General features: G+C 38.5%; 51 protein-coding genes across 51 annotated transcripts; 23 read left to right on the forward strand and 28 right to left on the reverse strand.

Annotated features, from left to right (window-relative positions):
* Positions 1–651: 651 nt before the first annotated feature.
* Positions 652–984, reverse strand: MONOS_16028 (uncharacterized protein; the record flags this gene model as incomplete). The annotated part of the gene is made up of 1 exon (XM_067868935.1): positions 652–984. The coding sequence occupies one exon, from the start codon at positions 982–984 to the stop codon at positions 652–654; it is 333 nt and encodes a 110-aa protein (XP_067729678.1).
* An 11,538-nt stretch (positions 985–12,522) lies between these two features.
* Positions 12,523–14,404, reverse strand: MONOS_15525 (putative tigger transposable element-derived protein 6; the record flags this gene model as incomplete). Its single annotated transcript, XM_067868408.1, has 2 exons — positions 12,523–14,031; positions 14,081–14,404. 2 exons carry the CDS (start codon positions 14,402–14,404, stop codon positions 12,523–12,525), a joined length of 1,833 nt encoding a protein of 610 aa, XP_067729679.1.
* Positions 14,405–19,374: 4,970 nt separating this feature from the next.
* Positions 19,375–21,235, reverse strand: MONOS_10360 (uncharacterized protein; the record flags this gene model as incomplete). Its single annotated transcript, XM_067862804.1, has 2 exons — positions 19,375–20,369; positions 20,494–21,235. The coding sequence occupies 2 exons, from the start codon at positions 21,233–21,235 to the stop codon at positions 19,375–19,377; spliced, it is 1,737 nt and encodes a 578-aa protein (XP_067729680.1).
* Positions 21,236–21,412: 177 nt separating this feature from the next.
* Positions 21,413–21,991, reverse strand: MONOS_10359 (uncharacterized protein; the record flags this gene model as incomplete). Its single annotated transcript, XM_067862802.1, has 1 exon — positions 21,413–21,991. The coding sequence occupies one exon, from the start codon at positions 21,989–21,991 to the stop codon at positions 21,413–21,415; it is 579 nt and encodes a 192-aa protein (XP_067729681.1).
* An 840-nt stretch (positions 21,992–22,831) lies between these two features.
* On the reverse strand, positions 22,832–23,683 carry MONOS_10358 (uncharacterized protein; the record flags this gene model as incomplete). The annotated part of the gene is made up of 1 exon (XM_067862801.1): positions 22,832–23,683. One exon carries the CDS (start codon positions 23,681–23,683, stop codon positions 22,832–22,834), a length of 852 nt encoding a protein of 283 aa, XP_067729682.1.
* A 1,784-nt stretch (positions 23,684–25,467) lies between these two features.
* On the reverse strand, positions 25,468–26,710 carry MONOS_18602 (uncharacterized protein). The gene is made up of 2 exons (XM_067871636.1): positions 26,406–26,710; positions 25,468–26,329 (listed from the first exon to the last, which is right to left on the reverse strand). Exons 1-2 carry the CDS (start codon positions 26,628–26,630, stop codon positions 25,565–25,567), a joined length of 990 nt encoding a protein of 329 aa, XP_067729683.1. The 5' UTR covers positions 26,631–26,710; the 3' UTR covers positions 25,468–25,564.
* A 2,906-nt stretch (positions 26,711–29,616) lies between these two features.
* On the forward strand, positions 29,617–34,601 carry MONOS_10357 (uncharacterized protein; the record flags this gene model as incomplete). Its single annotated transcript, XM_067862800.1, has 3 exons — positions 29,617–32,142; positions 32,388–32,528; positions 32,791–34,601. 3 exons carry the CDS (start codon positions 29,617–29,619, stop codon positions 34,567–34,569), a joined length of 4,446 nt encoding a protein of 1,481 aa, XP_067729684.1. The 3' UTR covers positions 34,570–34,601.
* A 31-nt stretch (positions 34,602–34,632) lies between these two features.
* MONOS_10356 (uncharacterized protein) lies at positions 34,633–43,874 on the reverse strand (the record flags this gene model as incomplete). The annotated part of the gene is made up of 3 exons (XM_067862799.1): positions 34,633–35,447; positions 35,574–43,775; positions 43,841–43,874. 3 exons carry the CDS (start codon positions 43,872–43,874, stop codon positions 35,014–35,016), a joined length of 8,670 nt encoding a protein of 2,889 aa, XP_067729685.1. The 3' UTR covers positions 34,633–35,013.
* Positions 43,875–46,670: 2,796 nt separating this feature from the next.
* Positions 46,671–48,003, reverse strand: MONOS_18603 (uncharacterized protein). The gene is made up of 2 exons (XM_067871637.1): positions 47,675–48,003; positions 46,671–47,610 (listed from the first exon to the last, which is right to left on the reverse strand). The coding sequence occupies exons 1-2, from the start codon at positions 47,879–47,881 to the stop codon at positions 46,837–46,839; spliced, it is 981 nt and encodes a 326-aa protein (XP_067729686.1). The 5' UTR covers positions 47,882–48,003; the 3' UTR covers positions 46,671–46,836.
* A 6,304-nt stretch (positions 48,004–54,307) lies between these two features.
* MONOS_10355 (putative Multidrug Resistance Associated Protein (MRP)) lies at positions 54,308–59,908 on the forward strand. Its single transcript, XM_067862798.1, has 4 exons — positions 54,308–54,790; positions 54,865–54,966; positions 55,053–55,515; positions 55,616–59,908. The coding sequence occupies exons 1-4, from the start codon at positions 54,339–54,341 to the stop codon at positions 59,495–59,497; spliced, it is 4,899 nt and encodes a 1,632-aa protein (XP_067729687.1). The 5' UTR covers positions 54,308–54,338; the 3' UTR covers positions 59,498–59,908.
* On the reverse strand, positions 59,902–66,217 carry MONOS_10353 (uncharacterized protein). Its single transcript, XM_067862797.1, has 6 exons — positions 65,934–66,217; positions 65,593–65,877; positions 65,424–65,541; positions 65,108–65,326; positions 61,352–64,844; positions 59,902–61,141 (listed from the first exon to the last, which is right to left on the reverse strand). The coding sequence occupies exons 2-6, from the start codon at positions 65,772–65,774 to the stop codon at positions 60,402–60,404; spliced, it is 4,752 nt and encodes a 1,583-aa protein (XP_067729688.1). The 5' UTR covers positions 65,775–65,877; positions 65,934–66,217; the 3' UTR covers positions 59,902–60,401.
* MONOS_10352 (uncharacterized protein) lies at positions 66,198–67,100 on the reverse strand. Its single transcript, XM_067862796.1, has 4 exons — positions 66,958–67,100; positions 66,680–66,889; positions 66,546–66,630; positions 66,198–66,488 (listed from the first exon to the last, which is right to left on the reverse strand). The coding sequence occupies exons 1-4, from the start codon at positions 67,013–67,015 to the stop codon at positions 66,362–66,364; spliced, it is 480 nt and encodes a 159-aa protein (XP_067729689.1). The 5' UTR covers positions 67,016–67,100; the 3' UTR covers positions 66,198–66,361.
* Positions 67,101–69,410: 2,310 nt separating this feature from the next.
* On the reverse strand, positions 69,411–70,540 carry MONOS_11053p1 (uncharacterized protein; the record flags this gene model as incomplete). The annotated part of the gene is made up of 1 exon (XM_067863552.1): positions 69,411–70,540. One exon carries the CDS (start codon positions 70,538–70,540, stop codon positions 69,776–69,778), a length of 765 nt encoding a protein of 254 aa, XP_067729690.1. The 3' UTR covers positions 69,411–69,775.
* Positions 70,541–70,574: 34 nt separating this feature from the next.
* On the reverse strand, positions 70,575–78,212 carry MONOS_11053p2 (uncharacterized protein; the record flags this gene model as incomplete). The annotated part of the gene is made up of 2 exons (XM_067863553.1): positions 70,575–77,284; positions 77,498–78,212. 2 exons carry the CDS (start codon positions 78,210–78,212, stop codon positions 70,575–70,577), a joined length of 7,425 nt encoding a protein of 2,474 aa, XP_067729691.1.
* Positions 78,213–80,903: 2,691 nt separating this feature from the next.
* On the forward strand, positions 80,904–88,623 carry MONOS_17430 (uncharacterized protein; the record flags this gene model as incomplete). Its single annotated transcript, XM_067870350.1, has 2 exons — positions 80,904–84,144; positions 84,224–88,623. 2 exons carry the CDS (start codon positions 80,904–80,906, stop codon positions 88,621–88,623), a joined length of 7,641 nt encoding a protein of 2,546 aa, XP_067729692.1.
* Positions 88,624–90,591: 1,968 nt separating this feature from the next.
* MONOS_11054 (starch phosphorylase) lies at positions 90,592–94,021 on the reverse strand. Its single transcript, XM_067863554.1, has 4 exons — positions 93,937–94,021; positions 93,707–93,883; positions 93,492–93,617; positions 90,592–93,424 (listed from the first exon to the last, which is right to left on the reverse strand). Exons 1-4 carry the CDS (start codon positions 94,007–94,009, stop codon positions 90,822–90,824), a joined length of 2,979 nt encoding a protein of 992 aa, XP_067729693.1. The 5' UTR covers positions 94,010–94,021; the 3' UTR covers positions 90,592–90,821.
* A 114-nt stretch (positions 94,022–94,135) lies between these two features.
* MONOS_11055 (putative hsp70 domain containing protein) lies at positions 94,136–100,160 on the forward strand. The gene is made up of 2 exons (XM_067863555.1): positions 94,136–94,394; positions 94,466–100,160. The coding sequence occupies exons 1-2, from the start codon at positions 94,167–94,169 to the stop codon at positions 99,980–99,982; spliced, it is 5,745 nt and encodes a 1,914-aa protein (XP_067729694.1). The 5' UTR covers positions 94,136–94,166; the 3' UTR covers positions 99,983–100,160.
* An 810-nt stretch (positions 100,161–100,970) lies between these two features.
* Positions 100,971–102,315, forward strand: MONOS_11056 (uncharacterized protein; the record flags this gene model as incomplete). Its single annotated transcript, XM_067863556.1, has 3 exons — positions 100,971–101,400; positions 101,464–101,943; positions 102,311–102,315. The coding sequence occupies 3 exons, from the start codon at positions 100,971–100,973 to the stop codon at positions 102,313–102,315; spliced, it is 915 nt and encodes a 304-aa protein (XP_067729695.1).
* An 819-nt stretch (positions 102,316–103,134) lies between these two features.
* On the forward strand, positions 103,135–108,012 carry MONOS_11057 (putative WD repeat-containing protein 65; the record flags this gene model as incomplete). Its single annotated transcript, XM_067863557.1, has 1 exon — positions 103,135–108,012. The coding sequence occupies one exon, from the start codon at positions 103,135–103,137 to the stop codon at positions 108,010–108,012; it is 4,878 nt and encodes a 1,625-aa protein (XP_067729696.1).
* Positions 108,013–109,500: 1,488 nt separating this feature from the next.
* On the forward strand, positions 109,501–117,309 carry MONOS_11058 (uncharacterized protein; the record flags this gene model as incomplete). Its single annotated transcript, XM_067863558.1, has 1 exon — positions 109,501–117,309. One exon carries the CDS (start codon positions 109,501–109,503, stop codon positions 117,307–117,309), a length of 7,809 nt encoding a protein of 2,602 aa, XP_067729697.1.
* Positions 117,310–119,918: 2,609 nt separating this feature from the next.
* Positions 119,919–120,146, forward strand: MONOS_11059 (uncharacterized protein; the record flags this gene model as incomplete). The annotated part of the gene is made up of 1 exon (XM_067863559.1): positions 119,919–120,146. One exon carries the CDS (start codon positions 119,919–119,921, stop codon positions 120,144–120,146), a length of 228 nt encoding a protein of 75 aa, XP_067729698.1.
* Positions 120,147–120,337: 191 nt separating this feature from the next.
* Positions 120,338–121,679, forward strand: MONOS_11060 (uncharacterized protein; the record flags this gene model as incomplete). The annotated part of the gene is made up of 4 exons (XM_067863561.1): positions 120,338–120,463; positions 120,857–121,231; positions 121,283–121,394; positions 121,447–121,679. The coding sequence occupies 4 exons, from the start codon at positions 120,338–120,340 to the stop codon at positions 121,677–121,679; spliced, it is 846 nt and encodes a 281-aa protein (XP_067729699.1).
* Positions 121,680–121,919: 240 nt separating this feature from the next.
* MONOS_11061 (uncharacterized protein) lies at positions 121,920–122,549 on the forward strand (the record flags this gene model as incomplete). The annotated part of the gene is made up of 2 exons (XM_067863562.1): positions 121,920–122,015; positions 122,076–122,549. 2 exons carry the CDS (start codon positions 121,920–121,922, stop codon positions 122,547–122,549), a joined length of 570 nt encoding a protein of 189 aa, XP_067729700.1.
* A 910-nt stretch (positions 122,550–123,459) lies between these two features.
* On the reverse strand, positions 123,460–123,768 carry MONOS_11062 (uncharacterized protein; the record flags this gene model as incomplete). The annotated part of the gene is made up of 2 exons (XM_067863563.1): positions 123,460–123,708; positions 123,766–123,768. The coding sequence occupies 2 exons, from the start codon at positions 123,766–123,768 to the stop codon at positions 123,460–123,462; spliced, it is 252 nt and encodes an 83-aa protein (XP_067729701.1).
* Positions 123,769–127,023: 3,255 nt separating this feature from the next.
* MONOS_13238 (putative Eukaryotic integral membrane protein (DUF1751)) lies at positions 127,024–128,441 on the forward strand (the record flags this gene model as incomplete). The annotated part of the gene is made up of 4 exons (XM_067865924.1): positions 127,024–127,163; positions 127,233–127,466; positions 127,524–127,644; positions 127,706–128,441. 4 exons carry the CDS (start codon positions 127,024–127,026, stop codon positions 128,306–128,308), a joined length of 1,098 nt encoding a protein of 365 aa, XP_067729702.1. The 3' UTR covers positions 128,309–128,441.
* A 108-nt stretch (positions 128,442–128,549) lies between these two features.
* On the forward strand, positions 128,550–135,939 carry MONOS_13239 (putative serine threonine-protein kinase ksg1; the record flags this gene model as incomplete). Its single annotated transcript, XM_067865925.1, has 9 exons — positions 128,550–128,553; positions 128,595–128,765; positions 128,825–128,948; positions 129,010–129,083; positions 129,151–129,189; positions 129,287–129,380; positions 129,749–130,155; positions 130,376–133,282; positions 133,508–135,939. The coding sequence occupies 9 exons, from the start codon at positions 128,550–128,552 to the stop codon at positions 135,937–135,939; spliced, it is 6,252 nt and encodes a 2,083-aa protein (XP_067729703.1).
* A 149-nt stretch (positions 135,940–136,088) lies between these two features.
* MONOS_13240 (uncharacterized protein) lies at positions 136,089–137,213 on the forward strand. The gene is made up of 3 exons (XM_067865927.1): positions 136,089–136,503; positions 136,563–136,823; positions 136,914–137,213. Exons 1-3 carry the CDS (start codon positions 136,117–136,119, stop codon positions 137,079–137,081), a joined length of 816 nt encoding a protein of 271 aa, XP_067729704.1. The 5' UTR covers positions 136,089–136,116; the 3' UTR covers positions 137,082–137,213.
* A 1,077-nt stretch (positions 137,214–138,290) lies between these two features.
* MONOS_13241 (putative gamma-tubulin complex component 5) lies at positions 138,291–142,967 on the reverse strand (the record flags this gene model as incomplete). The annotated part of the gene is made up of 3 exons (XM_067865928.1): positions 138,291–139,504; positions 139,627–142,823; positions 142,894–142,967. The coding sequence occupies 3 exons, from the start codon at positions 142,965–142,967 to the stop codon at positions 138,291–138,293; spliced, it is 4,485 nt and encodes a 1,494-aa protein (XP_067729705.1).
* Positions 142,968–143,694: 727 nt separating this feature from the next.
* On the forward strand, positions 143,695–145,473 carry MONOS_13242 (putative WD repeat-containing protein 51A; the record flags this gene model as incomplete). The annotated part of the gene is made up of 6 exons (XM_067865929.1): positions 143,695–143,864; positions 143,920–143,965; positions 144,050–144,202; positions 144,304–145,191; positions 145,290–145,362; positions 145,448–145,473. 6 exons carry the CDS (start codon positions 143,695–143,697, stop codon positions 145,471–145,473), a joined length of 1,356 nt encoding a protein of 451 aa, XP_067729706.1.
* Positions 145,474–145,702: 229 nt separating this feature from the next.
* Positions 145,703–147,852, reverse strand: MONOS_13243 (chaperonin containing TCP1, group II (cytosolic); the record flags this gene model as incomplete). Its single annotated transcript, XM_067865930.1, has 7 exons — positions 145,703–146,307; positions 146,529–146,785; positions 146,906–147,071; positions 147,144–147,501; positions 147,552–147,615; positions 147,664–147,716; positions 147,802–147,852. 7 exons carry the CDS (start codon positions 147,850–147,852, stop codon positions 145,703–145,705), a joined length of 1,554 nt encoding a protein of 517 aa, XP_067729707.1.
* A 91-nt stretch (positions 147,853–147,943) lies between these two features.
* Positions 147,944–152,520, forward strand: MONOS_13244 (putative Palmitoyltransferase AKR1). The gene is made up of 3 exons (XM_067865931.1): positions 147,944–148,448; positions 148,523–150,325; positions 150,667–152,520. Exons 1-3 carry the CDS (start codon positions 147,972–147,974, stop codon positions 152,335–152,337), a joined length of 3,951 nt encoding a protein of 1,316 aa, XP_067729708.1. The 5' UTR covers positions 147,944–147,971; the 3' UTR covers positions 152,338–152,520.
* Positions 152,508–153,239, reverse strand: MONOS_13245 (uncharacterized protein). Its single transcript, XM_067865932.1, has one exon. The coding sequence runs from the start codon at positions 153,110–153,112 to the stop codon at positions 152,618–152,620; it is 495 nt and encodes a 164-aa protein (XP_067729709.1). The 5' UTR covers positions 153,113–153,239; the 3' UTR covers positions 152,508–152,617.
* A 1,114-nt stretch (positions 153,240–154,353) lies between these two features.
* MONOS_13246fu15906 (uncharacterized protein) lies at positions 154,354–162,321 on the reverse strand (the record flags this gene model as incomplete). Its single annotated transcript, XM_067865933.1, has 1 exon — positions 154,354–162,321. One exon carries the CDS (start codon positions 162,319–162,321, stop codon positions 154,354–154,356), a length of 7,968 nt encoding a protein of 2,655 aa, XP_067729710.1.
* An 8,111-nt stretch (positions 162,322–170,432) lies between these two features.
* MONOS_10373 (uncharacterized protein) lies at positions 170,433–171,269 on the forward strand (the record flags this gene model as incomplete). Its single annotated transcript, XM_067862818.1, has 1 exon — positions 170,433–171,269. One exon carries the CDS (start codon positions 170,433–170,435, stop codon positions 171,267–171,269), a length of 837 nt encoding a protein of 278 aa, XP_067729711.1.
* A 535-nt stretch (positions 171,270–171,804) lies between these two features.
* On the reverse strand, positions 171,805–179,697 carry MONOS_10372 (uncharacterized protein; the record flags this gene model as incomplete). Its single annotated transcript, XM_067862817.1, has 5 exons — positions 171,805–178,396; positions 178,571–179,252; positions 179,326–179,396; positions 179,491–179,545; positions 179,611–179,697. The coding sequence occupies 5 exons, from the start codon at positions 179,695–179,697 to the stop codon at positions 171,900–171,902; spliced, it is 7,392 nt and encodes a 2,463-aa protein (XP_067729712.1). The 3' UTR covers positions 171,805–171,899.
* An 887-nt stretch (positions 179,698–180,584) lies between these two features.
* MONOS_10371 (uncharacterized protein) lies at positions 180,585–181,133 on the reverse strand (the record flags this gene model as incomplete). The annotated part of the gene is made up of 1 exon (XM_067862816.1): positions 180,585–181,133. The coding sequence occupies one exon, from the start codon at positions 181,131–181,133 to the stop codon at positions 180,585–180,587; it is 549 nt and encodes a 182-aa protein (XP_067729713.1).
* Positions 181,134–182,825: 1,692 nt separating this feature from the next.
* Positions 182,826–184,609, reverse strand: MONOS_10370 (uncharacterized protein; the record flags this gene model as incomplete). The annotated part of the gene is made up of 4 exons (XM_067862815.1): positions 182,826–183,776; positions 183,852–184,345; positions 184,439–184,463; positions 184,595–184,609. The coding sequence occupies 4 exons, from the start codon at positions 184,607–184,609 to the stop codon at positions 183,066–183,068; spliced, it is 1,245 nt and encodes a 414-aa protein (XP_067729714.1). The 3' UTR covers positions 182,826–183,065.
* A 4,947-nt stretch (positions 184,610–189,556) lies between these two features.
* On the reverse strand, positions 189,557–193,448 carry MONOS_10369 (uncharacterized protein). Its single transcript, XM_067862813.1, has 14 exons — positions 193,290–193,448; positions 193,097–193,233; positions 192,992–193,028; positions 192,860–192,918; positions 192,654–192,802; positions 192,457–192,570; positions 192,243–192,313; positions 192,068–192,154; positions 191,843–191,948; positions 191,560–191,628; positions 191,346–191,413; positions 190,307–191,162; positions 189,872–190,218; positions 189,557–189,805 (listed from the first exon to the last, which is right to left on the reverse strand). The coding sequence occupies exons 1-13, from the start codon at positions 193,429–193,431 to the stop codon at positions 190,155–190,157; spliced, it is 1,959 nt and encodes a 652-aa protein (XP_067729715.1). The 5' UTR covers positions 193,432–193,448; the 3' UTR covers positions 189,557–189,805; positions 189,872–190,154.
* A 38-nt stretch (positions 193,449–193,486) lies between these two features.
* Positions 193,487–195,131, forward strand: MONOS_10368 (uncharacterized protein). The gene is made up of 2 exons (XM_067862812.1): positions 193,487–193,612; positions 193,707–195,131. Exons 1-2 carry the CDS (start codon positions 193,542–193,544, stop codon positions 194,422–194,424), a joined length of 789 nt encoding a protein of 262 aa, XP_067729716.1. The 5' UTR covers positions 193,487–193,541; the 3' UTR covers positions 194,425–195,131.
* Positions 195,132–195,444: 313 nt separating this feature from the next.
* MONOS_10367 (putative pleckstrin domain-containing protein) lies at positions 195,445–199,205 on the reverse strand (the record flags this gene model as incomplete). Its single annotated transcript, XM_067862811.1, has 3 exons — positions 195,445–198,681; positions 198,753–198,941; positions 199,026–199,205. The coding sequence occupies 3 exons, from the start codon at positions 199,203–199,205 to the stop codon at positions 195,445–195,447; spliced, it is 3,606 nt and encodes a 1,201-aa protein (XP_067729717.1).
* Positions 199,206–199,288: 83 nt separating this feature from the next.
* MONOS_10366 (putative cell division cycle 14) lies at positions 199,289–202,478 on the reverse strand (the record flags this gene model as incomplete). Its single annotated transcript, XM_067862810.1, has 5 exons — positions 199,289–200,523; positions 201,137–201,319; positions 201,597–202,056; positions 202,118–202,284; positions 202,436–202,478. The coding sequence occupies 5 exons, from the start codon at positions 202,476–202,478 to the stop codon at positions 199,475–199,477; spliced, it is 1,902 nt and encodes a 633-aa protein (XP_067729718.1). The 3' UTR covers positions 199,289–199,474.
* A 746-nt stretch (positions 202,479–203,224) lies between these two features.
* MONOS_10365 (uncharacterized protein) lies at positions 203,225–204,996 on the reverse strand (the record flags this gene model as incomplete). The annotated part of the gene is made up of 4 exons (XM_067862809.1): positions 203,225–203,317; positions 203,508–204,721; positions 204,834–204,918; positions 204,979–204,996. The coding sequence occupies 4 exons, from the start codon at positions 204,994–204,996 to the stop codon at positions 203,225–203,227; spliced, it is 1,410 nt and encodes a 469-aa protein (XP_067729719.1).
* A 2,112-nt stretch (positions 204,997–207,108) lies between these two features.
* On the forward strand, positions 207,109–208,357 carry MONOS_10364 (putative Ubiquitin family). The gene is made up of 4 exons (XM_067862808.1): positions 207,109–207,126; positions 207,192–207,378; positions 207,439–207,474; positions 207,531–208,357. Exons 2-4 carry the CDS (start codon positions 207,196–207,198, stop codon positions 208,230–208,232), a joined length of 921 nt encoding a protein of 306 aa, XP_067729720.1. The 5' UTR covers positions 207,109–207,126; positions 207,192–207,195; the 3' UTR covers positions 208,233–208,357.
* Positions 208,358–208,389: 32 nt separating this feature from the next.
* Positions 208,390–210,862, forward strand: MONOS_10363 (acetyl-CoA synthetase (ADP-forming)). Its single transcript, XM_067862807.1, has 2 exons — positions 208,390–208,416; positions 208,532–210,862. The coding sequence occupies exon 2, from the start codon at positions 208,539–208,541 to the stop codon at positions 210,705–210,707; it is 2,169 nt and encodes a 722-aa protein (XP_067729721.1). The 5' UTR covers positions 208,390–208,416; positions 208,532–208,538; the 3' UTR covers positions 210,708–210,862.
* A 521-nt stretch (positions 210,863–211,383) lies between these two features.
* Positions 211,384–213,855, reverse strand: MONOS_10362 (putative GANP/Nin1/mts3/eIF-3 p25 family protein; the record flags this gene model as incomplete). The annotated part of the gene is made up of 3 exons (XM_067862806.1): positions 211,384–213,584; positions 213,637–213,767; positions 213,833–213,855. The coding sequence occupies 3 exons, from the start codon at positions 213,853–213,855 to the stop codon at positions 211,384–211,386; spliced, it is 2,355 nt and encodes a 784-aa protein (XP_067729722.1).
* A 278-nt stretch (positions 213,856–214,133) lies between these two features.
* Positions 214,134–216,045, forward strand: MONOS_10361 (uncharacterized protein; the record flags this gene model as incomplete). Its single annotated transcript, XM_067862805.1, has 4 exons — positions 214,134–214,214; positions 214,311–214,419; positions 214,497–215,975; positions 216,035–216,045. The coding sequence occupies exons 1-4, from the start codon at positions 214,173–214,175 to the stop codon at positions 216,043–216,045; spliced, it is 1,641 nt and encodes a 546-aa protein (XP_067729723.1). The 5' UTR covers positions 214,134–214,172.
* Positions 216,046–219,093: 3,048 nt separating this feature from the next.
* MONOS_17431 (uncharacterized protein) lies at positions 219,094–221,259 on the forward strand (the record flags this gene model as incomplete). The annotated part of the gene is made up of 1 exon (XM_067870351.1): positions 219,094–221,259. The coding sequence occupies one exon, from the start codon at positions 219,094–219,096 to the stop codon at positions 221,257–221,259; it is 2,166 nt and encodes a 721-aa protein (XP_067729724.1).
* A 149-nt stretch (positions 221,260–221,408) lies between these two features.
* MONOS_17432 (uncharacterized protein) lies at positions 221,409–222,791 on the forward strand (the record flags this gene model as incomplete). The annotated part of the gene is made up of 1 exon (XM_067870352.1): positions 221,409–222,791. The coding sequence occupies one exon, from the start codon at positions 221,409–221,411 to the stop codon at positions 222,789–222,791; it is 1,383 nt and encodes a 460-aa protein (XP_067729725.1).
* Positions 222,792–222,903: 112 nt separating this feature from the next.
* MONOS_17433 (uncharacterized protein) lies at positions 222,904–225,180 on the forward strand (the record flags this gene model as incomplete). The annotated part of the gene is made up of 1 exon (XM_067870353.1): positions 222,904–225,180. One exon carries the CDS (start codon positions 222,904–222,906, stop codon positions 225,178–225,180), a length of 2,277 nt encoding a protein of 758 aa, XP_067729726.1.
* Positions 225,181–226,514: 1,334 nt separating this feature from the next.
* On the reverse strand, positions 226,515–232,826 carry MONOS_16242 (uncharacterized protein; the record flags this gene model as incomplete). Its single annotated transcript, XM_067869155.1, has 1 exon — positions 226,515–232,826. The coding sequence occupies one exon, from the start codon at positions 232,824–232,826 to the stop codon at positions 226,740–226,742; it is 6,087 nt and encodes a 2,028-aa protein (XP_067729727.1). The 3' UTR covers positions 226,515–226,739.
* Positions 232,827–237,394: 4,568 nt separating this feature from the next.
* On the reverse strand, positions 237,395–242,981 carry MONOS_3100 (putative ExportinT; the record flags this gene model as incomplete). The annotated part of the gene is made up of 3 exons (XM_067873075.1): positions 237,395–238,830; positions 239,015–242,750; positions 242,856–242,981. The coding sequence occupies 3 exons, from the start codon at positions 242,979–242,981 to the stop codon at positions 238,052–238,054; spliced, it is 4,641 nt and encodes a 1,546-aa protein (XP_067729728.1). The 3' UTR covers positions 237,395–238,051.
* Positions 242,982–244,489: the final 1,508 nt, after the last annotated feature.

Raw genomic sequence — 244,489 nt, forward strand, 5'->3', positions numbered from 1 at the left:
AAAAAAAAAAAAAAAAAAAAAAAAAAAAAAAAAAAAAAAAAAAAAAAAGAAAAGAAAGATATTAGTTCAACACGTTGTTCTCGTACAATAATAGCAGATGTCTGGGCTCCACTTTTTTGTGTTCAGCTTTCTATGGGTCTGGGAAAACGATAACGATCGAAATATTGTGCTTATTAAACGAACGTTACTCAAGTCCTTACCATATACCGTCTTGGAGAAGAGTGAAATCGCTGACCGTGTAGCACACAGGCATGAATATTTACCACCTTTGTCTCTCATGGATAGTAGACAATTTGCACAATCCATTGACCATTCATCGAAATATTTCGGGAACGGCCCCAGTTTCAACTCTTCCCATTCCCTGCTGAAGTGCGCAAAGCCAAAGGTGTATTGATTCCATGTGGACTTTGCTATGCTCTCCTTCGTAACGGAAATGATCCTATCTTAATCTCCACAGCGCCTGAGGCTTTCACACCACTGTTCTTCTCCCTCTTCTCTTCACAGGAAAGTGTTACTACCGTGTGTCCACTGGGAGGCAGTACTGCACCAGTTCTCATCAGACCATCTCCCGGGATAAAACCCGTTTTCTAGTTCCTCTAAATATGATATTGAAACATCCTCTTCCAGCAAGTTGCTCCATTTCTGATTCCTTCATGCCAATAGAAGAATGATTGCTCTCGCTTTCTCCGCTTTTTCTTTCTTTAGACTCAGAAGAATCAGCGGAATCTGGGGATGAATGAGCATTGTGTTAATTGTCCAAACAGCAGTGAGACTATCTTGAGCGAACGAACTTCCTGGATCATACCATGTCTCCATCCTCTTGTTTCCTTCGTTTGTGAAACCGTCTATCCCTGCTATCACTCCGAGAGCTCTCTCAGCTTCTTTCAGACATTGACTCCTTATCATATGATCTCCTGCGTCCTCCAACCTGGACAATGCGTCTGCGGTTGTGTTTTTCTCCACTGGAATGTGGATTGCTGTCATCGTCAATTTAATCGAGTAACATGTGACCTTGATATTTCTCAATAAAGGCAGGAGGTTGGATCTCGCACACCACCTGTTGTTGTTGAATACCACACTGGGGTTGACGGAGCGGAGATGAATCTTTCGCATATGGTTGAGATTGATTTTTGATGAAAAATTGATGAGACTTAAAAAGACTACAAGGAGCTCCTTGAATTTGGATGTTTGGAGCTTTGAGCTGCTGTTGAGCTATTTGTTTAAATGAAATCTCTCTCCTCTAACGACAAAGATTGCTCTACAAGCACATTGCAAAACATCTTTAGAAAAAATAACATCTGACTTCGAGAAGTCCACCAGTTCATTTCTGTGTCTCTTATTGAGTCTTTTGATCAAGAAATCCAGTTGTTTCTTCATGCTTCTGTGCAAGAACACAGCTCCTTCCCAACCATTTTTCTTAACCTCCTTGTTAAGGAAATCGAACATTTTGTTCATGAACAACGAGGTGCCTTTGAACACGAACTGTTCAGAGGTGAGCTGTCCTGTGAAAGAAATCGACTCTCTCAAATTTGCAAAGTTATGAATAAAAAAATTCGGAGACTTTGGAATTGAAACTTTATTTGATGGAAAACAGACGATAAATCCTTTCACTATTTCAATATAAAAATGAATCAATAAAACGAAATTGAAGAGAGAAAATAATTATTAGAATCTCAGTTTCAATAGAATTTTCCATGCATCAACATTTAATTAACATTTTTTATTTATTAATTTCATTATGCCTTTCTACACAAACAAAAAAAAGATTTTTATCAGCTCTCAACAGGTGGTTTCTTAACGAGTTGAAGATAATTAAATGGATTCGAAACAAAAATCTCATTTATTCATCAATGTTCAGTTTGAAAAGGATAAAAAAATTTTTTGAATTTTCATCTTGAAAAAAAAATTGCAACAATTTCAGATCTAAGCCCTTTTTAAAAACATTAAGGAGCAAATCAGAATTTCAAAAAAAAGCCACATCTTAATTAATTTTCATTATTGGACTTTTTTTTTGGTTGCATTTGGAACAGCTGTATGCTGCAATATTTGCATAAGGAAAAATTTCCATAATTCCAAAACTTCAAATAATATTTTGGAAAGTTATCGTTTTTCACCGATATAAGCACATTGAAAAAGTTAGGAGGAGAGATAAAATTTTTGAAATTTTTGAGGCATTTTCTTTCTTGATATTGAGTTAAAATGAAATGTTAATCAAATTATTTGCAAGAGTTCAATTATCGAAGAAATCAAGATAAGAATTTTGATGATTTTTGAGAGGTCTTCTTTTTATAAACATTTGAAGACGTCAATGCTATTAAGGAGGATGAATAAATCTGGAAAGTGATGAAAATCTCGAAATTTTATTGTTTTTATGTTTCGAAAATTTCGAATAATAAATGTGATAAAAACAAATATGAAATTGATTTTCAAATATTTACAAAATTGACATTTTTTAATTTTTTGTTTTTTTAATAGACAAAATTCCCTATGCAATATATCCGGAAAGAATCTTTAAAAAATTTCAATGTCTATGAATTTGTTATCAATTTATTATAAACGTAAATAAAATGTTTTTATATTTTTTAAACAATAAATGTTTATTATTTTGGAATTATTTTTTGTTGTTAATATTGAACAACAAAAAATCAAAAAAGAGAAATGGATAGAATCAGCATGTTAACAAAATAAGTTCTCGTAAAAATACATGTGATTTTTGATTAAACACTATATTTTTTTAAACCCTTGAAACATTTATTAATTTTAAAAAATATTTTGTATGATAATAGCTTCAATTTAGTCACATTTTCATTAATATTCCACATGCACTATTTATTTTTTCCAAAGAAAACATTTGCATTACTGTCAAAATAAGAAATAATAAAATAAATCTGTTTCAAAAGCTAAAAAATATACATACTTTCAATAGGACCGAACTTGATAATAATAATCATGTCAACCATATATATAATATAAAAAATACACCGAAACTATTTCTGTTTTCATTCTAATTCAATGATTTTCTTCTGCCGAATGCTTTTTCATGTTTGTTGATGAAAATTTCATTAATATGAAGCTTTTGTTGCTTGATAATAACGATTTTTTTAAAAAAGATACAACCATGAAAAACTATTGAAACATGGAATTGATAAAAGTTTCTCTTTAAGGTTTTTTTATTTTATATTTTTTTTTGTATTTTTTTTTCTATTTTATTTCGTTTTATTTATTATTTATTTATTTTTGTGACAGACAAATGATTTTATAACTTGTCGTTTCATTGAGGTGTAATTTTGAATGCTGACAAGTTTATTCAGGAGTTTAGTGGTATTCTGCTATAAAAATGAGTTTTTATAAAAAAATAAATCAAATCAATGAATAAAATCTGATGAGTTCTTCTTTTAAATAAGACTTGAAGTTATTTGCAAAAAAAAATGTGATTTTGAGTGGTTATGTTGAAGTTTAACGAGAAAAGGACTGAGTGAAATATTATAGTGCAACAGAAGTGTGAAACAAAACATTTCTAAATATCCATTGATATAAAATAGAATATTTCCTTTTTGAAAATTCATTATTTTTCTTATGATATTTCATAAATATTGAAAAATCATTTCTAATTGAAGAAATAAGATATACAAAATTCATCATAATAATAATTTTCAGAATTTGGTTTTTGAGCACGATTTTTATTTAAAAGAGGATAATTTGTGAGCGATGCAAATAAGTTTTTCATCAGATATTTCAAATTGGAATGTTTCAAAATAACTACCAAAAAACTTTTATTTCAATAAGTTTGAAAATCAGCAAGAATAATGAAATGATTTAACGATGAATACTTAATGTTGTCTTATTTGAAAAAGTTGAATTATCCTCCTGAAGCGTAAATGTGTTTTATCTTTCATTTTTTTCGATATGAATATTTTATTACACATAATAATAATTTTTTCATTTCAATATTTTTTCCTGATTATTCCTTTGTGAATTGTTTCTATCTGCTTTCATCATGGACTTGACTTATATCATAACACACAACACTCTCTTGAATTTTTTTAATTCATTATGAAACTGATCCATCTCGAAAAAGAAACAATACACAAACAATAACAGTCTTTATTGGGTTATATATTTTGAAAAGTCGCATATGTTAAATATCTGTATTAATTAAAAACTGAACCTCATTTGGTTATTTTTGTCAATAAATCCACAAAATTTTCAACAATACACATATTCTTGTGTCAAACATAGTGTTAAATATTTGACTTCAAGCATTTTCATTGACAAATTATGCACATTTCATTGAATTTTTTATTTCAAAAAAACTCAACAAAAATGTGTCCATTTTTTGAAATTCGTGAAACAACACAATACTTTATGTTTTGATTTCAACGATGATTGTTTGAGGATGTGAAAGTCAAATTAATTTCTAAATCTGAGAAAGATTTATAAAGTTATTAGTGAAACAATCTTTTCATGCTTTGTGCAATAAATGCTTGAAAGTTCATATTTTCACTCATATGTTTAATAATTATTATTTGCAAAGTGATAACGTTTGATGGATTAATTGACAAATAATAAAGTTCAAATGATGTTCAGTTTTGTTTTACACAGATATTAAACATTTGCGACTTTACAAAAAGAACAACCTGTATATAACTCAAAAACAACAAAGTTGACCAAGACAAATGAAGATTATTTGGAAGAATGAAAATTTTAATAAAAAAATTCTTTAATTCTATTCATTCGACTTTTATTCGTTTGGTCACATTCATCTGAAAAGCTTGAAACAAATTTTTTCCTCTCGCTCATTAAAAATAAACTGAAATTCTCATTTCCAATATTTATTTATTATTACGATGTTTTGCAAAAAATTTGCATCAATTCATTCAAATGAATAAATAACAAAAACAATTGAAAGAATTTTTAAAAACAATTGCATTCGAAAGTCTCAAGAGAATAATTGGCATAATAGTACAATATTGCATTTTTCAAACTTAACAAATTAATCAATGATAACGTTGCATATGTTGTTTAATAAACATATGACATGTTAATAACATGCGGAAATGCGTTTTGAGCAGAAATAAAAAAAATAAAAAATTTCAAATTTTTTATTATTTTTTTCATGATCAAAAAAATTTTGAAATGCAAATGTGAACAATCGTCTTCTATGGTGTATATTCTGAAGCGCTTTCACCGTCTCCAGCTCCTAAATCATCGTCTTCGAACAATTCGTCTTCGTTGGGAATAATATCTTCAAAAAATAGCACTTCTTCATCAACATCATCGTCATCTTCTTCTTCTTCTTCTTCTTCTTCTTCTTATTCTTCTTATTCTTATTCTTCTTCTTTCATTTCATTTTCTTCTTCTTTTTTGTATTCTGCAATTTTTGAAATTATGTCTTCAAAAGAAAGTTTAAGAGATGTTTTGGCTAGAAACATGGCTATATGATCCAAAATATACTTCTTTCTGGAACCAAATCGCGGAAAAGATAGCCTCAAATGGGAACACAATCCTTCTATTGTGTTCGTGCATGCTCCAGTTTCAGGATTAACAAAGTTTCTTTTGTGACAGACGGTTAAATGTTAATAACCTAGCTCATCCAACGAAGCATACGCCTTCCATTCGTCTGAGACTATGGTCGTTCCAGGCAAAATAAAACGCTGAATCAACGGAATTAATGTTTTCTTGGTTCTATTAGGAACAATTTTCATAAATCTTCTGCCCGCTCCTCCTCCGTCGAGACGCTCCACTCCTCCAAATATCCAAACGTGGTCTTTTCTCCTTTCTCTTCCATATTTTCTCTTCCTCCAGACAGCTTCATCGATTTCAACAGTTTTTCCTTAGCCTCCAATTGTTTGCTGTTTGTCATTCCATTCTTTTGCACAACAGACTCTAACAACACTGCACCAAAAACCCACCGTCTTTTGAGAAATTCCGAGCAAAGAAGAAATTGTTTTTATTGGTATTTTCACCCAATAATACAAACAAATCAACAAAGTTGAGCCCAAGGAAATTTTCATGTTTGCAAAAATAGTTCCATGATATACTGATTTTCTTTCAATGCATTTGGAACATTTCCAGTATCTGCAATTAAGGAAAACAGTGAAACATCTTTTTTGTGTTCTATGATATCTGCATTTCGGAACTTCATTGTGCAACACTTTCTCCAAAAACCAGCTCCACCTCATATCCTCGTTGTAAAAGAGCTTATTTAACTTTGAAATACCAAGATCCTTATTTTCTACTAGTATTTGCATAAAAATTTTTTGATCAAAACCCATCAATATGTGAAATCAATTGATTTTTCAAAATATTTTATTTTTTCAATGAGACGTTTCCGCACAGAATTTCTTGCACAAATGCAAATTATAAACAATGTGTTTTCATCGTGTGTGGTTTGTTTTCATTTTCCTTTCGTTCCATATTGAATCATAATGCCGAATAATTTTTCAAATCGTTTTTTTTTCCCTATATTCAGAATAAAAACTTGGCAATAAACTATTTTGTGCATATTAATCTGCAAAATATGGCTTGACTGAATTCATATCCTTATTTTTTTTCGTGAATACTTTAATCTTGCTGAAAAAGTCATTAATCATGGATAATACTAGAACATCACATCAGATGAAAATAAAAACTTTTTCGTGTGTGCATTGATACTCTCACACAAATACAATTATAAGAAAGAAATACAAATTCGTTGTTCTTCAAAAAATATCTTTTTTGTTTGTGTTGAGTGGCATAATGAAATTAATAAATAAAAAATGTTAATTAAATGTTGATGCATGGAAAATTCTATTGAAACTGAGATTCTAATAATTATTTTCTCTCTTCAATTTCGTTTTATTGATTCATTTTTATATTGAAATAGTGAAAGGATTTATCGTCTGTTTTCCATCAAATAAAGTTACAATTCCAAAGTCGCTGAAATTTCTTTTTCTTTCATAACTGTTCTTTCTCACACTCTTTATCCTTTAGATTCATAATTTCTCAAATCCCTGATTTGCTGATTCTTTACAAGACTAACATATTCAAGGTCTTCAACGACTTCGCCAAATAATTGAACTTCATTTTAAACTTCTTCTCACTCTTTTCGTTGTGAACAAGCAATTCCGAATGAACGAATCAATCCACAGTCTTTCAAGTTGCATTTACCAACTTGTTTCAATCTGAATTCAATAAAAGGATCTCGTCTTTTAGGGAAATGCATTTCACCTTCCATCTTTTTCGGATTTCCTTTGCATCTCTTCTCATCATTTTCGTGAAGATTCGCGGAGCGTCTTTGAAGCCAAATGGTGTGCACTTGAACCTGTTCTATCTTTCATCGAACTTGAATGCATGGAATAAGGTGAAATCCTTATGAATTGGAATCAGGAAATAAGCCTGAGAAATATCAAGCAAGGTTGGAAAATTTTCCCTTCTGGATCAGTCTCTCCACTTGGCAATTGTCCTCCATTTTGATATGCAAATCATTCATCGCAGAATTTCGTGGACAACAATCAAGGATTTGACGATATTGCCATATCTTCTTCATTATGAAAAATATATTGCTTAAGTGACAGACCTCTCCTTCTTCCAACAGTGTGAAAATATCTGTCCTGAGTCCTTCATGAATCCATACTGAACATGCCTCTTTCTCCTCTCTGCCTCCCAGGAAGCCTCTGCCTTTCTCCTTTTCCTGTTTCAACCTGTCCCTTGCAGCTCTCCCCTTCCAAATCGGTCTTATCCCGCCTTCTATCCAATTGGTCACTCCGATCTTCTTCCATTCCTCAGCAAAGGCTTGGGTGCGGCCCACAACTTTCTCCGATAAAAATTGCTTCTTGAGGCTGAACTTGTCGTTCTTCCAATTCCTGAGCTTGTTTATCTCTCTCTCCATGTCCCAGTTCTATTTGTTCTTTGTGTCTAGGTTGATGCAACACGAACTTGTCTCCGCTCTGTTCAAGGCTGCAAAATGGGCTTTATCCTTTCCAACTGCCATGTTGTCAATAATCCGTCGTCCTTTTTTTCGTGAAGTGTTTAAACCACCTTGAAACAGAAATAGGCTTGAATACGAATGTGGGGTGCAGTCAGGAGAGCTGCGATTATCAGCATCATTGCATATCCCTGATGTTGTTGTGCTTTGTCTATTGAGCTTCGTTTTTCCATCAACATTGCTTTCAGTGCGAGCATCAAAAAGGATTCTGCATTGAACGCTCATTCATCTCAAGCATTGGAAAATCAACTGTGCAATTGTTAATGTGGACGGGTTGTTGAAGACAAAAACAGTTAGACTTAATAGTGTGCATCATCTCGCAAGATCTGGAATTGATTTCCCCGATCCACATGATTAGCAAATTCAAACTCTGCAAGTTGTCCCCAAAGTTGGATTTGGCTGCTTCAAATGGAAGATGTGTTGGGGAGTGAGATGTGCGTGATGAACTGGTTGAAGATTTGTTCGTTGAGGTTGTTGAGGAGATCGCAGGCATTGCAAAAAATTGGGAGTCGGGTGTTCCTGAAGTAGGAATGAAGATGGGAGGCATCATTCCCATACCATCTGTTGATCCGCTTCTCGGGTATTTCATACTCAATCCAGATGAAGATCAATCCAACAAAATTGTGATCTTTTGAGTTTTATGATCGAATGAGCCCATTATGAAGAGATCATTCCCTTTATAAATAGAAGTTGTTAATAACAACATTTTTCAAAAATTTAAAAATTCTAATCTTTGAATTGGCACAATTATTTGTTTTTGACTAAAAACTTTCAAAAAACATTGAGTGAGTTCTTCTCTTTTGTGCAATGTTCCAACATATTTGAAACAATTCATGATTTGTTTATTTGATTATTTTATTTTGTTTCTCACTGAGTTATTGCATTATAATTTTTTTTAATTTTTTTTGAAAGTCACTTTTCTCAGCGAACCAAGCTTTTCGAAAAAATGTGAAATACAGTTTCACAAAATCTTCACATTTATCCATTTATGTTTCAAAGCTCAAGTTCCACATTTATTTTTTGATGCTTTCTACTCATTTCATTTTTTCACAAGCATGCAAGTATTTGTATGAAAATTTCTTTGTATTCAAAAAAGAAGTGCTTTAATAAAAATATGCCACATAAAATAAATTCTTTAATAATCGTTCCAACAAAAATTGTAACATAAAGATTCTCTTCTTGTTGAAAACTTGTTTCATTTTTATAATTTGATCAAAGAGTCTTCAGTTTTGGTAACATTTGCTTGTTCAAGACAAGAAGAGAATCTTTATGTTACAATTTTTGTTGGAACGATTATTAAAGAATTTATTTTATGTGGCATATTTTTATTAAAGCACTTCTTTTTTGAATACAACTTGTGAAATGAAATGAGTAGAAAGCATCAAATTTTGAGCTTTAAATGGATAAATGTGAAGATTTTTGAAATGTATTTCACATAATTGTGCTTAAAAAGTCAAAGTTTTATAAAGAAGTTAACATCATGAAGAATGGAAAATCTTCTTTGGAAAAGGTTAGGAAAAACAGTAAAGAATTGGAAAAATAAAAAAAAGTTGAAAGAGGAAAGGAAAAAAAAAATTATAGATTGAAGAAGCAGAATTTGTGAAATTTATTGTTTTTGTTATTGGATGAAAATTGACTTTGAAGATATAATTCATACGTGAAAAGGAATTAGATAAAAAAGTGAAAATGAATAAAGAAAGAAACAGAAACGAAATATGGGAGATTGATATGAGGATCAGAAATAATGTTGGTTTTTGGAAAAGTGTGGAATTGAAAGTGAAAAGAATAAAACTGAAACTATCAACCAAAAAATGATACTGAAGCGAAAAAGACAAACAAATGATAAAATATATTACCATGTTCCTCAATAAAAAAAGTCATTATTCAAGTTGAAAATACAATAGTTATAATTTCTTCATCATCCACAAATTCGTAGTATTCCTCTTCTTCATTGCATTTATAAGATTGGATTTGTTTATTTTTCAATTTGAATAAAAAAAAAGAAACGGAAATGTTAGAGAAACAAATAAACAAATAGAAAAACTGAAGAACCAGAAACAAGAATGAGAAGAAAATGATCAGAAAAAAGAAAAGAGAAAGTTGTCACTAATTCAATTGAGAGAGATGAATGAAAAGAGATGGAAAATATTTATGTTTTTTTATGAAAAACAAATTTAAAAGATACAAGAGAAGAAAGAAAGTCAAACTTCGAATTGAGACAATGAGATATTTCCATTTAAAAAAAACGATTTAATGTGTGCGGTATTCTTTTCGAAAAGTCACAAATGTTTAATATCTGTGTTTGAAAATGAAGTGGACTTTTTAAAAATCAGTTTTTGCTATTTATTCATCAACCTTCATTATTATGTGGATAAGAATTCACAAACCTATTTGATAAAAAAAAAGTTTATGCTGGAAAAATCTGATTGCTTTTTAACAAAAAATGATCAAATAAGGAAAATTTACATGAAACCCGAAAATTAAACATTTGCGACTTTTCAAAAAGAATGACTTAAATGATAAAATATCTTTCTTCAGGTATTCTCATTGAAACATTTGCACCATTGATGAACTTTCTGTTATCAAAACAGGAAATTTAAATGGGATCGTTTTGACATTTGTGGAATGAAACAAAATTTTTTCTCATAACATCAATTAGGATTGTTTGCACATTTGATAATCCAACTTATTTTGAAATCTGAGAAAGATGTTAAAAGTTGTGAGCTTAACAAACATCAAGTGCTTAGTGCATTAAAAACTTGAAAGTCAGTGTTTTCCCACATATCAAAAACGATAATTTTATTAATGGGCTATTGGTATCTTAATAAATATTTTCTTTATTTTCACGTGATCTGTTGTCTGTTTCAAAAAAAAAGAAAAGAAAAGAAAAAGAAAAAGAAAAAGAAAAAGAAAAAGAAAAAGAAAAAGAAAAAGAAAAAGAAAAAGAAAAAGAAAAATAGAAAAAACTTGAAACGTATTTTCTATAATGAACCACTCGCATCTCTTCAACTTTCCTTTCCATAAAGGCCAATTTAATAACATATTTGCAAGTCTCATCTTCTGGAAATGCGTTGTCGACATATGAAGAATTTTTAATTTTAGTAATCTTCCACAATAAAATGAGTGAGATCAAAAATCAAAGAAAAAAATGACAAAGATTCTTGAAACAAAAAACGTGATCCTAAATATGAATAACTTGTTTGCTAATTTGGAACGCAATTGGAAGTGGATATTCGAGCATAGATTTCTTCCTGACACTGGGAAATTCAAACATTGCAAATTGAAACAATTATTGTGCAAAAGGGACAATGCTTATTTTGTGAAGCGCAAAAAATGCCTAATAATTACATCCGTATTTAAATGAACAACATTATCAAAGGCTAAAACTACAATTAATAAGATTATGCAAGTGTTTCTGCCGTTTTGGCTGGAATTAAGCATCAAGCAAACTTGTTTTTTGTTATATCTGGATAGAAACACCATTTCATACTATTATAATATTTGCAGGGAAGTGTGTGTGGATGGGCTATTCAAGAATCCAATCAAAATAGGAGGAGTGGGGAAGGAAGTGGAAATTGACGAAATGTTGTGGAGATGAAGGAAATATTACAAAGGAAAAAGGAGAAAACAAGTTTTGATTTTTAAAGGAGTTGAAAGATCTAAAAAATGCATAAAAATATCTTTATGGTGGGAGTTTTAAACAGGAACAAGGAAACTCTACGAGCAGCTATCAAAGAGCACATTTTTCCTCACACTACAATATACAGCGATGAATGGAAGGCCAATAATTATTGGGATAAAGAAGGTTTTGTTCACAAAACCGTTTGCTATTACAGATATTATATTTATCCAGAAAACAAATCAGTAAATACTGACACAGTGGAAGGTTTTTGGGCTCACTTTCGGAAATGTATTCCCAAATTTAAAAATCCGAACAAGATTTCTTCAACAATTCATGTCATCTTTCATTGTTCGTTCGATGAGATTACTGTCTTTTAGTCAATTCGTTGAATATGCAATTAATTTGAACATTGAAAACGTGGAAATGGTTGCTGAGGAGACGAAAATGATCCTTAAAAGACAACCGAAAAGTGAGAAATCTCTGAAATGGATGATCTTCCTGATGAAGATACTGATTTTGGTGCAGGTGATGGAGCAGACGCATCAGAATGGTATGATGACTTATTCTTTTTTTCAATTTCATACGCTTTTAAAAAAATAAATAATAATTCGTAAATACCATTGGTGCTAAACCCGCCCCCTCAAATTTTTGCTAAACACATATATTTTTGTTATTATTTTTTCAGATTCCTTCATGTTAGCTTCAAAAAAGAAAAAGAATACAAGATTGAAATGAAATGACTGTATACAAACGCTGTGCAAAAGTTAATAAACTGTTAAATATCCATCTTCAAATATACTTGGAACAAAGTATTTTCCATTGTTGAAAGAAGTGAGAAAAGCAAAAACAATATTCACTTGTATTTCTTTATTGATCTGAACGATTCATGATTCCAAACTTTTTCATTATAAAAAGAAAGATAGATAGAAAGAAACTACGACGACAAAGAAGAATAATATTTTTTGCGAAATTCAATTTCTTTATTACTAAAAGCAGGTGAAACTTCTCTTTGTATTGGCTTTTCGTTTTCCATTTTTCTTCCTTTCTCTGAGTCGCTCCCTCCACTAACATCATCGTCTATAATTTCATAAATTTTCTTTTTCTTTTTCTGTTTTCTTTCTCTTTCATCTTCATTTGAAGAAGAGCTAGACAAAAGAATGTTAAATTCTTTTTGAGAATGCTTTGTTTTCAAAGTTGAAGAAGTCGAAGAAACATTTGATTTTTCAATTTCTTTATATTTCGATCGAAGAAATGCAAGATGCTTTTCAGCATCTTCAAGTTGCTTTTTCAATTCAAAGCTGTCCATATCTTCAATAACTGTTGTAGAATTTAATTTGTGATCATTAGACGGAGAAGAACAGATCGATTTGTTCGGCGAAGTTGATTTTGTTGAGTTTGCTTTATATGCAGAATGAATATCTAATGATTTTGATGAAGCAGATACAATTTGTCTTTTTTGTGGAGAATAGTCACCAAATAGTTCTTCACGCCAATCTTGAGACGAATAATGAAGATCTTCTTTCAATGCAGATGTTTCTATTGATGCTCCTGCTACTCTAGAGAACACAGGAGCTGCTGCAACAGGCCAAACCCCTGTCTTTATGAATACTGCTTTTATTGTTGAAGGTGTACAAGCAGCTGCCAAGGCTTCAGGAAGAACTTCTGCGAGTTGTGTTCTATAAGAAGGGAGGGAGATTGGAGATGGAATGATAAATTTGTTGTTCAATGAAGATTTTAGTCGAGAAAAGATACAAGAATCACATGGTTGAAGTAAGTGTGTCATGTTGGGTGGGAATCGTTTCAAAATGATGTTGTTTTTTTCTGCGGCTTCAATTACAAATTCATCGTTATGTGTTGAATGATTACCCATCAACAGAAGGGCGCGATGGGAGCTGGTTGGTTTTACTTTCTCTGTGATAAATGGAATCCAACAATTGATCATGATGTGTTTGTATATTTCCTTCGTTATCCACCCAGAAGAGGAATTAATATATCTGATATCAAATGATGATAGAGAGCGAAACTTTTTTGGGAGTGTTTTCTTAGGATAAAGAAGAAAACGAGGCAACGAAGATCCGTCGGCGCAGACACAGAGACAAATTGTGGCATTCGGTACTTTTGGAGGTGCTGTAACAGCTGGAGGAGTTTGATCTTTGAAGCAAACAACCAATTTTGATGAAGATTCCCCGCAAGTGATCGAAGATTCGTCGAAATTGAAAATGTCGGATGATGTTATGTTATAGTCTGATATTATGTTTGAAAGTACAGTAAACCATCTGCTAATATTATCTGGTGACTGTGCTTTGATTTTTGCAACATCTGTTGGTCTTGCGATAGCGGCTTTCAATATTTCGCTTCGTTTAATTAATTTGAATGCATATTTTTTAATGATCATTTTCAATTCATTCTTTGATTTTGGCTCATTTTCAATCAGATCCACACACTGAAACATTCAAAAAAGTTCGAAAAAACATGAAAAAAATATTGCAAACCATGTTTTGCACATCACGAACTCGAACAATTGTTTGGTTAGATAAAAGAACCAAAACTTGGTTTTCAATTGTATCCAACTGGTTATCTGTGAATGTTTGTGGATGTCCATTCCTTCCGACCTCTCTTCCTGCTTTCTCCGCTCTTATCCCTCGTTTCCAAGCATCCTTTGAAATAACTTTGGCTTTCATTGCAGTTGCATATTTCACTTTGAAACTTTGTCGAATTGCGAATAGCTTTTTTGACGGGGATTTGAATACGCGATATTCCCTTGTTGCCAGAACTCTGTGCAATTGAGATGATGTCAATTCAGATTTTTCTGTCATTAAAATAGGGAATGATCAGTTTCTTCAGAATTATCAAAATTAATGTTTCTGTCATAGGCAATCCTTTTCAGATGCATGGTTTGATATTATGTTAATATATATCTTTATTGAAACATTGAAATTATCAACTTTCCAAAATTCTGAAGGAAATCAAACATGCGAATAAAATAAAAAATAGCAACATTCAGCTGGAAGAAGACATGATGAAGAAGAATAATGAATATTCTTTCATTATTTAACACATTTTCGATTATTTTTGAAATGTTTATATTTCTATTGTTCATTGAAATTAAAAACAAGAGAATGCTTCATTGAGAGGGGGCGGGTTTGGCACAAGGGTGTGGGTTAAGCACCAATGGTATTATCACCCATTTTTTTATGAAAAATTCGTCAAAAAAAATTATTCATTAAAATACAACAAGCAATTAACCCTAGATGAAAATTTGATAAAATGATCAAGAATAGAAACGCCTTTCATCGTATCGATTATGAAGTGTTTTCTTTTGGTACGCGTATATTCTTCATTTGCCAAGAACAGAAATGCTTTTGAAAAAAAAATTTTTCTTTATTATCTATTCTGTGAAATGATGAAAACAGAAAAATGTTGCTATCAGTTTACAGATTCAATTTAACATAATTAATCAAACAATTATGATATAATCATTTATTTCTAATGATAATTCAATGAAATATTTACAGTTAAAAATTGGAAATGTTTCATGAAAACTTGTGATTACATCTTCAAATCCTTCTTCTTCCATCTTTTCAAACACTTTCCTTTTGACTGCTTTTCTTTCCGCTGCTTCCATTTCGTATCCTGTTTTTGCTTCAAATCTTCTTTAAACCTCCAGGCAATATTTCAGGAAATGAGCATTCAATTCATTTTTCACTTCAAATTTTGCCATTTCTTCCAACACTGCTTTAGCAGCTCCACCTTTAATCAAGGAATCAATTTCCACAATTCTATTATTAATTGCAAATTTGAATATGATTAAGCACCATTTTTTTATCTCTGTTTCTTTTTCTCTTGACGCTCGAAAAACTCCAACAGTACTTGCTATAAGCCCAATAAATCCTTCGTTTCTCAATTCGCATGAGTAAAAATAATACTTAATTGTTTTGAGCCACCTCATTAGTACAAACACTTTTTCCTTTTCTTTTTCGTTCATCTCAATTTCCTTCTTCTTCCAATCCACCTGTCTTGTCAGCTCTTCCAATTCTCTTGATGCCTCTCTTGCAAAATGCAGCTCATTCGCAATCACTCCTTCCAAGCTGTCATCATTAGAGAATCTGAATATCAAAAAACTCCATGCGGACTGATAGGCGAGTTGAGTCAGGTTGTGATTTTTTTGATGATATTGGATGATTTCTTTGATTTCATTCACAAACAGCTCTTTTTCCACCTTCAATTACAGAAAATTGTTAAAAGAAAAATCAACATTCAATGATAATGAAAAAATTTCAGACATCAATTATCCATGTGTTACTCAAGGAAAGCAATGACATTTCCACTTCCTTTTCAACTTTCTCATTTCTCTCCTTTTTTTAAAGATTCTTTCAGAAGGATAGGGACGCACACTGTTTTTAATTCTTCACTTATATCATAGTCATGCGGCATGAGATAGCATATGCAAAGATCAACAATAAACTCTTCATCTCTTCCTTCTTTTTTATCATATTCTTCAAAGATCATCTTTTCAATTTTTTCAAACAGTGAAGAGTCAACAAAGCTTGGATCAAATATGGTATTTATTGCGTTGTATCGTCTTATATTTTTCAAAAGAATGATGATGTATTTGTTTGAAATTTTGTGTTCGTCAATCATCTTTTCAATTCTGTTAAAAAGAAAAACAGTGAACTCTTTTAGGTAATCCTCTTCAGTCATTTTTATTATCAATGAATTCATTTCCTCGATTTTCTGTTTTTGTTCAATTTCATCTCAATCTTCCAGCTCAGAAAGCAATTCTGAAATGAAAAATTGAAAGAAAAAAAAGTAATCACCTTGAATTTAAATTGAGAAAGGATCCCAAACCAGAAAACTTATTTGTAACACCATTCTCATGAACTTTTTCCAATTTATTCTTTTTGAATAAAATATGATTTTTATCATTCATGTCGAAAAAGAACATGTTCAAAAAGCGGAAATGACAAAAAATATCACAATAACAAAAAATTACTCCATAAAAATACAGCACTCACACCATAAGTTTTTGTGTTGTTGTTTTTGTGAAAGGTTAAGATGACGAAAGTCAGGATTGATTCCAAATCAGGGTTTCTGATCTGTGATCTATTCATATTATCAGAAATAATTAGATCTTGATCATGAAAAGTAAGTTGTCACTGAATGAATGCAGCACACAGAATTGGCTTTATTGTTGATATTTTGTGAAACAATGCTGAAAAGCTGATTTATTGCCTTTTCAAATTTGGATGGTCAAGGAATTTTAACGATTTGGATGGTGAATGATGATAAAATGAGTTCCTGGAACGAATTTAAATGATATTCGTTTTGAAGACATTTCCATTTGCAGCCTTTCCAAAGCCCAAAAAACAGACTTATAATTTTAATGAGACAGTCTTTGTTTCTTTGAATTGAGCAACTTGATCATATTGCAATTCCCTTTCAAACCAACAAACAACAAAGGTTTTTGACTAGTTTTGAATGTGGTTTTTTATTTTTGACTCGAAACAAGATGGATTTGAATAGATATCCAAATATCTATCAATTTTCGGCATAGGTTCAAACGCGTTCCTTTTGCAATTTGCGTTTTTAAACACTCAAATTATAACGAATTAATAGATAATAATTATTCAAAAACTTTTTATGGACCGATTTTTCGAAAAAAATTTTTCTTGTTGAAAAAAATGACTTTTGAAAAATGACCCATAAAAACATGAATTTCAATAAAATTTATTCAAATTTAAAAGAAAACGTGATTTTCACACATCCAATGTGCTTTTATAATAATATAAATTTATTTTATTAATTAATTTTCATCAAAAAAAATATAAATCATAAATAAAAAATTTAATTAAATATCTTTGATCTAACTCACAATAAAATTTTTAATATCTGGAAAATTTGAATATGCTGTTTAAGTTAAAATAGAACCTAAAAGTATGTAGTTCGTTCACTTTTATATGTTAATATAAGTATATTATTATATGCTAACTTGTATAATGTTGAAAACAGATTTAATTATCAGTGACACAAGCACATGCATTTTCACTTCCATGTTGTTAAGCTGAAAGATTAAAATTTCAAAATTGGTTGCAATGGAACGCAAAAGGTATTATATGATTCATAATATCAAATAAATATTCATTTTCTTTTTTCCTTTCAAAATATTTTCTTTTCATTTGATATGTTAATGTATTTTTTTATTAGACTCGATCAAAACATGCATTTATGAATTAATCTTGCAAAAATTAACAATAATCACACAAAATTATTCAATGTTGAATTATAAAAACAATGAACTTTACAAAAGTTTGTCATTTTTATGTTTTTTTTTAAAAAGCAATGAAAAATTAGATTGATTTGGTTTTTCAATCTGAATTATTTTCATTTCATTTCCCGTTTTCATATTTTCCATCCATATACACATCATTTGGCATGGTTCTTCTTCACTTCCACATATTACGACATCTAATTCACTGTTAGAGGAAAATAAATCAAATTCAAACAATTCTTTTTTTTGTGGTAAAAAAAACCAAACTTTTATTTAGAATATGTTTTAATTCCTCAATATTGAGCCATTTTGTGTAAGTAATGTTTAATTTTGCAACATTGATTTATTTAAGCATGCTATGATCGAGCCTAATACAAAAAAATATTAATATTCCAAAATACAAGAAAAAATTCGTAGGAAAATAGCTTAATAAATATTTATTTGATGAAAAAAACTATATAAAACCTTTTGCGTTCCATTGCAACCAATTTTGAAATTTTAATCTTTCAGCTTAACAACATGGAAGTGAAAATGCATGTGCTTGTGTCACTGATAATTAAATCTGTTTTCAACATTATACAAGTTAGCATATAATAATATACTTATATTAACATATAAAAGTGAACGAACTACATACTTTTAGGTTCTATTTTAACTTAAACAGCATATTCAAATTTTCCAGATATTAAAAATTTTATTGTGAGTTAGATCAAAGATATTTAATTAAATTTTTTATTTATGATTTATATTTTTTTTGATGAAAATTAATTAATAAAATAAATTTATATTATTATAAAAGCACATTGGATGTGTGAAAATCACGTTTTCTTTTAAATTTGAATAAATTTTATTGAAATTCATGTTTTTATGGGTCATTTTTCAAAAGTCATTTTTTTCAACAAGAAAAATTTTTTTCGAAAAATCGGTCCATAAAAAGTTTTTGAATAATTATTATCTATTAATTCGTTATAATTTGAGTGTTTAAAAACGCAAATTGCAAAAGGAACGCGTTTGAACCTATGCCCAATTTTCAAGAGAAGGAAATCGATCCAATTGAATTACGAAAGAATTTTGGAAAGGAATGTGGAAAATGAGCAACTTCATTTTCTTTTCCGTTTTCAACAGATAAAGTCTTATTGAGGAATATTAGTATTTTCAATGGATAAAGATATTGAAATATGCTTTTACATAGGCTTTGAAGGTTTATCGTTGTTTTTTTTTTAAAAAAATATTTCGACTTTTTTTTTAAAAAGAAAATGTGACTCTCACTTCCTTCTCTTCTGTTTTGAGAGATCGTCACTTATGGGCAAGTCACCCAACTGATCTGAAATGAAAATTACGATATAATTTAACGGTGATGTGAAGATGTTATGAAAAATGGAGTGAGTGACATGGCGCAAATTACAAACGCGCCTGAAGAGATTGGAAAATGAGTGGAAACTACAATATCATTCGCAATGGGGTGGGAATTATACGCGGCGGGAAGAAGAGAAGGAAGTGAGAGTCACATTTTCTTTTTTAATCAAAGCACATGTACTTTGATTCAAAAGAAAACATTCTCTCACTTCCTTCTCTTCTGTTTTGAGAGAAATATTTAATTGGGAAAACGTGATGCATTAAAGGGATTAAGTAGATTTGGAGATCCCCGTTTTTCGACATTTTTTGTAGTAACTCTTGCTTTGCTTGTGATCTGGTTCTTATAATAAACTGAACGGATTTTTCTTGGATGACTTCTTGTTCGATCTTTCTTTCACTCTTGTTCTTCTCTTTAGGTTCTTCGATGCTGTTGTCTTCTGGTTCCTCGATTCGACTTGGCTTAAGACAACACGTTTTTGAATTTAAAACAGCTTTTCCCTGATTGCTGCAAAATCTGTTGTTTTTCCATTTTATCTTCAACATTCGTGCACATTTTTTCATGTGTGAAGATCCTGAATCTTCACTTCTATCCACTTCCTCCTGTTCGTTCTCAGCTGTTGTTGAATCATCGTTGTCATTTCTACTTGCATAACTTTCTTCTGATCTTTTCAAGTTCTCTAATTGTGGATCGGCTGAGTCACTTAGCATTTCACTTTGCACATTGCTTTCGGTTGATTGAACTGCAATAGCTCTAGCGCAAGAGGAAAAAACATCTGATTGAAAATAGTAGTTCGTTATCGTATCGCTTCGCGGAGACAGCCTTGCGAACTTGGCAACTTGTGCTATGGGCATTACAGACATTGTTAAGGCAGATATTGAAGCGTCCTTCAATGAATAAGGTCCGAAACATTCAGGAATACCTGACTTGTGAATGATTTCAGATGCAAGTTTTCTCAGGGCTCTTGACAACAGGGGCTTTTTTGTTATTTCGTTCACAAACAAGTGGTCAGAATTTGTTTGTATCTTTTCCACTCTTAACCACAATTCCTTCACAGCTGATGCAGGGCAAATAAATGGTGTTTCTTGGAGGAATGGGATGATGATATCCGTTCTTTCCGTTCCTGTCTTCAATGAGGTATCAAGGGCAATTGAGTCCTCTTTTATTTGTGGAATGTGTGAGGCTTATTCTTTCGAGTTCAGTGAAGCGGCATGCAGAAAAAAGGATGCATAGGCAGATTGTTTTCTTCATGAGAGTTTCATTATCCAGATCTTTGTTTTCACCTAAGGTTGCAATGTTGTCCAAAAGAACTTTTGGATTCCATATCGGAGGCTTGTTTTTCTTCTTTCTTCTTTCAAGTCTTTTGAAAGATCGGAAAAGGATCTTCATTAGTGGATAATCTGCTAACTGCTTTTCGAATAAAAGTTGAGACACAAGAGAGATTGCTGAACGTGTTTTGCATAGCGAAGACCATTTTTGTCCCTTGTCGTGAAGTCTAAGAAAGATATCCTCACGTTTTATTACCCAGTCAAACCAATCACTTGGAGGTGGACCACAGTTGCATACAGCCCACTCTTCTCCGAAACGAGCGAAACTTAGTAAATATCCGTTCCATGTTGATGGTGAAAAGCTGGATTCGCACAAATTAACCATATCAATGGGATATCCTTTCGTCTGAAGGATGGCTTTGAACCAAACTTCTCCGTTAGAAGCTAAGGATTTATCAAGATTGCACGCAGTTTCCCTGAAGGAAGACAAGCATCCATCTTCTTCATCAGTGGTCCTGGTATTAGAAGATCGCTCAGGTTCTTCGATGTCCATTCGACATGATTCGTTTTTCTCAACAGCGGTTCCCATATTTGGCCCTTCCAATCGGGAAGAAGGAGAAGAACTCGAGCTTGTTCGAGAATCGTTTTCCTGATTGTCGGGAGAATGAGTGGAATGGGTGGGTGAGCGAGAACGGTTTCTCCACGCCAAGGCTGTTGAAGGCCATCTTCGTTTATATGGCTTCTGGGACCGCACCATCGATAAGCTTTCCTGTTCCACGCAGTGGCAAACGCATCCAGTGTTATTTTCACTTGCATCTTCTTTGCAAGTTCTCGAAAGGCATCTTGTCTTATTTGATAGTCTCCTCCCCTTTCTAATCTTGAAAGGGAGTCGGCTCTCCCGTTTTTCTTGCCCGGAATGTGTTGAGCCTTCACTTCAACTTTCATCGCTTTTATATGCCTCCATATCTTTGAAAGAAGCCTTCGAAGGTTTGTCCCTGCATGCCATCTGTTTATGTTGAAGACCGATGTTGAGTTGTCCGATCTTAAAAGAAGTTTGCTGATGTGGTTGGATGACAGTGTGGGAGTGATATGGATTAATGATTGAAGGATCGCCCACATTTCTCGATAATTGGAGCTTTGGTTTTGTTGCCAACGTGGGAGTGAACGATGGAAGTCGTATTCTTTGTTTCTTATTCTTAAATAGGCTCCAATTGCTTTTCTTGATGCGTCCGTTGTGAGGCTTGCTTCTGGAAGAAACAGAGGACAAAGCTGCCTGGGTATATTGGCTTTCAATTTCGATATCCATTTTGCTAGACTTGGGAGGATTGAATGGTTGATCTTCGTCCTCCCATTCCATCCTGTTCTCGAGACCATGTTGTTCAGAGTTCGATACAGAGTTGAAAGAAAAAGAGAAGCTTCCTGAAATACGAACCTTGTGGCGTTCAGTTTTCCAATGAAGGCTGCCAGGTCTCTCACTCTCACTTCTTGTGATTTGAGGGACATCTTCCTCCATTTGAAACATTCACTTGTTAAATGATTATTCTTTTCCTTTCTAACGCAACATGAAAATGGCCTGTGTCCCAATCGAACCCTAAATAGGTGAAGCTTTGTGACGGCATCAGGTGACTCTTTTCTTCGTTCACAAGCAAACCAAGGCTTTTGAGGAGAGAGACGACTCTCACAGTTATCCATTTGAGTTTTCTCTGATCTTGGTGAAGAATAATAATATCGTCCAGATAAGCGATTGCTCTTACGTTCCATTTCTGACGAATGAATGTTATCACTTTTCTCATGATTTTTGTGAAGATTCTTGGAGAATCTTTGTATCCAAATTGCATTCCGTTGAAACAGTAGTAATTCTTTTCGAATTCGAAAGAAAGAAAAGGCTTGAAATTGTCGTCCACCTTTACCAAGTAATAGGCTTGGCTTAGATCGATGGTTGTCGCATAATCTCTATTTGCTATAATTCGTTCCACTGACCTGTAATCCTCCAATTTGAAATGAAAAGATTTTGTTGCATCGTTCAGCTTTCTGCAATCGATTATTTGCCTCCATCCACCTTGTTTTTTCCTTATGACAAACACTGGGTTTAAGTGTTTCACTTCTCTTTTTGGAATCTTTTGTATAATGTTCGTCTCGAGCTACTCCTGTATTAGCTTTTCCATCGCAATCGTTGCCTTCTGTGACTGTTGTGGACAATGAGTTACATTCTTTGCATTGATTAGTCTCTCCCTGGCTTTTTTGCTTTTCCAAATTGGAATAACACCTCTCTTTATCAGCCTTTCCCCACCTATCCTTCTCCATGCATTTCCAAAAAATGCCGTTCTTCCTCCAACTGTTGAATGCAACTGGCTTAATTTGTTCTCGCTCCCCTGGATCGCTGCTGTGAAGGGCTTTTGTTGTAAGTGCTTGCTGATCTTCTCCCTGCATACGACCGGGGGCCCGAACGAAAAAACTGTAAATGTTGATCTCTCTGACTGGTTCTGTCTTTTCCATAATATCTTTTTCCAAAGGCTTTTGAATTAAAAGATATTTGTGCCCATCTTTTAGAAGTTGACTCTATTGTTTTCCTGGATTCTTCTAGCAGATCCCTTTGTCTTTTGGTTAGAAGTGTAGATGCTGAATCTTCCTTAATTTTCGCTGCCTCGGAAAATCCGAATCTTGCTTGAATGCGAGCGTTTCTGGCCTCCTTCAGGGCTTGGGCGAGAAGTAAACATGCTTGAGCTATTGGTTCATGAGCTGCATCATCCTTTTGAGTCTTTGAGTGAGCAAATAATAGTAATTTCATAACTGGATATAAAAATGTTTCGCATCTTTCCCCAGCTTGGTCTAATGCGTCCTTGAAAGGACTTGCAGTTCTCACAAAAGGAGGAGGCGCACAAGATAGGAAGGGTGATAAATCCTCAGTCTTTAAGGTGGAAATTAATTCGTTAATCATAAGGTCCGGTAAGGGCAGATCATATAAGGATAATTCCGGTGGTCTTCCGAATATTTCCAAAAATGAATCTTCCAAATGTGTATCTTCTTCTTGTTTTTCTTCGTCCGAAGTTGAAGAAGATGAAGGTTGCAAGGTTGAGAAAGAAGAAGGTTGGGAGGCGGAAAAGGGTCCGGAAAACATCGGAATCCCGCTTGTTGGTCCACCAGGAAGCGCCGCTGCGCTCGGTTCGGTCGCAAGTCCAGCTCCCAAAGGATTATTCGGAATCATCTTTTTTCCTTGATCAGTGATCGTGACTTGCCCATAAGTGACGATCTCTCAAAACAGAACTGAAGGAAGTGAGAGAATGTTTTCTTTTGAATCAAAGTACATGTGCTTTGATTGGCTTTCTGTTTGCTGAAAGGAGAAGGATTGAACTTGCTATCAAAAGAAATGGAAAAAATTTATTTATAAAAGCAGAAATAACATTTTATTATTTCGTAAATCTTCAACCTGGATGGAGAGTTATGAGCATTTGTGAGATGGCGATTCATTTTTTGTTTGTTAACCCACTCAAACAGCTGAGAAGTGGGAAAAACGAAAAAAAGTGACTGATAAATGCATCTTCGACTAATTCAGCTGGAAGCATTGCGGAAATTCTTGTTCTGAAGATTTCCAATTATGAACATAACTTCATCTGATTGAGCACCAGTTGAAGTGAACAATTTCAAAGATCAACGTTTTTATCATGAAACAGATCATATGTGTTTCCTTCAGAACCATCAATTTTGGTCAAGTATCTTTTTTGCCGAATATTGTGTTGATAAAAGCGACTTCTCATTTTTCTCGATTTCATGGAAAGACGCACCAACAAAGCAAGGCAATTCATTCCCGTTTTCTGTTTGTCTTTTGCCTGTGTTGACTCCTGCAACCTTTTTCGTCCTTAATTTCGAATTCAAATTCTGACTTCTTTGGAAAACGGAACGAGCAAAAAATTGGTGTATTCAATGAAAGATTATAAAATCTGAGCATCAGTCGATAAGATATTTTTATTGGATGTTCTTTGAGTGGATTTCTTCATGTCTTTTTCCTCAATATGATGAGTTTAACGATCGAAAATCGAAATATTTTGGAAATGTTGAATGTGAAAGTGCAAACATCAGAATTTACAACCAAGCAATGGGGGGAAAATGAAGACTTTTAACCGGAATTAATCAGTTGCATCCTCTTCTTTTTCAAAAAATGAAATGTCACATGTTTGATAATATCTTCGCAACAAATCCATCATCTCATTTAGGAATTTTCTCTTCGCAATTTAATGTTTCTATTCCTTTCTAATCATTTCCATCGCCTTCAAGGAATGGGCATGAATCACAAACAGAATGTTGATCTCTCTGAATACAAAATAAAACAAATTTTAGAATTCCAAATTCTACAAAAAATATTTGTTTTAAATGTTAATGAAAAAACTGAAGAATGACGAAAAGCAAATGAAGATTCTAAGAGTACATTTCAACAAGAAATACAAAAAGTTAATTCTTCTTTCTCCTGATTCATCTTTTTTCTCCAGAACATTCAGAATTGGAATTGGGTCAACCATTCATTTTGATTGAAAGACGATGAGCTTCGAAAGGAAATGGAAAAAAAGAGCACCTGGGGTTGAGAGGCTTCAATCGACCTAACAATCATGAAGTTAAAGCATCAAATTCTTGTGATTCACAATCATCTCTTTTGCTTTCATTTGCTTGTCAAGTTATGATTTTTATTCTTCTTATGCTCATTGATATCAGATGGAATTTGGATGAAAAACCAGGAAAGAAGTGAAATGAAACAAGATAACTGAAGATAACAAAGGAATGGATGGTGGAGAAGCTAAATGAAAAACATTTAATGATTTTTTTCATGAACCTCTTGAAAAGACGAATCATTTGAGGAATAAAGGATGAAAATGAAAAATAAAAAAAAAAAAAAAAAAAAAAAAAAAAAAAAAAAAAAAAAAAAAAAAAAAAAAGATATTTTTTTCTTGTTGCTTCATTTCATTTTTAAGAAGTAAAAGGAAAAAAAAATGAATTTTGAAAAAAACTTTTAATGACTGTTTTCTTTTGATTTTGCGAAATGATCAAAGAAGAAAATGAAATTTTTGAGTTTAAAAGCACAATTAATATCATTTCATTAAATGTTCACTAAATAATCTGAAATATTCAACGTGAATTTACTGCTATATCTGATAATATAATAAATTTTTCCATAAAAACTAACAATAACATCTTCATATCCTTCTTCTTCCATCATCTCAAACACTCTCCTTTTGTTTATCTTTCTTTTTGCTTCTTCCGCTTCATCTTCCTCCTCTTCTTTCAATCGCCTTGAAATCTTAATGCAAAATAGCAAGAACTCATATGTTTCATATTTATTCAATGTTTGTAGCTGCATCTCCTCTAAAACAGTATCAACAGCTCTGCCTTTTAACAAGTCATCAACTTTCACAGCTCTATTTTCTGCTGCATTTACAAAGTAATAAATGCATTGATGGCAAATATCTCTGTAATTATCCCTTGATGCTCGATATATCTGAACAATGCTGCCAATAAGCTCGGAATATTCTTCATTCCACAACTTGCATCTGCGAAAATAACGATTCAACGTTCTGAGCCATCTCAACAAAATAAGTTCTTCTTGCTTTTCCTTTTTCCTTTTCTCTTTTTCTTTCTCGCTTTTCCAATCCACGCATTTTGCCAGCTCTTCCAATTCTTTTATTGCCTCTCTTGCAAAATGCAGCTCATCCACAACCACTTCTTCCAAGCTTTCATCTCTGACAAATCTGCAAATTAAAAACTTCCAAGCTGATTGATAGGCAAGTTGCGTCATATTGTGATGTTCCTGATTGCATTTAATAATCTTTTTGATTTCATTCAAATACAGCTTTTTTTCGATTTTCTGGGTAAAAAGAAAAACAGAAAAGAAAAATGGAGATGGGAAAAATATTATCAATACGGAAAAGAAGTTTCCATACACAATATCTTGCAATGTAACTTAAAGTCAGTATAGCCGTTTCCATTTCTTTTTGAGTCTCCTCGTTTCCTTGCTTCTCCGAGGTAGCTTTCAGAAGGCAAGTCACACAAATTGGTATCAATTCATCAGGAATTTCTTTGACATTCAGCAAAGAAAAACATTCGCAAAGATTAACAAGAAGCTTTTCATCCTTTTCTTCTTTTTTCTCACTTTCATCAATCATCATCTTCTCAAATCTTTTTAACAACAAAGAATTTTTAAAATTCAGGAACCAAATATCTTTCAGCACTTTATGGCATCCGATGTGCTTCAACAATAAGCACGAATTTCCTATCGAAAGTATCTCTTCATCAATCATTTTATTAATATTATTGAATAGGCCTTCTGAAAAAACAGAATTGAATTCTTCATTGCTCATCTCATTCATAATTTCATTCATTTCTTCAATTTTCTTTTCCTGTTCTTCTTTATCGAAACGCTCAAGTTCAGAAAACAATTCTTTATATTAAAAAGCAAAGAAACAAATGCAATCATCATGATTTCAAATTCAACAATCATTACAAACTCAAAATCTTTTCTTCTACGTTCTTTGCATGCATTTTTTAAAATCCATTGCAATCAGAAAAAAACACATTTTTATAATTAATTATGAATTCGCATATGTTTGATTGTAGAAATCAGAGCAAAATAAAAACGAAATTAAGTCATTAAAATATATGGTTTCATACCATTCTATTTAAAATTTGTATTTTTTAGCAAGGTATGATGAAAAAAACAACGATTAATTAGTATTTTTGTTTATTATAATGGATCATGTGATCTAACAGAATTATTTGATCGAGATTAATATTCATCAAAATGAGGAAAGTGCAAACAGATTCTTCCAACTGAAATAGCAACAGTATATTTCGGTTCACAAAAAACAATAATGGAGATGCACTGGATTGAAATGCTGAAAGATGATAAAAAATAAAAAACCAACTGAAGAAAAATCAATTTTTTAAAATAAAAATGCAAGAACTCAAATGTTATCAACTTTTGTATTATAACTTGTGTAGAAAATAACAACATTCACATTTTCAGAACACAGGAATCAATTAAATAGTTCAATTGTATTCATCTTCTCATTTTGGAGCAGGGAATTGAGGAATGATGGTGAGTGCTGAAGGTGCTGTGCAATATGAAGATGTTGGATGAGTTTTATATTTAGATAGCATTTTTAACAAAAAAGGATGAATGGGAAAATGAAATTGAAATTTCACATTTTTCAGAAGAGCAAGAAATCGATGTATTTGATGGAGAAACAACTGATGGAAAGGATGGTTGGGGAATCAGATGATGAAACACTTGAAAATGGAAGGAATGATGAATTTTTATTGGAGGAAAACAGGTGCCTAGGGGGAAAAAGTTGGAAAATACTTATAGAAATGGTAAGAAGGTTTGTTGTCGTAATATTTTTGAAGTTATTATTAATTTTTTCATTCAGGAAGTTGAAAGAGCGAGGGATTAGCTGGCTTTGAAGAAGAAAAAGAAAAGTTGGGAAGGAAAAATAAAGACAGACAGATGAAATTCAAGAAATTTTGAAGATGTTTGGCATTGGGCAATGGCGATGAATAGTTTTTGAGGAAAGATGATTTTTTGTGAAAGAAGGGAAAGTGAAAGAAGAAGAGATGGAATGAAAAAGGGATCGCTCAATATTTCATGTATTTTTTGTTGGAAAGAGAGAAAGAGATTGAGCTGAAAGTGAAAAAGGGTTCAGAGGTTTCTCCTCGGTAAAAGAAAAAGAAACAGAAGACGAGAATTTCAATCAATTTCAACATTGATATTCATTGGCTCTCATTTTCACAATCTTCAACAATTAATCATCTCATTCAATTCATTCATCACCATTACCTTCTTCTTCTTCTTCTTCTTCAAATACGTCAACAACATTTCACACAGCTTCTTCATTATCCTCACATATCATCTAATTGAACTGCTTTTCATTCTGCATCTGCATCAGAGGCCATGAATGAAATGAAAAAGAAGAAGAAATCGATTGACAAATGAAATTTGCAGAAGCAGACTTATTCATCCCGAAATATAAAGTATTGTGGATTATTTTTTCAGATCTTTCAAAGAGAACAGAATGAAGCATTTGTCTGATTATATTTTTGAATTATTATCTTTTCACATTTGCTGCGAATTCACATGGAAATTATTGAAATGAAAAATCAGTTTCTTGAAAAGAACTTGAATGATTTCTCAAATGATTGAAACAACACCAATTTTTTTTTTTTTTTTAATTTTTTTGCTCAATGTTCATTAAAGAATCCGAAATGAAAAATATATTTGAATTTTCGGAATTTCAGAGGATTTTTATGAAATAATTCAAATTTTTTATCAATGATTAACGAGTTTTTTCGCAATATATAAATTTTTCAAAAAACTGCTTCTTAAAGATATTTTTAAACATCTTTTATAAGTTTTCATTGCTTTAATGAATAATTCCAAAAATATTATTATGGCAGCATTAATCATGCTAAAAGTGTGATTATTTTATTTATTTTGAAGAGCGAAATGTTTGTTTTGCCAGAATGCCCATGGAAAAATGATGAGCGAGCAATTTTGAGATTTCAAACATTTCAAAAGGAAGATGAGAGACAAATAACGAGAAAAGTCCAACATCAGATCGCTGGAGGTTTAAGGGTTTCAAAGCGTTATTCTACTGTTCAAAGAAAAAGGAAGATATCAAATTTTCATCAAGGAAAATACAAATTTATGTCTTTCGTGTGCTTAATTGCGTTTTATTTGCAAATAAAGAAATTGTTTCATCATTCATAAATGCAAGTCAAAAGAAATACCCGTCTGTCTTGAAGCACTAGAATCAAATAATCCTGAGAAGCTTTTTGAATCATTAAAATATCTGAAAAAAATTACACAAAATGGTTTAAATATTTTTTAAAAAAAATTTTCTTGTTTTTCATTCAAATTTTAAACATTTGTTTTCTTTTAAATAGTTAATGCAGCAGAAGTTGCTCTCATGAATGATTATCCTTCTAAAATACATAAGTTTATGCTAAAACATCAGGGAACTGTGTTTCATTGCTTTGCATTAATATCAATTGTTAACTTCAGTTTGCTTCATTCATTTATTATTGTAATTTTGCAACTGCAATCAATCAGCTCAACACGAAGACGAACGTTTTTCTCGATCAATTTTATTTTCAGAAATGCTTGGTTCGCTTTTTGAGTGGTTATATTGCGATGATATAAATATTCGGATAAATACAATTGGTGTTATTGGAAATGTGTGTAGCTGTTGTGGGGAGTGCACAATGTACTTATTGAGCAAATTCAACTTGCTGTTTGGAGTGACAGAGATGATTCGAGTGGAAGCGAAATTAGTCGGCGAAGGGTGTTGGGATGTTGGGGAAGTGTGGAAAAGGCAAAGAACAGCGGAATTAGAGAAAGAAGCGAGCGAAGTTAAAAGAAAAATAAGACTGCTTCAAAAGAGCAGGAATATTGATAGCGCAACTGGGATGGACGGAGAAGCAGCAGAAGCAGAAGAAGTTGAAAATGATGACGAAGAAGATGATGAGGAGGAGGAGGAAGAAGAGGAAGAGGAGGAAGAAGGCGATAATCTTCATCATCATCATCATCATCCATCCCGCCGTCGCTCGTCCTCTCTGAAGAACGAGAGAAGCCGAGGAAGCGCTCCGTGTGCGAAGCAGCGCCTGCACCGGCTGGCGCAGCGGCTGTCCCGCGTAGAGCGTGAAATCGAGTCAGAGAACTGCCGCCTCGCCACCACACAGCGCCTGGTGAGGCAGCTGAGCGAGACAGTCGACGGGCGCCTGGCAGCAGACGAGTCGCTGCTGCTGAGGGAGAAGGAGTTCGGGTTCGAATGGGAAGAGCTCAGGGAGAGAGACAGGGAGTGCAGGGAAGAAAGAGAAAGGATGCAGATGATGGCTGTGCTTGCGGGAAGGAGAGGAAGCTCTGCTTTGCCGGTGGATTCGAATTCATGTATTTCTGCTATTTCTTCTGGTTCTTCGACTCCATCTGGTTCTATGGATTCAGAAGGCATCTCAATGGCAATGGGGTTTGGTTCAGCTCCGTCACCTTTATTATCCTCCTCCTTTTCATCATCATCATCATCATCATCATCATCATCATCATCATCATTTCCGTCTTCTTCCATTTCTCATCCGCTTCTTCGCCCGACCCCTCTGCACGCCACAGACACTGCATCTTCCGCGCTCTTTTTGCATGTCTCTCTTCTGTCTCATCTTCTGTGGCTGTTGTGCAACATCGTGTTTACGTGCCATGTGAGTCTGATGACAAAGCAGAGCGAGCAGAAGCACCGCTGGCAGAAGGAAAGGCAAGCGCTGGAGATGGCTGTGAGGGAGGAGAAGAGGAAGAGGAAGAGGAAGGAGAAGAAAGAGAAGGGAGAGGGAGAGGAAGAGGAAGGGAATGTGATGGTGATGGAGGAAGAAGAAGATGAAGAAAGAATGGTGAGCGTTGGAGGGATGAGGGAAGAAGAGGAAAAGGCAGAGAAGGAGAAAGAGGAGAAAGAGGAGAAAGAGATACAACAAGAAGTGGATGCGCTGCTTTGGCAGAGAAAGAGGGAATATTTGAAAACAAACGGAATTGTTCAATTTGAGAAATCTTCAGCTTCTTTAAACAGTTCGAATGCGCTTCAAAGTTTCTCAGTTCAGCAAACTTCTTCACAGAACTTCGGTTTTGTTCCTTCTTCTGCTTCTTCTTCTTCTTCCTTTTCTTCTTCCTTTTCTTCTTCCTTTTCTTCTTCTTCCATTTCGCCAGTTTCTTTGCTTCCACCCACCTCAACACAGCCACCTTCCATTGACACTCAATTTCCATTTCATACCACTTCATCACAGCATCTCACACCACACTCCACGACTCCATCTTTCATGTCACAAATGCCTTCTCCTTCTCCTTCTCTTTCTCCTCCTTCTCTTTCTTCTCTTTCTTCTCTTTCTTCTTCATTTCCTTCTTCTCTTCCTTCTTCATTTTCTTCTTCTTCTTCCTTTTCTTCTCCTTCTCCTTCTTCTCTCCCCCCTCCCACGCGATTCTCCCAGCTCTCCTCTTCCTCCTTCTCCTTCTTCCTTCTTCTGCATTCTCTTCTCGACATCTTCCCTCTCCTCACCACACTCACCACACTGTCTATGCTTCATTCTTCTCTCTATGATGACGTGGCTGTCTTGTTAGACACAGACATTTATCGCAAAAGGCTGCAAAGAGAAGCAGAAGAAGCAAGCAGCGCGCACAAAGAGAGAGAAGTGCTGGCGTCGCAGTCGCATTTCTTTGCGTCTTCGAAGTCGGTTAGTAATTTGGATGAAGTGGATGCAATTGGCAGTTTTGTTGAGCAGCTTGAAGAAGATGAGAAATTTTGTGAGATTTTGAAGGGAAAGGATGAAGAAGTTCAGTTTGTGAAGTGTTTTTCTTCTCATTTGTCGACATCCAAACAAGATGTGCAATATTCTTCTTCTCTTTCTCCTTCTTCTCCTTCTTTTATTTATTCATCATCGTCATCATCTTCTCCTTCTCCTTCTTCTTCCATTTGTTCTTCTCCTTCTCACATTTGTGAGCTTTTCAAACAGAATCAGCGCGTCGAAGGGCATTTGTGGATCGCCAAAAAGACGTTGAGAGAAGAAATTTATTCGCTTTTTGCTGAAATGACTGACGATGTACTGAAGCTGCTGCATATCTCCATTTTTTATACGAAGGCTGCGAAAAAAGTGTGAAAAAAAAAATTTTTTTTGATATTTGATATTTTAATGAAAATGTTTAACGCATTTAATTGGTTTATATTTTGTCTTCTTTTTCATTCTTTCATTCTTTCTTTTGTCTTTGCTTTAATAAAAATTTTTCTTATTTTCACTATTTCTGTTATTATAATATTAAAATTTCAACGAATTTTTTTATGAATTTTTGTATTCTATTTTTCATAATGTCAATTCTTATCAAAAAAACACACCAAAAGTATTTGAATGAAAATGCTTCTCTTTTGGGCAATCTGAACATCTGCTTAGCTCTTCCACTTTTCTCTATTCCTTCGATATGCACACGCACTGTCTCATTGCTGTCTATCTTGGCTCAGTCTTCTAAACCAGAGCATGGAGATGTATGATATGTTTATTATTTTATGAAAGAAGAAGTTTTTTTTTGACAATTTCAGAATTTTGGTGGGATTAATTCTTTTTTTTTTTTATTTTTTTTTTTTTTTTGAGGGAAAATATAACTTTTTTTTTTATCTTTTTTTATTTTATTTGTATTATTTTGATGTTTTTTATCTTTTGTGGATATTTTTCAAAAAATGAATATTTTTTCTATTTTTTATTATTCTTCATAAATACTTATTCATAAACTCTAACAATTCACCTCAGAATTTGGTGATTCATGACATCCACGATGCACTGTACATGGTCATCCAACGATACACAACAAGCCTTCACAAGAAAAGAGAGATCCAAAAGCAGAGGCTGAAGAAAAAGCAGATGCAGCAAAGTGGAGCAGCAGCTCAAAGAGAAAAGCGAAAAACCACTTCAAACAGAACAAATGCTTCAGACAAAGCAGAAGAAGACGAAGAAGACGAAGAAGAAGAAATCGATGCAGAAGCAGAGAATGAGACAGACTTCGATCTGGTGGACGACTTCAACGACTTTCCCAACTGCCTCAACTCGATCAGCGCGGAAGGGTCTGAGCCTCTCTGGCACGACACCGCCGAAAACGGGCTGACTGCTGGCGATGTGCAGCTGTTTCCCCCACGGCTGCTGAGAAAATACGTGCGAAGCTCTCTTCCTGCTACTTCTGATTCCACGCAGCAGTTCTGCCGGGATGTCGCAGCGCTGCTGAAGCTGCCGAGCTATTCGGATTTCTTTGTTGTGCATGAAGTCACAGCGAGGGCTGCGTTTATCGCGCTGTTTGCAGAGACAAACATCGCTTTGGGGGAAGAGTCGCACACCGCAGCAGTCGCCACGCACCCGTATCTGCTCAACTGTGCTGTGTCTTTGGCATCATACAGCCTCAGATTCAGCTTTCTGAGCCAAATTGTGAGTTTAATTGTTGCGTGTGGAAGCGATTCGCAGTATGCGTGCCTCAGCAAGCTGTCTGCCACGCACAGTGTGATTGTGCTGTGCAAGCTGATAGAGACGGTGCTTGGCTGGCGACTGAGCCTCAAAAAGGAGAATGAGCTGACGAAGGAAGTGATGAATGTGTTGTTAGATTCGCTGCACATGATACTGAAGCTGATGCGGTTTGGAAGAAGAGAAGCAATCATGGTAACATTTGATGAGGAGAACGGGAAAAGCAAAGAGTCAAGAAAAGGCAATAATAAAAAAAGCAATGCTTCCAGGATTGGCAAAGAATGGAGTTCGTTTGACAAAGGGCTGCTTCAGATGGAGCTTTCAGATTTGGATGAGCTGTATGAAGAAGGAAATGCTTCGTATCATCTGCTCAATCCTGTGCTGAGCGATGTCTGTGCACTGCGATATGAGACTCTGTTTGACACAGTTTCTGAAGTGTTTTTCCATCCGAAGGTCAATCGACTGGCTACTCGCATTGCCGAATGCTTCATAGCGCCTTATTTGGAGGTGGTGTCGGAGTCTTCTTTGGAGGATGTGGGGAAAGCAGGGAAGATTATCAATGAATGTGCTGTTTTGAATGCAATGAACACGATAAGAGATGAGGAAGGTGATGGAGACGATGAAAGCGAGGAAGAAGAAGAAGAAGAGGAGGAGGAGGAGGAGGAGGAGGAGGAAGAGGAAGAAGAGGAAGAGGAAGAGGAAGAGGAAGAAGATGGTGGTGATGAAATTAGATATAAACAAAGATTAATAACTGGAAAGGCTGGATATCCAACAAGAGACAGCGATATTTTGGCAGGCACGTTTCAAGATTATCAAAATACTTTATTTGAAAATGCTGACATGGGTGTTGATGGGATTGATGGGATGATTGAAGATAATTCATTTGTTGAAGGAGGAAGTGGAATTCAAGGTGATGGAGAAAGGATGGCAAATCAAGCAAATAGCTTTGAGAATCCGTCATTTGCAAGTGTTTCTGGGATGGAAGGAGAACCAGCAAACGATGTGCATTTAAGTTCGTCAGAAGGCACAGGCTATCCAACATTTGTTGACCAAGTGTTTAGTGAAGGCTTTACACCTTGAACAATTTGGCTTTTTCGTCATTTCAAAATTTTGTGTAAAAATTCTATGGAAAAAAAAACATACTTTTTTTTTATAAATGCAGTTTTTCGTGTTGGTACATAACTGGAAAACGTGCTTAAATTTGATAAAAAACAATGAAATCGAAAATGACAAGAAATGATAACTACAATAACTTTCCAAAAAAAATGTTAAAAAATATGAAAAGAAAATATATTTTCATGAGGTGAGGAAAATTATCAACAAATCCAATAAAAAAATGTTCGATGAGAAGGCAAAACTACTTTAAAAAATTTCAATGAAAAGGGTTATAAATGTGTATAATATTCCAGAAGCATTATTAATTCCATCGCTTTTTTGTCTTCAAATAAAAACAATTGAAAGAAAAAAATAAAATAAAATAAAATAAAATTGCACTTTAAAGCACAAATTACAATTCACCGATGTTTATTCCTCGACAACTTGGGGAGCCCACGGAACAGCCTCCATCTCAATTTCCTTTGGATCCTGTTCTTTCACCTCTGCTTTGTTCAACTTCTTCTTTCTCACCACACACACAACCACAACAATTGCCACAACAGTCGCCACGAAAAACACCGGAACCAAGACAGAAATGAGAATGATGCCTGTTTTGGACAAGCCAGGCTTTTCGCCATCGCCATTCGAAATGTCTGCTGCTTTGATGACCAAAGCAGCGGTGCGCCTTCTCCACCCGTGCGAGCCAACACCAAAGCCGAGTCGTATCACCACGCTGGTTCCGCTGTCGGCAAAGTCGAGGTAGTTCGACTGGATCACTCCGACTGCTTCGAACTCCGACGGATTTGAGGTGAAAGTGAACGGACCGTACAGTGTTGTCCAATCGTCAATGTAATCGTTATCGGCTGATTTTAGAAAAAATAAAAAGAAAAGAAAGAATGTCAAATTTAAAAAAAAAATTATTTAAGGAAAATTTTTTTAATTTCAAAAAATATAATTTGTTAGATGATTATTTAATAAAGCGTTCATACGATCTTCATCAGCTTCTTCGTTGTGAACAGGATCAACCCATTCGCCTTCGCGATGCAGCACCTCGAAAGTGAGATTGCAGGGGATCATGTTGTTCCCTTTGAACGTGATGGTTGAGTTGATTCCAGACTTCGTCCTGCTGATGCTCGACAGAGAAGGAATAAACAGCGGAGACATTCTTCTCTTCGCTATGCCTCCCAGTGTGCAGTTGTTGCTCTGGATCCACAGCGATGAATTGGCAGCTGCGCCGTCGCTTCCGAGATCAAGCGAATTCACGTTGACTGAACCAGAGCCTGTACAGACGATGTTCTTGCGCAGCGATGGGAAACGAGAGGAAGCAGCGTTTGATTCAGGCGAAGAATTGAGCATCGCATTGCTGTTTGAATAGCTCTTGCTGATCGGAGTTGGGCACTCTCCTTTCTGAAGCATACCGTTTTCTTTGAAGTTGTACTTGTCAATAGTCAACGAACCGCTGTCCACAGAGAGCGCATAATCGCGTGCTCCCAAGAACTGAACATCGTTCAGATGCGCCTGGCAGTCCTTCAGATGCACAACTGAGGCCGTGCCAACTGCACAAATGCAGCTGTCGCACTCGCCATCATGTTCGGTCAGGGTATCTGAAAGATATTTCGTCTTAAACTGGCCAAATGAATTAGTTTTTGCATTGTATTGTGCTTTTGCAGCAGTTGTGACTCTTTCGTCAAACTGGCAGCCTTTCATCTCCACTTTCGATCCGTGGATGCTCATCACGCTTCCAACCACTTCAATTTCCTCGTCTTCGTCTGCTGAGTCCTCCTCTCCAATCACACGCTCTTCGTCACGCAACGGAGCGCGATAGGCACAATTCGTGCTGATCACATTCTCCAACACAAACGAGAACTCTGGCACATACACAAGTTTTGTTTCGTTTGTGGAGTTGCCATCGTCTTTGCTTGTGTTTGTGGGCAGCCACGGGAGCCAGATGCTGCTGTTTCCATCGTCATCTTCGTTGGGATGAGCAAATCGGAGAACAGAAGGATTAACAAACGCCTCTGTTGAGGGTGTTGCTGAAGTTGAAGAAATGCCTTCAAATGTGCAGCCTTTGAAAGTGATTGTCACTTTTGGAAGGTCTTCTGGTGGCTGCTCGTCTTCATTGCCATCAGAATTAGCAGTGTTTTGCGTGTCAGACAGCACAACTTCAGAAGAAAGAATATTAATCATCGTTCCTCCTGTGAACAGCAGGTTCTTTGCATCCAAATGATCAAAGAAGGCATTGTGATTGTTGCGGAGCACAATCGCATTCACATCGTCTCGAAATGCCAGATCATTAATCTTGCAGTGCTCCATCTCCACAACACCCCCTTCAGCTAGAACAAGACTCATTCGCATCGAAACAGACGGCGCATCTTGGTTTGAGCAAGCAATTTGACTGAGAATGTAATTTGAAGATGCCGAAGAAGAAGATGAAGCCGTCTTTGGAGTGATTTCACTTTCTTTAAATCGCAGTGTTCCGGATTCAACGCCAAAAACGGCAGAATGTGTTGAGATAAGCGTGTCGGAGATCACAATCGCAATCTTTTCCATCGCAACAACAGAATCCGTGCAGCTGATGATTGTCAGGCGGCTATCGTCCGGTTGTTGTACAGTTTGTGACAGCTGCAGTTCAGACAAGGTAGCTGCTTGATTGATAACGCTGTTGGACAAAGACGATAAAGCAGACGTGGTTGAGTGTGAAGTAATTGTCACATCTTCAAGATCTGTTTCTTCGCTGATGATAATCGCATCCATTACAGCCAGCTTCCGCACAGCTCCATTCATCACGTGAGGCAATCCCATTGCAATGTCCTTGCAAGGCTTTAAGGCACTTCCGCAGGTTCTTTTAAATACTTCATCTGGATCTGAGCCAGGACTTGATGCAGATGAGATACAAACAGATTGAGACTTGAATTGAAGCACCTCATCAAGCATGTCCGTGCATGAAGAACCTTGGCAACTCTGTATTAATCCGCTAACGTTATCAGCGTCAAACTGATTCCAATCGATATTAAATTGACTGTCAACAAGCTGTTTGCTTGTATCCCCACCACAATTAATTTGAACAACCGGAACACTTTCAGTTTTGCATTCAGTAAATTTTAAAGAAGACAATAGAAACGGGATAGGTTTAGTTACGGAACTACCAAAAGACTCAAAGTCGAGATAAATCGCATTTCCATTAGAAGAATCAGTTGATTCAGTTTTGCAATTTGTGAATGAGCAATCGGAGATTATGAGCAATTTTTTCTCTTCATCAGAAGGATCGGCACTTGCTTGTTTGAACGCTTGCTTTGCTGAATTGAAAGATGAGCCCAACTGCGAAGAAGCAGGATTTTTCACATTAACATACATTGCACCTCCTTTCTTTGAGTTGGTAGATTGGCAGTTATCGAACACACAAGATGAAATCCTCATCTCAAGCACTATATCGCTCTCAAGAGATAACGCAGCTGGCAACTGGTCTCCAGTTGAGCCAGCGTTCGCAATGTTTGTGAAAGATGAGTATTCCATCAGAAAGAACGGCTGAGGGTCTGTTTGGGTGCCTGCGTGCGCAGCGGGTGTTTGAGGCTGACTGAATTTCACTAAGACAGCAGGAAAAGCATCTGTAACTTTAATGTTGTTGAAGATTAAATGGGAAATGGATGCAGCTGATGGAACGCTATCCAGTATGAGAGGGCAACTGGGGGTTGGTAACAGCTTATCTTTTGTTGATTTGGTTGCAATGAATGAAAACTCGTTGATAAAAACGTTGGAGTATTTTGAACTAATGAAAGAATACAAAACGTTATCATTTTCAAATGATTCGTTCATCTCAAAGGCAACATTTTCAATGATGAGCATTCCTTTTGAGCAAAATATTATTTTTTTGATTTGAACTGTTCCTTCGCTATTGGTCATTTTCAGAGGAAGCAAAAATTTCAGCGATGAAAACTTTGTCACAGACGAAGCTAAAGGAACAGTCACAGATTGATCAGAAGATGAAGAAACACTAAAAAGAGCTTCATTAAATGATGAACTTTCTATTGTTTTACTCACTTGAATGTTTGCTTGTGAGGCACTATCGGAAGTTGATCCCTGAGGCAAGCGATATGCACTGGCAGAAATAATTATGGTATCATCCATCTTAAGGCATTTACTCACATCCAATGAATCCTTAACAATCAGCGTCCTCTTCTTGTTTTTCAGCAACCTCTCTAGCCCTCCTTCAATTGTTTTGCAGGGCGTTTCAGCAGCTCCGCATTTCTTGTCATTTCCTGATTCGATGCCAGTTTTGTCCGCATACACTTCTGTTGAGCGTTGCTCAATGACCTCAAATAGATCGCCCATTTGAGAATCTGATTGGCAAGTACCGCTTGAGGCATTGCAGTAGCACATTGAGTTTGTTCTGTCATATTCAACATTTGAGAGCACAGCATAGTTTTCTGGGTCAGCAACGCAGCCTTCTGCAGGTACTTCCACTCGCTGCTTTGTGTCGATGATGATCGTCTCTTCATTCACTTTTTTCGGGTCATTTAGCAAAACAAACAAGTCTCTTCCTTTCGCTGCTTTGTTCAAAGCAAACCGTGGCATTGAGACAACCATCATTGTATTCAGTTCACTCTGATCAGCAGATGTGACATCGAGATAGATCGCACCTCCTTTTCCAGTCTGTTCATTACATCCGCAGCGCACAAATAGACAATCGTAAATTGACACCGACTCGTCTGCTTGGAGTTTGAGTGCGATAGCACCACCTGCTGTTGCAGAAGGCGATGTGCAATCAACAAAACTGCAGGAGTTGATGTCTATTGGTGGAATCTTTGTTTCAGAATTCGGATTACTGAATGCATTGCTAGATGTTGCTTTGAGAGCAGACGTGCCTTCAGCTGAAGAGATAACAGCTGCAGAAGCGGAAGAACTTGTTATTCCGCAGAACTTGCAGCCAGAAAATGACAGAGTTGCGCTGTTTGCTTGTGAAAGAAGGCTGTTTGTCTCTGAAAGACTATTTGCTGCTGCTGATGTTGCACGAGTCAGTGAGAAAAGAGAGCTTTTCAATGTGAGCTCGGAGAAATGACAGTTAACCAGATGAAAATCGCCTGACGCAGAACTGTACACAACTGGAGACGTGGAAAACGACAGCTTGTTGATGAAGCATGATGTTAGAGTCACTGCTCCTGTAATAGTAGAAAGAAGAGGAAATGCAATCTCTGCAGCATTTGACATCTGTCTGCTTGACGATGAAGTGAATGACGTTGCTGCACCCACAGTAAATGAACAGTCATCGAGTGACAAATAACCGCTGTCCGAGTTCAAAGACGAGCAAATAAAGGCTTCATAACTTGCATCAAACGCAGCTGTTGAAGGAAGCTGGAATTCAATGGACTTAAAGTGAGCGCCATTCTCAGACACGAAAACAGCGTAATTCGGAGTGTTTGTTGCGCTCCTAGCAGATGAAGATTCTGTGTTCGTCGAGCTGCTTATTGGACAATCTAGTAAATTTGAGCATTCATCTGTTGCAGCTTCTCCAAGACTTGAGGCAAACGAAAGAACCGCTCTTTTGTTTGAACTGGCATCTTCTGGCTGCTCATTTCCCCAATCAACAGCTTGCGCTGCAGCAACTGTGATTCCTTTCACGATTATTTTCTTCGTCGTATGTAGCTTGTTGAGAATCACCAACTCCTTTGAAGCTCCAGTCAAGTGGCAAACGGCATATCCAAAGCTGGCACAGGGAAGATTCTTTGATCCGCACAAAAACCAGTCGCTTCCTGTGACTTCTTCATTCCGCTTGCGCAATCTGCTTTCAAATGAATGTCTGTTTTCGATTGACAAATGCAAATTTGTAAGTGAGGTCGATGAAAGAGTAGAAGCAGCTGTTGATGCAGCAGACGTGACGCAGATGCGGTTGTCTTCATATTTCAAATACTGAATCAGATCAATATCAGTTCCCTGACTTCCATCAGCAAGCTCTGCACCATAAAGCGGTGATAGAGAGCAGTCATAGCCAGAATGGAACGCATCAGTAAACAATTCATGTTTCACTTGTGCACCAATATTTGGAATACACAGGAAAAGATCTCGCCCAATTGAAGCTTCATTTGTTGTGAAGTCAATTCCTGCAAAAGGCATTTCATTTGGCAAGAAAGATGCCTTGAACGAAACGTATAGCCCACCTCCTCGTCCAGCTGTTGAAGATGATGTATCTTTATCGTCGACTGAAGCTGAGCAAGACGTGAATGTCGTCTCAGTCACTGAGACGTGCTGTGAAGACGTACCTTCATTGGAAAAGGCAGAGTGCTTGGAGCCAGACGATGAAAGAGAGGCCGATGGATCCTCAACAGAAATGCAAAGTGCTCCTCCTTTCAGTGAACCCTTCGACGAAATGCTTGAAAACGAGCAATTGTTCATCTTCACTCGCGTTTCCTTTGCAGCATTTGAAGGTAACGTCATTGTTAGCAGCGCTTTCTGTTGTGGTGAGTCAGGAAAAGAAACATATTCAAAAATGGAATCTTTGATGTCGTAGATGGATGTGGCATCGCAAGAATTAATAGAAGCCAAGTCTGACGGTGCAAAGAAGAAAGGAGTGAATCCTGAAGCAAACGCAAAGTTCGACAATTTGCAGCCATTCATTTCAAACTCTTCGGAAAAAATGCAGAAGAAAGAGTAAGATAGCTCAGGTCCGTTCATTCCAGAGAAAGTGGAAGAAGACAAAGAAGAAGACGAAGTTGTATTGAGCTTGAATGAGCATCTGTGCAGCACAATCTTCTTGTTCCCTTCTGAAACGCTTTCAGACGATGAAATCAAATACTTCACTGTCTTCCCTGAAACCGTCAAAAATTCTGAAGGCACAGCAAACTCGACGAACGAGAAGTTCACCTCTCCGCTCACAAACAGCAGCGCAGGCCCGTTTGCCGGGCTTGCTGCTCCGGCCGACGACACAGTCGAATTCTCGCTGAACACTAGAGGCGTCGTGCGGTGTGTGTCCGCCGCTGACGACTGGATGCGGAGGAAGTCAAACCCGTTCATCTCCACCGGTGTCTCAATCACTGCAGAGTTTTTCAGGCACACAATGCGGTTCGTGTTTCCCCGGATGTGTTTCACTGCCTCTGAGATCGTCCGGCACGGCGAGCCTGACGCTCCGCACTGGTTGCTGTCTCTGCCATTCCCTGTGGACGACACATACACTTGGTGCGACTCAAATTTGATCGAGTTCAGAACATTAGACGCTGTGAGAGTCGTGTTCACTGCATCATCCGCCATCAGAGCTGACTGTGAGTACGTAAATAGTTCCTCATCGCCAAGATCCATGTCAAACATGCTATCAGTAATCTGGTCGTTCAGATTCTTCAGGTGCAGAAACACGTGCTTTCCATATAGTGCTGTGTTGTTCACCATGACGCAGTCCTCAAACCGAAGGTTCACTGACCACACAACCGAATCATCTTCCTCCGGCCAATCATCGCTGTCTCCACTACCCCGGCTCCCGATGCAGTCCACATACATCGCACCTCCCCTTCCTGTGGCATTGGAGCCGCAGCGGCATCTGATGAATGAGCATTGCTCCACAGTCAGTGAACCGTGTTCAGTAAGCACAAGGCGCGATGCACCTCCTCGTGTTGAGAGCGTGGAATTGATGTCGATTAACTTACATGAAGAAAATGAATAGACCGTATCGACTGTCTGAAGAGAGGAGAACACAGCAGATCCTGACTGCGTGCGCGAGATCCACTCAAAGTGGCAGGATTGTAGAGAAATAGAAGGAGATGCGTTTCTTGTAGAAGTCAGAGAAGCACCATTTGCCACTCGTTCTTTGGTCACATCCAGCACAGCGCCAGCCGTGATTGTTATGTTGTTGATGCGCACGTTAACCCACTCAACTCTCAGATTCTCTTCCCAATGCACAACAAAAAGGCTTTTTGCGAAGTAGAAGTTCCTCTTCTGTTTGGCGACTGTAACTGCAGACGAGGTGGCATTGATGCGCGTCTGAGTAAGCGAAAGAGTGCCCTGTCGAAGCACAACGAGTGAGTATGGAATTGTGGTTGTGTCTGAGGACGAAGATGAGGAGGAAGACGGGTCAGATGTGCCTGTTGGATAGAATGTGCAGAAAGTGAAGGAAAGCGATACATCATTCGCTGCTGGCACAGCAGTCACGGCTTCGCATCCAAATAGCTCCTTCACATCGTCGTTTGTTCCAATAGCAATAGGAAAGACGAAACGAATCGAGTTAAACGAGACCGATCCTGCGATATTGAACACTCTACCGCTCGATGGGATGGCTGCCATGTCTTTGCCCGCTACGACAATCTCGCTTTCTCTGATTCTTCTCCATTCCTCTTCTCTCTTCCATGCATTTGCATCGCCCTGCAGTGTAGGTGATGAGGGCTCATTCTCATTGCAAGTACTTGACTGGATGGTATTTGACGAAAGATCGACTGGAGAAGTCAGTGTAGCAGAACGAACAACAACCAGCACATTCGGTGACTGGACAGAACCTTCCGCCGAGTGGTGCGACAGGCCATAGTCGACAGTCATACATGGGCGCATATCAGAGCCGCAGTAGAAGCGATCTGTTCCCTTCTGCTTCTTTGCCATCTCTTCCTCTGTTGTAAGCGATGCCCGTCCTGTGTAGATGGTTGTGCTTAAATAAGTCAGTTTTTTCACCAGATCGATGATGTCTCCAGTTTTCTGTGAGGTTGATTTTATTGCAGACAGTGTATGCTGAACAGCAGCATCCAGCCCTCTTTCGGCAAAGCACTCGTAAAACCACTCCGCCGTTACAGCGTCAGTGATGGAATTCGCACACACAAATATCCCCTTTCCAAAGGCAGCGTTGTTCAACTGATTTGTAGTGGCAGATGTCAAAGTGCATTTCTGGAACAGAACTTTAACTGCATTTGTTGTCGGATTGATATCTTCCACATCCAAATAGCAGCCTCCGCCAAGTCCCACATCGTTCGCATTTGTATCGCTGGTCACTTCTACGTCTCTTTCAGCTTTATTCCCCACGAATACGGTGCTCAGCACATTCAGCGATAAAGTGTTTCCTGTTCCTCTTCGGTACACACTCATTCCACCTCCGCGTCCAAACTTCCCGTTTGCAGCTTGAGATCCTGCAGAGCAGCCTTCAAATCGGCAATTACTAACAGTAACGACCAGAGAAGCAGTTCCGTCTCCTGAGATATCAACAGATATTCCACCTCCTCTTTCTGCAGCTTTGCATTGAAGAAATTCGCATCTCGTTAAAGATATTTTAATTTCACCTAAGCTATTTTCAGACTTGCTTTTTGCAGAAAAGCAAATAGCGCCTCCATTCAAATCGATGCCACCATCAGAAGGAGTGCTGCATTGAGCAAAGGTTGAGTCGCTGATAGTTTTGCTCCCAGAAAACTCCTGACGATCTATATTGCTTTGAAAAGCAGAGAACGTAAACATTTCATTTGAGCAGCATTTAAAAGTGTTATTCTTCATAAATAAATTTTGACTGCTGCATTCTCCAAGTGAAATGGATATTCCGAATCTGTTAAATATTGATGTAAATGTGCAACCTTCAATTAGGCTTTCAAATGTTTCAAAGAAAGAACGATCGTCTTCCTTGTCTTTTGCTTTATAACTAATGTTCAAGAAATTGCAACTTGAAATTTCTTCTGTGTGTAATTTCTTTGAACAAATTAATGGATCATTTCGTTGAAGAATAATTGAAGAAAATTTCGAATTTTTGACGAAAATGGAATTTGACCGATCTAAACTATTAGCAAGTGAATTTAATGGTGATTGCGCGCATTCACTTTTTAGTGATGTTATGTTTGAAATTGAAAGTTCCCCCAAATGAAGCATAAAAAATGATCGATCGGCATCCGTATAATGAACATTGCAAAAACGTAATTCGACAAAAGCAGAATTTTTAATTGTACACAAAAAAGCATGCTTCGATTGAATGAACGCAACGCTGCAGAATTCAATTGTTGAATTACTGATATCAAAAAATGTTTCACTCATTTCCAAATTAGAAACAAAAGTATTATCAAGAGCGTATTCCCTTGAAAAAAGAAGCATTGTATTTGTCTTAGAGATAAAAGTTGGAAGAGAATTTGCATATAGCAGATTTCGAGTGGAACAATCTTCAATAAAAGAACTTCCATCTTCAACTTTTGGAAGATGTTCTTCGCTCGTCTCAAAGGAATGATGACAAGAAAATATTACGCACAATACAAAAATAACATTAAATTCACGAAAATGTTTTAACATTATTGAAGCGGAAGGAGCAAAAATAAAAGTTAACCCATTTAAAATTTTTTCGAAAAAGTCCGAAGTAATCATAAAATCTATTTCACAAATTTTTCAGAAAAACATGTTCATTCATTGTTGTTGCATGTAAATATGAGTAACTTTGAGACAATTGACAGACAAAATTGCTTTCCTGATTGACCGAGAGATAGTTTTCATGTTAGAACCTCAATTTTGAATATGATATTTAAAAATACAAATATCATTTAATGTCAATACAAATTAGTGAGGTTGGGAAAAAAAAATCGTTTATCAAAAAGGACGTTGAGAAATAATCAAATTTGAAATATATTAATCAAAAGACCTTCAGTGAAGTCAGCGAAGTCAGTTTCTGTCAATGGAGTTAGTGTTCTGCAAGGATGTAAGTTTTTATTAATTCATGAAACAAAGAAAAGTTCGAAGAATAAAATAAAATGAATATATAAATCAAATTTGAAGTGTATAACTAAATGTCCAAAAATCTGAGAAAATAAATATTTTTCTAAATACCTTTTCTGACGACGATATTAAATTACTGACGGACGTGACAAAGATTTTTTGATCTGCAACATATGTTTAGTTGCATGTCACCCTGGGTGATGTGAAGAAAATAATTCGTAACGTCCGTAACCAATTTTCCATATAAAAAAAAAAAAAAAAAAAAAAAAAAAAAAAAAAAAAAAAACTCCCATATTCAACAAGATGGGCTTTTTTTGTTTCATTATAGTTGTTGATGTGAACGTACCATTCTAAATTCTTTTCAAAATCTTGAAAAAGCTTATAATAATCAGCAACATATGATTTCTAATCAGGAACAAAAGACATGAGTGAAGAAATTAACAATTAATTATCGTATGCTTTTTTCTTATAATTCTTATATGGGTGATTATTTTTAAAATCATAACTTTTTTTGGGATGAAGATTTTTCTAAGATTGTTTTCATTTGGGAAGAAATTTTCCATCCAAGTGCTTAAATAATCACAACTGTTTCAAAAACAAATGCATGATCTGAAATATTTATTAAGAGGTCTTGAATATGCCTGTTCACTTTTCAATGTTCATTTGTAAACATTTAAAAGAAATTTTCGAACCGAAATTTTCGAAAGAAAAAATATGAGTTCAAAAATAATCACCCATTTGAAGGAAAATACGGACTTTCAAGCTTTTTTTGCACATTTCATGGAAAAATTGTTTCATTCATAACTTTATTTTTTTTTCTCAGAATTCAAAATAAATCTGATTTTCATATCTGTAAACAGGCATCGTTGAAATCAAAACGTTAAGTTTTCCAACATTTCACGAATGTCAAAAAATGGACCCAATTTTATTGTGTTTTTTGAACTCAAAAGTGAATGAAAAATGCATAATTTTTCAATGAAAATGCCTGAAGAAAAATATTTTGCCCCATATTTTAAAAGACGCATCTTTGAATTTGATGGAATGATATGTTTTGTTTGTGAAATGAACAAAAAAATACTTTATTTATTCTGAATAGCAAATACTCGCTCAAAAATGAATGAATACTGTTTCCTGGTGAATGATCAATTTCAAATTGTTATGAAATTTGATAATTTGATATTTTTTTGAGTCATGAAAAAGGCCAGAAAATTATCAAAGAGTTTGAATGATTTCAAAAATAATGATTCAAGTTAATTGAAAAGATTTGAATGTGAAAAATTTTATTTTTTTACAAATTTAAAAATTATTTCACAGAAAAAATCGGGAACCAACATGTAACATTTGAACATATTATTGAATCATTTTCGCTTTCAATAGACTTGATACAAAAGTTGCTGATAGCAAAAGAGAAATCTTTTTTTTTTTTTTTTTTTTTTTTTTTTTTTTTTTTTTTTTTTTTTTTTTTTTTATTTTGACTTGCTTTTGTTGCATAAAAAAACAAATTTTGTTGTTCATCAAAAAAAGTGTTTCAAGCCTTTAAGGCGAATTTTTTTTTAGAAAATGAATAGAATAAACAATTTGAGAAAAAAACATTAAATGAGTTTCATTTTCTCAAACATTCACAAAATAATCAAAAATATTCAACGATAATCCATCACAGAATTGTTCTTTCAAAAAGTCAAAGATTTTACGAATACTCTCAATGCAATCTTCATATCCCTCTTCTTCCATCTTTTCAAATATCTTTCTTTTGATTGCCTTTCTTTTTTCTTCTTCGGGTTTATCAACCTCCTTTTCTTTCAATTTTCTTGAAATATTCTTTAAGAATTGCAAGCTTTCAAACATAATTCCATCTTTCAAAGAAGGTTGTTTCATTTCCTCTGAAATCAGATCAACTACACCTTCATTCAGCAAAACATCAATTTTCATAATAACATTTTCCGCTGCTCTTTTAAATAAATAAATGCATTGGTTGCTAATTCTTTTGCGATTATCCCTGGATGCTTGAAACACACTCACAACGCTGCCTATAACACCAGCTAGTTCTTCGTTCCACAACCTGCACGAGTATAAGAAATAGTACATTGCATCTAGCCACCTCCAGATAACAAGCTCTTCCCTCCTTTCTTTTCCTCTTTCCTCTTCTTCCTCTGCTTTCTCTCTTTTCCAATCCACACACTTTGAAAGCTCTTCCAGCTCTCCTGATGCCTCTCTTCCAAAATGCAGTTCATTCATAATCATATCTTCCAAACGTTTGTCTTTGAATAATCGGTTTATTAAAAACTGCCAAGCAGACTGATAGGCAAGGCGAGTGAGATTATGATGCTCCTGATGATATTGTATGATCTCTTTGATAGCACCCAAATACAGTTCCTGTTCAACAACCTAATAAAAAAGAAAGGAAAAAAATCAACAATACAACAACAACAACAAAAAGAAATGCTCATACGCAACATCGAACATTGCTCAAAGCCAGCAAAGCCATCTCCAATTCTTCTTGAATATCCTCGTGTCTCTCCTTGTTTGATGCAACTTTCAGAAGACAAGGCACACAAATTGAAAGACATTCGGATGAGAAATCATTGCTTAAAGAAATATAGCATTCACAAAGATCAATCAGCAGTTTTTCATTCTTTCCTTCTTTTTTCATTTTCATTTCTTCTTCAACTATCTTATTCTCGAATAATTCGATCAATGAAGATTTCTCGAAGCAATTAATCCAAATCCCTTTCAGCGCTTTACAAAATCCAATATGCTTCAACAGCAGAATTGAATTTTCCATTGAAATTTTCTTTTCTTCAATCATTTTGTGAATTTCATTGAACATTTCTTCTGAAAAAAACAGGTTCCAATTCTTCTTCCTCCATTTCATCCATAAATTCATTCATTTCTTCAATTTTTTGTTTCTGTTCGGCTCTAGTGAATTGTTCCAACTGCGAAAGTTTCGCTAAAAAAAGTTAAAAATCAAAAAAGAAAAAAGTGTACATTTATTTATTTAACCATTCGTTTTTTATAATATTTTGCACACCCAGAAACGTTTGTGTTTTTGAAGGTGACTGCAAAATCGCAAATTGAATCCAAAACAATTAACAAATACATTTTCGAAATAGGGCTATAATTTTATCTTGACCTTTTTTCTTTATCTTGACCTTTTTCTTTTTTGTCATGCTTTCAGCTTTACACAAGCCTGCGATAAATAAAAAATAATCAGAAATGTTTGAAATGTTTTAACTTCCTTATTCTGTATTTTTTTTTCAATATTTCATGTTTTTCAAAAAGATCGAGGATTATAATAATTTTATGTTTTGATCATTGACTTGCTGCTTTTCCAGCAAATATTTTTGACAGGAAGTTTTAAGCTTCAATAACATTATCCATTATTTCTTTTTAATATGTTTTAGTTGTTTTTAACTTTCTCAACTTGTTTTTTTAACATTTTTTCTCATTTCACACATTTTTTCAAAAAACACAATTTCAGAGATATGTATTCATTTGTTTTAAAATTTAATGAAATGAAATAAAAAGAAATTTGAAATGAAATGATATCTCAAAGAAAAAACAACAAAATATTTGCATATGACGAACAATTTTCAGATCAAAAAATTTATATGTTCGATCATTTCACTTCAAATTCTTGTTCAATTCTTTTTCATTTCAAAATTAAATAAAAATATACAATAAATAACACTTTATTTTTATTTTTTATGTGCTTAAAAATTAACACAAATTCATATTTGTTCCGAAAATTGTGTTTTAAGCAAAAACAGTGAAATGAGAAAAAAAGGTTAAAAATTATATCGAAAAAGTTAAAAACAAGTAAAAATAATAATATAGAAATGTGGAATGATGATGCTGTGGCTTAAAACGATCGGTATGAAATATTGGCTTCACAGCCAGCAAGTCTTTGATCTGGGTCCTAAAATAATAAAAATAATAACAATTTTTCTATTAAAAAAATTTCAAAAATTTTTTTCTACAGAATTCTGAAAAACAAAAATATCAAGAAGTCTATTTATTTTGTTTTTGTTTTTAGCCTTTTCACAAATCAAAAAAGCAAAAATAAGTTACAAAAAAACAAGGTTGAGATAAAATTTTGAGGTCAAGATAAAATATGCACCCTATTCATGGTGCAAAAAAAAAAAATAATAGAATTAAAAACACCAAATCAAAATTTTTTTTAATAATACAGTATTCGAAACCTCTTTCGGCATCATGTTTTTCACCTCAAAACAAGCAAATCTTTGTGTTAAAAAATCTTGTTTTTGAACAAATAAATAAGGGAGACCATCCTATAGTTTTTAAAATGAAGATTTTTAATTGATGTATTGCTACAGCCAGAGCATATTTTAGCTGTTTGAGGACGTAGGCACAGATGCACCCATGTGAGTTAAAGCACTTCAGAAGAGCAGGGATTTTACCGACAGATGGAGGATCGAGTGGCTGTTTTCCAATATTGCTTGCGAAAAGTGAATTGGTGGAGGAAAATTGTATGAGATTTGAACTTAGCTGTATATTGCAAAACATATGATAAGACATCAGCTATGATAATTTGAATGAAAAATGAATAAAGCATGATACAAAAAAAGCGATTAAAATGCTAGAAAGATTGAATTGAACCGCTTTGTCATTTCAGGGAAGTGCAGTGTACTTGGCATATCATTTGAGCAGAACATATTATCAGTATTTTTTGGAGGAAGATTGGTTTTATGGAAAAGGAAAGGGAATTGAAGGGTTGGACAATGGAGGAAGCGAACAGAACGAAGCACTCAGCAGGCCTCAACAACAATTTCATTTGAATTCTTCTTGAATCCGGTTGGAAAGCTATCAGCAAAGGCATGACGTTGAATAAGTCTTTGAAAAGGAGTTAATTTGGAGAATATGTGTTTTCATCTGATATCATGATTGGTTTCACAATGGATTCTAAGAACAAGAAAACCAGTTTGACAGACAATTACCAATCCCTTGGAGATGGGAAAATAATTCAAGGCCAAAAAGAAGGCTTGGATTTTTTTGTTTCATTCGTTTTTCTTAAATGGCGTTCTTTCAGTGAATGCAGATTGATCATGAACAGGAATGCCATGGAGAGAAACCTTTTTATCCTTTTTCAAAAGAACCAGAAGTTTTGAGATATAATTGTTTGCATTGCATTCAATGATGATATTCGTGACTTCAGCCATCAATTTTGCATGTTGCATAGCCTGACAATGCTAGACTTGAGCTTGAAAGAGAGAAAAAGCAGTTTGTTTGGCTTATTTGTTGGGGGTGTTTGGTAGAAGTGACTCTTTTGTTGAACTGACGAGCTGGATGAGCATTCTCATTCAGAATACATTCATTTTTTTCTATTTCCCGGCATGACTTGGAAAAGCTTATATCTTCTATTTTTCTTCACCTTCTTCTCCTTCCTCTCCCTTCCTTATCTTTCTCAACAGTCTCACTTCAACAAAAGATGTTCATTGCCAGAATCGATTCATAAATCACATAATCAAAAAATTCCTTTTCTTCTTCTTTTTGAATTTGAAATTATTGCCATTGAAGTCAACTTCTTCAATCATCAACGTCTTCTTCAATTTCGAATTCTTCTTTGCCCATACCTTCATCAGATGTTTCGTTCGTTTGAAATATGAACGCCAACGGACAAACATAATTTTCTTTTTGTGAAGGAAAAGCAGTACAACCACACAAAGGCAGTTTATTATTTGTGGACTTCCATCTTCGTCTGTTTGTATCTCTTTCCATTTCACATATTCAGTGATTATGATTGTTTATTTTATCTGAAATCAACTCATCGAATGATATATTTTTTATCAATCGACATCACTCAAGTCATCATCAACATCTTTATAAAACGGATTGGATTCGTTTCACAATTTTCAATCACCACACATTTTTCCTCTTCTTCTTTTTCTTCTTTTTCTTCGTCGTCATTATCGAAACATGCAATTCCCGCAACAAATGCATCGAAAGCGGATGAGCATTGCACCAAGAATCGCATGTGGATTGTTGAGCTGAAAGTAGCTGGGTTGTATCTGCTGCTTCTATCGTAGTGGGATTATGTTGTGGAGAGATGGGTGGTGCTGTGTGTGGGAGTTGTGTGTGTATGTATGTATGTGTATGTGTATGTGTTTGTGTTTGTGTGCGTGTGTGCGCGATATGGTGCTTTCAGCGATGCTTTCTGTTTCGCTGGAAGCTCTTCTTCCGTTTCTTGTGGTGTAACTGGGAAAGAAGTCGGAGAGCAAGTGAATCTTTGTAGAGGGCAGACGTGAATGTGTTTCCTTCGATGCTTTGATGTATTTGATATTTTGCTACTGCAGTAGAAGATTGTGCTGCTTGTGTATCTATCTATCTATCTATCTATCTATCTCTCTCTCTCTCTCTCTCTCTCTCTCTCTCTCTCTCTCTCTCTTTCTTTTCTTTCTTTCTTTCTTTCTCTTTCTCTTTCTCTTTCTCTCTCTCCGCAGTCGGGGTGTATTTTGGTGATGAAGTTTGATGAAGGAGAAGGAGAGGAGTGTATCAAATAACCAACTCAGGGAATTCATTTCAATTTGCTGCGAAAGGATTGAATTGAAGGCGAGAACACAAGAAGAAGAATAACACATGCTTCATTTTGCTGTTTTCATCTTTATTTTTTCAACAATTGGTTTTTTATTTCGCAATTAATCTGTTGTCTGTTTCTTTCTTTCTTTTTATCTTCATCGACAATCATATTTTGATGTATTCGAAGCGATTTCAGACTTTTCTGGGGAAACATTTCAGTTGTTTCAAATGCATTTCACAGAATCATATGTGATTCGACAGCAAGGAAGAAAATTCTGTGTTTTGCTGTGCCACTTCATTTGCTGTGCCTGCTCACTTATTCGAGAAGCATTTATTCATTCTGCTTCTCTGCAAAAATATAATTTGTTTTTTCGTTTTTCATGCACGAACAAGATCATAATTTTATCTATTTGAGTCGGTACAAGAAATTAACTTTTGAGCATCTTTTTAAATATTATCCTTTTCGTTTTGTCAATCTTTCTCTGAATTCATTTATTGACTTCGAATTTCAAGAAAAAAACAATAATACACTCATTTTCGTTCGCTCCAAATAACTTCTGATGCTTCTCTTTCATTAACTCCATGTCTGATCCATCACTAACTTCATGATGTTTTGTTATTCAAGAAAAAGTCAAAAAGATGAATGAAAATAATATAAAGGCAAATTGATCAATGTTTTCTTTTTTTTCCAATTATTTCCAAAGCGCACATGACGCAAACGTTGCTTCCGTTTTGACTTCCAAAGAAAACACATCGTTTGTGCTTATTGGTTTTCCTTCTTTTTGAAGCGCTTTGCCTGTTAAATTGAACATGCCGTTTTGGCAATTAGAATGAAAATGGGCTTTGATAATAAGATCGAAGATGGAATCCAAGAATCACAGATTGCGTCTAAGTTTTTGCGTTTGTTCACCTTCCCATTTGATTTAACTGTTGTGATATTTGGTGTATTGTTATGAATTTTTTAAAAAAATTCTTTCAGAATTGTTTTCTGAGCTGGAAGATTGCATCGAAGATGAGCAAAAGCAGAAAATAAAAGAGATGAATGAAGTAATGGAACAGATGGATAAAGATGAATTAAAATCAGTTTTTTCAGATGAACAATTCCATAAAATTCACCAAATGATCGAAGAAAAGAAAATTTCAGTGGAAAATGCCATTCTGGTGTTGAAACACATGGGATATTTGAAAATACTGAAAAGCATTAGCATCTTAGGGTATAGTGTAATCATATTGCACGCTCAGTTAGAGACAATGATTGAAAAAATAGAGAAGAAAAAAAAAGAAAAGCATGGAATGCTGCTGATTGATCTTTGCGAATGCTGTCTTTTGCTAAGAGAAGGAATTTTTCCAAAACTGATTCCGATCTGTGTACCTTGCCTTTTGAAAGTGGCATTGAAGAAAGAGGAAAATGAAAAAACTCAAAAGGAAGTGGAAACGGCTTTGTTGGCATTGAGTTGCATTAATGAATATGATGTATGAACATTTTTATTTCCCTTTTGATAATATTGTTTTTTCCCTTGTTTTTTTGCAAGAGAATAAAAAAAAAGCTGTATTTAAATGAGATCAAGGAACTAATCCAATATCATCAGAAACATCACAATCTGACACATTTTGCCTATCAATCTGTTTGGGGTTTTTTGATATGCAGGCTTTATTATGAAAGAAGTTTGGAAGATGTGATTGTGAATGAGATACATTTTGGAAGAGAAGCAGCAAGAGAACTGGAAGAGCTGACAAGAAATGTGAATTGGAAGAGAAAAGAAGTGGAACGAGGAAAAGAAACGAGAGAAGAGTTTATTTTGATGAGATGGCTCGAAACATTTGCGATGTATTTCCTCAGATGCAAATTAGAGAATAAAGAATGTGTTGGGCTTATCAACAGTCTTGTTCAGTTGTTTCGGGCAGCAAAGGATAATCACAGGGAAATTCGCTTTCAGTGCATTTATTCCTTGAGAAATGCAGCAGAAAGGAGAGTTGTGAAAATTGATGATTTGTTGAAAAGTGGTGCTATTGATGCTATTTTGGAGGATATGCAACGACGAACAGTGGATGGTATAATGTTATTTGATTGCTTGCAAATCTTTACGAACGTTTCGGAAAGATTAAAAGAAGAGGAGATAGATGAAAAGGAAGAAGAGGAAAGAAAATCAACAAAAATGGAGATATTTGAAAAGCTGGAGGAAGAAGGATATGAAGATTGTATCGAGAGTTTTCAAAAGATCTTTGATTTTTTGAACAAACGCTGTTGGCAAAATACTTTATCGTTGAATATATATGATTATTTTGTGAATGTTTGAGTGAATTCATTGAATTTTGGACCTCTATTTTTTTTTTTTTTTCTTTTCTTTTCATCATTCATTTTTTTAATTCTGATTCTAATTCAATTTATCTGCTTCACTCATCACAGATTTTCGCAAAATGACAATAAATAACTATTTGATAATGTTTATGTTTTCCTATATTTTATATTTTTTATGAGTTATATTCATCAATTTGAAAAACCAATGCATAATGAAATTAAAATAAAATTTATGTTTTGATCCATCACTTTTTTATTTTTTTTATAATTGTTTTATGAAATGAACGATACAATAGAGCCCCTTACCAAAGAAAAATCAGCTGAACTTAGTGAAGAAATTGTGAGAAATCAAGAATTTGCATCTTCCTCGTCTTCTCTTCCCGAAGTTTGTGAGACAAGCGTGATCGAATTAAAGCTGAATGGTGATGCTACACAATCAGAAACCCAAGCAATACAAACTTATACGCATGGGAGATCAAAAGAATCAAAAGAGTATAAACGCAAGAAGAACAAAGAGGAAGAACATCCATGCTTTCTGAATTTGTTTTTCTGCTTTATGTTCCCGTTTATTTGCCGTCGTACAGCGCTCACTGAAAGAGACATACATGCAGTAGATACTCACGATAAAACAAAAGATACAACAAAGAAATTTTTCATTGTTTGGAAGGCTCGCCTTGAAGAGTATTTGAAGGAAAACCATTTTCATGAGAGAGATGAATCTGCAAATTCAAAGTACGTTCACAACCATTGTATTCACTTGAAAATAATGTTTTCTCTCTTCGTGCTTTTATGCAAATGTTCTTTAGAAAAGTTCAGAAAAAAAGGAAACTTCCATCAATTTCAATTCCTCTTGTTAAGGCGCTGATGACTCCACAAATTATTTTGGGGCTTTTGATGATGCTTCTTTCGTTTGATTTATTATATTGGCTGCTTGCTATATTTTTATATTTTCTCATCAATTGATGCGCTTTCGCTGTTATTCGTGATTTTTCAGAACCGGAGTAACTCTGGCACAACCACGGATGATGAAAACAGTTCTGAAAGCAGTGACAACGAAGATATTATACACCAATTCCGATGGACGTTTTGGCGAAAGCACGTTTCCATATGCAGCCAGCGTGATACTGATTCTGTGTCCGTTTGGCAATGCACTTTTGGAGACATTTGGGAAGAGGATTATATTCCATTTTGCGAGCCAGGTACGCGCGGCGTTTGCTGGGGCCATTTACGAGAAGACGCTGCAGCTGAACATCACAGCACAGAGCAGCACCGACAGCGGGCACCTTCTGACGCTGATATCGTCGGACTCGCGAAACGTGGCAGAGCTGGTGCCGACGCTTCTGCAGCTCTTTTGGATTCCGATCCAGTTTTTTGTTCCGTTCGGGTTTTTGATGTTCGATTTTGGAGCATCCACGTTTGTCACTTTTGGCGTTGTGATTGTTTTGCTCCCTGTTGAGGTTTGTGTCTTATAGAACTAATGGACCAATAATATTGTGTTCTTATTTTGTTCTGTTCTTTCATGTTTTGCCTGGCGAATGTGCTTGTGGAATCTGGCAGGCGATGATTGCGAATGCGATGGCGAGGAGGATGAAAGAGTACCTGAGTCTGAACGATGCGAGGAACAAGGTGACGAACGAGACGCTGCAGGCGATGCGAGTGGTGAAGTTCACAGGGCTGGAAGATGTGTTCATACAGAAGATAAATGTTCCGAGAATGCAGCAGACGGAGAAAGCCGAGGCGCAGATGAAGCTGATGCAGGTTCTGAACGCGTTTTTGAGGGTGACGCCTCAGCTGGTGAATGTTTCGACGTTTTCGGTCTTCATCTACACGCAGCACATTCCGCAGGAGATGTTTGCAGCGAGCGTGATTTCGAACCTGATGTATCTGATGCTGATGACGCAGCCAGCCACTACGCTTCCCACAGTGTTGCAGTCGGTGGGGATGATGAAGGTGTCGGCAAACAGAATTAGGGATTTTTTGCTTCTGCCGGAGGTCAAAGTTGAGAAGAGGAAGAAGCCTGAAGATGACGGGGTGGCGCTCAAAATCATCGACGGGGCATTCAAATGGGGCGATCCGCCGGAGATCCCGCTGTCGATGGCAGAGCAAACAAAGCTGAAGAAGAAGCTCAGCGAAATGAGAAGGAAGGAAGCAAAGGAAGCAAAGGAAGCTGAGGAAGCAAAGAAAGCGGATAAAGTGGAGGAGGTTAAAGGGAAAGCAAACGAAAATGAAACAGAGAAAATAGAAATAGAAGCGAAACCTGAAGACGTGAGAGCTGGCAATCTTAATCTTCTTGCGCCTTCTTCTTCTTCTTCTTCTTCCTCTTCCTCTTCCTCTTCCTCTTCCTCTTCCTCTTCCTCTTCCTCTTCGTCCTTCTCAACTTCAACTTCGCCAATAAGCCAACAAACAACGTATCAACCATCCACACCACAAGAAAATATCACATTTTCAACAAACAAGGAGTCACTTTTTTCAGAAGCAAACACGCAACCAGAAACAAATACAAACAATACAAAAGAAGAAAGCCATTCATTGGGGAAAAAAGCAAGCATCGATGCAGAAAAATCTGCTGAAGAATCTACTGCTTCATCTTCTAAACTTAGCTACAAGCCAAACATTTCAACATCTGAATCTAATTGCACGTCTCAGTTGCAAGTCTCCAATGTTTCTTCTTCATCTGACGAAAAGCATCAATCTTCTTCCAATGCTCCTTCTTCTCTTTTTCAGCCTCATTTGCCTTCTTCTCCGGTTCAAACTCAATTTCCTCGCGATTCATTCGAAAATAACATGCCTTTTCTCAGAGATATCAACATTGCTCTCCAAAAGGGAACGCTAACGATGGTTGTTGGAGGAGTAGGGTCGGGAAAATCGTCGCTAGGCGCGTGCATCATTGGCGATATGGAGAAAGTCAGGGGAGAAATCGAAGTAGCAGGGCGGATTTCGTATTGTGCGCAGTCGGCATGGATGAACAACAACTCGATGAGAGGTAACATTGTGCTTGGGGCAGAGTACAACGAGCAGAAGTACAGAGAGGCAGTGCGTGTGTGTGCGCTGGAGGCAGACATCAGAACGCTTTCTGCGGGCGACCAGACAGAAATCGGGGAGAAGGGGGTGAATCTGAGCGGCGGGCAAAAAGCTCGCATTCAGCTGGCAAGGGCGGTGTATTCTGATAGAGACATCTTCATTCTGGATGACCCACTATCAGCGGTGGATGTGCATGTGGGGAGGTATCTGTTTGAGGAGTGTATCGTGAGGGCGCTGAAAAAGAAAGGGAAAACGGTGCTGCTGATGACGAACCAGCTGCAGTATTTGAACAGGGCAGACAACATCATCTTGCTTTCGGGAGGGAGGATAACTGCACAAGGAACAGAAGAGGAGCTGAAGAGGATGGGGATCGACTTTAGTGAGTATGAAGTTAAAAAAGAGAGTGAAGAAGCTGAAAATGAAAATGAAGATGAAGAAAAAGCCGAAGAAGGCAGAACGAAATCAAAGAACGACCAACATCATGAAAAGAAAGAAAAACACTCAATAAAGAGAAAAGCTGCTGAGAGCTCTGAGGCGACCGCTGACTACATGAAAGGAGCAGGCGCAAAAGCGGGGAAGCAGCTAATGACAGAAGAAGAGCAAGAGACAGGGATTGTGCCAATAACAGCGTATGTGGACTACGTGCTGTCGCTGCTGCCGTGGTGGGGTGTTGTCCCCTTTGCAGTGCTGATGGTGGCAGGGGAGGCGTGCACAGTGATGGCGCAGTATTGGATGGGCGTGATTGGCACATCCTCGCAATATCCCTCTGTTTCATACGACTGGAGGATCGGGGTGTATGCGCTGCTGGCGCTCGGCAACTTCTTGCTGCTGTTTGTCCGCTCGTTTTTGATCGGGCCGATGGTGAGGCGGGCGAACAACCTGACGCACCAGCGCCTGCTCAGCCACGTTTTGCACTGTCCTTCGTCGTTTTTTGACACGACGCCGTTGGGACGGATTCTGAACAGGTTCACTGGAGACATCCCGCAGACAGACCTTCAGCTGCCTGCGATGATTCTGCAGGTGGTGACGATGTGGCTGGGGATCACCGGGCAGATTGTGATTGTTGGCGTAGACACGCCTGTATTTCTGGCTGTTGGGGTACCGGCGCTTGTGGTGTACTATTTCATGCAGCTTGTTTATTCGCGGGCGTCGCGCAATCTGCAGCGGCTGGAGTCGATGTCACGCTCGCCTGTGCTGTCGCACTTCGGAGAAACGGTTTCTGGGGCGGGGCTGTCGACAATAAGAGCATATCAGCTGGAAGACCAGTGGAGAGAGAAGTTTTATGAGCTGAATGACGAGTGGAATGTGCGGTTTGTGCTGTTTCGCGAGGGGCAGCAGTGGGCAGCGCTTTACTCGTCGTTGATATCGTCTGTGATTATGGCTGGGGTTGCGATTCTCGGATGGTTTGTGATGGAGCCGGCAAAGATGGCGATTGCGATCAACTCGGCAACGAACTTTGGGATTCTTGGGCAGCAGCTCATCCAAATGAATGTTGAGCTGGACTCGAAAATGACGAGCTATCAGAGAATTAAGTTTTACTCTACGCAACTTCCACATGAAAAAGAGCACTCACAAAAAGAAGGAGGAGTTGAACCACCGAAAGAGTGGCCAAGTGAAGGGAAAGTGGAATATGACCATGTCACTTTCAGATATCGCCCGGGATTACCGTTTGTGCTTTCAGATGTTTCATTCACATTCAGTGGTGGAGAGAAGATTGGAATATGCGGGAGAACAGGAGCGGGGAAATCGTCTCTTCTTCATGTTCTCTTCCGCCTTGTTGAACTCGATCCTCGTCTGCAGTCGAAGATGATCGATGCGGACACAGGGTTTCCAGTTGATCCAGATCCCAGTGAAACTCCTAACAGTGGGCGAGTGCTGATTGATAGCGTGGACATCTCAAAAGTCAGATTGGGCAGGCTGAGGAGATCGATTGCGATCATTCCGCAGGACCCCACTTTGTTCACAGGGACATTAAGATACAACTTGGATATTGGCAATAAATGCAGTGATAGCGAGATATGGGAAGTGCTGGAGATGATTGAGATGAAAGAGGTTGTTTTGGGAATGGAGTTTGGGTTGGATACACAGATGGCTGAGGGAGGGTCGAATTTCAGTTGTGGGCAGAGGCAGCTGATCTGCTTTGGAAGAGCCATGCTCAACAACTGCAGAATTGTGATTATGGATGAGGCAACGGCAAATGTGGATGTGGAGACGGATGCGAAAATACAGAACACGATTAGGAGGAAATTCAAACAGCAGACGGTGATTGTGATTGCGCACCGGCTGAATACAATTATGAGCAGCGACAGAATTATGGTGATGGAACAAGGAAAAGTTGTGGAATTGGATGCTCCGGATAAACTTTTGGCTGATCCGGACTCCAAGTTTAATTCTCTGGTTCAGAATATTAGTGAATGAATTACGCTATCCTTTGCCATTGTTTAGATGCTTATTGCTTGTTTTAGGAATTGTATTCAAAATGACAGAAAGTTACACCTTAGTGTTACTTGTTTAATATGTTCTTATGCTATGATTGCTTTATTTTTTGAAATATTGTTTCATTTCTTGCTTTATGTTCAATTTTTTTGAGTGTTTTATTTTTAATATTTTGATATTTTCTTTTGTTTTAGTCGATGACATTTGATTGTTTTGTTTGATATTCGAACTTTTTTCATGATATGTATTTTTTCTTTGCTGTTTTTCAACTGAGTTTCGAAAAAATAAATTATCTTGCTTTTCATGCCGGATATTATTTAAATGCAAGGAAATTGCAATATTTTTTTTGATTGGGATTTATAAAAAATATAAAAGAAAAGCTTTGATTGTTTCATTTCTATATTTTTCGATGATAAAGATTAAAAAGTTAAGTTCAATAAAAACAATAGTTAGAATAAATTTAAAATGTTTATAAAAAAGTTACGAAACAATATCTATAATTCGCATTATTTAAAGATTCATTAAATAATAAAATTCATATTTATTTACGATTGTGCAAAATTTGTTGCAAATTTAATTAATAAAGAAAAGAAAAGAAAAGAATATTCTATTCCCATAAACAATTTTTACAGATTGAGAAGAAAAAACAACTAGTATCACAAATAAATTTTTGAAAATTTCAAAGCTCGAGCACTGATGGCCGAGTGGTTAAGGCGGCAGACTCGAAATCTGCTGGGTTTATCCCGCGTAGGTTCAAATCCTGCTCAGTGCGTTTCCTTTTTTCATTTTTGTGAAAGTTGAAAATTTGAAAAAAGAAAAAAAACCCACAAATAACAAAAATGAAAGCATTTCTAACTACAACTATTTAACTGTTATAAAGATTGTTTCATTCTTCTGTGAAAACAATGGAATTCTTCCTCTTTATGTTTTCTATTTTGGTTTCCATTTTTTCTGTTTGATCATCATTTTTTGATTCTTGCTTTTTCAAGTTTCCAATTTCATCAAATTTCACAATAATAGTTTGCGTTGATCCCATGCATTGATAGCATCCAACAATCAAAGGTGAATGAGAATACATTGATCTTCTGAGAGTAACAATTATCAGTTGTGGGACATGTTTTATTTTTGTTGAATCTGTTGAAATCCTTGCTAAATTCTCAGACACAGGGCTTGAAGATACAAGAGAAATATCATTCAAATCCTTCGATCCAATTCCAAAAGCCGCTCCCGAACACATCGCGACCCCAACTTTCTGTGCGAACCTTGCATCAAGCGCTCCTTCTATCTCATCCATCACGCAGAAAGGCCCAGGCCAAGCTGAATGAAAGCCCAGAATGAGGGCGATGCTGACGAGCGACTGCTGCCCGCCGGAAAGCCGGCTGAACGGCTGCCAGGTGCGCGTGCTGCTCGGCGGGCGCACGTTCAGCTGCACGCCCACGCGATACACGAGGCTTTTGGATTCACTCAGGGAAATGACACAGTCGCCTTCATCGTCTGTGAGGAGGCGGTAGACACGGGAGACTTCGCGGTTGAGCTCTTTCACAGCAGTGGAGAGGATGGAGTAGCGCTGGTCTTCTTCGGCGGAGAGCTCGGTTTGTGCAGTATAGATGGTGACGGAGAGCTTTTCTGGGGAAGGAAGGAAGAAGAGGGGGAGGAAGAAGAAGAAGAGGAGGAGGAGGAGAAAGAAGAAGAGGAGAAGGAAGAAGGAGAAGAAAATGATTTAGGATAAATAAATAAATAATTTAATAATTTAATAATTAAATTGGCAAATAACCAATAATAAAACAAATAAAATCTTTTTCTTTCACTTCTCATTCATTCCAACAGAAATCAAACTGTCTCTGTTTTTGATCACATCCATCTCACTTTTAGCTTTGTGATATGCATCCACCAGATCCAATCGAAGCATCGCTTTTCTTTTTGCAATTTCTTCTCGCATTTCTTTCCCTTCTTCACACAAACGAGCAAACAGCCTGTCAAATTCGCTGTCGTCTGCTTCAATCGCTTCATCTTCTGAATCTTCACTTCCGGAACGCAATGAAACAGCTGCTCTTGTTCTCATTTTGTCTTTCTCCATCGCTGAACTTCGAGTCCTTCTTGAATGTTGATAATCGTCTTCTTCCTCTTCTCCTCTTCCCTCTCTTCCCTCTCTTCCCTCTCTTTCCCTTTCCTTTTCTTTATTCTTCCACTCTTTAACCCCCAACTCCTCCATCTCCTTCTCACACTCCGGTATCAGCCCATCCGCGCTCTTCATCCTTCCCACCAGCTGCCTTCTTTGCTCCTCTTTCTTCTGCAGCTGCTCTGAACGCTCCACCAAATCGAGATTCAACTCCATCACTCGCCTTTCCATTTGATCTGCAGCTGACACAGCTTCCCCCTTTTTCTGTTTGAATTCTTTCATCTTCTCGTTCGCTGCTTTGAGCTCTTGCTCGTTCCATTCAGACGCCACTTCGACTTGCCCCAGCTGTTTTTGCAAGTTTTGAATGGAATTTTCATTTTCCCTTTGAATTTCCTCTTGTTTCGCCTTCTGCTGAGTAAGCTTCTTCATCTCTCTTTCGATTGTTCTGCATTCCTTTGAGGCAGACGCAACATTTTCATTCGCTTTTGCCACTTCTTCTTTGAGTGCTTCTCCAGCTTCGTCTCTGTTTGCTGCTTTGTTCTGCTCCAGCTGCTGTTGCAGCTCGGAAATTGCGTCTTCCACTCGCTTCATCCGCGTCTCAGCTTCTTCTCGCAGTGCTTTTCGCTCTTCTTCCTCTTTTTCTTCTTTTTCTTTCTTCTTTTTGGCTTCTTCTGTTTTGTTTGAAAGATTTTGTGAGTTTTCTTCCGAATTTATTCTTTCTTCTGTTTTTTCGCCTGCCACCGCCTCCAAAAGATCAATTTCCTGTTGCAATTTTTGCACATTTCTTTCAACTTCAGAAATTTCGCTTTGAATCAATTGAACTTCCTTTTCCTTTCCCACAGCTAACGTTCTCCTTTGAAGAACTTTTGATTTCGCCTCGTTTTCTTCTTTTTGCAAGCGACGAATACTCAAAATTTCACGTTGACTTCTTTCCAAGCAGCTGTTGATAGACTGCTCAATTTGAGCTTTTCTGTTGTTTGCTTCAGTCATTTCTGCCTCTGCTTCTCTTTTGCCGTCAAAAAGAGCATTTTTAAGTGTTTTTATTCGCTCGTCTGTTTCATTCAATCTTTTTTCTATTTGTTTGACTTGTTCTTTCTCATTGTTTTTCATTTCCTTTTCCTTTTGTTCCTTTTCGTCCCAATCTTCAACACTTTTCAGCAGAAACACGTTTTCACCTTGTTTTTGGCTTTCATTCGATTTGTCCTCCACAAAAAACGAAACTTCCCCGTCGCTTCGGAAAACGGCGCCTGAAAGCGTCACAAGATGAATCGGAGCTGAAAAGGAAGAAGAAGAAGAAGAAGAAGAAGAAGAAGAAGAAGATGATGATGATGATGATGATGATGAATTCCATGTTTGATGCGTAGCTTTCTGAGCAGCCATCAGCTTCTGCTTGATAAGCACAGCTGTTTCTGTATCGCTGCAGATCCACCAGTCCTTCGTCTTCTCTGCAAAATAAGCTTCAAACACCCTTTCGCTGAAGCGAAGCACGTCAAAAAGGCGAATGCAGCGATGCTCATTCAGAATGCGCTGTTGAATTTCATTTAGTCTGTTGCTTTGTTTGCTCCTCTGCTGCTGCTGCAGTTGTGGTTGTTCAGAAAAACTAGTTTTTCTATCACCAAATAATTCTTCCCTTTCTTCTTCTTCTTCTTCTTCTTCCTCTTCTTTTCCCTCTTGTTCTTCATCATTATCAAGCTCTTTCCATTCTTTCCTCTCATATCTCTTTCCTTTCTTCTTCTGCTCCTCCAGAATCACACAGTGCACAACTCCAATCCTTCTCAGTGAAAACTCCCTCGAAACAGCCACTGCGTCATTGCGACTCTGCACAAACACATTTTTCAGCTGCGGTTTCAGCGCGGTGTTGGCTGCAATTGAATATTCCTTCTTCACTTCAGCCACCATCGCCAAGATGCCATACACCCCACTTGAATTTGACTGACAATCATCATCATTGTGGATTTGATTGAGTTTCTCTTTCTCTTTCATTTGAAGTTCAATTTTCTGCTTCTGTTTCTGCTTCTGCTGTTGCATCTGAACATTCCCCACTGCCGACAAGAACAGAGACGCGTATCTCGACGCACGAGAAGCCAAAACCGAAAGCGGAGTTCCGATTCTTCTCTCTTCAAACGCCAAACACTCGCCACTCTGCTCTCCACTGAGCAAACGCTTTCTTTCTGCTTCTAATTTTTGAAGTTCATTTTCCCCGTTTTGCCTTTGCCACTCAAAACTTCTGACAAAATTCTGCTTTTGCCGCTCGATTTCTTCGGCTTCGCGTTCGAACTGCTCTTTTTCTGCTTTGAGGGCAGAAATATTCGCTTCCACTGCTTTTAGCTTGGCTCGTAAAGTGTCCAGCTCTTCTTCTGCTTTTTGCAGCTCTTCCTCAGTCAATTTGGCTTCATTTGCTGCTTCTTCAAATCTTTTCTGTGATTTTTCCCTTTTTTCCTTCTCTTTCTCAAATTCCTTCTGTTTCGCTTTCAGTTCATTGACTGTGCTGGAAATTGCGTCTGTCGAATGGAATTCTTCAGAATTCGCAGAAATTTCGCTGTTTTTCTCTTCAAACAGAAAAGAAGTGCTTCGCCGCAGCCGCTCAAGTTTGCCCTGGAGAATAAGAATTTGTGACGTGATGTGCTCGTTAATGGACTCTGGTGAGTCGTTTTCTTCGCTTTCTTCTTCCTCCTCCTCTTCTTCTTCTTCTTCTTCTTCTTCTTCTTTATAATCAAAATTATCTTCTTCTTTATCTTCATTTTTTCCCTCTTCATTGGAATTCACAGAATCTGCTAATTTTCTTTCCTTTTTTCCCTTCCTGCGCTGTAATTTCCTTATCTTTTTTCTTTTCTCCTTCAATTCGTTCAAATGCTCACTCAACTTTTCGCTCTTCTCCTTTTGCAGCTGAATCGCTTCTGCCATCCGCTCTTTAGCTGCTTCTCTTCTCTGCTTCAATTTCGCCTCTTTTCCTTCCAGCTGCTCTGCTTTCGCTGCATTTTCCTTGTTTTCCTTTGTTTTTCTCTCAATTTCTCTTTCTAATGCATTTCTCTTCCTCTTCAACTCCTCTGCCTCGTGTGTCAGCTCGTTTATCCGCTCTGCGGCGACTTCTCTTTTTTGCTCTGTTTCTGCTATTTCTGTCTGTTTAGCTTTGATTTCCCTTTCCAGGCGCCGCTTCTCAGAGGCGTCGGCCTCTTGGGTCCTTTGCCCGCTGATCAGCTCTTGTTCGACCTTGTGAGGAAGGAGAGCGAATTCATATTTTCAAAAGAAATTTTTATAATTTTATTGTATGTTTTTTTCCCCAATTGATTTCAATCAATATGATAAATTTAATATTAAGAGAAAGAAAAAGAAGAAATTTTGAAAATAAAATAAAATAAAAAATAAAAAATTAAAAAAAGCAGAATAAAATTAAGAAGACGAGGCATATGATATAAACAAAAATAAAAAAAGATATTGAATTAAAAACAATAAGAAAGCCATTCAAAGCAAACTGATGCAAGTTCGGCTTGGAGTGAGGCATGCCTTGCGTCCAATAGATTTCTTTTTCGCTTTGCAATTGATTTGAGGCTTTCAGTGGTTTTCAGTTCTTCCAATCTGCATTGCTCGTATTCAGAGACGTATGGAGCATTTTCCATAAGCACTTTCTCTTTTTCTTCGAAGTCTTTGCGAAGCTCAAATTGATTCAGCTGCAAATCTCCAATTATTTGTTTCTGAATATTTGAATATTTTTTTCGAAAGAAAATAAAATTAAATAACATTCAAAAAATAAGAAATGATAAAAACTCCAAATAAAAGGAATTTCAAAACTTTTTCTTGGATTTTGTGGATAATCCCAGAACTTCCAATAAATTCCTCTAAATAATCCATAAGCTCCTGAGGAGTTTTGCTCCCAAAGGTGTGTGTTTTGTTTTGAAGCAGAGAATAACTAAGGTTGTCACAGCGTCAATGATTATGGATCTTATTCAAAAATGCAAACCGATCAGAAAAGTCTATTTGAAGACCATAGTTTGACAAAAAAGCTGATAGATCTTCTCTCGTAATTTTCCGAAATTTTCTTTTTTTGGATTTTAAAGGCTCAAAACCCTTTGATTTATCCGTCCCGTCAAACAGAAAGAATTGCGTTTTAGATTCATTAAATGCTCTTTTGACTTTAATCATTTGAGAATGAGCTTCCTCAGAATTAACACTTCTGCACAAAAAATTTAGAGTTACACTTCCTTCTCGTTCTCCTCTGCTGTATGCAGACGAATTAATCAATGAACTGAAAAATCAAATTGTGTTTGCCAAATGAAATATGTAAAATAATGAACTTCAAACCTAATTGTATCGCCTCTTATTTCTGTTGAGCGATGACCAAGACCAAACAATATTGCTGTTTTGTGTAATTTTCCTTTTATAACAGAAAATATTTAATAACATTTTTTCAGACCATCAATGATATTCGATTTTCCAGAACCATTTGGGCCGATAACGGTGCAGAATTTAGGATGAAAACAAATTGTTGATTTATGGTCATAGCTTTTAAAATTATGAAGCTCGATTGATTCAAGCCAAATCATTGAAAAACATAAATATAAATCATTGTAGAATAATAAAAAAAATGAAGGGACATTTTTATAAACACAATGGAGATTAACTTTATAGATAACAAAATAATATTTAAAAAAATATAAAATTTTTGAAACAAAAATTAAAAATTTATTTGTCCATTGAAATGATTTTTCTATATTTTGCTCAATTTCACTTCAGGCTTCAACCTCAGTTGCAACAATGGCTTCAGAGTTCTTGATAGCATCTCGTTGATAAGAAAGAATAGATTTATGATCCGGAGATGGTTGATAGGGCTGTTTTTTACCATATCCCATTCGACGTCTATTCGAAAGACATTTCAAAAATAATAATTTGAAAAAAAAAAAAAAAAATGCATACTTCACGCATCTCCAAATTGTATACACAACTGCAGTCGTAGCAAAAATTGTCAAAACACCAGCAACAATTACAACAACCATCCATTCTTTAAACAAAAGAACAATAATTTTGTAATATAACTTTCATTCTCAAACTTGAATTCATCATAAAATCGTCTTGTCGGGATGCATTATCTGCTTTTGATTTGGATATTTTCAATTGGCTTGAATCGTCAACATTTGGATTGATCATATTAATATCCTTTTCATTGGATAAGACATTCTCAATTCCAATGTGAAGGGGGTAATACGAGTTTGTATCAATTTGCGGGAATATTTTATTTTGAACAGATGTTGTGAAAGAGTCTATTTTTGTGTGTGAAAAAAAAAAAAAAAATAACAAATAGAATTTGGATAAAATTGAGAGGAAAAACTTTCTTGATACAAATCAAAGGCGCAGGCATAACAAACAAATGAAATGAATCTCCACATTTTCAAAGGATTAGCTCCAATCAAATTTCCTTTGTGAATTAAAAATTCGTATCAAATATCATTAGTATTTATCTATTATTTTTATGGGCTTATGAAATTGTTTCTAATCATTAGCGAAGATTTATTTTTCTAAAAAATGACTTGTTTTATTCATTAGAAAACTTGAAAGTGATGTCTGGTTCACTGTCATTTATATTTTTCTTGTGGATTAATTTTTTGAACAGAAAAAATCCAATTTTCACTCAATAAATATATTTTCTAATCAATTATTTTCACAATCTTCTTATTATTTTTGAATTTAACATAATAAATCAAAATTGATGAAAAATAGTAAACAAAAAGATTTCTTATTGAGTTCGACAAAATATTGAATACTGTTTTTATGAAGAAATATTAGAAAATAATGAGAAAACACACATTCATTTTTTTTCAAATAATTGCTGCAAACAACAGAATTTCAATCATTTTCATAATAAAAATTTTCTTGTTAAACGAACAAGTTCAAAACAAAAAAATCAACAAAATGGATTATTATTTTCGTGATCAATTTTTTTCCTACAATATTTTCTCTTTGAATATTTGTTTTGAATGTTCATGAATGATTCCTGAAAAGAGGAAATGTGACATACAGATATTTGTATTGAATTGAGGTTGCTGATATTGAGCATTTGAATAAATTCAATTGTGCAAATATTAAAAACACTTTTGAATAATCTAAATACTTAAAAAAGTTAGTTTTGAAAGAAAAATTTCACAAATGAGATTTCACTTATTTATTTATTTATTTCCGTAAAGTCTCGAATGTTTAAATGACTAATTTTTTTTGTTAAGTTCCTTTTGTTTAATTTTCAAATAAAATAAAAATTTCAAATTCCAATCAAATTTATGTTCCCACTCACCAAATTTTCCTGTTAAGAAAAAAAAACCTTGACATTGGTATTATTTTTATTTTTGTGAAGTTTCATGAGAGAGAACAGAAATTTGATTGAAAAATGAAATTTTTATTTTATTTGTAAATTAAACAAAAGGAACTTTTCAAAAAAATTTTGACGTATAGGGAAAAATATATTTTTTTCACACATTTTCATAGAATAATTATGCACTTTTTATTGACTTTTTTTAATCATTAAATACAATAAAAATTTATCCATTTTTTGGCATTCGTGAAATGTTGGAAAACTTCATGTTTTGATTTCAATAACACATGTTTACGGATATGAAAATGAAATCTATTTCAAAATTTGATTAAGTTATTTAATGTTATAAACGAAGCAATTTTTTTATGCTTTGTGCAATAAAAGCTTGAAAGTCCGTATATACCCCCATATGTTTATATTTGGGCAATTTATTTTCAAAATTTAACAAAAGCGATTTTTCAAAAAAAAATGCCCTTTTCAAGTTCTCTGAAGAAAAATGTGTTTTTGCGATAGTTGAGTTCAGACAATAAAATATTTTCTGATGGAGTTCTTTTCATTGGATTGAATAACAAGCTCAATTTTCTTCACACTTCTTCAAAAATTCTCATTCTTTTTTGGGGGCTTATTTCCTTGAATATTTCACACAAATTCGAAAAGATAATTATTTTTCAAAAATAATAAACATCAAAAAAGAATCACTCATTTTCATGTTTTAATTTTTGATATGGGTATTTTTTTTAATGAAAGATCACTAAATTTCAATTACCACCTAGCATTATTTTTAAAAATTTCACAATATTCCATCACATTGTTATTATAAAGGGATATAAAATAAACAGTGATGTTCCTATAACAAACATATTTGCTGATGAGTGAAATGAACATTTATGATCGCAATACGAAGGAATATTGTGAAAAATCAATAATTCATTTTGAAAGAGAAATTAATATTTTGTGGCATTTCCTAAAACAATACCCATTAATAAAAATATAATTCATTTTATTTAAATAAAAATGGGGCAAAATTCTTTCATTTATGAATAAAAAACGGTTTGTTCCAAACTTTTTCAACAACCTTTTCATAATAAGTCTATCATTCCCTTGTTAAAAGAATAAAGAAAATATAAAATATCGAAAAAACTTTTTTAGGTGAAGAATGGAACAAATTTTTAAAAGCTAAAATTTTCGTACCAAATGCAATAAATTATTTTTATTTTCCATATTTTTTAGCTGAAAACATGCGAAAGTGATTTGGTTTCCCCCCCCTTTTTTTTTTTTTTTTTTTTTTTTTTTTTTTTTTTTAGAAGAAGTAGAAGAAGACATATTTTGTTCTTAATTTCCAAAAAGGCTCCAAACAAATACTGAAAAAATTTTGCAAAAGATTTCTGAATTTGAGGCAATCCTTTCATTCTTTGTCATCCAATTCATTAATTTTCGAACAACATAAAGCAAAAATACACCCGGCAAATAATTGCCGCTTTTCCCAATTATTGAAATCTTGCGTATAAAAAGCCAATAAATGAATTACAAGGTTTTTTCTTTTTTTCTTTTTTAACCTATCATTCTGAAATGAACAATTCAAACAAAAATTTGATGAAGGAGTGCTGCAATTGTCATTCTCAAAGAAATATGACAAATACAGCTCATCAAACAGCATCAATGGAATATATTCCTCAAAGCGCTATGAAAATTAAACGAAAGAAATGAAAACGAAAAATGATCTTGGGTGATATTGCTCAAAACTGTTGCACTTCCTTTTTCTGCTGCCAGTCATCAGTTTCTTTATTTTGTCTTGAATTCCCTCTATTCATTTTCAGTAATTGATCATCTCTTTGGGCATCTATCATATCGAGCCTTCTCCAATCCTATCCTTGCTTTCTCTATTGCCATTTGTTCCGCCACTCAAACATACCCCAATTGCATCAGGCACTGTCATCACTGTTGCATCCGCTGGAAAATGTTCAATGCATGCCCTCTTCACATTCATCAGCGTCGGCCGATCGCATGCTCTGCTTGACACACATGCCTTCACAGCTTCCTTCCACTTGCTCCCACCTACTCTTTCTAGATCAGGACGTTCTCCATTCACAATCTTCTGTCCAGCAACCTCTGCCTCATACTCCCCAAACGGAATATTCAGCGTCAGACACTCCCACAGCATCATCCCAATCGAAAAGGCAACCGACTCCTTTGTTGCTCCCATCTTCTTGCTGATCAGCAGCTCTGGCGCCTTCCACCTCATACACTCTTTTCTGTTGTCATCCTCATCCTCAAAGGCAGATGAAGGAGGAGGTGATTTTGTGAATCTCTCGCTCTTCACAGAAACATCAGAGGAAGATGTGATCATGGTGGAGGTTGAAGAGATGGAGGAAGTGTCAGAGTCTGAGGAGCAGTCGGAGTGGAGGGCAATGCAGATGACCATGTGCTCCGAGAACAGCACAATGTGGGGACTGAGATTGACCAAAGAGGAAAGCTCATTTTCCATTTCATCAAAGGAGTGGAGGGCGAGATTAGCCACCCAGAACAGGATCTGAGCAGCTGTCATCTCCCTCTCCTTCAAACTCCCAATCGCCATCTCCTTTGTCTTGTTCCTTCCATGAAGCAGCATGAACAAAGAATCCCTCAGATCCACAATCAGCTTCTCATGAGGGGATGAACACGCCATCGCATCCACCAGATTGGACATTGATGAGGGTGGTGGGGCACAGATCCTCTCCTCGAACAAAAGTGGAATCTGTGTCTGAAGTGTCTGTTGTTGAAGTGGATGAGATAGATGGCGATGGTGTTCGCTTTCGAATTTCCTCTTCCTCATCTTTCTCCAATGCCCATTCAGGAATCTTGTCTGAGTCTTTTCCAAGAATGTATTCAGTCGATCCACTCTCACTCAACAAATGCTCTGATGACTCTGAATGACCCAAGCTTTTCTCATACACTCTCTTCTTCATCCTCTCATCATTCTTCTTCTCTGCCTCATTCTCTGCTCTCCTCCACTGCTCCTCAGGTGACATCTCCATCGTCACCATCTCAAATGCCTTCGGATCTTTTCTGATGTTATCGTTCACAATCTCTCTCAGATCTTCTGCTTCATTCTTCACCTTCTTCCATCGAACGACAAATATCACAAATCCAATCAGAACAATCAAAAATAAAACGACAAATATTACAATAATAATCAACGACCATAACGATCTTTCTTTCATTTCTCCTTCAGCAAGTTTGTCATTTCCGCTTCTTTGAGCTTCGCTTTTGTTTTTCAGAATAAAATGTTGCGTTTCGCATTTGTGTTTCTCATTACCAAAAAGAAGAGCAACAGATGCTTCTGCATTTTCTTCTTCTCCAATAGTTGAGCTTGAAATATCTGCAGCTATCACACTCTCGTTCACATACTCATCAAAATCATATTTTTCCGCACGCTCTTCGTCTCCATTCCTCAGACTCAACTTCAAACCCACGTTGCAAGGAAGCAACAATGTGCCTTTCACATACAATCTAACTTCGTCTCCTTTCTTATCTATCTTTGCTGATTCTATTGTGGGGATGAACAAAGGAGAAGGCCTCTCTCCAGCAATCCCTTTCATCGTGCATTCATTATCCAAGATCCATAATGATGTGTTTGGCAGCAGCCCATCTCCTCCTTTCACACTCATCACATCTACAACCCCAAAATCTGAGCAGACAATATTCCGTCTAACCGATGGGTAGTGCAAAATAGATGGATTATTGTTGTTGAAATCGCATGCTTCAATCGTCACAGCACCGCCACTCGCTGTCAACCCGCCTTTCGAGGAGTCGCAAACTGTTGCATCTCTTATCTCAGCAACACAATCAGAGAAATCAACAACAGAGCCGTTCCATTCGCAGATTCCCTCTTCAGCAACATTCATTTCCTCTGAACCACCAGCAAGATTCCCTTCAAACTTGCACTGATCGACCATCATCTCATCGGCAGAGACCATTGCCACTTGACTCCCTTTCGCAGATGCTGATGCGCATTCGCAAAATGAACAGTTGAACATTTCAGAGGCAGACTTTGCATGAGACGTGAAAATAACGCTTGGTCCAGATGATGATCGGCTGATGTTCGCAAATGATGATAACGACAATGAAAAAAGCAAAGAAGAGCTCTCTTTCGCAGAAATCGCACAACCATTTTGCAGAATTGTATTTTCTGCTTTCAATTTGGAAATGCTAACACTCTGGCTAATTCCACACTCTATCACTGAGCTCAGGCATTGAACATTGCTGATTGTGAGATCTTGAAACTTTACGCTTTCAGAAGTCAACACACGAAACGCTGATTTTGCTAATTGCAAGCTGCATATGCTGCACTCGCTTCCCTCGAGCAGTCCATCCTCAACAGTTAACAATGAAAAATCTAAATTGTTCTGTGAATTCCAAAGTGATCCACTCTCAGCCAGAAATGAAACGGATCCCAAAAAGAGAAATCCATTCAGTTGGTGTATTAAGCACGAGCAGGCAATGTTACACATACCATCAAAAACAAATGATACTTTCTCAAATCGAACAGATTCCGAAGTTCTCACAACTTCCTCCCCTGCCAACTCAACCTCACTCACTTTTATCTCGGCATTCCTATTCGATTCCATCGACTTGATCGTCACCTTTTGAGCAGAGCACGAGCCAGTCAAAGTTGTTTCATTCCAAACAAACAGCTGAGAATAATCAGACGGGATAATGTGGCTCACTCCAACATTCAGCGATGAGCATGCGCTCTTCATTTCCCCACAATTCTTGCTGTCGCTTCTGTTCCCCACAATCGATGACACAAATATGAATTCGCTCCTGAACACATACACTCTTCCCAACAGATCCTCTTCATCCTCATAATTGTCTGCTGTGCATCCCCATATTGCCAGCTCCTTCACAAATGGCTCCCCAAAATTTATCAGGAACTGTGATTCAGTTATCTGTGAGTCAAGGTCAGTGCACTTCACAAACACATCTCTCCCTTTCAGTGCAGCATTCCCTCGGAATGTGATGTTCGATAGCACAAATGGCAATGCCTTCTGCGAGACACTTTGTGATTTCAAAAACATCCCTCCTCCTCTTCCAATATTCGAGCAGAAGCATTCTGTCACATTTGTGTGGTTGATTTCCAACAATCCGCCTTCGCTGAGTCCAAAGAATACAGCTCCCCCTTCATTCGAGCTTGTTGATCCACAATCACGGATTGTCGAATTATGCATTTTCAATTTTGCCACATTTTGCTCACCGCAACAAAGCAACGATGGATTGTCCAATGAACTGTGCTTCACATTCAGGAATGCACATTGCTCAAATATGGTGTTCCATCCTTCGTCGGCTGCATTGCTTCCACCTCCAGATATCCGCGTTTCGGCCAGAGCAAAAACACTTCCTCCATTCAAAGAAATATCTTCGAATGTTGCATTCTTCATCAACACTTTGCAATCAACTGATATGCTCATTATCTCGTGCATCGATCCCAGCTCTGTGATCTTTGTCGATTCTATCTGAACAATTCCTTTTGTGGCCAAAATCAGAACAAATGATGAATTGTTTCCAGCATTAGAATATGCATGGATTGAGCAGCACACAAGACTCGCTTTGATTGAATCTGAACCTGTCCAGATGAAAAATTTTGCTGGATTGTCAAAGGATGATGGAATCGAAATCTCCACTTTTTCAAATTCAATAACTCCGTTGCATTCAACAACAACATCTGCATTTCCTTCAATCGCTTGAACAAATTTGATTTTGTCTGATTCGTCATTTGTTCCTTCTATTTTCATGCTGCTCAACCTTATTTCCCTCTTCACATCGCAAATCCCCTGTATTATCAACCCTTCAAGAGATAGGTTGCTTGCCCTATTGAGCGCATAATCAACGGATCCGCACGGATATTCTTCTAATCCACATACAACCACGTTGTTTCCTTTCTCAGCAACATATACGCTCGATCCAATAGATTTCCAGAAATAGATCAGTGGGATTGCGCACTCTCTGTTTCCTCCGTCATATCCTCTCAGAGAGTCTTCAGTCAGCATCTCCAATCTATCTCTCACGAATGGAAGCGTTTCGTTCTTGACGCTGCTGGCAAGTGATAAAGACGAAATGAACAGATCCTTCCCATATTTCGCATTGTTTGGCTTGTTTGGTGAAAAAACAGGTGAGGATATCACAAACCATCCATTAACCTCTTCTTCTCTCAGTATCTTCATCATTATTCCTCCTCCATATCCAACACTTTCCCCTTCATATGGTGCTGTGCAACCATAAAATGTGCATTCATTTGCCACAAGATTCGTTTTTGGAGATGCTTCAAAAAAGAGTGCTCCTCCCCCACACTCTTCTTCCTCTCCAGCAACAGCACATCCTTCGAATGTGCAGTCATTTATTTCCACTTTGTGATCTCTTCCATCATTATCATTCTCGTTCGTAATGCTGATGCACCCTCCACTTCCCTTCGAGCGAGTAATCAATGAAAATGTGCAACCAGATATCTCTTCGATATTTCCGTTGTGGCACTCAACAACACATCCATCAACAAATGAGATTTCTCCAAAATTGCTGTTCGTCATATTCATCGAAGGCACACTTTCGGAATTTCCTTCAACAATGAAAAACGAAAAACCCCATTTGGCAATACTTTCTGATCCAAACTCAATCACCTCCACAACTCCTCCAACAGCCTTCACAAGCACTGCCGAAATACTTTCGGCCTCTCCTTCCATCCCACACTTGCTCAGTGTGAGCTTCTCTGAACGACAACAAAACACACTTTCATGATATGTCAGCGATTGAGATATCGAAAATACAATGCCAGTTACAGATGTTGTGACTGTGTTCTCCATCAATCCACTTTGTGCTCCTTCTGTCAGATCAGCAACTCCACACTTCATTTCATTCTCCTTTGCTTTGATGCTCCATTCTTCCGAATCAAATCCCAATTCCTCCTCAAAGACAAATGGCTCAAGAACAGTAACATCTTTTTTCTTCCCTTCAAAATGGACTGATGCAGCATTTGCGATTGTGGAGCATGGAAACGCTTCATATCCACACATCGAAAAATCATGGCTTGATGATTCTTCTCCAACAAATGCTGATGCAGAAAAGTTGTTCCACAAATACACAACCAGCGGAATGACAAATGACTCATTCAGCGTTGATCTCTCAAATCCATTCAGTTTTGAAAAGTTATTCAAATCAACATCAAATCCAATCGAGTTTCTGTCAATCACACCTGAAAGATCATGTGCATTAACGAAGATTTCTTTCCCTTTTCTCGCATCGCACCCAGGAAATGAAACATCCTTCAAGATGAATGAACTCGCTCCACCATTCAAATGAAGATAAATCCCTCCCCCATATCCACGCTCCCCACCTGCTGTTTGCGTTGCCTTGCAGCTCACAAGTTGAAATAAGTCGTTTTCATCATTTGAATACATTGAATTCGCTTGGGAAGCATCCGTCACATTTCCCACAGCGAATCTCGATCCTTCTCCCATTTCAACCCACAACCCTCCTCCATTTCCTCCTTTGCTCTCACACCCAGATATCAGCCCTCCAACTATTTCCAGAAAGCAATCCCTCCCAAGTGTGCATTCAATAGCTCCTCCATTTCCTTCAATCCCCTTGAATCCACTCATCGTATTGTTCGACAATTTCATTGACTTCCCAGAATATGTTGAAATAACTCGAATAGATCCTGATGGCAAATCTGCCTGTGAAGATGCTTTCACTGAAAGTGTTGAATCTTCACTCGTCAAAGATGCTCCATTCGCCACCCCAAACAAAACACTATTTCCTGTCGAGCTAATATCCTCAATATTCATGGAAGTGAATGTTCCAGCAGCATTGTTTCCATCAAGATTAATCAACGGACAGTTCCCAATTATCAATGATAATACAACAAAAGATGAAATAGAGACTTCACCTGCTGTTATTGACAAAAATTCATAAGATAACGCTGACTGGGAGCCTTGAAATGTCAGTGAGCAATCTTCAAGCGAAAATGATTGTGAGGTGGAACTGAAGAATGATTCGTGATTTGGAAGAGCAGAAGGAACAGAGAAAATGAGTGACATCATATACGCATTTGCACTTACAGTTATCATACTTCCTTCACTTCCATCAGAATCATCAATAACCTTCCATCCACTGTTTCCATCTTTCCCTCGGATTGTGTGCTTGAAAGAGTCAAACATCAGCTCACTGTTCACTTCTGTCATCCCATCGATAACAATCTTCTTTTCCTCTTCTTGTCTTGTCAGTGAATGATTCAAAGTCATGCAGGGAAACTCAGTAAACCCACAATAAGAATTGTCAAAAGCATCAACATTACTTGCAACAATCTCTTCTGGCAAAGAAATCAAATAAACGCATAGCGGAATTGGAACAGTTTCATTTCCATTGTCAAATCCTCGGATTTTGTTAATCGTGGAAATTGATGCTGTCAATGAAGTGATTTTTCCACTTTTTGCTGTTGACTCCAAATTGATCGAATCAACAAAAATATCACTTCCCCACTTTGCCCTGTTCCCTTCGAATTCCGAGGAAATCATAAAATCTGAACTTATGTCTTTCACTTTCAGCCCAATCCCTCCTCCTCTCCCTTGAGTGGCTGAGGCATAACAATTTTTCACAATGCCTCCATTCAACTTCACATACTTTTCACTTCCTATTTCAAGCATGAACCCTCCTCCAAAGAGTGATATTTCACTTCCACACCCATCTGCAGTGCTATCTTCAATGCACACAGAAAATGGCCTATCCGACAAATTGATCAATGAAGAGCCCGCCGTAGTTCTCACAATCCCTGAAAATGAACAATTTCCAGCCCTAACTTCGTTTGCATTTGAACCAGAAAAATCGAAAAGGCTCGTTGAAAGAGATATTTTCAGCCATCTCACAAAACTCATCTCCATTTCCCCTCCATTTATCAAAATAAGTTCTGTCTCAATAAATGTGTTTTGTGAATGAGCAGCATCCGTTGAAATATTCAATCGTGCCATCCTCATCACTCCTGCATTTCCCACTTCAAACAGTCTGCATTGCCTGTTGGTTTCGCGTGAGGAATCATGAACCACTGATAGGTCACTCACGTTCAACTTCCCTGCTCCGACTGCAAAAAGAGACAGCCCAGCGGAATTCAGTTTGGTCATTACAGCACTTCCTGTGGGCTCCAGCCCACTGATTGCAAACGAATTTGTCCCAGCATCCACTTCATCTCGAATATTCATCGTTCCCCTCAGAATCTTCACATCCTCCACATAACCAGGAATGAGCTGTGAAATGCAATGCCCTATTGTCTCACATGGATGTGTTTCATCAAACCCACAGAAAAAAGTGTTTGCTAAGACATCATGAGATTCTGATGTTGCAACATACAAATTCAATTTTGGAACAGATGCTAATAACTCACTTAAATCTTAATCTTTCAGCCTTATTCCAACTCTATTTGATATGTTTTTTGTTGACTTACATGATATATCAATATTGTTATTTGCATTTCCTTCAAAACATATATCGTGACCATTTAGCTCTGCAGTGTTATTGTGAAAAAAACAGTAATAAAGCAAGGTACCATCATTGGCACCTAAAATTTGAATTGTTATTCCTCCTCCCCAACAATTAGAATATCCATTCACAAAGAGGCAATTGCGAACAACGATAACTTCAAGATTATTCCAAATGCATGCTCCTCCGCCATCAGAATTTCCTGAATGATGACCACTGCAGTTTGAAAAAGAGCAGTCCAAAACACAATTTTTTGTGTTTGTTGCTTTTGACGAATATATTCCTACACCTCCGGCATCATTTCCCGACCACCCATCTTTGAACATGCAGTTTTCAACAAAAGGTTGAGCCAACAGCAGTTCCATTGAAATCCCTGCACCTCCGTAATCCGTTGTTGCAGCACAAGAACAGTTTATAAAAGAACAATGCTTCACTGAACTTTCAAAAATGTTTAAAGCATAAATACCACCTCCTCTTGTTTTTGTTGCATTGCAATCTTGGAATGAAGAATTCGTCACTGACAGTGTTGCCTCAGAGTTGCCATGCACATAAACTGCCCCTCCGTACTCAGCAGAACATCCGACCCATTCGCACAAGGACAAAGATTGCGACTCCGTTGTTGAGACGTTTTCTGTGTTCGTCATTTTTTGATCCTTCCTTTCGTTTTTGATGAACGTACAATTGTTGCAGATAAACTTCTCACAGCCCACTGTTCCACTCACAATTCCACCTTCCAGAACATTTGTTGACCCTCTGACGATGCAATCTTCCAATTCGCTCATTTTTATTTCCACAACTTTGTCGCAACAGAATCGGGAAGCTTCACTTTTCTGCTCTGTAATGTTCACAAAACTGCTTCTTGAAATGCTTTCACCTTTCCCTGCTCCTTCTTTTACAAAATTTCCACTTCCACAAAATACTATGTTCCTCCAATCACATTTCTTTGCAAATAATATTGATTCTTCAGTTGTCATCTCAACTACGCTTTTTCTCATAATCATGTTCGTGCCCAATTTAATGGAAAAATTTGTGAGAGAACACATTCCACCATTGATTACAAATAAGCCAACTTCTTTGCATTCCTCGAATAAATGACAACCATCAAGTTGCAAATTAGATTTGATGTAAATTTTAAATGCACAATTGTCTTTTCTCCTCTCAAATGATATCTTTCTGAACTCAACTGATCCATTATGAATGTTACAAAACACATCGATGGTACTTTCTATATCTTCACAATTTTTTCCCATTTTTGTGAAAGCAAATGAAGGAACACATCCAGATTGTGAAAAATAGCTCCAACATTTCTCAATGAGAATTAGCAATAACAATGCAGAAAACATTGAAAATTGTATTTGCTGAACACAATAATGAAAAAAAAGATCAGCAAACCAAAGTTCGAATAAATCTTGTATTTTTTTTCAATTTTTCATTAATTCTTCAAAGACCATTTCTGTTTGAAAGAGAAAAAGTTTCTAAAACATATATAACCAAAAATAATTTCTAATTTTTTTTCATTTTTTTTGAAAAACAAAAAAATTTCGTTTTCATTGTTCTCATCAAAAGAATCTTGATAAAAAAATAATGATTTGTTATTATTTATTCTTTTTGAAGTGAATCTGATTTTTTTAGAAATAGTCATTCACTCTTTTGAAAAAGAATTCGATGGAAGGAAAAATCAATCCAAACGTCACATTCCATTGTGAGCAAAATTCTCCGAATATCTTTTCTTTTTATCAAATTCTCGAAAATGTTTAAAAGCATTTGTTTATGAGCATTTTATTCATTAAAAAAATTTTTAAAAAAGAAGGAAATAAATTTTTATGAAATAAATAATTATGGGTTGTTATCCATTTCCTCTCCCTAAGAAAACAATATAAATTATTTTTTGTTTGACATCAAAAAGAATTACTTAATGAAAGTTTTTGTGTCATTATTTATTTATTATTTATTTATTTTTCATATTCAAAATGACATGAATAAAAATTATTTTTTCTCATTTCGGATATCATTGAAATGGGTTTATTGATCATATGGTGAATAAAATGATCATTACCCTCAAAATCCACCAGTTTTTTCGTTTCAAAGTCTCACTGTTATTGTTTATCCAATTAGCAGAGTTATTTGAATGCAGTCATTTATCTGCAAAATCCAAGAAAACTGAATTGAGTGCGTTGTCAATATTCAGCGATGAAATAAATAGGAAATCAAATTTTCAAAGTGTTTCTCGTTTCCTTGACGCAGAGGATATTCAAATCAAGGAACCTGGTATATTAGAGTACTTTTCAAATGAGGACAAGAGATTATTCGATCTATCAGCAAGCAGCTCTCGTGTTCAAACACAAATAAATACTGTGAATTCTTCCATTTTTGTGTCATCGGTGTTCTTCAAATTTTTGGATACAAAATCTTTTTTATTCATTGATAAAACTTCGATGTGCTTTTTGCAGTCATTTTCAATCGAGAATTCTGAGAAGATAAGTGTTTCTCCTTTCGAATGTTGTGGCTCAATTTGTGTTCACAACTTTTCATTTGCCTCTTCTGTAAAGCAACAAATGAGAAGTTTGATATCATCAACGAATCTTTCCAACATATGTCTTTCAAGTTCGATATTTTCTAATCTTTGTTTATCTGATGATGGAAGTGTTCTTCATCGTGGTGAATGTGCTTTTGAGGAAATCAAAGAGTGTTTATTTTTTAACATCACTCAGAATCATCAAAAGCGTTGCAAAGATCCTTCGTTGTTTTCAAGAAAAAGCGTTTTTCACAGTTGTGTTGTGGTCCGCTCAACAAATGTGCTTGAAGGAGGATTAGTTTGCGGATGCACTTTTTCTTCCTCTTTTTCATCATTTAATTCATCGTTTGTATCAAATACAAGGGTGAGTAACTCATTTATCAGAAAGGATAGAATATCAACATCAGATACACAATCTCTTAACTCTTGTGAATGGGTTGGATGTTCATCAGAATGTGGAGGAGCAGTCTATGTGTTTGATAATTCTGAGGCAAAACTGACAGTAACGAATTCTTCATTCCAAGATTGTTTTGCAACAAAAACAAGAGGAGGTGGCATTTTCGCAAAAAATATTTCTGAATGTGAAGTTAATAACAGCATATTCGTCAATTGTTCATGCACAACTTCCGAAGACAACGGAGGAGGAGGAGGAATTGGTTATTATCAAATTAGCAAACAAACAATCACATCTAATTGCCTATTTCAGAATTCTTGGTCAGCTGATGATGCAGGAGGTTTGAGTGTGTGGTATTGCACGAGTGGCGAGGAAGAGAAGTGTGTCTTATCTTGTTTGTTTGATAATTGCAGTGGAAATAAAGAACAGGGCTCAGCAGGAGGAGGAAGTGATGTTGTTTATTGTTATTCAAAGATTTGTTTTTCATCTTGTTGTTTCAAAAATTGCCATTCAAAAGGAGGAGGTGGTGGTCTGTATTTTGACAATAATATTTCAATAAGTGGAATGCTGTTGTATTTCTGCTTTTTTCACAATAATACTGCTCAATTTGGAGGTCATGATGCTGTTTTTTATTTTGAAACCTCAAATCGAATTGATACGACTTGTGTAACAACAAGAACTTCAAGCAATAGAGTGTCAACCAAATGGTATTCAATTGAGGATAAAAGTGATTGGTTGAGAAATGTCGGAGGTCGAATAAGATATGTCTTTAATTCAAGCAATTATGAACATGCAAAAGATTCGTTTTTCTGTGGGTTTGATGAAACACATCCATGTGAGACAATAGGGCATTGCATTTCACAGCTCATTCCTGGTTATGTGGAGGATGTGAAGATTCTGAGGGGAACGATGAATATTCGAGATGAAGTGGATGCTGGGACAAATTCGTTTGCAATCAGTGGGCTGGAGCCCACAGGAAGTGCTGTAATGACCAAACTGAATTCCGCTGGGCTGTCTCTTTTTGCAGTCGGAGCAGGGAAGTTGAACGTGAGTGACCTATCAGTGGTTCATGATTCCTCACGCGAAACCAACAGGCAATGCAGACTGTTTGAAGTGGGAAATGCAGGAGTGATGAGGATGGCACGATTGAATATTTCAACGGATGCTGCTCATTCACAAAACACATTTATTGAGACAGAACTTATTTTGATAAATGGAGGGGAAATGGAGATGAGTTTTGTGAGATGGCTGAAAATATCTCTTTCAACGAGCCTTTTCGATTTTTCTGGTTCAAATGCAAACGAAGTTAGGGCTGGAAATTGTTCATTTTCAGGGATTGTGAGAACTACGGCGGGCTCTTCATTGATCAATTTGTCGGATAGGCCATTTTCTGTGTGCATTGAAGATAGCACTGCAGATGGGTGTGGAAGTGAAATATCACTCTTTGGAGGAGGGTTCATGCTTGAAATAGGAAGTGAAAAGTATGTGAAGTTGAATGGAGGCATTGTGAAAAATTGTTATGCCTCAGCCACTCAAGGGAGAGGAGGAGGGATTGGGCTGAAAGTGAAAGACATAAGTTCAGATTTTATGATTTCCTCGGAATTCGAAGGGAACAGGGCAAAGTGGGGAAGTGATATTTTTGTTGATTCGATCAATTTGGAGTCAACAGCAAAAAGTGGAAAAATCACTTCATTGACAGCATCAATTTCCACGATTAACAAAATCCGAGGATTTGACAATGGAAATGAAACTGTTCCAATTCCGCTATGCGTTTATTTGATTTCTTTGCCAGAAGAGATTGTTGCAAGTAATGTTGATGCTTTTGACAATTCTTATTGTGGGTTTACTGAGTTTCCCTGCATGACTTTGAATCATTCACTGACAAGACAAGAAGAGGAAAAGAAGATTGTTATCGATGGGATGACAGAAGTGAACAGTGAGCTGATGTTTGACTCTTTCAAGCACACAATCCGAGGGAAAGATGGAAACAGTGGATGGAAGGTTATTGATGATTCTGATGGAAGTGAAGGAAGTATGATAACTGTAAGTGCAAATGCGTATATGATGTCACTCATTTTCTCTGTTCCTTCTGCTCTTCCAAATCACGAATCATTCTTCAGTTCCACCTCACAATCATTTTCGCTTGAAGATTGCTCACTGACATTTCAAGGCTCCCAGTCAGCGTTATCTTATGAATTTTTGTCAATAACAGCAGGTGAAGTCTCTATTTCATCTTTTGTTGTATTATCATTGATAATTGGGAACTGTCCGTTGATTAATCTTGATGGAAACAATGCTGCTGGAACATTCACTTCCATGAATATTGAGGATATTAGCTCGACAGGAAATAGTGTTTTGTTTGGGGTGGCGAATGGAGCATCTTTGACGAGTGAAGATTCAACACTTTCAGTGAAAGCATCTTCACAGGCAGATTTGCCATCAGGATCTATTCGAGTTATTTCAACATATTCTGGGAAGTCAATGAAATTGTCGAACAATACGATGAGTGGATTCAAGGGGATTGAAGGAAATGGAGGAGCTATTGAATGCACACTTGGGAGGGATTGCTTTCTGGAAATAGTTGGAGGGCTGATATCTGGGTGTGAGAGCAAAGGAGGAAATGGAGGAGGGTTGTGGGTTGAAATGGGAGAAGGATCGAGATTCGCTGTGGGAAATGTGACGGATGCTTCCCAAGCGAATTCAATGTATTCAAATGATGAAAACGACTTATTTCAACTTGTGAGCTGCAAGGCAACGCAAACAGCAGGTGGGGAGCGTGGATATGGGGGAGGGATTTATCTTCATTTGAATGGTGGAGCGAGTTCATTCATCTTGAAGGATGTTTCATTTCCTGGGTGCGATGCGAGAAAAGGGAAAGAAATCTTCGTTAATGCACATGATCTTTCAGGTGTGATTGACAGAAACTCGATTGGATTTGATGTTGATTTGAATAACTTTTCAAAACTGAATGGATTTGAGAGATCAACGCTGAATGAGTCATTTGTCATTCCGCTGGTTGTGTATTTGTGGAACAACTTTTCTGCATCAGCATTTGTTGGAGAAGAATCATCAAGCCATGATTTTTCGATGTGTGGATATGAAGCGTTTCCATGCTCCACAATCGCAAATGCTGCATCAGTCCATTTTGAAGGGAAGAAAAAAGATGTTACTGTTCTTGAGCCATTTGTCTTTGAGGAGGAATTGGGATTTGATTCGGAAGAATGGAGCATCAAAGCAAAGGAGAATGAAATGAAGTGTGGAGTTGCTGATCTGACAGAAGGAGCACAAAGTGGATTGATGGAGAACACAGTCACAACATCTGTAACTGGCATTGTATTTTCGATATCTCAATCGCTGACATATCATGAAAGTGTGTTTTGTTGTCGTTCAGAGAAGCTCACACTGAGCAAGTGTGGGATGGAAGGAGAGGCCGAAAGTATTTCGGCAGTGCTTGTGAAGGCTGTTGGAGGAGTTGTGGAGGTGATTGAGTTTGGATCAGAAAGTATTGCCAAATGGGGTTTTTCGTTTTTCATTGTTGAAGGAAATTCCGAAAGTGTGCCTTCGATGAATATGACGAACAGCAATTTTGGAGAAATCTCATTTGTTGATGGATGTGTTGTTGAGTGCCACAACGGAAATATCGAAGAGATATCTGGTTGCACATTTTCATTGATTACTCGCTCGAAGGGAAGTGGAGGGTGCATCAGCATTACGAACGAGAATGATAATGATGGAAGAGATCACAAAGTGGAAATAAATGACTGCACATTCGAAGGATGTGCTGTTGCTGGAGAGGAAGAAGAGTGTGGGGAGGAGCACTCTTTTTGAAGCATCTCCAAAAACGAATCTTGTGGCAAATGAATGCACATTTTATGGTTGCACAGCACCATATGAAGGGGAAAGTGTTGGATATGGAGGAGGAATAATGATGAAGATACTGAGAGAAGAAGAGGTTAATGGATGGTTTGTGATATCCTCACCTGTTTTTTCACCAAACAAGCCAAACAATGCGAAATATGGGAAGGATCTGTTCATTTCGTCTTTATCACTTGCCAGCAGCGTCAAGAACGAAACGCTTCCATTCGTGAGAGATAGATTGGAGATGCTGACTGAAGACTCTCTGAGAGGATATGACGGAGGAAACAGAGAGTGCGCAATCCCACTGATCTATTTCTGGAAATCTATTGGATCGAGCGTATATGTTGCTGAGAAAGGAAACAACGTGGTTGTATGTGGATTAGAAGAATATCCGTGCGGATCCGTTGATTATGCGCTCAATAGGGCAAGCAACCTATCTCTTGAAGGGATGATAATACAGGGGATTTGCGATGTGAAGAGGGAAATAAGGTTGAGCAGCATGAAAATAGAAGGAACAAATGACGAATCAGACAAAATCAAATTTGTTCAAGCGATTGAAGGAAATGCAGATGTTGTTGTTGAATGCAACGGAGTTATTGAATTTGAAAAAGTGGAGATTTCGATTCCATCATCCTTTGACAATCCAGCAAAATTTTTCATCTGGACAGGTTCAGATTCAATCAAAGCGAGTCTTGTGTGCTGCTCAATCCATGCATATTCTAATGCTGGAAACAATTCATCATTTGTTCTGATTTTGGCCACAAAAGGAATTGTTCAGATAGAATCGACAAAGATCACAGAGCTGGGATCGATGCACGAGATAATGAGCATATCAGTTGATTGCAAAGTGTTGATGAAGAATGCAACATTCGAAGATATTTCTTTGAATGGAGGAAGTGTTTTTGCTCTGGCCGAAACGCGGATATCTGGAGGTGGAAGCAATGCAGCCGACGAAGGATGGAACACCATATTTGAGCAATGTGCATTCCTGAATGTGAAGCACAGTTCATTGGACAATCCATCGTTGCTTTGTTGCGGTGAGCAAAATGTGGCAAAATTGAAAATGCATAATTCGACAATCCGTGATTGTGGATCAACAAGCTCGAATGAAGGGGGAGCTGTATTCTTTGGACTCAGCGAAGGCGGATTGTTGGAAATCAACCACACAAATGTGACAGAATGCTTCTGCTCGAATATTGGAAGAGGAGGAGGGATGTTTTTGAAATCACAAAGTGTCTCGCAGAAGGCATTGCCATTTGTGCTATCGAACATCACATTCCGAGGGAATGCTGCACTGAAAGGGAGAGATGTGTTTGTGAAGTGCACTGACCTTGACTCACAGATAACTGAATCACAGTTCCTGATAAATTTTGGGGAGCCATTTGTGAAGGAGCTGGCAATATGGGGATGCACAGCAGACAATTATGAGGATGAAGAGGATCTGTTGGGAAGAGTGTATGTGTTCAGGAGCGAATTCATATTTGTGTCATCGATTGTGGGGAACAGAAGCGACAGCAAGAATTGTGGGGAAATGAAGAGCGCATGCTCATCGCTGAATGTTGGAGTGAGCCACATTATCCCGTCTGATTATTCTCAGCTGTTTGTTTGGAATGAAACAACTTTGACTGGCTCGTGCTCTGCTCAAAAGGTGACGATCAAGTCGATGGAATCGAATAGGAATGCCGAGATAAAAGTGAGTGAGGTTGAGTTGGCAGGGGAGGAAGTTGTGAGAACTTCGGAATCTGTTCGATTTGAGAAAGTATCATTTGTTTTTGATGGTATGTGTAACATTGCCTGCTCGTGCTTAATACACCAACTGAATGGATTTCTCTTTTTGGGATCCGTTTCATTTCTGGCTGAGAGTGGATCACTTTGGAATTCACAGAACAATTTAGATTTTTCATTGTTAACTGTTGAGGATGGACTGCTCGAGGGAAGCGAGTGCAGCATATGCAGCTTGCAATTAGCAAAATCAGCGTTTCGTGTGTTGACTTCTGAAAGCGTAAAGTTTCAAGATCTCACAATCAGCAATGTTCAATGCCTGAGCTCAGTGATAGAGTGTGGAATTAGCCAGAGTGTTAGCATTTCCAAATTGAAAGCAGAAAATACAATTCTGCAAAATGGTTGTGCGATTTCTGCGAAAGAGAGCTCTTCTTTGCTTTTTTCATTGTCGTTATCATCATTTGCGAACATCAGCCGATCATCATCTGGACCAAGCGTTATTTTCACGTCTCATGCAAAGTCTGCCTCTGAAATGTTCAACTGTTCATTTTGCGAATGCGCATCAGCATCTGCGAAAGGGAGTCAAGTGGCAATGGTCTCTGCCGATGAGATGATGGTCGATCAGTGCAAGTTTGAAGGGAATCTTGCTGGTGGTTCAGAGGAAATGAATGTTGCTGAAGAGGGAATCTGCGAATGGAACGGCTCTGTTGTTGATTTCTCTGATTGTGTTGCTGAGATAAGAGATGCAACAGTTTGCGACTCCTCGAAAGGCGGGTTGACAGCGAGTGGCGGTGCTGTGACGATTGAAGCATGCGATTTCAACAACAATAATCCATCTATTTTGCACTACCCATCGGTTAGACGGAATATTGTCTGCTCAGATTTTGGGGTTGTAGATGTGATGAGTGTGAAAGGAGGAGATGGGCTGCTGCCAAACACATCATTATGGATCTTGGATAATGAATGCACGATGAAAGGGATTGCTGGAGAGAGGCCTTCTCCTTTGTTCATCCCCACAATAGAATCAGCAAAGATAGATAAGAAAGGAGACGAAGTTAGATTGTATGTGAAAGGCACATTGTTGCTTCCTTGCAACGTGGGTTTGAAGTTGAGTCTGAGGAATGGAGACGAAGAGCGTGCGGAAAAATATGATTTTGATGAGTATGTGAACGAGAGTGTGATAGCTGCAGATATTTCAAGCTCAACTATTGGAGAAGAAGAAAATGCAGAAGCATCTGTTGCTCTTCTTTTTGGTAATGAGAAACACAAATGCGAAACGCAACATTTTATTCTGAAAAACAAAAGCGAAGCTCAAAGAAGCGGAAATGACAAACTTGCTGAAGGAGAAATGAAAGAAAGATCGTTATGGTCGTTGATTATTATTGTAATATTTGTCGTTTTATTTTTGATTGTTCTGATTGGATTTGTGATATTTGTCGTTCGATGGAAGAAGGTGAAGAATGAAGCAGAAGATCTGAGAGAGATTGTGAACGATAACATCAGAAAAGATCCGAAGGCATTTGAGATGGTGACGATGGAGATGTCACCTGAGGAGCAGTGGAGGAGAGCAGAGAATGAGGCAGAGAAGAAGAATGATGAGAGGATGAAGAAGAGAGTGTATGAGAAAAGCTTGGGTCATTCAGAGTCATCAGAGCATTTGTTGAGTGAGAGTGGATCGACTGAATACATTCTTGGAAAAGACTCAGACAAGATTCCTGAATGGGCATTGGAGAAAGATGAGGAAGAGGAAATTCGAAAGCGAACACCATCGCCATCTATCTCATCCACTTCAACAACAGACACTTCAGACACAGATTCCACTTTTGTTCGAGGAGAGGATCTGTGCCCCACCACCTCATCAATGTCCAATCTGGTGGATGCGATGGCGTGTTCATCCCCTCATGAGAAGCTGATTGTGGATCTGAGGGATTCTTTGTTCATGCTGCTTCATGGAAGGAACAAGACAAAGGAGATGGCGATTGGGAGTTTGAAGGAGAGGGAGATGACAGCTGCTCAGATCCTGTTCTGGGTGGCTAATCTCGCCCTCCACTCCTTTGATGAAATGGAAAATGAGCTTTCCTCTTTGGTCAATCTCAGTCCCCACATTGTGCTGTTCTCGGAGCACATGGTCATCTGCATTGCCCTCCACTCCGACTGCTCCTCAGACTCTGACACTTCCTCCATCTCTTCAACCTCCACCATGATCACATCTTCCTCTGATGTTTCTGTGAAGAGCGAGAGATTCACAAAATCACCTCCTCCTTCATCTGCCTTTGAGGATGAGGATGACAACAGAAAAGAGTGTATGAGGTGGAAGGCGCCAGAGCTGCTGATCAGCAAGAAGATGGGAGCAACAAAGGAGTCGGTTGCCTTTTCGATTGGGATGATGCTGTGGGAGTGTCTGACGCTGAATATTCCGTTTGGGGAGTATGAGGCAGAGGTTGCTGGACAGAAGATTGTGAATGGAGAACGTCCTGATCTAGAAAGAGTAGGTGGGAGCAAGTGGAAGGAAGCTGTGAAGGCATGTGTGTCAAGCAGAGCATGCGATCGGCCGACGCTGATGAATGTGAAGAGGGCATGCATTGAACATTTTCCAGCGGATGCAACAGTGATGACAGTGCCTGATGCAATTGGGGTATGTTTGAGTGGCGGAACAAATGGCAATAGAGAAAGCAAGGATAGGATTGGAGAAGGCTCGATATGATAGATGCCCAAAGAGATGATCAATTACTGAAAATGAATAGAGGGAATTCAAGACAAAATAAAGAAACTGATGACTGGCAGCAGAAAAAGGAAGTGCAACAGTTTTGAGCAATATCACCCAAGATCATTTTTCGTTTTCATTTCTTTCGTTTAATTTTCATAGCGCTTTGAGGAATATATTCCATTGATGCTGTTTGATGAGCTGTATTTGTCATATTTCTTTGAGAATGACAATTGCAGCACTCCTTCATCAAATTTTTGTTTGAATTGTTCATTTCAGAATGATAGGTTAAAAAAGAAAAAAGAAAAACCTTGTAATTCATTTATTGGCTTTTTATACGCAAGATTTCAATAATTGGGAAAAGCGGCAATTATTTGCCGGGTGTATTTTTGCTTTATGTTGTTCGAAAATTAATGAATTGGATGACAAAGAATGAAAGGATTGCCTCAAATTCAGAAATCTTTTGCAAAATTTTTTCAGTATTTGTTTGGAGCCTTTTTGGAAATTAAGAACAAAATATGTCTTCTTCTACTTCTTCTAAAAAAAAAAAAGGGGGGGGGGGGGGGGGGGGGGAATCACTTTCGCATGTTTTCAGCTAAAAAATATGGAAAATAAAAATAATTTATTGCATTTGGTACGAAAATTTTAGCTTTTAAAAATTTGTTCCATTCTTCACCTAAAAAAGTTTTTTCGATATTTTATATTTTCTTTATTCTTTTAACAAGGGAATGATAGACTTATTATGAAAAGGTTGTTGAAAAAGTTTGGAACAAACCGTTTTTTATTCATAAATGAAAGAATTTTGCCCCATTTTTATTTAAATAAAATGAATTATATTTTTATTAATGGGTATTGTTTTAGGAAATGCCACAAAATATTAATTTCTCTTTCAAAATGAATTATTGATTTTTCACAATATTCCTTCGTATTGCGATCATAAATGTTCATTTCACTCATCAGCAAATATGTTTGTTATAGGAACATCACTGTTTATTTTATATCCCTTTATAATAACAATGTGATGGAATATTGTGAAATTTTTAAAAATAATGCTAGGTGGTAATTGAAATTTAGTGATCTTTCATTAAAAAAAATACCCATATCAAAAATTAAAACATGAAAATGAGTGATTCTTTTTTGATGTTTATTATTTTTGAAAAATAATTATCTTTTCGAATTTGTGTGAAATATTCAAGGAAATAAGCCCCCAAAAAAGAATGAGAATTTTTGAAGAAGTGTGAAGAAAATTGAGCTTGTTATTCAATCCAATGAAAAGAACTCCATCAGAAAATATTTTATTGTCTGAACTCAACTATCGCAAAAACACATTTTTCTTCAGAGAACTTGAAAAGGGCATTTTTTTTTGAAAAATCGCTTTTGTTAAATTTTGAAAATAAATTGCCCAAATATAAACATATGGGGGTATATACGGACTTTCAAGCTTTTATTGCACAAAGCATAAAAAAATTGCTTCGTTTATAACATTAAATAACTTAATCAAATTTTGAAATAGATTTCATTTTCATATCCGTAAACATGTGTTATTGAAATCAAAACATGAAGTTTTCCAACATTTCACGAATGCCAAAAAATGGATAAATTTTTATTGTATTTAATGATTAAAAAAAGTCAATAAAAAGTGCATAATTATTCTATGAAAATGCCTGAAGCTGAATATTTTGCTACATTTGACTATCATTTCAATTGAGTGGGTTGATTGAAAACAATTCACAATATTCATTATTTTTGATTATTCCAATGCAGTTGCATTTATTTGCTTGTTAAATATTAAGATATCAATTTGCTTAATGATGAAAAATAAAAACCATAATTATTAATTCTGGCGAATAACATAATTTTGGTTTTTCCCTCTTTTTTAAAAAGATGCATTCGAATGAATATGAAGTCAGGCTTGAAAAATAGAGAGGAGCATTTTTTTTATAAAACAGAATTACATTCGCAAAGTTATTCAACTCAATAAAATATGTTGATTATTGTTAATATTCATTTTTAGAAGTGAAAAAGTAACTAAATACTTATTTATTAAAGAGAAAAGTCATAATTTATAAAAATATATATACTTAAAATCAATGAGTGAAACAATGAATTAGTTTTTTCCAATAAACACAAAAGATCATTAATATATCAAAATAAATGCGGAGTTGCATAAATAAATTAATAAATAAATAAAAAAAGAATTATCTTCCCTGTGCTTCAACTATTGGTTGTGGAACCATGCAAGGCTTGATGTTCCAGATCTTCTCTGAATAGTCGATGATGGAACGATCAGAAGAAAACTTATCCATTCTGATTGAATTCAAAATTGCACGTCTGCCCCATTCATCCTTCTTTGCCCAGTCTTCTTCAATCTTCTTGTGTGTCTTGATGTAATCCTCGAAGTCCATTGACACCAAATAGTGGTCACTGTTCCGAATGTTGTCGGTGAATTGGGCGAAATCAGCTGGATTTCCAAATTTCCCTCCATCAATTGCATCAAGCGCAGCAGTAAGTGATGGTGGGAGTGTATATGATGGAGAATGCCTTCTTGCACGTGCACCTTCAATTTCTTCTGCTTTAAGTCCAAAGATGTATGCCTGGTTCGCTCCAATCTCCTCCACAATTTCGATGTTGGCTCCGTCCCATGTGCCCACAAGCAGAGCACCGTTCATGCAGAACTTCATGCACGAGGTGCCTGATGCCTCATAGCCTGCAGTGGATATCTGCTCCGAGATATCAGCAGCAGGGATGATGATTTGGGCAAGCGAAACACAGTAGTTCGGGATGAACACGATCTTCAAAGCATCCATAATAGACTCGTCCTTGTTCACAACGTTTCCAACGGCGCAGATCAGTTTGATTGTCTTCTTTGCCATGAAATAGCCGGGTGCTGCTTTGCCACCAAAGATGACAACTTTCGGTGGGCGTTTCAAAAGTTCAGAGCGACTCAGTTTCTTCAGCTCCAAGTACTCATAAATGCACCTCAGGATGTTCAAGCTCTGTCGCTTGTATTCGTGCAGCCTCTTCACATGCACATCAAAGATCACATTGTCTAATTCTGCTCCATGCCTCATCAAAACACCTGCAGCAGCCGGGTTGCCTTGTCCGCACTCACGCTCAATTACCTCAACCAGCTTCTCCTTGGCCATCCTCTTTACGTTCCAGAATTGATCAATAAATGGTTTGTTGATCATTCCCTGACTCTCAATGCGACGCAGCACTTTGTATGCCACTGTCCATCTGCTTCCAACTTTGGAGTCATAAAGCTTAGCAAGTGGTGGGTTGGCCTCAAGCAACCAACGACGCTGTGTAACACCATTTGTAACGTTGAGGAATTTATCCGGGAACACTTCATAAAAGTGCCTGAAGATTGTCGTTTTCAGCAGCTGTGAGTGAAGCTCAGCCACACCATTCACTTTGGAGGAAGTGACAATGGCAAGATTGGCCATACGAATGCACTTTACTGGATATTCCTCCACAATTGACAGTTCTCCCATGTATGCATCGTATTTCCCTTTGATTGACTCAAGGAATACGTGGTTGATGAGATAGATGATCTCCAGATGTCTTGGCAGCATCCTTCCGAGAAGATCGACTGGCCACTTCTCCAGTGCTTCTGGCAACACAGTGTGGTTAGTGTATCCAAAGCAACCTTGTGTGATCTTCCATGCTTCGTCGAATTCCAACATCTTCTCATCCATCAAAATGCGCATAAGCTCCGGAATTGCAAGAACTGGATGTGTGTCATTGCATTGCATCATGACGGCTTCTGGAAGGTCGGAATATGGTTTTCCTTGTTTCTCAAAGCGGCGGATGATATCATGCAGCGAAGAACATACAAAGAAGTATTGCTGACGAAGACGCAATTCCTTACCGGCTGTGAACGCGTCGTTTGGATACAGCACTTGAGTGATCGTCTCTGCCTGCTGCTTCGCTCTCACTGCATCATCGTAGCTTCCTCTGTTGAACGATGATAAGTCAAATTCGTGTGATGGAACAGACTCCCAAAGACGCAAGTTAATTGTGTTCAATGTTCTGAATCCTGCAATTGGTACATCGTATGCACGTGCAATAACTTCTTCTCCTCCAACCCATCTTTTTCTGATAGGTCCAGATTCAATTTCGTAGTTTTCTGTCACTTCAACCCACTCAAATTCGTCGTCTTCATCGTTGCTGGCTGAAGAAGGAACTGATGATGGTGATGCACCAAATTGTGCACGAGGAAGTGGTGCTGATTCAGCTGACATCATCTCAGATGAGAAACTGCTCGGTGAAAGAGCAAAGGAAGAAGAAGAAGAAGCAGATGCTGAGGATGCTGTCTTTCTCCTTCTTTCCATGCGCTTGCGAGCTTCCACTCGCTTCTCTTTGTACTCTTCAACGTGTCCAAAGAATCTGACTTTGTATTTTACATCGTTTCTCTGGATTTCCCATGGGCAACCGTTCTCAAGCCAGTAGTCTGGCAATTCAATTTGATCGCCGTCAGGAGAGATCTTTTGTTTGAACATTCCGTACTGATAGCGAAGTCCGTAACCCCACGCCGGCAGGCGCAATGACGCCATTGAGTCCAAATAGCATGCAGCAAGACGCCCAAGACCTCCATTTCCAAGTCCCATATCTATTTCCTGCTCAGCAACTTCTTCCATCTTCAATCCGATCTGTGAAAGAACACTTGTGTATTCATTCATCACAGTTAGAGACAACAAGTTTGAACGCAAAAGTCTTCCAATCAAATATTCGATGGAAAGATAATAAAGTCTTTTGGGATTCTTTTCGTGAAAGTGACGATTTGTATCATTCCACAATTCTGTTGATAATAAATTGCAAATTTCAAGAAAAGTATTGTAATTTAAAACTAAAAAAATTAATCACACCAATTAATCGATCACGCACGCTAAGCGCTGTTGCGTGATATGCCACACCCAAATCGAAAGACCATTTTGTCCTTGCACATCTGAATTCAACATGATCGCAAATAGATTGAAGAATTGATTTGGTATCTTAACAATTCGTGAATGAAAATTCATTTATACAACGTTTGGATCATCAAAAAATTTAAAAATCACAAAAAGAAAATTGACAGTTAAACCATTTTGCAAAAATTGTCTTCTCATTGAAAAAAGAAGATTAAGCTTTTGCTTTTCCTCTGGGTTATCTCGGTTAGCAATTGTATTTACACGCGGCAACAATCTTGTACCAGAAGATATTCTTGTTAAGAATCCTTGACTTGGGGAAAAGGATTCAGATGTATCAGTGGCTCTAAATTCTAAAACATACAATAAAACATGCAAGATCGAGAATATATACACAAGAAAATACTTTCATCTTCTTCAGGAACTCGCTGGCGTTGTCGTTGCGCAATGCTGTCGGCGTAAGAATACGGAGTTGTCATTTCGATCGTTCGATCTCATAATTAATTTGTGATTTTTCCGAACGAAAAAAAGAATGACATATCGTATTATGTAATGTGTTCAATTTATAGGAACAAATGTCTCGAATGAAAAATATATCTTTGTGGTATAAGATCAAAAAATTTCTGTCAAATAAAAATGCGGTCTTTGCTATTCTTTATTTATTTGGTCTGTCAGACGTTTGACGTTTATGCTGAAAAAAGCATCGGAGGAGTAGATTTTGGATCTGCAAACATTGTAACATCAATGGTTGGTGGGAAATTGAGTCTTGAAGTTGTTCAAACTCCGACTGGAAAACGAAAAGTACCTGCATTAGTTAGTGTTGATGGGGTCCATAGGTATACAGGAGCTGATGCTTTTAACAAGGTATGATTTGCTTTGATTTCATTTTTATTTTTTAGAAGGATTAAAATTTACTTATTTGCTTCTTTTTGTAGCAAGTCCGTCTTGCAAACAAAACATTTGTCAACATAATTCATAGTCTCGGAAAAGATTCGTTGCCTGATAACTATATTTTCCCATTTCCTTTTGCTCAACTGACGAAGAATCAGACAACTCATAGACTTGAGTTTATTGAAAAGAAAACAAATGATTCCGTATCGGTCGAGGAGGCGGCAGCTCTTCTTTTGAAAAACATACAACACCTTGCTGAAGAAGCTTCAGGTGCTGGAGATATCGAGTATATATTGATTGTCCCGCCTGCTTTTACTCAATCACAGCGTCAAGCACTTATTGAAGCGGCACGCATTGCTCATATGCGAGTTCCAACTATTTTAGAGTCGAACGCAGCATCTGCATACTGGTATGGAACAGAAAGGTCACGCACTATGCCATACGAACCACAAATTATTCAACGTACCACCGATAACGCTGTTAAAGTTGTTGAAGAGACAAAAAGTCAAGACACACAGAAAAAACCTGAAAGTTCAGCAAATGAAAAAGAGATTACGGATGAAGAAAAAGCGACAATGTCACTGTTTTCATTGCTTAAAGTGAAATTTTCGCAGTTTTGCAAAACAGTAATATCCTGGAACAAAAAAGAAAAAACAATAAAGCATTCGAGCAAATGGGAAAAATTCATAAGCACAAAGGAGAAGAAGCCCAGCCTTCCAAGCGACAAGAAGCTCAGCAAAGAGGCAGAGTGGCAAGGGATGAAGAAAGAGATTGAGCAGGCGATGGAGATGGAAGGCAGGTTGAGCGAGCCAGGCGCAAAGCGTGCAACAAAGGAAGACATTCGACACGTTGTGTTCGTGGATGTGGGCTCCTCGCAGACCACGTTCAGCTTGGCGGAGTACCGCTTCCCGCTCGAAGAGGTGCTGATTGAGAACTCGTCGCTGACCAACTTTGAGACGTACAAAGTGGTGCGGGGCAAAGGCACCGTCGACATCCTGCTCACGCGGAGCATCGAGACGCTCGGCAGCCTGCGCTTCGAGGAGCGGCTGATGAAGAACGCAACGATGAGGCTGTGCCGCCTGCTGGACAGACGAGATTGGAGCGCCATTTTGGATGAGCATCCGGAGTATCTACCGGCGAATGTTACGAAGGAGATGCTGCTTGAAACTTTGGACGAAGAAGAGGAAGACGAGGAAGAGGAGTACGACTTCGATGGGTGCCAAAGCGCACTCCAAAAGGCGAAGGCAGAAGTGAAGAGGAGGAAGAAGAAGAACGGGAAAATTACAAACACAAAGGGAAAAGGCGAAAGAATGGACGACTTCGACATCCGTGTGCCGTACAAGACATGGGAAGAGCGCCTTCTCGAAGAGTACGAGGCACAAGCAGGCGAATCCTCGCAGTCAGACAGCTGCCAAAGAAAAGCGGCAAAGAAACGCAAAGCACCCCGCTTCACTCTGCAGGCAAATGTGACGCTTCCGAAGAGAAAAGCGATGTGCAGTGAAGTAATTGGCTGCCCCGGCTGCTTGGTGCGCTTGCGGCGCGAAGTTGCAGCGACAAAGGAGATTCTGTCAGTTTCTCCACAGCACCGGCTGAAGATCGATGATCCGATCCCAGGTATCGACGAGCTGGTGATGAATGTGTCAGCAGAGCAGCTGCAGTACTCGTCGAACTTGGTCATCCAGCACGTCACACGCCACGCTTCTCTGTTTGTTGAAGAGGTCGGAGCGAGATTTCCAGGCGTGAAGCTGCAGAACGCAGCAGTGGAAGTGGCTGGCGGTGGGATGCGGATGCCGGCGCTGCAGAAGGCGATTGGCGCGGTACTGAACGGCCACAGTGCAGAAGGAGAGCTTGGAAAGCGGATGAATGTGGATGAGTCAGCCTCACTGGGAGCAGCAGCGTTTGGGCATTTGGGCAGAGAAGCGCTGTTTGGGAGAGAAGAGGTTGGGTGGAGAGAAAGAGGGAGCGGAAGCGGAAGAGGATGGAAGAAAGGAGAAGGGAAAGCTGGTTCGTCATCATCGTCTTCTTCTTCTCAGAAGGAGAAAAGCAGCGAAAAGTGGAAGGTTTCAGGGATGGGAGAGGATTATGAGGCGGATAGAGCAAGCCGGCAGATCATCCAGCCAGGCATTCCAGAAGGCGGAGAAACACTGAAACTTATCCGGAGGTCGATGTATCCGATTAGAGCAGATATTCAGGTGAGATGGGGAATGGAACAAGCAAAACAGAATGTGGTTGAGGTTGAAAATGAAACAAAACAGGAAGAAAAGAAAGAGGAGGCGGAAAATAGCACAATCACCGGGCAGAACAACGCAACAGATGTGAATGCAATGACAAATGCAACAGCAGAAGTTGAGCCGCGCTACAAAGGCTGGGTGAACGCATCTTCTGAAATGCCCCCAAATGCGTATCTGTTGGAAGATGCGGTTGAGCTTGTGTCGATTGGCCAGCAGCTGTCAAATACTTCGACTCTGATTATTCCGCTGGGAAACATCGCATTGAATGGAAGAGAGAAGGAGAAGGAGAAAGTTTTGGCTAAGCTGCAGCAAAGGAGCAAGAAAGAGCAAAAGACAACAGAAGAAGGAGAAGAAAACAAAGAACAGAAGCAGCAAACAGAAAAAGAAGAAGAAAGCGAGGAAGACCGAAAATTGAGAGAGAAAGTGAAGAAAGAGGCGGAAATGCTGCAAGATATTCCGTCAGAGATGACTGTGGTTGTCAGCTACAATGACAGAAGGATGCTGCCAACGGGTGTGCCTACAGAGATTCTGCGTGTGGAAGTGCTGGACTTGAAGAAGAAGATCGGAGACGAGCTGATTCACAGGGGAATTTTGCGGAAGAAAGAAGAAAAGAAGCCGGAAAATGTATCTGAAATGAGTGAAGAGACCAAGGAACAAACAGAAAATGCTACGAATGCAAACAAAGAAGCTGAATTTGAAGAAGAAGAAGCGATTTTGAAGGCGTATCAAGAGAACATCACGGTCTTGTACAACACCACGTTTGAGATGGACTTTGCATTCACTGTGCATGGATTGCTTGAGGTTGTTGGAACAAGGCTATCTTTCAGCGAGACACCAGAAATCAGCCAAGCCGTTGCGCTGGAAGGCGAAATGCAGAGAAAGAAGGAGATGAAGCGGAGGGAAGAAGCAGCAGAAGCGAAAAAGAAGAAAGGGAAAGGAAGCAACAAACAGAAAGAAGAAGCGAAAAACGCAGCAGACGAGACAAAAGTTGAATCAAATGAAAACAAATCAAATGAAACTACTTCGGAGAATGCTGAAGCACAAGCACAGAGCGATGTGAATGTGAATGCAACAGCAACAAACAACACACAGCCATCCAGTGCTGAAGGAGCTGCATACAAAGAAAGCGGAACAGCAGCTTCAGAAAAGAGCAAATCAAAGAAAGACCAAAGAGAAGAGGAGACCGAAGAAGAAAGAGCGCAGCGAGAAAGAGACGAGGAGGAAGACCGAAGAGACGCGGAGGAAAGGAAAGAGCGGATGAGGAAGCGAGCAGAAGAGGCAGCCGAGCGCATGAAGGTGCTTCAGGAGCAGAAGATGATAGAAGACCGAGTGAAGTATGTGGATCGGCGCATGCAGCGGATGAAGAGCACACGCTTTGCGTTTGCGAGGTTGCACAGACACCCTTCAATATACATCAGAGGACAGCCCAATACCCTTGTCCCGTTTGAGGATATCCCCACAATCAGAAGCTCTTTCATGGAGAGAGAGGCAAGCGAGACGGAAAGGGCGAAAAAGCAGATTTTGAGCGATGCGCGCCATTTGAAAGAGGAAAGGATGAAAAGGCAGGCACAAAGATTGAACGGCACATTGAACACATCACAGAGTGCAAGTGAACTTGCCCCCTGGAGTTCGTTTGAGCAGCTTCCACGTGAATATTTCCCGCGCCAGGCGATTTACCTTCCTTCTGCGCACCAGCCGAGCTTCAGTGCAGTTGCCCGTGCTTCTTCTTCACTGGGTAGCAGAAGTGTGTTTGTGGTTCCTGCTTTGCCTCCGTTCGCGAATGCGGCAATGAGAGAGGCGCAGAGCCACATCCACCGATCGGTGCAGATCGACGCTGAAAGAGAAGAGCTGGCGCAGAAGCGGAGCGAGGCCGAGTCGTTCGTGTTTTGGCTGAAGGAGCAGCTGGCGATTGTGGACGAGGCAGTGGAAAGAAGGAAAGCGAAGGCTGAAGCAGTGGAAGGCGGGGCAAATGCATCAGAGAAAGCAGAAGTGGAAGAAGTTGACGATGACGAAGATGTGAAGCCGTTTGCGCACTATTTTGAGGGAGTGACCAATGAGAAGCTAAGAGAGGAAATGAAAGCGGCGCTTGCAGATTATGTCGATTGGATGGAGAGTGTGTCGTCGGATGACCTGACACTCGACGACTTGGCAGAGCAGATGGAGAAAGTGCATGCGGTGTGTGATGCGCCTGTGACGGAAGCGAAGCAGATGGGGAAGAAGGCAGCGTCATTAGCTGATGCGCAGAGGAGGATTAAGAAGGCAAGGAAGAGACTGGAGAAAGTGAAGGAGAAGGACGAGAAGGACGAGAAGGAAGCGATTGAAAGGGAAAAATTGATGGAGAAAGATGCGAAAAAGGATGGAGTTAAAGAAGACGAAGAGGAAATTCAGGAAGCAAAAGAAAGAATGGAAGAGCTCAAAGAGGCGCGCGAAATCGCGTTTGCAGAGAAGAGGAAGACTCTGGAGGAGCTGAAGAGTATTGTGGACGACGTAGAGCAGTGGATCAACAGCGTGGCAGCGGAGAGCAGTGCGGGAGATGCGCAGGTTCAAAACGCGACGAGTGCAGAAAGTATAGACAATGCAGTGGAGAAGATGGAGGAAGACATGGCGGTGACTGTGAAGGAGTCGATAAAGAAGGCAAAAGCAGAGGCGAAGAGAAGGGCGAAGGAAGCAGCGGAGAAGAGGAGGAAGAAGAGGGAGGAGAAGATGAAGAAGATGGAGGAGGAGGAAGAGAAGCAAGAAAAAGAAGTGGAAAAAGAAAAAGAAAAGGAAAAGGAACAAGAGGAAGAGAAAAAGGAGAAGGAAACGAAAGAAGAGGAGGAGGAAGTTAAAGAAGAGAAAGAAGAGAAGGAAACGAAAGAGGAAAAAGAGGAAAAAGAGGAAAAAGAGGAAAAAGAAGTGAAGGAAGAGAAAGAAGAAGAGAAAGAGAATGAGGTGAAAGAGGAGAAAGAAGAGAAAGATAAAACTGAAGAAGAGAAGGAAACGAAAGAGGAAAAGGAAGTGAAAGAAGAGAAGGAAGAGAAAGATGAAAAAGAAGTAAAGGAAGAGAAAGAAGAAAAACCAGAAGAAAAGGAAGAAGAAAAGCCAGCAGCAGAAGAGGAAGTTAAAGAAAATACAGAAACAAAAGATGAAGAAGCAGACAAAGAAGAAGAAAAGAAAGCAGACGAACAACCTGTACATGAAGAAAAAGAAGAAAATGAAAGGAAAGAAGAAACTGAACAAAATGATGAAGAAATAAAAGAAGAGGAAAGTGTAAAAGAAAAGGACTCGGAGCAGGACTCACCGAAAGTTGAAGCTGAAGAAGAGAAACAGTCTCATGAAGATGAGCTTTAAACACTAAACATTCACTATTTATAAAGGCATTTCTATTTATGTGTTTTGAAGGAGGATTTTTAAATATAATTTTTCCACATTTCGCGTTTTCATTCTCTTTCTATTTTCTTATAACAAACTTCTTAAATTCAAAACTACATAAGTATGCGTGATAAATACAAGATTTTCATTTTTTTTAGAAGTGTAATCTTTTTTCAGGAAAGATCAAAAAAATTTTTTTATAAATTCTTTGCTCTTTCAAAAGAAAAACGTGGTTCAAATTTACTGTTTTTCTAAAACTCTTTATTATTTTAATTTGTTGATACAAGGAGCAATTTTTCCCCTGGACTATTGATTTATGAAAAGCTTTGCATCAAAACAGATATATTTTCAAAAAGACTCTACTATGAATAATATTAGCAAGCAAAATACTGATCCATTGAACAGTGAAGCTTATGCTTATTATTTGAATTCGAACATATTTGCTTCCGCAACAGGAAAAGAAATTCATTTCCCCACAATATCTTCAAGCGTTTCCAATGGTTTTAGCAGTAAATGTCCCTCAACGCATACTCGCACATTCACGTTATCAGCGCTTTCAAATCCATCATCAAATCCTTTTCCGCAAAAGATCTTTCATTTTCAAAAATCCGACATTTTAAGTGCAAAACCAACATCTACGGACAATTTCACTGTTGGGACTTTCGATGAAATAAATTTCAATATCAAAAAAGCAGGAGCTGAAAGATCGGAAGAAAATATTCAAAACAATAAACAAGCAAAGACAATAAATTCTAATGTTGGAAGTGTTATAAAACTAAGAAACAAAGAATCACCACACTCTCCAAAAGGATTTCAAAGCTCAATCAATGATTTTCATATGCATGAAATGCATCAACGAAGAAACGATTCTACGATAATTTCCAAACATAAGAAATTACTTAATCAACATGGAGAAAAGAAAGATATTGACAGATCAATATATGAATTTGTTGATACTAAAATTACAATGTATCAATTGTTCAATGAAATAGAAGAAACGTTCACAAACCAACAAAATCAGAAAAAGGATGATTACTTTCAAATTTCATCTTCACAAAATAAACACACAACTTCTGACAATCTTGATTCAATTGCATCTCCAACTTCTTCTCCAGATCCGGAAAGCTTGTTATCAACAGAATCTTCCTCATCGCTGGACTCGCACCTCGCTGAGAACTTCTTGAAATGTGCGCCTGTTTGCGAGCACGGGACGCTGATAAGCTACGACGTGGACTTTGAGCGTGACGGGAGGGTTGAATCGAGAATTGCAGGCTTTCGAAAGGAGAAAATGAGAGACAAATGGAAAGAAGAGGAAGGCCGGCTGAAGAGAAAATACGAGTTTGGATCAGCAGCTCTGCCATGTTCGGAATTTGCTGTGGCTGGGGAGATGTTTAAAGGTACTTCTGTATCAAATAAACTCAGTTCTGAATTTAAAAACATGATTAAATCTGAAATAAAAGATGCAAAAATGTTTAAAAAGCTGTTTGGGGAGTGGGTTACGAAGGATTGGGAAGTGAGCGATGAAGAAAAAGCGATGTGGGACGAGGCAGAACGGAAAATGAAAGAGAAAGAAGCGATTGATGAAGGAATGACATATTCAATTTCTAAAGTTAATAAAAAGGAAAAACAGAAGAATGCACAAGAAGAAGAAGAAAACGATGATGATGATGATGAACAGGAAGATTCAGTGATGACATTAGAAGAGTTGCACAGCCGACTGAGAGATGCAGATGAACTTGGCATTTTGCTACAAGAGAAGAACAGAATTCGAAAGCAGATCAGAAAGATTGAGCAGATTCAGGAGAGGAAGAAGAGAATGGAGGAGATGTCTGAACTGGAGAGATACCAGCAGCAGAGAGTGAAGGAACTGACTAAACTGAAAGGGAAAAGCGATATGGAGAAGGTTGGGGGTGGGAAGAAGGAGCTATTAAATCAGTCAAGTTTGTTAACACCATTGAAATCTTCACCTTCTTTTTGTTATTCTTCCGCTCAAAATGTAATAACAATGGAATCTAACCAAGCATCATCTTCTACTTTTGGAAATTATTTTTTGCCACAAACTTCAATGAGGCTCAAGAAAGAGAACAAACAACTTTATAAGCAGCAAGTTTCATTAAATGCGTCGAACACATCTTGTTCAATTGACATGTTGGCAAAGAATTCAGAATTTGACAGAACTTTTCAGAATCGCTCTGTTTCTTTTAACCCAACATTTTCAATGATGAATAAGTCTTCTTCATTGAATTTACAAGGCAAGCCAGTTATAAGGCCTGCTAAAACAATGGAATTAAATGATTCTATAAAAAGAGTAGTAAACAAATATTTCATCAAAGAATTGCTCCAATCAACACAAAACTTTCAAAGTGGAGAAGAGATACCAAGCAACATTCTGATAAATGATAATGTGAAAGACCTTCTTCCATTGAATAAACAATATATTGTGCTTGATCCATCAGAATGGCAAGCTAAAAATGAGTTTTCTTTTAACAGCCACAAAAAGGAGGATTGGAAATCAATGCAGCCAAAACAGCCTTTGTTATCCACCCTACCACCAATAACAATTGTTCCTTTTTGCTCAAAGTTAAAGCACAATAATTTTGGTAGAAAATTTAAAATAGAACTTTTGCCAAAACGTTAATATTTCGCACATTTTGAATTTTGATTATCTATTAAGTATTTGCAAATGAAATAGAAATATTTAGTCAACGTATCTGGAAAATGTTATATTAATTTTTATATTAATTTTTTTATGATAGAATGTGAATTTTAAACTGTTATTCAATTAACTATGTTTTTTGTTAACCCATAACTAAGTTCTCTGTTTTTAAGTTTTTCAAAAAATTAATAATATTTTGAGCACTTTCAATCTAATTGCTTTTCTTCGAGCAGAATCTGTGAACAACAAATATGTCTGGGATTGCCTCAACTTTTCATCACAAGGCAACCATCACTCCAATGTGTGTATTTTTTCTTTTTCAAAAATTACTTTTTATTGGATATATTTGGATGACTACAGATATTCATGGGGAATAAACAAAGCACTAAATGATAACTTATATTTTGTGGATAATGAATATATTATTTATCCCGTGGGAAAGCATTACGCACTGTATAATATAAATAACAAAAATATGAACTTTATATTTGAGACAGAACTGAAAAAAATAGTTACACTAACAGCATTGACGGTAAGCAATGATAGGAAATTTTTATTAACATGCGAAGCTGTTGAAGAAGATGTCTCTGCTCTTGCTTTTGAAGCTCAATCGAATGGAACGGCAGCTGCTGAGCCAAAACCTGCCATATATCAACTTTCGATTTACAACATTTCAACTCAAAAAAAAGTACGTATCATTCAAAGGCCACCAGATGTTCATGATGCACCATTTGTGGGGGTGGCAATGTCTCATGATAATAAGCATTGCGCTGTAATATGTGGTGCACCAGATTATTCTCTCATTTTATGGTCTCTTTCACAACCAATTCGCGTCTTAGGCGTCTGTAAGCTTTCCACTCCAATAAATCACATCAGTTTTCATCCTTTTGACAGCTCTCAATTTCTTGTTACTGGAACCAGATTTGCCAAAACATATGTTTTGGTTGACGGGGCAATTAAATCAATCAATTTGTTAGCAGGACAGCGCTCGCTGCCATCTTTCACATCACACCTTTGGCTGGAAGAAGATAACAGGGTTCTTGCCTCAACAGAAAAAGGGGAGCTTTGGATTTTTGAAGGTGGCCGATTCAAAGGAATTCAGAATGATCTTCTTGGTGCATCAATTGCAATAACCGGCTTGCTTCGTGTTTCAGCTTCTTCCTTTTTGGCTGTTGGCGCACGTGGAAGAATAGCTTTGTTTGAGAGAACAGACAAAATTAACTCAGACGCAAATCACACTTCACTTTCTGATTTGAATGTGAGTTCAGCAGAATTTGATTCTTTCTACACTTCACAATTAAGCGCTGAAATTCCACTGATGAAGAACATGCAGAGAGAAAACAGCGAAGGCGAAGGCGGCCCTCCGCTCACACCAGTCTCGACTCTCTCTGCTTCGACGTCTGCCACGTTTTCTGGTGCCAGTTTGCCTCCGCACAAATCCCACAAAGACGAGCGCATCACAACAGCAGCCATATCTCCCGATCACAGCATTGTCGCGTGTGTCTGTGGGAACACACAAATCTGCCTAGTGCAGCTGTCGCAGCTGCTTTCCGGTATGTCAACGCCCGGGAGCGGGGTGTTTGAGTACATTGGGCGAGGCTTCCATTCAGGAAGCATCACAGGGATGAGCGTGGCCTCAAAGACGCCGCTTGTGGCTACGTGTGCGACAGACGGGTGGGTGCGGCTGTGGAACATCGTGACGATGGAGTGTGTGCTGGCGGAGCATTTTGAGGCTGAAGTGAAGTCGCTTTCGCTGCACCCGACAGGATTCCACATTGTGATGACGTGGGGCGACAAAGTGCGACTGATGACGATTTTGTCCAGCCGCTTTGAGCTTCTGAAGGAGATCCCGTTCCACCAGCACTCCGGCTGCCAGGAGGTGCTCTTTTCACACGGAGGACATCTGTTTGCCTGTGCGCATGGGAAAGTTGTGTCGTTGTACAACTCGTTCACTGGAGATTGTGTGGGGAGTGTAAAAGGGCACGTCAGCATTGTGCGTGCTTTCTGCTTTGACCCTTCCGACCGCTGCTTGTTCACAGCTGGCACAGACGGGGCTGTTTATCAGTGGAACATCGACACTGAAAGGTCGGATCCGCTGCGGCGTGTGTCGGAGCATGTGGAGTCTGGGTGTGCATACTCAGCAATTGCGGTGGGGCCGAAGAGACACATCGCTGTTTCTGGCTCAGATTTGCAGTTAAGGGGAATTGCAGATGGCACTGTGGAAGTGCAGTTCCAAACTGGAGGTGTTACACGACGTGTCTCGCAGCTGTGTATTTTGAACTCGTGTGATGTTTTGGTTGCGGGGCTTGTTTCGGGCGGGCTGCGGACGTATGCCTGGCCCATCACCGAGACGTTTGCGAGAGACACAACAAAGACGGACTCGCAGATTGTTCCTGTGTTTGACGAGTATCTCTTCCACACGGCGCCTGTCACCCGCATCTGCGCCTGTGCCGAAGGCTCTGCCATTCTCACCGCCGGCGAAGACAACGTGCTCTGCCTCTGGGCGGTGCAGCCGATTGATTTTGGAAGAATTAAGCAGATTTCGTATCCATCACCCTCGGGATTCTGGGATGCGCATATCATCTCAAAGGCGCAGATCACCGAGCAGCAGGAGCGGCTGGTGATGCTTCAGAACAAAATCAAAGAGCTGAAGTTTCAGGGAGACACGATGATGACGAAAAAATCCAAGCAGTTTGCTGCATTGATGGAAGAAACGAAAAAGAAGCATGCGAAAATATTGGATGAAAAACAGGAGAAAGTGAAGTTTTTGGAGATGCAGGCGCATCAGTGCAAAATGAAGTTTGACCAGAAAGTGGCACAGCTCGAAGAGCAGCACCTGGAAGCGCTGGATGACTTGGAGAAAGTGTATGAGGACTCCGTGAAGCAGAAGCAAGAGGCAGTTCTTCAGCTGCAGAGAGAGAAAGAGGAGATGTCACAGAAACACGATGATGAAACGACGCAGATGCAGTCGCAGTTCAGCTGGAAGGAGGAGCGGATCAAGCAGCACTACACGACGATTGATGAGCAGAACCAGAAGGCGTTTGAGGCGCTTAAGGAAGAAATGAGATTGTTGGGGGATAAATATGAGATGGCGCTGCAACAACAGAAAGAAGAGTTTGACGAGGAAATATCAGCAACGAAGGCGATGCAGGCGGAGGAGCTGCGGAGGATGAAAGTGCGGAAGGAGGAGATGGATGAGAACATTCTCTTTCTCCAGACGCAGCTGCGGCAGGCGACGGAGGCAGTGGAGCCGCTGCAGCGTGAGAAGAACCTGTTGGAGAGCCAAAATGCGGAGACGAAAGCGGCTGTTGACCAGCTGCGTGCCGAATCGAGGCGACGAGATGCGAAAATGAATGAGCTGGAAGAGGGGATCACAGACAAAGAAGCGGTGATTTTGCGGCTGAAGAAACAGAACCAAGAACTGGACAAGTTCAAGTTTGTGTTTGACTACAAAATCAAGCAGCTGGAGAAGACAATTGAACCAAAGAACGAGCAGATCGCGTCTCTGGAGGAGCAAATTCAAGAAATGGATACCGAACTGGAAAAGGAACACCGAAAAGCGACGACTATGCAAATTGAGCAGCGGGAGAAAGAGCTGCGGATGAGTGCGCTTTCGCAGGAGAACGCGGGGCTGAAGCGGAGTGTGCACGACCAGCAGCGGCTGAGCGACCGCTTCTGCCACGACTTGTCAGCATTGGTGGCGCAGGAGCCTGGAACATGGGCTGCGGAGCTGAGGAAGATCTACGAAGAGTTTGTGGGGCCAAACTACGTGAAGACGATATCGCCGGCGGGGGATAGTTTGAAAGCAGAGGAATTTGCAAGACAGAAGGAGTATCTGGATATTTCGCTGATGTCGCTGAAGACGGGGCTGGCGAAGGCGAAAGAGAGGGGCAAAAGGGAGATGCGACTGAAACTGGATGAGAACATTCTGCTTATTGATGAAGTGAACCAGCTGCGCAGGGAGAAAAGAGAGTTGCTGTCGAAGATCAAAAACCTGAAGCAGGAGATTGTGAGTGTGCAGACAGCCATCACGCGGAAGCGGCTGCAGCACATTGCAGAGGAGAAGACGATGAAGCTGCAGCAGCACTTAGAGGCGGAAGGTGTATTGGCGAGGGAAGCGCACATTGCAGGCGATGGAACGCGTCCGAAGGGAGAAAATGCGAAGGGGAAACTTCACATGGGCTCGACAAAGGGAGTGGTGGAGACGATGGAGGCGAAGACGCGGGTGGCGCAGCTGCTTGCGCTGTTGGAGGAGAACACACAAGAAATGAAGCGACAGGAAGAAGAACTCAATATGCTTAGAGAGTTTGTGTCTGAGCTGGCTGGGAAAGACGCATCGGGCGAAGGAGCGTCAGAACAAAGTGAGGTGGAGTTATCGGCGATTGCGGCGGAAGCGCGCTCTTTGCTCAGCACACGCACACAGCCATCACCTGCATTTCCTTTCACATCAACTAACAGATCACTTCAATCTGCAATGCCTTCATCGTCATCATCTTCTTCTTCTTTTACACCTTCTCGTTTTTCTTCAACCACTTCTTCTTCTCTCCTCTCTCCACAGCCTTCACAGCGGCACCCCACTTCGCTCTATCCGCGTGCCCAGACGTCGATGGGGCTGAGAAGGCCGCTCCAGACACGTGTTGGTTTCACTCCACCTCCCACCGCTTTTGCCCCGCGCCGTGTCACTTCACAGCCTCGCCCTCATTCGTCAATGGGGCTGTCTTCATCTTCATCTTCTTCGTCGTCGTCGTCTTCTTCTTCTTCTGCTTTAACTGCAAACACCTCATCATCCACCTCATTCACTCCTCTTATCACTTCACATTCTCCTTCGCTTTCTCCTTCTCCTTCTTCCGCTCGCTCATTTCGCTCCTTCTCAACAAGATCTCCTTCTCCTCGCCTGCGTCCCTCCACTCCGCCGAGAAAGCTGCAGCAGTCGCCTCGTTTTGGCTCAACCTCACTTCGCCCTCAGATTCAATTGGACGTTCCTTCATCAGCAGACACACTTCAGACAGAAGATCCTATGACACCTCATTCACCTCACACACCTCATACACCTAATGCACATAATACCCCAAATACAACGAATACCCAGAATATCCCGAATATCACGAATTCCTCAAAGATGCCTTCAACTCCTGTGTCTTCTTCTCGAAATGCGTCTCTTGCTGCTCAGTCTCGCCGCTCTCCAAACACAGCACTTCTTGGCTCGCAGCAAACACCTGTGAATTATAGCCATTCTGCCAGACCATCTTCAGCAGCAAAAAGAGTTTCTCCGAGAATATTTTCTCCGGTGCAGCCGTTTTTGCGGAAGCAGGCAAATTCTACGCAGGGGGTGGTTGAGACAGATATTGTTTGATTGAAGCAAAATGGAAAGTTGTCAAAGATAATGAAACAAATTACAAGTAAAAAATTAAAATTTATTGATTATAATTAAAACAGTTGAAGGTTTTATTATTTCTTATTCGAGCACTTTGGTAATATATTAATATTGGAAATTAAAGAAATTATCAAATTTTAAGATTGTTAAGCAAATTTTTTTTTAAAATATTTTTTTTTATTCTTTTATAAATAAAAAATTCTTTCACTCAAGCTACAAAAAAGATGAAGATCATATGCCAACTTTTATGTTATCGTGTTTGCATTTTCTAAATTTTGAATTAACAATCAATTTTTTAATCGCATTTGAAATAAATTTTTATTTTTTATGGTTTTTGTTGAAAGATGAAACCGTGATTTATCATTGAAAGTAGCAAGAATAGATTGGGTTTACACAAGACATGAATATCCATTTTAATGACTAACACTTTATTCTGTTTTCATTGGTTTTAAATTCATTTAAGCTGTGAAAAATTTATTTCATTTTATAGTGTCATTTCTGGGTCATAAAGTCTTGATGAATAGAATCGTTGAATATTTTGCCCTCAAAATTCATCATTCGCACGTTAGCTTGAACATTTACAGTTAATCGTGAAATTATTACAAAGAGCGATGGAAAAATGGAAAATGATGATTAAATCGCAAATGCATCCACAAGTGGGATGCAGATTGGTGTGACATACCTTCCTGCAATTTTTGAACAATGTTCGTCATTTTGCTTTGAAATGCAAATGGCTATATCTTTCTGTGATTTTTATTCAATATTTGATAATGAAAATTGCATTAATCTCTCCGGGAAGGCATATAAGTGCATCAAAAATGCTTGTTCATTTCATGAAGCATCTTATTAAATTTCATAAGAGCGCAGCATTTGGCATTATCACAGAAAATTTGTTTGGATGAATTACAAACTTCAAATATTTGCAAGAAATACCTCTTGCAATTTATGTTTTCCTCAAATTGAAAGAGAAGAAATCTTGTTATTTCTCTATTTTGGCTCCCGTTGTAAAAGAATGGAAGTATTTTTGAATCTAGAGTGGAACAATGGAAACCAAAAAGAAAGGAATGCATGTGGGGAGATGAAAGGCATCAAAACAAATTTGCAGGTGTAAATATGTACAAAGGAGTGTGCTTGTTAGCAAATACAATAAAATGGATAGAGAAATCATTGTTTTCTGCAAGAGTTTGATCTTGAAATTGCTGAAGATTGATGTTAAATTATTATTTTGAAATATTTTCAGATGAGCTCTTCACATTCAAGTCAGAAATTGAAGAATGGTTGAAAAGAGTGTGTTGAAAATTTTAACTGAATAACAGCCAACTACATTTCTTACCATTTGAAACTAAAAAGTCTTTCTCACAGATCAATGTTCCCCATTAAGATTCGTAATTATGATCATGCCCTTAATCAAAAAAAACGGTGAGAATGTTCAGAGAAAAAATGAAATTTCTCTTTATCGTGATTTCAATGTGTTTGCTTTTGTGCAGCAACGGAATATGCAGAGAAGTCTGTGCGAAGAGTTATGATTTCTCCGAAGACAAAGCATTCGAAGTGTCTGAATTGTCAAAAAATACAAATGATTTCAACAGGAAATCAATGGTCAGTGATTGTTTATTTGAAACATTTGAGCAACAACAAAAATGTGTGATAAGCAAAGCAGAATTGTTTGGAGCTTTGACGACTGATTGTTCTTCACTTTTGAGACTTGAAAATTCAACACTGAACTTATTGAATATCAATTGCAATTGGGATGAGAAATCAAGACTTTCAGAAATTGACAGCAGTTCGTCATTGTTTCTTGCTGATTGTGATATTCATCGAGAGGATTTGACAACAAGAAGTTTTATCGAATCATCTGGCACTCTAATTTTATCAAACGTGTCAATTGAATCAGGCATCCATGAAATGAAACAGATTTATCCGTTGGCTGAGATGACTGGAAATTCTTTTCTGTCTGTTCATCACTGTATTTTCACATCTATTACTGTGGAATCTACTTCCATGCTGTTTTCTGGAGTCACTTCGTCGGTAGATATTTCTCAAAGTGTCTTCAAGAACATCACTAAAGCACCGCAAGATGCAAACAAAGAAACAGCACTTCAAAGAGATGGAAAAGTTGGAAATGTTAAAATTGAAGGATGCATGTTTAATTTCTGTGATAATCCTTATTATGGAGCAGTTGTCTTTCCTTCTTCTGATTCGTTTGCGATGACCAACTCTTCGTTTAATTCCTGTATGAATTATCGAAATATCGAAATGAACAGATCGTTTTATGAGAAGCAAACATTTTCCTCTGGGAATGTGTCTTTTACTGATTGCTTCTTTAAATGTTCATCAAATGAAAATGGAGGTGCGTTAAATGTTGATGGAGAATCGACAACGTGCAGTATTTTGCGATGCCATTTTAATGAATGTTCGGTGAATAATACAAATAATTTAGCAACTGGTGGATGCATTTCTATTCATGATGTATTAGCAGTGAGTTGTGTGGATTCAAATTTCACTCATTCAAATGCTTCATATTGTTGTGGTGGATGCTTTTTTCATAGTGCAAAAAAGATTCAATTAAGATGCTGCATTGTTGCGCATTGCTCTTCAATGTATTACGCAGGAATGCAGTTTATTTACACAATTGAAACAGAAGTTTCTTCGTGTTTGATTCATCATTGCAATGGAACAATATTGAATGGAGGAATAGAAGTATTTTCTGCAGAAGGTTTTATAGTTATTCTTGAGTGTTATTTACACAGTTGTTTTGCGAGTGATGGAGGCGCAATCAATTTTCACCGTGAGGATCGTTTCATACCCTTTGGATCTTCAATATCATATTGCCTCTTTTCGAATAATACGGTGACAGAAATAAAATCTGGAAGAGACATCACACTCTTTGATTATTGGATCGGAAAAATCAGAGATGAAGATGTTGTTCAGTGCTACTCGACAAGCAATAAACCTCGTGCAACTGATGGAGAAACGAATAAAGACAATTGGCTTCATGATCCTCCAACTTCAAGTGAATCTTTTTTAGAGTTTTTTGTCAGTTCTCTTAGAGGAAAAGATTTGGATGGATGGGGAGATAGAACTCGACCATTCAAAACTGTTTCATTTTGTTTGAGCAAGAGATTGGGTCAAAAGATAACTGTTTGCAGAGGGGAATATGAAGAAGGCAGCATCAATGTTGGATCGTTTGAAATGAACCTAATTGGAGATGGGATCGACAATTCATTCTTAACTTCGCATAATGTTCATGAAAATCTTGCCTTATTTATTGTTGAAGGAGGAGCACTTGAAGTCATTCGATTTTCACTCGTCCACTCAGCGGAAACATCATCTGATGCAAGCCTTCTGGCAATACTTGATGAAGGAAGTGCTAAATTCTCACATTGTGAAATAAAAGGAAATTCAGAGGTTCCATCAACGATGTTTTCAGTTCCATTCATGGATCTGAGAAGTGGGATAACAAAAATTGACAACTGTAAATTCCAAAATATTTATCTTCTGGGCAATTCGCTGATTCTGACTGCTTGTGTTGGAAATTTGGAAATCAACGGAACATCGTTTTCAGAAATAAAACGAAATGCAGGGAATGGGTCTGTTTTCGAAATAGTGGTTGAGGATGGTGAGAATATGCAATTGAGTGATCTTGCAATTGAGAAGTGCTCATGCAACCATGGGAATGGAGGAGCAATAAAGGCAGATATGAAGAGTGGAAGTCGACTGGAGGTTTGTGGCACGAATTTAAGCAATGATGGATTTACAATTTGTTCATGCTCTGCAGAAAATGGGGAAAGTGAGTGGGGAGCTGGAGGAGGAATAATGCTGGACTGCCTCCAGGGAGGAAGTGATTTTGTTCTATCATCGATTAGTTTTTCTGAAAATTCTGCAATATTCGGCAAGAACGTATTTGTTGTTGGATCAAAATTGGAAGAAGTGTGTTCAGCGTCCAAATTTGCATTTCCGAAGAATGAAACTTCGTTGGATGAGCTGATGGGGTTTGAAAGCAGCGAGATTGGAGCTGCAGTTCCTCTAATTCTGCTGTGGGAACCGCTGCCCTCTGTTGTGATTGTAAGTGGAAGAGATGGAGTCGATCATATTCGATGCGGATTTGCTATTTCTCCGTGTAGTACCATTGAATATTCGGAAAAGACCAATTTCAGTTCATTTGATAGAAAAATCAAGATTGCTCCTCCTTTTGAGTTTGATCGTTCATCTGTTTTAGAAACCAGAGATTGCGAGATTTATGTTGAAGCAAAGGGAACAGTGATTGAGATTGTTGGCGATTCATCGTTACCTGAGAATGGATTTATTGAAACGAGAATAAACGCAGATTTCTCCAACATCACATTCCAGCTTCCTTCAACACTACCAGATGACAAGCCTTTTCTGTGCTGCTCGAAGAGCGTTTTAAAACTTCTCGACTGTGGACTTGGAAAGATCTCATCAGAAGTTGTGTTTCAGTCGACATTTTGCAGTGTTGTCGGAGGACAACTCAACATAACGAACTTTTTGATGACGGAATTATCATTTGACTCTTCTTTTGTGCTTTCAATTGGAGAGAGTTCTGATGCAATATTGGATGGAATTAACATGACAAAAGCGAGTGGCACTGACAAGAGTTTGATTGTCGGAGAGCAGAAAGGGGCAATGGCTGTTCAAAACTGCACTTTTGAATCGTTCGAAGGAAGAGATTGTGCAATAATTATGTGGAAAGGTGGAAAGGGCTTGAAAGTGAAAAGCACGAATATGTCATCAGTGACAAGGCAAACAGGGAATGGAAGTGGAATCTGTCTGAAATGCAATGATGGGGATGTGTCAACTGTCAGCTGTGTTGAATGCAAATTTAACCTGTGTGCAGTTGATGAAGAGCAAAGCGGAGGAGGAGGCATATACGGAATTTTTGAAAAAGGATGTGAAATAGAAATTGATAAAAGCAGTTTCAAATCATGCAGGGCTCCGGGAATTGTTGAAGGGGAATCAAAAAAGGGCAAAGGAGGAGGATTGCTGCTGGATGTCACACATCAAGAAGCAAAATTTGTGATATCTGAGCCAACATTCAAACACAATTCGGCAGAGTTTGGGAAAAACTTATTTTTGCTTGCCAACGATTTGAATAAGAGTGTCACAAAGGATTCGTTTGTCTTTGATTATAGTAAAATGAAAGACGACAGCACGTTATTTGAGGGAAGCGATGATAATTTTGCAAATGAAGATCTCTTCCGATTCCTTGTTCAATATACGAGCAATGAGATTCATGTGTCTGCAGGAGGATTAGATGTGTTGAGATGTGGAGCAGAGGATGATCCGTGTCGAACATTATGGAGAGGAACGAAACAGATTGATTTGAATGGAGTGAATAAGAAGATTATTATTAGTGAATCCTGTGTTGTTAGCGATCTGTTTGATCTTTCTGACTTTTCTGTGAGATCGAGCTCAAATGATTTGGATCGAGCAGAAATGGCTGTTTTGATGTTTGAGAATTTGGATGCTGTCAGAGACAATCCAACAATTACATGTGAAAAAGATCTTTTATTGAGTGAAATTGTTATTCAAGCCAAAGAAAACTACCAGAGTTTGAATAATGTTTTGCTGTTATGTCAAAATGGGCTTTTAAGACTGACACACTGCAAATTTGACTCTTTGGCAACTCCAAACGCTCCTCTAAGTGCATCATTTGTGCGAATAGATTGCGGAAGACTTGACATAAATGAATTGAACGTTGAATCAATAAACATTGGAAGGAGCATGATTGTTGTTAATGATTTCAAAGAAATTTCAATAACAGACATTGAGGTCAGATCATGCAATATCAGTGGCGGGAGTATCTTTGAAACTTCACACTCAAATGAAAGGAGTGGAAACAGAGACAGAGCACGAATAACTGTAACAGATTCTGTGTTTGAGGAGCTGAATGGATTAAAAGATGAAAGCCGAGCAATGAGCTTCAAAGATACAACAAATATTGATGTTTTGCTTAACGAGAGTGTATTTTCAGGTTGTCAGTCAACAAAAAATCAGAAAGGAGGAACGATAATGATCGAGTTGGAAGCTAACGGATGCCTGCAGTTTAAGCAATGCACGATTGAAAAGAGCGGTTGCTCCACCGCAAATGGAATGGGTGGAGGATTATTCCTGAGAACTGATTTGAAATCTGATTTGGACTTTTTGATAGAGCCAACGAAATTTGATGCTAATACGGCTTTTGTTGGCCGAGATGTCTTTGTGGAGTGTGAAAGTTTAGAGACTCAAATAAACGAGAAACATTTCAGAATCCACTTCAATGAGAGTTTTATTCGGCAAAACGCGTTGTTTGGGATTGACAGAAGCGATTTTTCGTTGGAGCCAGTCGATTTGTTGGACTTTATTTTGATATATCAATCAGACACAATCATTGTGTCCTCGGATGTGGGAAACAAAGGCGAAGATTCAAGAAATTGTGGAACAAGAGCTTTGCCATGTATTTCAATTGGATATGGACTGTATCATTTAACGGATGTTTTTGAAAGCAGACTTATTATCGATAAATCAAGTTCAATTGAACAAGAAGTGGAGCTGAAAGGAGTTGTTGTCACTTCTCGAAATCGAAATGTTGCTCAGATACGTGTTTGTTTGTCTCAAAGAATCAATGGGAATGCAGTTGTCGTGTGTTCTGGTGCAAGTGAAATGCATCTTCTTTCATTTTTGTTTTCATCACCAATATCCTCTCCACATATCTCATTTATAAGTGCAACTGAAGATATGTTGATTATTGAGGATTGCCTGTTTGGTTGCGAAAATGAGTTGAGTGATGTCTCGATTCCATTCAGTTTAATTAACATCAGCAATGTTGAGTTAATAATGAATAATATTTCGATATCTGATGTGGTATTTGATTGTAATAGTTTGATTTCCATTGAAAAATGTGAAAGAGATGTTAGCATTGAAAAACTGTTGATAAATAATGTGACAGCAGACAACAATCTGTTATTAATAAGAGGCGACGAATTTCCTTTAAGTGATGAAGCACGCACAATTTTAATTTCTGGCTCAAGATTCATGAACACCAATTGTCACTCAAATGTTGGATCCACAATTTTCATACAATCAGAAGCAGCCCCCTTCCAGTTGTGTAATAGCGTGTTCGATAACTGTAAATCTTCGAGTGAAAAAGGAAGCACGATGAGTGTAAATTCTTGTTTGGATGTGAGTATTTCTTCATGTATTTTCAATGGATACATCAATTACAATGAAAGCAATGATGCAATTAATGAAGATGTTTGCAAGTGGAACGGTTCATTTGTTGATGTTGTTGACACATCGATGAAAATGACTGGCACTTCAATTTCTAATTGCAGCAAAGGAGGATTATCAGTCAGCGGAGGATGGGCACTAATAAGCGAAGGATGGTTCGAGAATAACAATCCTTTGATTGACAAATTTCATTCTGTTCGAAGAAATGTTATTTGTTCTGATGGTTGCCATTTGAATATCAATAATTCGAAAGGTGGTGATGGTGTGAAAAGCAGCCCATCAATGTGGGTTCTAAATAAAGGGTGCGAATTGGAAGGCTTGCTATCCGAGATTTCATCACCGTTATTTATTCCAGTGTTGAATACAATACAAACACAAGAAGCTGAAAATTTCATAAAATTAAAATTTTATGGATCGCTTTTTCTTCCATGTAATCTTTCGTTTCAAATTGTTGCAGTGATCAATGGTGTCAATTCCATTGAAACTTATGAATTTGAGGAAGATGATTTCACATCTGAAAATGAAATTCATAAAACGATTTCATCGAATCTACTGTCAAGCATTAACAATGAGGCAGAAGTATTTGCACATATTTTGTTTGGCGATGCAAATAATCCATCTTCAACTGATTCTTTCATTCTGAAGAACGGAAGTGTGCCTGAACATAAGGGGGACGAAAGATTAGTCGAAGGTGGAAACGAAGGAAAACTCTCCTGGGCAGTGATCATTGCAATTATTTTTGTTGTTTTGTTTTTGATTGTTTTGATTGTATCCATTGTTGTGACAATTCGATGGAGAAGGGCAAAGAATGAAGCAGAAGATCTGAGAGAGATTGTGAATGATAATATCAGAAAGGACCCGAAGGCGTTTGAGATGGTGACGATGGAGATGTCGCCTGAGGAGCAGTGGAGGAGAGCAGAAAGAGAGGCCGAGAAAAAGAATGAGGAAAGGATAAAGAAGAGGGTGTTTGAGAAAAACTTGGGTCATTCAGAGTCATCAGAGCATTTGCTGAGTGAGAGTGGTTCAACTGAATACATTCTTGGAAAAGACTCAGACAAGATTCCTGAATGGGCACTGGAGAAAGATGAGGAAGAGGAAATTCGAAAGCGAACACCATCGCCATCGATTTCATCCACTTCAACAACAGACACATCAGACACGGAATCCACCTTTGTTCGAGGGGAGGATATGTGCCCCACTACCTCATCGATGTCGAATCTGGTGGATGCGATGGCCTGTTCATCCCCTCATGAGAAGCTGATTGTGGATCTGAGGGATTCGCTGTTCATGCTGCTTCATGGAAAGAACAAGACAAAGGAGATGGCGATTGGGAGTTTGAAGGAGAGGGAGCAGACAGCTGCACAGATCCTGTTCTGGGTGGCCAATCTTGCGCTCCACTCCTTTGACGAAATGGAAAATGAGCTTTCCTCTTTGGTCAATCTCAGTCCTCACATTGTGCTGTTCTCAGAGCACATGGTCATCTGCGTTGCTCTCCACTCTGACTGCTCGTCAGGCTCTGACACTTCCTCCATCTCTTCAACCTCCACCATTGCCACATCTTCCTCTGATGTTTCTGTGAAGAGCGAGAGATTCACAAAATCACCACCACCTTCATCTGCCTTTGAGGATGAGGATGACAACAGAAAAGAGTGCATGAGATGGAAGGCGCCTGAGCTGCTGATCAACAAGAATATGGGAGCAACAAAGGAATCAGTTGCCTTCTCGATTGGGATGATGCTGTGGGAGTGTCTGACGCTGAATATTCCGTTTGGGGAGTATGAGGCAGAGGTTGCTGGACAGAAGATTGTGAATGGAGAAAGGCCAAATTTGGAGATGGTCAATTCGTCATCTTTGACTGAGATCATCCAATCGTGTGTTTCAGAAGACATCTCAAAACGAATCGAACTCACCGTTCTCAAGAGAGAGTTCATCCAGCGGTTTCCAAAAGATGCTGTGATATTCACTGTTTCTGATGCAGTTGATGTTGATGAAGACACAGACATCCCAGACAGCAAGCAAGAGCCAACAGTAAGTTTTGAAACGCATTGAAAAACAATTGAAAAATCAAAATGTTTAAAAAAAAAGATTGATCAAAGTTGTTCAATTCATTAACGTGATCATTAAATTCCGTTCATTAGAAACAAGAATGATTTGTGCAAATAACAATCTTTTCACAAAGGAAATTTTCTCATTTGCTTTTTCTTTTCAATATTGTGACATTTATAGAATTTCATAACATAAATATATTTTAAGAATTTTGTGATTTTGCAAACAACTTTGAGAAAACTGTTATTTATTGAATTTTTAAGTTCATGCATATCACAGAATCTCAAAACAAGAATATCAATATCAACAAATACGTTTTTGAATTTTTTTGGTAATTATATTTGCTGGTTTAAAATTCACTTTGGTTTTTATTTGATTTCCATCCAGAAAATTCATCTTCCACTTCAATCAATTATCGAAAATTTTGAATACTCGTTTTGAATAAAGACTGAAGTTCAACATTTTTTATTTGTCAGTCATTTGTATTTCCATGAACTTGAATGTTATTTGTTTTTTGCTGTTTTCGATGAGAAACAATTACTTCGTTAATTGATTTATTTTTCCCCTTTAAAAAGTATGTTCAACTGCAAATCAATTCGTCTTAAACCGTGAATATTGATCAACTTCCAAACAATATTTGTTTGAGAGCGCTTTAATAAATGAGTGTATTATCTTGAAAGTGATAAAAATTTTTGTGAGTCTTTTCATTGCCTTTTTTTTCAATCAATAAGGGTCAATTATTTTATGGAATTTTTTCCTTTTGTGGCGCTTTTTTTATTTTTGTTTTTGCATTCCAGCCATTCAACAAAGCTTGATAAGCCTCAACACTCGGATGAGGGTGTATATCAAACAAGAACATTTTTAAACTGGTTTATTTTTTGCTTTTTGTTTATTATAAACGGAGAGAAAGAAATTTTTGTTAAATACGAAGTGTCTTTTTTCCGCAAATGAAGCATTTCACAAATTTTAAAAAAAAAATGGTGATAATTTTTAAAATCACTTATTATTCCGAAGTCTGCATAATTTTCTGATTCACAGTTATTTTCAGAAGAATTTCAAAAAAAGCGTTTCGTGTTTGCAAAGTATCGTCTTTCAAATGCATATTGTCACAGAAAGACAAAGAAGAATATTTGAAATTTTTTAAAACATTCGATTGATATCTAAGTTTTTGCAACAAATTTGTTAATTCGATAGTATTAATGGAAAAAATTTGAAATCAAAAAGAATCATCCAAATTTTTTTCAAACTTTTAGCATTTTCCTTTTTTGTCTTGAAAATCAAAAGTTTTGCTCCCTGTTTTTTTCTTGTTTTCTATTAAATATAAGTTTTTAATAAAAATGAAAACACAAATTTGAAAATTTCTTAGTTAAAAAAATGATGAGTTAAAATTAAGAGTGTGAAACGTGTGAATTATTTCTATAAAAACAATGCATTTTTCGGAGTGTTGATTCGATAAAGGCATTACACAAAAAATTGTTCTAAATCGAAAAACTTTCAACCAAAATCGAATAACTTTCAAACGAAATAGAAAATTATAATTCACATTCGAAAAAGAAGTTGGATAATATTGAACTATAATTTGGTAAAATTTTTTTGAAAAGTTCCACGACTTTAATTTTATCCCACAAAAGATCACAAATGATCAAAAAATGTTGATCATTCCGTTCCCATATAAGCTTTAAATATTTATTTTATTATTATTTTCTGAGCTTATTATTGACGAATAGGTCATAAATATTTTGGAAGCATATGAATTGTTAACTTCATTTTGTTATACACTTTTCAAAGAAAATGTTTTCTTGCTATTCGAATTAAATGAGTTACATATTTTTGTTTCTTCATTTTCATTTCATCTGTTCGAATATTCATTTAGAATTTTAGTAAATATACAAAGAATTTATTATTTTATTTTGTTGAAAGAAAAATAAAAATAGAATTGCTTGAATCATAAAAATTTTTTTAAGAAATTGTCAATCATGAAAAATTCATCAAAACTTCACTCGTAACAATCGAAAGTTATTCAAAAAGTAGTTTGCATAAAGCAATTATTAATGAAATTCTAGAAAATTGTGGAATGAAGCATTATTTATCAAAATAAATCACTATTTGCTCCAAACTCAAAAAGACAAAATTTTCTCAAATTTGGATTCAAAAGGATTGCATCAAACAACTAGTTTCTTTCTTCTCAGTTTGTGCCTTTTTCTTCTCCCTTTCATTTTATATTAACGCTTTATCAAAAAATATCCTGCTTTTATCCTTTCAAACTAAATGAAAAAATTAGGTTTTCTTTGCTAGTCGACCATTCTGAAACAAATGAAAATGTTGTGTTGGTATCACAATTTGAGCTGACTGCAGACATGGTGGAGTATCTGAAGAAGTTTCTTGTGGCTGGAGCAGCGCAGCAGTCCTCTCTTTGCTCAGCGCCTTCATCTTTGTCTTCTTCAACTTGAGCAGCACTCCGATCAGCTTCACCATTCAGGAGGCGGAAAAACGAAGAGAAGAAATCTTCAGAGAAAAAGTAGCCATTATTATCGGAGCTTGAGATTGACCGTTCTGATGCGTCTGCGGTGACGAAGTCATACATATCGACAGCAGCGATAAACGATATCGAGATGCGGCTGCGGATTGTGGTGCCTGAGGCGGCTGGAGTGTCTGCGCGGAACATGCCGCTGTCGCTGTTACTGCTACTGTCATCACCATTTGCACTGAAGAATCTGCTGGGATATGTTGTAGCTCTGTGGGCAGTGCTGTGTGGGGGTGTTGTGCGTATTTACAACTTTACACCTTCGGCGATGCTTTCAGTTCTTCTGGTGGTGCAACTTCCGTCGCTTGCAGTGTAAGTTGGAACGAAGTCGGGGAGCAAGTGGATCTTTTCTGCAGCAGATGTTTATGCGATTTCGGAGATTATGATCTGTTTGACCTATTGCTGCAGATATGGTGATCGCCGCAGTCGAGGCGTGTGGTGTTAAAACTGGATGATGAAGTGATGGGATGAGGGGTTTCAGTGTGCGAAGCGAGAAAGATTGTGGAGATGGTGTTGGATTCTGCGTGGCTGAGGATGGAGGATGTGGTTCTGTCGCCCGCAGTGATTGCGCTGGTTGTGCTGGAGGAGCGGGAAGAGGCAGAGGAAGGAGAAGGAGGAGAATATAAAGGAAAAGTGTGAGAAGGAAAAGCAGAAGATGGAGAAGAAGTTTCTGGAGTTCAACATGCTGCTGCAGAAGATCCGGGACGAAGAGCAGATATCGAAGCCTATGAGTGTCCTCGTTGAGCAGCTGCAGGAGAAGGACAAAATCAAAGGATGCAGGAGAGGAAGATTATGAAGATAAGTGATAAGCACATCGCAGAGATGAAGGAGCTGAAGGAGTAACTTGTTGCGATGAAGGAGAAGGTTGAATTAATTGATGGAGGGATTGAGAAGGAGAAGAAACGCTTGACACATCACGGTGAGCTGGTGAGCGGGTACAGCGATTGTTCGCTGGCGGGTTGTGGGTGAAGCTAACCATGCTTTCTTAGTTATCCTCTGAGGTTGATGGAATTGCTCCATCTTCAGCTTCGTTCATTCTGCCATCGGAGCTGTGAGAAAAATGCTGTGAAAGATTTGCTGCAAACAGCTGCGATGACTGCATTGCGAATGTTTGGGTCCGACCCTACAAAGGGATTTGTTGCGAAAGTTGGGAACAATGCGAGTGTTGGAAGAGAAGTTAACAGTTATGGGGAAGAGAGGTCCGGCGGTGGTGGAAGATCTGATTCAAGTGTTGAAGAAGATGATGAAGAAGATGAAAAAGGAAACGAAGATGCTGATGGCGCTGTCGGAGGTGCAGGAGCAGACGCCAAGCGAGCAGAAGGCGCTGTTCAAGGAGGTGATTTAGAAGCAGCGGACAGCGCTTGCACAAAAGAAGCAGGAGCAGAAGAAAATGAAGGAGTTGTTTGAAGAGAGGGTGGAGCATCAGATGAAAACTGTTTCTGGGTCGCTTAGGAAAGTTACGCACGAAACTGCGCATGTGCTTTGGATACCGATAACGTTGCAGTCGTCTGTGCAGTTGAAGCGTTTGTAGAAGCCGCAGAAGATAGTGCTGCAGTCGTCGCAAGTGTGGAAACTGATGTGGATTCTGTGGATATTCCGTAACAAGATCGCAACAGACTTGTGTGAGGGCAGCGCTGTGTTAGTGGGAGTTGCTGTTGCAAGGCAGTGGTTTGGAGACTTTGTGAACATGTGGCTGGGGGAGAAGCACGTAGCGCAGAAGAAAAGCGAAGCAGAAATATTAAAGATGATCTTCGTTGTGGAGCTGTTTCTAAATGACTTTGCAGATGTGTTGTTGTTAAAGAAGTTTGTGCGGGAGGAGTGCGAAGGAGACAAGTTGTGGTTTTCATGACAACTGCAAAGTGCTATTTGAAGGTTTTCAGTTGAAGCCACTTGCAGAAGAGAGCTAGATCTTCCTGATGACTTTGAACAGGATGTTTTGTTGGTGAATCAATTCAGTGGTTAAAAAGGCTTCGGAGAAGAAAATCGAGATGTATTTTTAGGGGAGTTTGAGGGGCTGCAGTCGGAGAAGGGGGATGCGGACACATCTGTGTTTCTGCGGTTTCTGCTGAATAACAACTGAGCGGAAGCAATGAAGCGGAAAGAGGAGATGAAGACGCTGTATGATGCGATATGCCGTGGCGATCCATCAGTCTCATCATCTGCATTATCTTCGTCATTGGGGGTGGTGTGCAGAGGGATCACGCACTCAGAGCTGGAGTCTCTTCTGCGTGTATGCTGTCCGTAGACGCCACAGGCGCTTTCGCTGCGGATCTTCCGGGATGCGTACCGGCTGTCTGGCTGCTGTCTGCCGTCGTTTGCATCAGAGCTGGAGGTGTTCCAGCACAACGACTTCTTCACGCTGTGCCTGCGGCTGCCAGATGTATGCGACGCGGCGGACCGACGGGCGCCTCTGACGTCGTCTGAGAACAGCGCAGTTGTGAAGACGGTGAGCCGGCACCTGGCGCTGCTGAAGCCGGCGCTGGAGGATCTGATGCGGGTGCTTTCGGGGGTGTCGGCGGGTGTGTCGGGAGGGGTGCTGGCAGGGGCAGGGCTGAAGCGGCAGGTGGAGGCGGTGCAGTCCGCGGTGGGGAAGAAAGAAGGGCGCCGGGCGCTGTTCCGGATGGCGCGGCTGCTGGTGGAGCTGGTGCTGCTGCAGCTGCGAAAAACGAAATGGAATGGGTGGTCAGTATTGGGCTGCTGTTGTGGGAATGGCAAATAGTGGTTTTGTTTCAGAACACAATGACATTGAACTGGAAGGGAAATGCAGCCAATGTCTTTTCATGCTTCATCATTATCTTTTTCTTTAACTTTTTAAACATAGCACGAGAAGGCTCCGAGTAATAAAGAGATTGCAATAAACGACATGCTGCTGTTCGATGAATGTTTATAAGATGCGATCGACGCTTTGATTTTTCTAATGACATGTTCATCGGAGTTATCATCTTCTTTTCCTTTTTCATCCTTTTCAATCTCCTGTTTCTTGTCGAATTCATTTCCTTTCAAAAAGCTTTTGAAAGAAGCAAATATGCAGTTAACACTGAGAATACAACAGCATTCTTTTAACATATTTCTGAACAAAATGTTTGAAAAGAAGAAGTTGAAGAAGGTGAAGGTGAAGGTGAAGGCGAAGGAGGAGGAGGAGGTGCAAATTAGAAGAGGCTCCATTTGAATTCCTTTAACAGTTGTTGTTAGAAAAGCTCCATATATATATGATTTCCGAAATAGTATCGCCTCAAGGAAAAATGCATCCTTCAAACAACTCCACTTCATTCACAGTCATTCCATTAGATCCAACGCTTACACAATTGCCAATCTCAAATGCATTTGCTATTGATTCGATCTGTTACGGTTAAACATTTGAAATTGAGACATCATCTCCATTCAACAGGAATGAAGGTTTCATGAATGAAAGGTGCGATATTTAACAGTTGTCAACATGAAGAATTCCATTTTAGATGCTCAACAATGTTGAATTGAGTCAATATTTTGAATTTTCCAGAATAAGAAAATGATTAATCTAAGTTGAATTTCAATCTCTCAAACAGAACATTCTTAGAGGTTGTAATGAGGGGATAATTACATCATTTGCTTCACATTCTCCGACAATGGCTATCTCTTTTGATCAACAGTTACGAATGGCGTGATGGAATGATGTGCTGCATTCCCTCATTCAACGATTCACAAGGCGCTTCAAACACTCCACATTGCTTGTTTTCTTCCACATTCTCTACAACCGATGACACAAATATCTTCTCGCTCTGGTATTTCACAATCATCAGCAGTATATCCTCTTCTCCCACAAACGAATCTGTTGTGCAGCCCCACGTTACTATCTTCTTCACAATAGGAGCTCTGAAATTTGCAACAAATTTGTCAAGCTGTAAAAAAGAAAATCATAAAAATTAATTAAACATAAAGAAAAACAAATTGCAAACCATCAATATTTGATAAATTTTTTGTTTATTCCAACTTAACAGAGCTGTACCGCTTTCAAGAAATGTTGTTATTCATTTTGAACAACAAAAAACTTTATTCAAATGAAAATATGAATAAACAGTGAAAACGAAGTTTATCAGGAAAGAAAATCAAAACACACCATGTTCAATTTATTAATCAGCAATTGCATAATTGTTCAAGAAAATAAAACTATCTTTCTTTGAAAAACAAATGATTTAATTTTGATCATTAAATCAAATATATAATTTTTTGCTTCAAACATTTTCTTTTCATGAAGAAGATTGCAATTAACAGATAAGCATTTTCGTTATAATTTTAATCTTTTCATAAAAATAATGGAAACGGAATGATTATATATTGACTGCCATGGGTCATGTTTTTGATCTGATGTCACTTTTCAAAAAAATTTAGCCATTTTAGTTAAACAAAGGTAATTTCTTTGATACAAACGTTGATAATTTCAAATGTCTGTTAGTTGGGAATGTTTTTCTTTTGTTTTAAATTAGTATTTGCAATAAAAAAGAGTGACATTTATTGATCCTTTTTACATTTTGAAAATTGAAAACAGTTAAATTTTTCTGTTTCAAATTAAACTTACATGGTTTGATACATTTCGTTTCAAATTAATGAGATTGATTACTGTCTGTTTGTGCGTGTAACAAGATTATGAACGATCATGTTCTTTTTTTTAGAAAATAACTTATTGTCTCCTGAGCACATGTGAAGAGTTTTTGGTTTATTATTTCCTATTTATTCATTTCCATTCAATCAAATTCAAGAAAACTTCAAAAAAGTTTTTTCTGATTGTCATTGACAATTTTCTCTGATCATTCATAGAAAGAAAAGCAATTGACATGTGTCTGACTTTTGAAAAAGTTTCAAATTTTTAGAAGATAAAAAATTTTCGATGTTGAATAAAACTTTTTCGATGTAGAATAAATTTTGGAGTATCGGTTCAAAAAAAAATTATGAATATTTCTTGTTTTTTTAAATTAAACGCATTGACAAACTTTCCTTGAGAATATCATCAACAATATTGACCGAAATAATTTCATTTGTGAAAAAAAACCATGTTTTGGAACAAATATTTCCAACTTCATATCATTATGAGTCTTTAATTCTCATATATGTCTAAATTTTTTTGTAAAGTAACTTTTGTTTAATTTCCAGAAAATTTTGTAAAATGAATATTTTCTTCAAATTTTCATACCAACTCACAAAATTTCGCTGTTATGCAAGTATAACCTTAGTAATGTTATTATTTCCATTCAAGAAAAGTTTCGTAAGTGGGAACAGAAATTTGATGATTACATGTTATTCTTATTTTTTTGAAAATTAAACAAAAGGAACTTTTCAAAAAAATTTAGACATATAAAAATACAGATGAATGTTTCACTCTAAAAAATAAAAGAAAACACTTTGTTGAACATATTTTTTGCTTCAAAAATTATGTGTGTTATTTTGTTTCGTTTTTTGTTCTTGATAACAAAATATCACAAAAACAAAAGGAAAATTTTTGATAAATTGTAGCGTTTTTTGTGAACTTTTCACCAAAAATAATTCGATTACGAAAAAAAATAATTCATTTTCGAAAATAAATAATTCAAAATTCAAAATTAGTGATTCGAATTCAAAAAAAAAAAAATAATTCTATTTCGAAATAAATTTTTGACAGTATTTTTTTCAATTTTATGATGATGGATTTCAGCAAATATCATGCTGTAATTCATTTTTCAACAAACAATCCTTCTTGAATAAACATTGAATTAAAAACTATAAATCTATTTTTTGAAGACTATTCGAATATTTCGTTAAAATGATTCTATTGTCGAATTTGAAGAATCACTTTCGCTCTACAAAAATTGTTTAACCTAAAATTAAATACAGAAAAATTATTTCTTTTGAATAGAATGAAATAGAATTTTTCCGTTACAAAAACTAAATAATTTTCTTTTTTATATGCAGAATATTTCCTTCATTTCAATATATTGTCGATATCTTTCAATTCATGAAAATAAAAAGAATTAAAAACTGAAAAATTTCGAACTCCCTTGTTTCTTTTTATGTAAAATCATCAAACCGGAAAATCTGAAAAAAAAGTTGTCTGATTACAAATATTAAAGTGTGCATGAGTTGCACAGTGCAAATATTTCACACAAACGTTCAAAATTTTTATAGCATTGAATTTGATATTATCTTTTTCGAAATCGAATTATTAATTTAGAAATTGAAATATTAATTCCGGAATCGAATCATTATTTTTTCGAATTAGAATTATTTTTAGTGTTCATGAACAGAAAACAAACTAAAATTTGTCCGAAATTTGTGATTATCATTCATCACTGAAATTCTTTCAAAAGTGATATTTCTGAAAAATATCACTAAAATAATCATCTTCAAATAAGTCCATTCAAAATAAGACATTCAATTAATAATAATCAGGTTTTTTTTAAAGAATTCGAAATTAGGTTCGATTTTTTTTTTTTTTTTTTTTTTTTTTTTTTTTTTTTTTACATAAGAGTTGTTTTTATTCAACAGAAAAGAGAGTTCAGCCTTCGAGCACTTTTAATTATACAAAACACGGGAAGAGTGCACATAGAAACCAGTATTAAAATGGTCTTTTAGAAGAATTTTTGATTTTTAAATACTCACTTTTACGAACGTTATAATTCTCAAAAAAAGAAATTTTCGATAAAAAACAGAAAATTTTTAGTATTAAAAAGGCAGCAGTCATAAAAAGCTTATGATCAAACCCCAAAGATAAAAAGGAGAGAATATATTTTTAAGGTTTTCATTTAGAAAAAGATGGTTTATCCCTTGTCAATGTATTTATTTGGGTTATGTTTAACAAAAGCTAAAAATTTAATAAAATGATTAGGGTTTTTCTAAATAAAAAAAGGAAGTTTCCAATATAAAAAAATTTATTGGAATTTAAAGATTGGTATTTTCAGTTTCAATCACTGCATTTCGAAAACCCCTTTCGAAATATCATTATTGTATTCATCTGTAATTGTTGAAAATAAATAAAAATATAAAATTCGAATTTATTTGAAACCTGTCGTTATCTGCTCACTTTCCCAAAATGCTTACAAAATGGAAATTAACGAAAACTTGAAAGAGCATTGCAAATATTGTTTTATTTGAGTTGTTTCTTCAAACACAAAAATTTGACAAAAACCATTATAAAAACATTTATTCATTTATTTATTGGTGATTCGTGTTTATTGGAACGTCAGATGATGCAAGAAATTAATAGGTTGCTAATTTCACAAGACATGCGCGTTACAGCATGGACAATTGTAGCCTTTGTGGTGGTTTATTTTTTAACAATATTTATCAAGAATTTCTATGAACTTTTTGGCTTTGCTCCTTCGAAGTTTGAATTTTTATTATTTTTGTACGTTTTTAACATTCAATTAAAACACTTTTCTCTCATTATTTTTAGATGTTGGCTTGATGCATTTTACCTATGGACTCTGGTAACTGGAATTTTTGTGAGTAGAAATATCATATTCCTTCTTGTCGGATTAGTTGCACTTTTCATAATTGGTCGAACATTTGAACCGCTGTGGGGGAGATATCCTTTTTTTAGATTTATTGTTGTTGAAGGAATGGCAGTTAACTTGGGAATTACAATAATTATTTCTCTTTTGTACTTATTTGGAGCAACTTCATTAATGTATGACATCTTCAATTTTTTCACCTTTTTTTAGTATGTGAACGTTCAATCATCAAGTCGCTCTGATTTTTCAGGAGTTGGTCCATTAATTTTTTCTTCAATAGTTGCATTAAAACTTCATTACCCAACAAGGCCAGTTGTAAGCTCTATCCCTGCTCTCCAGTGGTTTACATATAATGTTTGAAATATTGTTTCACATTAATACAAGTTACAAAATATTTTGTTAATTTTCCTTGAAGGATCTTCCGTTCTGTCTTCTTATTCTTTCAATCCCGTTCATTTTTGTAGAGTATTTGCGATTTATTTTCTTTGATGCCTTCGTCTCCCTTTTTGTGGCATGGGGTTATTTACGATTTTGGCAGCTCGAAGAAGAAATCACTCCACTTCCTTCGATTGATGTTGAGGCAAATAATAACGAAGCACATGTAAACCTTATGGATGATTTTTCCTTTTCTTCTCTTTTTCCTTCGCCCATTCGTCCTCTTCTTACGATGCCTGCGTCGCTCATTCGAAAAATTGAGGATTGGATCCATCGAAGACACAGGTTGCAAAATGCTCCGGCAACTGAAATTGGAGTAACGAACATAGAAACACAGCTTGATGGAGTTGCAAATGCCCCCGCTGCAGTTCCAATCATAGACACAGCGCAACTTGACAATCCGCAGACGAATCAAGACGAGGTGCCTCTTCTTTTACCCACAAATACTTCACTTTCAGAGCCTTCACTCACTTCAGAGTTCACTTCAACTTCTTCAGAAGATTTTAAACTTGGACTTTCTCTTCTCAACGCCCAAGAACAAGGTCTCCCATCCTCATCATCTGATGCTTTATTAGAAAATTAACAATTTTTATTTCACCCTTATCTAGTTAAGCTTTGAATTTTTTGTTTTCATTTTTTGTGATGGAATATTTGATCTGTTTTTTTTTTCTTTTCGTTTTAATGACCCAACAAGCAACAAATGAAAAAAAGAAAAATACAAAGAAACTTAGTAGCGATGATTTTAATTTCGAAGAGACGATTGGAACAGGATCCTTTTCATCTGTAAGTCACAATTAAATATTTCTTTTTGTTTCAATAAAAATATGTGTTTCATTTATGTATTCTTTTTTCAATTAAGGTGATCAAAGCATTGCAGAAGTCAACAGGAAATTTGGTTGCAATTAAAAAAATATCAAAAGCTCATGTGATAAAGCACAATATGAAAAGAACTGTTTATACAGAGAGAGATGTGATGAAAAAATGCAAATCAGCATTTGTCGTGAACTTTATTGGAAATTTTCAAGATGAGGATCATTTGTGTTTGCAATTTTCACTTTATTTGATTTTGTTTTTGATTTTTTTAAAAATGTGAAAACAGATTTTGTGATGGAACTTTGCATGTTTGACCTCACAAAACTTGTGCAACGACACCTGCATTTAGAATACAATAGATATTATGCAGCTGAGATTGTTGAAGCTGTCTCAGTACTTCATTCAAAACAGTATTTATGTGTTATTAAAGATGAGAAATATTTTAATTATTTGAAAACAAAAACTTTTTAGCGTTATTCATAGAGATTTGAAACCTGAGAATATATTTATTGGAAATGATGGGCACATAAAGTTAGGAGATTTCGGTAATGAAACATTTCAAAATAAAAAATGAATTGTTACTAATTCTTTTATTAATTCATGCATTTACAGGTTCTGCTCTTGTAATTGATTCTCCAGAATATAAACAAGGTGTGCCTGCTGTCGTGAAATTTCTGAAATCATCAAACTTCTTTATGTAATTTTTCCTCAAAAAATAACTTTTTTTTTTTCCTTTTTTTTATTGCAGAGCTTGCACAATCAGGAAAAAAGGCAATGACTGTCATTGGATCCCCTCTTTATGTCTCCCCCGAAGTGCTCCAGAATCAAATAGCAACAGAAGCGTATTTATTTCATTTTTATTTCAAAAAAGAATTATGATTATTATTATTATTTTTTATTAATATTGTTCATTTCTATTTATTTATTTATTCAATGCTTCATCTTTCTTTCTTTCTTTTTCTTTTTTTTTTTCCTTCCTTTTTTTGCAAACCTTCCTCCTTCTTCCATTCTTTTTCATCACCAACTGTAATCATCATTTCACAATTTTTCTTTCTTTCTTTCTTTCTTTCTTTCTTTCTTTCTTTCTTTCTTTCTTTCACACACACACACACACACTTTCTCTCTCTCTCTCTCTCTCTCTCTCTCTCTCTCTCTCTCTCTCTCTCTCTCTCTCCCTCCCTCCCTCCCTCCCTCCCTCTCTCTCTCTCAGTTCCGATCTCTGGGCCGTGGGCCTTGTCATCTTCTATCTCCTCTCCGGCCGCGCGCTGTTCTCCGGCGCCACGCAGTTCCTCCTCTTCCAGCACATCATCACGGCCACCTATACATTTCCCCCCGGTTTAGACGAGCAGGCTAAAGACCTCATTTCCCGGCTTGTTGTGAAAGAGCCGGCAAAAAGACTGACGATGGACAAAGTGAAAGCGCACCCGTTTTTCGCTGAGCAGCCCTGGGGCACACTACATTTAGCAGACCCGCCGCTCCGCTCACTGCAGCCTGCTGCGAATTCAAATGCAAGTGCGAATGCAAACGTGAGTACGAATGTTACGGCGCTGATGATGGGGATGCCGAAGGAGGTGCCCAGGGGAAAAGAGCCAGTGGGGTTTAAAGGTGCACAGCAAGGTGTGGTGTTTTTTAGTTATTGTAATTTTTGTATTTAAATGTGATGTATTTTTTATTGTTTTGTGATGAATGAAAAAAACATTTTTTTTCCTTACAAAACATCGTCATCATTATCACTTGCTAATTCCTGTTCTTCTTCCTCCTTGATATTCAAAAAAATAAAAACTCCAACCAAAACCTTTCCCTCTCCCCTTCTCCCCATCTCCCCCTTCACCCCCAGCTTCCACTCCCACCCAATCCAGCCCCACCCGCTCAGCCCTCGCTGCCTCCTCTTCCTCTGCCATCCCACCACAGGGCGCTTGGGATGCTTCTTCTTCTGTTTGGACAGAGATTTCTAGTGATTCCAGTCGTTCGCCTCGCCATGCGCCTTCAAATTCGCCTTCTGCATCGTTTGCCACTGGAATGCTGCCTTTTGGTGCGGTGCAAGCTTCTTCATCACCATCTTCTTCTTCTTCTTCTTCTTCTTACTCTTTTTCTTCATCTGCTGCGTTTCCGATCCCTTCCTCTGCACTTGCCCAGACTTCTGCTTCTGCTTCTGCTTCTTCTTCTGTTTCCTATTCATCATCACCATCTTCCTCTTCCTCCTCCTCATCTTCCTCTTCCTCTTCCTCTTTCTCCTCTTCTTCTTTTGCCGGCAGCCCCTTAAATGTCCGCACAGCAGCTGGCCACGTTGTTGGCGGAAGAGTTTTGCCTTCATTTTTTCCCCCGACACCTGGGTGGATTGCAGCCATAGAAAGAAGACAAGCAAACAAGGAAGAAATGAAAAACGACAAGTTAAATGCGGCGGATTTGATGGGCGAAAAAGAGATGGGTTCTTCGTTTTCACAGCAGATGTATTCAAATACGGGCTCAAATCCTGGTTCGACTTCTTCTTCTTTTTCGTTTTCATCATCATCATCATCATCATCATCTTCTTCTTCTTCCTCCTCCTCCTCTTCCTCCTCTTCCTCTTCCTTCTCCACTCTCCAATCGGTCTCCTCAGCTCTTTCTGCCGAGCCCCCTCATTTCGGCTCTCCTTTCTTTCCTTCTCTTTCTTCTCTTTCTTCTGACGCGTCTTCGCTTTTGTCCCCCAAAAGAGGAAGGCCCACGCCGTCGCAGATTAGAAGAGGGTCGTTTCAGCAGGACGCAATCAACCAGATGAGACAGAGCCAGCTGCAAGGACAGTTGCAGAATCAGCTGCAAATGCAAGATGTGGTGGATTCGTTTTCTTCTTCTTCTTCTTCCTCTTCCTCTTCTTCTTCTTCCTCTTCTTCTTCTTCAACTTCATCATCATCATCATCTTCTTCTTATTCCCCTTCCTCCTCCACCCCTTCCTCTGCTTCTTCTTCCTCTGTCATTTCTGCCGGCGCAAGTGGCAGTGGAAGTGGCAATGGCAATGGAAGCGGTTCAGCGCCAATCACACCCAGCGATGCCAATGAAGAGCCGAATCTGCCTCTTCTTCAGTCTTCTCCCTCATTTTCGGTGCTCCCGACGTCGTCGCAGCCGAGAGTGAAGTTTGTGCAGCAGGCGTATGTGCCAGGAGGGCCGAAGCATATTTTGAAGCAGGAGAATTATAACGATGGCCATGAAGAAGAAGAAGAAGAAGAAGAAGAAGATGATGATGATAATGGTGATAGAGGAAGAAGAAAAACTCGGAGAAATAAGGAAGGTGGTGGAGGGGTTTCTCCGAAATATCAAAGAAACCGCGAAAATTCGAAGAAAAGAAAAGAAAAGGAAGAAGGAGGAGGGGAGAAAGAAGAGCAAAAGCAGATGGGGCAAAGCACAGACACAATTGAAGAAGAAGGAGAAGAAGGAGAAGAAGGCAATTCTTCAGCCAATTTGCAATCAGCACATTTATCACAGACGCTGCAGGCACATCCAGAAAACAGAGAAAAATTGAGTGTGGGCGATAAAGAAGAAGAAGAAGAAGAAGATGATGATGATGACGAAGATGAAGAAGAAGAGAACGAAAGCGGAAGTTTTGAGCAGCGTTCAACAGATTCAGCAGATTCAGAAGATTCATCAGACACAGCTGTGATTGGAGGGTCAGTGGTTGTGAGGGAGCGTTCGCAGGCTTCTTTGCCTTCTTCTTTGCCTTCTGCGAATTCGCTTCACAAACAGAATGAAGAAAAAGGAGAAGAACAAAAGAAAAGAAACAAAGAAAATGCCAATCAGAAACGAGATCGTGATCCTTCACTAAACTCAGCACTTCATCCTTCTTCAGACATTTCACATCATAATCCTTCTTCTTCTTCTTCTTCTTCCTCCTCCTCCTCCTCCTCTTCTTCTTCTTCCACATCATCGTCTCCACATCATCATCCCATTCCACCTTCCGATTCACCTCACTTCAACACTTCGTTTTCCTCTTCAACTGAAAATTTCTCTTTGCCATCACAAACACCACAGAACAACATTGAACTGACTCACACTGGCAATGAAAGTGAAGATTATAAAGAAAGAAACAGGAAAAATAATGATAATGATGATGATAATTTCAATGATAAAAGTAATGTCAATAATATAAACACAAACAATAACAACAGCATTTACACAGCAACTACTGCTACAGCCACCACCATCGTTAATAGCAACAGCAAGCAATGCATCTCCCGCCTGTCACACAGCACCCAGCCAGACGCCACGCCTTCTGTTTCCTCACAGCGCCTGCTCACAAAGAGCCTCTCCAGCGCCTCCACAGCCACATACGCCGGCTCTGCTGTCTCCCTCACTCCTCATCTTGACTCTCTTTCCAGACACCCAAGCTTGCCCTTTGCAGACTCATCGTCCAGCACTTTGCCAGTTCTTTCGCATCGTTCACTGGGAAGTGTTAGCAGTGGCGGAGGAGAAGGAGGAGGATGTGGAGAAGGCGGAGATTTTACTTCTCGGACGTCGTTTCAGGCTGTGGAGCAAGGGAAAAGAGAAGGAGGTCTGTTTATTCACACAGCGTCAACACCTTCGCTGATGTCGTATCAGTCTTCAGAGACCAGCCCGACACGGAAAGTGACACCAAACTTGCTGGTTGCAGTGGATGAAGGAGGAGAAGGAGAAGGAGAAGGAGAAGGAGAAGGAGAAGGAGAAGGAGAAGGAGAAGGAGAAGAAGAAGGAGAGAGAGAGAGAAACGTGAGATTTAGAGCGGAGAGGCTGGTTGGTATGAATGAGAGAGGAAAAAATTTTAACAATGAAAATGTGCAAATTGTTGATGGAATGTTTTCTGAGTCGGATTTATCGCCCAGCTCAGAAATCAAAGTGACGTTTGCCCCGATGGAAACAAAGAATAATGCAAGAAACAACAGGAGCAGTTATAACAACAGAAATAATGGTACAAATAATAATAATAATAATAATAATAGTAATGGTAATAATAACAATAAAGAACTTGAAATTCAATCACTTCCGACCAAACAAGCAAATCCTTCACGGGATTTGACTCATTCAGACGAATTTTTAGAGGCGGAAGATGAGCTGAGCAGGAAGGACACAGAACCCGTGGGAATACGAACGGTGAATGCAAAAGAAGGAAGAAATGAACGAACGCAAAATAAAAGAGAAAATTCTTCTCATTTGGCGCTTTCTGAATCTTCAGATTCGGCTAATCTTTCAAAGCCACACGGAAATCAACCAGAAAACCGCGCTGATTCAAACAAGGGAGCAGCACAGCGACAAGCCGAGCCTTTCGAAATGTCCACCACATCCGCTGGCAGTGCAGGTGAAGAGGAACACACCCTCGCCAGCCTTGTTCAGCACCGGGGCAGCCTCCACCGAAGTCGCAGTTTGACATATGGCGACGAGATTTTGACACGCTACAGCGTCGACGATGCGTCAGAGTTGCATTCGTGTTCGTCGCTCTCTCGCTCGGCGTCTCTGGATCGGATGTCATTTTCGCGAAGGAGGGTGAACCGCAGCGCGAGCTACACGAGGAGTGTGGAAGGGGAGCATGCGGCACAGGGGAGAGGGAAGGGGAGTGGAAAAAGCGGAGAGGGAGAAGGAGCAGAGGAGGATGAGGAAACTGAAACGGATACAGCAACTGCGTCGATTTCTGCGATGAGCGAGTATCCAAGAAGGAAGGATGAGGAAGATGAGGAAGAAGAGGATGATGATGAAGGGAAGGGGAAGGGGAAAGGAGAAAGGGAAGAGGATGAGGTGAAGGAGAGAGCGATGTGGCAGAAGAATAATACAGCAGAAGTTGGCAATGGTAAGGGAAGTGGAAGGAATGTTGGACAAAAGAAGGCAGAAATAGATGAAGGAGATGCGACAAACAACAAAGATGCATTCGATGAAGAGCACAAATTGAACAGGGAAAGCAATCAAGAGAATGAAAACATGTTCAAAGAGGAAGATAACAACAATGAAGAAGAGGAAAATGATGGCAACGACGACGAATGGAGTTTGTGCTCATTTGCTTCGTATCAGTCTGTTGACTCTATTTGGAAGCTGTTCCCAACACAAAGATACCCTCACGAGCTTATCTTTGACATCAACAAGATCAAAGAAAAAATCACAAACGAAGCAAACGAAGCAAAAACTGCCAATGAAACAAAAGAACCTTCTTCTGCTTCTGAACCGCAGCAGAATCCGCTCATGCCGCAAGAAAAGCAACAGCTGAAAGAAGAGAGGCGGCTGCAAATGCTCAGAGAAATGGATCGCATTGAAATTGAGCGTGCTGCTGATTTGCTGGAACACTCTTCAACAGAAGAGCTGCTGGAAGCAGTGGACGACATCTTGTTTCCCTTCTGCCCTCCTTCTCCTCTTCAGATGTGTGGCTTTGGCGATGATACATTAAATACAATGAATGCAGTGAATGCAGATATCGCAGCAACATCATCAGCCTTCCCGTTTCTGGCTTCCGTGGCGCAGGACTCGCTGCTCCACACAGGCGCACTTGATGACACGGCAAGCTCGGAGATCCTTAACAAAACAGCCACTGTTCACCCATCGGCTGCGTCGGTTTCAGCAAATGTGGATATTTCCTCTTCCTCTTCCTCTTCTTCTTCTACATCCGAAGCAGCACGTTTTAGTGGCTCAGTTGTGGAGCGTTCGTTTGGTGCTTCGACTTCTTCCTCTTCCTCTTCTGCAAACCACACAGCAACCCAAAGTTCAATCACGGCATCTGCCCAGACTCCCACAAGAGAGAAACACGCCTCGTTTGCCGCAGCAACAAGCTCAGCAACCTCACCAATACCTCGTCTGAGCCAAACATTGCAGTCATCCAAGCAGCTTGAGGCAACAGCATCGTCTTCTTCGCTGATTTCTGAGTATTTGCCTGAAACTCCAAGGGAACGGCCGAGGCCGAAGCTTCCCGCGAAGCCTGTGGTGGAGCGGCCCTGGCACGAGCAGCTGCATCCGGAAGAGGCTGTGCTGCTGAAAGGGGCCGGGTGGGTGTGGCTGAAAGGAGGGCGGAGGAAACGGCTGGTTGTGCTGACGAACACACCCCGTCTGCTTTTGTTTGCGGTGGCGACGGAGCAACAAACAGGAGAAGTTGTGTGGGGCAAAAGTGTGTGGGCAGAGGCGGTGGACGGCGATCGGCTTATGCTGCACACGAAGCAGGCAGACATTCTGATTGAGATGGAGGCAGCGGAGGACGAGGCGTGCTCGGGGCTGAAATGGTGCGAAGAGATTAACAGAGCTTCAGTTATATGGAACAAAAGACATCAGCACTTGTATCAATCTCCGTCGTCTTCCACGTTGAACTCGTCTCCTATTTCTTCGCCGATCTCAGCGTCCCCGACTCTTTATTCTATAGGCCGTGCTCCGTCAACAAATAGATCAGACAGTTTTTCCTCAAGAGCTTCATATATTTCTACTTGAAAATTGTGAATTCTTTTATAAAGAATAATATAAATTGTTTTTTGTAATTGTTAATATATTGATATATATTTTTTTAATACTTACATTTTTATTATGTATTTACGTTATATTTTGTGATAAATAGGTACTTATTTTGATTTTTCAACCATAATTTGTTTCTGAAAAAACAAAAAACGAATGTCTTCTCTTTCAACTCCCATGTCACACTCAAGCCCTCTTCCAAGATATAAAACTCAAGGAGGTGATGATAAGCAAGCGTCTCCGTCAAAGATGAGAGTTGAACAACTTGCTTCACGACTTTCTTCAATTCAAAGAGGAATGGTTGATCAGAGAACAACCAGGTTCCAAAAATATAACCAAGAGCTTTCAGAACTTTCTGAAAGGCTGCGTGAAATGCAAGAAAATGGAAACGAAAGGCTAGAACAGCTTAGGAATGAGGCAGATGAACTTGGAAAACTTTTGGAAGCTTCAAAAGCTGAAAGAGAAAGAATAGACGAAAGTTTTAAGGACCAAAGCGCAGAGTTGGAAGGAAAATTTGACAGTCAATTGGACGAGGAGCAAGAAGTTTGAAGCATTTTGATGAAATTATTTATAAGCAATTTATTTTTTTTTCAAATTTTAAGAGTGCGGAAGAATCAATTGATCAAATTCTTAAAACTGCACAAGACCAGCTCACAAGATGTCGGTCTGAAATAATGCAATTGCTTTCAGATCGAAACGAACAAATGAAAAAAGATTTTGGAAAAATTGCTGAACAACTTCCTGTTCTTGCGCAAAAAGTTGAAAGCGAAAAACAAACCGAAGAAGAATTTTTGAAAAATATTGAACTTCAAATGAAACAAGAAGTGGAAGACTTGAAAAGGGAAATTGAAGAAGAGAAAGCCGTATGACTAATATTAACCTTAAGCTTTATAGAAAAATATTTGAATGTTTTTTTTTTATTACCACTTGACTTTCATTTTTTTTCTTTAAAGGATCGTGAGGCGATGGAAAAAGAAGCGCGCGAAGCTGTTGAACGCTTTGAAAGAGAAGCCGAGGAGGCAATTGAAGCTGAAAGAAGAGAGAGAGAAGAAACAGAAGCTGCATTAACTCAGGTTTGGGATCAAACATGCGCAAAAATTGCAGAAGCTCAGCAATTTTAATCATACAACCACTCACCTGAATTAACTCTTTTCGATGTAAAAAATTTTCTAATTTCTTTCTTTATAACTTTAATGCTTCGTTTCACAATTTTCAACTTTTGTGTGTTTTAAAATAGAATTTTCACTATATAATTATATTTTCTTTTTTATTATTTTTCAACAATTTTGATAAAAAAAAGTTTTAAAATGTAACTAAAAATTTGAAGTAAGAAACTGTTTCATTCGACTTTTTCATCTTCTTCATTATCTTTTTGCGAAGAATCATCATCGTTTTCATTTTTTTCTTCGGATTCCTGAATTAATTTTTCAAGTTCTGCAACTGGTTTTTTCCCTTCAAGTATTTTCTTTCTCATAGCTTTCGCTTTTGCAGCCTTTGTGGAATCAGCTTTAACAAGCAACATTTTTACTTTGTCTCGTTGAGTTTTTTCCAAGCAATCTTTTTCAATTATTTTTGTTAGATTGGACGACATTTGCTAAATAAAAATATTAAAAATAGAAAAAATATTGCCCGCGCAAAACCGAATCAATAAAATGAGACTTTTCTCGCACTTAATGCTATATTTTTATGTGGCTTTTTAGGGGCCCCCTTTCTTGGCTGAGATACAGCCCTATTCCCTCCTTTTTTTGAGCCTTGAGCCATTTTTGGAAAAACTATACATCAGATCGATAAAAGATCAATTTTGTTGCAATGATTTACGATACACGTTCAACTATTTATAGTTTGTCGCTATTTATTAGTATTCCCAAATAATTATTTATTATTATTTGCATTAAATTTAGAGTCATTTTTAACTTCATCTGGAACATCTCCGTTTGTTTTCCTTTTTCATTCTTTGTGATATTTTTCTTGCATTGAATGTTGTATTTATGAAATTCTTATCAACTGTGCATATTTAGTGATGTTCAAGCTATTTTGAGAGCACTCGAATCATATGATCCACATGCTTCATCTGCATCAAAGACAGCCCCATCATCCACACCAGAAGCATCATCTTCAGCAACGCCTTCATCCTCAGAAGAGAAGAAATAAATTAACCAAATACACATTTCTTGATTTTTCACCTCATATTATTGGGCCAAAGAACATTCAAGGAAATATTTTATTTTTATTTTTTGGATGATCACAAATAAAGAACAATGCAAAAATTATTAAAAATCATTTTCATTTTTTTTTGTTTTTGCAAATTACGATTAATTTCAACGTCTTCATCAGTTCAAATTTAGTAGAAGAGTCCATGCTCTCACAGAAGGACTATCTGATCTTGAAGAAAAAATACTGTTAAGAAGCAGCTCGACCTCATCCACTTGTTGCTTTAATAGTTGTAACCTTGAAATAAAGGAAGACGTTCCCTTTAAGCAATTTGGAATTTGTAGGCTGCGTTTTCGAGACTGAAAAATTGAGCTTGATTGAATCCCAAGAGAATTTATAATCTCTTCTTCTTTAATTTGTTCATCAATAGCAGCTGTAACCTCTGATGTGATGGCTGAAGAAAGGTCTAAAAGAAGAAGGGAAGTGTTTATTAGAGAAAGCAGAGCATTTCGAATCACTGCAGTCCGTGGAGTGAGGGCGCATCTTTCAGTAATCGTTGCCAGATAGGTGTTATGAGCATCGCTAACGTGCCCAATGTGCGTACAATGAATGCCAAGATGAGCAGAATGATGTGAACCAGCACCATCATCGCCCAGCGCAACAGGCTGCAGCGCTTTGCACAGGTCCTGCCAGGGCTTGCTGAGTGCAAGTGACAGAAATGCATTGTTAACAGAGCTGAGGATGTGGATGATGCGATGGCGTGTCAAGAAAAGTGTATGTGCAACAACAGTCTTCAAAAAAGTGGGAGGAAACGTTTTTGGCAGCTTCGATGCTGTGGAGGCCCACAGGCCCAGTTTCATTTGCAGCAGGAACGAGAATATCGTCTGGTACTGTGCATGGGCAGCGCTATCGATGAGCAGAGAAGTTGGATGAGGAGCAGAGTATTTCAACGTGATGGACGACACAAATTGCATCACTGGATGGAAAGAAGGTGGAAACGAATTAGCAGTCTGCTGTGCGGAGACAGGCTGCATTCCCACGCTCAGCCAAGGGCACGCGAAGTTTCCTGAGTAAAGTGATTCCCTCAACCAGCGGCTGACGTCCAGACGAGACGAAAAAAGCTCAATCGATCTGCGTTCAGAAGGAGGTGGAGAACGCAGTGAGCGTCTATATGCTAAAAAGGAAGACTCAAACAGCTGTGTGGCGAATGAGTGCATCACATCTCCGCGGTTCATCAGGAAGAAAGAGCGCATGTTTGAAAGATGCTGCAGAAGATAGCCATCTTCGAGGAGAAAGCGAAGCAGCTTGGCGTTTGATGTAGCACATAACGAACGAATTGGCAGAGAAAATGACTGTTCCATCAACTCGTCGGGATAGATTCGAAGGAGAGACACTGAAAAATTAATGCATTTATTTATTAAACATTATTTTGAACAAGTTAAATATGCATAAATCAAATTTCCAATTTTTCATAAAAATACATAAATTCAATTGAGAAATAAAAATAATAAATACCATCCCGAAAGTCAGTCTTGAACAAAGAAGCTTCATTTTGGACTGTTTGTTGAGCGTTGAGTGAGAGTGGGTTGATGAAAGACAGCCGAAGAGAAGAAAAAACCTGGGCAAAAATTTTATTTTTGCATGTTGATTGAATTTGAGGGAGCGAAATTGTGGTTGGGAATATCATGGAAGGCTGCTTAGTAAAGCGAGAAAGGAGAAACGAGGAAGAAGACGAAGACTCGATGAATGGAAGAGAAGTGGAGGAGAAATGAAGTGTGTTGAATGGGGATTCAGCAGGTGTGGCTGAAGAATAAGTTAAAATTGAAGTGTTCTGAGCTTCTGTGAATGTGTTTGTGAAATGTGTTTGCTGAATTTGCAGTGATTGAGGTGGATGAAGTTGCAGTTTACTGAATTTCATTGGAATTTCGTTCAAAACAGGGGAAGGCGACTCGAAGAGCGCAAAGTTCGGAGGAGGGAAGAAGCGAGGGGCAGCAGGCGAGAGGGAATTCACTGTGGAAGATGGAGTTGAAGAGTTTTCTTCCCAAATTGATGACAAGTCTTCAGAGCTTTCGTCGTCGTTTGGGTCGATGTTGAAGGAAGGGAACTGGTTGATGAATGAAGTGTAGAGAAGATCGCCGATGGTGGAATACTCAGAAGAAGAGGAGGAGGAAGAAGAAATTAAACTTTGCTGCTTTTTTGGTGATTGAGAAACCAAAGAAGAAGAAGAAGATGATGATGAAGGATGAACTTCACTGGAATCTTCATTAGAACTTGCTGGTAAAAGAGAAAGACTTGTCTCTTGCACCGAATGGAATGAAGGAGACAGTTCAACGCTGTCTTCTCTTTTGACTAACAGAGCTGAATTCTTTGGGACAATTGCCTTTTCTTCAAATTCATTCTCAGACAGCAACTTGGGAACACACTTATCAATTCTATTTTCTGTTCCATTTTCGTCAAATTCCTTTCTTTCAGCCGTATTTCTCTTTGAAACGGACGAAACAGCCATCTTTTTGAACGAGTTGAACATCTGCGACATAATCGCATCAGTCATCCCAATCGCCGACGGCGCTTTCAAACCAGACTCCTCTTCTTCATTGCGCGTCCTCTCTGAAACAAGAGCATTCTCCATCCTCTCCTCAAATCCCAGCGGGCGGGGCATCACTGCACCGCAGCTGAAGTCTTCATAGAGCGTTCTCGCAAAGGGAGTGGAGTGTGCTAAAGCAGAAGAATGGAGCGGGGTCGGCTTGTGTATAGAAGGGAACAATGAAGCTTCAAAAACGGAGTCTTCGAGGTCTTCAAATAGAGTGTCTGTTTCATTTAGAAGCTGAAGCTGGAGAGATGGTTGATTGTTTGAAGTGTATGAAAGGCTGCTGCTGCTACTACTACTAACGCTGCTGGTTGAAGGCGACTGAATGAACGAAGGGAAAACATAAGCTGAGCTGTTACTGTTATTTTCATCGCCATCACCTTCTCTGCTGCTTCCCCCAGGTGATGGAGGCGGTGAATGAATGGAATTAAGTTCTAACAGCTCGTCGTTTCCAAGGCTTGCAGCAAAAATGTCTTTTGGCCTGACAATTTGGAGTTTTGATGCTTCGGATGAATTGCCTGAAAATTCTTTGTCTGAAAGCTGCTTAACATTGCTATCATCCCCTTCGATGGCTGAAACGAGAGGTCTTTTCGTGAACGGGATGGTTGTGTCGAGGATGTTCCGAAAGGAAGGAATCGACGAAGAATAAACAGATCGGGCAAAGATAGGGAAAGATGAGGTATCAAAGGGCAATCCATCAAAGAGATCAAAAATGTTACTTGAGGTGCGCTTGGAAAGTGAATTGGATGATCTAACAAAGCGGTTTGGCGAAGCAGAAACTAAAAGTGAAGAAGAAGAAGAGGAGGAAGAATTCACTGAAAGCTGTACATCGCTTAATTCAATTTGTTTATTTTTCTGTTCCTTAGCAGCTTCTTCAATCAGTCGCATGATATGTTCTTTGAAGACCAGCGAAAAGCATTTGTCCTGTTGCTTCTCAGACTGGCTGTTATTTCCTTCCTGCCGCAGAAGAAACGCAGACTTCCCCGCTGCTAAAATGTCTGCAATGAGCGGCGCCACAAACGAAGGGCAGATGGCGTCGCTTCCCTTTCTGGTTTCCCCCAAAGTTTGGTTCGAGCTGGCAGGCATGGCAATGTCGTTGTATGTTAACAGCAGAACAGCAGAGTCCCACTCGCGAAGAGTGTATTTCCCTTCCTGCTCGTTTGCATTGAACCGAAAGGGCAGCTCATTTGCTGGTGAAATCGTGCGAAGCAGCTTCCGCTCCAGCCTGATCTGCTTTTCAGAAGATGTCAATTTGCATCTCCCTCGCTTCTCTGGGTGCGAATGGCGGATGCGCCGGCGTTTTGTGGGGCTTGCATCAAACAGCTCATCATCACGCTCAGCAGATGCTTGGTCTGCCTTCTGCTGGTTCGAAGAACTAGCGCTGGTGTCAGAGAGTGTTATGTCTTTCTCTTCCATTTTTGTAGAGTCGTCGTCCTCTTCCTCTTCTCTCATGCCAAATTCTTCTCCGTTTTGGAGCATTGAATATGATGCGAAAGAAGCAGATGCATATCTTTCATTGATGCTTTGAGAACTGCTGCCATTAAGTTCTCCCTTTTTTATCCACTTTTCCAAAGCATCACAATATGGCTTTAATGTCTCGACAAAAATGGAAAAGAAAACTGTGAACAAGTCAATAGATGACCACCATGACAACGGCTCAAAAAGTTGTATTTGATCTGATGATTGAATGAAAGATGCTGCAACAGGAGGAATGAAAATGGAACGTGAAGTCGATGAAGAATTTTGATTGGCTCGTTCGATTTGAGGATACAATCTAACAAGAATGTTGTATAATGTAGTCAAAATGTGAGAAGATATGACAGCTGCTCTCAAGTTCTTTTCGAGTTCAGATTTTGCCCAAGCTTGTGGATTAATGTCTGTGACAGTCAAAGGAATCAGGGTCTGTTCTTCACGGGCAACATTGTCATTGCAAAATTTAATAAGTGGTAAAAGTGGACCAAATAATCGTGAAAACGGAGTTATAAACATAAGAAGAAAATCAGAAAAAGGCATTTCTTCAGCGCTTGCATAATGATTTTTAAAAATGAAAAGTGTTTCATCGAATGATAAAAGAAGTTTTTTCACTTGAGATGCGAATGCCCACATTGTAGGAATTTGAAATGTTCTTAAAAAATAGTTTGTAAACATTTAAATGATACATAAAGCGTTTTTATGTTAGCAATCAACTTACAAACTTGTGATTACATAATGAATGCATTTGCTCTAAAGCAAATCGAAATCCAGGAACGTAATCAAAAAAGGAGTCCATTTAATAATTTTAAAGGGCCTTGGAAGAATTTTTATCTATTTTCAGTCTAAATGCACAAAAATAGCGAATAAAAAAATTGAACTTAACCCATACGAATATTTTTTTCATATCTTGTCCATAATATAATTATAACAATTTTGAATTAGATTTTTTGAAAATTGTTTAAGCTCATTCTTCGCAATGAATTTCGATGAAACTTCAGAGGTACGCATTATTTTATAGCTGAGCTATCTTTAATTTTTTCTAAGTTCGTTACAATTGACCGCACATTTCGAGGGCATACAGATTCAATTTTATCGGTATCAATAAGTCCAAAAATGAATCAAATTGCATCCGGAAGCAAAGATAAAACTGTAATCGTATGGAATTTTAAAGAGAATTGCAGAGCCTTTCGATATAAAGGACACAAAGTGTGCAATCATATTTTTAACTTGAATGTTTAAAGTGAATTTGTTTCAGGGTCCCGTAACAGGAGTTAAATTTGCTCCAGATGGAACTCTATTGGCGTCTTGCTCCACTGATGGAGCGGTTAAGTTGTGGGTTCCTAACGTGTTTGCATTTATTTTTTTCTTTGTTTTTGATAATTTTATAAACCAAAAATATTTTTAGCGAAGGAAAATCTAAAAGCATTCTTGCTCATTCTGCTCCTGTGCAAGCAGTTGATTTTTCATACGATGGAAAGTTATTATTAAGTTGCTCGAATGACAAATCAGTAAAAATATTTTCTATGCCAAATCCAACTTTCATGTCATCTTTTTCTGGCCACACAAATTGGGTTCGTTCTGCGTGTTTCTCACCAGATTCTCGAATTATAGCTTCTGGAAGTGATGATAGAACAGTGAAGTTGTGGAGTGTTAATGACAATTCTTGCATTCATACACTTCACGGGCACATTGAGTTTGTAATCATTATTATTTTTCAAGATTTGTTAAAATCTTTTTGTCATAATCAGTTATGTCACTCACGTTGCTTTTCATCCCCAAGGAACCTGCGTTGCGGTATGTGCTTGTTCCTTTTTAAAAATTTTGAATTTTTATTTTCTAATTAATATAACCTCTTTATAAACAATTAAATGTTTCAAGGCATGCTCCACTGATCGAATCATTCACATTTGGGATATTCGAAACCAACAACTGCTTCAACGCTATCATGCACACAGCGCAGCAATCAATCAAATCGCATTTCATCCTGAAGGTAGATTCCTTCTTTCTTGCTCTGATGATACGAAAGTCAATGTTTGGAAAGCTTTTTATTTCAGTCATAAAAAATCATTCAATAATTTTTCTATTCTATTCGACCTTAAATGTTACTTAAATCTTTATTTGCCTTGCCTTAGATGTGGGATTTGGCCACTGGACTTCTTTCGACCACATTTCATGTGCATCAAAAGCCTGTTCGTGCAGTTGATTGGACGTGCTGTGACAGCATTGTCCGCGCTGCCACGAAAGGCTCCTTGGGACGCAGCGGAACACAGAAACCAAAAGAAGACAAATTGACAGACTTTTTCGTGAGTGGTGGCGATGACAAGCTGCTTTTCGTGTGGAAAGTTAATGACCTTGATGCTGCCAAAGTAGAAATTGATCCACACGACGAGTCAGAGGCAAGCTCAGCGTTTCCTCCGCCCGCTGAAAAGAAAAGCGAGCCCTGGGTCTTCCCCACAAAGGATCCACAAACAACAGTTCCATTGAGACCGGAGTCCGCTTCTGCTTCTTCTGAAATGATGGCCTCGTCCAGCAGACGCTCACCTGCACATCGCTCATCTGCTTCTCCAACACCATCAGGCTCAGTTCGATCAGCAGCGTCTTCACGTGCTGGCATGAGGGCGTCTCCAAAATCATCAAAGATGGCTCCTGTCCCACCTCCGTTCCCAGTTCCTGCTTATTCTTCGTTTGTGTCGCCGACGCCTGTGCAGATGGATGAAGTGGAGAAAGAGCGGATTGAGCAGAAGACGCAAGCAAAGTACAGACTGCTCAGAACAAGAGATGCGATTGAGGCAGAGAAGATGCTGACAGAGGAGAAAGAAAGAGAGCTTGCGGAGCTCAAAGAAATTGAAGCAGATAAGAAGAGGGATTATGAAATGGAAAGGAGGATGGAAGAAAAGAAAGAAAGAGAATTCAAATCGAGGCATGTTGCAGACGATGGAGAGATTGAAATACAGGACAATGATGCCGCCCTCTTCGACAAGATGGAAGAACAAGAACAGCAAATTTCCATTTTGACAAAGGTCTGCTTTCATTCGTCTATTCTTTCATTCTTTAATCATTCCATTCTTCAATGTGTCATGATTGATCAAAAATCACATTTTTCTTTTGTTTTTAATAGAGTTTAGAAATCATGGATGTTCGACAGCGCAGTTGCGAGACAAAGCTTCAAAATATTGAGATCCTTCTCCAACGTTTGCTTTTTTCATTTCTTTTTCTTTTTTTTGATTATTTTCTATTATTTTATAAATATTGCACTTATTTCCTAAAAATTATCAGAAATTATGAAGCAACTTGGCATGTAAAAATCAATAGTTGAAATTCACGTCATTATTCTTTCTATAAAATCACGTCTTTTTTTCCTCTTTCTCTTTCATTTTTGGCACTTCACTTTTTCTCTTCAATCGCATTATTACAATATTTCATTCATCAACTCCAGCATTTTCCATCATTTTCTTTCTTTCTTTCTTTTGAACTGTTTAGTGAAGTGATAAATATTCTATTATTTTATTCTATTCAATAAAAATTTTTTTTTCAAGTCGCACCTGGTTTCCCAGCAGCCAACACATCGTCCACCATCAGCAGCTGCGTGCCAATGACACTTGCAGACAGCACAATCTGCCTCTTCACAGACAAGTTGTCAAAAATCCCTTCTGTTGCTGGATCGCAGGGCTCTCCTGTATCCACATCAATTCCCGTTAAAAGACCATCGCGATAGCACTGCTGCAGCTGCGACACGCTTTCCAGTGCGTCAAATCCGCTGTTCAGTGCAATCAGCTTCGGAATGAGCAAAAGAGATTCTCCAAACAAAGTCATTCCTGCTGTAATTTTTCCGCTTGCTTCGACAGCTGCATTCAGCACCTTTTCGCTGGCAGCGATCTCAAAAGCGCCTGCCCCAGGCACCACATACCCATCCTTGATGGCGTTCTTTGCTGCTCTCAGCCCGTCTCTCAGTGCGTCTTTCATCTGCGCAATGACATGAGGTGTGGGGCCCTTGACGAGGATGGTGCAGGACATCGGGTGCTTGCAGTCTTCCACAAATGTGTATTTGTCCTCCCCCAGCTTCTGCTCGTACACGTGGCCTGCCCAGCCGAGCACTCGAGAGTCCAAGTCATCGACGGCGTTTACTGAGACGCCTCCTTTAATAAAAAAATATTGTGGCAAATGAAATGAAGGTGGATATGAATGAAAAAGAATTTTTTTTTGGAATTTTCAAAAATCAAAAATAAGTCTTATAAAAATCAAGACATATTTGTGAAAGCTTCATTTACTTCATGAGATTGAAATCTGAAACAGAAAATTTCAGCTTTCATTTCTAAATATCTTCCTCTTTCAAAGTTACATAGCACAACTCACATACCACAAGCTAATGCAAGTCGCTCCATATTTCTCTTCTTTGCTCTTCTAAGCGCCAAGATGCCTTCCTTAGCAAACATATCCAATGAAAGTGGATCAATTCCCTTCTGGTTGATAACCACGAATGACTGGTCATCTGTGCAGACTCGGCGCTTCAAGTCAATAATCTTCCTCACATTGTCGTCGGTGATCCGACGCTCCGCTTCCACCATCCTCTCCCGCTGCTCTGGCGAGGCATACGCCATTGTTGAGTTCACCTCACTGGAAATAAGATGATTCAAAGGTTCAAAAAGAGGTTTATTTCCAAAGTCATTAAATAAAAAATGAAAAGAAATTTTCATTAAAATATTTTTTTGATAAAGAAAATATCAATGACTATACGTTTTTTCGTATTCCAAAGAGACGTTGCAAGTTAGAATGAAACAATTCTCCAATTCTTTAGGCATATCTGGGTGCCTTCCTCCATGATCAAGAACAAGACCTCTCACCAAAGATGTTTCAGCAGCCATTTTGTGCTGCATATGCATGATTTCGATCATGTGAAGATCTAAAAATTTAGAATAATAATAATTATTATTATAAAATGCCATAAAAAGACAAAAGGAAATGAAATTCATACTTAATTCTTGTTCTGGTCTCTGAATGATTTTTATTGCTTCGGTTGTGATTTCTGTCATGCGCGCTGCAAGTAAAGGCGGAACTTTTGTCATGAAAGAAGAACGTACAACTCCTTCAATGAGTTTTTGGTCATCTTTGACAGGCAATTTAATTTCATCAAGAGCGCTAACTGCAATTTCGCATCCTTTCTTTATACCATCAACAAGAATTCTCGGATGAGTTCCCTCAATAATATACTTTTCCGCTAATTTTAAAATTTCTGCTGTCAACAAGCAAACAGATGACGTTCCATCACCGTATTCGTCATCTATTGCTGCTGCTGAGCGAGAAATAAGTTGTGCAGTTGGAAGTTGAATTTGCTAACAATTTGAAAAGAAAATTAAATCTAAAATAAATAAAATGCAAGCACCATTTCGCTAAGAAGAGTGGAGCCATCTTTTGTTATTTTTATATCTCCTCCACCACTTACAAGCCTAAAAATTGTTTTTTATGAATATCACTACTATTAACATAATACAAACATCTTCATTGTTCCATGTGGGCCAATATTTGATTTTAGAACTTCTTGAAGTCCCTATTTAGTTGAACGTTTTTGTAGGATGCAAAAATTGTAAAATATTAAAGATATAAGAAAATACAAATACATAAAAAAACAATACCTTAGCCTGCGAAATATTCCATGATAACGCTTTGTTTAAAGCGGTTTCCATAATTATTGTTCAAAATTAATCTGTATTTTGACAAATAATTGGATAATAAAAATTTCAAAAAGTAATAATGCATGCTCGGATCGTTTTTTGTGCATCCTTTGGAGCTGATTTTTTCGGTAATGGAAAATTTTCTTCAACGTATCCCATGCTACACAGCATGCACAAATTCAGAAGACATGTTCTTTGATACTATAAACAAAGAAATGCTCGAAATAGAAGACAAAACGGTCTTTGAACAACAAGAAATTCTTATAAAAGCTGCACGTGTTGGAAATCAATATTTGCTAGAAAGACTCTTAAACAAAGGATATTCTGTAAACATTACTGATTTGAACAATATGACTCCGCTGCACTGGGCTGTTCACTCCGAAAATCCCGCAATGGTTTCATTTCTGATGAATCGAGGTGCAAACCCAAATGCGTATTGTAATGAATCGTATGATACTCCTGTCTCCATTGCAGCAAAAAATGGAAACGTTCCTATTTTACACTATCTTTTGGAACATGGAGGTGATTTTAATTATCATGATAATCGAGATGTTACTCTCCTCATGTGTGCAGCTGCAACTGGTTCTGCTCAAGCCTGTGAATACCTTGTATGGATATTAAATAATTTATTCTTTTATTGTCAATTTTTTGTTATTTTCATTTTTTTTTTCACAAATAAAAGATTCGAAAAGGTGCGCGACTCACATATGATAATCATCACCAGACAGCTTTTCATTGGGCCATTCACAAAGGTAATCCGCAAGTTATTTCTCTTCTGATACTTGCATTCCCTGGACGCTTGAATGAAAAAAATGACAAGGGTTTAACACCACTTCATTTTGCGATTTGGAGAGATAAGCCATTGTGTGCGCGAGTTCTGATTGAAAATGGTGCATCTTTGGAAGAGAGGAACCAGAGCGGAGAAAATTGCATTGAGTTTGCACTGAGAATGCTGAACGGTGATCATCGATTTGATGCCGAAGCAAGGCTCTTTGGACAGAAGATTGGGAATAGAGAAAAAAAAGCGAAAGAAGCAAATTCGGACAAGTACGATGGAAGAATAGAAATAAACACGGCCGAATCAGCATCACTGCTGGAAGAAGGAAATACCAGATCCTCTACGAATGAGAAATGGGATGTGAAAAGGATCTGGAACAAAGCTAAAACCTTGTTTCGCGGAAAGAAAAACCAGATGAAAAAAAACAAAACACTCGAGTTGATCGAAAAAGACAAGCTTCGCACGTTCGGCGGAATGCGACGCAACATCTTTACAGGAACATGCTTAGGATTTGTGATCCTGTATTCGATCGGAACGCTTCTGACGTTCTTTCTTCTTTGGCGGCATGATCTGCCTGGAAGGACGCGTTCTGTGACACTTGGTGTCATCTGCACCGTGCTGTTTGCGCTGCTTGTTTTTTCTGACCCAGGCAGGCTGCCAATGACGGGGGATGAAGAAAGAGGGGGGCTGTTTGGAACGGAAAAGGGGCTGGAGGAGATGATGCGGGAGAAGGCGAAGAGAGGCGAGGTGGACACGGCTCATTTGGACGATGTGTATTATTCATCGGCGCTTTCGTCGATGTCAATGGAAACACCGTCTGGTGGGTCAAGTGAGGGCTTTAAGAAAGACACTTCATTAGATTCTTCTGCTTCTTCTTCTTCTTCTTCAGCTTCCTCGTCATCCTCTTCTTCTTCTTCTTTGGATTCATCATCATCTTCCTTCTCCTCCTCCTCAGCCTCTTCTTCTTCTTCTTCTTCTTCTTCATTCCAATCACCTCGCAACCCTAACTCCACCCCGCTCATCCGCCACTCCCTTCTCACTTCCCTCCTCGTCCAAGTTCTCCTCGCTGCAAACGAACTCGACCGCAGCATCCGCCGCACTCTTTCGTCTTCCCACCTCCTTCTGCGGTGCCTGTGGCTTGTTCTTTCCTGGCTGCTTCTGCTTCCTCTCCGTCTTGTTCTGTGCATCTCTTCGTATGCCACTCTGCTTCCCATCCGCTTTGCATTTGGGTCTGTTGCTGTGGCGCCTGCTTTCCACCGCCCGCCAAAATGGGACGGAGGAGAAACGTATTTGTGCTTCAATAAGTTTGCTATGCCGGGGCCTTTTGATGTGGTGAGGCAGAAGGAAGCAGAAGAAGAAGCGAAAGAAGCGAAAATGGAGAAGAAGAAAAGAGCGATAAAAATGGAATTGAAGAAGAGTGCGAAGGGGAAAAACGGGAAGCAAAACTTGAATTCTGTTCAGATTCAACATGGTTTTGATGAAGAAGGCGAGAAAGAAGAAGTGATGAAATCTCGAAACGGAGCAAATGACAGTAACAGCAAAATAGCAGCTGATGAGCAGAAGATGAGTGGCGATGATGATGTTTACATGAGAACAACAACAAGTGAGGCGCGCAATCCTTCACACACAGCTGTTTCGTCCAGGGCGACTGTTCCGATGCGATGGAGGGTGGATGAATGCTGCAATCAGAGAGAGTTTTACAATACAGTGTGCTTTTTAATTATAAGTGATTTTTATTTATTTATTTATTTATTTAAATATTTAAATATTTATTTTAATTTTTTTTTTTTTTTTTTTTTTTTTTTTTTTTTTTTTTTTTTAATTTTAATTTTAATTTTAATTTTAATTTTAATTTTAATTTTAATTTTAATTTTAATTTTAACTTTAATTTTAATATTTTTCAATAAATCTTTATTCTTTTTATAATGATATTTTTTTTACTCCTCAATTTTTATGTGAATTGTGAAATGATTCAAAATCTTTCGTTTCATTTTATATTTCATTTTTCTTTTATTCATTTCTCCTCAATCCACTCCATCTCCTACCAGATGCTCGATGCCGGCTGCCCCATCCCTCTCTGCTCCACCTGCCGCATTGCCCGCCCCCTGCGCTCCAAGCACTGCTCCATCTGCGGATGCTGCGTGGCAAAAATGGACCATCACTGCGGCTGGGTGAACAACTGCATCGGAGCCCGGAATTACCTCCTTTTTCTCGTCTTCTGCGCTTTCATGCTGTGGAACTTGATTGCTCATATAGCACATCTGGTGCAGTGGGTGTGCCTCAGACGCAACGGAGACCCAGTTTTCAGGTGGAAGGAGTTTTTCCCGTTTCTTCTCTACTTCGTTACTCACCAGCCAATCATCTTCATCTTTGTGGTGATTGTGTTCCTGTTTGTGCTATTTCTAGTCAACTTGCTCGTTTCACATGCTCAGCAGATCCAGTTCAACCAGACAACAAACGAAGGTATCAACCTCACACGCTATCCACAGTTCTTCCTGGAGAACGGAGCTTATCTCAACCCCTTTTCACGCAAAAGACGAAGCAGAAGGTCCATTTCAAACAAACAGGAGCAGATGAAAGTGTTTGCGTTGCTGGATTCATTTCTCAGTGAAGCTGATTTCAGCAGACATCAGAGCTTCCATATACCTTCGTATTATTTATCGGATAGTTACTTGTTAAACTCTTCCTCTTCTTCTTCTTCCTCATCATATTCATCCTCCTCTTCTTCCTCTTCTTCTTTCTCCGCCCCTTCAAAATACAACACCTCAGCCTCGTCCCAGACAGTCAATCTCTTCTCCTCTTCCTCTCTTCCCCCGTCTTACATGATTGTTCCTCCTCATCCACCGCGTCGTCGCTCGCAGCTGATGAACTTTCTGGTTATCTTCTTCAATTCTGAGGTGAAGGACAATTATGAAAAGATCGTTCTGGAGGACGATGTGATTGAAGTGACAGGGCTAGCTCTAAATTCGTCCGATGCTTTGGAGGAAGGGCAAGATGATTCTGACGAAGATGCAAAGGAGAATCAAATACTGAGAAAGAAAGCAGATTCGGAAGAGCCAATGGATAAGCCAGTGGAAAAACAGACTGTGGAAGTGTCGATGGCATCGCAGAGCATTCAAAGATTTACGTTCCGCCACGAAGGGCAGCTGGCGCCGTTTGAGCTGACGGCGCAGGGGAAAGAGCTGGTGGAAGAGCGGATTGCGAAGGAGAAAGAGGAAGAAGAAGAAAGAGCGAAGGAGGCAGAGTCCGAGATGGTGGAAGCGTGCAAGCTGGAGCTGGCCAATGAGAGGAAAGTTCGCGCAAAGAGGAGGGAGAAGAGAAAGCAGTGGCAGCTTTCAAAGAAGAAGACAGTTGCAGCGAATCCAGCTTCCGATGGGTCGGATCTACTGCCGCTCCAGCCGAACATTGTGGATGAACAGAGCGAGGAAGACGGGGAGTCTGAAGAGTCCAGCGAATCTGAAGGGCAAGAGGAGGAAATGGAAGAAAGCAGAACAGAGCAGAATTACTCGTCTTTTGATGAAGATGCACCACACAGCGTTATTTCAAAGACTTCTTCTTCATCTTCCTCAGCGGAACAGCAGTCATCTGAAGATTTGGTGATTCCAGACATTCCAATGGAATCAATGCTCAATCCAGCACCTCAAAACCTGTTGAAGAAGAGAGGAAGAGATCTTATGAATTTCATTCTTGGGCAATTAAATGTTGGAGAGAATTATTGAGTTGTATTTTTAGAACATTTCAAAGCAGCTTCTTGAATTCTGGAAAGTTTTGAGGTCATCTCGTTTATATATATATTTTTATCTTTTTAGCTATATATTTTTATTCTAGAAAATGTAATGTGATTACTCATTTCATCATTTTCATATCATTTTCATAAAAAAGAAAACAATTTTTACTTTGGATCGTGTTGTTGTAAACAAAATCCACTATGTGGACGTGAAACGTATAATGTGAAAAATGTGAAAAAGCTTTTGTTTGAAACATTAAAGATTTAGGAAATTAGAATCCCCACATCCCTCCGCCAGCTCCGCCGGTTGCTCCGTATCCACCAGCATTGATGTTGTTCATTCCAGCTGCTCCCTCATATGCGTTTGTGGCACCTCCGAAGTTTCCTGCTCCGAACATGTTGTTGTTCATTGCAGCAGCGTTGAGGTTTGCAGCGCCGTATCCATTAGATCCGGACATGCAAACATCATTGATGTTGTTAACAAACACTTCATTTGCATTGCGAACTGCATAGTTATTGACGCCATAAGCACCCATCGCATTAACATCAGCAAGGCATGCATTGGTGTTGTAGGCATTTGCAGCTTGTCCGTATCCCATCATATCACCGCCAGCTCCGTATGCATTGGCACAGTTTGTATTTCCGTATCCTGCTCCTTGCATTCCTCCTCCTCCTCCCATGTATCCCATTGGCATTCCCCATCCCATGCATGGCATTCCACAAAATTGAGCAGAGGACAAAGATAAAAGTGCAAGAACAATGTACATTAATAATTCAATTTTTAAAATTAAGCAATGCAAGAAAAAAAGTGCTACTGCATTTACAACATTTTCTCGTGTCACTTTACAGTGAAATTAGCTATTTTCAACATTACAAAATTTTTTATTATTCTTTATGTATGTTTTGATCACTTGAAAATCTTTTTTCAATTTTTTTTGTTATAATATAACAAGCAATGATTTTATTTTAATTTTGCATAACTGAATGTTTCAAAGATTGAAATAATATAATTTGTTCAAAGAAAACATAGAAGAAATAAATGATTATAATAATATATAAAATGATTTCTGGTTGCGAACACTTCAATGTTATCTTTCAATGAATGATATACTTTATTAAATATTGTATTGATTATTTTGCATCATCACGTTACATCTGTATGTGAAATATCGATTTTTTTTTGATTTTTCTGTAGAAAAAAAGATAATATTTTGGAGAATCTGAAAATGTTTCAATTGATGCATTTCAAAAGGAATAATTCATGTGTTACAGAATATTTCTTTTCAGTACTATTTATTGAAAAACTTGCACATCTTGGATAACAGTTGTTGTCAAAAAATTCTTTAAAAGTTGTTTGATTGTTTGCTTTATGAAATTAATAACTGTGGAAAAATAACCTTGTCTGTGATGAAAAATACACATATGTTAAAAAAGAAATTAGGATATCCTGATGAAATCCTTTGCCATGAAATTTTATAAATTATATTTAATATTTTGAAAAAGTTACTTTTATGATAAATTGAAAAAGATATGAAAATCAAAACTTTTCAGCTAATGACAATTTCTCTCATTAATTTTAAAGTTGAATGAGTTATTCATCACATTTCTATAATATGCGCAAAGCGTGAATTGCATGAGTGAAAATCGACTCTTGTTTTTGTATCTTTTGAATATCATTTATCATTTTAATGCCTTTTTTTCAGAAAGTATCACAAATCCTATTTATAACCCTGTGACGAAATGTTCCATGCTTTTGTTGGTGCGGGCTTTCAAGCCATAAGAATCATAAACAGAAAACGAACAAATAAATAAATAATAAGATCCATTTTTGCTTTGAAAATGGTGCAAAACGCCTCTTGCTGCACCCAACAAAAGCAGCAACACAACCATTCGCCTCCCTATTAATGGCGCATAAGAACAGATTGCAAATGCAAATTCCATTGCCGTTCCTGATAAATGCCCCAGATTCCATTTGCACTTTGCAATCCTTTTGCTGAAATGCAATTTTTCATAAAACACTTCCAGAGCCGCTCCCTTTAGACTCTGCCCCAGAAGCCTTGTGCCGACTGCCGTTGCTGCTGGAATAAGCGTAGCCAATTGCATCAGACATCGTGAGCACAGCTGCGCCTGCAGGAAAGCGCTGTATGAACTCGCGCTTGAGGCTGATAAGTGTTGGCCTTGCTGGGGCATTGCTGTCCAGGCACGACAGAATGCAGCCAGAAAATGGGTTCTTTTCGGCAATTCCCATGAAAGGCCGTTCTCCATTCACAATCTTCTGTCCAGCAACCTCTGCCTCATACTCCCCAAACGGGATATTCAGTGTCAGACACTCCCACAGCATCATCCCAATCGAGAAGGCAACCGACTCCTTTGTTGCTCCCATCTTCTTGTTCATCAGCAGCTCTGGCGCCTTCCACCTCATGCACTCTTTTCTGTTGTCATCCTCATCCTCAAAGGCGGATGAAGGAGGTAGTGATTTTGTGAATCTCTCGCTCTTCACAGAAACATCAGAGGAAGATGTGACCATGGTGGAGGTTGAAGAGATGGAGGAAGTGTCAGAGTCTGACGAGCAGTCGGAGTGGAGAGCAACGCAGATGACCATGTGCTCTGAGAACAGCACAATGTGGGAACTGAGATTGACCAAAGAGGAAAGCTCATTTTCCATTTCGTCAAAGGAGTGGAGCGCAAGATTAGCCACCCAGAACAAGATCTGAGCAGCTGTCTGCTCCCTCTCCTTCAAACTCCCAATTGCCATCTCCTTTGTCTTATTCAACCCATGCAACAGCATGAACAGAGAATCCCTCAAGTCCACAATCAGCTTCTCATGAGGCGATGAACAGGCCATAGCATCCACCAAGTTCGACATCGATGAGGTGGTTGGACACAGATCCTCTCCTCGAACAAATGTCGAATCAGAATCTGTTGTCGAAGTGGTGGAAGTGGATGAAATTGATGGTGATGGTGTTCGCTTTCGAATTTCTTCTTCTTCATCTTTCTCCAATGCCCATTCAGGAATCTTGTCTGAGTCTTTTCCAAGAATGTATTCAGTCGATCCACTCTCACTCAACAAATGCTCTGATGACTCTGAATGACCCAAGCTTTTCTCATACACTCTCTTCTTTATCCTCTCATCATTCTTCTTCTCTGCCTCATTCTCTGCTCTCCTCCACTGCTCCTCAGGCGACATCTCCATCGTCACCATCTCAAATGCCTTCGGATCTTTTCTGATGTTATCGTTCACAATCTCTCTCAGATCTTCTGCTTCATTCTTCACCTTCTTCCATCGAACAATGAATACAATAGATACAGCAAGGACAATCAATAGAACAACAGCCATAATAATAACAATCAATAATAAATAAGATTTTCCTTCGTTTCCACCTTCGACTAATCTTTCGCCCCCTTTTTGTTCAGACTCACTCCTGTTCTTCAGAATGAATGACTTTGTCGAAGCTGAAGATCTCCCAAACACAATTGCTGTGGAGAGTTCTAACCCATCGGAGTCTGATGTTAACTTTGCTGACGGAATTGTTCCAACAACTTCGGTTTCAGAAGCAAAGCTGTTTTCGTCAAATGGATACCGCTCGACCAACTCCACATCGTTGATTGTGCGTATCAACTTGAAAGATAGATCGCATGGCAGGAAAAGCGATCCTATGAATTTGATATCAGCGTTGCTCCCAGATTCAGCCAGACTTGCTGATTCCAGATGAGGAATGAAAAACGGAGAGAGTCGCTCCTGTGCAGCACCCTTCAAGCTGCAGCCTTCGCTCATGATCCACAACGAAGTGTTGTCCTTCACTCCATCCCCGCCTTTCAAGCTGTCAATTGCCAATGAAGCCGAATCGCAGCAGAAGATGTTCCGACGGAGTGACGGGTATTTCTGCATCGAGGGGCTGTTGTCAAAAAACTCGCCTTTCTCGATTGTCATGTTGCCTGCTGCCAACGACAATCCGCCTGATGACGAATTCGATATTGTCACATCCTTCATCAGTGCTGCTGCACGCGACAACTGGATGAGCGATCCATTCCATTTGCAGACACTCTCTTCGCTGCTGGAAATTGCTTGCCTCCCCACAAACTCGCACATGTGCATCGAAATGTCAAGCGCCCTGCTGACATCCACGATGCTCCCTTTTTTCGACAACGACACACAATCCGAGCACGAGCAGTTTGACAGGTTTATCCGGGCAGAAGGCGAGGTTGACGAAAGGAAGCATGCACCCAACGAACCACGACTGAAGTTTCTGATGGAAGAACTGCCAAAGGAAACAACTCCCGACATATCTTCGCAAACGGAAATGACACTGCCATTGCGAGACTTCACTCCATCCACCACCGCATCATCAATCACCACACTCTCACACTCTCCAACTTCAAACAGATTGGACGACAGCTCAACCTGCTTCACACCCACTTTTGCCAAGGACACCTTGCTGCTGCCAGTCAGCCGGAACACTGGCTGCTCAAATGAAATTTCCGATGTGTTGCAATTATCGATGAGCAGAAGCCCGCTTTCAACGCTCAGGAGAGCCGAGTTGAAGGCAATGGGATGGATGCTGTTTGAAGGCACTTCAGATGCAAAAAGGACTGACGAAAGACAAAGCTGCCCATTTGTCTCGCTGATGAATGTTCCTCCTGAAAACGAAAAGGAAGAGCCAACAGAGAACGACAAGCTCTCGATCCGGACTTTCTCCGAGGTTGTGATAATGCTGCTGCCATATGGGATTGTTGAGTTGAGGAACACCTGCGCCGGCGAAGGCGATTCAAGCGAGCGGATGGTGACATTCAGCACATTGCATCTGCTCAAGATGGCAGTGCGGCTGGAGATCAGCAGCTGGGAGAACAATGACGGAATGATGTGCAGCAGCCCTTCGCTCAGCGTGCTGCATGGCCCATCCAGCCCTCCGCACTGCTTGCTGTCCTCGTGATTGTCCCCGGCCGAAGACACAAACACCGTCTCGCTCTGGTACTTCACAATTCTCTTCAGCAGATCTTCCTCGTCCAGATACATGTCTGAGGTGCATCCCCATATTGCGAGGTCTTTCACAAATGGGGCTCTGAAGTCCAGCAAAAACTGCCCATCTGCGATCTGTGCTTCTATCGAGCGGCACTTCACATACACGTCTCTTCCCCGATATGCAGCATTGTCCTTGAACGTGATGTTCGACAGCACAAATGCTGCTGGCTCGGCAGCCGCAGACGTGCATTCCAAAAACAAGCCTCCGCCCCTTCCAGTTGATGAGCAGAAGCAGTCGGTGATTGAAGAAAACAAGCAGTCAAAACGCCCTCCTTCGTTCAGTCTGAACAAGGCAGCCCCTCCATTTTTGCATCCAGAACCACCACATTTTTTGATTGTTGTGTTGCGGATGACCATTTTTGTTGGGTCGATGCCTGTGCTTCGGATCATTGCGATGTCGCCAGCTGCGCTCTGGGTCACTTCCTCAAGCGTGCTCCAGTCCACCACAACACTTTCATCGGCTTCAGCATTCGCATTCTCGTCTCCAGTTGAAGCCCTTGCAACGCACAATCCGCTTCCGCCTTCCAGATGGATGTTTTTCATTGTCAAGTTTCTGAATGCCAAGGATGCTGCAGATGCGATTGATACGATGTCGCAGGAAAAGGAAAGCGACTGAATTGTCACAAATTCGAAAACAACACTTCCTGCATCCGCCTTAATCAAGCCAAAGTTAATCATGTCTTCTTCTCCGCTTTCTTCATTTTTTGCGAATGAACAGTCTTTCAGAGTCAACGATCCTTCGCTGGAGCCGACATGCATCAAACTGTTTACACTAGTGGCGAATGAAGATGGCAGAACGAATCTTATCAATTCGAAATATGAGATGCCTAGAATATTCATCGCAGCTCCTTCTGATCCTTCAATAGAAGAGCGACACTCAAGAGAGCACATATCTGTGTTATCCGAACTTATTGAAATATCACCAAGATCAACACATTTTTTGAGAATTCCTTTTCCAATGATGTTAATATTCCTTTCATTTCCTTCAAGCAGCCGATCCAAAGAATAATCGATTGACAGGCAAGGATAATTTGAGAATCCACAGGCACCCATATCTCTTCCTTCGCTGCTAATAAATATCTCTGATCCAAATGTTCGCCAGAAATAGATCAGAGGAATGGCATTTGTTGTATCACTTCCATCAAAGCCGCTCAATGAATCCAACGAAATATCTGCCATGTGCTCGAGCACAAATGGAAGAGAGGCGTTGGTGATGCTCTTTGTCAAGTTGGATGATTCGACAAACAGGTCATTTCCGTATTTCGCAACATTTGGCTTGCTTGCATCAAAAACAGGGGATGATATTGTAAATGAAGAATCATTATCAACCAATGTCAGAGCCATCCCTCCCCCAAGCCCAATCTTCCCTCCTTCTTCTGGTGCTGTGCATCCTGTAAATGTGCATGAAATGATGTTCAATTGAGTGTTCCCTTTTATCCGAGCAAAAACAGCACCTCCTCTGCTTCCATCAGCCAGCACAGAGCATCCATCAAAAACATTCTCTTCGATATTAATTTGTGTTTTTGAATTTTCATCATTGCTATTATCGATGTCCACACAGCCTCCATTTCCAGTTGCTCTTTCTATTTCTGTAAAATGGCAATTCGTCATGTTCAACCACGGAGTGATTATTAATTCTGCTTCTGTGCTGCTTCCTGACAACGAGATCAATGGATGTTCTTTCAAAGTGATTGACGAAGCCGAGAATGAATTAATTGTTAGCATCCCCGAGTCAACAGACAAGAATACAAATGCCAGTTCTGGCAAAGGATTTTGAAGGGAAAGCGAACATTGAGACAAAGTCAGTGATGATGATGATGACGATGAAATAAAAGTGGAGTGTGAAAGAAAAGGAGGAAGAGAGAAGATAAGAGTTGACAAGACTGTTTCGACTCCAACTGCCACTATTGCCGTATTTGCTCCTGCGGTGGTATCAGAAATTATCCATCCACTTTGATCGTCTTTTCCTCGGATTTCATGTTTCTGTTCACCAAATGCCAATTCATCGCTCATCATAATCATTCCGTTAACAACAATTTTCTTTGTTCCTGCAAGCCGAGTGAGGGAGTGCTTCAAGGTCAAACAAGGGAATTGGACAATTCCGCAGTGCGAGTGATTGGACGCCTCAGTATTACTCACATAAATCTCGGATGGAGGAGAAAGAAGATAGATGCACAGAGGGATGGCAACACTGTTGTTTCCACCATCATATCCTCTCACTTTGTCAACGGAATCCAATGAGGCTGTGACACATATGATTTTTTGTGACTTCGCGGTCACTTCCAAATTGGGTGAAATGGCAAAGATGTCATTTCCCCACTTGGCTGTGTTTGTGCCAAAGGAGGAAGAAATCAAGAAATCTGGGTTTTCAGTTAATAATTGAAGAAGGATTCCTCCGCCAAGTCCGTTGGATGCCGAGCAAAAGCAGCCATTAAACGACCCATCTTTCACATTCACTTCATTCGCTTCTCCTGCACACAGCATTGTTGATCCTCCGTTCTCTGAACTTGTGCTCCCACACCCTTCAAATACACTTGAATTCAAATCAATGCTTGCCTTGCCATTGGATAACGATATCACTGCTGATCCGCTGGTTGTTCTTTCAATCCCAACAAAGTCACACTCCGAAAGTGTCAATGAAACAGCACTTGTTGAAGAAATCGAAAACAATGAAACAGTGGAGATGGTCTTTGCCCACTTCACATGATCCATGCCTATCCTCCCATTTTGGATGCAAACCATTTCTGTGGAATAAGCTGCACCAGATTGGGGTGCGCTTCCAGCTGATATGTTCAGCCTGCTCACATCCATTTCTCCCTCGCCTGATATTTCGAACAGCCTTGTTCTGCAATTGTTCTGGTGTGTTGGATCGTGCACAAGAGCAAGGTCACTGACAGACAATGTGCCTGCTGAGACCGAAAAAAGAGACAAGCCAGCTGTTTCAAATTCTGTTTGCATCGTTGTGCTCGAATCACTTTGCCCACATATTGTGAATGCATTGACACCACAATCCACACTTTGTGTTTCGACAACTGTTCCTGCCAGTATTTCGATGTCTTTCACAACGCCTGGTATCATCTGTGTCAGGCAATGGCTGACTGTGTTGCAGGGATGGCTTTCATTGATTCCACATGCAAATGCATCTCTTGCATTCTCCTGAGCCTGCTTCGACCCCACATATCTGATCCTTCCTCCTTCATTCAGAAGCCATTCACTTCGATCAGTTATTGAAGTTGTGGCATAGTTTGTACTCACTCGTATTCCAGTTTGACGAGTTGATCGACAAGATATGTCAATTGTATTTTCTTGTTGGGAAACCAATAGTACATCGCAACCACCACTAATGCCAACATTATTATGGAAAAAGCAAAAGAATAAGTTTTTTTCAGTGTATTGATTATTGACATGCAAACTCAGTCCACCTCCTCCATGCATGGCATAGTTATTAGCAAACAAACAATTGCTGATGAGAGGATAAATTGACATTATCCAAATATGTACTCCTCCTCCAACAGGCGTTGATTTATTTGAAGTTGTGCAATTGACGAATGAGCAATCAATGACCTGATCCCCATTTATTTGATTTTCTTTTCTGTCTATTGATAAGCCCCCTCCATCATTTCCAACATAACAATCTTTTAATGAGCTGTTTTCAAATATATATGTTGTTTGCGGATTGAAGATGCAAATTGCACCTCCGGCTTCATTGAAAGATTGATCTGGGGCTTGACATTCTAGAAAGAAACAATGCTTGATTGAGATTTGTGAGATTGATTTCGCGTATATTGCTCCTCCTCGTCCACTTAAAGCAGTGTCATTTCTGAAATAGCACAATGAAAGAGTCAGTGTTGAAGCGCTGTTTCCTGATATGCAAATGGCTCCTCCATCTGTTTCGGATGTGCAGTCAATCCATTCGCAATTGTTCATATTGATTGTGTTGGAGGTGTTAATTGTTGTTTGATTGTCGTAATTGATGAGTTTGTTGATGTTGTTCAAGAACGAAACGTTTCTGCACACCAACTCTTTTGATTTCTTCAAACCATTCATCACTGATCCATCCAATGCATTTTCACAAGCGAAAGCAACACAACTCTCCATCATGCTTTTCTCAATCATGGTGAACTGACCATCAGTTTTGCTTTTCTGAATTTGGTTATGAACGTTGGTGATATTGTTGAAAATTGAATTTTCATATGAGAACAGATGACAACTTTCAATCTCAAACATTTTTCTTCCACAAAGTGCAATATTCTGAAAAATGGTCGAATCAATCAACAAAAATGAAGTTTCACATTTCACACGTCCAATTGATTCGAAGCTTTCTTGAAGAAGATTGATATCAATTGAGAAATTGTGTGCAACGAATGATGAACTTTGGATGTTCAACAACGGGACAAATCTTGATGGTTTTGTGACTTGACACGAAGTGATACAAACATTTGAATTGTTGAATGCACAGATGAGATTCGAATGAATTATTTGTTCAAAGAGAATGTTACTTATGGCTGTTGAAGAATTCGAAATAGTCCATTTGCACAAAAGTGAAGTGAATCCATTTCTTCGAAATGAATATTGCTTTTCAAAGAAGCTATTTTTTGTTAAGAATTCATCTTTGTGGCTTTTGTGATAATTTAACAAGCAATTGCCTTTCTCTTTGAATGTGTCTTCAATTATCTGAATGTTGAAACATTGAGAAGAGTCATTTCCCACATAATTTTGATTGTTGCTTTTGATATTTGCAGTCTTTGACAATGCCAAAAGAAGGGCAAAATTGAACAAAACAATCATTGAAGAATTATGGTTCGAAAGAAAGTAATTTTTGTATTTTGTGATGTTTATTATTTCATTTATAAAGAAAATGCAATGATTCAATATTTTAACATAAAAAAGCATTTGCTTTTCAAAATAAGCTTTTTTCTCACAAATTCTTTTTCTCGTTGGAGAAAAAATTCTCATTTTGCATTAAATTCTAAATTTCAATAAAATAAATTTATAAAATCAATTCTAAGAATCGAATAAATAACAGTGAAAGAATCAATTGTGTTTCGAAAATGTATCTCTATCTATTTTCTTTTCAAAAGATCATCACAAAAATTACTCTCAAAAGAACTTTAACATGCGTTTGTAATTTCCATAAAAGCGAAAAATAGTGTGAATTGTTTATTCTTTAAAATTATACATAATTGTTTTATTTTTGCGTTGCATGCATCAAATAATCTCTTTATAAATGGAATAATACCAAGCAAATGACGATTCAAGTGAAATTGGTAAGTTATCAAAATCCAAAAATGTTATATTCGAAAGCTGACACTTCACTTTGATTAAAAACTTACAAATAAAAAAACTTTTGATAATTTTCAAAAAAAAAAAATATAACTTTTAAAAGTTCCCATAATTTAAATAATTGCATTTTGGAAAATTTTGGAAAATTTTGGAAAAATTCTTGTTGTTATTAAAAAAAAAAAAAAATCACTGTTTGTACCAAACCATTCAAAATATATGCAACAATAAACATGAAAAATAATTAAATAGCAAGAAAAAATAAAAAATCATAAAATTTTGTCTAAAAAAAAATTGGTCATGTGGATTGAATATGTGAATAAAATGAATATTCGAGATAAATGGAAATGAAATGTTATTTGGTTTGATTGAATTTTTTTTTGAATATTATTGAAATAAGTCGAAGCAATTTCATTTAAATCACTTCATGTTCAACAATTCGATTTGTGAAAATTTTTATTTCAAAAGTGCATTGATTTTTTTGCAATTTTTCACGTTACAAAAATTATTGTTGATTTCATGTTTTCCATTTGATTATCAAAACAAAAATGATATTCTTCTTCATTTTCATTTGAATTCCTTAAATATTTGTGTCAAACGAAATTTTTGATATTCATGAATGTTATAAAATGAATGGAATAACACAAATATTGTTTAATTCCGAAAAAGGAATTACAAAATGAGTAATAATATGATTAAGATTTTTCTTTATTTTATAATTTCGTTTAAAACTATTCCACTTTTTCTAGCAAAATTTTCGAAAAAGAATAATTTGCAACATCTTTTTTTAAAATAAACGGTTGGATCACAAGTCACACAACTGCCTCATTTTTTGTTACCATTTATGCGATATTCTTTGTTGTTATTTCTTTTTTTTATTTTTCAAACAACTCAAAATGAACAAAATTTGATTATCAAAAAGTTGAACAAAGAACTTGTGACGAGTAAAAACCAGTTTGCAAAATTCTCTTATCTGTAAATTCATTTCGTGTATTAATCATAACACTTATTATCTTGTAGAAACACACATTACAAAAATCGTGAAGCTGTTAAAGTGCATCCGACTGTGAATGCATCTCTGAAAACAACATGCTCAATTGTGAATTCACTTTTTATCTCCTCGAACAGCTCTGTTGAAATGATTTCATTGGTGTTAAAGACATTCTGTTCTCCAGCCGTAACAATAGACAAACATTCTTCAGTGAAGTTCACAGACTGTGCTTTCTTAACTTCGTCATCTTCTTTGTTTGCGCTTCAAGGAGGGTCTCTTTGTTTGAATAATATTAGTATTGCACCTCAAGAAAATTCAAATATTCAAAGTCTTATAAAAACATCAAGTGAGAAATCCTCTCTTGCTCTGCAGAATTCTGTGTTTTCAGATCTTGTTGTTTCATCTCCGTCTCATTTTCTGTATTCGGAGTTGTGCCAAAGTGTGGAGGTTGGTGATTGTCACTTTTCCAATATCTCATTCAATTCTATAACAAAAGATAACCATAAAACAAAACACACTTGTTGTTCACAATTTGTGGATAATTGTGCTGTTATCTCAACCCCTTCCAACATTTTCTATTCTTGCTTTTCTGGTGATGAAGACTGTTCTCGAATGTGTTTATTCAGAAACAACTCATTTTCGTTTGTGACACGAGTTGATAATTATGAACTGAAAGAAAAAGTGAACACAACAGAAACTCAATCCTTCAAACACTGTGAATGGATAGACTGCACGGAAGAAAAAGGAGGAGCAATATTTGTTCATGAGAATTCTGAAGCAACTTTAACAGTTGAAAATTCATCTTTCACGAGATGTCACGCTTCTGTCACAAGAGGTGGTGCAATTTATGCTTTCAACATTGCTGAATGTGTTGTTAAGTGTTCATCATTTTCTCAATGCACATGCGCAATGTTAAAAAATGATGGTGGTGGTGGAGGAATAATGGCAGAGAATGTTCAAACTCAATCACTTGTTGATTGTTGTTCTTTCCAGATTTGTTCATCGGGAAACGATGGAGGAGGAATTAATTTTCGTCAAGTAATGACAAAAAGGCAAAAACATTGCATCATAGATTCAATGTTTGCGTATTGTTGGGCAAATGGCACCTCAGATGGAACTGGTGGAGCAATAGAACATTGGTTAGGAACAGACAAAGTCATAATTTCAAACTGCCTTTTTCTCCATTGCAGTTCAAAGTGTGGCGGGGGAGCAGTCTGCAGCCGATAAATGAAAATAACAACGGAATATTATTGTATTTCTGCTTTTTCCACGACAACACTTGCTTTAAAGGCGGACATGATATCGTTTTGTTCGATTCAACATCAAACAATATTGATATCAGCTGCTATTCAACAAGAACCACTTCTAATAGAGTTAGTACAAGTTATAATGAAATTATTGATCGAAGCGAATGGCTTCTGAATGAAGGAGGAAGGATCAGATATGTGGGATCGAAGCAGACTCAGGAGAATGCAAGAGATGCATTTGCATGTGGCATCAATGAAAGCCATCCCTGCAACACAGTCAGCCATTGCCTGACACAGATGATACCAGGCGTTGTGAAAGACATCGAAATACTGGCAGGAACAGTTGTCGAAACACAAAGTGTGGATTGTGGTGTCAATGCATTCACAATATGTGGGCAAAGTGATTCGAGCACAACGATGCAAACAGAATTTGAAACAGCTGGCTTGTCTCTTTTTTCGGTCTCAGCAGGCACATTGTCTGTCAGTGACCTTGCTCTTGTGCACGATCCAACACACCAGAACAATTGCAGAACAAGGCTGTTCGAAATATCAGGCGAGGGAGAAATGGATGTGAGCAGGCTGAACATATCAGCTGGAAGCGCACCCCAATCTGGTGCAGCTTATTCCACAGAAATGGTTTGCATCCAAAATGGGAGGATAGGCATGGATCATGTGAAGTGGGCAAAGACCATCTCCACTGTTTCATTGTTTTCGATTTCTTCAACAAGTGCTGTTTCATTGACACTTTCGGAGTGTGACTTTGTTGGGATTGAAAGAACAACCAGCGGATCAGCAGTGATATCGTTATCCAATGGCAAGGCAAGCATTGATTTGAATTCAAGTGTATTTGAAGGGTGTGGGAGCACAAGTTCAGAGAACGGAGGATCAACAATGCTGTGTGCAGGAGAAGCGAATGAAGTGAATGTGAAAGATGGGTCGTTTAATGGCTGCTTTTGCTCGGCATCCAACGGACTTGGCGGAGGAATCCTTCTTCAATTATTAACTGAAAACCCAGATTTCTTGATTTCTTCCTCCTTTGGCACAAACACAGCCAAGTGGGGAAATGACATCTTTGCCATTTCACCCAATTTGGAAGTGACCGCGAAGTCACAAAAAATCATATGTGTCACAGCCTCATTGGATTCCGTTGACAAAGTGAGAGGATATGATGGTGGAAACAACAGTGTTGCCATCCCTCTGTGCATCTATCTTCTTTCTCCTCCATCCGAGATTTATGTGAGTAATACTGAGGCGTCCAATCACTCGCACTGCGGAATTGTCCAATTCCCTTGTTTGACCTTGAAGCACTCCCTCACTCGGCTTGCAGGAACAAAGAAAATTGTTGTTAACGGAATGATTATGATGAGCGATGAATTGGCATTTGGTGAACAGAAACATGAAATCCGAGGAAAAGACGATCAAAGTGGATGGATAATTTCTGATACCACCGCAGGAGCAAATACGGCAATAGTGGCAGTTGGAGTCGAAACAGTCTTGTCAACTCTTATCTTCTCTCTTCCTCCTTTTCTTTCACACTCCACTTTTATTTCATCGTCATCATCATCATCACTGACTTTGTCTCAATGTTCGCTTTCCCTTCAAAATCCTTTGCCAGAACTGGCATTTGTATTCTTGTCTGTTGACTCGGGGATGCTAACAATTAATTCATTCTCGGCTTCGTCAATCACTTTGAAAGAACATCCATTGATCTCGTTGTCAGGAAGCAGCACAGAAGCAGAATTAATAATCACTCCGTGGTTGAACATGACGAATTGCCATTTTACAGAAATAGAAAGAGCAACTGGAAATGGAGGCTGTGTGGACATCGATAATAGCAATGATGAAAATTCAAAAACACAAATTAATATCGAAGAGAATGTTTTTGATGGATGCTCTGTGCTGGCTGATGGAAGCAGAGGAGGTGCTGTTTTTGCTCGGATAAAAGGGAACACTCAATTGAACATCATTTCATGCACATTTACAGGATGCACAGCACCAGAAGAAGGAGGGAAGATTGGGCTTGGGGGAGGGATGGCTCTGACATTGGTTGATAATGATTCTTCATTTACAATATCATCCCCTGTTTTTGATGCAAGCAAGCCAAATGTTGCGAAATACGGAAATGACCTGTTTGTCGAATCATCCAACTTGACAAGAGCATCACCAACGCCTCTCTTCCATTTGTGCTCGAGCACATGGCAGATATTTCGTTGGATTCATTGAGCGGCTTTGATGGAAGTGATACAACAAATGCCATTCCTCTGATCTATTTCTGGCGAACATTTGGATCAGAGATATTTATTAGCAGCGAAGGAAGAGATATGGGTGCCTGTGGATTCTCAAATTATCCTTGCCTGTCAATCGATTATTCTTTGGATCGGCTGCTTGAAGGAAATGAAAGGAATATTAACATCATTGGAAAAGGAATTCTCAAAAATGTGTTGATCTTGGTGATATTTCAATAAGTTCGGATAACACAGATATGTGCTCTCTTGAGTGTCGCTCTTCTATTGAAGGATCAGAAGGAGCTGCGATGAATATTCTAGGCATCTCATATTTCGAATTGATAAGATTCGTTCTGCCATCTTCATTCGCCACTAGTGTAAACAGTTTGATGCATGTCGGCTCCAGCGAAGGATCGTTGACTCTGAAAGACTGTTCATTCGCAAAAAATGAAGAAAGCGGAGAAGAAGACATGATTAACTTTGGCTTGATTAAGGCGGATGCAGGAAGTGTTGTTTTCGAATTTGTGACAATTCAGTCGCTTTCCTTTTCCTGCGACATCGTATCAATCGCATCTGCAGCATCCTTGGCATTCAGAAACTTGACAATGAAAAACATCCATCTGGAAGGCGGAAGCGGATTGTGCGTTGCAAGGGCTTCAACTGGAGACGAGAATGCGAATGCTGAAGCCGATGAAAGTGTTGTGGTGGACTGGAGCACGCTTGAGGAAGTGACCCAGAGCGCAGCTGGCGACATCGCAATGATCCGAAGCACAGGCATCGACCCAACAAAAATGGTCATCCGCAACACAACAATCAAAAAAATGTGGTGGTTCTGGATGCAAAAATGGAGGGGCTGCCTTGTTCAGACTGAACGAAGGAGGGCGTTTTGACTGCTTGTTTTCTTCAATCACCGACTGCTTCTGCTCATCAACTGGAAGGGGCGGAGGCTTGTTTTTGGAATGCACGTCTGCGGCTGCCGAGCCAGCAGCATTTGTGCTGTCGAACATCACGTTCAAGGACAATGCTGCATATCGGGGAAGAGACGTGTATGTGAAGTGCCGCTCGATAGAAGCACAGATCGCAGATGGGCAGTTTTTGCTGGACTTCAGAGCCCCATTTGTGAAAGACCTCGCAATATGGGGATGCACCTCAGACATGTATCTGGACGAGGAAGATCTGCTGAAGAGAATTGTGAAGTACCAGAGCGAGACGGTGTTTGTGTCTTCGGCCGGGGACAATCACGAGGACAGCAAGCAGTGCGGAGGGCTGGATGGGCCATGCAGCACGCTGAGCGAAGGGCTGCTGCACATCATTCCGTCATTGTTCTCCCAGCTGCTGATCTCCAGCCGCACTGCCATCTTGAGCAGATGCAATGTGCTGAATGTCACCATCCGCTCGCTTGAATCGCCTTCGCCGGCGCAGGTGTTCCTCAACTCAACAATCCCATATGGCAGCAGCATTATCACAACCTCGGAGAAAGTCCGGATCGAGAGCTTGTCGTTCTCTGTTGGCTCTTCCTTTTCGTTTTCAGGAGGAACATTCATCAGCGAGACAAATGGGCAGCTTTGTCTTTCGTCAGTCCTTTTTGCATCTGAAGTGCCTTCAAACAGCATCCATCCCATTGCCTTCAACTCGGCTCTCCTGAGCGTTGAAAGCGGGCTTCTGCTCATCGATAATTGCAACACATCGGAAATTTCATTTGAGCAGCCAGTGTTCCGGCTGACTGGCAGCAGCAAGGTGTCCTTGGCAAAAGTGGGTGTGAAGCAGGTTGAGCTGTCGTCCAATCTGTTTGAAGTTGGAGAGTGTGAGAGTGTGGTGATTGATGATGCGGTGGTGGATGGAGTGAAGTCTCGCAATGGCAGTGTCATTTCCGTTTGCGAAGATATGTCGGGAGTTGTTTCCTTTGGCAGTTCTTCCATCAGAAACTTCAGTCGTGGTTCGTTGGGTGCATGCTTCCTTTCGTCAACCTCGCCTTCTGCCCGGATAAACCTGTCAAACTGCTCGTGCTCGGATTGTGTGTCGTTGTCGAAAAAAGGGAGCATCGTGGATGTCAGCAGGGCGCTTGACATTTCGATGCACATGTGCGAGTTTGTGGGGAGGCAAGCAATTTCCAGCAGCGAAGAGAGTGTCTGCAAATGGAATGGATCGCTCATCCAGTTGTCGCGTGCAGCAGCACTGATGAAGGATGTGACAATATCGAATTCGTCATCAGGCGGATTGTCGTTGGCAGCAGGCAACATGACAATCGAGAAAGGCGAGTTTTTTGACAACAGCCCCTCGATGCAGAAATACCCGTCACTCCGTCGGAACATCTTCTGCTGCGATTCGGCTTCATTGGCAATTGACAGCTTGAAAGGCGGGGATGGAGTGAAGGACAACACTTCGTTGTGGATCATGAGCGAAGGCTGCAGCTTGAAGGGTGCTGCACAGGAGCGACTCTCTCCGTTTTTCATTCCTCATCTGGAATCAGCAAGTCTGGCTGAATCTGGGAGCAACGCTGATATCAAATTCATAGGATCGCTTTTCCTGCCATGCGATCTATCTTTCAAGTTGATACGCACAATCAACGATGTGGAGTTGGTCGAGCGGTATCCATTTGACGAAAACAGCTTTGCTTCTGAAACCGAAGTTGTTGGAACAATTCCGTCAGCAAAGTTAACATCAGACTCCGATGGGTTAGAACTCTCCACAGCAATTGTGTTTGGGAGATCTTCAGCTTCGACAAAGTCATTCATTCTGAAGAACAGGAGTGAGTCTGAACAAAAAGGGGGCGAAAGATTAGTCGAAGGTGGAAACGAAGGAAAATCTTATTTATTATTGATTGTTATTATTATGGCTGTTGTTCTATTGATTGTCCTTGCTGTATCTATTGTATTCATTGTTCGATGGAAGAAGGTGAAGAATGAAGCAGAAGATCTGAGAGAGATTGTGAACGATAACATCAGAAAAGATCCGAAGGCATTTGAGATGGTGACGATGGAGATGTCGCCTGAGGAGCAGTGGAGGAGAGCAGAGAATGAGGCAGAGAAGAAGAATGATGAGAGGATAAAGAAGAGAGTGTATGAGAAAAGCTTGGGTCATTCAGAGTCATCAGAGCATTTGTTGAGTGAGAGTGGATCGACTGAATACATTCTTGGAAAAGACTCAGACAAGATTCCTGAATGGGCATTGGAGAAAGATGAAGAAGAAGAAATTCGAAAGCGAACACCATCACCATCAATTTCATCCACTTCCACCACTTCGACAACAGATTCTGATTCGACATTTGTTCGAGGAGAGGATCTATGTCCCACTACCTCATCGATGTCGAATCTGGTGGATGCGATGGCCTGTTCATCCCCTCATGAGAAGTTGATTGTGGATCTGAGGGATTCTTTGTTCATGCTGCTTCATGGAAGGAATGAGAAGAAGGAGATGGCGATTGGGAGTTTGAAGGAGAGGGAGCAGACAGCTGCTCAGATCCTGTTCTGGGTAGCCAATCTCGCCCTCCACTCCTTTGACGAAATGGAAAATGAGCTTTCCTCTTTGGCCAATCTCAGTCCCCACATCGTGCTGTTCTCGGAGCACATGGTCATCTGCATTGCTATCCACTCCGACTGCTCGTCAGACTCTGACACTTCCTCCATCTCTTCAGCCTCCACCATGGTCACATCTTCCTCTGATGTTTCTGTGAAGAGCGAGAGATTCACAAAATCACTACCTCCTTCATCCGCCTTTGAGGATGAGGATGACAACAGAAAAGAGTGCATGAGGTGGAAGGCGCCAGAGCTGCTGATGAACAAGAAGATGGGAGCAACAAAGGAGTCGGTTGCCTTCTCGATTGGGATGATGCTGTGGGAGTGTCTGACACTGAATATCCCGTTTGGGGAGTATGAGGCAGAGGTTGCTGGACAGAAGATTGTGAATGGAGAACGGCCTTTCATGGGAATTGCCGAAAAGAACCCATTTTCTGGCTGCATTCTGTCGTGCCTGGACAGCAATGCCCCAGCAAGGCCAACACTTATCAGCCTCAAGCGCGAGTTCATTCAGCACTTTCCTGCAGGCGCAGCTGTGCTCACGATGTCTGATGCAATTGGCTACGCTTATTCGAGCAGCAACGGCAGTCGGCATAAGGCTTCTGGGGCAGAGTCTAAAGGGAGCGGCTCTGGAAGTGTTTTATAAAAATTGCATTTCAGCAAAAGGATTGCAAAGTGCAAATGGAATCTGGGGCATTTATCAGGAACGGCAATGGAATTTGCATTTGTAGTCTGTTCTTATACGCCATCAATAGGGGGGTGAATGGTTGTGTTGCTGCTTTTGTTGGGTGCAGCAAGAGGCGTTTTGCACCATTTTCAAAGCAAAAATGGAACTTTTCTTTTCTTTTTTTTCATGTTTATTTGTTCGTTTTCTGTTTATGATTCTTATGGCTTGAAAGCCCGCACCAACAAAAGCATGGAACATTTCGTCACAGGGTTATAAATAGGATTTGTGATACTTTCTGAAAAAAAGGCATTAAAATGATAAATGATATTCAAAAGATACAAAAACAAGATCGATTTTCACTCATACAATTCAAGCTTTGCGCATATTATAGAAATGTGATGAATGACTATTTGAAATTGTAATACTTCTATTTGTTATTATTGGCATTAATTTTTGTCTGATATGATGTTTTAGGAGATGTTAATTTCAAGCAGATGAAAAAGTTAGAAAAGAAAAAAATATATGGGTGAAGTTTTTCCTTTTTTTTTTTGAAATGTTTCATAATTCTTTTCATCATTTTTCAAATAACAATAAAAGATAAAAATAAAATCAGTACAACATCACTGAAGGGAGAGATTTGTCGCGTCTTCTTTCGATTATCAAAGAAATTGGCGAGGAAGAAGGAATATTCTTTGTTTGTAAAATGGTATTAAATCTTGGTGTAAGTACAACCGGCGTTGCATTTGCAGCTGGAACAAAAGATGAAATTTCATTTGAAGAAGAAACGGAAGAAGAAGATGACAATGATGATGATGACGAAGACAATGAAGAAGAAGAAGAAAAAGAAGAAGAAGATGATGATGATGAAGCACCAGCAGAAGCAACAGAAGAGCTCGAAAGAGACGAAGGCGGAGACTGCAGCGGCTGGCGGAGCGGCGGGAGGGTGTTTCTCGACAGAGAAGACACCTGGTGCTGCAGAAGCGAGTGGCTGTTCAGCAGAAACGACGGATTGCGCTTCAGACGAGACGGAGCTGCTGAAGAAGTGGAAGAGAAGGAAGACGCAAGTGCAGAAGATGACAGCTGCGGGTGGGGCGTGTGGATGAATGTGGCGTGGATGGAAGTCGAAGTCGAATTCGAAGACGAATACGAAGACGAAGAAGCGCCTGTCGCAAAGCGCGTACCACACAGTGAATTTCCAGGCTGCGAAAGTGCGTGTGGTAGGCAGAGCGGGTCGAGGCTGTCGAATGCATCGTGAAATGGCAGGAGGATGGAGATGTGCGATGTCTGGAGTGAGGTGAACCGGGCAAATGAGACCGGGAGCGGCTTGGGCTTGAGCGAAGTGAGGTTGATGGCTGGCTGAGAAGGGAAGAGGGGCACGCCGTATGTGCCCACAAGCGCCCCGTCGAGTGTGAAGAGGGCGGAGTGCTTGTAGAAGGAGAGCAGCAGAAAGGGAGGAGGCACCCACACATTCGGAGAGGAAGGGGCAGACTGGTCAGAGACAACGACAGAAGTCGGAAGGGAAGAGGAAGTGGAAGAGGAATTGGAATTGGAATAGGAATAGGAATTAGCACCAGAATTGTGGCTGTTATTGGCAGCTGTGTTGATGCACGGGAGCAGCGACGGCACGAACGAGATGTCCAGCACCTCCTGGTCGCTGAAGCGGAACACATAGGCAAACGGGGAGGCAGCCTCAGAAGACATCGAGGAAAGAGCATCAGCCGTCAGAGAGGCAGAGTGGAGCAGAGGGATCTGGATGTTGTGGAGCGCCTCGTAGTCGTCGCAGAAGTTGAACAGCGCACACCAGTGGAACTTCGCATACTGCAGCCCGTCCAGCACAGGAAACTCCTTTCCCGCTTTCTTCTGCCGCGGCGAGTTTCCCTCTGAACCGCCGGCTTGGCTGAACATGCTCCCTGAAAGCGAGCTTTCTTCTTCACGCGAGTGGGAAGATCCGATTGAAGAGGAGCTGTTTGACGTCTGTGGCGGGTGCCTCGATGTGACAGTGCGGGAAAGCGGGTCGTAAAGCGACGAAACGCCACTCCGGGGTGTGCTGCCGGCGCCGGACATGCCGAAGAGGAGCGGGCGGGAGAAGTTGAGCTGGCTTTGTGCTTGAAGCAGCTGCTGGGAGACGGACAGGACTTCGTTTATGTCAAAGATAAGCACCTCACCATGGGTCGATGCGACAGCCAGAAGGAGCGGCAGATCGGCAGCTTGCTCGGAGGCAGCGGAAGGGAGGTTCAGAGAGGAGAAGGAGGAGGAAGAAGAGGAAGAGGAAAGAGAGGAGGAAGAGGAGGAGGAGGAGGATGACGAAGACAAAGAAGAGGATAATGGTGAATGAGCAGCAGCAGAAGAAGAAGAAAGATTAGCATTAGCATTCGCATTAGCAAACGACTTCCTCTGCTTCTTGTCCTGCTCCTGTGTCAGCAGCTGCAAGAGAAGTCTACTGCTGTGTGTGTCAATGGCAAGACAAGCACCGCCTGTGATGTGAGTGTCCACATCGCACAAGAGGCAGATCCGCAGACAGTCCCAAAAACGCAAGTGGCCGTCGAGGCCGAACGTGAGCAGCGTGTTCGGGTGGTGCTCAATGAACTTGCAGAAGATGACAGCGTTGTTGCTGTCCATTGGAGGGGCTGCCACTGAGTTCTGTTGAGACTGTTGAGACTGTTGAGACTGCTGGTGTGATTGAGACTGGGATTGGGATTGTGCTTGTGATAGTGTTTGTGATAACAATGGTGATTGAGTCTGCTGCTGACTCTGCTGTTGTGTCTGTGTTTGTGTTTGTGTTTGTGCCAATGTCTGTTTCAGCCCCGTTTGTGCCTCGTCCTCTGCCTTGTGTGTGATGCTGAGCGATGTCAGTGACATCACAGGCGTCAGCTCTCCTTTCGAAGCTCTGTCAGTCTGCGCAATTGCGCCCAGCACAGGCGAAGAGGCAGCCGACGTGGAAGCGCTGAGTGTCTGAGGCGAATCAAGTGGGGGTGAATCGAATGAATGGCCGAACTTTTGAGGTGTGGAAGAGCTGGAGTCGGTGAAGGAGGAGGAAAGAGACTTTGGCGTGGAAGGAGAGTTGGTGCGGGTGGGCACAGCAGACGTGGGAGCAGACAAAGGAAAAATATGAGGCACATTTTTCCACTCTTGCCCTTCCTCTTTTTTCTCTCCCAGGACTGAGGAAAGCCCCAGGTTCGGCCCAGCCGCCATCCACGTTGTCTTCGAATGGGCAGACTCCACATTCCACAGCACGACCGAGCCATCTGCACTGCACGACGCAAGATGCGAGGGAGGGGCAAAAGTAATGCTGAGGATGTCATTTGACTGTCTTCTTGAAGCAGAAGCAGCGGCTGCTGATGCTGCCAGGCGGAATGTGCGCATCTTCATCGGCGTGGCGAGCGAGGTGAACGAGGCGTCTGTGATCGATGCGATGTGCTCGTCAGCCGCAGCATCGCCGGCCATAGTGTGGTGCTTCGTCGACATCTTCTGCGCCATCGCTGTCACTGGCGGCGGCTCGTCGTCTTCAATCACGTGCGACGTGAATGAAGAAATCACCTTCCGCTCCTCTGCCATCCCTTGTGTCCGGCGCGTCATCCGCTCCACAATCGACATCGGAGGCAAAGCTGCTCGTGCTGACAAAAGAGAACCCATCTCCCATTCGTTCAACACCTCCCCGCCCATCACAAACAGAACACTGTGCTGGTTTCCAATGCGCTCTGCGGGGATGATGGCAGTAATTGTACAGTCGCTTTTGGCAAGAGATGAAGAGGAAGAGGAGGAGGAAACAGAGGAAATACTTGAATTGTGACTGTTCACTCCCAACGCAGTGGCGGCTGCAGCAGCCAGCTTGCCTGCCTCCATCTGCATATCAGTGGCCGACAGAAACGAGGCAAAGCCCTTTGTGGCGATGGTGATGTTGAAGCAGTTTAAGATTTTTCCTGTGTTGTAGTTCGTCACCAGGATCGTCCCGTCGCTGCTGCCGCTCACCAGCCGCCGTCCAGACCCACTGAGCGCAATGCGGGTGATGCTGTCGCGATGAGGGATGTCATACCGGAACAGATTCGCTCCGGTACGCTTGCTCCACACGTTTGCTGTGTTGTTGGCGTCGACAGTGATAATCTCGTCAAACGCCGACGAGTACAACGAAGCCACCAGCGGCACCCGATGCGCCACTGCGTTCTGATCATCAACGTTGTTCTTCTTCCACAAAAAAAGCCTTCTGCTGCCCATCAAAATGCCCCCCAGTTCTTTGCAGTCGGCCATCGAGTGGATGGGGCTGCACGTGAAGGGGTCGTATGCACTCACCACCTGCAGGCACCTCTGCGAGCGCAGATCCCACACGCGAATCGTCTGATCCAGCGAAAGCGACAAGAAGTGGTTTGACTTGTCCTCTGCGACGACAGACAAGATGGGAGCTGTGTGCCCTCTCAGCTCGCCCAGAAAGCGCATTGTGTTTGGGTTCCACAGCAGAATCAGGTTGTCGAAGCCTCCAGTGGCCAACATGTGCGCGCGCTGGCACCAAGCGAGGCAGATGACACCGCGGCGGTGGCCGGACGCACCGGAAAGGGAGTTGACGGAGGGAAGGAGAGAGAAAGAGGAGGAAGAGGAAGAAGAAGAAAGAGATCGGCGGGAAGATTGGGGGGATGAAGAGATTGGATCAGAAGAAGAAGAAACAGAAGAAGAAGAAGGAAGCATAAGAGCAGATGCTACGCCTTCTCCTGCATTCGCCTCCTGGAGCTGCTGAGGTGTGCCTATTGTATATATCAGCTGCAGCGTCTCTAACACAAAGAATTTGATTGTGCAGTCGTGTGAAGCTGTTATAAGCAGCCCCATCTCGTCGATGAAGGCGACACACGAAATGCTGCTCTGATGTGCTTTGATCGACCAGCTGCCTTCGAAGATGCGCTCTTGCAGGTGTGGATGGCCGTTTTTTGCGTTCTGACGGGCGAAAGAAGGAGAAAACGACAGAGGCGGCTGCTGTGCTGCCATGGGCGAGGAAAGAGCAGATGGAGCACGTTTGACAGGGCTGGTGAGGGGAGGGGTGGTGTTTTGCTGTGTGTTTGAGAGGGCTTCGAGGTTGAGGTGCGGAATGGGAATGGCCATGGCGCCTCGGAAACGGGAGGAAAGAGGAGAAGGAGAGAGGGACGAGTAAAGCGGGGCTAAGTGTGCCTGGTTTGTGCTTTTGGAGAGATAGGCAGTGTTTTGGGTGCGGTTGTATTGTTCAGGGGAGGAGATGTAGCTTAAAGGAGATAAAGAAGAAGAGGAGGAGGAGGAGGAGGAAGAAGAAGAATAAGAAGATGACAGCATTGAATGAGGTCCCTGTGTTTTTGTCTGCTCCTTCTGCATCAGTCTTATTGAGCGGGATGAGACAGGCATCAGAAGAGAAGACGAGGAGAGTGTTCGATCTGTGAAACACTGTCGAAAACTAAGTTCTCCTTCTTCCCTATCTTCATCATCATCATCATCTCCCCTTCCTCTTCTTTCTCCTCTTCCTCTTCCTCTTCCTCTTCTGTTGTATGCTCCTTCCAACACAGATTGGCTCATCCGCCTCTCTTCCCTTGGTATTTGTAAATATCCATTGAAAGTATTCTGATTGAAAGAGCTGTTCATATTGACTTCTGAATTAGCATTGCTTGCTGTTGTGTCGTGAAAGCGTGGCATTGCGCACAAGTCGTCCTTTGATTGATGTGATTCATTCATTTTTGATGCGTTTTGTGAGGGAAGAGAAGAAGAAGATGGAGGAGGAGGAGGAAGTGACAGAGGAAGAAGAGAACGATGAAGGCGAACAGAAGGAGGAGAAGGAGAAGACAAAGATGAAGATGAAGAAGACGAATAAGAAGATGATGATGATGTTGTTGTTGTTGTTAATTGCCCTGTTGCATAAGAAGGCGCATACACAGCCTGTGAATGCCCTCGTGCGCTGTTCACTTTTGGCTGCCTCAGAAATCCTTTCTTCAAATCTGCAAAGTTCTGCGGCAGCTGGTTCAGCATCTGCACACTCGACGGTGACACTTTCGTTTGTTTCCCATTCACCTTCCTTGTTACAGCGCCTGTCTGTATCAGCGCACCTGACTGAACTCCCTCAGAGCTTTCACTGCTTTCTCCAGCCCCGCCCAGTTTCCCTTCGTCGCTTCGGCATTCGGCTGGCTCTGGCGGCGTTAGCACAGCGCTTCTTCCAAGCGACACGTTTGGCAGCGCGGCGATTTCTGCATCGCTCCAAACTGGCTCGTTTGTCTTTACCACCCCCTTCTGAGTGAATTGCTCCCTGCTTCTGTGTTTGCCCTCTTCTTTGCTGATTAACAGGTCCGCCCGCGCTTTCGGGGGAGGCTCTCCACATAATGAGGCGTATGTGGCGAGTGTGCGGGTGATGGAGAGGTCGGTGACGCGGTGGACGAGCTCAAAGGAAAGCGCAAAGATCTCCAAAACACCAGAATACTGTCCGACACACAAGAGAGGGTGCAGCGAGCGGTAGGACAAGTTCGAATTGAGCGAGCTGGCGAGTGAAGAAGGAGATGAATTGTACATCGGATGCACAATCTGCCGCCGGATGAGGGAGCTTTCGTCGGTTTTGGAGTCTTCTGAATTGCTGGTCATATTATTATTGTTGATATTACTGTTATTATTACTGTTATTATTATGTGAATGACTCAGCATCTTCGGCTGCACAGCCGGCGCCACAGCACACATCGACACTGCCATTGACTCAAAGTTCCTCAGCTGTCCCGTCGGGCGCATTGTGGAGAGGTCGTAGAAGGTGATGTGGCAGTCACTTGAGGCCACCGCTGCGAAGGAATGCGACTGGGCCGCTTTGGCGCTGCGGTCGGAGAGGGCGGCGGTGAGGTTGGTGTGTGTGCCTGTGGGCAGAGGGAGCTGGGGAAGTTCGCACATGCACGTGACGATGAGCGGCTGACGTTTCTCGAGCACAGTGATGGTGCGACTTTTCTCGTTGATGTTGATGGGTTTCACTTTGTGTTCTTTCTTTTTCAGGTAGGACTGGAGGGCGGTGAGGGCGTGGGAAGCGCGGGAGATGGGTTGTGGCTGAGAGGAGATGGAGGAGGAAGAGGAGGAGGAAGAAGAAGAAGAAGATAAATCTGAGGTTGTTGGGGAAGGAGTTAGATTGAGATCTGTGAGAGATGTTGAGAGGGGGAAAAAATTAACATAGAAAGAAATAAATAGAAATTAATTGATTGGATTGAAACGAAAAATAAAATAAAAAGAAAAATCAAAAATGTGATTGATAAATATATTTAACATGTGTAATCCAAATTGTGTCAAAGGGGAAAAAAATTTAGTCAAACCAATAAAAGGTTCTTTATTCTTCAAATGCGCCTGAGACGCAGAAGGAGAAGCAACAGGACTCACATTTGCTGGAGAGCCCTCGCTTTTCGTTGGCGTCTTCACAATTTCTGATTTAATAACACCTTTTGGTGATTTTGATGGAGATAGTTTCTGTTCGTTGGTTGTTTCGTTCATCCGCTCAGTTGGAAGGGAGCTGTCGTAATTATCTTCATCTGTGACGTCTGTGTGTTTTATTCTCTGCTTCAATGGATGCGGTTTGCTTTGTGTGAATTTTCCGCTTTTCTGCTCGGTTGTTGCTTTTGAAGAAGCAGAAGCTGGTTCTTGTTTGGATTTGACACGCTCAACAGCTTGAAGAACAGCAGAAACAGGAGTTGTGTTGCTTTGCTCGGCTCTGTTCTTTTTCGCTCTAAATTCATCCAACAAATCTTGTTCGCGTGTTTTGACTTCAAAAAGTGGGTCTGAACGAGTTATTGTTTGATATGTTTCAGTTGCTGATGAGTGATCAATTCGTCGAAGAGGAGCTTGAAACGTATCGTCCCAGACTGTTACTACACCATCGTCTGCTGTTGAAAGACATCTTTTTATGCTGTGAAGATATGCTGTTTTCACAACGGATTTTTCATTTTCCAGAAAATGAGAAGGAATTGACATTGCCTCAGGATCAGAACGATACAACGAATCCTTAACAAGTTAAAATGATTTGTTTGTAAAAAGCAAGCATGAAAAAGATATTATGCAACTTCATCAAACAGACCTGTGAAGAAAATGTTGACTTGGATAAATCAAGATGAGCAACATAATATGAAGAAAATTGATCCCAGGAAACTAAAAGAATTCCAATAAAAATATATTTTATAAAACAAGAAAAAAATACTCTTTCCTATCGATTCTGCATCAATCTTTTGAAAGATATAAGAACATTCATAAGAGTTAAACTGTTTTGTCTTAAACACATTGCACATTGCTTTAAAAAACTGGAAATAAATAAAAGTTTAATATTGATAAATTTTATAAAGAAAAACTTGAATAAATTGCAAACTTCTTTCTCTGTTATACCATCAGATGCATTTTCACTAATTATTATTGAAAATTGCTCCTTAAGTTTTGCAAGAAGATCATAATTCATGTAACGATTTAAATCAATGTCTCCTCTCCATAAGTTATTCATGTAACAGCCGAAATGCTGTTAGTTACGCAATTAATCACTGAAAAACAGTAAAAGTTGTTGTTAAATAAAAAAAATTATACATCGCAATTTTTCAATTATTTTTGTTATCGAGAATTCAATTGACGTAATGATTTTTGCAATTTTTTTGACACTTAATTTATAAGTTAGACAGTTTTTCATTAAATAAGGCAAATATAAATTACATTATTATTTAATATTAGATAAAATAAATTTCAATTAAAATGCATTTCTATTTTGAATTTGCAAAATGTGGATACAATAATAAATCAAGATTATCAAATCTCATCATAAAGAAAATTTGAAAAAAAAAGGTTGGTGATAGCTGTATGATTTTGAAAATATGTTCGAAATTAATTCACTTTCACATTTACAAGCAAACTTAACAAAGTTGTGAGAAAGTATTGATGTGCCAGCAGCGCGATTTATTTCGTGTGCTTCGAAAAACTTCTCGTAAATCTGTAAAGTTTGTTTGTAGATATGAAAGTGAAATAACACGAACATACTTTCAATATCAAAATAAATAAACACTCAGACAAATCAAACTGAGTTTGAATAAAATCGAATCACATTTAGTAATAAAAACAATAAATTTAATATAAATGATTATTCATTGATAAATAAAATAAATCAAAGCGATAAAAAAAACAGCAGAAATAAAATGATGAATAAAAAATGCTTCAAAAGAAGCAAATAAAAGATATAGAGTGAATTGCACTTTTTTCAAAAAGTGCAAAAACCATTTTATTCGATCTGACTTTTATCGTCAATGCTAAATTTTGATGTTCGCAAAATGATCGGCAGGATTTACTGCAAGAATTCATTATCTAGTTTTGATCATGACCTGTTCCATAAAAGCTGATTTGTAAATCTTCGTACCCTTCTTCCTCCAACTTGTCAAGAATTGCCATTTTCAAGGCTTTATTCTTTTTTTCATCTCTTGCAATTCTTACGTTTTTATTCAATCTTTCTGTCAGCAGTGACAAAAATATCATCCTTTTATCTGTAGACTGATCATCTGAATTGAATTTGCACATTTCCTCCAAAACAAAATCAACAGTTCTTCCTCTTAAAAAATCGCTGAAGAAGATGTCTGTATTTTCATCCATGCAGGCAACAATTATTGGAATGCATTTCTCAACAATACTTCTGTGATTATCCTTTGCAAGTCCAATCAATCTTGTTGTGCATGCAACCAACCAAGCACTTTCTTCTTCACTCAATTTACATTTCTCTGTATATAAGCAGATTGTTGAATACCATCTCTCAATAATTCCTATTTTAGCTTTCTCTTTAATGCTCACTGCTTTCTTCTTCCAATCAATGCATCTTGAGAGCTTTTCAATTTCTCCTGTCGATTCACTCACAAAATGCATTTCTTTATAGCTATAAAAATTTCTTCGTAATACGTCATAACATTTAATATAAAAAATATGCCAAGCTGATTGATATGCAAGTTGTGAAAGGATGCGCGAGTTCTGATGGTCAAGAATCAAGGTTTGAATTTTTTGTGCATAAAATTGATCTATTTCAACCTAATTATTAAATATTAATCAAATTTCATTGTTATTTCAAAAAAAAAAAATCGTCAAACTTTTTCATATTTTAAGATACTAGCAGCAAATAATATCATTTCTGAATCTTTTAGGAAATAATTTTCTTTTTCGATATCCAAAGCGGTATATAAAAGGTGAAATTCAAGGTTATTCATTGATGCTTTCCTGGAACAGGTGAACCGCTCCAATAAAATTGCAAAACATGCACAAAGATTTGTAAATTGATTTTCAACTTGACTGGTTTTCAATCCGTCATTAACGATAATCAATTCAAATCTTTGCTTCAAAAATGAATCGTCAAAATCTTCGTTTTTAATTCCTGCCAAAACCTTGGAATATCCAATGTGCTTCAAAAGCGAAAAGACATTTTCCAATAATAATTTACCATCTGCAATCATGCTGTTAAGATCATAATAAAAATCTTCTGTAATGACGGATTGAAATTCCTCCTTATTCATCTCGTCATTCAATTCATTAATTTTCACTTTTTGTTCAGCATCACTGTAATTTTCCAGCCAGGCAATTGTTTCTGAATTTTTTTCCAAAATATGTTCAAAAATAAATAATTACAGAGCAAACAAACCGATGAATTTTGTAATTGTAGACAACTGTTACGCATTATCAAACAAGCAGCAATCGTTAATTGCAGCGTAGGTTTGGTATATTTTACAGTACAACATTCAAAAAAAAAAGCAACAAATAAAAAATCGTTATGAATCAGTTGGCAAACTTTAGACATAACAAAAATGCTCAATATATTTCCTTGTATATAATGGGTGTTGGAACAATTAAAAACGTCTCAAAATCAGTAAGTTTTTGAAAAAAAAAATGAAATTATTAAAATTTGAAAATTGAAGTGCTTTCTTATCAATAAAAATATAGAAGAATCAATTTTTGAGTTTTAAGGATAAAAAGATTATAAAAATCATGGTTGTTTCTGTAAAAAAATCATTTATTAAATTGCAATAATTCAATAAAATAATCAATAAAAATATTATGTATCATTTGAAAATGGTTTTTGTTTCAAAAAAATTTTGGTGAAAAAAATGCTCAACATATGTGTGGTATTTTTTCAAAAGAAATCTTTTAATGTCATTTCACAAAAAATATTGACTGTTCTTTTTATGGAATTCGTTAATACGTCAAAGTCATTCACAAAATTTTTTCCAGAAGGAAATAGTTAATTCTGTTTTTTCTCCGTGGTTTTATATGAAATTTTGTGGTTTATTAATTCAAGATATTATTAACGAAATTTTGGTTTTAATTACATTTCGAAATTTTGACTGATTGAATTCAACGATTCAAGAAACATGAAATACATAATTTGGTATGAAAAGTTACAGATTGAAACCTTCAAAAAGATATTCTCTAATTTCAAAAATGAAAACGACTAATTGTTGTGGTGCATAATTTTCATCGCTATTTTTGGTCTCCATCGAAACGAATGATAATAACTCGCAAAAGAAATTGATCTTCGATAAAAAGGAAAAAAAAACATAAGCCCTTTTCGTATTGAGAATTTATTAGAAAAATAGACGTTTAATTTATAAATCTTGCATAAAAGCTTTTAAATTTTAGTCTTTATTTTTGCATTTCAAGTTTCTGATGTGCAAATAAATATTTCTCGCATCCCAAATTAAAAATGAATCCTTTTTAAAAAGGCAAACAAAAAAGGATTTTGCAAAAATAATAGTGTCAGAAATAAACAAAATAATCTTCAATATTGCGAATCATTCAGCAATTGCTATTTATTCATTTACCAGCGAAATAGTTCAACCCGGTAACGCAATCTTCGTACCCCTCTTCTTCCATTATTTCAGATACCTTTCTTTTCAACTTCTTTTCTTTTGGTTCTTCCATTTCATCATCGTCCTCTCCTTTCAATCGCCTTTCAATTGCAACAAAAAATGCTAAGAGTTCGCGTACTATTTTGTCGTTCAATGTTGGTTGCTGTATCTCCTCCAAAAAAACATCAACAGCTCCACTTTTTAGCAAGTCATCAACTTTCACAGCTCTGTTTTCCGCTGCTCTTTTTGACAATATTATGCACCAGCAGCATATTTTACCGTAATTAACTTTTGTTGCTTTAAATACCTGAACAATGCTGCCAATAAGCTCGGAATATTCTTCATTCCTCAGTTTGCACGATACTAAATAGCGATCCAATGAATCGAACCATCTCTTTATTATAATCGCTTCTTTCTTTTCGATTCTTCTATTCTCTTTCTCTTCTTTCTCTCCCCTCCATTCCAACCATTTTGCCAGCTCTTCCAATTCTCTTGACGCTTCTCTTACAAAATTCAGCTCGTATATGATTAAGCTTTCCAAGCTTCTATCATCAATAAATCTGTTAATCAAAAATCTCCAAGCTGATTGATAGGCAAGCTGCGTCAAATTGTGATGTTCCTGATGATATTGTATGATCTCTTTGATTTCATCCAAATACAGTTCTTTTTCCGCTTTCTTTAAAAAGAAAGAACGTAAGTAAAAGTAAAAGAAAATAAATAAATATTTATTGTGAAATAAAATCTTTCACACGTTCCAAATATGTGCACAACTTATGGAATATAATGCTATTTCAACTTCTTTTTGTGTTTCCTCATTTACTTCCTTAAGCAAAGCAACTTTGAAAAGGCATGGTATGCATATTGAAAATAAAGAATTTGACAAATAATTACAAAGCATTAGATAGCATTCGCAGAGATCAATCAGCAGTTTTTCATTTTCTTCTTTTTTATTCTCATTTTTTTCTATAATCATCGTTTCAAATCTTTCTTGCAATGATGAATTGACAAAGCATAGCAACCACAAATTTTTAAGCACGTTGATGTATCCAATATGCTTCAACAACAAAATTGCATTTTCAAAAGATAGCTTCTTTTCTTCGATCATTTGGTACATTTCATCGAAAAGTTCATCTGATAAGATGTACTCCAATTCTTCTTCATCCATTTCATCCAACATTCTGTTTATTTCTTCGATTTTCTGTTTCTGTTCATATTCATCGCGACATTCGAGTTCATTTAACGATTCTTTTGAAAATGAAATGAAATGAAATATCATTGCAAGTTCAATCAAAAAATAAATAAATAAATTAATAAAATAAAATAAAATAAAATACATACTCGAAAACCTTTCTGTCAATTGTTCCTTTTATATGAATGAAAAAAAAGAATTGAAGACAGTAAGCAACCACAATTGTTGAAAATATTTCAATAAAGAATTGAAACTGACCATTGAAAACGAAGCAAAAATTGTTGTTCAAAAATAAAAGAGCAAACCGCATTTAGCTCCATTTGCTTTTGTCCTTCAATTTTCAATCCAGAAATGCAAAAGATTGGTACAATCCCAATTGGCGGACAAAACCCATAATTTTTAATGTCAAAAAAGAAAAAAATATATATTCAAATACAAAAATCATGTTTTTTTGTTGAAGATATGTTAAAAATGAAAAGTGCTGATGGGTGCTGTATTTAGAAAATAAAAAATATAACAATAATATTTTTTTGTTGTTTGTTCATAAAAAACTTATAAAGAATAACACAGAATGGTTTGAAAAATGAACAAATGGAGAACAAAAACTTTGCACGTTATGTGCTTTAACTTGTGGCATTCTGATTCATCGATGTTTTTTATTTCATCTGAAAAAAGAAAAAAAAAGTTAATTGATTAAAAAATAAAAAAATCAAACTTCCATTTGTTTATAAATATTATTGACAGCCAAGGTGTCCAAAAAGGTGTAATAAGTGCTGTCTTCTTGCCTTTTGGAAGCGAAAAAATCCATGTATGATTGAATTACGGAATGTCTGACTCCATGTGGTAGTAAACTTTTCTGAAACAAGGACCAGAGACCTTCTATGCGGTTTGTGTGAGTGTTTGTATCTTTATTAATAAATGTTTTTTTATGGTTGACCATTCAATGTATGTAACCTAGATTTTCCATTCCATTGCAGGCCCGCCAGCTGTCGCTGTTGATTATAGAACCCAATTCAATGTTTCTTCTCACAGAAGAATGCAAAGTGTGCTTTTTTCTATCTGGAACCATTTCCATAAACATATTGCTTTTTCCTTTTCCTGTTTGAGGGACGTCAATACCTCCGAAAACCCACTGCTGAGGTTTTTTCTTCCTTTTTTATATTTTCTGCGAAATAATAGCATCTCATCAATTTGAACTATTCTGTTGACTCCATCAATCCTTCTCTTCATAATCTGCATTTCCTGAGATACTGTGCTCCAAAATAGAGAATTAATATGGCAAACCGTGTTTTTGGACAGATTTGTAAGAAAGTTGCCTGTTTTGCTGTAATATTTATCCAAAAGGACAGTGATAATTTCATGAATTGATGCATTTTTATTCGGATTTTTTCAAAAACTGTATTTTTCCTTATGCCGACTGATTGGTGTTGGCAACGGAAGCGAAATCTTTCTTCTGCTTCTTTTTTGAATCCAATCATCTTTTTGCATTTGCTGCTGTAAATTAGCTTCTTAACAAGATTCCTTTCCACAAGAAAATCAACGGTTTTTTCTTTATCGTTGAAAGTTTGGCTCAATTTGGATATTTCTGATTTTTTGTATGAATTTTCCATATTTGATAATGAATGATGTCCGCCTATTGGGATTGTACCAAAAGATTTCCCAAATAATTGTATAATAATAGGAACTCTTTGATCAAATCAGTAAATACTCAAATGATTGAGATGAATAAAGTTTTCATCAAAATGAAAATGATAAAGCATTTTGATTATATATGAAATTTAAGTAAACTTTCCTGTTTGGATCTTTCTGAAAAATGAATGTAAATTTCACAAAAATAAAAACGGAGAATGAATGTGATTATTTTGTCAAAAAAGACTTAAATTGCAAAACCGCATATAAAGATCATATAAAACAACTCAACAATTAGGATCCAATAATAATTATTGATATTGTTTGAAGTGAAAAACTATTCCTCTGTGATATGACAAGTTAAAAAATCATTTATCTACAGCAAAGCAATTAAATAAAAAAAATAAAAATTGAAATAGAAAAAATAAAAAAATTGATGTTTATTGATATTTATTTTATATAAAATAAATTTTAACAAGTATAGTTTGTGTTTATAATTGTTGACACCATCAATAACTGTGGACAGTTGCATTATATCAACAACCATTGAAAGTTGTATTTAGATAATTACCCCAATTATTCCCTTATTGAAAACAAACTTATAAGTCACCAAAAATGAAACATCTTGCTCCCAAATATAAAGAAAACACATTTTTTTATTATTTGTGAAACTAGGAGAAATAAGATTCTCCGAAAACGAAAAATACTTTTTATAAAATTTTATTGTGATGGATGGACAATTGAAACAATTCTTATAATTTCATATTCATTGAGGGAATAATTGGGTTTACTGTCAATATGCAACTTTCAACGGTTGTTGAGATAATGTCACTGTGCACAGTTATTGAAAGTGTACACTATTATTAACACTAACTATATTGCGGAAAAAGATTTTTTCTTAACGCTCATCAGCTTCTCACTTCGGCACGGAAGAGTTTTTTTGATATTTGGGGGAAAATACCGAATTTCAAGCTTTTTATGCACAAAGCACTAAAAATAGCTTCACTTATAACTTTATATCGCTTTCTCAGATTTCAAAATAAATAAGATTTTCATATCCGAAAACAGACATCGTTGAAATCAAAACATTAAGTTTTCCAGCATTTTACGTATTTCAAAAAATCGACTCATTTTTATTGTGTTTTTTGTTCTCAAAAAGTTAATGAAAAGTGCATAATTTATCAATGAAAAAGCTTGAAATCTCATATTTTCCTCCATTTTTTTTATATATTTTTTTATTTTTTATATTTTTATATTTTTTGTTTTATCTGATTATATTTTATTTATATGGGCGATTATATATGAGATTTTAACTTTTTTGAGAGTGTTTAATTTTAAAATTTCTTTTGAATATGGCTAAAAAAATTATTTGTTGCATATTTTTTGAATTGCAATTGTGACGAAATGAAACCTTTGAAATGCATTCATGAAAAATCTTTTGTGGGCAGTGAGATCACTTTTCTATGTTCGCTTTCAAAAACATAACACAAATTTCTATTGTTAATTTTTTCTGAAAAAATATGATATCAATAATAATCGCCCATATTTTCTTTTTTTTTCTTTTCCATTGCAGAACAATCAGTTTTCTCCTGTGCAATTATGAAAACTTTTCGATTCCGTTCAAAATTTTATAATTGATTTCACATTAAAGTGATGAAGCAAAAAATAATTTGAAAAGATGATTATCATTGTTTGAATATTTTGAATTACATCTATCATTCGACTGCAAAAAATACAATCAACATTTAAATAATTATTAATTATATGTGTGAAACTTTTTGAAATCATATCTTTTTTCGGGGTGTTGATTTTTCAAAGATTGTCATTTTTTTGAATGAAAATTATATATCTAAAAAGAAAAAGCATGATTATTGTTTTTTTGAATCAAAGATTAAAATGCACTCATGAAGTTTTTTCACTTTTCAATTTTTATATTGACATTCAAGTAAAATTTTGTTCCGAAAATTTTAAAATAAAAAAATATGATTTCAAAAAGAATCACCCATATCGAATTTTTTTTATCAAAAATTTCAGAATGATAATTTGCCTTTATGTGTCATTTAAACGAACACCGATAATTAGTCACCCATGAAAAATTAATATTGCTGTGAATTTTTCTCATGCATTAGATATAGTGAGGGAAAAAAGCTTTTTCATTTGAATGAAAAAACTCCAGTTAAAAACAAAGAATTTTTGAAAAACCAATACACTGAAAAAAGTTTTCGTTTCTAAAATCATCTCTCTTTTATTTGACACAAGATACAGTCACATTGGATTGTTCACATTTTGAATTATTTTTTTTTAAAATGGGTGATTATATTTGAAAACATATTTCTTCAATCAAAATTTTCGGTTCGAAAAATTCCCTCGAATATCAAAAAAAGAACACTGAAAAATGAAAAGACAAATAATTCACATCAGCCTCTTTGAAAGTGCTGGAAAAATTGTTATTAAACCAGTCATGATGAATTTTGTATTTGAACACAAAATCTCTTCCAAAATACAAACAATATTTGAAAAATTAGCTCCCCGAAAAAAGTTATGATTTCAAAAATAATCACCCAAATAGACATTTTTTCTGTGTGTGTTTTCATGCACATACAGATATCGCACAAAATACCGGACAAGATCCATTTCACAATAACTGCAAGAGGAATAATTCTGACAATTTTCCTCAAAATATATCTCATCAATACAAACACATTTGATAAACGAGACTTTCTTTACAGCTTCATTTGTGCTCAGAAAATATTAATGATTGAAATCTCAAAGAACAAGGATTTTGAGTTTCTCTGAGATTCGGAAAATAATTTTCTTAGAGCGCAAATAAAGTTGTTTTGATAGTCTCGTATGTCACGTGAGTTTGTATTGATGAGATGTATTTTGAGGAAAATAGTCGGAATTATTCCTCTTGCGGTTATTGTGAAATCGATCTTGTCCGGTATTTTGTGCGATGTCCGGTATTTTATGCGATATCTGTATTTATTCACATCAGAAATATGTGAAAAATCAATTCCAGTCAAAACAGTATTTTATCTCATCGATAATTATCAACATCAGTTTTTTTTATATTTTTCTGTACACTGATATTTTTTTTTCCATATTTTCATTCATTTTTCGAAACATTTCTTAAAAGGATCAATTAAACAAAATCACTTATTAATACCCTTCCGAGTGGAGGAATTCAAATATGACATAAATTAATGATTAAAAATGTGAGATTATTTTTTTAATTCATATTTTTTTCTGTTCAAATTTTCAGTTTTTATTTTTGCAACGAATATTCATATTTGAACAATGAAAAGTGATAACTCCAATTAAAAACATCTCCATCTATCTTTCTCATCTTGCTTTGGCACTTGCAATGATTGAAATGCATTCAACGTTTGGATGAAAGTATCTGGCCATTGATGAAAAACTATTGGATATCAAGCGCACAGAAAAAAGTTGTGATGCAAAGAATAATCACACAAATATCAATTTTTCAATAAATCAAAAATGTGAAATAAAAAGCCCAAACAACATTTTGTTGGACAAAATTGTCTTTTATGAAGAAAATCGGGGTTTTTATTAAAAAAAATTTTTTTATAATTGAAAATTAGAACCAAAAAAAAAAAAAAAAAAAAGAAACTTTAAAATATCGAACTTGTCTTTATCCTGCGAAATGAAAAATTACGTATTATCACAATCGGATATCTCAACGAAATGTTTGTCACAACCTGTTGTTGTCACATCCGATTTTGACTGTAATCTGTTCCTTTGTTGTAGCACCGAAACCAAATATATGAGATTTTTGAATGGTGTTGAACAGTTCACTTTGAGTCATCTTATTCTGAACTTTTTAATTTTGAATTAGTTACAAGAATTCAAATCGAAATAGGAATTGACTTTATTTGATTTCAAAAAGAATCACATAGTTATTTGTGTACTATATCAAAAAGAAAAGGACACACATAATTCAAGCGCAATTCAGTTTATTCAACTTGATTAATACTAAAAAATATTTATCATTTATCGGAAAGGCTACAGAATAAGAAATAATATTAAATAAAGATTTCATTTTGCGTAAAAATGAGTCACAAGAAAAAAAAATTTTTTTTTAAAAATTTTCATTTCATCCGAAGAGTAATAAATAAACAACAGAAGTGAAATCAGAAAAGGAAAAATAATTTTCGAAAAAAAGAAAAGAAAAGAAAAGAAACATTGAAAAACACAAATAAAACTTTGAGATGTGTGTCAAGTTAAAGCGCGGATTGTTGCGATATCCTCCATCAGTTGCTCAGCTTCTCGTTGTTGCCTCCTAAATTAAAGATAACAACATATTAATAACAACAAGCATTCAATGCAATAATAAATTAATAAATAAATAAAAACAACAAATCACAAACTGACTCATTCTTCCTCCACCAGAGCTCGACCCCATCCTTCCTGTGCTTGCAGGCATCAAAACGCCATTCGGTTTCCTGGCAGCCAGCCCCGTTCCTCTCTTCGAAAACCCGCTTGCCGACATCGAAAGGTCGGGCCTCCCTGCCCATCCTGCTGACGATCTGGTACTGCCTCCCCCCATCGCCTGCTTCTGCATCTGCGTCTTCTCCATCCGCTGAAGCGCATCTCTTGCTTTGATCTGCTCCTTCTGCTCATTCGACAGCATCTGAGGCGCAATCGGCATCTCCCGCGCCTTCACTGTGCTTTCCCCAGCCCATCTCATCGAAGGCAGCGCAACCGACGTCGCTGCCGCCACTGATGATGGTGATGATGGCGATCCCTCAAACGATCGTGTTGCAACACCTTCTCCCATCTCCTGTCCTTCTAAAGCCCCTGCCTCCATCACTGGCTCTCTCTGTTCCATCACTCCACTCCTCGCCATCTGTTGGCTGCTTCCGACTGCTCTGCGCCCGCTGACTCCTCCAAACACACCACCAGCTGCGGGGAGCACTTCCATCCTTCCTTTCCCACTCATTCCTCGTGTGGTGGCATACGACCTCCCCCGCTTCGTCGCCCTCATTTCTTCTTTCTCCTCCTCTGCTTCTTCCACTCTCTCAATCTCGCCTTTCACTTTGTCTGGGATGAAGCTCAGGAACGGCGAGGATTTTTCCATATCCAGCAGCAAGCTGTGTCCTTCGTAGCCTCGCGTCACTGGATGCACTTTCTCTGCTGGTTTGGTCAGCTCTTCAGAAGGAAGAGGTCGCCAGGTGACTGGATCGATCTTCTGCCCCGCTGAGGCTTTTGTGTCTGCGCGGCTTGCTGAAGAGGAGTTGAGAAGTAAGATTGGGAAGAGTGAGGGGAGGTAGGTGATGAAAAAAATTATTTTGAAATGAAAAGATTGAAAATTTGAAATCAATAGAAGAAGAAAAAGAAGATGTTGGAAGATTAATCAACAAAAATTGAAGTGTCATAAAAAAACATCAATGAATATTAGATGCAAACCTAATCTCTGATGAATCAGATTTGTGTGTTCCATTTCTTCATTCCGTATTATTTCTCTTGTTGCTTCTCTGAAAACATCAACAATTAAAGAAATTATCCAAAAAAATTACACATCCAAAAAAAGTGATTCGAAATGAATGTATTTTTAATATGAAAACATAAAGGCATGAATTTTTAAATAACAAAAATGAAAGAAACAGCAGAAATGGCATACGTCATCACAGCAGACGAATAATCTGGATCAACAGGATTAGTCACACGGAGAGAGCGACGCTTTATTGTTCTTGTTTTTGGATTGAAATAAAAATTTAATAAAAATTTAAAGCAGAAACAAACAAAAATCAGATGAAAGAAATAAAAAAAATAAGAAGAATAATAATTAAAACGATACAGAGAGAGAGAGAAAAAAAAAAATAGGATAATGAATTTATTTAGTTAATAATAATAATAATAATAATAATAATAATAATAAAATCCCGATTAAAAACAACACTTACCTGGATTGTGCTCCTTCAATGTCGCGTGTGTTGAGATATCCGTCAGACGGGCGAGAAGGCAGATACACTCTCACTTTTGGATCTTCTGCTCCATTTCGACTTGCACCTGTGAAATAATTTGGATTTGGTAAAGGTTAGAGAGAGAAAGAGAAAGAGAAAGAGAAAGAGAAAGAGAAATATTAAAATTAGTTTAAATGATCTTGAGAAAGGAGAGGGGAAATGAACCTGGGATATCCTGAGTCATCAAGTTGAACATTGGCGCTTCTCGCAACTTTTGATGCAGAACACGAGGATGGCTTTTGTCAATATCTCCTATTCAATGGGAAAAAAAAATATTGTTATCAATATCGCATTTCATCAGATTATTGAACACATTGAAAAGAAAATTTATAAATCAAACCAACAACTTCAACTGGGGTTCCGCCAAAAGACCGCTCGGCTGGTGCAGCCTCAAAACAAGGAAGCGTGTGTCTGTTTGTCGGAGATGATATTTGAAGACGATGAACGATTTAATGAAGAGAACAAGTTTGTCGAAGGAAGAAGAAGAAAAATAATAACAAAGTAATATTATTTGGATATTTTAAATTAAATAATAAAAAATGAAGAATTCATACTCGAGTTTTGATGGTGCAATTATATAATGAGGATTTAGAGGATCTGTCGGAGTCCTTTGCATTTTTTTCTTATCATTTATATCATCGCAGTTTATTGGATCTCGAATTTGTTTCCTGAAATAATTGAACGAGTAATTTCAAGGAAGATACAAACAAGATATATGATATATTATTAAAAAAAATACTAAATGTCAAACTTGATTCGTTCTTTAAAACCTTGCTTTGCGATATCTGACACATCCAATATACCCTCTCGTATTGGCTTTCCTGTTTGAATGACAGGTCTTGTTTTTGTACCTTCAATGTCATTGACACTAATGTTATCCCTGAGAAAAGGTGGCGGAGTCTAAAATTTCGGAAAATTTTAAAAAAATATACAAAAATATTTGGAAGACGAGCAAACAATTGGTCGAGGTTGAACCTGAGGAAGGAGATATCGTGGTTGAAGTGGATCCACAATACCTGTTCAATAAAAATAAATTGAAACAAATTTAATTTTGCTGAAAAACGCTTCGAGAAATAAAATATTTCAAACGAGTTGTGTGAAATGCCAAAGATTTCGGGTGAGTTCCCTATAAATTATTGAAAAAAAATAAAACATTTACATTTTTGTGATACATAAAAATATCTTCTTCCTTACCTCTATGTCTGAGCAATCCAATGACGAATCATGTGGAAGACTTCGATTGATTGTAAGTGGCTTTGGATGAGTCCCTTCATAAGAATCATAATCAACAGGAGGTCGATTAAATCTTAATGGTGGTGTTGGTTTTGTTCCTATGAACAGTAATAAATTATGCATTCGCTAAAATACCACAAAAATGTTAACAAACCTTGTATATCTCCTATGTCAAGAATTGTTGATCCAAACTCTCTAGAACGAAGCGCAGAACGTTTCTTTCCGGCTTGTTGAATTGTAAATAAAGTAGTTTCCCCTCTTCTCTGAGTAAAAGGAACTTCGTCTTCGTCGATCATGTTAAAACGGGACCCATATTTAGTTTTTGGGAAATCTTAAGAAAAAGCACCCTTTATAAGATAATCTTTGTGAGATTGAAGCTTTGTTTTTTAGTGGTCCATTAATTGTTATGACAACATCATTGCAGGCGCTTAATAGCATACATTCAAGAAGGATTCACGTGCATAGTAGCAACACTTTGTTTGTGCTTTCTTTCATTTTTATATTGACACATAGATATTTATTTCCTTTTTTCATATTGATTGAATTTATGCTTTGTTTTTGTGTTATTTAGCGTTAACGATGAGCAAGCGTCTCAATTGATGCAAACTTCTCAATATTCTTTGCCTTCCGCCTGCCAGACTGTGGATAAATACATTGACACGATAAAAAAGAAACCTGCATGCTATCAGCAAATAAAAACATCTCACATTCCTCGTCAGCCATCTTCGTCAGGATATACATCACCATTCATTGCAAGCGCATGTTTGGTTGATGAAGAAGCAATCCTTCAGATTTCAAGATGGATAACAGAGCAAATGCTTATTTATGTTCCAGAACTTTTTTCTGAAACTTCAATCACAAGAAATTCGAGGGCGTTTACGTCGATGATTTATAAAGTGAAGAATTTTATTTTTTCAATTAGAAATGTTGTTGGACTTTTATATTCGGAAACTATTCATCTGGCTGCTTTGGTTCAGGATTTACTCCGTACAGAGCAGATATCACGCAAAGATGGATGGACTGGAGTTGTTTCAAATGAATCTTTGGGGACTCTTCTTCTTTGTGCGATGATAGTTACATTTAAAGTTGATCGAGATCATGTTGTGAAAAATAGCTGGTGGGCCAAAGCTATGGGAATTCCGACAGAAGTGGTGACCCAGTCGGAAAGGATCTTCTTGAATCGTATCGACTATAGAGTTCATTTAACGTCCCAGCACTTCCTGGAGGTGTGGGATGATATTTTGAAGTATAATCAGTTAGTTCAGCAAGACGAGCCGTCTGCTGCCTGATGGATGCACGCACATATCGGAATCTTACAAAGAAATATATTTATTGATATATAAGCTTATATGTATATATATATATTTCCAGATAGTTTATATGTTATGGTATACGCTGTCTTTTATTCTAAATGTATTATTGCCTCTGAATCTAACACCTAATCAAGCTTCAGACTTGTGTATTGCTTATTATTGTGTTGTAAGTATTGCAATTTGTTTTATTTTTATTCTTTTATTTTCTTATAAAAGTCTTTGATTCCACCTGTTTGAAAGCATATTTCGTTTGTCTAACCATGAAGCATATGATGCAATTTATCCATTCTGTTATTAATGCATTATTTAAGCAGTGATTGCTGTTCAGAGAACAATTCTTATTTTGATTTTCTGCAGAGCTGATCATTCTAATGCTTCGGGTTGACAATAATTGCCTCACTGTTATTTTGCTTTGATCTTTTCTTATTTTCTTATCTTTTTTTAAAAAATTTTTTATTATTCATAATTATTGTGGCATTCTGCACTGAGTTACTTTTCGTTATTATTATTTGTGTTTTTATTGAGTTTTTTTATGGTTTGTTTCCTTATTTTCTTTTTTGTTTGGTTTTGACGGATGCCTGTAAATAAGCAAATCATCTGTCCCAGCATTTTATTTAATTATTTTTTGTTTTGATCAAAAATATATGTTTTTCTTTATATTTTATCGCATATTGAAAAGAAAATGGAGAATGTATCAACTTTTGAACAAAAAGGGAAAAAAGTGTGCAATAAAACATGCAGATATACAATGGCTCTATACAAAAGCACTGATTGCTCAAACACAGAATATAATAGAAGGGTAAGTAACTTAAAGACTTGAAAAGGAATAATAACTACAATAATAACAAGACAATAAATAAACATTTATATTTTAACATAAAAATAAATAAATAAATAAATAAATTATTCCAAGAGAGTTATTCAAAAACAATTGTTAGAGTGCAATGCAAAATAAAAAATAAACCCAAAACTATCTGCGAAAAAAAACCATTAATCTCAGCTTGACGTCTTCTGATAGCGTTGAATCATCGACTGCACCGTTCCCTTTGCAACAGACGAAGAGCTGTTTTCCTCTTGTTTCTCATTCGATGCATCCGAAGCCTGTGGCGCAGCAGCCGCGTTGCTTGGCAATGCTGCATTTGGCGCAGAAGACGCTTTGAGAGGCGCAGGAATCGGAGGAGGGGAATTTTTCGGGGGCGACGGGAGGGTTTTTGCGAGGTCGCTGCCGGCAAAACGGGATAATGAGGAAGCAATTGTGGGTGGCGGTTTAATTTCTATGTTTTTGCCAGACGAAGAAGAAATAGAAGAAGAAGAAGAAGAAGATGTTGATGATGATGATGAAAAAGGAGCAGGAACAGAAGCTGTGTGGCGATGAAGAAATAATTTACGTGGTTCTGCTGGCTTCCCCTTTGAATCATTTGAGAATGAAGAAGAAGAAGAAGAAGAAGAAGAAGAAGAAGAAGAAGAAGAAGAAGAAGAAGAATTGCTTGGAACAGTCATTGTTTGGCGTATTGCTGGTGACGTTGCATTCATCTTCATATTATAAACAGAAACAGAAGAAGAAGAAGAAGAAGAAGAAATAGAAAAACGATTAGAAATTTGAGTATTTTGAGCCATTGGCTGGCTTTGACTGTTTTGAGCATTCACATTGCTTGTATTTATTTGACTTCCTTGATTCACTTGATTCACTTGACTCGCTTGACTCACCTGATTTCCTTGATTTCCTTGACTCACTTGCCCTATTTGACAACTCCCATTGTTCTGACCCCCTTTCCCTTCACATCCCGCATTCATTCCAAACATCATCTGCTCTTCTTCGCCTGCTGTGTCGTATTCCACCGAATTCCAGTCGATTTCGAAGTGGCTCAGAAGCCGCTGCCAAAGACGAGGTTTGACAGGGGGAATGAAAGGGTTGGCGAGGAAAGGGGAGAAAGGGTTGCGCCAGGAAGAGCGGGGGGAGAAGAGAGAAGAGGAAGAGGAAGAAGAAGGAGGAGAAGAAGAAGAGGAAGAAGAAGGGGAAAGGGAAGATTGAGAAGAAGAAGAAGGAGAAGAAGAAGAAGAATTAACTGCATGTTCAGCTGCATCTGCTGAAGACAGCTTCATCTTTGGAGTTGATTGCGGCGTGGAAACAGGCGAATTAAAAGGCGATTTTTTGAGTGAGCTTCTTTTGATGTTTGTATCTTCATTCAAAAGAGATTGGGAAGTGTGATGTTCGGGGGAAGAGGAAGAAGAAGAAGAGGAGGAGGATGAGGATGAAAGAGAAGAGGAAGAAGAGGAAGGAGAAAGAGAAGAAGAAGAAGAAGATGATGATGATGATGATGATGATGAAGATGAAGATATTGCTTCCACCTTCTTCTCTTTTCCTTCTTCCCCTCCTTTCCTTTCTTTCCTTTCTTTCTCTTCTTCTCTTTCTCTTCTTTCTCTCTCTTCTTTCTCTTCTTCTCTTTCCTCTTTCCCTCCTCCTCCTCCTCCTCCTCCTTCTCTCTTCTGCCCTGTCTTCATCGTGTGTTGAGAGCGAGACGAGTAAATTTTGATCATGTCTGCAACAGACAAAGGCTTTTCGGTGATAATCGAAGAATCGCTTGTGGAAGAAGAAGAAGAAGAAGAAGAAGAGGGAGAAGAAGAAGAAGAAGAGGGAGAAGAAGAAGAAGAAGAAGCAGAAGAAGAAGAAGCAGATGATGATGATGAAGAGGAAGGATGGTGAGGGGGAGGAGGAGGAGCAGTGAACTTACGAAGAGGAGAAGATTGAGATTGAGATTGTGGTTGGAGTTGGGCTTGAGAGTGAGAATGAAGTGGAGAGGAAGAAGGAGAAGAGGAAGAGGAAGAGGAAGAGGAAGAGGAAGAGGAAGAGGAAGAGGAAGAGGAAGAGGAAGAAATAGAAGAAAAATGAGAAGGAGAAGAGGAGGAGGAAGAAGAGGAGGAAGAAGAGGAGGACGATAAAGATGATGATGATGATGATGATGATGATTGTGGTGAATTTGTGTGTGTTTGTGTGGAGTTTGAGGAAAGTGAATGTGAATGGTGTGAAATGACTGAGAAAGCAGAAGAGGGAAGAGGAGGATGAGAAGAGGAAGAGGAAGAGGAAGAGGAAGAGGAAGAGGAAGAGGAAGAGGAAGAGGAAGAGGAGGAGGAGGAGGAGGAGGAGGATGAAAGAGAAGAAGAAGAAGATGATGATGATGAATTAGAAGAAGAAGAAGCAGAAGCAGAAGAAGTCGATAAATTCTGATTTCTGCTCGCCCTCTTCTGTTTAATTCCCATTTTGTTGTGTTCTTCGCTGATGGAATGATAAAGTGTGGTCAAAATGTCTTCTCTTGCAGCTTCCGTTTCGCATCCAAAGAGAAATGTTTTGCGAGGAAAAAAAATAAAAAAAAAGAATTTCCCTTCGATTGCACCGACTTCGAAGGGAGGTTGCGGAGGAACAGGGATGGAAGAGAAAGGATTGGGGGTTGGTTGGGTGGTAGGGGAAGAGGAGGAGGAAGAGGAGGAGGAAGAGGAAGAAGAAAGAAAAGGAGAAGGAGAAGAAGAATTTGATGATAAAGAAGAAGAAGGAGAGGGAGAAGAAGAAGAAAGCAATGAATTCTGGTTCCCTTGTGTCTGCAATCCAGCACCCGGATTCAACTGCAGCTGGCAATTTGACTGTTCATTGTGATGATTGCACTGCTGACTTGAAGGCACAGCCATTATTTCGATGTGGCTGAGGTAGTCGCTGAACTTGATGTCGAGCTTGTTTGTGATGAAGTTTGACGACGCCACCATCAGAAAGTCCGAAAAGACGATGATTTTGCGCTTGGCAAAGGAAGAACGGCTCACTTTTGTAACTTCTCTTTCCATGATGAAATAGCGAGCAGGCGAAACTAACTGCAAGTTGCTCTGCACAAGTCGAGATTGGATCTCCACCACTTTGTCCAGGTTCTCCTTCCGCTTGATGGAGTCGTTGATGAACATCGACGTCTCGCTCATCAGCTCGCACGCAGAAACAAGATCAGCATAGTCCGGGTGGCTCGGCAGCGTCACTTTCTTCAGGTCTTTTAGAAGAAGATTGTATACAGATATTCGCTGCACTGGTTTGACGAGGTATGCTTCAAGGGAAAGCCCGGGGAATTCGGTGATTGAATCTTCTGCTGATTTGATGAATGTTGCGAATGGTTGATTTTGAGATAATAGCGTCTGCAAGGTCTTTTGCGAGCTTGAATGCTTTTGGCAATACTCTGTGTAACACTTTAAAAAGTGTGACTAATACACAAAATTTTTATATGATATAAATGAAATAAAAGAGTCACTTTGCTAAGTCGAAAATCGCATACGTATGATGAAAAGTACTTTCCAAATTGTTGCTCCCAAGGGTTGTTTTCAAATGTCTTAGCAAGATCAGTTAGAATAGCCACGTGGACATTTCTAATTGATTGTATGTTAATAAATATAGTGCTTATATCATTTTGAGTGATGTTCATTGTCTCTTCTTTCGCAAATTTCATCAACGGGAAAATAAAACACTGAATCAAAAAACCATGTAAAAGGGATTAAAATATTCATATTTAGAATTCATATGGAATTACATATAAATGAATAATGAATACCTTTATGCATGTGCTTAATGCATTTACATATACACGTTCAGTGTCAACAATTTCTTTCGCGGTATTTTGTCTCTGCTTTAGCTTTGAAATAAAACGAAATATAGTTGTTCTAAATCGATATGCTTTCCAGAATCGTTGAATGCGAAGAGAAGCAGCATCTTCAGTAAGCTTTGGCGGCATTAGCCACTTTGACTTTTTAGTATTTCTTTAATGGATATTGATCAAATTTTCATAAATTTTTAAATTTTTAAGCAAATACGTCCTTTAATTGCAATCAGTTGAATATTTGCAATAAATGAATAAAAATGAGATGCATATTCATTTACGCTAAAAAAAAGCATAACCAAAGACATTTTTCAAAAAATGCTTGAAGATTCTTCAAGCAAGATGTATAGATAAATAATTGTAATGCTAATAAAATACACATAATGCGATAGACAAGCAGGATATCAATAGTGCCGAATGGAGGAGGAGTGTGGATGGAGCGGGATGGAAGAGGAGGAAGTGGTTGGTGTGGTGCGTGGCTGGGCAGAGCCCGTATATGCAGAGTGGCGAGATGAATAAGAGGGAGAAGAAGATGATGATGATGAAGGCAAGAAAGAAAAAGGTGAAGAATATGGCTGCTGCGCGGTTCGAACCGGCATCGCTGAAGAGCGGCCAGATGAGACAGTAGAAGAAGAAGAAAAGTGAGAAGAAAGAGGAGAGGAAAGAGATGAAGACGAACGGAAAGAAGAAGAAGAAGAAGACGAGGAAGAGGAAGAAGAAGACAAAGAAGGAGAAGAGGAAGAGGAAGAGGAAGAAGAAGAAGAAGAAGAAGCAGTATGCCGCATGTGATGTTTCATAGGGCCTCTGAGAGGAGAAGGGTGTGGATCGATCACAGGAGAAGATTCAGAAGAGGAAGGCTTGGCATATGATGGGGTTAGATGGCGGATTGGGGTGGAGACAGAAGAAGAAGGAGGAGGAGAAAGAGAAGGAGAAGATGATGTGGAAGAACGTGTGCCCAGACGATGGGGTGTGACCGAAGGGATGGTCCGTTGAATGGAAGAAGAAGAAGAAGATGATGATGATGATGATGATGATGATGATGGAGTTGAAGGGGAGACAGAACTGCTGATGGATGAAGAATACAACGAGCCAGAGGAAGACAGATGAGAACGAGTGGGAGTTGCCATATCTCTTTCTCTTTCTCTTTCTCTTTCTCTCATCTTCTCATCCTCTTTAGCTTTTCCTCTTTCTCTTTCCCTTTCCCTTTCCCTTTCCCTTTCCCTTTCCTTTCGTTCCCTCTCCCTCTCTTTCTCCTTCTCTCTCCCCATCGCCCTCAATCTCGGCTCCATCCTCGCCAGAAACGCCTGCTGCTGCCCAATCACAGAGCCCGGCCGGCAAACTCTTAAAAATCCGATAGCTTCAGAAGAAGTGAAGCCAAAGTGGAGCATCATGTGGCAGGCAATGAGAGTGCCTGTGCGGCCGAGACCGGCTTTGCAGTGCACGGCGAGGATGGCTGGAGGGGAGGGGAGGGGAGGGGAGGGAGGAGGGGAGGGAGGAGGTGAGGGAGGAGGTGAGGGGGTGAGGGAATGAATAAGTGAGTAAGGGAGGGGGTGAGTGTGTGGGTGGGTGGGCGAAGGAGGGAATTAATAAGCGAGTGGGGGAGTAAGTAAGTGGATGAATTGAAGGGGTGGATGAATAAGTGAGTGGAGATTGAGATTGGGATTGAGATTGGGATATGGTTGAAAGAGGAAAAAGTGAAAAAAAAACAATAAAAAAATAAAAAAATAAAAAAAGGAGTTAAGAAGGGAGTGAAAGTTTAATGAGTAAATGGGAAAATTGCGAATTATAAAGAAGAAGAAATTAAAATTTAATAAATAAAACAAAATAAAGAAAGAAAGAAAGAAATTATTTTGAATATTTAATTATAAAATAAAAAAATAAAATAAAATAACTTGAAATTTTTAACAGCAATCCATATATCTTCTTTTCCCTCTTCCCTCCCCGACCCCTCTCCACACACACATACACACATACACACATACACACACATACACACACACACATACATACATACATACATACATACACATACACATACACACACACACACACACACACACACACACCTTCCTTCTCAGTGATCGACAGAAATTTATTCACAATATCATCTGTAGGAACACCACCATCAGGGAAATACAAGTCGTAATGATGGATTCCTCTTTCGGTGAACCGCCTCTTGTCATACATACGCTTGTTCAGCCGGACAACAGCCGTGACGCCTTGCTTCTTGAAGTAGGGGACATAGAATTCTTGTTTTGGTGGAGGGAAGGAAGGAAGAGAAGAGAAGAGAAGAGAAGAGAAATAAATAAATAAATAAATAAATAAAGAAAGAAAGAAAGAAAGAAAGCGAGTAAGCGAGCGAGTGATAGAAAGAGAAAGATAGACAGATGGAAGGAAAAAGAGAAAGAGAAATAAATGTGAAAATGTTAAGTTGAAATTATTTATTTTTTATAAACAATTTAAAAACAAAATAAAAGTTGATTCAAATAAAAATAAAATAAAATAATAAGTTAATCATTCAAATACCTGGTGTGTGCGTGCATATCCCATTGTCTTCATTCACTTCTGTGTTCGAAGGCCCAGAAAACGCCAGAAACTTGCCTGGAACAATCCAATTCAAATCTCCGTTTTCAACTTTCTCAAAGTGCTCGTATTCTTCCATGTCGAATGCCCCTGACGCTTCCAGCTGCTCTTTGCTTGCGTCAGTGCTTTGTGGGCAGCCGAAGTTGATGAAACCACATCTGCGCGCTTTTGCTATACCCTTTGTGATGTCCAGAACAGAAAGACCAAATGTAGACGGCCCATAGGATGCATCGCGAAATGGAGGAAGTGGTGGATACATTCCCAAAAATGGCCGAAACGCTTCGTCTGGTGTTCGATTCAAATAAAGCACACAAAAGCAGCATACAAGACAAATAGAGTTAGCTTTGAAGCATCCGTTTGTAGACGAATAATAATACAGCTTTTTGCGAGCCGCAGAGCATTGCTTTAAAAATTTTTAAAAATATGAGTATTAAAAAAATATATCTCGCAAAATAATGTCAAACAGAAAGATAATCATCCGTGGCACAGCAAAATCTATACAGGCAAGCAAGGCTCAGTGGGCCAAAATCAGATGAAAACGGATAATAAAGAAGTGTTTCATCAGTTGTGTAAAAAAAAGATGATGCTGTATTTTTCGGTGTGGTGCTCAATGCAACAAAGTAAAATTTATCTGATGCGTCAAAGTCATGAAGAAGTGAAAAATAAGAGGAATTTTTAAAATTATTAATTTTGAAAAAATGTTTTTGATTTTTAAAATGTATTCATTCAATAAAAAATTAAATATTTTTTATTATTATAAGTAAATAATGTTTAAATAAAACCTTTAATGATTTCAATTGATTTTGACAGCTCTGTTATTGACATAAGAGTTGCTGATGATCCTTAATAATCAAAAAAGGCTGCTGATGCGATCCTTAAAAAAAGAAGAAATTTTTTTGGATCAATAGATAGATAATAAACAAGATGTTTTCATAAGTTTATGAATTTTAAATTAAAATGCATATGTAAATAGTGAAGACCAACCTCGTTTTGATTATAATAACAGAGAGAATGATGGGTGCAATAAATAATTAAATGGTACATGATCATAGAGTATTTATCAGAAGTATCACTTTTCAGAACATCTTTAAAAATAAAAATCTTAACAATAAACAATCAAGGTCAGAGTCACTGAAAAACGGAATCAAATTGGCTTTTATTGATCTGAAAAAGACAATTTCGTAAAAATTCTTTTGGATGTTTGTCGTTTTCAACTATTGGAGAAAATGGAATCATAAGAGGAGGATTGGAATTCATTTCATCGATTAAATTTAATATCCTTTTCCATTTGAGTTCTGGGTCTTTCCCTTTCTTTCTTTCTCTTTTTTGTTTCCTTTGATTAAACATGGGATCAATGAAACGTGCCAAATATTCATTTTTGTCAAAGACAGATTGTGCGTATAGTTGCTCAGCTGACAAATGCGTAGCAAAAGAAAGGATGACACTGTGAGGCTGCGAATCTTCTTCCAAAAAGCAGTGCCCTGATAAAAATGAAGGAAGAGTGCTGTCAAAGGAAAGGCGCTTGGTATTATTTGAAGGTTGAAAGTCGAGCGAAGAAAATGTTAAGTCAACTAAATGTGAACCGGATTGATGTTTTGCTTGATGAAAATTTGAAGACGGATGGTTTGTGCAATTGAGTAGAGAATGGCTATCAGAAGTGGTTTCTTCATTCAAGATAAATGACTGATTTGTTTCAGGTATTAAAAGAGAATTCGATTTATATGAACTGTTTTTAAGATGTAATGGATGTTGAGTTGACATTTCATTTGGAGCAAAAAGAACCGAATGCAAATAAGAAGGACAAAGTGAAGCCTTTCCAGTTGGAGATTGAGTGTCCGTGCAAAAAGGAAAAACCGTCTCGTTTTTCTCAGCAGAGGAAAAACTGAAAGAACGTGTTTGGGATTGCTTTGGCTGTGGAGATGTTTGAATGTTCCTCGAATGGCTAGCCGGTGCAGCTGCATTGAACACAAATCTTTTCATCTCAAAGAACCTTCCACTTTCTTTCTCATTTTTTCCTTCGTTGCCTTTGCTCCTCTCTGCAATCGCTTCCTCAAAGCGCTCAATCCCCGTCATTTCGCTTTTCTTCGCCTCTTCTTCCAACTCTTTTTCCTTCCTTTCAATTGCCTTTTCCAGCCTTCTCTGCTCTTCAGGCAAAGCCCCAGCCTCTTGTGCTTCAATAAGCATGCTCTTCATCTCCTCCAATGTTTGTCTTTCCTTTCCTGTTCCTTCCTTCTCATCATCGCTGTTCTGTTCTGCCTCATCCCACATCTTCCCTTCCAATTCGTCTGTTATCCATGGCTTTCGCACCCAAACACCAAACAAATCGCGAAACCGCCTTGCCTCTGTTATCTGCTTCCTGATGATGCTGAGGCGCTTCTGCTCGTGTTTTTTCAAATCAAATGAAGAGAAGGATTCCTGCTGAATGCATTTATTTTCTTTGATCAAAGAAGACACTTGAGGTTTGAGAGTGTTTTGTTCTTTATCATCCTTTTCCCATCCCATAATAAGGTTCACTTTCTGATATTCAATTACATCAGCTTCTCTGTTTTCATTCACAATAGCATCACTTACTGAAGAATTGAGCTCTTTTTGTGAATCAATCGAAAAGGTAATTTTTGGATGCTTATATTTTTGATGAAATTCGCAAGCAACTTTTATGTCAGAAGCCTGCATTTGAAACAAAGGAAAGAGTTCGCTTAAGCTCATGTTGCTACTAATTGTATCCATAGTAGGTCTCACTGTGCTATGTCTTTTTTCATTAAAAGGCATGCATGACGATGAGAAAAATGGAAATGATCTTTCACTCCTGCCTTCTTCAGAATCGTAAGAATTTGCACATTTTGTTTGAAGAGAAGATTGTACGCAAATTGAAGGAACTGTAATTTTTTTACCAGTAGTTCCATAACAGGATTCCTTCGCGCGTTCTTGTAGTGAAAATGGAATGGATGAAATTGCACTTTGAGCGAATGATGAAATATGATCTTGTGATGTATCGGATAAAAGAGCATGGGAAATGAGATTAATAGAATTGTGAATCACTTCATTTGCTTCAAGCAATTTTGAGCAGCCTGAAGGATTAAGAAGGATTATTATTTTGGAAATTTTTGCGTGATCAGAAAAATATCAAGAAAAAAAATCAAAAGTTATTTTTAAAAAATGTGGTGAAAGCAATAAATATACATTCACTGCTTCTGTTGTTCTGTGAAGAATTGTATTTTCTTTCATTCAAATTCAAATAAGTATAATAACCTTTCTTCTCATAAAGCTTATCAAAAAAATTATTCATATTTAAAAACGTTGCAATTATGCAAAAGTTAATATATACTTTCTCCGAGTTATGCATAGCATCGATGTGTCGGAACTATTTCAGGAAAAATGAGCAAAATTAATCTTTCGCGAAAATTAAAACAATATGGGATATTTCGTAATAAAAATGTTTTTAAGAATTTCCGGTTTTTTATTATTTCATAATATGCATAAATGAATGCACTCATTTTTTTAATGCTTGTATTATTTTTCAAAAACTTATCAATTGATAAGAACATTTTTTATGTTTGAATGTGGAAAATAATAATTCAAATGTTATTTTGCGCTGAATTTTTTCCTTTCAGAATTTTGTTTCAACCATTATTTTTAGATGTTTTTCGTTTTCCTATATTTTAATTATATTTTTTGCACAAAAATGATTGAATTATTGTGAAATGAAAACAGAAAAAGAAAGAAACAAAACTATGTTTTTTTCAAAAATTCAAGAATAACACCTCATTTCAACGGAATGCGTTTTGAATTGTTAATGCACAACGTTATTGTCTCCTTTAAATCATAATCAATATTTTTTTGAAATTTGTTACAACAAAAATAATTCAACTTCAAATAACTTTCAATCGAAATAAAAATACATATACAATTAAATAATTAATACATAATGAGAATACGATGATAAGAATAGAGTTATTCATTTATATTGGCAAATATTATTAAAAATGTTAGCATTATTGTTTTCTCTAAATTTTGGATATTTCAAACCAAAACAAATTCAGAAACAAACTCAGAACATAGTTATATCAATAAATTTCATTCAAAAGATACTGACGTTTTCAAAATTCAAAAATAAAAAGAAAAAATATTTTTTTATTGTCATTCCCTAAAAATTATATCTGAAATGAAACACAACTTTTTCTTTTTTATTACAAAATAGTGAACTTTCAATTGAGATGAGATAATAATTAATACGAATTCCTCTCATATTTTAAAAATTTGTAATAAAACAAAAGGAAGCACAAAAATATATCTGATAAGAGATGAAAAATCTTCAAAGTCACAAACATGGGACAGGATTTTTTCATTTATGAAAAATTCAATGATTTGTTCCAAATTTATTCTGCAATCGTATGATCATCATTGAAACATTATCGTCCAAGAAAGTATGTAAAAATATGAAAAATCGAAAAAAATCTTTGAAAGAACTGTGAGGAACAAAATTCAAAAACGGAAAATTTTGTCCCGTATCATAGATATTTCAAAAATAAAAATATGGGTGATTCTTTTTGAAAAGTCACAAATGTTTGATTTTTAAATACTTCAAAAATTTCATATCTTGCTCAGATTTCTGTTTCAGCTTACAAATCTCCTCAAGAATGTTTTCAATTGCATTTTCAAGTAATAGATTCCATTTAAGTGAAGTTTGATATTTCTTTACAAAATATATATCATAATTTGAAATTTTTGAAGTGTTAGAAAACTATTCATTTGTGACTTTTCAAAAAGAATCACCCATATATTTTGACTTTTATTGATTTTTGTCAACTTTTTGAAAACATGAAGTCTTTCGTATGTTCGATTTTCCTTGAAAGTTTTTCGATTTCAAATTAAATTATTTCGATTTCGTTTAAAAGATTTACGATTTTGAATAGTTCTTGGCGAAAATTTTGAAAAAATAAATGGAAAATTTTCAATTGGGATAGTGTGTCACAAATCCGTAAAAGTGCATTTATTTCAACTTTGATAAAAATTTCGCTCATTCATTTGTTTTAAATTAATTTACGGAAGCGTTTGAAGTTAAAGGAATTGCTTTTTTAATATTACACTGTTAGCAAAAATCCTTATTCTTCAGATTTTTTCTCAGACACAAAACATAAAGAAAAAGGGTTTTAACGAACACTGTAATATTAAAAAAGCAATTCTTACAACTTCAAATGATTCCTTTATTTAATTTGAAACAAATGAACGTGCGAAAAGTTATGTTAAAGCTGAAATTTATGCATTGACCCGGATTAGTGACACACAAGAAAGGAAAAAAGAAAAATATGAGAAAAACAATAAATTAACAACATTCTGTCAAGATTCAATTTTTTGAAAATAATGACATACAATAAGAAATAAAAATAAAAAATTATTGAAAAGCGAAAATTTTTTTCAAAAATTTGTTTTTAAGGACCATTATAATTTATTCAAGATTAAGTGAACAAGCTTGGTTTTAAAAATTTAACATTTTCTTTTTATTCATAAATTAAGTTTATCATTGCTTTAAATAATTAGTTATATGAAAATTACTATTAATATTATTGGAAAGGAGTCCATAAATATTGAGATCGACGAAAATCAAACGATATTGGATCTTAAAAAAGAGATCGAAAAATTGGAAGCATGCACACCTGAGCAGCAAATTTTAATATCTTCAGCACAGATACTCATGGATAAGCACACCATTGCTTCATACAATCTTGTTTGATATTAAAAATATTTATTGAATTCAAAAGAGTGATTATTCTTTCTCTAATTCCAGAATGAAAGCTCGAAAATTTCGTTAAGAATTGTTGAGGTATGAGTGTTGCATTTCAACTTGAAAAAAACATTTTTAAAAATTTCCTTTTGCAGAACAATGATAAACAAGATGAAAAACATAAAACAGAGAGAGAATCTCAACCAATTGAGGAGGAAAATCAGGAGAATAAGCAAAAAGGAGATGTGCGAGCAGGGCGTGGATTTGGAGGTTATTGCAAAGGAACGGAAGAAGAAAAAGTGGAAGAGTCAATAAACGAAGAAGAGCTTGAAAAAGGATTAAATACTCTTGTTACAGAAATGAAATTTGATAAAGACCAAGCAACATTGGCGTTAAGATGTACAAATGGAAAGGTTGAAGAAGCAGTCAATCTTCTCACGAAAGGGAAGCAACTTACAGAAGCAGATGTTCCTCATAGAGAGAAAAAGGATTCAAATCTTAAAGATGATATTTGGGTTTCTAACCTGGCAATGGGAGAAGCAGGAAAAGTTGGTCCATTGGACTCCACAGGAGGAGGGTTTGGACGGGGATTTGGTGGGTTTTCAAAAACATTTGCAGACGGAGAGCAAAAGATTCCAACTGAAATTTCAATTGTGATTGTTGACAAAATTGAAAACCAAATTGCACTCGAAAGGACTGAACATGGAGCAGAAGTTAAACTTACTCAAGAGGACAAAGATAATGTTGACAAGTTAATGGAAATGACAAACTCAAAGTTGTTTCAAGCGTTAGAAGCATATGCCATGTCCGAAAGAGATATGGATAAAGCTGTGAACATTATTTTTTCTGTGAAATAATATTCTAATTTTTCATGTGAGATTTCTTCTTTTTTGCAATTTAAATATCACCTTTTAATTTTTTTATAAATGTGTTTTTTCATTTCTTCTAAAACTAATGAAAAATTTGTATTATGTGATCTTAACCCCTATTCCTATTTATCGGCCGAATTGCGGTATTTTGGTTTCGTTGGAAACAAAAAACGTTTGAAAATTCTTTGTTAAAATTGGAAGTTATTTTCTTTTTGATTTATATTACTTTATTTATTTATTCATTAATTGCTTAAATGCGAAAATATTTTTGGTCTTTTTATATTCAGTCGAAAGATGTCTGATCTTCATATTCTTTTCAATCCAAAGACTGTTGCTTTGATTGGAGCCAGTGAATCAGTTGGTGTTGGGCGCACAATGATGTCAAACCTTATGAAATGCTCATTTGGTGGAACCATTTATCCCATCAACCCAAAGCGTGATACCATCCTTGGAGTGAAGTGCCACAAATCAGTGAAGGAATTGGAAAAGGGTTCAGTTGACTTGGCAATTATTGCAGTCAATGCCCGTTTTGTTCCTGGTTCAGTGAGAGATTGCGCTGAAATTGGAGTGAAAACTTGCATCATTGTTTCTGCAGGTTTCGCTGAAATGGGAGAGCCAGGTCGCGCATTGGAACGTGAAATCATGTCCATTGCAAAACCAGTTGGAATGCGCATTGTCGGTCCAAACTGTCTTGGATTGATGTCCAGCTCAAGTGGATTGAATGCAACCTTTGCTGCTGATATGGTTAATGACGGATCAGTTGCATTCTTCTCACAATCTGGCGCTCTTTGCACATCTGTTTTGGACTACAGCAAACAAGTTGGATTTGGATTCAGCGCATTCGTGAGCGTTGGTTCAATGCTTGATGTTGACTGGCCAACTTTGATTGATTACTTTGGAAATGATGAGAAGACATCAGCAATCTGCATTTACATGGAAACTGTCGGAAAAGCCAAGCCATTCTTGGAAGCTTGCCAGAGAGTTAGCAAGAAGAAGCCAATCGTTGTTATTAAAGCCGGTCGTTCTGCAGCAGGAAAGAAAGCTGCTTCATCTCACACCGGTGCACTTGCAGGTGCTGATGAGGTTGCAGATGCAGCATTCGAAAGAGCTGGTGTCCTTCGTGTTGTTGAAATCGCTGATCTGTTCGCTCTTATGGAGATGCTCAACAGCCAGCCAATGCCAAAGGGCAAACGTCTCACAGTTGTGACAAATGCTGGTGGCCCAGGTGTCCTGACCACTGATTCGTTGTATGTTGGAGGAGGTGAGCTTGCTCCAGTCAGCGACGAAATGATGGATAAGTTCAATGAATTCTTGCCAGCCGCCTGGTCTCATGGAAACCCCATCGATATTCTTGGTGATGCTCTTCCAGATCGTTATGAGAAGACTGTCCGCCTTTCAGTTGAAGATCCAAATGTTGATGCCATCCTTGTTATCTTGACTCCACAAGATATGACTGATCCAACAGCCACAGCCGAAGCCCTGAAACAACATGCCAAGTGCGGCAAATTGTTCATGTGCTCATGGATGGGAGGCAAAGAGGTCGCAAAAGGAACACAAATCCTGAGAGAGGCTAAGATTCCAGTCTTCAACTACCCCGACCAGGCTGTCCGTGTATTCAACTATCTCCACAGCTATGGAAAACAGATCACAAAATTGGAAGAACCAACACTTGCCACTCCAGAGCTTGGCTTTGATCTCGCAAAAGCAAGAGAAGAGGTCAGACAGATCTACTCAAATGCTCTTGAGAAAGGAAGAACCATCCTTTCAGAATACGAATCAAAGAAGATCCTTGCTGCCTATCACATTCCAGGAGGACAAACCGAATTGGCTCTGTCTCCCGACGAAGCAGTCGAAGCAGCAAAGAAGATTGGCTTCCCAGTTGTGATGAAAGTCCACTCTGAAACAATCACCCATAAATCAGATGTTGGTGGTGTGAAGTTGAACATCAAGAACGAGGAAGAAGTGCGCGCTGCTTTCAATGAAATCAAATCCAACGTCGCCCGCAACGCAAAGGAGAGCGATTTCCTCGGATGTGTTGTGTTGCCCATGATCACATTGAAGGATTCATACGAAGTTATCCTCGGTGCCAATGTTGATCCACAATTCGGTCCAGTCATCTTGTTCGGATTGGGAGGTGTTCTTGTCGAAGTGTTCAAGGACAAAGCATTGGGACTTGCTCCATTGAACAAGACCTTCGCTCGCTCAATGTTGGAGAAGACCAAGATCTTCCAGGCATTGAAAGGTGTCAGAGGAAAGAAACCAGTTAACATTGATGAACTCGTTGACATCATCATCCGCTTCTCACAATTACTTGCTGACCACCCATGGATCTCAGAGTTCGATATCAACCCAATGCTGTGCTCACCTGACGGCATTCTTGCTCTTGATGCTCGTATTCTTGTCTACAAGAAGGCTGAGCACAAAGAGGAAGATCTCCCACACACTTGCATCCCAGTTCAATAGAGCAATAATTATTCACATATCAAATTATATTTTTATTCAAACTTATTTATGTGTTAAACTAACAGCAACTATGAACAAAATAAGATAGTTTTCGTTAAACATAATCCTTTATCGTTTTTTTCGAGTTAAAAACAAAAAGATAATACTTTTAAAAATTTTTATAATTAAAGAAAAGTCTGCAAAAGAATAAGACAACTTTTTTAAGAAAAGTGAATTTTGAATAAATATGCTCAAAAGAGCATTGGTTAAAGATGAAGTGAAATACATCAAACTCACATGATATGAGTGTGTGTGAATGAAAAGGTGATACTTTTCCATTAAAAGGAAAAGGGTCAAAAAGAGTTTGAATGAAGATGAAATGCGAGCAAAAATTTCTATAAAATTTCTATTAATTTTCTTTATTAACAATGTATTTAGCAATCAAATGAATACAAAACGCAATATCATCATGTTAAAAAGATGATGATACACATATTTTCAATAAACTTAATCAATTCCTATCCAAACGAGAATTCTCTAGTTCGAGGCATCATCAAATCTATTTTCTTTCTTTCTCTTTCTCTTTCTCTCTTCTTCCCAACAATATAAACAAAATACCTAAACACCTAAACAAACAAACAAAAAAAAGAATTTTTTTTTCCTTTTTAATTCCATCACCACAAGTTCCTCCACCCTCTCACCACGATGTGATCGGTGCGTCCTTCCTCACCATCGACATAAACGACTGTGTCTGCTGCCCAATCGTATGCGCAGTTTCTCCTTTCTTCCTCGCCGTCCGGTCTGCCTCAGCCAAATCAGTCACAAACGCCAGCGCTGCATCCACTGAGGACTCAGCCACGGTGCTATTGGGAAGGAAGTCTAAGAGAGAATTGTGGGACTTCAGACGGGCGAAGGTGCGGATGGTGTCAATTTGAGGAAGAGAAGAAGAAGAAGAAGAGGAAGAAGGAGGAGGAGAAGAAGAAGATGGAATGGATTGTGCTGGGGAAAGAAGAGGAGAAGGTGCAGGTGATGGAGAAGCAGCGACTGAAAGAGAAATGTTTGTTTTGGCAGGAGATGTTGGTGAAGGTGAATGTGAAGAAGAAGAAGAAGATGATGATGATGTTGATGAATCCCCACACAAAATAGCCCCATGTCTCTTCAGCCACTCCGACGGATCACCGCTCCTCCACCCCAGCGACTCCCTCGCAGAAACCAAGCTGAAAGTCGGCCGGATGGCAGTGACAATCGCGTGGAACGCATACAACCTCACTCGCTCTGCAGTGGCAGCAAGCAGCTGCGACGCCAGGGAAGTTGTGGCGCTGCGGCGTAAGGCGAAGAAGGAGTGCCAGTTGAGCAGCAGGAGCGACTTCATCACCCGCACGGCGTGTGCCACGGGGCGAAGCTGGCGGGCAGCGGGGCTCATTCCAGAGAGGAACGTGAGGAAAGAGGCGCTGTCGGCAAGCGTGGCGTAGTGCAGAAGCGAATAGCTGTAGAATTCGCCTGCAATGGAAGCGAGCTTGCCGGCATCGAGCTGTTGGGGCGGCTGCTCGTTGATTGAGGGCTTGAAGCGAGGCGGAGGAAAGGAAGGTGCCTGCTTGTTGGGGCAAGAGGCTGCGGTGCTCAGATCCTTCAGGAGCGGAATGAGGACGGACTGGCACTGCGCAAACTCAGACAGGTCGCCCACAGACAGGGCGATGCGTGCGTGTGTCGAGTACACCTCAACAGCAAAGGCGTCGCACACGTGCTGGATGCACAGGTCCTGGCGGATGCTCTTCAGCAGCTCGCAGGTGGCGCTGTAGTCTTTCTCTTTCTCCCACTTCTGCAGGGCAGACGCCAGCGACTGCCGGAGGACGGGAACAGGGCGCACGTCCTTCGGGTCGGGCTCAGAGGTCAGGCGGAGATACGGCCTGTCGATGAGGGTGCTTGTACCGACGAGGAAAGAGGAGGTGGTGGGGGTGTGCAGCCGCACAAGCGAAATGGAGCGGCGGGAGGAAGAAGAAGATGATTGCGAGGAGGAGGAGGAAGAGGAGGAGGAGGAAGAAGAAGATGAAGAAGAAGATGAAGATGGTGGAGTTGATGTGGAAGCAGAAGATGAAGCAGACGAAGAGGAAGAAGAAACAACAACCGAAGGGCTCCAGCGGCTACCCAGCGTGAAGCACACAGGAGACGAGGCGGAAGTGCGGGAGACAGAAGAAGAGATGGAAGAAGTGGATGAAGTGACAGCAGAAGACGAAATGAATGAATATGAATAGCCGCCAGAAGCAGATGAAAGCACAATGCGCTCACGTTTGCGCTCGAGAGGTTGAAGAAGAGGTTGTCTGCTTGGCTGACTTTTCTTTAAAGAAGCTATTTTCTTGTTAGAAGCCAAGTTTGCTGGAGAAGATGGGATTACTTCAGAAAGCGAGATTTTCTGAGATGATTGTTTTTCGGGCTCATCCCCTGAATCAACTTGAAAGCGCATTCTTCTTCTTTCTATTGCGGTCGAATAGCTAGAAACGTCATAAAAAGATTCTGCACTGCTCTTTAAAAGCGATTTTGATTGGTTTTCAGATGGCTCTCTTTCAACTCTTTTATGAGAAAATACCTCTTCTCTTGTTCTTTTCACTTTCTTGACCGCTGGAAGATCAATAGGAAGAGACTGAGAAAACCGTTGCTCATTTTTGGCTTTTAGCTTGTTTCGAAATTCCTCGTCGTTTTCTCCATCTTCAAGTGAAAACGAAGCAATTGGGGTTGAAGAACAATCTGGAGGTGGAGATGGGATCATGTATCGATTAGAATAACACTTTGCATCAATTTTCGAAACGATTTCATCCATTTGTTCATATGTAGTTAATTTGATGATTTTGCTGTGATTTAATTTTTCGCTTTGAGTCGTTGATTTCAGTGGAAGTTTATTCGCTTTTAAATGTTATCTTCAATAAAGAAATGACAAAAACAACAAAATGCAAACACAAAGTCTTTTGAGTAGTACTTGAGGGCGTATCATATTGAGTCAAATTCACTATTCGATTGCGAGGAGAAGTAATAAATCCGAAACTTGTTTTAAGTGAAATCTTCTTAACAGGTGTTGATAAATCAGAACTAAAGTACATCAATTCATTAAACGATATCTTTATTTAATTATAAGATGCATATTTTCATCAAACCTTGAGCTGGAAAGTCTTGACATCTTGCTAAGTGTTATTTGACTGCCAGCTACAAAAATCGAGGAAATAAAAATAAGTACAACCAACAAGATATTGTACGAGCAAAACAAAATTATAAAGTGCAACTCAAAAAAACAATATTTCAACAATTATAACATACTTACAAATTTTTTTTGTCCAAAAATTTTTTATTTTTTAATTATATAACTATAATCTTTTGTAAAAATCTTGCCTATAATCATGCAAGTGGTTTGTGTAGTCATTTTGAAAATAACATTTTTTCCAATTATCAGTGCCCATTACAAACAAATGATATAATTCTTTCCTTCATTTTTTGAAAATGAAGACAGGTTCTTACAAAAATTCTCTTGACAGTAATAAGGTACTTAATTTGTATTTTTCAAAGGAGAAATGATTTTATATTTTCTTTTTGCTAAAATTGTTTTTTTTACTAATTTTTGAACATGATTTGTTCAAGATGGGAGAAAACTTAGAGTTATATCAATTAACAAAGTTTACTTCACCAGATAATTTAGCATCAAAAATTTACAAGCAAAATACATTTTCTTCAGAAAGAGACCCAAAAAGTTTGTTCATGTTAGAAAATTTTTATACATTATCAATATCATTTTTTTTGAAATAAATTTTATTGCCTATAAAAAAGATCTTTTTTTCTTTTCAAGTAGATTTTCGGATTCCGGATCTTATGAACTTTTTAACGCATTTAAAGGTGAGACTATTAATTCATCTACTCCTTTCGAGAAACTAACTGATAATAATGAATCAAAAGAAAATTTCCAAAAAAATGATTCAAAGACGCAATTTTTATCTTTATTTCAAGTAAGTGATTCCGGGCCAGCCTTTATAAGTTTTGCGAACAACGAGTATTCATCACGACCAATTCATGTAGATAATTATTATGAAAAAGATCCGATTCTTTTTATGAAACAAGCGTCTCAAAAGGAAGAAGCAAAAGTGACGAATAAATGTTACTTTAATTTGCATTCTCATCATCTGAAAGAAGGGTCCAGCAGCTCAACGCAAGATATTTCAAAATCTATTATTCAAAGGAAATTCTCAACAATTCTCAATAAAGAAGAAGTCGAAGACTGCCTACCAACCATAAGCGTCTCAATTAAGCATATATTGAAGGAGAGTCAGCAAGAAGCAGCAGCCTTCAAAATCAGTAATATTAAAAGAGAAACAAATAAGTCAGGAAATAATTCTTTAGAAAATCCAGCAATGGAAGCTTTTGAAGAAGAGGATTTTTCAGAATATGGAGACTTTGAAAGATCAGAATCAGATTTATCTTCGCAATCTTTTTCTAAGCTTCAAGCTTGGCACCCAGCTCTTCAGTCACAAAAGCAAACATCCTATGATGTGGATATTGGAGGTATTGACTATAACAATGACAATATCCTCCAAATAAGAAAGGAGGAGATGGTTGAAGGATGGAAAGCCAGAGAACTTGCCCTTTGGAAAAAGGAGGAAGAGGGGCTTTTGAATGAATCAGAGAAAGGAAAGAAGAAGATGCTGATGAACAGAATTGTTAATGCTGAAATAAAAGAAGCAAAACATTTTTTCAAATTGTTTGGCGAATGGGTTAGGAAAGATTGGATAATCGACGAAAATGAAGCGCTACTGTGGAGCAAAGCAGAAGAGAGAGCAAGAACAAAAGAAGGTTGTCATTTTGAAAAAGATGAATTCAATATTGAAGATAAGACAATTGAAGAGCTGGGACAAGAGCTCAGAGATGCTGGCACAAATAGCACCAACAGAGCTAGCACTGAACATATTGCAATGCAGCTATCCAAGAAGGAGAAAAAGCTAAATGAGCAAATCACAATGCAAGAAATGTCATACCTCGAACGCGATCGTTTTAATGCAATCAGGCGAAAGGAAAGAATTAAGAAACAACTTTTTCAAAAACGTCAAAGCAGAAAAGCATCGACTGAAGATCAGCCACATAACGTTGCAGTTATTGACGCATCGATATTTCAACTGGAATCTTTGCTGTTAAACCAAACGCAAGTCATTGATAACGACCATTCTTCACATCAGGTAGGCGTTCCATTGACATCAACGTCTATCTTTAATGAGCCAACTACAAGCATTTCTGCAGCCAACTCTATTAGCAGCAAAAGTTTGAAGGATCAATTTCATACATCAGGATACTATTACGAGAAAAATCCAAACGCACAGGAGTTTCTTAGAATTCGTCAAGCAGAATCACCGAATTTATTTTCAGACGTAACAACTTCAGAGCTGCTTCAGCAATCACTGTTTTTATCTTCAAATGAAAAATTTACAAAAGCACGTTTTCATAAGTTGAACAGTAAATCTTCATCATTACAAAACCAAAATTCTTTCATAAGACAATTTTCAGATGGCTCAATCGTAGAAAGCAAATACAACGATATCCATTCTTTTTGCTCTTTTCCCCAGTATAGTAATTCGCAAGTTGACGATCATTCAACAAAACAGTATCAAATGAAATTTTCAAACCCTTTTAACATCTTTATGGAAGAGATGGAAGCGTCAGATATCCCTTTTTTCGTACTTGAACAAAAAGATAAAATGCAACTGTCAAGCAAAACAAATGGAATTAACACAGAATTAAAGAAGCCAACAATTCTTCCACTTACAATTTTCGCTCCTATTGTTAACTTAAAGAGAGCGGAGTGCAAGTTAATGCAAAAATATTGGAAATTCTTTGTTTTTCAAAAACAAGCTTTGCTGAGGCAAAGCTATAAAAAGCGTTTGACTGGCCAGCTCCATTTAACTCCTCTTCATAAACGCTTTTTTTGGGTATTCGACGCTGTTCCTATCAATGAATCTAAGCTCAGACGCAAGCAATTTTTTAAGTTTTTTAATTCACAAAAGAAAATGTTTTGAGTGTTCATTTAGAAAGATAAAAGATTTATTTTTTTGAAATAAAGTTTGAGGTTGCTTTCACAATTTCACAGATTCTTCAATGATATTGTTACTTTCATTCGAATATTTGATAAATCATAAATGAAATCAAACATTTGTTTGAATATCGACAAATTATTTTGGTGCAATATTTATCAATAACCTCTTTTTTTATCTGAATCTTTTTTTAATAATTTTCAAAGATTTTTTAAAAGGAGATATGCTAAGGTATAAAACGAAAAATATTCGAATGGTCATAATAAATAAAAAACTCTCACCACATTTTGATGAATATTTTTCAAAAATCTTTATTTGTTGAAAAAACGAAAATAAAAAAATTATAAGAAAAAAAGAAGTTTAAAGACTTTCAAGTTTTTTAAATCAATATCTTTCATTGAATGAATGAAGCGTTCTTTTCCCAATTTATTAACACTTTTAATAATTCAAACAAAGTTGAATATAAAAACTTTTTCATTCATTCATTCAATAAATCACTCACTCACTCACACTCACTCGCTCGCTCTCTCTCTTCCCTTTTTCCTGATTATTTTCAAATATACAAGTTGCAAATTCTGCGAAATCAAAAAATTTTGATTTTTAAAGATAAAGGTCTGATCACAGTGCAACATTAAATATTATAGATCTTTTCATTCATGCTTCATTCTCTCATTTTGTTAACACTTTTTTTGCTTTTTGAAACAACTCAAAATGAACAAAATTTGATTATCAAAAAGTTGAACAAAGAACTTGTGACGAGTAAAAACCAGTTTGCAAAATTCTCTTATCTGTAAATTCATTTCATGTGCTATTGCTTTTCTTTATTCACTTGCAGAAATATCGATTTCAAAGATCGTGAAGTTGTGAAAGTTAATCCAGCTGTGAATGCATCTCTGAAAACAACATGCTCAATGGTGAATTCACTTTTTATCTCCTCGAACAGTTCTGTTGAAATGATTTCATTGGTGTTAAAGACATTCTGTTCTCCAGCCGTAACAATCGACAAACATTCTTCAATGAAGTTCACAAACTGTGTTTTCTTCACTTCGTCATCTTCTTTGTTTGTGCTTCAAGGAGGGTCTCTTTGTTTGAATAACTTAAGTGTTGTATCTCAAGAACATTCAAATATTCAAAGTCTAATTGAAACATCAAGTGAGAAATCCTCTCTTGTTCTTCAGAATTCTGTGTTTTCAGACCTTATTGTTTCATCGCCATCTCATTTTCTGTATTCGGAGTTGTGCCAAAGTGTGGAAGTTGGTGATTGCCACTTTTCCAATATCTCATCTAATTCTATAACAAAAGATAACCATAAAACAAAACACACATGTTGTTCACAATTGGTGGATAATTGTGCTGCAATTTCAACCCCTTCCAACATTTTCTATTCTTGCTTTTCCGGTGATGAAAATTGTTCTCGAATGTGTTTATTCAGAAACAACTCATTTTCATTTGTGACACGAGTTGATAATTATGAACTGAAAGAAAAAGTGAACACAACAGAAACTCAATCCTTCAAACACTGCGAATGGGTGGACTGCACAGAAGAAAAAGGAGGAGCAATATTTGTTCATGAGAATTCTAAAGCAACTTTAACAGTTGAGAATTCATCTTTCACGAGATGTCACGCTTCTGTGACAAGAGGTGGCGCAATTTATGCTTATAACATTGCTGAATGTGTTGTTAAGTGTTCATCATTTTCTCAATGCACATGTGCAATGTTAAATAATGATGGTGGTGGTGGAGGAATAATGGCAGAGAATGTTCAAACCCAATCACTTGTAGATTGTTGTTCTTTCCAAAACTGTTCATCTGGAAACGATGGAGGAGCAATAAATTTTCGGCCAACGATGACAAAGAAACAAAAACATTGCATAACGGATTCAATGTTTGAACATTGCCAAGCAAATAGTACCACTGATGGAACTGGTGGAGCATTTGAACATTGGTTTGGAACAGACAAAGTCATTATTTCAAACTGCATTTTTCTCCGCTGCAGTTCAAAGTGTGGAGGAGGAGCAGTTAGTCAGCAGATAAATGAAAATAACAATGGAATATTGTTGTATTTCTGTTTTTTCCACAAAAACACCTGCTTAAAAGGTGGACATGATATTGTTTTGTTCGGTTCAACATCAAACAACATTGACATTAGCTGTTTTTCAACAAGAAACTCTTCAAATAGAGTGAGCTTAACTCATATAGATATTATTGATCAAAGCGATTGGCTTCAGAATGAAGGAGGAAGGATCAGATATGTGGGGTCGAAGCAGAATCAGGAGAATGCAAGAGATGCATTTGTATGTGGCATCAATGAAAGCCATCCCTGCAACACAGTCAGCCATTGCCTGACACAGATGATTCCAGGTGTTGTGAAAGACATCAAAATACTGGCAGGAACAATTGTCGAAACACAAAGTGTGGATTGTGGTGTCAACACATTCACAATATGCGGGCAAAGTGATTCGAGCACAACGATGCAAACAGAATTTGGAACAGCAGGCTTGTCTCTTTTTTCGGTCTCAGCAGGCACATTGTCTGTCAGCGACCTTGCTCTTGTGCACGACCCAACACGCCAGAACAATTGCAGAACAAGGTTGTTCGAAATATCAGGCGAGGGAGAAATGGATGTGAGCAGGCTGAACATATCGGCTGGAAGCGCACCCCAATCTGGTACAGCTTATTCCACAGAAATGGTTTGCATGCAAAATGGGAGGATGAGCATGGATCATGTGAGTTGGGCAAAGACGGTTTCCATAAATTCACTGTTTTCGCTTTCTTCAACAAGTGCTGTTTCATTGACACTTTCGGAGTGTGACTTTGTTGGGATTGAAAGAACAACCAGCGGATCAGCAGTGATATCGTTATCCAATGGCATGGCAACTATTGATTTGAATTCAAGTGTATTTGAAGGGTGTGGGAGCACAAGTTCAGAGAACGGAGGATCAACAATGCTGTGTGTTGGGGATGCAAATGAAGTGAATGTGAAAGACGGGTCGTTTAATGGCTGCTTTTGCTCGGCATCCAACGGACTTGGCGGAGGAATCCTTCTTCAATTATTAACTGAAAACCCAGATTTCTTGATTTCTTCCTCCTTTGGCACAAACACAGCCAAGTGGGGAAATGACATCTTTGTCACTTCTCCAAATCTGGAAGAAACTGCAAAGTCACAAAAAATCATATGTGTCACAGCCTCTTTGGATTCTCTTGACAAAGTGAGAGGATATGATGGTGGAAACAACAGTGTTGCCATCCCTCTGTGCATCTATCTTCTTCCCACACCAGAAGAAATACATGTGAGTAATACTGAGGCATCCAATCACTCGCATTGCGGAATTGTCCAATTCCCTTGTTTGACCTTGAAGCATTCACTCACAAGGCAAACAGAAACAAAGAAAGTTGTTGTGAATGGAATGATTTTGATGAGCGAAGAATTGGCCTTTGCTGATCAGAAGCACAGCATCCGAGGAAATGATGATGAAAGTGGTTGGACAGTCTCTGATTCAAGTGAAACATCCAATTCATCGATGATTTCAGCAAGTGTTGAAACAGAATTATCAAAACTCATCTTTTCCCTTCCTCCTTCTCTTTCACATTCCACTTTCATTTCTTCTTCTTCATCATCAATGGCCATATCACGTTGTTCTTTAACCCTTCAAAGTCCTTCATCTGAAATTGCATTTGTATTCTTGTCTGTTGACTCGGGGATGTTAGCAATCGATACATTCTCGGCTTCGTCAATCACTTTGAAAGAACATCCATTGATCTCGTTGTCAGGAAGCAGCACAGAAGCAGAATTAATAATCACTCCGTGGTTGAACATGACGAATTGCCATTTTACAGAAATAGAAAGAGCAACTGGAAATGGAGGCTGTGTGAACATCGATAATAGCAATGATGAAAATTCAAAAACACAAATTAATATCGAAGAGAATGTTTTTGATGGATGCTTTGTGCTGGCTGATGGAAGCAGAGGAGGTGCTGTTTTTGCTCGGATAAAAGGGAATACTCAATTGAACATCATTTCATGCACTTTCACAAGATGCACAGCACCAGAAGAAGAAGGCAAAACTGGGCTTGGGGGAGGGATGGCACTGACATTGGTTGATGATGATTCTTCATTTTCAATATCATCCCCTGTTTTTGATGCAAGCAAGCCAAATGTTGCGAAACATGGAAGTGACCTGTTTGTCGAATCATCCAACTTGACAAAGAGCATCACCAACGCCTCTCTTCCATTTGTGCTCGAGCACATGGCAGATATTTCGTTGGATTCATTGAGCGGCTTTGATGGAAGCGATGCAACAAATGCCATTCCTCTGATCTATTTCTGGCAAACATTTGGATCAGAGATATTTATTGGGGGCAATGGAAAGGATGTGTGTATTTGTGGACTTTCTGATTATCCTTGCCTGTCAATTGATTATTCTCTGGATCGTCTGCCTGAAGGAAATGATAAAAGCATTCACTTCATTGGAAAAGGAATTCTCAAAAAAGTGTTGATCTTGGTGATATTTCAATAAGTTCGGATAACACAGACATGTGCTCACTTGAGTGTCGCTCTTCTATTGAAGGAGCGGAGGATGAAGCAATGAATATTCTAGGCATCTCATATTTTGAATTGATAAGATTCGTTCTGCCATCTTTGTTTGCCACTGGTGTAAACAGTTTGATGCATGTCGGCTCCAGCGAAGGATCGTTGACTCTGAAAGACTGTTCATTCGCAAAAAATGAAGAAAGCGGAGAAGAAGATATGATTAACTTTGGCTTGATTAAGGCGGATGCAGGAAGTGTTGTTTTCGAATTTGTGACAATACAGTCGCTTTCCTTTTCCTGCGACATCGTATCAATAGCATCTGCTGCATCCTTGGCATTCAGAAACTTGACAATGAAAAACATCCAGCTGGAAGGCGGAAGCGGATTGTGCGTTGCAAGGGCTTCAACTGGAGGCGAGAATGTGAATGCTGAAGCCGATGAAAGTGTTGTGGTGGAGTGGAGCACACTTGAGGAAGTGACCCAGAGTGCAGCTGGCGACATCGCAATGATCCGAAGCACAGGCATTGACCCAACAAAAATGGTCATCCGCAACACAACAATCAAAAAATGTGGTGGTTCTGGATGCAAAAATGGAGGGGCTGCTTTGTTCAGACTGAACGAAGGAGGGTATTTTGACTGCTTGTTTTCTTCAATCACCGACTGCTTCTGCTCATCAACTGGAAGGGGCGGAGGCTTGTTTTTGGAATGCACGTCTGCGGCTGCCGAGCCAGCAGCATTTGTGCTGTCGAACATCACGTTCAAGGACAATGCTGCATATAGGGGAAGAGACGTGTATGTGAAGTGCCGCTCGATAGAAGCACAGATCGCAGATGGGCAGTTTTTGCTGGACTTCAGAGCCCCATTTGTGAAAGACCTCGCAATATGGGGATGCACCTCAGACATGTATCTGGACGAGGAAGATCTGCTGAAGAGAATTGTGAAGTACCAGAGCGAGACGGTGTTTGTGTCTTCGGCTGGGGACAATCACGAGGACAGCAAGCAGTGCGGAGGGCTGGATGGGCCATGCAGCACGCTGAGCGAAGGGCTGCTGCACATCATTCCGTCATTATTCTCCCAGCTGCTGATCTCCAGCCGCACCGCCATCTTGAGCAGATGCAATGTGCTGAATGTCACCATCCGCTCGCTCGAATCGCCTTCGCCGGCACAGGTGTTCCTCAACTCAACAATCCCACATGGCAGCAGCGTTATCGCAACCTCAGAGAAAGTCCGGATCGAGAGCTTGTCGTTCTCTGTTGGCTCCTCCTTTTCGTTTTCAGGAGGAACATTCATCAGCGAGACAAATGGGCAGCTTTATCTTTCGTCAGTCCTTTTTGCATCTGAAGTGCCTTCAAACAGCATCCATCCCATTGCCTTCAACTCGGCTCTCCTGAGCGTTGAAAGCGGGCTTCTGCTCATCGATAATTGCAACATATCGGAAATTTCATTTGAGCAGCCAGTGTTCCGGCTTGACTGGCAGCAGCAAGGTGTCTTTGGAAAAAGTGGGTGTGAAGCAGGTTGAGTTGTCGTCCAATCTGTTTGAAGTTGGAGAGTGTGAGAGTGTGGTGATTGATGATGCAGCGGTGGATGGAGTGAAGTCTCGCAATGGCAGTGTCATTTCCGTTTGCGAAGATATGTCGGGAGTTGTTTCCTTTGGCAGTTCTTCCATCAGAAACTTCAGTCGTGACTCTTTTGGTGCATGCTTCCTTTCGTCAACCTCGCCTTCTGCCCGGATAAACCTGTCAAACTGCTCGTGCTCAAATTGTGTGTCGTTGTCGAAAAAAGGGAGCATCGTGGATGTCAGCAGGGCGCTTGACATTTCGATGCACATGTGCGAGTTTGTGGGGAGGCAAGCAATTTCCAGCAGCGAAGAGAGTGTCTGCAAATGGAATGGATCGCTCATCCAGTTGTCGCGTGCAGCAGCACTGATGAAGGATGTGACAATATCGAATTCGTCATCAGGCGGATTGTCGTTGGCAGCAGGCAACATGACAATCGAGAAAGGCGAGTTTAATGATAACAGCCCCTCGATGCCGAAATACCCGTCACTCCGCCGGAACATCTTCTGCTGCGATTCGGCTTCGTTGGCAATTGGCAGCTTGAAAGGCGGGGATGGCGTGAAGGACAACACTTCGTTGTGGATCATGAGCGAAGACTGCAGCCTGAAGGGTGCTGCACAGGAGCGATCCTCCCCGTTTTTCATTCCTCATCTGGAATCAGCAAGTCTGGCTGAATCTGGGAGCAACGCTGATATCAAATTCACAGGATCGCTTTTCCTGCCGTGTGATCTATCTTTCAAGTTGATATGCACAATCAACGATGTGGAGTTGGTCGAGCGGTATCCATTTGACGAAAACAGCTTTGCTTCTGAAACAGAAGTTGTTGGAACAATTCCATCAGCAAAGTTAACATCAGATTCCGATGGGTCAGAACTCTCCACGGCAATTGTGTTTGGGAGATCTTCAGCTTCGACAAAGTCATTCATTCTGAAGAACAGGAGTGAGTCTGAACAAAAAGGGGGCGAAAGATTAGTCGAAGGTGGAAACGAAGGAAAATCTTATTTATTATTGATTGTTATTATTATGGCTGTTGTTCTATTGATTGTCCTTGCTGTGTCTGTTGTATTCATTGTTCGATGGAGAAGGGCAAAGAATGAGAACAAAGATCTGAGAGAGATTGTGAATGATAACATCAGAAAGGATCCAAAGGCGTTTGAGATGGTGACGATGGAGATGTCACCCGAGGAACAGTGGAGGAGAGCAGAGAATGAGGCAGAGAAGAAGAATGATGAGAGGATAAAGAAGAGAGTGTATGAGAAAAACTTGGGTCATTCAGAGTCATCAGAGCATTTGTTGAGTGAGAGTGGATCGACTGAATACATTCTTGGGAGAGATTTAGACAAGATTCCTGAATGGGCATTGGAGAAAGATGAGGAAGAGGAAATTCGAAAGCGAACACCATCGCCATCTATCTCATCCACTTCAACAACAGACACTTCGGACACAGATTCCACTTTTGTTCGAGGAGAGGATCTGTGCCCCACCACCTCATCGATGTCGAATCTGGTGGATGCGATGGCCTGTTCATCGCCTCACGAAAAGCTCATTGTGGATCTGAGGGATTCGCTGTTCATGCTATTGCATGGGCTGAATAAGACAAAGGAGATGGCGATTGGGAGTTTGAAGGAGAGGGAGCAAACAGCTGCTCAGATCCTGTTCTGGGTGGCCAATCTTGCGCTCCATTCCTTTGACGAAATGGAAAATGAGCTTTCCTCTTTGGCCAATCTCAGTCCCCACATTGTGCTGTTCTCGGAGCACATGGTCATCTGCATTGCCCTCCACTCAGACTGCTCGTCAGACTCTGACACTTCATCTGTCTCTTCAGCCTCCACCATTGCCACATCTTCCTCTGATGTTTCTGTGAAGAGCGAGAGATTCACAAAATCACCTCCTCCTTCATCGGCCTTTGAGGATGAGGATGACAACAGAAAAGAGTGCATGAGGTGGAAGGCGCCAGAGCTGCTGATCAACAAGAAGATGGGAGCAACAAAGGAATCAGTTGCCTTCTCCGTTGGGATGATGCTGTGGGAATGTCTGACACTGAATATCCCGTTTGGAGAATACGAGGCAGAAATTGCGGGGCAGAAGATTGTGAATGGAGAACGGCCTTTCATGGGAATTACCGAAAAGAACCCATTTTCTGGCTGCATTCTGTCGTGCCTGGACAGCAATGCCCCGGCAAGGCCAACACTTGTCGGCCTCAAGCGCGAGTTCATACAGCACTTTCCTGCAGGCGCAGCTGTGCTCACGATGTCCGATTCAATTGGCTACGCTTATTCCAGCAGCAACGGCAGTCGGCACAAGGCTTCTGGGACAGAGTCCGAAGGGAGTGGCTCTGGAAGTGTTTTATAAAAATTGCGTTTCAGCAAAAGGATTGCAAAGTGCAAATGGAATCTGGGGCATTTATCAGGAATGGCAATGGCATTTGCATTTGTAGTCTGTTCTTATGCGCCATTAATAGGGGGGTGAATGGTTGTGTTGCTGCTTTTGTTGGGTGTGGCAAGAGGCGTTTTGCACCATTTTCAAAGCAAAAATGGAACTTTTTATTTATTTATTTGTTCGTTTTCTGTTTATGATTCTTATGGCTTGAAAGCACGCACCAACAAAGGCATGAAACATTTTGTCACAGGGTTATAAATAGAATTTGTGATACTTTCTGAAAAAAAAGGCATTAAAATAATAAATGATATTCAAAAGATCCAAAAACAAGAGTCGATTTTCACTCATGCAATTCACGCTTTGCGCATTTTGGAGAAATATGATGAATAACTCATTCAACTTTAAAATTAATGAGAGAAATTGTTATTTGTTGAAAAGTTTTAATTTTCATTTCTTTTTGCATTTCTCAGAAAAGAAACTTTCACAAAATAAAAAAAAAAATTATAAAATTCCATGGTAAAGGATTTTATGAGAATTTCATTTTTAACTTTTATTTTCAAATACGTCTTTTTCATTTTTGTCTCGGTGATATTTTACAAAGAGATTAATTTTATGAAAAATAGAACTTGAAATGTGTTCAGAAAAATTTCTGATTGTTGGCTTTGGCTTCACAAAGTTATCGCTAAATAAATATTCTTCAGATCGATGTGCTGTGATGCAAGGAAAAACGTTAATGTTTCGTTTCAAAATCAAATAAATATAAACGTTTTTCACATCCATTTTTAACTTTTGAATGAATAAAAGTGTATTGCAATGCAATCTGTTTCATTTGTGAGACTATTTTGTTTTAATTCGTTTCTTTGATTATCGAAAGAAGACGCGACAAATCTCTCCCTTCAGTGATGTTGTATTGATTTCATCTTTATCTTTTATTGTTATTTGAAAAATGATAAAAAGAATTATGAAGCATTTCTAAAAAAAATGAAAAACTTCACCCACATATTTTTTTATTTTCTAACTTTTTAATCTGCTTGAAATTAATATCTCCTAAAACATCATATCAGACTAAAATTAATGCCTATAATAACAAAAAGAAGTAGTACACTTTCAAATAGTCATTCGAAATATTTCTCCAAAATGCGCAAAGCGTGAATTGCATGAGTGAAAATCGACTCTTGTTTTTGGATCTTTTGAATATCATTTATTATTTTAATGCCTTTTTTTTCAGAAAGTATCACAAATTCTATTTATAACCCTGTGACAAAATGTTTCATGCCTTTGTTGGTGCGTGCTTTCAAGCCATAAGAATCATAAACAGAAAACGAACAAATAAATAAATAAAAAGTTCCATTTTTGCTTTGAAAATGGTGCAAAACGCCTCTTGCCACACCCAACAAAAGCAGCAACACAACCATTCACCCCCCTATTAATGGCGCATAAGAACAGACTACAAATGCAAATGCCATTGCCATTCCTGATAAATGCCCCAGATTCCATTTGCACTTTGCAATCCTTTTGCTGAAACGCAATTTTTATAAAACACTTCCAGAGCCACTCCCTTCGGACTCTGTCCCAGAAGCCTTGTGCCGACTGCCGTTGCTGCTGGAATAAGCGTAGCCAATTGAATCGGACATCGTGAGCACAGCTGCGCCTGCAGGAAAGTGCTGTATGAACTCGCGCTTGAGGCCGACAAGTGTTGGCCTTGCCGGGGCATTGCTGTCCAGGCACGACAGAATGCAGCCAGAAAATGGGTTCTTTTCGGTAATTCCCATGAAAGGCCGTTCTCCATTCACAATCTTCTGCCCCGCAATTTCTGCCTCGTATTCTCCAAACGGGATATTCAGTGTCAGACACTCCCACAGCATCATCCCAACGGAGAAGGCAACTGATTCCTTTGTTGCTCCCATCTTCTTGTTGATCAGCAGCTCTGGCGCCTTCCACCTCATGCACTCTTTTCTGTTGTCATCCTCATCCTCAAAGGCCGATGAAGGAGGAGGTGATTTTGTGAATCTCTCGCTCTTCACAGAAACATCAGAGGAAGATGTGGCAATGGTGGAGGCTGAAGAGACAGATGAAGTGTCAGAGTCTGACGAGCAGTCTGAGTGGAGGGCAATGCAGATGACCATGTGCTCCGAGAACAGCACAATGTGGGGACTGAGATTGGCCAAAGAGGAAAGCTCATTTTCCATTTCGTCAAAGGAATGGAGCGCAAGATTGGCCACCCAGAACAGGATCTGAGCAGCTGTTTGCTCCCTCTCCTTCAAACTCCCAATCGCCATCTCCTTTGTCTTATTCAGCCCATGCAATAGCATGAACAGCGAATCCCTCAGATCCACAATGAGCTTTTCGTGAGGCGATGAACAGGCCATCGCATCCACCAGATTCGACATCGATGAGGTGGTGGGGCACAGATCCTCTCCTCGAACAAAAGTGGAATCTGTGTCCGAAGTGTCTGTTGTTGAAGTGGATGAGATAGATGGCGATGGTGTTCGCTTTCGAATTTCCTCTTCCTCATCTTTCTCCAATGCCCATTCAGGAATCTTGTCTAAATCTCTCCCAAGAATGTATTCAGTCGATCCACTCTCACTCAACAAATGCTCTGATGACTCTGAATGACCCAAGTTTTTCTCATACACTCTCTTCTTTATCCTCTCATCATTCTTCTTCTCTGCCTCATTCTCTGCTCTCCTCCACTGTTCCTCGGGTGACATCTCCATCGTCACCATCTCAAACGCCTTTGGATCCTTTCTGATGTTATCATTCACAATCTCTCTCAGATCTTTGTTCTCATTCTTTGCCCTTCTCCATCGAACAATGAATACAACAGACACAGCAAGGACAATCAATAGAACAACAGCCATAATAATAACAATCAATAATAAATAAGATTTTCCTTCGTTTCCACCTTCGACTAATCTTTCGCCCCCTTTTTGTTCAGACTCACTCCTGTTCTTCAGAATGAATGACTTTGTCGAAGCTGAAGATCTCCCAAACACAATTGCCGTGGAGAGTTCTGACCCATCGGAATCTGATGTTAACTTTGCTGATGGAATTGTTCCAACAACTTCTGTTTCAGAAGCAAAGCTGTTTTCGTCAAATGGATACCGCTCGACCAACTCCACATCGTTGATTGTGCATATCAACTTGAAAGATAGATCACACGGCAGGAAAAGCGATCCTGTGAATTTGATATCAGCGTTGCTCCCAGATTCAGCCAGACTTGCTGATTCCAGATGAGGAATGAAAAACGGGGAGGATCGCTCCTGTGCAGCACCCTTCAGGCTGCAGTCTTCGCTCATGATCCACAACGAAGTGTTGTCCTTCACGCCATCCCCGCCTTTCAAGCTGCCAATTGCCAACGAAGCCGAATCGCAGCAGAAGATGTTCCGGCGGAGTGACGGGTATTTCGGCATCGAGGGGCTGTTATCATTAAACTCGCCTTTCTCGATTGTCATGTTGCCTGCTGCCAACGACAATCCGCCTGATGACGAATTCGATATTGTCACATCCTTCATCAGTGCTGCTGCACGCGACAACTGGATGAGCGATCCATTCCATTTGCAGACACTCTCTTCGCTGCTGGAAATTGCTTGCCTCCCCACAAACTCGCACATGTGCATCGAAATGTCAAGCGCCCTGCTGACATCCACGATGCTCCCTTTTTTCGACAACGACACACAATTTGAGCACGAGCAGTTTGACAGGTTTATCCGGGCAGAAGGCGAGGTTGACGAAAGGAAGCATGCACCAAAAGAGTCACGACTGAAGTTTCTGATGGAAGAACTGCCAAAGGAAACAACTCCCGACATATCTTCGCAAACGGAAATGACACTGCCATTGCGAGACTTCACTCCATCCACCGCTGCATCATCAATCACCACACTCTCACACTCTCCAACTTCAAACAGATTGGACGACAACTCAACCTGCTTCACACCCACTTTTTCCAAAGACACCTTGCTGCTGCCAGTCAGCCGGAACACTGGCTGCTCAAATGAAATTTCCGATATGTTGCAATTATCGATGAGCAGAAGCCCGCTTTCAACGCTCAGGAGAGCCGAGTTGAAGGCAATGGGATGGATGCTGTTTGAAGGCACTTCAGATGCAAAAAGGACTGACGAAAGATAAAGCTGCCCATTTGTCTCGCTGATGAATGTTCCTCCTGAAAACGAAAAGGAGGAGCCAACAGAGAACGACAAGCTCTCGATCCGGACTTTCTCTGAGGTTGCGATAACGCTGCTGCCATGTGGGATTGTTGAGTTGAGGAACACCTGTGCCGGCGAAGGCGATTCGAGCGAGCGGATGGTGACATTCAGCACATTGCATCTGCTCAAGATGGCGGTGCGGCTGGAGATCAGCAGCTGGGAGAATAATGACGGAATGATGTGCAGCAGCCCTTCGCTCAGCGTGCTGCATGGCCCATCCAGCCCTCCGCACTGCTTGCTGTCCTCGTGATTGTCCCCAGCCGAAGACACAAACACCGTCTCGCTCTGGTACTTCACAATTCTCTTCAGCAGATCTTCCTCGTCCAGATACATGTCTGAGGTGCATCCCCATATTGCGAGGTCTTTCACAAATGGGGCTCTGAAGTCCAGCAAAAACTGCCCATCTGCGATCTGTGCTTCTATCGAGCGGCACTTCACATACACGTCTCTTCCCCTATATGCAGCATTGTCCTTGAACGTGATGTTCGACAGCACAAATGCTGCTGGCTCGGCAGCCGCAGACGTGCATTCCAAAAACAAGCCTCCGCCCCTTCCAGTTGATGAGCAGAAGCAGTCGGTGATTGAAGAAAACAAGCAGTCAAAATACCCTCCTTCGTTCAGTCTGAACAAAGCAGCCCCTCCATTTTTGCATCCAGAACCACCACATTTTTTGATTGTTGTGTTGCGGATGACCATTTTTGTTGGGTCAATGCCTGTGCTTCGGATCATTGCGATGTCGCCAGCTGCACTCTGGGTCACTTCCTCAAGTGTGCTCCACTCCACCACAACACTTTCATCGGCTTCAGCATTCACATTCTCGCCTCCAGTTGAAGCCCTTGCAACGCACAATCCGCTTCCGCCTTCCAGCTGGATGTTTTTCATTGTCAAGTTTCTGAATGCCAAGGATGCAGCAGATGCTATTGATACGATGTCGCAGGAAAAGGAAAGCGACTGTATTGTCACAAATTCGAAAACAACACTTCCTGCATCCGCCTTAATCAAGCCAAAGTTAATCATATCTTCTTCTCCGCTTTCTTCATTTTTTGCGAATGAACAGTCTTTCAGAGTCAACGATCCTTCGCTGGAGCCGACATGCATCAAACTGTTTACACCAGTGGCAAACAAAGATGGCAGAACGAATCTTATCAATTCAAAATATGAGATGCCTAGAATATTCATTGCTTCATCCTCCGCTCCTTCAATAGAAGAGCGACACTCAAGTGAGCACATGTCTGTGTTATCCGAACTTATTGAAATATCACCAAGATCAACACTTTTTTTGAGAATTCCTTTTCCAATGAAGTGAATGCTTTTATCATTTCCTTCAGGCAGACGATCCAGAGAATAATCAATTGACAGGCAAGGATAATCAGAAAGTCCACAAATACACACATCCTTTCCATTGCCCCCAATAAATATCTCTGATCCAAATGTTTGCCAGAAATAGATCAGAGGAATGGCATTTGTTGCATCGCTTCCATCAAAGCCGCTCAATGAATCCAACGAAATATCTGCCATGTGCTCGAGCACAAATGGAAGAGAGGCGTTGGTGATGCTCTTTGTCAAGTTGGATGATTCGACAAACAGGTCACTTCCATGTTTCGCAACATTTGGCTTGCTTGCATCAAAAACAGGGGATGATATTGAAAATGAAGAATCATCATCAACCAATGTCAGTGCCATCCCTCCCCCAAGCCCAGTTTTGCCTTCTTCTTCTGGTGCTGTGCATCTTGTGAAAGTGCATGAAATGATGTTCAATTGAGTATTCCCTTTTATCCGAGCAAAAACAGCACCTCCTCTGCTTCCATCAGCCAGCACAAAGCATCCATCAAAAACATTCTCTTCGATATTAATTTGTGTTTTTGAATTTTCATCATTGCTATTATCGATGTTCACACAGCCTCCATTTCCAGTTGCTCTTTCTATTTCTGTAAAATGGCAATTCGTCATGTTCAACCACGGAGTGATTATTAATTCTGCTTCTGTGCTGCTTCCTGACAACGAGATCAATGGATGTTCTTTCAAAGTGATTGACGAAGCCGAGAATGTATCGATTGCTAACATCCCCGAGTCAACAGACAAGAATACAAATGCAATTTCAGATGAAGGACTTTGAAGGGTTAAAGAACAACGTGATATGGCCATTGATGATGAAGAAGAAGAAATGAAAGTGGAATGTGAAAGAGAAGGAGGAAGGGAAAAGATGAGTTTTGATAATTCTGTTTCAACACTTGCTGAAATCATCGATGAATTGGATGTTTCACTTGAATCAGAGACTGTCCAACCACTTTCATCATCATTTCCTCGGATGCTGTGCTTCTGATCAGCAAAGGCCAATTCTTCGCTCATCAAAATCATTCCATTCACAACAACTTTCTTTGTTTCTGTTTGCCTTGTGAGTGAATGCTTCAAGGTCAAACAAGGGAATTGGACAATTCCGCAATGCGAGTGATTGGATGCCTCAGTATTACTCACATGTATTTCTTCTGGTGTGGGAAGAAGATAGATGCACAGAGGGATGGCAACACTGTTGTTTCCACCATCATATCCTCTCACTTTGTCAAGAGAATCCAAAGAGGCTGTGACACATATGATTTTTTGTGACTTTGCAGTTTCTTCCAGATTTGGAGAAGTGACAAAGATGTCATTTCCCCACTTGGCTGTGTTTGTGCCAAAGGAGGAAGAAATCAAGAAATCTGGGTTTTCAGTTAATAATTGAAGAAGGATTCCTCCGCCAAGTCCGTTGGATGCCGAGCAAAAGCAGCCATTAAACGACCCGTCTTTCACATTCACTTCATTTGCATCCCCAACACACAGCATTGTTGATCCTCCGTTCTCTGAACTTGTGCTCCCACACCCTTCAAATACACTTGAATTCAAATCAATAGTTGCCATGCCATTGGATAACGATATCACTGCTGATCCGCTGGTTGTTCTTTCAATCCCAACAAAGTCACACTCCGAAAGTGTCAATGAAACAGCACTTGTTGAAGAAAGCGAAAACAGTGAATTTATGGAAACCGTCTTTGCCCAACTCACATGATCCATGCTCATCCTCCCATTTTGCATGCAAACCATTTCTGTGGAATAAGCTGTACCAGATTGGGGTGCGCTTCCAGCCGATATGTTCAGCCTGCTCACATCCATTTCTCCCTCGCCTGATATTTCGAACAACCTTGTTCTGCAATTGTTCTGGCGTGTTGGGTCGTGCACAAGAGCAAGGTCGCTGACAGACAATGTGCCTGCTGAGACCGAAAAAAGAGACAAGCCTGCTGTTCCAAATTCTGTTTGCATCGTTGTGCTCGAATCACTTTGCCCGCATATTGTGAATGTGTTGACACCACAATCCACACTTTGTGTTTCGACAATTGTTCCTGCCAGTATTTTGATGTCTTTCACAACACCTGGAATCATCTGTGTCAGGCAATGGCTGACTGTGTTGCAGGGATGGCTTTCATTGATGCCACATACAAATGCATCTCTTGCATTCTCCTGAGTTTGCTTCGATCCCACATATCTGATCCTTCCTCCTTCATTCTGAAGCCATTCACTTCGATCAGTTATTGAAGTTGTGGCATAGTTTGTACTCACTCGTATTCCAGTTTGGCGAGTTGATCGACAAGATTTGTCGATTGTATTTTCTTGTTGGGATACTAATAACACATCACATCCCCCATATATCCCGACATTATTATGGAAAAAGCAAAAAAATAAATTGATTTCTTTATTTTGATATGTAATTTTCAAGCTGAGTCCACCTCCTCCATTCATGGCATAGTTATTTGCAAATAAGCAATTGCTAATGAGAGGAGAAATTGACATATCCCACATTTGAATTCCTCCTCCAACTGGTGTTGATTCATTTGAAGTTGTGCAATTAACGAATGAACAATCAAGGATCTGATCCCCGTTTATTTGAGCTTCTTTTCGGTCAATTGATAAGCCCCCTCCATCATTTCCAACGTAACAATCTTTGAATGAGCTGTTTTCAAGAGTGTAAGTTTTTTGCGGATTGAAGATGCAAATTGCTCCTCCGGCTTCATTGAAAGATTGATCTGGAGCTTGGCACCAGAGAAAGAAACAATGCTTGATTGAGATTTGTGAGATTGATTTTGTGCATATTGCTCCTCCTCGCCCACTCTGCGCAGTGTCATTTCTGAAATAGCACAATGAAAGAGTCAGTGTTGAAGCGCTGTTTCCTGATATGCAAATGGCTCCTCCATCTGTTGCGGAGGTGCAGTCCATCCATTCGCAATTTGTCATATTGATTGTGTCGGAGGTGTGAATTGTTGTTTGTTTGTCGTAATTGATGAGTTTGTTGATGTTGTTCAAGAACGAAACGTTTCTGCACACCAACTCTTTTGATTTCTTCAAACCATTCATCACTGTTCCATCCAATGCATTTTCACATGCGAAAGCAACACAACTTTCCATCATGCTTTTCTCAATCATGGTGAACTGACCATCAGTTTTTCCTGTATGTATTTGGTTATGAACGTTGGTGATATTGTTGAAAATTGAATTTTCATATGAGAACAGATGACAATCTTCAATCTCAAACATTTTTCTTCCACAAAGGACGATATTCTGAAAAATGGACGAATCAATCAACAAAGATGAAGTTTCACCTTTCACATATCCAACTGATTCGACACTTTCTTGAAGAAGATTGATATCAATTGAAAAATTGTGTGCAACGAATGATGAACTTTGGATGTTCAACAACGATGCAAATCTTGAAGGTTTTGTGACTTGACACGAAGAGACACAAACATTTGAATTGTCGAGTGCACAGATGAGATTAGAATGAAAAAATTGTTCAAAGAGAATGTTGCTGACAACTGTGGAAGAATTTGAAATAGTCCATTTGCACAAAAGTGAAGTGGAACCATTTCTTCGAAATGAATACTGCTTTTCAAAGCTGCCATTGTTTGTTAAGAATTCATCTTTGTGACTTTTGTGATAATAAAGCAAGCAATTGCCTTTCTCTTTGAATGTGTCTTCAATTATCTGAATATTGAAACATTGAGAAGAGTCATTTCCCACATAAATTTGATTGATGCTTTTGATATTTGCAGTTTTTGACAATGCCAAAAGAAGTGCAAAATTGAACAAAACTATCATTGAAGAATTATGGTTCGAAAGAAAGTGTTTTTTATATTTTGTGTCATTTTTTATTTCATTTATAAGAAAACGCAATGATTCAATATATTGATATAAAAAAGCATTTGCTTTTCAAAATAAGCTTTTTTCTCACAAATTTTAAAATTCGGTGTTTCCAACTTTATTTATTGATCTGAATAATTGGATAATTTTTTGGTACATAGTCATGGACAAAACCGGGGAAAGGGACAAAACCCGGGAATGTCCAATCAATTGAAGAGTTTTTTTAAATTTGACTCAACTTCCTGATTTCTTTTATATTGAATCAACAGAAATTAATATATATTTGAAGAAAACGTTCATGCAATGTTTTTAAATAAGTTTTTCTTAATTGTGGTATGAAACGAGAATTCAAAACACAGATAGAAAAGAAACTTTCGCATATGTGATTCAATGTTCAAATAATTTAACAAACTGAACATAATACAAAAGATAAATTGCAAAACAAATTTGTATGAAATGGAATGTCACTATAAGTCGAAATAGAATTGTTTTTCCCACTTTGTATCAGGAACGAGTCTTCGTTGGTGATGGTCAATCCAACAATATTTCTCAACAGTTCTTTTTTGTTATCAACCGCTTCCGTTGATTATTATTTTCCATATTACGAAATCATAAAGTATTCTGATCTTTGAAGACAGTTTTGAAAGGCCGTTGCATCATTTAATTGATTAAGGAGCAATCAGCAAACACTCCGAAAAATAAAGTTGCATTGGGATGGAGTTGTAATGAATGAAATATTGGATTTTCTTTATCTTGTCGATCTATGATGAAATTGTCATCAGATTTTCACAAATATACTCAAGTTTTATCAAAATTCAACATCAGATCTGAACTGATTCTTTTTTGTTATCATCACATCACACATCAATGAAAAAGGTGACTAAATGTTTGCTGAAGAGTATATCAGTTACCGTTTTATGTCTATAAATTTAGGTTTTGACATTTGTTATTCATTGCTTCTTTGAATGAATTGTCTGGCCCATTTTTCATCAATCTCTTTGATTTCTCTGTTGTCATATTCATTTCGATTTTTTCACTTCATAACATTCTCGGCCTGATAACATATGGTGAAAAAAGCTCAAAAATATGATTTGAATTTAAGGAAAACAATTCTTATGCTGTCTTTGAATGGAATTTTTTCTGCAGAAAAAAATAGAGTCTTTGCAAAGTCTTGTTCTTCTTCTATTTCCTCGTTATAAAATTTATATTTCTTTTCATTATGTTATTGATCTCTTCCCTTTTTCAATGAAGAGAGATGTCGATATAGCGCAGAAGAAGAGAGCAAAACAGACAAAATGATCCTTTTGCGCGAGTTTTTTTTTTTTTTTTTTTTTTTTTTTTTTTTTTTTTTTTTTTAAATAAAGAAAATTAATTTTTTCAACTTTTGATTTAAATCTTCGAACTTCTACGGTTGCAAAAACTTTTGAAAGTTCCGTTTAAGAAGTGAAAGAAGACGTGGCTGATCCTTTTTGAAATCACACTTTCGTTCGAGTTTTGATCAAAAATTTTGTCTCAGTGGGATTTGTCTCAAAATTTGATTTTGCAATAGAAATATCATGAACAACATCAGTACCCAATAACAACTTATTATGTCATTAATCCCATTGAGAAGAAATTTTTGATCAAAACTCGAACGAAAGTATGATTTCAAAAAGAATCAGCCACATATTGCATGAAAAAGTCAGCATTGTGGTTTTGTGATCATTTCATTCAATAAAAATTATTCTGTAATTCTTAATAACAAAAAAAAAGATATCATCTAATAATTGAAGAGCGTTAGAAAAGTGAATGCTATTTTCAATATCAAAGACATCTATTCACTTTTTCTTTTTTGAGTTTTTCATTGCACACTTACGAGTTTTGTCACTTTCCCGGGTTATGTCCATGACTATATGGGTAAAACTTTATGAAAAGTCGCAAATGTTTAATTCAAAAATTGAATTAAAAATTCATTTTTTGATTAAATTTCTATTTTCATTCATAAAACTTCACTAACATGGAATCTCTTTCTTGATAATGCTATTTCATGAATTGGAAAGAAGATTCGTGAATGAAAACAGAAATTTGAGCAAAATAAGAAATTTTTGATTTTTTTGAAAATTTTACATTTGTGACTTTTCAAAAAGAATCACCCATATATGGGGCAAATTTTTTTGATTTATGAATTTTGTTCCATTCTTCTCTTACAAATATTTTTCTCAATTTTTGAATTTTTCTGTAATTATTCACATTGTTTCGGTTAATTTATAATGAAATGATTGTAGAAAAAGTTTGGAACAATTCTCAGTTTTTTTCATAATTGCAAAAATTTTGCCCCATATTGTTTTTAAGTTGGCTAAAAGGAACGAGTGGCTTGTCTATTAGGTTTTTGCTACAGATCGACTTTTGAAAAAGGCACTCGACGTATTGACAAAAAAGATAGACAAATAACCTCAAAATTTCTTTTTATAGCAAAAAAATTGCGTGGTCCAATATTTTTTGTTTATAAGTTTAAGAAAGTGTTAATTAATAAATTTTATTTATTTTTTTAAATATAATAATAGTCTTCATTTCATTCACATGAAATTGTTTTTTATTCCAATTTTATAATCAACAAAACATTCTTCACAATAAAACAAAGATTCAAACAAACAGTGCAAGTTATTTTCTTTCCAAAAAATAATGAAATGTTGTAATATTCAAACGTTCTGCCTTTGTTCAATTTTTTTTTCCAGATTTAACATTCAGGAGCGATTCTTGGAACTCTCAGAAAATTACGATCGTGAATTGTTTTAATTGAAAAAATTTCACATTTTCACATCTTCAAAAACGAAAAATGCTTAAGGATTGTGATTTTTTGTGTAATCAACATGCATATATACGAAAAGAAATTTGCAAGCGTACTTCATTTCAGTTATTAAATGAAAAATTTTCAAATTTAAATAAATGAAAAAATACTAAAAATTAAAATTTTCTCCCCCTTGAATGAAATGTGCTCAATTGAAAGAGAATGCTTTAACGTTAAGAGACATTCTCATTTTTGGTTAGATGATAAGATGTTTAAGAAATTATCATTTCTTCACCAGCCATCATCATTGCGGAAATCGCATTCTGTTTAGCTATTTTGTATGAGTTTCTATCTTTCAAATAATTCAACATTTGTCAATTTATCAATGTTCTGGATCGACTTTGTTGGCAGCGCAATATTCTGCTTTTGTGCGGGTAAATTCGCAAATTAATCAAGCTCTCGATTAAAATGCCCCAGCAGTTATTTGAAAATATTTAATTCAAAAGGTGTCTCTTTTTGTGTAAATTACATTTAGAATTCTCTATCACTCTCGTTTTATATGTTACGATTTTGAAGGAGTCAATCCAATCAATCATGATTCTTCAAGAATTCTTCTTTTTCATTCATTCTTCTATCTATCTTTCTTTCTTTCTTTCCTTTCTTCCTTTTGTTTCTCTCTCATTTTTCTCTCTCTCTCTTCTCTCTTTCAATTTGCCCCCGATGCCCCAGGCAGCAGCGACAGGTAGAACTGCGTCAAGCTCTCCACCACCCCGTCTTTCGTCGCCTGTATCAACAGCTGCGCTGCCTGCGGGGGAAGCGCCAGCGTCGTCACGAGGCTCGTGCTCACATTCTCCACAAAGGGAGCAAAGCGCTTCCCTGCCTCTGCATGCCACTCCGCGCAGTCCACACACAGAAGTCTGCTGTTCGAGTCTGCGTGGAACGCCGGCCACGTTGTGACTGCCTGCATCACTGCTGGGTGCACCACATTGCACAGAAACGTGCACAGCCCAGCCTGCTCGCCCCAGAGGATGGTGAGGGTGCGCATCACTTCAGCCACCCCGCGGCGCACGGCGAGGATGGCTGGCATCGCGCCGCAGATGGAGATGACGTGGGAGGCGGTGCAGAAGGAGCCGCTGGGGGGTGATATGGAAGAAGACGAGGAAGAAGAAGCAGAAGCAGAAGCAGAAGCAGTAGAAGCTGAGGAAGAGGAGGAAGAAGAAGAACCGTGTGTGGATGTTAAACAGATCGATTCGACACCCATCCATTGCGGGGAGCCATAGCAGAGGCAGTAAGCCAGCGTTTGCAGTGTTGGTACGAGAAACGGAGTGACAGCTGAGTCGCCGACGAGGAACTGGAAGACAGACGGGGCATATTCTTTGACGGTGGTGAAGAACTGGACAAAAGCACAGACGACACTGTTGCGCTCGCGCTCTGTCTCGGAGGATGTGGAGAGATAAGACTGGGTGCCTGAGGAAGGAGTAGGGGCTGTGTGGTTGATGAAGGAGAAAAAGAAAGATTGAGTGTTTTTAATTATCCATTGGTTTTGTAATGAATGGAAACAAATGTACAAGTTAATACATTGAGTTTATATAAAAACAGAAAGAATCAAATAAAACAATGATCAAACAATAATAAATAAATAAATAAATAAAAAATTATATCTCCAAACCATCCGGCTTCACAATCGGCAGTATCCTCCTCGCGACCACTGGCCATATCTGAGTTAGTGTCGGCACCAGCATCTCCTTCATCCGCTGTGCGTAATGCCCCATCAGCAGCAGGCTCTCCCGCAACACCGCCGCATCCGATGCCTCTGCCATGAGCGAGTCCACCACCGCCGTCAGCGCAGCCCCGCAGTGCACCCCAATCACATCCCGCATCCGGCGGAAGAAGAACAAGCACTTCAGCTTCAGCTCATTTGAGTGTGTGTTCTGAGTGACAGAGACGATCGCTTGCGCGGCGGGGAGGCAGGCAGCTCGCATTTCGGCGCTGGCGTTGCTGCCGATCTCCTTTGTGATGATTCCAAGTGCGGTCACACTGAAACTCAAAGCAGGCATGTTCAAGGTGGCTTGCTCGGATTTGTCAATGGAGGAAGAAGAAGAGGAAGAGGAGGAAGAAGAAGCTGATGATGATGTAGCTGCTGAAGGTGAAGTGGAAGAAGCCGATCTCAAACTCGCTAGTTTTTGCGCTGATTCGTTCACAACTTGCACAGGAAGTGCGATCAAATGCTGCAAACACCTCAGTTTCAGCCCAGCGTCGAGCGTTGGGGAAGACAGGAGAACACCAGCTGCTCCATAAATGTTGACAACAAGGTCGTATTCGCTCTCCTTTGTTGGATGGGCGCCGTCGACGAAGTTGATGAGGGCTTGCAGGATGGAGGTTTCATTGGCTGCTAAGGGGCGAGGAGGAAGAGAAGAGGAAGCAGAAGAGGAAGAAGCAGAGGAGGAAGAGGAGGCGGAGGAGGAAGAAGGTGAAATGGAAGAAGGTGAAGTGGAATTTGACATATTTTGAGAAGCAGAAGAAGACGGTGAAGTGTTTGAAGAAGAAGAAGAAGAAGAAGGCGCATAATCCATCCCAGAGCCAAACACATCCTCTTTCTTCTTCTTCGGCTGGTTCGCCTGCACTTTCTGAATGTTCCTCTTTGTCAGCCTTGAAAACGCCAATGTTAATGAAGCTTTCTCCATTCCAACACCAGAATCAAACAGAGAAGAAGAGGAAGAATTTGAAGAAGCAGAAGAAGAAGCTGTGCCTTGCCTCGCAATTTGATGCATATTCTGCTTTGGCGAAAGCGCTTTCACGATTTTTTCGAGGAAGAAAGACGCTCTTAATGCAACTGAGTGGTTGCTGTTGTGAATGCCCGGGGCTCCCAAGAGAACAGGAATGATCTGTGCGAGTATATCGCTGTGATTCGCATACACCGCCGTCATCTTCTGCAGCGCTTCAAAGAACTTCCACCCGACCAGCCTGGAGGGATGCTGCGGGAAAGGCAAGGAAAGCACAGTGGAAACCGCACTGCAGATGAGCGAGTCTCTCTTTGTGAGCTCTTCGGGCGTGGCGACAGGGGCGACGCAGCACAAAGAGCAGAGTCCCAGCTCAATCGCAGGGACTGTCTGGAAGCAGTCACAGAGGATGATGCTATTTGAACGGAAAGAGGAGGAGCAATTGGCAGAGATTGAAGCAGAAGCAGGAGAGGTAGAAGAAGCAGCAGAAGCAGAGGAAACTGGAGATGGGGCTGGATAAGGCGCAGGGGTGGTGGAGAAAAGAGAAGACAAGCCAGGTGAGACAGCTGGCTGTGGTGGTGTGTGTGACGAAGAATGCACAGATACACACGCATTCATTAGCTGGATCGCCTGCTGCAGACAGCGGTTCATCCAGTTTCGGATTGCCAGCCCATCCACTTTGCCCACGCCAACCACTATCCGCTCCATCTCCCACCTGACTCGCACAAACTTGCCCCATTCATCAGCATCGTCCACTTCATCATCGCCATCTCCTCCTCCTCCTCCTCCTCCGCTCCCTCCACTCCCTCCTCCTCCACCTGAATCCTCCAACCCTTCTGAGTCTTCTCCCCCGCCCATTCCAACGCCTGCCGAGAACGGAGACATCGACATCTGCGCAGACAGAGCCATTCTCGAGCCAGCAGCGTCGAGTATCGAAGGAGCACATGCTAACAGCCTCAGCACATTCTGAGTTGCTAATCCGCTTGCTTCCACATTCAACGGTGATGCCAACATCAGAGGTGTAATGTTTGCTTGCCTCTGTTGTCGCATTGCTGGGCCGGTTCCCATGGAATTGGCTGTGTTTGGCGCATTGGCCATCCACACCCCGCTACCAACACCCATCATCCCCCCCATCGCAGCTCCTGCTGACGGAATTGCAGAAGCAGCATTCTTCTGTTGAGCCGCTGTTGTTAGCACTTGAGTCTTCACTTTCCTCAGCAGCGCCACCAGCTCCAGCACCGAAGGCCCCACTGCCCCTGCAACCGCATCATCACTCGACTGCAGCCAATGCAGCGAAAGAGGCACCCACTGCAGAAGATATCCCAGACACGCATCAATCAGCGTTGCTAGCTGTGCTTTGTCCAACACAGGGGCAAGCCCACCTAATCCGGGAAGTGTGCTGGGGGCAGGAGCAGGAGTGGCAGCGAAAGAAGAGTAAGACGGTGTGTGCTGCTCGCTCAGCTGCTTATGCGCATTCATAATTTGCAGCCCAACTTCATTCAGAAGCTGTGCCAATGCTATCTTCAGCACTGAAGACGTATCAGGAATAGATGTTGGTGCGAAGGATCCTACAGAAAATGGCCCAGCTGTCGGCGGAGATGTGGCAGAAGGAGACGTGCCTGTGAGTCCCACAGACGAAGACGCAGAAGCCATTGACATCTCAGAAGGAGCAGGGGTGTCGCACGGGAAGCACATGATAAGAGAAAGCAGGTCAAGCGACTGGATAAGCTGCATCTTCACAAAAGCAGGTGAGTTGCGCTTAATCAGTAGGAGTAGCAGGCGCACCGCTTCCGCTCGCAGCTTTTCCCGCCCTTCGATGCCTGCAGCATTAGCTGTGGATGCTGCAGCAGCAGAAGCGGTAGATGCAGATGTTGATATCACTCCCAGTTTTTTCACAGAAAGCTCTCCGTCGCCTGCTCCTCCTGACCCATCCAGCGCAGACACGCTGCGGACGAGTGGGCAGACGAGCGTGGAGACGCCCTGAAGCGCCGCAAGCTTCGGGTTTCTGCCCAAAACTGGAGGGCATCCAAAGGCAGCTGCATTTGCGAGTGCCGAAGGAGATGGTGTAATGGAAGAAGGGGAAGAGACAGATTGTGCAGGAGGAGAAATAATTTGATAGATCAATCGCAGAAAGGAAGGGTTAACGAGCAGCGTAATTTCAATCCAGGCTGCATATTTCTCAATTACCTCCAAAGTCAAAATTGCTAGATCAGTCCGTGTTTCCCAGTAGCCAGACATCATTTTTTCCCAGGTGCTTACAATAACATTCACACAATCGGCTTTCATAGCATCTTTGAAATCTCTTGCAAGATTAATAGTTGCTGAGTCTCTTTTTCCATCACCGCATATGACAAGTTCATCAACAGCAATCATAATATGGTTCAAAAGGCGAACTTGACCCTCACTACCTGTTACCGAACCAAACAAATCCCTAAATGCACTTCCCCATTCATTTGGATATTCAACTTTCACAACTATTGCAAAAAGTTGAGCAAATTTCTTTGTAATATATGGTGGTTCATTGTCTCCAACTTGAGAAACAAAAGAAATCATCCAAGCTCGAAATGATTGAAGTGCAGTTGCATCAAAGCCTGCATGAGCACGATCAATTAAATCACAGAGTCTTTGTATACACCAAAATCTCACTTGAAGAACTTGCGTTTTGGCAAATAATGAACAAAGTGTCTATAATGTGAAAATGAAAAACAAATATCATTTACAAATTTCATAGTAAAGTAAAAAAGTTGTGCAATGACATCTATATAATCAAAAATAATTTGCTTAACAAACTTGAAGACTAGATGGATTATTAGTTTGATTTACAGCAAATTGAAGCATTTGCATTTGTGTTTCACGACTTTGACGAAAGTCGTTTGCAGTAATAATTGCATTTTCTATCTGATCCAAATCTGTCATTCGTTGATAAACAGAATATGCAAAAATAAAATAATCTGATCTGCGCGTAATATATTTTCATCCCAATCATTTAGATGAAAACGGAATAATCAATGTTATCGTTATGAAAATAAACAGAAAGAATAAACAAACAAGAAAATATAATTTTAAAGAACAAATAAATGCAAATGATGGGTGCACAAAACAACAATTCAAATTGATTATGCTGAGAGATGTCATTTTCAAAATTCTTTGAAATGCTGAAATGTTTTGAATTTTGTATGAGATGATAGAAATTGTTAAAAATATTGAAGAAGTCTTTACGGTTTGTTTTTTGCAATTAGTTATCAAAATAGATAAAAATAAATTATAATGAAAGCTATTTATTGGGAAATTTTTAAATAATGTTTTTCAATTCAAATAATATATTCTTATGCATTATCTTTACGATGTCTAAAACATTTATGTTTTGTTTGTGCGATATAATTTCGCAAGCTGAAAAATCATTCATTTAAAAAATTTTAAATTTCATTTGTAAAAAATGATAAAGCTTGTTTTCATTCATTTGAAAAATATATTTTAATATAATTATTATATTTTTATTTATACATTTTCATTTTCATTTCTTTTTTTGTTATTCAAACAGAATTTGAAGCATCGAAATAATGTGAAAAAATAAAGTGATGAAATAAGAAATATCAGATAAAAAAGATAATCCACAGTTGGTTCAATCAATTCAATTTGACTTGATGGAATTGAACAAAGAATGGAGAACGATGTGTTATTAACCTACACAATAACATTAATATCTGTGGTTGTTTCGCTCCACTTCTGATCAACAACCTTCCAGCAAGACTTTTCCTTCTTTTCAGCAGTTTTTGACCAATTTTGATCTTTCACCATCACATTCTCATCATTTTCCGACGTGAGCCAAAACGCGTCCATCTTTGGATTTTCAAACTTTTTCAGCATTGTGAGAAGTATCTTTTTCTTTCAACAAACAGCATATTCAAAAATGGCAATTTGCAAGCCACAATCTCCATTGTGTTCTCTTTCCTTAAAGAAAACACCATTGCCAATGCAAGCAGTTACATCTTCTCATCAAAAACAAAAATCGCCTGAACAATCCGTAAAGAAAAGATATTTTTCTCTGAAAATATTTTCAGAGAAATAATTGGGCTTTATGCTGCTAGTTCTGTTGGGCGTTATGCTCATCAAAAAACAGCAAATATTCTTGGAATTTTGATTACTGAATCAATAACGATGTATTTAATCATTTCCATTGTGCTTTTTCCATTCTTCTTCCTCTTTTATTTCAATCCAATCACATCAATCAGAATTTTTCTTAAGTTTTTCACTCGTCATGAAAGATGAAGAAAAAAAAGAAATTTTGGATGATGAAATTGATGTCAACAAAGATGAGAAACAGAAAGAAACTTACACTAAATACTGTGAACATCATGAATTATAGAGCATATGATTGGATCAAAATTCATTGCTCAAAAGAAAAATATTGTTCAAACAAGGAA

This window comes from Monocercomonoides exilis (assembly GCF_001643675.1).
Source record: "Monocercomonoides exilis strain PA203 chromosome Unknown scaffold16-1735695, whole genome shotgun sequence".
Classification (NCBI taxonomy): domain Eukaryota; phylum Preaxostyla; order Oxymonadida; family Polymastigidae; genus Monocercomonoides; species Monocercomonoides exilis.

What these genes read in the sequence shown, in the direction of transcription:
- MONOS_18602 (XM_067871636.1), bottom strand. Translation starts at nt 26,630, where the DNA reads ATGATGATTGATGAAAGTGAGAAAAAAGAAGAAAAGGATGAAAAGCTT. An exon ending in GTTACATTGCAAGATATTGT is followed by an intron (nt 26,330 to 26,405) that starts GTATGGAAACTT and finishes CTTTTTACCCAG; the next exon opens with AAAATCGAAAAAAAGCTGTA.
- MONOS_18603 (XM_067871637.1), bottom strand. Translation starts at nt 47,881, where the DNA reads ATGAAAATGAAAAAAGAAGGAAAGAATGAAAAACTGCTGATTGATCTT. An exon ending in TGAGCAATGTTCGATGTTGC is followed by an intron (nt 47,611 to 47,674) that starts GTATGAGCATTT and finishes CTTTTTTATTAG; the next exon opens with GTTGTTGAACAGGAACTGTA.
- MONOS_10355 (XM_067862798.1), top strand. Translation starts at nt 54,339, where the DNA reads ATGAACGATACAATAGAGCCCCTTACCAAAGAAAAATCAGCTGAACTT. An exon ending in CTTTTGATGATGCTTCTTTC is followed by an intron (nt 54,967 to 55,052) that starts GTTTGATTTATT and finishes GTGATTTTTCAG; the next exon opens with AACCGGAGTAACTCTGGCAC. An exon ending in TTGTTTTGCTCCCTGTTGAG is followed by an intron (nt 55,516 to 55,615) that starts GTTTGTGTCTTA and finishes GGAATCTGGCAG; the next exon opens with GCGATGATTGCGAATGCGAT.
- MONOS_10353 (XM_067862797.1), bottom strand. Translation starts at nt 65,774, where the DNA reads ATGATTAAAGTCAAAAGAGCATTTAATGAATCTAAAACGCAATTCTTT. An exon ending in TCCACAAAATCCAAGAAAAA is followed by an intron (nt 65,327 to 65,423) that starts GTTTTGAAATTC and finishes TCAAATATTCAG; the next exon opens with AAACAAATAATTGGAGATTT. An exon ending in TGTGATCAAAAACAGAGACA is followed by an intron (nt 61,142 to 61,351) that starts GTTTGATTTCTG and finishes TTCCTTCCCCAG; the next exon opens with AAAAGCTCTCCGTCACCATC.
- MONOS_10352 (XM_067862796.1), bottom strand. Translation starts at nt 67,015, where the DNA reads ATGTGGAGATTCATTTCATTTGTTTGTTATGCCTGCGCCTTTGATTTG. An exon ending in CGATTTTATGATGAATTCAA is followed by an intron (nt 66,631 to 66,679) that starts GTTTGAGAATGA and finishes TTTTGTTTAAAG; the next exon opens with AATGGATGGTTGTTGTAATT. An exon ending in ACAATTTGGAGATGCGTGAA is followed by an intron (nt 66,489 to 66,545) that starts GTATGCATTTTT and finishes TCTTTCGAATAG; the next exon opens with ACGTCGAATGGGATATGGTA.
- MONOS_11054 (XM_067863554.1), bottom strand. Translation starts at nt 94,009, where the DNA reads ATGACAACTCCGTATTCTTACGCCGACAGCATTGCGCAACGACAACGC. An exon ending in AAGACAATTTTTGCAAAATG is followed by an intron (nt 93,618 to 93,706) that starts GTTTAACTGTCA and finishes CGAATTGTTAAG; the next exon opens with ATACCAAATCAATTCTTCAA. An exon ending in CGTGCGTGATCGATTAATTG is followed by an intron (nt 93,425 to 93,491) that starts GTGTGATTAATT and finishes TATTATCAACAG; the next exon opens with AATTGTGGAATGATACAAAT.
- MONOS_11055 (XM_067863555.1), top strand. Translation starts at nt 94,167, where the DNA reads ATGCGGTCTTTGCTATTCTTTATTTATTTGGTCTGTCAGACGTTTGAC. An exon ending in GAGCTGATGCTTTTAACAAG is followed by an intron (nt 94,395 to 94,465) that starts GTATGATTTGCT and finishes TTCTTTTTGTAG; the next exon opens with CAAGTCCGTCTTGCAAACAA.
- MONOS_13240 (XM_067865927.1), top strand. Translation starts at nt 136,117, where the DNA reads ATGTCTTCTCTTTCAACTCCCATGTCACACTCAAGCCCTCTTCCAAGA. An exon ending in AATTGGACGAGGAGCAAGAA is followed by an intron (nt 136,504 to 136,562) that starts GTTTGAAGCATT and finishes TCAAATTTTAAG; the next exon opens with AGTGCGGAAGAATCAATTGA. An exon ending in AAATTGAAGAAGAGAAAGCC is followed by an intron (nt 136,824 to 136,913) that starts GTATGACTAATA and finishes TTTTCTTTAAAG; the next exon opens with GATCGTGAGGCGATGGAAAA.
- MONOS_13244 (XM_067865931.1), top strand. Translation starts at nt 147,972, where the DNA reads ATGGAAAATTTTCTTCAACGTATCCCATGCTACACAGCATGCACAAAT. An exon ending in CTCAAGCCTGTGAATACCTT is followed by an intron (nt 148,449 to 148,522) that starts GTATGGATATTA and finishes CACAAATAAAAG; the next exon opens with ATTCGAAAAGGTGCGCGACT. An exon ending in AGAGAGAGTTTTACAATACA is followed by an intron (nt 150,326 to 150,666) that starts GTGTGCTTTTTA and finishes ATCTCCTACCAG; the next exon opens with ATGCTCGATGCCGGCTGCCC.
- MONOS_13245 (XM_067865932.1), bottom strand. Translation starts at nt 153,112, where the DNA reads ATGTACATTGTTCTTGCACTTTTATCTTTGTCCTCTGCTCAATTTTGT.
- MONOS_10369 (XM_067862813.1), bottom strand. Translation starts at nt 193,431, where the DNA reads ATGATCGACGAAGACGAAGTTCCTTTTACTCAGAGAAGAGGGGAAACT. An exon ending in TGACATAGGAGATATACAAG is followed by an intron (nt 193,234 to 193,289) that starts GTTTGTTAACAT and finishes TACTGTTCATAG; the next exon opens with GAACAAAACCAACACCACCA. An exon ending in TCTGATTCATCAGAGATTAG is followed by an intron (nt 191,163 to 191,345) that starts GTTTGCATCTAA and finishes ACTCCTCTTCAG; the next exon opens with CAAGCCGCGCAGACACAAAA.
- MONOS_10368 (XM_067862812.1), top strand. Translation starts at nt 193,542, where the DNA reads ATGACAACATCATTGCAGGCGCTTAATAGCATACATTCAAGAAGGATT. An exon ending in GTGCATAGTAGCAACACTTT is followed by an intron (nt 193,613 to 193,706) that starts GTTTGTGCTTTC and finishes TGTGTTATTTAG; the next exon opens with CGTTAACGATGAGCAAGCGT.
- MONOS_10364 (XM_067862808.1), top strand. Translation starts at nt 207,196, where the DNA reads ATGAAAATTACTATTAATATTATTGGAAAGGAGTCCATAAATATTGAG. An exon ending in CCATTGCTTCATACAATCTT is followed by an intron (nt 207,379 to 207,438) that starts GTTTGATATTAA and finishes CTCTAATTCCAG; the next exon opens with AATGAAAGCTCGAAAATTTC. An exon ending in TTTCGTTAAGAATTGTTGAG is followed by an intron (nt 207,475 to 207,530) that starts GTATGAGTGTTG and finishes TTCCTTTTGCAG; the next exon opens with AACAATGATAAACAAGATGA.
- MONOS_10363 (XM_067862807.1), top strand. Translation starts at nt 208,539, where the DNA reads ATGTCTGATCTTCATATTCTTTTCAATCCAAAGACTGTTGCTTTGATT.